Source organism: Callithrix jacchus, chromosome 10 (genome assembly GCF_049354715.1).
Source record: "Callithrix jacchus isolate 240 chromosome 10, calJac240_pri, whole genome shotgun sequence".
Classification (NCBI taxonomy): Eukaryota; Metazoa; Chordata; class Mammalia; order Primates; family Cebidae; genus Callithrix; species Callithrix jacchus.
In genome coordinates, this window is record NC_133511.1 from 28,062,286 (window position 1) to 28,350,643 (window position 288,358).

The 288,358-nt window shown below is 41.9% G+C and overlaps 1 protein-coding gene and 1 long non-coding RNA gene across 9 annotated transcripts; one reads left to right on the forward strand and one right to left on the reverse strand.

Annotated features, from left to right (window-relative positions):
- Positions 1–91,743: 91,743 nt before the first annotated feature.
- ETS1 (ETS proto-oncogene 1, transcription factor) lies at positions 91,744–222,001 on the reverse strand. 8 transcript variants are annotated; one of them, XM_054241721.2, is made up of 11 exons: positions 221,894–222,001; positions 207,984–208,066; positions 189,216–189,360; positions 130,716–130,817; positions 123,608–123,727; positions 122,001–122,201; positions 119,081–119,158; positions 117,542–117,790; positions 113,009–113,269; positions 96,476–96,594; positions 91,744–95,536 (listed from the first exon to the last, which is right to left on the reverse strand). In XM_054241721.2, the coding sequence occupies exons 2-11, from the start codon at positions 208,050–208,052 to the stop codon at positions 95,321–95,323; spliced, it is 1,560 nt and encodes a 519-aa protein (XP_054097696.1). In that variant the 5' UTR covers positions 208,053–208,066; positions 221,894–222,001; the 3' UTR covers positions 91,744–95,320. The 8 variants fall into 8 exon arrangements, with proteins under 8 accessions (XP_054097696.1, XP_054097695.1, XP_009005345.1 ...); XM_054241720.2 differs by having other exon boundaries at positions 221,885–222,001; XM_009007097.5 differs by lacking the exon at positions 130,716–130,817.
- LOC144577968 (uncharacterized) lies at positions 138,711–141,840 on the forward strand. The gene is made up of 3 exons (XR_013522821.1): positions 138,711–138,847; positions 140,862–140,969; positions 141,731–141,840. It is a non-coding gene; the product is annotated as an uncharacterized LOC144577968 (long non-coding RNA).
- Positions 222,002–288,358: the final 66,357 nt, after the last annotated feature.

Sequence of the window (288,358 nt, forward strand, 5' to 3'; positions counted from 1 at the left end):
AGGATTGTTGCATAGGTACTCACATGGCAATGCAGTTTGCTGTCTCCATTCCCCTGTCACCCAGATCCGGCATTTCTCCCCAAGTTATCCCTCCCTGACCTCCCCCCACCTGCTGTCCCTACCTTGCCCCTCCCAACAGACCCCAGTGTGGGATGCTGCCCTCCCTGCATCCATGTGTTCTTATTGTTCAACACCCTCCTATAGTCCCAAATCATTCAAATAACATACCTCTATTTACAATTTTTAATGACTTACAGAACATAAATGCTGTAAAATTATGTTATCTCAACTTAATTCCATTCTTTTAGAGAATTTAAATGCATCTAATTAAAAATAAAAGTTTCATTTAAAAAAAATCTTCCTCCAAAAAAGGTATATTTCAAATTTCCATTGAATTTCAGAATTAGAGCTTCTGTTTGAGCTCTCACTCTCATTTGACCAGGTAAGCTCCTGCATTTGTATTCAAAGTCAGTTCTTCTCCTGTGTTTGTTATTTTCATGATCTTTATGCTTGCAAAGTTTGCTTTTATTAATTGCAGTTTTCTAAAATCCTCAAAAGGTAAAGTTTTGTTGTATGCAAATCATTAAAAGTTTTGAAAAAATAAAAATACTTAGCCAGGCATGGTGGCACATATGTACCTGTAGTTCCAGCTGCTCAGGGGATTGAGGCAGGAAGACTGCTTGAGTCCAGGAGTTCAAGGCTGCAGTGAGCTTTGATTAAACCAATGCACTCTAGCCAGGGCAACAGAGGTAAACCCTATCTCAAATTTTTTTTTAATTAAAGAAAGATTTCCAAATGACTTGGATCAACACACAATTAAATTTGAGAGAACTTATTTACAAAATAGAAGTTTAATAACTTTAAAAGACATTCAGGTTAATTAATATAAAATTTAAACATTTGTAAAATTTAACTGATGGCAGGTAGAATTGCACATCTTTTTATTTATAGGTTTTATATTCAAAGTTTATAACAAAAATTTAAGTTTACCTATTTTAATTATATTTGTAAAAATTATTGTAAATGTTGTCAGCAATATCTCCTATTGTGATAATAGTATATTGTAGCTTGTTCGTATAGACACAATTTAAATGATGTGTTCGTTGCTAATTCCACATTCATTTCTATTTCATAGGTTTCATAACTTAGTAAGAACACTGCCTATACCATCATGGCATTCTCCACAAAAGTTTACATGTGTATTATTATTTAAAAAAATTTTTCTCTCAATGTTGAGCTTTTTAACTGAACTTACAATGTTGGGTTAATAATGTCACTAATTTCATTTGCAAGAATGAACTTCTAAAACTTTACTTGATTCTAACAAAGAGAAAAAATCGCTTTGGTATTGTTTTTATGGACTTTCCACTTGAAATATGTGACTCAACTTTTTCCAGAGTAGTTTAAGAGAATTAAACTCTGATGTTCTAAGGGCCTCATTAAACGTATCAAATAAACTTTTTTTGTGCACATGAGAATTATAGCCCTTATGTACCATGTTGGCAGCATTGAGAAAATATCTCTCAATGTTTTGTCTCTGTCATTCAGATAAGAAACTTGGTAGACTATACTAATATAAAATTGGCAACGTGTAACTAGCAGTGAATATTTTCTTCTCTACATAGGGCCAATGCAATGGTTGGTATTACTTCAGCCTTTGTATTATGCCCACAGAAAAACTTGGAATAAAAACTAAAAGAAATTAACTCAGAAGAGCAGCCACTTAAGAACATACGTAGAAAGTCAAGCTTTAAGCATTATACATAAAAACACATTCTAGAACTATAGATATTACATTATTGTTTTCAGGTACCATCTTTGTAAAATAACTACTAATGTTTCAGGAGATGCTGATGCCACTTTAGCAGATTAGTGTTTTCTTGTTTCCATGTGGTCAGTGAGAGTACCACAGCCTCAGGGGTAGATGGTAAACCTGGACAAACATTTGAGGCAAGTTACAGAGTCATCACCAACTTTCTTGAGAATGAAAACTTAGTGCTTAAATTGTTATTAAACAGGCATTTTGATTCCTTTTAAACTTATTTCTGTCAAAAGCATTTATTGCAAACATGAAAAATATTACAACGCAATGAAATAGTGGCTACAGATCTATACCACACAATAAGTAACAAAAACACCATAGCAAAATCATGCACACTACTGACTCCATTGTTTATATGCTGTATGGCATACAGAACTTCTTGGCTTCTATATCATGTCCGTCTAATAGGATTTCCCACTCTTGCAATTGATCCTGCTGACTGGAAGCCTGACAGCCTCACATGTCTCTCAGGCCCTATCACAACTGGCTGGTGAAGCAAGGGTCCATGAGCACAGCAACTTCCAGAGCTTCTCCCAGCTCCACACATGGCCAGAAAGAGTTAGCTACCCCACACTGCTTGTATCTAAACACCCTTTATTATATCATTGAGCATCTGGCATTCCTCCCTTGAAATGGAAGCATTAATTAGCTGTATGCAGAAAGAGAGACTTAACTATATGTTAAGCTGAGACCTCCTTTCACTATGTGTGAGTCTCACATAGACTAGAAGAGGTCACAGTAGAATCCTTACGTGCAAAGTAAAGGCCTCCCAAACTCAACCAAACAATGTGGTCCTATCATTTTAGTGCAACCATTAACACTAATGCTTTGTTAGAGAATACAAAATCCAAAGCTAATGCTAAACTAGCCAGGATGCTGAGCAAAAGGCAAAACCTGGAGTCTACTGAAACTGAGACATATATCACTCCTAATGTATTAGTTCATTTTTACTCTGCTGATAAAGAAACACCCAAGGCTGGGCGCGGTGGCTCAAGCCTGTAATCCCAGCACTTTGGGAGGCCGAGACGGGTGGATCACGAGGTCGAGAGATCGATACCATCCTGGTAAACATGGTGAAACCCCGCCTCTCCTAAAAATACAAGAAATTAGCTGGGCATGGTGGTGGGTGCCTGTAATCCCAGCTACTCAGGAGGCTGAGGCAGGAGAATTGCCTGAACCCAGGAGGTGGAGGTTGCGGTGAGCCGAGATCGTGCCATTGCACTCTAGCCTGGATAACAAGAGCGAAACTCCGTCTCAAAAAAAAAAAAAAAAAAAAAAAAGGACACACCCAAGACTGGGTAATTTATAAAGAAAAAGAGGTTTAATGAACTCACGGTACCCTGTGCCTGGGGAGGCCTCAGAATAATGGCTGAAGGTGAAAGGCACATCTTACATGGTAGAAGACAAGACAGAATGAGAACCAAGTGAAAAAGGCAACCCCTTATAAAACCATCAGATCTCACGAGACTTATTCACTACCACAAGAACAGTATGGGAGAAACCACTCCCATGATTCAATTATCTCCCACCAGGTGCCTCCCACAACACATGGGAATTATGGGAACTACAATTCAAGTGGAAATTTGGGAGGGCACACAGCCAAATCCACCATAAGCAAACAAAAAAAAAACATTTTAAACAAAATTTTTCTTAAAATATTTAAATTTCTACATTACAATGTTCAATAAAGTTCATGGATTTTCTACATAGTTTCTCTGCTTTAAAAAAAGTCTCTGTTCAGATGAGACTTTGTATATTCCAGATGGCTTTATAATATATTAGGTTAAACCGAATAAAGTTGCCTTCTTTGTAGTTCAAAAGCAGTTGAATATCACCAAGTTTGTACCGATAAACCTCATATTTAAAACAATCCATAGTTCAGAAGACATGTTGAAACTGAAGAGTAGAAAGGATTTTAGAGAAACAATGAGAGGACAACATTAAGAAAATATGCACATTCTGAAGAGAATTAGAATGTGGAAGATCAAGAGCCATAAAAATTATACAAAGGTCTTTGCTTTAATTATGTTCCTAAAATTTTATAAAATGTGTTTTGAGCAACGTTTACCCTCAATCTCAAGGGGTATGAGTTCAGAAACAAAAAAGAAACCAGAGGTTCATAGAGGATACCAGTAATTTGTCTGACACTTTGCAAAGTGAGAAAGAGAATTGAAAACTGAATGGGACTGATTAGGCAAGAAAAGAAAGAAAAGCAAGAACAGATTCTCAGGGAAGATTGGGCCTTGCCCCGAGGTGTACCAGTCACGCACTTAAAACCCTTTAACATCAAAACCCTGTTTAACACATGCTAACGCCCAGCTGGAGATAATTTTCAATTCTCTCCTTAATTTTTCTCAGGTGCTGAACTTGTAAGGACCCAACTACATGAAGCTCATGTCATGGTTGAAGCTGTCTCACTCTATGCCGAGGCATGGTATTTACTGCACTGGTGAGTTACGAGGGAAACTATCTCATTTTAATTTGGGATGAAAGGATAGCATGGGGGATTGGGGTACAACTGTACTGAACTTGGACATATGATCTGCCACAGCTTTGTTACAAACTAGCTGTGACAACAGAGAGTCACTGCTTTTTTCTAGATTCTACAGATAAAGGGGGTGGCTGAACCATTAAACTCTTAGGTGATCTAGAAGTTTTCTTTCAATTAGAATGTTTTCCTTAAATTAGAATAATGCGAAATTAGCTGACAGCTACTGTTTCAATATTTGTGTTCTTAGGTTGCTCCCAGTGAAGGGAAAAAAAGAACAAAGTCCCAGGAATCTTTAATTAATATGGAAAAAGTTACAAGATCAACAGAAACAGAGCAGGGCAAAGAGTAGAGGTTGGGGGAAGTGGGGATGAATATGTATACTTTCAAATTATTCCTTACCAAACCTGCCTTTGGGAGCCGTGCAAAAGGCACATCATTTAAAGAGTTTATTTTCGCTTCTTGCTGAGATCTGTGTGACTGAAATTCAGCCTTGTTTTTTTTTAAACCTCCTGCTGTTTTTCTGTTAGTTCAGAACAGAGCATTTGAGAGATATTTTGACTCTGAAAAAAAAATAAACAAACTGCAGGGTAAAGTTCCATGTCTGGACATTTTTCTTATAAAATTTCTGGGGGGTTACATATTTGAGAGACTTCAAAGCATATGTTGTTAATCACAGTTTTGGCATTTCATTAACATTTACAATTCTGACTTATTAAATCTAAATGAAATCCTTATTGGAGACATTTAATATATAGTCCAATATGCTATGAGTAGAATAAAATGTCCAAAAGAATAGAGGAAATGAATTTCTACGTGTGTCTTTCAGGGTAGCATTTTTTTCTTGAAGGATATCCTCCAGAAACTAGAGGATCTCATTGTTAGTTGTTTGTTATCACACTGATAATTTACCTGGTAGTGAATAAAGCTGTTTTAATTACAGATCCTAAGTGGACCATAAAATAATGGTCGAATTGTCATTTTTCAGACAGGGAGACTGAAACAGCAAGGATATGGGATTTACCAAAGGTCACATGGTGGTTAGTGACATAGTCATGCCTTCCAGCTGTGGCTCTCATACCTCCCATAATCTATCTTATCCCATAGATTAGACGATACTCACTCATGGAAATTTTGTTATCAATCTTCCATCCTACATTTGCTGTATGGCCTTAGGATCCTCACCACTTAACTTTTCCATTAACTTGGAGGTTTTCACCTTCTTGTTGAGAGGTGGAGATGCAGAACAAATAAGATAGTTCTTACTAAGATTATATTAGAGATAGTCAAGGAGGAGGGGCCGGGGAAAGTAGATTTCAGAGAAATTACCCCACCTGTTTTCTTTACGCATTTTTTATGGAAATTTCTCCACTGTTACTCAAAAGATCTGAACATTGAGAAATATTAAGTCCTGGTGTTAGCAAAAGTCTATTAGCATTAACCCAGCTTGGTTTTCACTCGGGTGCCTATAGTGTTTTAGCCTCCATTCCAAAATCCAAAGTAATCTGAAACCAAAAGTTATTTTTAGTAAATGAGTCGCTGAAATTCCTTTGGCAATAAAACCTGATATTGACTGATATATTTATTTGGGGTATCTTTATAGTACTAAGTATGAATATTCAGCAAATAAGGATGCATTTGTTTAAAAGGTGTTTCTTCAGACCCTGCTGGGGTGGTAATGTAGTGGTATAGGCCTTATATTACATTTCTAAGATCCACAAAATCTCAAATTAAAAAACACATCTGGCTATTTGGGATTTTAAATAAGAAAATGTAGAGCTGTATTATATGGAAGTTGTGTGTTTTCAGAGCTGTGGAAAAATTCAGTGCATGATTGGTGGCACTCAAATGAGATGATCTAACTCAACTTTAAGTTTTACAGCTAGGCACCGAGCCTATTTTGAATGGCACTGTCTCTTATATGTAAAGAGCATATGTTCTGTACCACACCAAAACAAATCACATCGACTTTCTCAGAGGACATTTCAGAAAAATTCTTTCCAAAAACCGTAAAGTCTCATAGCCTAGATCCAGAAGCAGTTCTTGTGCTTGGAGTACACACATAAAAACTCATGAGTTGATGGAACTCGGCAAATGCAGCAGTTAGCAATTACACTAGTGAAAAATTTCCCAAATGATGTTCCACTGTCTTGAGGTGAAAAAAAGACTGCAATTAAAAATGTTTGAGAGACTCTTGCATACTCTGTCCTGTTCTTGGAAACTGACCATGCATATTCACCTATTACATGCTCTGGAAAATCCTGCAAAAACAATAAAACACACACACAAATAAAAACTGTTTAGGTCATTTTCACCACAAAACTCATCATTTCTGAAAATACCCCATAATGTCTCAAGGTTCTTTAACATTTCCATGAAACAAACACTGGGAAAGTTACTTGCTGCCCATTGAACACTGGTGGTAGCTTTGGGTCTCTGGCATTCCCAAACTGAATGACAGACAGAGAACAGCAACCAAGAAACCAGCTCAAGTAGGAAAGATGACAGGCACTTGAATGGGGAGGATTAATCAGGAAAATAGATGACTTGGAACTTCCTGATTCAGTCATTGATTGCTGCCTTCAAATGTTTCGATTAATATCTTAAGAGTTTCCTCCTGTAACCAGAGAAATAAGCAAGATTCTTCAGGTAAAATTTTCTCACTGGCGTATTTTAGCTGAACACAATTTTTAAAATTGTGATATAATACACATAACGTAAAATTTTCTATCTAAGCCATTTTTAAATGAACAGTTCAGTTGCATTGTATATATTCACATTGTTGTGCAACCATCACCACCATCAATATCCAGAACTTTTTCATCCTCTGAAACTGAAACTCTGAGCCCATTAAACAATAACTCTTCATTTCCCACTTCCCTTAACCCTTGGAAGCTACCATCATTCTACTTTCTGTTTCTATGAATTTGACTATTCTAGGTACCTCACATAGTTGAAACTGGACAAAAATATTTTACTGTTTTGTTACTGGTTTATTTCACTTAACATAATATCCTCAAGGTTCATCCACATTGTAGCATATATCAGAATTTTCTTCCTTTCTGAGGCTAATATTCCATTATATGTATCTAGCACATTTTATTTAACCATTCATTCGTCAATGGGCACTTAGGTTGCTTCCGCCTTTTGACTATTGTGAATAATGCTGCTATCAACATGGGTGTGCAAATATCTTTTTGAGCCTCTGTTTTCCAACTTTTTTTGAGTATATACCCAATAGTAGAATTTGTGGACCCTATGGTAATTTTTTGAAGAACCAGCATTCTATTTTCCACTATAGTGACACCATTTTATGTTTTCATCAACAAAGCAGAAGGGTTTCGGTTTCTCCAAATCCTGTATTAGTCCGTTTTCACACTGCTCATTAAGACATACCCGAGACTGAGCAATTTACAAAAAAAAAGGCTTTTTGGACTCACAATTTCACGTGGCTGGGGAGGACTCACAATCATGGCAGAAGGTGAAAGGCACATCTCACAGGGCAGTAGACAAAAGAAGAAAGCTTGTGCAGGGAAACTCCACTTTTTAAAACCATTGTATCTCTTGAGACTTATTCACTATCATGAGAACAGCATGAGAAAGCCCTGGCCCCATGATTCAATTACCTCCCACTGGGTCCCTCCCACAACATGTAGGAATTCAACATGAGATTTGGGTGGGGACACGGCCAAACCGTATCAGTCCTTACTGACACTTGTTATTTCATAGGTTTTTTTTTTGGATGGTACCTATCCTAATGGGAGTGAAGCGGTATCTCACTGTGGTTTTAATTTGCATGTTTCTAATGATTCGTGGTGATGAACATCTTTTCTGTGTGTTTGTTAATCATTTGTATCTCTTGTCTGGAGAAATGTCTGTTTAAGTCTTTTACCCACTTTGTATTGAGGTTGTTTGAGTTGTGCGCTGAAGGCAGTTTTTAAAAAATCATTAGCTCTTCCTAAAGGTGGAATTCACTGTTTCTTAGGGAATTCTCATGATTTCAGGCACTCAAACAGAAGCTGAAATTTAGCTCTTTATTAATTTAATTAATGTGTGTGTGCATGTGTGTGTGTGTATGTGTGTGTGTGTGACCAAGTCTCTCTGTGTCCCCTAGGTTGGAGTGCAGTGGTGCAATCTCAACTCACTGCAACCTCTGCTTCCCAATCTCAACTCACCACAACCTCTGCTTCCCATGTCCAAGTGATTCTCCTGCCTCAGCCTCCCAAATAGCTGGAATTACAGGCACGTGCCATCATGCCTATCTAATTTTTGTATTTTTAGTAAAGACGGGGTTTTGCTGTGTTGGCCAGGCTAGTCTCAAACTCCTGACGTCAAGTGATCCACCTGTCTTGGCCTCCCCAAGTGCTGGGATTACAGGCATGAGCCACCATGTCCTGCCTAATTGATTTTTATATTAAAAATGCTTATTGTCCAGTTACATGCATTAATTGACACTTCCACCTGAAATGCCACTAAATTTGAATTCAAGCATTCATTTAACAAATATTTATTAAACACCTACCATGTGCCAGGCCTATTCTGGGTACTGGGGATAAAGCAGTGAAGAAAGCAGTCTTTGAAACTGAGGAGTTTATATTGTGATATGTGAAGAGATAGAAAAGGGAAAAGTTTGCTTTATTGGAATCATAAATAGTCATAGGAAGAGAACTTCAGGTAATGATAACAGTTGCCAAAAAATTAAAAAAAAAAAAAGCCTTGAGGCAAGAAAATGCTTAGTACCTTCAGAAAGCAACACAGGCTAGTATGGCTGAGAGCCATGAGTATAATAGACCACGGTGGGAGATAAAATCTGAGTAGGCAGAGCATGTCATGCCAAGGAAGGAAGTTTGCATTTTGTTCTAAAGATAAAGGAAAAAGTGGAGAACTTTGAGCAGTGGAAGTACATGATCAGATTTAGATTTTCGAAAGCTCACTACTCTGTCTGCTGTGTAGAGAACATTTGTAACAGGACGAAAATTTCACTGCCATAGCAGCTACCAAACGTGGCTCTACAGTTGTTTTTTGTTTGTTTATTTCTGCCTTCTCCATTAGGCTCTAAGTTCTTTGAAGGCTAAATCGACATAATATTCCCAAAGTCTAATACACAGTAATTAAATAAATTATAATACATCGAGAAGATAACTGATCCTTACAATTTTGTGGGGTAAGTGAATTATGTTTTAATATCTTCTATTTTAAAGATAAGAAAGCTGAGTTATAAGTGGTGATGTGTCCCAAACTAATAAACCTCAAAGTCAAGATTGAAAACTGAGTTCCAGTGCAGGAGCCAGATGTTTCTGAATTGTGTGGGAAGCCAGGCTTTCATTTACTCATTTCTTCAAGTACTCCCTGAGCTCTTACTAAGTGCCAGGCAGCCTGCTAAACCCTAAGGATTCCGCAGTAAATAAAACCAACAAAAAAATCCTACTTCAATGAAATTTTCATTCTAGATAACCTCAATATTTCTCCACTTCTAAGATATTGCAATGTGATACTCTATTTCAACAAAGGTATATCTCTAATTGCATAATGAGGTAAAATAAAATATCTCCTAGAAATTGAAGAAAAATTAAGGAAAACTGCTTTGTTTTCTAGAAGCAAATGTACTTATGCTTCCTAAATCTGCCCTCTACATGTTTTTATTGGTCAGCAAGCCACAATTCCGAAAAATGGGACACATCGCACCCAGAAACCACTGGCCCAATAGGCAATTCCACCATGTACCCTCTCCTCTGTCCTTCACCTATGCCATGCTTATGCTGATCTTGGGCTTTTGTTTGTATTTTACCCATCTTGAATGTTCTCTCTTTTCCTTTCTATTGAAATCCTACCAATCTGTATTAGTCACTCCTGGCTGCCATAACAAAATGCCGCAGATGAGGGGTCTTAAACAAGAAAATATTTTCTCACAGTTCTGGAGGCTGGAAGCCTGGAATCAAGTTGCTGGTAAATTCCATTTCTGGTGAGGGCTCTCTTACTGGTTTGTAGATGGCCACCTTCTTGCTATGTCCTTACATGGCAGGGAGGAAGAGGGAGCTCTCTTTTTGGTACCGCTTCTTACAAAAACACTAATCCTATCAGATCAGGACCCCATATTTATGACCTCATTTAATCTCAGTTTCTTCCTTAAAGTCCCCATCTCCAAATACGGCCATGCTTAGGATTCAAACTTCAACCCTAGAAATAGAAATGGCAGAGAGAGAGGCAGAAACATTCAGGCCATAAAACCATTTTTCTAGGCTTAGCCCACATCATACCTTCTGGGAAAAACCCAAGCCCCACCATGATCATTCCCAAAACTCAACACCACCAAAACATGTTTTAATAATCTATGAATCCTCTCTGTAGAAAATTTGCTTGTCAACAAACTTTGATGCTTTCTGTAGTAAGGTATCCTATCTTACACTTCACTGGAATCTACTATGACCTGGCAGTGTGGGGGATACAGAGAATATAACTAAACAGTACTGAATGGATGATTGATTTATTGATATTTCTGCAGTTTCTCTTGCTTTAGTAGAAGGGATGCAAATGCCTCCCTAAGAAAGGGACACTCTTTAAGGCAATGGTAGTGCCAATACCCACCAGGGGCTGTTGGCCATCTTTCTGTTCTTCTGAAGGAAACATCAAAGGGCAGTTAGTACAGACCCAGCACACAGAAGCCAGCCTCTTACTCACTCCTGATACCTCAAACAGCAAAGTGCCAGAATGAATCTCTCTTCTGAGCCAGGAGGTAAATGTGGCCATTTATAGATAGAAGGAAGAGATTAGGTATGTTGAAAGGGGAAGGTTTTTATGTTTTGCTTTTGATCCCCGTCTGGCACTCCCCAGAGCTGCCATGTGCCCCACACCTGATAAATACTGTTTTATAAATGGCAAAGAAGAGAATTTAAAGCCATAAATCTATCCCCACCCCCCTTGCTTTTTTATGGATCTAAAGGATAATTAAAACCATGCTCTTGCTTTGCAAATGAAGCCTTGTCTTTCTGCAGCCCCCATTTCAAATGAACTTGAGGACGATGTCAGTGCAAAGGGCGGCCTTGGGTTGATGTTATCCAGGCTGGGATAGAACTGTCTCTGGTCTTGTAGGTCTCAGGGTGTGTGTGCACCACCCAGGGGCTGCTGCAATAAGTGAGACCCCTACACGGCTCTGCCTGGAGCTTTGAACTTGGTTAATGCACAGTGCTAATGAGGCCCAGGTCAACATTTAGTTCCTTTCAGAGAAAAAGAAAAAAAGAAAAACAACATTGTTCTTTGGCCATAGACTGCTTCCCCAAGCTTCAGCCACTTCTTTCAGTTATTCACAGACACAGGAAGACAGAGAAGGAATGCGAATTGTTCAGGACTGCCAGAGAAACAATACAAAATATTACATCACCATTTAAATGAATCATCATAAAGCCATGTACTATCAAGGAAAATGTTTATGTTAAAGCTGTAAGTAGAAAACGAGTAATATAAAATACATTTGCATTGTGAAAATAAAAAGTAAAAATAAATTATTTCTTACAATACATTTTCATTTATCAAATAATATGTGTGCATATGGTTGAAATAAAGAATAATAAAAAGGGCTTACACATAAAAGGCCTCTGCCCACTTTCCTCTTTTCCTTCCCCTCCCCAGAGAAAACTCTTCTAACTCTTTTGGTTGTTTTTTTTCTGGAAGTTAGTGCCATCTTTCTAGATAATGCATGTTTCTGCCTGCACATTTAATTTATTCATTTTATACATTATCTTTTGAATCCCCGCTATGATAGATTCAGCTCACACAAACTCACCCTAAATCCAATCTCTTAGTAAATAAAAATTATGTCCTTTATTCTTTACTCTTTTTTAATTACTTATTATTATCATGCTTTTGTTTCTTGTTTTACCAACTAAAGACAGCATCTTTTAACACCCCTGTTTATTCCTTCCACCCTCAGCTCCTCTCCCCACCACACTACCTGCTACCTTCCAATTTCTTACGTATGCACTTCTTTCTTTTATACTGTCACAGAGGACGGAAGGAACATTTTATTCTATAGCCAACTTACATCACTGAGCTGATTATAGAAGTTTAAAGTCAACCAACCATATCCCTGTTATTATGACTATGTCAATATTGTGCAAAGCAGAATAGTGTTTTCATGATTACAGTTTTTTCTTGTAATGCTTTATCTTTTTATCAGAAACTTCTAGATGCCAGATTTTAATTTTTTTGCCATTATCACAATTTAAAATTTCACATCAAAAATCCTTCCCACTCTCTTTTTATGTCAATTCTCCTGCCCAGGCCTCTCTGTCCTTCTGCTCTAATTGACAGCTGTGCCTTCAGGCCATGTACATTCATCTTCCTGGGAATTCTTCTTATTCCTTTCCTGGGTCAGTTCTACCATAACTAGATCCTATATCTTCTTTGTTGGTTTATTCCCTGGTTTGTTGCAGCACTGCAGCAAATACACATTCCTCTTTCTTTCTAACATATCCTAGTTTTTGTTCTGGTATTCTGCCCTATGTTAATGAACTTGAACTTCACCAACTCAATTGTGTCAACCTTTCACCTTCCTACTGATGGTTTGAAAAGTGGGCATATTCTCCATTCTAGACAATGAAAGGGAAATTTTGTTATGGGATCTCTGGTGAAGTCTTTCATTTAAAAAAATTCTTAAAAATGAATGTCTTTTATTCCTCTGAGCATTTTTATACCTGTGCATGAAATCTGGTAATACAAGTAATCCTCCAACACAAAGAGAGCTATCACAAGAATGATGAAGCCCACCAAAAACAACAGAAAAGGAAAGCAGGACGAACTTAAAATGTTGGTAATATAATGGAGTCAACATTATAGAGAGACACTCTAGACTTGTTGTTTGAGATAATCAGTGCCTTTCTGTGTAAACCAGTTGAGTTATAGCTCTCTATTCTTGCATTGAGTCATTTTATCCAACATAGGCAATTCCTCAGGAAGCTTTCTAAAATTAAGTGTGTGGAGTGAATCTTCTGAGTCCTTGTAAGAAAAAATAAAGTCTTCATTTTACCATAACAATTTAGTGATAGTTTAGTTGGGTATAGAATTCTAGTTGAAAACTCATTTTTCCTAAAAAATATAATGCTAATGTTCCAATGTCTTCTCTCCTGTTCCCCACCACTTCTCTCTGTGTGTCTCTCTTTCTTTTTCAGTGGGCTTTTAGAATTTTCTCTTTTTCCTTGGTATTCTGTTATTTGACCATATCTTTAAGTATGGTATTTTTTCATTCATTGTGTGAGACATTCAGATATCATTACAATTTACATGTTTCCTTTAGATAGTTAAATTAATAAGGTTTTGCTGTTATTATTTGTTTTAGAGAAAGGTTCTCTCTCTGTTGCCCAGGCTAGAGTGCAGTGGTGTGCTCATACCTCACTGCAGCCTCAACCTCTTGGGCTCAAGTGATCCTCCTGCCTCACCCTCTCAAATAGGTAGGAGTACAGTTACCTGCCACCACACCCTACTAATTCTTAATTTTTATTTGTTATTATTAATTTTTTGTAGAGATGAGTTCTTACTGTGTAGGCCAAACTGGTCTTGAAGCTCCTGGCCTCCAGAGCTTTCCCATCTAGGCCTCTCAAAGCATTGGGATTACAGGCATGAGCCACTGTGCCTTGTCCTAAATTAATTATTTGTATACAGTTCTCCCTTTCTGGAAAACCATTAATAAGATATTTGACTTCCTAGTTTAATCAGCTATGTCTATGACATTTTGTTCTCATTATTTTCTATAACTTTACATTTTAATTACACACATTACACATTCTTGATCTCATAGACTTCACTTTTCAGTTTGTTATATGAAAGTATTTATATATTTTATACATATATATTTTTTTTAATTTTTGTGGGTACATAGTTGGTGTATATATTTATGGGGTACATGAGATGTTTCAATACAGGCATGAAACGTGATATAAGTACCTCATAGAGAATAGGGTTTCCATCTTCTCAAGCATTTAATCTTTGTGTTACAAATAATCCTATTACACTCCTTTAGTTATTTTTAAATGTACAATTAAGTTATTATTGACAATAGCCACCCTATTGTGCTATTATAAAATTATATTTCTAAGTAATGAGTTCTTTATTCTTCATATCCCTTATAATAGCACCTGTTCTTGCATTATGCTGTATTTTCTCAAGTGTTTCTATTTGTTTATATTTAATAATACAGACATTAGAAATTGATTTGATACTTTGAATACAAGTGAGCTTTGATTAAGGTACTCAGGCACAATCTGAACATTATACTGGAGATCTCCTAAAGGAAAGGATGTGGAAACTGTTTCTCTAGGAAAGTGGCTCAACTAGGGGTCATTTTGCCTTCCAGAGGATCACTTGGTGATATATGATGATATATTTATTTATTGCATCGGAGGATGAGGGAATGCCACTGGCATATAGTGAAAGAGGCCAAGGGTGCTTCCAAACATCCTAAGTACACAGAACATCCCTCAACAGCACAGAATTGGCAGCACAAAATGCCCAACATGCCAAAGCTGAGAACTCCTGCAGTAGGGCAATCACATATCTTTACAAAAGCATCCCTCCATAATTTCTTTGTTTTCCAAGGGGGGGCAAACATCTGGTTTCTTCAGACTGCATTTACTCAAGAAGAGAAGAGTTTGTTCTGTATATAAACTACAAATTAATTTCTCTGTTTTCAGCCTCTAATTCACATTCTTCCACCACACTTTTAATACCTGAGATTTTCTGTGGTCCAAATGGCTGAAGACTCCATCCTGGTGTCCTGGTGCATTTTCATCCATTGATGCAAGCAGCTGCAGTGCCCATCTCTGACTTCATCAGTTATCCCTCAATATGTTATGCTTTCCATCTTCTAGAAATTTATCAAAATCCTGTATAACCCTGCTCCTGTTCTCTTTATTATTACTATTTTATCATAAGTTTAATGTGATCTGAAGAAGCAAAATAGATAAACCCATGCAGTTAGGTCGTCTTTGAACAGAAGTTTTTCTTTTCTGTACTTAATTCATTTACTTTTTACAACTTATTTAACATCAATAAGGTACTAGGTTCTGGGCAATGTGATGGCATAAAACAATATATAAAACATATAGCCTGATTTAAAGGTCTCTGTTTAGTAAGGCATTTTTTTAAAAGGTATGGCAGTATAGTACACTGTAAAGAACATGGAGTGTCAAAAAAAACCTCAGATTTTAGTTTCAGCTCTGCTTGCTGACTGATCTTTGGCAATGCGTTTGAGGTTACATGAGCCTCAATTTTCTCAAAAACTGAATGAAGATATAATGATATTAACTTTCTTAAAAGAACACTATGAAGATTAAGAAGATTTAATGAGATAGTTCACTTTAAAACACTATAAAAAGCTGGTGAAACCCAAATTATTCAATTCATTTTGTGTTCTCCATTTCATTTATCCAGGTTGAAGAAAGAATCTTGACTGCAACCAATAGTTAGTCTTACTTGTTTAGGTATTTCTCTTTATCCTAAAGAGTTTCCTTTACTGTAAAGTTTCAGGCAATAGTTATGTCTGAATTATTTTCATGATTCTAGCTCCTTATTACTCACTGAACCCCTTCTATATTTCACTCTGATGTCTATTTTAGATTGAGCTTGGGTGTCTGATTGTCATTTGTATTCATTAAATTCCTATAAGTGTATTAATCATTCTTCTCAACTGCTGCCCCTCAAAAAATATTGGTTAGAGTATTGTTATTTTATTATTTTATTCCACTATTGTTTGGCCTACACTATGGAGACAAAGACACACTGAAACACACACATCCACGCATACACACATTTGTTTAAGTTCTCATCCATTTTATATATCAGTGACCTTGAGTAAAGTCACCCAGTTTCTGTGTTTCAGTTTTATCTTCTCCAAATAAAAGAAGTTACTTTATATAAATTTGTTGGGATTCAATGAAATATTATTTAGAAATGTGCTGTGTATGCCATATAGGTCTAAAGGACAGAATTAATGGATTATGTGTGTGTATATGTGTATATATATATATATAGGGAAATTTATATATAATATATATAAATACAAATAAATACATATATAAAGGGAATATATATATTTATTATATTATATAGAGAATATATATATTTATTATATTATATATAAATAATATATAAAGAGAAATTTATAAAGTATTCACACTATCACAGGGTCCCACAATAGGCTATCGACAGGCTGAAGAGCCTGGAGAGCTAGTCCAAGTTCCCAAACTGAAGGACTTACAGTCCAATGTTTGAGGGCAGGAAACATCCAGTACAGGAGAGAGATGGAGGCTGGGAGGTTAGGCCAGTCTCTCTTTTCACATTTTTCTGCCTGCTTATATTCTAGCTGCACTGGCAGCTGATTAGATTGTGCCCATCCAGATTAAGGGTGGATCTGCCTTTCCCAGTCCACTAACTCAAATGTTAGTCTCTTTTGGCAGCATTCTCACAGATACACCCAGGATCAATGCTTCATGTCCTTCAATCCAATCAAGTTGACACTCAGTATTAACCATCACAATACATATATATATACACACACACACACACACACACATAAAATTGACTCCTCTTTTTCCTTTCATTTTCATTCATTTCCCTTAAGAAGATTTAAATTTTCTATAGCACAAATAGAAAAATGAGTTAGCTTTTGAAGTCCAGAATGAAATTTTTTAGTTATAGGAAAAAAAAGTTTTCTTCTAGATTCTTTGGCTTCTATTGACACATCAGGACCTGAGCAAAATTCTTTAAGCTTCCATTGGCACATCAGTACCTGAGCAACTTAAATATTAATGTTATCAAAAGCTGAGGGTGAAGACCTCAAGGTGTGTTGATGAAAGGGAAGTTTGGTAGAGAGAAAAGCAAAGCAAAGTACCCTTCCTTTCTGGTTTTAGAGAAGAGAAAGGAAGATGTGGATAAAGAAGTCACAGTCTATGTCCTAATTTCCACTCCCTACTGTGGATGTGGAACCTTGAGGAGTAGATTGGGCCCTTGCAGGGACATCTGGATGGTAACACAGGCTCCAAAATACAAAGGCTAATGACCCACCTCATAGTCTGTGGGAGACCAAAAGTCTCTGGGGCATTCTTGGCTGTCAGAATTGTCTCTACATGCCCAGACCACTTACTTCATGATGTCCCAGCACAGGATTCAGACATCAGTATTTGGGAAAAAACATCTCAGCTGATTCCAATATGGAGCCAAGGTCAAGAACCATTGTTCTTTGAGAAATCAGCTCAAGGTCACATCCAAGGTAGCACAGGAGAGAGGGGGAGGGCACAGCACTGGAGGAGGCAGGTGGCTAGAAAGGTGGGTTCTGAGGCTCTTTCCAGAATGTGTGTGTGGAATACAGAAATCCTGAGGACCACAGGTTCCAGGAGGAGAGGGGTGAGGAGGAGGAAGAATATGAGCTTCTGACTCCTAACAAGTGGACACTGCAACTGGATCCAATGGCTGGGATCATAGACTCTAGCAACAGGAGCCAGAACAAAGCCTCAAGAGACAAAAAGAGCCAGGCTTGCCTCAGTGAACATCAGTCCTCGCAGACAACAAGTCTCTTCACAAAAAAGAACAGCAACAATCAAGGCCAAAAGGGAGACCTGAAGCTCTTTTTTTCCCACCACCATGAGGTCATATAAGTATTCCCATACACCACCTCAAGAAAAAGCAGAAGCTCAAAACAGAAAGGGAATCTTGGGAGACCAGGTACTTGACTGAAAGAGAATTTACTAAAAATTAAAAAAATAAAAAATAAACAAAAGATTCCAACTCTTTAAATCAGAATTCTAATGGATTGGTTTCTGGCAAGTGTAGACACACACACACACACACACACACACACACACACACACACACACACAGAGAGAGAGAGAGAGAGAGAGAAAGAAAGAAAGAAAAAAAGAAAGAGAGGAGAGACCCTACTAAATGAACAGTGACTTATGCAGAAGAGTCGCCTGTCCATCAAAACGCACTGCATACATTTGAGATTGATCTACATGTGTGTGTTTATATACACACATAAAACCATGATTATGCAATAACATCCACTTCCACCATGCTAATAAATAGGACCAAGCATCTGGGGCTAAACTTGTTTAGAGATTCTAAGCGGCCAATCCACTTTCCTGTCAGGAAGAGCAAACATAACTGCTACATGAAGCAATGTCCCTTAGAGAAGGATCCAGACAATTTGAAGATTCATCCTTGCTTCTCAGCCAGCTAACAGGTTTTTGTGTGTTTTCTTCCCATCCCGCACCACAGTTCTCATTTTTTAAATGTCATTCTACATCCTGCTCCCTGTGTGCTGTTCTTGGTGCCTAACTCTTCCACCTCTACCTGTCACCCACTGCTTCTCCAGGAATATAGGCTGAAATGGTTCCAATCTGTGACACACATATCCTATGCCAGATGCTGTGCTACATACATTACATGATAATGGAACCAAACAACCCAAAAGGTATGAAATCTTTGTTTTACAGATGACAAAGCCAAGGCTTATAAAGATCAAACATACTCACATTCACACAACTGGATAGAAGCCCGATTAAAACTCAAATATTTCTGACTAAAGAGGCAAAAAGACCCAGGCTTGCCTAAAGAGCTAACCACTCCCCAAAACTGGTTCTCTGCAATCTCCCTCGTTTATTCCTGTGATGCATTAGCTCAACAAAGCTGTGTTTTCTAGAGAGTATGTACTGTCAAATACTCGGTACCATTCTCTTGATAAGCACATTTATGCTGCTCTATGTGTCCTTATCTTCAGGCGGAAGAAATCATCTTCTCAAAAGCAAACCCCAGCTCTGTTCCCAGATCCTTATGTCCTGGGTTTTTGTTTATGGGATTTTTAAATCTTAACCTTACTTCTAGTACAAGAAAAGACCCCTTTCTAGAGAGAACATGAGCTATGCTATAGTGCCCTGAAATTCCTTATCCTTTACCCATCTGAATATTTTCAATAAAAGACATACATTTTTTCCAGCTTTCTACTTATTTAATTTGCCTGTTTTCTTTCTTTCCAGTAGATTTTAAGATCCATAAGAACAGAGTTCATAGCCCAAATACAATGTTCAATGTATATGTATACCAGCCTAGCACATAATAGACACTCAATAAATGTCTATGGGGTAAACAAACAATAACATTTATGGTCTCAGAGCAACCGATATGTTCTGGTGCTTACATCCTAAATCTCACAAATAGGGCAAAATTTTCCACAGATAACACACAATTACTAGAAGAGCAATAATATTAAAGCAAATGTGTCCTGTGCAGTCATTCTTGCCCAGCTGTATTTGTGTACATTGGGCACAGAATTCCCTTCCAACTGCCCCTCCCTCCCATTTTATAGTCTTGTTTGGGTTTGATTTAGTGGGTGTGAAAGTCTGAATTGTTTAGCTTTGCTGTGGAATAGAGACCTATCTCGGTGACCCTTACTGCTTACCTGCAGTCACCCTACCCTCCTTATCTGCAGCACCATGTTTCTGATCTCTGTGATATGGCAACGTTTTCCCACAGCACCCTGGAATGAGAAAACCAGCTCATAAAGTGAAAAGTGATCCGAGCTCAGCATGCCCTGCCCTGATGGGCACCACCAGCAACATCAGACAGCATGAACTCCCACTGAACAGAGGCTTGGAGAACTGGGAGGTTTTACTTCTTTCTTCTTTCTCCCTTCTCCCTACCTATTTAGTCTGATTGCAACCCATTGGCCCCAGTGCCTCCATCCCTGCCACACCAGTCCACTGGGTTAACACATGCCCTGGTCACCCACATGTACATTCCCCATTCTGCTTTTCTCCTTCCAGTGCATTCACTAATTTATACAAAATGCATATGAATCACCTATGGGATGTCAGTCATTGTACTGAGTACTGGGGATATAAGGGTGCGCTCACACATGCGTGCACACACACTCCATCCTTGCAGACCAGCTCAAACTCCATCTCCTCCGAGAAGCCTTCCCAGATCTTCATAGCTTCCACAATCTCATACTTCTGACTCCTGGTGACATTTAGGGTCTCTGTGCCACAGCTAGGCACTTAATCATTTCTTTCAGATGTTTTGTCATGGTTTCATATGGGTTAGTTCTGCATTCACAACTAAAGTATAAACTTTTTGAGATCAAAGCCCACATCCTTCATTCCTACTATGCTTCCTTAACAACCACTAATATAACTGCAGTGGGCTCCCTTATCCCTCCATCCAGTGCTTTTCTGTAGTGAACTTTTTTATGCAAGCCCTTTAGGATAAATGATACATTGGTGCCAAATAAAGATTCTGAAAAAAAAAAAAAAAAAAAGAAGGGAAAGGAGAAGACTCTGCTCTCCCTTTTTCTGTAAACAATTCAGCCCTGCATCTAGGCATGTCCCATCAGCTCTGGCCCAAATGATTGAGTAGAAGAGGGAGAAGGCGACAAGTGTGGAAAATACACAGCTGATACAATGCTAATGTCAAGAAGCCTTCCTAAGTTCTGACAATTTGAAGACCTAATGCTTCTAGCAGATTGGATTCCTTCGCTACATGCGCGCGCTGACATTCCAACATTCCAAGAGCCAAAGGTCAGGATAAGCACATGTGAGTGGCAAACAGGCACGGACTGAGGGGTGAGAGCAGGCTAGGCTGGCGAGAACTAAGTGCAGTGGTTCAGAGACAACCTTGCACTCTGCAGCCACAGGACAGCTGACGCAGGCCCGCAGGGTCTGGTCAGGGAGCAGAGTAAGGCCTCCGGGGATGGGAAGAGAAGAGGAGGTCTCTCTGTCCTGACCTGGAGTGGGAACAAGGTGAAAGGGGAGATTACTGGGCCAAGGCAGTGACCCAGAAGACCTGGACAGAAGTAAAAACAGATGTGAAACAGAAGCTGTCAATGTCCTGGGGGCCAAGGGGGTCTGCCCTAGAGGAGATGACCCCAAGTAAGATGCACTGTTGTTAATGTGTCTTCACTGGGGCAGGCACTCAGCAATTAGGGCTAGACGGCCATGGGCTTGAAGAACTGGCCAGAGCACACAAACACTCTGTCTTTCTACATCGGCAGGGAGGGAACAAGCCCCTTTAGAGCCTGGAGGAGTAGCTTCTCCCCATTAAAGTATTCTGTGACAAATCTGTGCTGTGTCACTTTCAGTTCGGGATGCCAGGGATGCTAATTATAAAAGGCACAGTCTTTGTCTTCAAATTATTTTTTAATCAGCCACACTAGTGCCAAAAGAAGAACTCAAAATCTCTCTTGCCTGAAAATGATACAGAAGACTGGATCTGAGGGTGAGGCCTCTCCAAGCAGGGACTGAAGAAGCCCGACCTCAAATGTAGGAGATCCTATAATTTATATTGCATAAAATCACAGATCACAGACTCAGCCTCACTGTTGGGCTGTAGGAAAGCATTGGTTTACTTCCAAGCAAAGAGAGATGCCTCTGAAGAGTCGGCAGTTCTTCCAGTCCTGATTTTCCTCCTTGCACCAACTCACAGGATCATTCCTAGACCACCCGACTCTGAACCCAGTGTTCCTTCTTTAAGAAAGTACAGATATGACTGTTTATTCTCAGGGTGCATGCTCACAGGGCCCCAGGAGGCTTCTCAGCTCTCATGCCAGAATCAATAGAGTATTCCCCAACTGTGGTTTAGAGGGATCCACGCCTGAAATCTCACTTCTAATAATAATTACAATTTTACTAGTGCTTCAGAATTTAAGAAATGTGTTTCCCATTCACTATCTCACTTAATTATCATGACATTATATTGTTAATATTGTTAGCCTGCTTATACAGAAAACTGGGGTTAAGAGAAGTTATGTAACCAAAAGTCACCCAGCAAATAAGGTACAAAGATAATTCTCAAGTCAAAATTAGATCCCCTCTTATGCCTCCTTCCTTCTGCACTACATATTCCCTCCAGTAAGACTTTCCTCCTTTCTCCTGGCAAACATCCACTAATCCCGGGCGAAATACATCCCTTCAGTGAAGGCTTCAGAAACTTGTCCCTCAGTGAGCTGCTCCCTCTTTTAGAGGTCCACCCTTATTTGTTTAAAGTATACCAGCTCACAGCAACTTTTAATACATTGTCTGGTCAATTTTTTTAGACATCTATTTTCTTGCTATAAATTTTCTGATAATTTTGTCTGTGTTTTACCACACCTGGTGTCTTGCTCCATGGTTGACATACAATAGGTGTTTAATAAATGTTTGTGGAATCCAATTCTTTTTTGCTCCAAATCTTAAATAAATTGACTTTTGCTCCAAATCACAAATAAATGTTTGTGGAATCCAATTCTCTTTTGCTCCAAGTCTCAGGTACTCCACAAGAGTAGACTTCCTCCCTATTTCCAAAGAGAAGGTAGAGAGATAGGTCCACCCCTAAAATATACTCAACTTGTTTCCTACTGACATAATTCCTCAAATTGAGAGGCCTAAGTAAAAACAGTGTATCATCCTCCAGGCTCTTATTTAACATTTGGAGGCCTTGGGCAATAATAGAAATGGAGAAACACATACCACAAGTCTAAATATTCAAACATGATGCATCAAGCTAATTGACCATCAGCTAAAAAAAAAATCCTTTCCTTTTACCCATCAATTTATCTCTGTAACCATCTACAAGACCTTGTCCAACCTCAGAATTCTCAATCTCAGGGATTCTCTGCCAGAACATGGAAGCATGTAGTCAGCCCACTTTTGGCCCACCCACCTACCATCATCTCTGTCTTGCAGTCTGGAAGTTCAGTCTCCATCTGCAGTCCCATAAAGAGCCATGCCTTGGCAATCCTTCGGATTAAGATGTGCCCAGGACCTGCCCTCCAGAGAACACACACTAGAAAGGGGCCTGGGAATACCCTGGAAGTGGCTAAAGGCCATTTGGACAAGGAATTCCAAATGTGTGTCCCTGTGCAGTCTCTGGCCCCTTCAAAAAGAACATCTATTTTACTTGGGAATGACTGACAGAGTACGAATCAAATTCTTACTCCATTTCTGATAGAGCTGACTCTTTAAAATGTCCAGTTCCTGTTCCATAAGAGAGAGTCCAGCCTACTTGTCCTGGGGCTAATTGAAGTGAAAGCTGGTTAGATTTACATTATCTAAACTGTTCTTGCTACCGAGATAACAGGTCTGATGAGGGAGGGAATTTCAAGGGCCAACAGCCCAGGCACGCAATCTGTTTTTCCAGTGCTTTTTCCTGATAAAAAAGAGGTGGAAAAAACTTATGTTTATATCCTTGCCAATGAATTTCCATTTGATTTTGGGGGCAAAAGGCAAAGAAAATGCTATGAACTCGGTCAGCAAAGTGGTAACAACCAGCTGTCTTATGCTCTGAAAGCCGTTTAGAGCTGCCTCCAAATTTTTTTTTTAAAGAAAAGTTGTCACTACCTGACAAATTGCATAAGGAGCAAGAGAGCCTTTTTTGATAAAAGGCTGAAAACAAGACCTGATAGAAACTGAAATCCCATAGAAAGCAATTTAAGCAAGTGAACGCTGAGCTGAGAATGGCCTACCCATTCTGTTAGGAGATCATCCTGCCCAGGCCCCTATCCACAACCCACAGGGATAAACAGGGTAACAAAGGAGGACTGGAGCAGAGGTGTGTGTGGCTTCAGTAGAACTCAGCTTCTCCAGAAACCAAGGTGAAATTTCAGTCACACTCTGTGGGTTCCCTCAGAATTTGTCTTCTAAACACTCTCCACAAATCCCAGAAGACTCACAGGCTTCCTGTTGAATTTCAGTTGTCCCATTGGACTCAATACTTTTTAAAATTGACTAAATATCAATATTTTTAGGATATTTTTGGGAAACTCATCAGCCAAGGTCCTAAGGCTTAGCCAGATCATGAGTCCCTTCTGGTTAGATGATCATTATTCATATCTCAGAGATCAGTCCCACTTTAGAGAGGAGTAACTAAAGGGATATTTGTAGAGTTTTTCCTAATGGGATGGCAGTTTCATATTATCTATGGAATCAGAGCACTTTAATCTGATTCCCACCTCTCATAGGAGAAAATTGGCAAGATTAATGATTTGGGTAAATGATTACATTGGATTTCTTCTGTTTTCAGTCTCTTGGTTTGGTATCTATGCTGCTACAAGATGTGTGAATTTTCCCTTGTCCACACCCTCTTGAAGCAGATAAATGGCATGCATCCCACTATTATTTCAAAATTTTATGTTCTTCATGTCTTTCCTTAATTTCTGTGTCTGTCCAACATTTGCACTATTAATCTGTGTGGTATTGATTCATTTGTTTAGAGGGGCAGATGTGTTGCTAAACATCCAGTGTTCTGTTTTCCCTTCTGACTGTGGAGATGACATTCAAATAATAATAATAATAATAAGCTGAGGGCAGACGAGGCTTTATGTTTCTGTAGAAGCTTTTGTTCTCTGACCCTGGTAAGAAGTGATGTGAAAGAAGATGGTGACAAGAACTGATGAACTACTGGGTTTTATTAAAGATCCCAGGCCAGTTTGGGAATGAATGGAAAATTTTTGAGGGAAATTAACTTTCAAAACCACTTAGGAAACTGATTTCATTCACTCCTAAGATATGTATCTTGTTTTTACATGAGGTAATAGATAGACAAAAGGAAAGATTTAACAGAGAAGCTAAGCTTTTAGCTGGAGTTGGAAGAATGAGTTCGATTCCCATAGCTCGTGAAGAGAATTACAGCCAGAAGGAAGAGCTGGCCCAAAGGCATGGACGCACCAATGTTTTTGGCACGTCAAGAAACATGAAGAGGGAAATTTACCAAGTATTTAGGAGATTCAAAGGCTTCTGTCCTTGGCCAAAGTGTAGCCCATATGGAAAAACAGTTGTCTGGATGACATTTTTGCTTGTTGTATATATAGCCCACTCCCGATTCAGTCTAAATCATTTAAAAAGTCCCTTCATTCCTCCAGTCCTTGATCTCTCACCTCACAAAACTACTTATGTGCATGATCACACACACACACACACACACACACACACACACACACACACATGCATACGTGTTACCCTGTACTATTTACCTGCCTTGCATACAAATGCTGTCATTGTCGTAAAAAAAGAGATATGTTTATTGAAGACAAAGCTCAGTAAGCATCTCTTATCCAACTGTAAACTCCACGATCATAAGCAGTTATAAGCACAGGCATATATTTAATAAATATTTGGTGAGTTGAAGTGAATGAGATCCGCCAGCAGGATAAGGCATTATATATGCAAGGCTTTCCCTTGGGATTCTTAGATTTGTATTCACGGCTTTTTTCCCAAATATATGGAAGACTGATGGGAAGGCCGTGTCATCCTTTGTTTTCATTCAAGAGCAAAAGAAGGGAAATAACACATGTTGAGTGTCTACTAAATATGTTATTTGCACTCATTTCATTTTATTTACCTAAAATTTTCCCTATATTATCAAGAGGGTGGAGGCTCCGAAGGACAGAGATACTCTAAGAGGAGCACAGCTGGCCTGCAGCAGAAATGAGGTTGACAGTCACATCTGCATGATTCCAAGGGCCCCTGCTACCCCAGGCTCTGCTTCTTCCTCCAGTGCTTCCTGGGAATATGGGTAGTCTTTCTTTTTACTAAAATGAAATTCCTAAAGTTCTCCTTTAAAATGAAAGGTTTTTATCTCCATTCACAAAAAGAAAAAAAAGAAAGAAAGAAAGAAAACTTCCTCTGACCAATGGAAAAAATAATCCATTGCTTTGCTGGCTGGCAAAGGGCCCAGTCGTGTGGGCCAGGCTGTGAAAGAGAGGGAGAAAGATTCTCATGGAAAGCAACCACTCCACCCACTCATATTTGTGTTTCTCTGAGGTTAGCCCAGGGCCCCAGCCACCGACCAGCACATCACTTTGGTGACTGTTCCCACCATCAGCATCCAGATAGCACAGAGGGCTGAGGCATTCGAATCTTATCACCCCTATTAAAAGATAAAACCTAAAATTCAACCCTTATCAATATAAGCTTCATGCACTCCATTCAGCACTTACAAGGAAAGCAGGCAATATGTTTCTGATTGTGGCTCAAGTTAGACCCAGGCAGCCTTTGCCTTGCCAGTGAGGCCTTGAAAAAGGTAATTAAAAACAGAGTAGTCTGCTTTGTTTTGATATTGGCCAGACCTTCTCTTTAGGAAAAAATATGGTAATAAAACGGATGAAATGAGGAGTAAAAAGAATGAAATCAACATCCTTTCTCAAAGTCACCCACATGCTTTGTGAAAATCCATGTTTCTTCCGTGTGACTATTCACAGTTACTTTGTGGTCTCAGCCTCATCTCACTCATCTGCCCATTCATTCATTCAGTGAACGCTTTTTGTGAATGCCCTCCATAAATTTGTACTGTACTAGTCACTGAAGTATAAACGTGAATGAAACAAGACTGCTTCTCTCAAGGAGAGGAGAGGATAAAAGGTATAAACAACTAATCATTTTGGAAAGGATCTTAGTCTACCTTTCCAGCTTTTACCACCACCATGATGACCTCTGCCCCCGATCACGCTTTCACACTATGTCCTGCAAGCATCTGATGACTTGAAGCCTCACAAATGCATTATTCCTTCTCTTACTTTCAAGATGTGGCCCCTGTTTCTCCTTTCGCCACTGGTCTGCTATCCTACCCTCTCTTCCCAGTTAATTCATACTTGTCCTTCTAAGCTCAGCTCAGATGTCAGTTTATCCAAAAGCTGACAATGACATCTTCTCCCTGTAGGTTATGTGTTCCTCCCATCAGCTCCCAAATAACTCTCAAATTTTCCCAACAAAGCCTTCACATACAGCATTGTAATTATCTGGATATTTCTCTTTTTCCTTTACTATATTGAGAAAGCTAAAAAAGTATGGAGTCATGTTATAATTGTTTTGGAGCCTGGCTCAATGTACAACATACAAGTGCTCAAAATGTGGAAAGAATAAATTAACTGTTTTGATACAACGGAGGAAGAGGTCAATTCTGGAGTAGGGGACAAGAGAGGGCTTCACAGAGACTATTGAACCGAAACTTGAAGAATTAGCATAAATTCACCAGAAGAAAAAGTTTCAGAAAAAACTTTCCAGGCAAAACAAACAGCACATAGAAAACCAAAAAGAAAGAAAACACAGATTCAAAGAACTGTAAGCATTTAACAGTTCTGCGGTATAGATTGTGATGATTAAAATTTGCCTGAGATTACGAAGGTCATCCTCACCAAGGTGAATGGGCATCATTCAATCCACTGAAGGTCCAAATAGAACAAAAAAGCAGAGGGAGGGTAAATTCTTTCTCTCTTTTAGAGCTATGACATCCAACTCCTCCTTCTCCAGGACATCAGAGTTCTAGGTTCCTGGGCCTTTGGACTCCAGGACTTAACACCAGCACCCGCCCTGCTTCCAGCACTACTTCTACCCCCAGCCTCACTGCTGCCCTTGGTTCCCAGGTCTTCGGACTCAGTGCAAATTACACCACTGGATTTCCTCATTCACCAGTTTGCAGATGACATATCATGGACTTCTTGTCCTCCCTAATCACATGAGACAATTGTCCTAATAAATTATCCCTTATGTATTTATATATAGCCCCTTGGTTCTGTTTCTCTGGAGAACACTGACTAATACATAGATTGTCAAGTGGTAGAGTAGCAAGAGATGAGGTTGGAGAAACAGACATGGAGTAAACCATGGAAGGTTTTGAATACAAATAAAATAAATTTGTGTTGTATCCTATAGACACGTAATAGAGAATATACTCCTATTGTTTCTCCCTGCCAGCATAGGCACAAGAGATCATTCTCATAGTGTGCTAATACAACACAACATGAAAAGCAAATCTACTATAAAGAAAATAACCTATATTTTGAAACCAAATAGGAACAACTTTGGATTATTCACTAGTTTTGATTATCTACTAAATTTCAGCAACATAGGAGAAAAAAAAGCTTTTCAAGCTCCACCTGAATTAGATTATCAGATTCTGAGGTCCAGGCATACATGTTTTGAAAAAAAATCTTCACAGGTAATTTTAGTATGCACGCAGACACACACAGACACACACACACACACAATTCAAACAAACTGGGCTTGGGAGAACACATGCTCTCTAAATCCATTGTCCTGTCATTTGTCTTCACTGATGTGTTAGTTATTTAAAATGCTGGGTTTTGAACCTTGCAAAATGACACATTTTTCTCTGGCTTACTCTTCGTTCTTAAACTAGGTTTTAACACAACCCATTTGATATAGAAAGAAGCTGTCTGAGACAGACTGCCAAGGTCAGAGCAAACAAATGTAATCCTGAGAACTGAAAGACGGATGCATGTTCAAGGGAGATGTGATTCTCCTTCTCATTTGTAAAGAGCCATTAGACAAATAAACCGTTGGGGCAAGTGCAGAGGTGTTGGACCAGGCGCACCCTGCTAGTGTGACTATCACTGACGGACACCAGCCAGCTGGCAGCAGAGACTGCAGTACAGAGGGAAGAGCTGACCCTCACTCTTTCCTCAGCAGGAACCACCAGCCTTTTGAATAGTCGGGAACCCAGCAAATCAAGTTATCCTCCATAGGTTAAAACTAAACTTTAAATACATCTTCCATTGTCGATTGTTCACTCAGTCTCAGGTTTAGGAATGTCCAATATACTCACAATATTCTATAGTTCTGAACTCCAATCAAAATAAATAACTGTACGGTTATGAGTAGTAACAGGAGAACCATCAGGGAAATGCAAACCAAAATCAAAACGAGATACCACTTAACACCCACAAGGATGAGTGGAATCAAAAATACAGATAATAACAACTGTTGGGAAGGATGTGAGAAAATTAGGACCCTAATACCTCCTAGTGAGAATATAAGATGGTACAGCTGCTTTGAAAAGTCTGGAAGGTCCTTAGAAGTTTAAACATAGTTACCAAATGACCCAGTAATTCCACACCTAGGTAGAAACCTAAAAAAAATGAAAACATACATCCACACGAAAACTTGTACAAGAATGTTTACAGCCGCACTATTCATATTAACGAAGACGTGAAAACAATTCAAAGGTTCACCACTGATGCCTGGACACACATTGTGTGGTATGTGAATATATATGTGCATATATATAATCATGTGCACATAATATTTCAGTCAATGACTGACCGCAGTGGTCCCATAAGATTATAATACTGTATTTTTACTGTACCTTTTCCTTGTTTAGATACACAAATACTTTCCATTGTCTTACAATTGCCTGCAGTATTCAGTACAGTCATGCTATACATGTCCGTAGCCTAGGAGCCATAGGCTACACCACATAGCTTAGGCGTGTAGTAGGCTGTACCATCTAGAGTTGTGTAAGTACACCCCAGGATGTTTGCATGCTATGATATCACCTAATGACACATTTTTCAGAATGTATCCCTGCCTTTAAGTGATACATGACTACTGTATATTTGGGGGCAGGGGAGATAGCAAGAGACAGACACACAGAGGGAGAAATACTGAGACCTAGAAAGCTCAAATAACTCATTTCAAGTCAACAGCAACTTAATGGCAAACTTGGGCCAAAACACAAAACATGATTCTTTTTAGTCTTGTATTGTTTCCACTATATCACAATACGATGTTCAATGTTTCTCTTTAAATCATATACCTGGAGCTAAGTTTACTGAAGTATTACAAAACCACCAAAAGAGCTTTCACAGGGGACCTAAAAGAGGAAATTAAAGATGCAAATACTTTAAGAAAACCTGTATTTGATTCAGAAGCTTAAAACCAGTTTCTTCAAAAAGTTAAAAGAGAAAGAAACCAGCAATGTTACCCAAAGAAAGAAATATCATATTCTAGAGATTCACTAAATAATGTGTATGATTCTCTATGATACTTTCAAGAAATTATCTCTTTAGCACATGGTACCCACTGAATGTGGCACAAAAGAGGATATGATCAGTTGATTCAGGATGATGTCATTTCCATGATTCTAAACCAAGGATCTCCAAGAAAGCCTGGGCTGCAAGTTCCAGGGTCAAATTTCAGACTGCTTGCGGAGAATGGCTCTGGTATTCCAAGAACCTTAGACAGCTCACTGGAGTGATCTGTTTTAGATACGGTGACCATATGTCTTGAAATTTCCATGACAGTCTTGTTTATACATGCTGCTCCAGAATATTTATTATAGTGCTCTCTTTCACAACCAGAGGTGTTCCCCTTTGAATGGTGAGTTATAAAATAGTTACCCTAGCCATGTGGAGTGTGCTTGCTCACTTAACATTCAACATGCAGTAAACCATTTTCACATATGGCCCTGTGCTCAGGACTTAATAGAGGTTATTAAGCAAACCCAGCTCCACTCTGCTAAAGGTATTTTATTTTAAAATTACTTAAAGCCTGTCTGAATTCCAGCCTAACTCCATAACAGACATTGGGTGGCTTCAGGAAATTACTTAGCTTCTCTCTGGTTTATTCGCATTTACTGTGAAATGGGATTAATTGCATCAGTCTTAGGTAATAAATAATGGTTGAGGAAGTAATTAGGCTTAGAAGCTGGATAGAAACTGAGTAAGATGCTTAAGCACTAACTAGGAATATAGCTGAGGAGATTGTGGGTGATGGACATCCAAATGAATATGTCACCTCTAATTTCTGCCTTGTTGCTTGTCTTATTTAATTGTGTCTATCTTCTAAATGTCTTTTCTTTACAAAGTACCAATCCTGAATCAACTGAATTAAATGCTTAATTTTTCTCATGCTTTTCTGGGCATTTATTGGCTCTAATAGCAAAGGGGCATTGACATAATCAAAAATAAAATTGTTTCATATCATTATAAAGATTATTCCATCAGTGCAAAATGCTACAACGAAAACCTTCTATATGTTTATGTCATATATATATTTATGTATTCACTTATTCTTACTTATTACATATGTATTTATTTGTAGACAAGTGGCTTTGGTGAAGAATGGCCAGTATGTTTTTGAGTAGTGTTTAAGTATACTTTTGAGCTATTTTCTAACTCCAAACAGATCTAGAATCAATTAACCTTTGTCAAGGGCCTGCTATATTTCAGGGTCTGGAATGGAAATGTAGGTGATTATATGTCATTGAATCTTCATTAAATTCCTGCATGATGGATATTCTGATTCTCATTTTGCAGGTGAGTTACCTAAAATTTAGAAAGAAGACAGTAATTTACTCAAAGTCACATAAGTAATAAAGGAATTAAAATTTTAACTCATCTTTTAAGTTCAAAACTAGTTCTCTGTGCAACTGTAATATATGTCAACAGCATGGTTGCTGAGAGCAGCAACTGAGGTGAAGAGGTAGTCACCAGATGGACCATGCATATTTTTCATATTAAGATGATTAAATCTCTTGCGACAAGAATGGCCTATAAATAATGAGTTTTTTCTCCACATAGTATTTGCAGATCCTTAGAAGTCCAGATTCTATTTTTGATTCTTTATGTTTTTCTGGTTACAGAATTCCTATATAATTAAAATAAGAAAAGCAAGGAAAAAAGGAAACTATTCCATGGAATATTTTTCATGCTCTGTTCCCAGCCTGTGTGTGTATTTTTTAGTGTGTTTTTATAAGGTTGCATTGACTCAGCAACAGGATAGCCAGCTACGTGACAGTTCATCTCTGGTTTCTATTACCCGTGATGAATGCCAGGGATCGTGTTTATACTCTGAATCTATACACCAGTTAGGGTCTCAGGGAATTTGGTTCCGGCTCTGATAAAAAAAAAAAAGTGTAGGGGTGAGGGGTGTGGACAGGAGGAAGCCAAGCAGCTAAGCAGCGAGCTGCAGGCATTTCACAAGCTGTGGGGTTGCAGGGTGATGGGCCCATGAAAGGGGAACTCCTTGTCCTGGATTCTGAGAAAAAAATGTATCCTCCTCTGTTCTTGATGCTACTAGACTGTATTCAGGGACACTTAGGAGAAGATGATGGAAGTCAGAGCTGAAAGCTGTGTCCTCGTCAGATCAGTGGAAGGACACGACAATCGTTCAGCTAATGAATGAACCTTCTTGACAGGCCATGAGTTCTTTATAACCGAAACTGGGAGTGGGCAGGATGGGGTGTTGAGAGATACATGAATTGCGAGCAATTGCTTTGGAAGGGCACCAAACTTCATGTTTGTTCCGTTTCACACTGGTCCTTTCCATGATTTATAGAATAATTCTATCCAAAGGTTAATACAGACCTTGAAGGTCTCCTAGCCCAGCCTCCACTTCACATGTGAATGTCTTCTATCACATCTCACCAGAGACCACACCTGAGTAAGTCCAGGAATAAAGAACTCATTGCTTCCTAAGCCATCTAAGTTCATTTTGAGGCAACTCTGTTTGAAAACCCATCATTCATTCATTCAACAAATATTTATTAAGTGCCAACTAAGTACCCACACCCTGTTTTAGATGCTAGAAAAAAGAAGTAAGCAAACAAGCACACACACACACACACACACACACACACACACACACACCCATACTTTTATGAAGTTTGCTTTCCTTATGCTAAGTCAACCTTCTTCCCCATTGAGCTACTTATAACTCTGTAGGTTCTCTCATTAGGTGTGGGAAAAGTGCTTAGTTCTTCTCCCACGTAAAATATTTAAAGACAGTGATAGGGTCCCATTTGGTTTTGTCTGTGAAGTTCCTACATTCATCTAAGTAAGATGTTTTCTAGGCTCTTCACTACACTGGCTCCAAATTTCTGGGCTTGTTCTGCTTCGCTGGTGTTCCTTTTAAAGTGCAATTCTCAGAAGTTAATCAGCTACTCCAGATGAGTTCTGACCAGCACAGAATACAGCAGGGGCGTCATTACCTTGTTCTAGTTCTCGGATGTCCATTAATACGATCTGAGTTTAAATTGCCATTTTTGATTTCACAAATCACTGCTGATGCACATGAAACGCTAGGCTAATTTTTTCGACCCTGTTATGTTAAGATACTTACTCAGATTGGAAATAGGCCCACACCAACCAGCAACAACCACACTACTGATGAGCTGCTCCTGAAAAACAAGCGTGGGGTCCCTCAAAGAGAGCTACAGGACACTTTTAGCCAGGCTGAAGACCACAATTGTGCCTGGTGCCAGCCAGAATTCTCTTCCATTTAGAGAATATGGAGATTCTAGTTGTAAACCTCAAGTCTAAACCTCAGCTAAATTATTTAGAAACAATAAGACAAGGGCAGCTCTGACTTGGCCCAGCATAATAAAAGTTAATACATTTTGAGCACTGCATACATTATCTAATTTAATCTTCACAATATCCGTCTGAGGTGGGTATTGATTTTACCAGAACCTTGATTTTGGGATGAAACTCAGACAGATTTTAAGGGCAAGTAGGACTCAAATATAGACGAACAGACTTCAAAGCCCATGTACCTAACCTCTAACATCACCTGACTTCTCAACTTCATTGCTAGCTGTCAATCATTGTTGCTTGAGAGGGAAGGAGATACATCTCCTCTGACACATTATTCTTCCTGAATTTTTAAAGAAACGTTAATAATCAAGCTTGGAAACAAGAAAAAAATGACTCCACATTTTTTTGGGAGTCATTTGATTTGGGAGGGACCTATTAGCTAGGGAAGGACCAAGCTGGTTTCTCCGACAGGTTCCCAGAAGCAGGAATACTATCTGGGATCCTCTCATAAAAAAATGCTTCTGCTTCTGACTCTGATGTCCACCTCACAAGCCAAATGGGAGACTGTGCTCGACAATAAAATAGCCCCTTCCTTATGTCTACTCCTTTCCCTTAGCTTTCAATAGGAGTTGACTATCTTTCATCTAATGATCCAACTATGTGGAGTGGTCTCTAGGTTGCACACACCCTGAGTGTGAGCTAATGGAAATGTTTTGGAGACCACTGATCCAACTCGCTCTAGACTTAGGACTGGCCCACTCCATCCAAAACATTCGAGGGCCCTGATATCTTAGTCTGCTCAGTACAAAACCACACAATCTCTCTGTATCCTGCCAAAGCAATTGTGAAGTTTTAAACCCTCTCCTCAGACTTCAGATAGCTCATGTATCAGGGAGAGACATTTCAAAGACTGGTCAGGATACTCAACTGACCAGAGATTAAGCAGGGGAAATTTCAGATTCTAGCACAGTGAATATACAGTGGAGCCAAGTACAGAATTTCTATTTTCTCCTCTCTGTTTATGGATAATTCATTCTTTTATTTCTTCACTTATATGTGAAAATTTGTTTTCCTTACTTTTTCTGTGTTGCTTCTATTCCTATCATCCTTTCCTGTACTTACTGTGTATCTCCAATAGAAGCAACCTGAACTTGTAATGACACAATTGAAATTATTAGTTTGCTAGAATTTTTCTACTTGATTTACCAAGATACTCTCCTTATAGTCAAATAATTATATAGCAATCTATGTTGCAGCAAAAGGAAATAGACAACAGTATGTTTCTTAAACACTTACATAGAGAGTTTAGATATACTTTTTTAACCTCCTTTTCTCTTTTTCATTTAATTTAAGGTGAGATTCCAGGACCTTTCTCAGGAAAGAGCCCCAGAGAATGTGTCTGCTAAATTCAATAGAGTCACAAAGCTAGGTTGCAAAAAAGAGCATGGCTCTAAATTAAATTTAGACCCAAAAGTGTTGATACCACATATACTGACACATTTGTCCAACAGTTTTCCTTTGTTTATTTAGTAGGTCACTAGAGAAGGTGCTCTAATCTACTAATAACAGACTCAATCTGCTACTGTCAAAATTATCGACAAAATAATAAAATGGGTTAAATAAAACCATAAAAATTTTCTGCGAGAACCAACATTTCTTTCTACTTGAAAATTCCTTCAATTTAGGTGGTAAAAAAAAATTCTCTGGAAATCTAGAAAGGTACATCTTTTTTTTTTTTTTTTTTTTTTTTTGAGACGGAGTCTAGCTTTGTTACTAGGACAGAGTGCGGTGGCTGAATCTCGCCTCACTGCAACCTCTGCTTCTCGAGTTCAAGTGAGTCTCCTGCCTCAGCCTCCCAAGTAGCTAGGACTACAGGCACGTGCCACCATGCCAAACTAATGTTTGTACTTGTAGTAAAGATGGGGTTTCACCATGTTGGCCAGGAGGGTCTGGATCTCTTGACCTCGTGATCTGCCTGCCTCTGCCTCCCAGAGTGCTGGAATTACAGGCATGAGCCACAGCCCCCAGGCCAGAAAGGTACATCTTAAAGTCACCTTTTAGAGTACTAATCCTAGAGTAGTCGTTTGTTATAATGAAAAGAACTTCACAAGGGACAAGAAAGCCATGGGAAATTCATTGCAGAATCCAAAATCTGTCAGTTCCTCAAGGGATGGGTTAGCCCCAGCAGTATGGCAGATAATCTAAAAGCATCCCCACCTTAGGGGAGCTGAGAGGGTGGCATTGACAGCTTCAGTTGAGTCAAGGTGGTCCAAAGAGGTACAGTCAGTGGAGAGAGCTGTGAAAAGTGGTTCAGTAGAGCCATCCACATGCCGCTTTTCAGTCTGAATCTGGACAGCTTTTGACTCTTAATCCATGGGATGCAAGTTCCCGTGCAGGATGAGGATGGAAACATACTAGGGAATAAAAGGCCATGTGATAAGCATCATGAGAAAGGGACAAAGCACGTGCTGAAAGGCTTTCAAAGCCACTTCTGATGAAAGTGATGGGGAAGAAGTAGCATTGGAAATGGATGTTGAAAGATAGGTTTGATTTCAAATAGGGTATGGGGGAGGGGCCGCTCCATACAGAAAGTGAGTGAAGCTGGAGAGTGCAAGGATGTTCACAGCACCTACAATTGTCCACATGGTTGAAAAACAGGCAAAGAATTAGCTGCTGTGAGAAAATGACCAGACCAAGTAAAGAATCACTTGGCATGTAATGTTAATTTTTTGAAAGTTTATTTAATAAGTCGGATTCTTAAAGATCTTTCTGTAGACATTTTTAATGTCTTCCTTCCTTCCCCCTTTTATACCTCTCCTTAGGTATAAGCTGCTGAAATAAGGGGAAATATGTTTTATATTTTTTATACCTTCCTAAACCTCTAGAATAGAGTTTGGTTTGAAAAAGTCAGTAAAATTCAGCAAGCACAGGTACGACCATTATAAAGATGATTCATACACGGTTCCAGTCTTCACAGCTAGTGGAAGAGGCAGAGCTGGAAACACATGAGTTCAATGTCATCTTTTAAAATGACAGAGTTATTCATAGGATGCTGGGAAACGCAGAGGGGCACTAAATATTTATGCTCAATAAATAGTTGTGGCCTAACTGTGTGGGAGTGTTTGGAGATCTAAAGGTAGCATGAGATGTACGAATGTGGAGTTTAGTTTTAAAGAGGCCACCTAGAATTGCTGCATTTATGAGAGACCCTGGCCGTACCTCTGATTAACCACACGAACTTCAGCAAGTCATCCTTCTCAGAATGCTTCTTTTGTTGACAAAGTTAGGAGTTGCATGACAATGATTTCTAAGTTTAAATCTTGAAGAACTTGAATTTTATGGCATGGCTTTATTATTTCCCTGGTTCCAGACCCCTTTCCTGTTGTCTTACACACCCTGTGTTCTAGGGCTGTATGGTGTGTACCCCTATAATTTCCCAGCCTGCAGGACAGAATGTAAAAACTTCAAGCCCCTCTTTCAGTAGACAGAAGCGAGAGTCAGGGTGGTGTCTCAGTTGGCTTTGTGCAAGCAGTTGGCTCACTCTTAGGCTGGCCTAAGGCAGCAGCACATCCTTACTCTCATGTGCAGAGATCTAGCTGTCCTAGTGCCCCATTTTGAGTCACTTGCAGCCATCTGAGCCACTTCTCCCACTCCCACCAGCTTACAAGACAAAGAGACTTCTGTGCTATGTCTAATATTATCTGGTCCATTTTGAAAATGATACTAACATCACCACAACTCTTCCCTCCAAGGGAAACCCTCATAGCACTATTTAAACTGCGTGATGAATCAAGCCCTGCTGAACTGCATTCATAAATCAACTGGACAATGCTTGGAACTTCAGGAGGAAATATGGAGTCAGAGGTGGGAGCTCTAAAAATCACCTTACAAGATAGAAAGGGAAAGAGAAGCACCAGAATGAAGCCTCAGGAAAGAGTTAGACTTGAGCTGGCAAGAGAAGCACAGAAACCTTTCTTCTCAGAGCCTAGTTATTGTTGGCAAGCACCAGAGCTCTGCTGCAAAGACCTCCCATGGTGTCCAGCAGACAAAAATGAAAAAAAGATGGGAGCACGTGGGTGTTTTTATTTTAATTAGGGTTATTTATAGGGTAAAGATTGCTGTGTTTACATGGGTCTTTCTCAGTGGTCATCGTCAGCTTTTTTGGTCTTCTCATTACAGAAACAGAGAAGCAACCTAGCCGCTTCTGGTTAGCACCCATCTGAGATTCCAGAAACCTCTGCTGAGTCAGGTAGAGATTGAGCTGAGTCTTAAGAAGCAAGAGTTCTGAGACTCTGCCACTTCTGCCCCAGGGAAGATACAAACTGCTGACCTGCCCAGGGATGGATGTCCCTATGAAGGAAATCTCTGGTGTCAGTCTGGACTGCCAGCCAGGAATTTTGACAACAAGGAGAAGCAATTGCAAATTTTAAAGTCTCTCAATGTGGAAGCAGAGAAGACTGAGTCTGAAACATCATGGGGAGGAAAACCCCCATGTCTTCCCCTACCTCAGGCTCCACCAGGATTTGGAAAGAAGAAAGAAGGCCCTCTCAGTGTTTTGCTCTTTATTACAAAAAGGACCAAGTAAGGGAGTAGGAAATCTAAATGCCAGTCCCAACTCTGCGATAAGTAGGAGTCCTGGGCAAGTCACTTCTCTTCTCATTCTTTAAAGAAAAAATGGGCTTCTATGGACCTCAGTTTCTCTTCCTATAAAATGAAGAGGCTTGGACTCTGATGGTCTCTAGGAGTCTTTGCTGTTAGATTTTATGAATCAGGGAGTCCTATGAGAAGACATCAGACCTGCCTCACTTACTATTTCTTCAAAGCATCTTTGGCCAAGGCATTGGATTTCTCAGCAGGCCTTGGCCCAACAGCCACTGGACTAGTGCCTACTTCTGAGGAAAAGGGGAGGAAAAGCAATGGTAGCTGCTCGAATCTGCAGGACCATTTTCCATACATACATTAATATGGAAAAGCATATGCCACGGACTAGGCCCCAGGAAATAGCTCAGCCTAGTGATTGATAAGAATAATTAGTTTTTCCACTGCAGAGAGAAGTTCATGTGTCTTGAAGGGTAAGGAAGGTAAAAAACATATTTACCCAATAAGCAGACACTGAAATATATGAGCATAATCAGCAAGGTTTGGTGTAGAGGGGCAAAAAAGCAAAAGAAAAGAATGAGCAGTTGGGGCCCTCCACTCCACAAAAAAGTTCCTGAGGGTCCCCCATTTTCTCACCAAGTTTCTTATCCTCTCCACACCTCAACTCTGACTGCCCGTCCATTAAACAGCCTCTAAATACTCCTTGCCTTTGCCTTGGGCAATGGTGGAAAAACTAAGAGAGGTGAGGGACCAAAAGGAACAGATCTTGAGAAATTTATAAATAATTAAATGAGAATTGAAAGAAGAAAGAGAGAGGAAATTTCCATGGGAAGAATTCCTCTACCTGAACAGGACAGAAAGATAATCTTGTGCCTTACAGAAAACCCCAAAGCAGACTGAGATTGTCCATATCCCTTGCTCTCTCTCATGAGGTCTTACCCAGGCAGTCTATTCTTCCTTCTCCCATAACGTCTCATGCACGTGTCCCCTTTCCATTTCTTAGCAACCATGTTAGCAAGTGACTAGTGTCCTCCCCACATCCTTACACAGATGTGAGCAGTTCATACTGTCATGCTGACTGCGAACAGACTTTATTCTGCCTGTCTCTTTTGATCTATTTAGAAGGGAAAGACAAAAAGAATGGTGAGAAACTACTTCTCCAGGGACCCAGCAACTGGCCAGCAGTTTCAGATTCAGAACAAGGCTGAGAAGAGGTGGGAAAAAAATTAGCAATGCTATAATTAGCTGATGGGTACTGTTGTATACACCCTTCTTACAGCAAGGAGAGCCCTCAGAGATTTATTGTGTTATTGCTAGGCATTTGGCTCATACCAGACAGTTTGCTTCAAGATTTTCTCAGATCTTTTGTGGTTCCCATATGCTGAGAAAGCCATTCTTTAGGAGCAGAGCTGTTATCCATTCCTCAAGTTGTGCAATCATCAATTTGCAAAGCCAAAGCCTATTGCTGCCTTGCCAGATTTCATCTGACCCTAAACAATTAAGGGACTAACATTGGTCATTTGCATGGCATTTTGGATCCCGAAAAGAAATATGAAAAAAAATCATTCATTCTTGAGAGGTTGACGGAAACAATCTTGCAGCAATTTTTCAGCTCAGCCCACAGAATGCTTACAAATCTCTTCTGACACTAGACATAGGCCAGTAATGATATATCTGATAGAAATTGCCCAAAGAGGTTCAGTACTAACGCTCTGAAATTGAACCCAAATTTAAAAACACCACAGCCTGATTTCCTTTCAGTCTACCCTCATATTTTTCTAGCTTTTCTTCTGTTAACCAATTTTGAAACAGCTGGCTTAATGCTAGAATAGGTCCTTTAATTAGTTTACAAGTTGGAGGAGGGATAGTGTTAGAGACTCCAAGAAGCAAAGAGACTCCTGTTTTCAAACCAAGACCCTTCTGCACCCAATACTAAATCAGGCCCACTGACTATCTAGGTTTCCCTTTTAGAAATATTCTGAACTGGAGATCCTGCAAGACATAAGCCCAAAGACAAAGGGTCATCTTTATCATTTTTTTTCCTGTGTGGATCAGTACTAAGACAGCTCTCAAATGTGCCTTGTTACATTTTTGTTCCTAAGACTTCTCCTTATATTTTCTACACTTTTTCTTCTCGGGAAGCTAGAGGCTTCATTCACCATCTCCCTATTCCTAAGATGGACGTCAATCTATTAATATACATTCTTCCCCTTTTTTTCTTAGTCCAAGACTTTCTATATTTCTGAATCAGCAGCTGTACACATCTGGCATAAACAAGACTATTTTTTAATTTGTCACTTCCTAGTTTTCTGAAAGATGACAGATTCTGTCAATTTCAGCAACCCCCCCAAACCCATTCCCTAATTTTTTCTGCCATTGTTCAGAAAAGAAAAGCTTAAAAAAAATTGTCAAATCACTTTTGCTAATCCTACTGTAGTAAGAGGATTTACTCTATGATTTAATATCCTTCCAGTTTGACTCTGTAACACTTCTTTCTGATTCTTCTGTTTCTCTTAGAAAAGAGGTTTTGATTTCATCTCAGTTTTCCTAGGATGAAGACGTTTTCCAGCCATTAGCTTTCTCATTGCAGTATCAGTAGCACACATTCTTGATTTGTCCCCTCATGTCCATAGTAGCTTTTGATCTCTTAATAATCTGGAAAGTGGTGACATGAAGGTGGCAGCAATTGGAAGAGAGCTTCTGGCTGATGTTTCTGTTGCCTTTCTACTCTTTCAGATTTTTCTGTCTTCTGGAAAATCTTGATCCCCATGAAGAATGGAGCCAAACATTCACCTTATGATTCAGCCTTCACACCTCATGTTTTGGGAAATTGTATGTGTTGAGACATTGCACACTCATTCTTTTTTCCTTAGCATTGATATCATAATACTATTGCATCAAACTTGGCCTCCTTCCAACCACTGTGAGACAGAGAAGTTACATGAAGGATACGTGATTCTAAGTTAAAAGAGAATTATGGGAATGTTGCTTCTCCATACATAAGTCATACCCATTCCCACTAACTACCACTATCTCAAACATCTCTGGTGAGCAGGAAGATAAGTAATGCTCAGCTAAATGGCCTCCTATTTCAAGAAGTAGAGAGATCTACATTCAAGGACATCTTTTAAAATGGACAGATCTTGAGATCGTAATGGAATGTTGTCTGTGGAATAATATCATTACCCAGGTGAATTTCCTTTAATTTTTATTTTCACATAATCCCTTCCCTACCATCCCTTGATCCTTATGGTTAGATTTAAATGAAAAGAATACAGGATCTACTATAACCTACAAGTCCAGATATAGCCTGGCATCTGGCTATGTCTCCAACCTCCTCTTCTATCTCTCTCCCTGTCTTAATTAGTTTTAGATGATGATGGCCTGATGTTTTTCCCACCACAGTCCCTAGCAATCTTCACACATATTATTTCTTCAACCAGAGATGCTCTTCGCCTTCTCTAAACTGTAAGCAACTCCTACACATCCTTCACTTACAGAGGCACTCTATCTTCCACACAGAAGCTCCTCAGTCACCTCCAGACTAACTCTCTGCTGGTGAGCAACTGCGACTTATGTTCCCACATACCCATTCAGTCTTCTCTTAATAAGCATATTCCCTCCTTCTGGGGGACTCTCTGCCCCTTACTCTTGAACCACATCTCATTTTGGTGAGATGTCACATGGCACAGGCTTATGCCAAATGCTGGTTGGTATGAAAATGTGTTCATTACCCAATCAAACGTATTCTGAGGATGTTGGAATAGAGATCTCACTTTTCTCTACTGTCTTGGACCTGGGATGTGAGCTGTAGTGTCACTATTTCTACAAGAACCTTCTGAAAATGGTCTTAGCACAGTAGATACGGAGCTGTGAAATGGAGAAAGAGATGCCAGATATAAATGGCTATGGAGCTACTGTTGTCAGAGGAGCCTAAAGACTTCAACTTATTCTAAAATTCTTCATTTATTTATTTAGCATACATCAGCTTGACTTGGATTTTCTCTCATTTTAAAAAGAAAAATTATCTGTTGCACACTCTGAGTGCCCTGAATCTTCTCATATTTTGGCATTCATGATGAGGGTAAACATTTGTTCGATTTCCATCTTTTTCATACTAGATTGGAAATTCCACGAAACCTGGAACCCTATGTGAGATGTTGTGGGATTTTGACCCTATGTCATTGTGTCGTTTCCTATAGTTGTGTGGCTAGGGCACCTTGTAAAGGCCTTAGGCTTTGGAAGTAAACCATATGGCATATTGACCTTTAGAAGTCTCTATAGTTAATGGCAGCTTTGTTTGCAAATGACAGCCTTTGAAACATTCAGAAATCTAAGCAAATGCCAACTAAATGGGGTGGGGGGCTTAGTCAACCTGTGCAAGCTGTGTTAATTCTGGCAAGGATCTGATAAAAGCAAAAGAGTCTTCCTGTTACCCACATTTAGACACTGTGGCAGAACAGGGAGGAGTCAAGGGATGTCAAGGAAGGGATGCCACAGAACAGTTGTTTGCTGTCTCAACTGTGTTTCTCAGTCAAGAAAGTGGCTCTCTAAACTTCAAATGCAGCCACTTTGCATTTGTGCTACAGAGCACTGTTACATGAGATGCTAGCTTTACACTTTGAAGCCAAGAATAGTTAGTCCTAGATTAAGTACCCATAATTTCGTTCATTGTTGATATTATTATTTTGAACCTCTTTTAGAGTCTGGAGAGGAAGTAGGGAAGAAATAACTTTGAATTCAAGTGGTTTATCCACAGATCCAAAAGTCACCACAGAGTAAATGGCCTCAGTTAATTATGTAAGTTTAGAAAAGGGCCTTTTCCCATAGAAGAGTAGGGGATTGTTTTCGTAAACAAAGAAAACAAATGAGAGTTCTTATTTTAAACATACCATTATCTTTGGATGATATAGAGAAAAAAAATGATGAAATAGTTGTTAACTAAGGCCAGAAGCAAAATTTAAATCCTAAAATACTTGCTGTCTCGGAATCAAGCCTGCTCAGAAAAATCTAAGAACTGGAGTTGTTTGAGAACGAAGAAACAAACACGTTTCACTCACACAAACAGAACAAAAAGAGCAATAAAGTATTAAGAAAAATCATCCAAAAATAGGGGGGGAAAATCAAAGAAGGGTGGATGGTGTTTCCTTTCTTTTTCTTTTTCTTTTTCTTTTTTTTTTTTTTTTTTTTTTTGAGACGGAGTTTAGCTCTTGTTACCCAGGCTGGAGTGCAATGGCGCGATCTCGGCTCACTGCAACCTCCGCCTCCTGGGTTCAGGCAATTCTCCTGCCTCAGCCTCCTGAGTAGCTGGAATTACAGGCACGCGCCACCATGCCCAGCTAATTTTTTGTATTTTTAGTAGAGACGGGGTTTCACCATGTTGACCAAGATGGTCTCGATCTGTTGACCTCGTGATCCACCCACCTCGGCCTCCCAAAGTGCTGGGATTACAGGCTTGAGCCACCGCGCCCAGCCGGTGTTTCCTTTCAACATCGTGCTGGAGCATTGTTTAGTAGGCCCACCCAAGGATTATTTCGTTTTCCTGGAGAATTTGTTTATGTTTGTCTTTTCTTTTATAATTTTATTAGAGCCCAGACATTGTAAAGTTTCAGGTTAACTTGCATATTTCAGTCCAGTAGAGAAGATAATCCAAAAGGTTATAGTTTTATTCCCCTGTAGAACATTAACCAATTTAATGCCTGTTTTACTTATTTTACTTAAATGCCAGTAAATGTCCAGTTCCTCAAAACTTTCCTCTTCAAGTAGTTTTACCATCTTACCGATTCCCTTAATAACAAATGAATATATACTTAAGAAGTAGTCCTTCCATATTTGAATGAGAGTTCTGTTTTTAACTTTCTGAAAATAGTCTTTAACAGTTTTGAAGGTCCCATGAACGACCCATGGAACTCATCTTCCAGAGCCAGTTAAACTGTGTTGCCTAAAAGTATATCTCACAAATTGTTAAAGTCCCAGCATGTCTTTTTTGGGTTCCTGGAGCAATTCCCAAGTGGCACCTAGAAGTTCGCCTGTCTTGACTTTTCCTGGTCTTTTTCTCCTGATTTCATGTGTCCAGTTTTGTTTCTTTACTTGACCAAGCTTGGCTCTGGGTGTGATTCATCTGTAGCCGATGTGGTATTCCCCATAGATGGCAACAATGATTGAGAATCTAGTTTTATCATATGACTATTGGCTGATCTCTTGAATAACAAGAATCTAGTCTCTCTAAGGTGACTAATAGCAGATATTATGGTTAATTAGTTTTGTTTATCTTTTTGACTGCCCATGAGCTCAAATAAATACTGCATGTCTTCCAAAAAGGAGAACAAATCTTTGAGCTCCAGCCCTGGAGTGTGTTTTTGTGTCTACTTTGACACGTATCTGAAGCTGTAGAACTGAAGCCATGGGCTCTCTGTATATCTGTAAGTGAAGAAAGCGTTTACCTCTCAGTAGGTAAATGGGAAATATTTTTCTACCTCTGGACTGTACTAAAAAATTAGATCATAAAGTATTTTAAATCATGTTATATGTTGCAATTAGTTTAGAGACAATGCATGCTCACATAAATCTAATATTTTCCCAGAATTCAGAATATTTTCCTAGAAAATAAACTAAAATTTTAATACTTTAAGTGTATTTTTATATAATATACTTTAAGCATTTTTTTAAAAGTATAAAAAGTCCTTTTTGTAGAAATAATTAGCCCAGAAGCATTTTTATGTAAAAATCCAGGTTTACTTAAGATGAATTTTTTAATAGATCAAGCTGGTTTGTTTGGCCATTTTATTTGAAAATAGCCATAAATATAGTTCCCCCATCTTATTAGTATATTATGTATAAGTATATATCTTAGTTTTATAAAATTTGAGTTGTTTTCTTATAAAATGGCTCATTATTCTGAACTTCCTAAATTTCTTATATTGACGTCCAAGATCCTTCGTTAATTTTAAGATGGACTAATATTAAATCTAGTTAATTAATGGCTTATCTTTGGAAGCCTGGTTAATTTCCAAGTAAGATAGAATATTGGAACATTGATCACAGAATATATATCATAATATATATACTTTGTTACTTATTTCTATATGTTACGGAATGGCTATACCTTTGGGTCACGTCAATGAATATGCTCTTTTTTGCCACTGTAGGAGGTCTTTGTGTGGCTATAGAAGGTTGCATTGTGCATGTCATATCCTTGCAAGTCTGCTAAAATGTTTGTGTATGGACAATTATTAATCACCTACCTCTCAGGTTTTTCCTATGAAAGTTGAAGATAGCCAATTTAGTTACAAGTTATAGTAGTATGGGTGATTGATACTATTCTAGCAGAGATACCAGTGGGAAAATAAGATTATGTTTGGAAAGTGATGGAATGTGCTTTAGTTTATCAAGGAAAAGATGATAGTAGTTTTATCATAAACTGAAGTAGCTGATGTTTTCAGAATATGACCAAGAATAGTGAAAGAAAAACTTAAACGTATTTTTAAAAATTGAATGCAGATATAAACTTGTAAAAGGTTTCTAGATATTTAGTTTTAAATCTTGTTTAAAATAATTGCAAAACTCTATCTAATAAATGCAATAAAATGTGTTAAATTTGTGACAGTCTGTTGTTTTTTATTCATAATATAACTTTTTAAAGAGAGCTTGTGCATCCTTATAGCTACTGTATTAATGAAAAACTAAAATTAGAGTTTCATTCTATTAAAATTACAATTGATCTTTACATATTTAGTTTTCTCTCTTCAAGAGGTAGAAAATAGTATCTTTCCTACCTATGTGCCCAGTCCAGAGAGCTATGTGGGAAGAGTTGTCAGATCAAGAATAATTTTATGTGGGTAAAGTGTCATGAATATAAATGTTCACAAACGGTTCATTTTTTGGATTGCAAGTGTCTGGAGATTTACAATGTCTTCACTTCATGGTATGTTCTTATCCTCCGAGAAACATTGATCAAACCTTATGAAATAGTAATGTATTTCCCTCTAATAGAGAATTTTACATTCTTCCATTTGTATATTATTGATGACTGCAATAAATTAGCAATATAGCCTGTGTTAATTTAATCTCACCCACTAATATTTTCTGCTTTCCTCTGATGCTTACCTAGGGCTGGATACCTATTTTGTGTTCAGCAAAGGACAACCTTACAGCCTCATACAAAGACTATATTATGTAGTTTTAATAATTGGTATTTCAAGGAGTAGAAACTCATAAGCATGGGCTTTAGAACTTAGGTTTACAGGACTTACGTAATTGTCAGACTGTACCACTGGCCCAAGTGAGGATTTCCAGGAATCATTTTAGTTCAAAAGCAGATAATGTCATCAACATGCTACCCCATATATAGCAGTGCAAGAGTTAATTATAGGACAGAATGAACTGATAAAGAAGATTTAGTTATGGCGATTTGGCATATCATTTAGTTTTTAATATTCACTATTCTGATAAAAATATGAAAAGACCTTTCCTTTTCCTTCATAATCTATCTCAAATTTTCAATTTAACCAACTCTGGTTTTACAAACTAAAATTAAACATTTGTGAAAGATAGCTGATTCTCAGTGACCACTCAGAATTTAGAAACGATTTTGAGGCTTTGTAGGCCATATGGTCTCTGTTACAACTAGTCAACTCTTATGAATATATGTAAATTTTCAACATACTGGAGAGTATATCTAAATACTAAATAGTCATAAATTATATGCAAACAAATGAGCATGATTGTGTTTCAGTAATACTTTATTTACAAAAACAGGTGATGGGCCTGATTTGACCCAGGGGGCCACAGTTTGTCAACACCTTATCTAAAGCACTCTAAAATTTTTCTATTTGCTACCCTGGGATGTTGTATGTTTCAAGGCCAACTTAACTTCCAAGTCCAAGGTATATGAAGCATAAGCTTTCCTTGGAGAACTCTTTAATGGGCGTTTGAATTGGTGAGGCTTTTTTCTTTTACCTCTGTCTAATTGAAGATTTTGTCTCCTATGTGGTAGAGGCTAACAAGCACCAGCCATCTTCTACCCAAGTTGGAATTAATTAAGGGAGAAATACAGAAGTTAGACAAGTGGGGATCAAAATGTCAGTTTTATTACAGATAAAATCCATTTCAGAGAATGCAGCTGAGGTTCGCAGCTAGTGACCATGCATGTAATTTATTCTGAATTAAACAGACCTGCTCATCCAATCACAAGCACATGTGGGCACAGGCCTCTCCACATGGACCTATGTGGGTAAAAGTTAGAGTGCAAAGCAAAAAGGATGTGTACACTCTGCAGCAATATCTCAGGATATGAGGCAGGAGAGGGCTGAATTACAAATGCCTAAGTTTATCTCCCAGATTCTCAATTGGAAAACATTATTCTTCCTTCCCTGGAGAGGTTTTTGAGTTGGGAGACTAAAAAGCCAGGGAATATTTCTCTACTAGAGAGAGATTTATCCGTAATGAAATATAAACAGGGAAAAAACGTTTTCCTCCAACACCTAAGTAACTTCTTATTCTTTTATTCTCCTGGTTAAAATGTTAAATGACTCCTCTTTCCTTAAAAATTTCGGTTCTGATACCTTATCCTGGTATTAAAGATGCTTCACTGTCTGGCACTAAACTACCATACCTAGTATGACTCTTCCTCTCTGGCCCGATAAGTCTACTTATAACGTCTATAAAAAGGCACTTCTATTTTACCTCCTTGTCTTTGCCCAGGCCATTGCTTCCCCCTGGAATGCCTTCTTTAATTGTTTTACTTGATTCATATCTATCTTTTAGTGCCCAGCTCTAGCCTCTGTGAAGCCTTCCTTGATCTCTCTGCCCTTGAACCCCTAAAGTCTTTATCATCTGTATCTTAGGCATTTGCAGTTGGTGTTGTTAATTTTGCATAATTATAGCCTATCTCCAAATTGAGATGTTCAGTTCCTTGAGGATCGGAAACATTTGTTAGGACTCTTTATACTCTTAAAGCAACTAGCACCGTGATTTCACATAATGTTGGCATTCATATGTTTTCTCGTGGATCATATACCCTTTAGAATAGTTTATTAAATAATTATTTAATTATTTACATTACATTATAAATATATAACAACTAGGACTTCTCACTAATCCAGACTGGCTCCACTGGCAAAAATTAATGAGGATGTGCTCTATTCAACAGCAGCACAAAAACACATCTGAATACGCTTCATGTGTTTCTGTGCTGCTGTTGCGTAGAATCATGAAACAAATTTGTAGTTTGTTGCTCCAGTCTGAGGAAATGTGGGTTGCTGAGTTTCTTACTACATTCTTCTTGTGAGCAGCTTAGATTTCAAGGTTACTTGCTTCCAGAAATAGAAAGGGAGTATTTAGATTCTTTCCTTCCCTGTCAAGAAACACTGTTGAGTCATCTTTTGGCAATAAAGCCAAAGTCATTTGTAAGTGTTAGAACATTTGTACAAATGGTGTACGTTCCTCCAAATAATGCAGCTGCATAAAACAGTGATGTTAATTAGTCAAAGCAACTTTTTTAAAATCGGTAGTTCTATGCGGATGTGACACCACCCTGGTAAAGAGCTTTAGACATTTGAAAAAATGTTTCAGTTGTCCCAATATCGAGAGAGGATGCCACCGGCACTTATTGTGGAATGGCTAGGGATGCTAGATATCCTGCAGTGTGTAAGGCATGCTTGTGCAATAGAAAATCGTTCCATGTTCTAATTGGTCTTCAAATGTCCCTCCATACATTTATGTGGATGAAAACTATTTATACTTATCTAACACTTAACGCTGTTTACATATAAACACCTAGGATCTAGTTTTTGTACAGTTTAAATACAAGATTTTGCACAGTTTGAATTTTTGCAACTTTTATGTAAATCAGAGAAAGATTGCATTTTGTCTCATATGGAAATTTATCATTGTGAAAAATCATGTTACCAGTGGAAATACCACTTTTGGTATTTGAACACCCATTGCAATAAACCCATCAGATTCAGGACCATCATCTCAAATAGTTCCTCTGTAACCAATTTTCCAGAAAAATCTTTTGTGCAAATGTGTTCGACCTCTACCCTATTCTACTTCCGTCAACACTAAATACAACCTCAATTACACTTATCAACTAGGTTCATAATTTGTGTTCATATATTCATGTCCCAGCTTTTAAACTGGCAACAACTTAAGAGCAGGGACTATGCCTCATTTATTCTTATATCATTAGAATCTTGTACAGTACCCAACATATAGAAGACATTTTGTAAGTGTTTAGTGAATCCATTCATTCATTCTTGCTTTCTCTTTATAACAAATATTTATTTTGCACTTACTATGTACAAAACACAATCTTAGATGATAAAAATATTGCAGTGAGCAAATCAGATATGGATATTGATCTCATAGAACTTAAACTTTAATCTGGAAGATAAAAAAGAATTAGATACCAATTTTTAGCTTTTATAGAATTGCCCTAAATGCCACGATTAGTAAGTGTAAGATGCCATTTTAGGGTATGAATGGAGAAATGAGAACTAGGCTGGAAGAGAAATAGAAAGCGGTATCTAAGTGTATCAGCTATCTATTGCTTCATAATAAATAGACCCAAAAGTGGCTTAAAATGACAACGATTTATCATTCACAAGTCTGTGGATCAGTTGAGAGGTTCTGCTGATCCAGCCTTGGCTCTAATCTCAGCTGTGCTTCCTCATCAGTTTGTGGTCATCTGGGAGTTGGCTGGTCTGAGACGGCCACAGCCAGGATCCTCTAGCAGACTAGACTGGGCTTTCTGGTAATGGTGGGGTTTGAAGAGAGTGAGCCCAGGCCTGCAAGGCCTCCTGAGGCTCAGGCTCAGAATTGGCACAACCACCACCCTGCAGCATTCCACTGACCAAGGCAAGTCACAAGACCAGCCCAGATTCACAGGAAAACAGACCACGCCTGCACCCATGGAAGGAGCTGCAAAGTCACATTTTAAAGAGTGCAAGAGTGTAGACACAGGAAGGGGTGGTCGTTTTTGTAATCAGCAGCACCAAGTTAAGACCTAGGGAAGGAATAAGAGTCAACCAGACAGTTAGGGGAAGAGAACTGTGGTCAGCCTGTCAAGGCCCTGCAGCAAGGAACAGCAGGCAGTCTTCTGGAAAGCTAAGAAAGCCAGAGTGGCAGCATGCTGAGAGTGAGCGGTGGGTTGTACAAAATGAGGCTGGTAAGAAGGAAAGGGCCGGATGTTGCAGAGCCATGTAGTGTGGGCTTTTATTACAAATTTCAGCCTTTATCTGAAGAAATGTTTAAAGCAGGAGAGGGAGATGACCAGAGTTACCTAAAATTTCTCCAATGATACCAATGTGCAACGACCAAGGTCGAAACTCTCTGTGTAAGAGAAAGGCAAGGCTTAGGAAGTTGTTATCGCTTGTTATCCGGGTGAGAGCTGACAGTAGCTTGAATAAGTGTAATTACTTAGTGAATTAATGAATAAATGAAATTAAACTCCAAGGAAGAGGTTTAGGATCTGCAGGAAGACTGTCTTGTATCAAATCACAGCTCCAGCACCTACTAGCTGGGGAAACCTCAGTGCATTCTTTCATGTCTTTGTGTCTCAGAGCTTTCTTTTCCAAAAATGAAGATAACAATAATACTACCTTAGCCGCGCATTATAAAAACTAATGTGTTAATGCTCGTAGAGCATTTATCATCATGCCAGGCAAGTGATAGGCACTCCATAAACGTTAACTACTGAGATTGTTGTTAAAAGGATGATGTCTGGGGCAGTACAGTATCTCATGGAGAAGAGTTCTCATCCCAAAATGAAACTCTATTCTAATCCCAACTATGCCCTGTACCTCTGACTGTGCTCATGTGTTTGCGATTAAGTCAAAGCCCAAGCTGGGACCAGATATTGTCCATTTCATCTTGGCTTGTCATCCATCCTCCTCAGGTCTGCCTGGTGCTCTGACATCTGGCTTCCACTCATCTGGGGGAGGACAGGAGGAAGCCAGACAGTCGTGAATCCTGCTGTCTGCTCACAAATTTGCAGTCTAGGGAGGGCTGGAGGGAGCTGCTGTCAGAAGATACATGTAGCTCAGTAGCAGAGTCTGATGCCCTTGGGCTGTGCCAGAGCTGAGGGTCAGCTAAAATCCTTCCAGAGACTGCAGAACCCAGTCATGGCCTGGTGTTCCCTAAAAACTCCCATGTGACTAAAGGCGAAACACCATAGGGACAAGGAGGGCCATCGGAGCCTGAGCCTGAGCTGTTTCATGTGTGCATGCAGCCACGTGGGAACAGAGGGAGAGCTCCGTTCTCAAAAAACACCGTGATACTGATACGTAAAGAACTGTTTTGATAAACTACGTAGTTAAAATACGCCCTAGAAAGAAGGCAGAACACTAATGAATCAGAGTGGTAGAATTAGAAATGTTTTTATTTTCTTCATTTTCGCCTTTTTGAAAATAAGCGTACTATTTTAACAATCAAAAAAGTGGAAATTTACAAATGAAACATTAAGTATGTCAGGGAGTTCCCCTTCATTCTTAGACTGTGAATTGCGTCCTGTAACCCTATAGTTTAATTTTGGAGAAAAAAGTTTCACTTGGAGCCCATCTCAGTTTACTCCACTTAGGTAGATTAGACACTTACGTGACCCCAACCAAGCCACTGCAAAAATGTCCTAAACTCTTGCTCCATATCTTCTCTAGGTCAGCTCTTGCCACTTAAAATTTCTCTTGCTTAATGCTTAGGACAATTGGCCAAGATCTCACTGGTGATATAAAAGTTGAATTGAGTCTCAGATGAGACACAGAGTGTTAGTTACTACATATAAAGTATTTAGCATGGTTCCTAACTAAACAGAGATTTGAAGAAATGTTATTAGCAGAATTCCAGTCTTTCTCGCCAGAGCACACTTGATGCTGACTGCAATCCCTGAGCTCTGGTCCTCTGGCTGATATAAAACACAAACAAAATTAAAAAGAAGTCAAGTAATAAAAACAGACCACTGCTGGAACGCCCCTTGCTGAAGTCACCTAAGTGCTACTGACAGATACTAAGTGTTTTATGAGCAATACTGGTAAGAACTCTTTTCCAAATTATCTCCCTAGGCACCTCTGCCTGAAATTTGTGGTGGTTACAAGCAGAGTTTGGAAGAAAGACCTGGGTCTGGACCTCTCTTCCCTGCTTACGGTTATGTGATCCTGAAAAGACTACTGTCTTAGGGTTTCACCTCTGGCGCTGGGGCAGTGACATCTGCCTCACAGAGCCATCGTGTGAATACTAATCCATGGCGTCACACCACACATGCCCAAGAGCAGGCAGGAGGCCCTCTCTCACTTCTTCCAGGCTCTGATGGAATGGCAGCTTACTAACAGCCTTGCTGTAGTCAATCTGTATTCGGCAGAGGCTTTCCTCCAGCTCAACAAATATGCACAATGGCTCTCCCTGGCCTCCCGCCCTGCTTCACTGTCCCCCAGTGTTCTTATCTCCACCGGAAATTTCTCATGTACTTGTCTGCCTAAGAACTTAAGTGCCATGAGGGCAGGGTGGTTGCTTGTTTTATTCACCTCTGACTAGTACCTGGCCCAGCAGGCACTCTATAGGCATTTGGAATGAATGAATAAGTAAGTGTCTGGATTAATTAATCAATATTTCAAGGAAGAGTGGGATCCTCGGGAAAGAAGGATAGATAACACCACAGTTTGCTACAGGAGGATGAATAAGATTGGTCTTTGTCAGTTAATTACTCATTGGTGTAACATTGGCTGGTCAATTGCTCTCCAGCCTCAGTTTCCCATTTCTAAAAAGGAGACAATGCCACTTACCATACTTAAACTCTAACAGCTAGTTGGAGGATAAATTTCAAACACGGAAATAAATCTGCTTTGAACACTGTAACTCATTATGTAAAAATGAGAAGTTGGATTTTTTTAAGTACCTTATCAGTTAATTTGCTGTGTAACATCCTAATAATGTTCCACGTGGTATGGGTCAAAGAGGATGTTTCATTTGGGATCCACATCTGATTTTAAACCTCGCTGCCTCAACCTGACCCACCCAACGCAACCTCACTCCCTTGGTCCCAGATTGGCAGCCACACAAGCCCTGCTGATAATATGGCTTCAAGTCTCCCATCCGCCCTGTCAAGCAAGACGCCCTTGGTACAGCCAGCCCTGGAGCCAGCCCAGGCCTCGTAATGGGATACAGAGCTTGTCTCTGGATGCAGCAGAGTTTGCGTCAGGAGTTGTCACTGTCTGGTGGTTGCCTGGTGACCCTAATGGAAAATGAGCAGAGGCAGCCCCTACCACAGAAACCACTCCCTCAGCTGGCAGGCTCCTCGGAAAGCCCAGTGCTATGGGAGGGGGAGGGGCTGCCACAGAGGAGCTGTCACCCAGGCGCCCTGAGGAGGTGGTGGCAGGGACAGGGAGGGAAGCACGCAGAGCCACAGGAGGCCTCGGCAGTGGTGCGGCTCTCCCTTCCACATGAATTGTTGCTCATACTAGATGGGGGAGCCCAGCACCGTAATCAGTACTTCTCCCCAGGCCCAGTGTTAGGTAAAAGCACACAAAAAATCCCATCCATGGTTGGTGCTCCACAGCTCCAAACACAGCAGGATGCATTCTCAAGTTGTTATGAGGAGCTCACTTAAACTGATGGCACTGGCAGCTACAATCCCCATGCAGGGAAGACTGGACACGCCACCTGCCCACAAGAAGCAGCACACCTGGGACAGGAGGGACTTCTTGGTCTATAAGAAAGAACTCTAAGAGGAGAAGAGGACTGCCTGATTGGAGAAACAGATGGTGAGCTCCATCTCCATCTGTGGGAAAATAAATGGCAGCATGCATTTAAAAGAGATTGGGCCCCAGAACCAAATCTGCTGAAATGCCAGCTTATCAAAAGTGCAGAAACATTGGGTGCTAGACACTCTATCATGATCTCTTCCATCCTGGTTTCTCTTAATCCCAAGATAATAATACCCGTAGGCATTAGAAAGTCTTGCTTGAGAGATGAAGAAATGGAGGCTCAGAGGGGTTGAACAATTTGTCTGAGGTCACACAGCTACTCAGTCACAGGATTAACACAGGCTCTTCTGATTTCAAATCTAACATTCCTTCTTTTAACATCTTGAGAGAAAGTGATTTTCCACCGGCATACAAACAGTCTTTCTCTCTATTTTCCTTCCCAAATCTCTGGCAAGTAACATTCCCCAATTCAATGTCATCTTTTTATGATGTTGAGAAATTAAGCTCATTGATTGATTTGTTTGTTTATTCATTTATTCACTCAATACCTATTTATTGAGTACCTACCAAATTCCAGGCACCAAGCTAGGTGCTAGGGAGTCCACAGTGAACAGATGTGGTCCCAGTCCTCAAGGAACATGAATGATGTTTATTTATCCCTCTAAAAGATAGTTTACAGAATTGTAAAACAGCTCAGCACAAAAGATATACCAATCACCCACCTCTGTACTGTGTCCCCCGCATTGCTACTCCTGCTGTATTTAGAAAGAAACATGATCTCCATTTTATTCCATCCTCCTCTATTCAAATCACTTCCTTGGCAGCTCATCAGTGACATTTCCAATCCTGCTAGTGTCTGTTCAATGAAAAGGTGATGAGGTTATAAAAAGAAAGAAATAGCTGATAATGTGTAAATATTGTGTGTATGTGTGTATATATATATACGTGTGTGTGTCTGTGTGTGTATGTATATTTATATATATAAATCCTGAATTGGTCATTCAATGAATGTGTTACCATAGATTCATAATGGTTTGAGTGCAATGAAGAATGGCTGAGGCGGCAGCTGATCTCAGTCTCATTCATGAGAGCCTGAGTCCTGGAGGCCCTGCCAGGAGTTGAGCCCTCCCTGTCTGCCTCCAGGCCTCAGTTTGGAGCGGTCCTCAGGTTTCTGGGTGCTTCACTTCATTTGTACTTGGCTGAAGACAGTTTCCTGTTTCTAAGAAAAGACTACTTGGATGTCTTTTGAGGGCCTTTGGACAGCAAATCCTGCTGCTGGCCTGGGAGTGGCCAAGGGGCAGCACCAGGGGGAAGGGAAGCCACCAGGGAGGGTTTGTTCGCATTAACCTCTTCCAGCCCGATGGTGTTCTGGGACTTACAGAGTGAGGCGACTGCAAACATTTGTCAGATTGGATGAAGGATGAAGAGCAGCTTACATTTGGGCCAAATATGCCTGAACTTTTGAAAAACATCTGGATTTGCTTAACCTAAATGAAAAGATCTCATGTGACAAGGACTACAGAAAGGCACCTGTGCATCCAGCACCTTGGAGCACCCAGAGAGTCCCTGCCCTTTCTCTGTCTCCCGCCGCAGCTCTATCCAGCTCTATCTTTTCCTTCCAGCTTGGAGTCCCACAGATGGCTTTTCCAGTGATATCACACACTGTTGCCATGGAGGCAGCTGTTATGGCCAAACAGAGCTGTCTGACCTTCACCTTATGGCTTGAAACCTGTGCAGAATATGGAAGGAAGTCATTCTATGGCCACAGGCCTCAGTGGAGTGCTCTGGGTACAAATAAAATGGCACTGCTGGGACACACTGTGGTGGGAACGGAGACCCTGTGACGGAGCCGAGAAGCCCTCAGGAGGGTGGAGCAGCACAGCCTCCTGCAGCAAGGCCAACCAGACCCTGATGCAAACAGCAGCTGCCTCTCCTCTGCCACTGCCAACCCAGCCCCACCCACGCTGGACTCTGCTCCCCTCTCATCCCACTCCCTCCAAGCCTTGGTGAGCCACAATTAACAGCAGTGCTTGCTGGGCAATGCCTTCCACAAGCTTTTGATGGGAGAAACCGTAAGCTGAAGTTCATGACGGCAAGCTCTGGAAACCCAGCTACAGGGTTCAAATCTGGGTTCCACAACTTGCCAGCAGTGTGGCTTCACAAAATCCACTTGGGATCCCTAAAGCTTCAGTGTCCCAATGTAAGACATGCCAGCCCTCGCCGGGTTATGATCTTCCATTGAGATCATGTAGGTAGATTCCTCCTAACATGTGAATCTGATCATGTTGCTGCCCCATTGAAACACTCCAACAGTTTCCCACCACCAGGAATAAGATCCTAATCATGGCCCACAAGCCACACACACTGACAGCCCACAAAACTCAACTCATGGCCAGGCTCAGTGGCTCAGGCCTGTAATCGCAGCACTTTGGGAGTCCTAGGTGGGTGGATCATGAGGTCAGGAGATAGAAGCTATCCTGGCTAACACTGTGAAACCCTGTCTCTATGAAAAATACAAATAATTAGCCAGGCGTGGTTGCATGCTCCTGCAGTCCCAAGCTACTCTGGAGACTGAGTCGGGAGAATTGCTTGAACCTGGGAGGAGGAGGTTGCAGTGAGCTGAGATTGCACCACTGGATTCCAGCCTAGGAGACAGAGCGAGACTGTCTCAAAAAAAACAAAACAAACAAAGAAAAAACCTCAACCTATTCCCTGGTCCACTTGTGGATCTGTTCCAACCACCCACCCTGCCAGGCCCTCACTCTGCCTTTTAGTGTGCTCTGCACAGGAGCATCAGCCTGCTCTTCTCTCCGCAGGGACATGCCCACCCTCCATTGTCACATTTTCCGTCTCAGCACAAGTCATCTCCTCAGCAGGGAGCCATCAATCTAAAGCTGCCATGTTCCCTATCTCAGTACTTTCTAGCCCATTTTCTATGTAATATTTTTTCTTGTTTTTTTTTTCTTGTTTTGAAATGGAGTCTTGATTTGTCACCCAGGCTGGAGTGCAGTGGCGGGATCTCCATTTCCCCTCACTGCGACCTCCACCTCCTAGGTTCAAGCAATTCTCCTGCCTCAGCCTCCCAAGTAACTAGGATTACAGGTACCCACCACCACACCAGGCTAATTTTTGTAGTAGAGACAGGGTTTCACCATGTTAGCCAGGCTGGTCTTGAACTCTTGACCTCAAATGATCCACCTGCCTGGGCCTCCCAAAGGGCTGGGATTACAGGTGTCATCCACCATTCCTGCCCAATTTTCTTTGTGATATTCATTAATGTCTAAAATAATCTTAATTATTTTTATGATTTTTTTTGTCTGTTTCTCCCAGGAGTAAATAATTATCAGGAGAGCAAAGATACTGTTTATTTCATTTTCTAGAACAGTGCCTAGCACACAATAGGCACCATATGTGTGTGTGTGTGTGTGTGTGTGTGTGTATGTTTTATTAAAGTATTTAATGTGGTGTCTAGTAAATATTAGCTGCTGTTATTAATAACATAATTAACATTTATTATTAATTAAAAACATACTATTTTGGGTTTTTCTGTTTATTTTTTGTTTTTCTTTTTTATCTTACTTTAAGTTCGGGAATACATGTGCTGAATGTGCAGGTTTGTTACATAGGTATACATGTGCCATGGTGTTTGCTGCACCCATCAACCTGTCATCTAGGTTTTAAGCCCCACATGCATTGGATATTTGTCCTAATGCTCTCGTTCCTTTTTACTCCCATCCCTTGACAGGCCCCAGTGTGTGATGTTCCCCTCCCTGTGTCCATGCGTTCTCCATGTTCAACTCCCACTTATGAGTGAGAACATGTGGTGTTTAGTTTTCTGTTCCTGTGTTAGTTTGCTGAGGGTAACGGTTTCCAGCCTCATCCATGTCCCTGCAAAGAACATGAACTCATTCTTTTTCATGGCTGCATAGTATTCCATGTGTATATGTGCTACATTTTCTTTATCCAGTCTATCACTGATGGGCATTTGGGTTAGTTCCAAGTCTTTGCAACGTTGTTTTAGTAATAATAGTCACCTCGTCCATGGGAATAGTTTCTTACAATTTACAGGACATTTTGAATGAAGTCAGATCATGAATCATGATCTTATACTAGCCTACAAAATGGCCAGAATTATGAGTTTTGCTTGGTAGATGGAGCGAGGGAAGACGTGACAGTGTGCTGGACTGGAAATCAGGCCTCCAAGTCACCAGATCAGACTGGGGGTCTTTGAACCATCCATATTCCCTGCCTTCAAGTCAAATCATGTTTTAAATCAGGAAAAAGATATGCCTACCTCTTAAGGAGCCCCCTGAAGAATGATGGGAGATGGGGATTCCAGCCCCATAGCAGGCTATAGTGGGAGGGCCTGGCCATCTTCAAGCGTGGGTTCCTGACTGGTGTCATCTTGGTTGATGCAGGTTCCCTCTACCTCAGCCGCTTCCTTTTCTAGAGATTCCTCCTCCCCTGGCCTCATTTGATTTGAGGAGGTGGAGAAGATATGCAAGTCACACATGCTCCCAGAGAGCCCACTGTGAGGACCCGGCCCTGAGAATGCGAAGCTTGCCTAAAGGTCACAGCTGCAGAAAGAGGGTTGGGAGCCTACTCACCCACTCGTTCCCTTCTCTTCCCTCCAAAATGTCAACAGAGCTTTCCCTATCCACTTGGACTTACACAGTGTCGGGGGCAAAGGAAGAGAGGAAACCACAGATCTAAAGCTTGTGTGTGGGTTGAAGGAATGGGAGGTCCCTCCACCAAAGCATGGGATTTGTTAATAAGCATGGTCCAAATATGGAGAACGGTGGGCCCTGCACAGGGGTAGCTGCTCATAAGCTGCCCCACTGGGCTCTCAGGGTAGCATGAAGAATCCAGTTCCCCTCTGGCTGAGCTGTTTGATCCTAGGACATACCCCTTTGTTGGCAGGGGACATTTTGTGACTGTTTTCTGTCATGCCTTGTTTTCTCATTCTTTCTGTCACATATTTCTAAGTGAGAGGGAAAGTTAAAGCCGCAGAATCGCTTATCCTCTCCTCCCTCTGCCTTTGGGTTTACTCAGAGAAAGTCATATTCTGATATTCCCAGGAATATTACTATGCCTCATATCCTGACATTCCCAGGAGTATTACTATGACTTTACCCATTTTCAGTAGGGGATAATAACCAAGTGCACCCTTTCCCTTTTCCACCCACATCCAGCCACTGAAATGGAATTAACAAGGGTAACAGAACTACATATATTGTCAGTAGTTATTCCTGGGAAGATAGAAGAAACACACTAAACATTCAACTCCTGGAGACCTTCCTGCTTGGAACTCCGAACATCAGTCTTGTTCACTAGTCACAGAAGTAAGGATATGTAGGTGATACGCCAGAAAGCTGTGAGCTAAAACTTGCCTTACATTGCAGAAGTCTCGGTTTCCAGAGAAGTAGCACACACCACACAGTGAGTATAGACTCTGCAGTCAGCCAACCAGCCTTGTTAGGAACAAACTCAGCCACTTAGTTATGTGAATTTGGGCAAGTTTTTTAACCGCACCCCAGCTTTGCCTCAGTTTTCTCATATGCAAAATGGGTATATTGAAAGTACATTGCTCTTAACATTGTTGTGACAATTAAATGATACAATTTAATGTAGATGAGCAGCACCACGCCAGACACAGCAAGGGCTCTACAAATGTTAAATGTTGTTGTTGCTACTATTATTCGGTATATTGGCTAATACTGCTGGATTCAACATGTTTCTGCATTTCTGTCAAATTCATGGTTGAGAGTATCCAAAAAAAAACAATCCAAAAAAGTCTATTTTTCTTAGCCCTGTAGTGTCTCTGCCACAACTCATTCTAAGAAAAGTTAGAGTTAGGTATGGTGAATTGTCCCAACAACAAAGCTTTAATCAAAGCGACGGGGAGATTCTCAAATTCCCATTCAACAGGACTTCCACCTTTGTCTGCAGTAGGGGCAGTGTTATCTGTTCAGCTCAGTTTAGACACACAAGCTGCCTCCTGACCTCCCTCAGGTTCTAATATTAGCCATTTTCCTCTTCGTGTGAATTCCACCAGAATATTACATGTAGTCACGTGGAGACAGTTATTCTCTATGTTAAATGGAAATTTGGGAGCAGATGTGCAAGCACAAAGTTCTTCCTTGGAATTCTATAAAACAAACAGGGAAGGCACTTGTATATGGCAGCCTCACGTGCTGGACTACCAACAAGAGCCTCAATTCAAATCGTCTCATTTGTTATTTTCATAATCCCTCAATGTTTTCTGGAAACTACATTTTCCAGGATGTTCTCACACTTGGATGTAGCACCGAAATCCTTTTTTATATCACGGGAGTCTCAAATTTAGTCCATTAAATTGAGCCAATCCATTAATGGAAAGAACCTTGGATTGAGAATTTATTCTACTGTCACTCGAGGTCTTCAATGGGCTAAGAAAGAGAAGTAATTACAGATAGTCTCTAGAGCCAAGCACTGCACCACAAAGACCCATCCCAGATGAGTCCAAGACCTCCAGAAAGAACCACCAATGCCTGAAGTTCCAGAAAAAAAAAAAAAAAACCTCCCTCAAGAATGATAGCATTCATAACAGAAAATTATCACTACCATCACCCCTGGAGACTCTCAAAGCAAAATCTATTATCCTAATACAGCATCACTTGAATTATAAAGGCTGATGGAACCAGACTTAGAGATTAAGTAATGCATACACAGAGTTGCAGCATCTATCAGAGAGCTCAAACGAGAACTTGATTGTCATAACAGGTTCATTGCAATTTTTGTTGCCTGTGGAACTTTGTGCCATAATCTGACTCTCCCACTAAATGTGAAAGTAGCTTAATTAAATAGAAAGCAGCTTAAACTTAAAAGGCAGTATTGGTATACGGAAGTGAAGTTTTACCACCTGTGCTGCAGAAGCTGTCTAGAAGATGGCATTTCCTGTTACCTGGCTTTCAGGATCTCACAGTGTCCTCTGCCTAGTGCAGCTCCCACTGCAGCCAAGTCATTTGGACATCCTCTCCCAGCCCCTGTTTCCTTTCCTGTGAAGTCTGTGGGTGGCAAGTGCAGAGCCCTGGGGCAGACATGGCCTTTACAGAGATTTTCTCATGGAAGCACAACAGCCTTGTTCTCAATGGAATACAGCAAGAGAGTCCTCGAAGGTTTGTCAGCCTTAGCCATTTAGAGGCTTGGACCCCTGTCTTCTGCCAAGAGCAGTAAGGAAGGGTCCCAGACAACATCTGCACACACACACCCATGCCCTCACTCTCCATTCGTTGTGCAGAGCAGAAACCAGATGCAGAGGTGCTCCAGGCCAGCTTTCTTCACCAGCCCTCACCCGCAGCCTCTGATGGATTTGGCTCTTTCCAGTGAAAAATGAGCCTTAAAGCCCTGGAGTCTTCTTGGCGATTTATCGAGAATTTTACTTCCACATGGGCTTTCCAGCTGCAGCCAACCCCAAGAGTCAGAGGGAGGAAGAGGAAGAAAATCATAAATGGGTAGTATGATGAGAAACAGATGTTTGCAGCCTTCACTGGAAGGGAATTCTCCAATTCTACTCCCTTCTTCGTGAGATGAGAAGGCTCGGGCCCTGATGAGCAGTTTCTCACTCCACCTACAATTCACCTCCTTCCCCCACCACCAGCTCCTCTCAAGTGTCACCTCTCAAGGGTCTTTCTGGCCCTGCCACATGGGCATCAACCTTATTGGGTGATTTGTTTCTGACTTTAGCTAAAATAAATGAATGCTAGGTGCTCTGATCATAGATACATGTTAAACAACTTGCTGCCCTCAGAGTGCTCACCAACCAACAAGGGAGACCAAGAAATGAATAAGCAGGTGCAAGAGTCTGCCCTCTGACAGGGGCAAGAACTGGACCCTGAAAACCCACTGGAGGGGCAGTGAGCACAGCCATGGCTCAGGGAGGCACTGGAGGGTCAGAGGACAGCTCAGCTGAGTTGTAAAGATGCTAATCAATCGAAAGCGGATAGAAGTCTCTTTGGAAATATTAACCTAGCAGGCTTCAAGAGAGTTGTCTATCATTCAGTGTAACACACAGGTTGAGAGCAACATTCCCAAAGCTAGGTTGCCTGAGCTTCACACCCAGCTCAGCCACTTCCTAAGAGATCACATCACGCAAGTTACTTCAGCTCTGTGCCTCAGTTTCCTATTTGTAAAGGGACAATATGAATGCTTATCCCGTAGGATTGTTACAAACAGCATGTGAAATAATACTTATAAAGCACTTAGAATAGTATCCAACACATAGTAAGTACTATATGTGCTTTTCAGAAAACATGAAAAATGAAGAAAATATTTTGAGCCCACTATATATCAGGCAATATGCTAGGCCATATGGATACTCAAATGGAAGTCATTCCTTTTTGTGAAGAGGTCAGTACCAAGTGTGGTTGAATTATCAATAAATTATGATGTGACATCTTAGAGGATAAGACAGATGTAATGATTAGAGACACCTCCTCCTTTCAGCTTCCAGATGCCCAATCCTAAAATCTAGGAGCAAGCATAGATCTTCCCAGCTCCCCTATCTCCCATATTTAGTTGCTGTATCCCAGAGTCTATCTCTCCAAGATCTCCTGAGTCCCTTCCTTGTGCTCCTGTTGCCACTGCTTGCTCAGGTCCCTTGTCAGCTCTCACATGGACAGGGCACAAGCCGTCTCCAGGCCTCCAACCCTCTCTCTCCCCACCAAGTCAGGTTTTTACTGTTGCTCACATCATATTTTTGATGCCCACGCTTTGTTTCATAGCATTCCTCAATTCAAGATGCTTTAATTGGTCCCCCATTGGCTATTGAAAAGTAATTGAATTCCTTAATCCAGTAGATCCCGTTGTGGTCTGATTCCTATTTTCCTATCCAGTCCCAGCTCTGGATACCCTCAGTGCCTCCACTCAATGGATGCATTCTTCCATGAACCCACGTGCTCCTACCTGTGGGCATGTTGTCTCACATGACAGGTACAGAGCCTGTGTCCTGTCCACCAGACACGCTGTTTCCACTAAGAATTTTCACATCACCTGTTCTGTGACAACATCTGATTCCTCTGCATCCCCCTTTCTCAAGTTCCCTGTGTTCTGCACCTGTCTACATGAATGATGAGAAGGGATGGAAGGAGCAGAACATATTACAGCACTCTCCTTTTCTACCCAAGCTCTGCAAAATAAAAAAACAAAAACAGCAGATGAGACAGGATACCAAAATATGACCCTTATTGCCAATGAAGTTGATGTAACAGCGATGAGTTAACACCTGAGGGCAACTGGACAAGGGAGCTTCCTAATGATATTTCCAGGATTAGGCTAACTGACCCTCCCAAATGCAGACTCAGATGAACAGGCCAGCCTTCCCCACTGGGGGTGTGAGAATTACCAGTGTGAGAATTATGGCATGGCCTAACAAAAGGGAATATAAATCCCTCAAGGGCGGGACTAATTTCTTCTTTCAAAACCCACCCATTAAAAATAGTATTCCTGGGAGTGGAGCAAGTAAGGAGCAGAGAAAAGCTGGGAGTGTCACATTAATGGAGCTCCTTCCACATTAAAGGAAACACCAGGAGTAGAGAAGAAAAGTGCCATCATGTTATACAGCATTTTAGTTTTTGTTTCTCTTTATAAAATTAAAAGCTATCTGTAGGCAAAAATAGTGCTTTTTTATCTTATATTTTCATCCTATACAAATCAACTACTTATACTTGACAAAAAGTATGTGTTCAACCTATTTGTTAAATGCTGAAGAATGAAGAACCAAAATGTGGTGGGTTCACAAAGGAAGAAACTTCTATACCAGTAGAAGTGAAAGAGGAGGAAAGATTTGAGGAAAGACTGCATAGAAAAACAGAAATTGACCCAGATGTTGGGGAAGCAGTAGACTCTTGCCACATGACCCTTAGTACACAGAAGAAATTGACTCTTACTTCACTGAAAACCCAAAGGCAACAACAGCTGCTTAAGCCCAGAGACACAAAATTGTGTAGCAAGCCCTGGGTGAAAAAAATTCTGCATAAAAAAAGTATAGAATATGAGAGATGAGCAAGGAAAAACTTGATGTAATTCCTTATCCTGGAATACTTAATAGGGATGCCTGAAAATGTGAAAGCCCAAAGAGTGACTCTCCTTGAGTTTAATTGTTTCCTTTGAGCTTAATTTTGGTTGTTAATGTAATAAGGGTAATATTTTAAGCTGCAGGGAAGCCTGTTCTATACCTGTCTTCTTGCTGTTCCTGATCCTAATTCAACTCATACTAAGAGCCTCTCACAACTGGGAACACCTGGAGTGCTGATGTGCCTCCAGCACCATGAAACAAGGAAGTGAAGGCTACAAACCTGCACAGCAGAGGAGTCACATGCTACATGTCCATGTGAAGAAAATGTGGGTCTGCCAAGGCCACTGGCCGCTGGTGTTGTGATTTTCTGTCTAAACCAAAGACAGGAAGATTGAACGTTGTATCCTTTTCCATTTGTATTATTTTCATTTTCAAAAAAATTATTATCTTGTTATTTTAAAAATATATGTTATCATTTTCATTACTTTTTCATCAAGTAATTATATAAAAATTTCCAGCATTAAATTAAGGTTTATTTATTAAGGAAATCAATATTTGAACTGAAAGTTCATCAAAAAGGTACTGAATATATCCCAAATTCTGATAACTGATAACATTTGAACTTCATTCTCTGATGTTTCAATGACTCAGTTAATAGCCTCCTATGGAGTTTTCCTCTCATGCTGTCTGTTCTGGAAACAACACATCCCACCTATGGGGACTAACAACCATTCATATTTCTGCTATGTGACCTTCACCCTTGGCCATACCTAATTGGTCTAGAAATAAGTACATGACCCACTCAGAGAATTTGGAATTGGGGCTAAAAGAGTCAGTTGTTATATATGACTCAAATGTAAAATCTAAATTTGAGAGCTGAGGATCTAACATTTGTTGCTTCCCTGTAGACTGAATTACAGAGAGAGGTGGCAGGCAAAATGAAAACAAACATACCTATGTATATGACCAAAAATCTTGGTAAGAGACTGGATATAGAAAAAGAGGGAAAAGGAGAAGTCCAAAAGTTGATGTTTCAGTTTCTGACCATGTAAATTATAAGAATATGTTATTAATAACATAAGAGAAGAGGAATTGGATTTTGAAGACAATTATTACAAAAGTGCTAACTGAAATTATGAGAGTTGGTAAGCCTCTTGGGAGGGTGACTGGGGCTGAGGGATGAGCCTAGCTCCTTTGATGCTTCCCAAAAGTAGGGGCAAAAGGGAAGGAGACCTTAGGAAAGGTGTTTAGGCAGGAGTTAAAAATGCAGGAGAGGTATTCTGCCTTAGGAAAAAGATATAACATTAGATTCTCCCTCTCTAACATTTGATTTACCTTCATTAACTATTATAGTTGAAAGACTTTAATGTAGAACAGACCAGAGAGACAGTATTTTTATTTAGAATCAGCTGTTCACATACACCATTAGTAGAAATACAGAGAGAAATCATTTTGGAGGGAAATCCGGTAATATACATTAAAGTGTTATGTGCATGAACTTTGACCCGGAAGAGTAGAAACAGTGAGTTGCTCCCCAGGCACTCTCCTCTGGACCCCATCTGCCCACCCTCAAGAGAAGTCCCCAGAGATGAGTGTCTTTCCCCACAGCCACAGTTACATAGGCAGGAGTAAGCACTGAGTCCTGTGCTTGGGATTTTTAAATTGTCACAGAGAGAGATATTTGTCCTCTTGTTATGTAGCTGGACCCATGATGCAGAAATTCTGGAATTGCTGCAAGGTCATGCTTCCTATCATGTGGAACAAGAAAAACAGTGGAAACTTGCCTGCCAAGAGAGGGAAGAATGCCACAGATGCACAGAGAGGAGAAACAAGAGATGGAGAGGAAGTTCTGGCAGTGTTTCAGTTCCTGGCTGTGGAACCTGCACAGTTCCAGCTGCCTTCCTGACGATTACAGAGGCCCATCACTCAGCTCCGAATCTAGAAATATTTTTTCCCAAGGAGAGCTTAAGATGCTTCCTATTGCTTGCAACTAAATGAGTCTCAACAGTAATTCCATTTCTAAGAGTTTCAGCCTTAAGAAACACTTTCAGGCATGCAGTTACATATGTAAAGATAAATACCATAACATTGCATGTAATTTTGATAAAATTATCAATTTGGAAATGAATGTGACTTTTGTCAAACAGACCATCTTAGTCGTAGAAGAAGATTAATATCATTGATTAATGCTTAAGTCTTATTTCATATCCATTTTGTATCAGGAGTTGGGTTTTGTGCTTCATATACATCTATTTTAATCCTGACAGTAGCCCTAGAAGATGGGTACTATTATTTTAAGATAAACATGTAGTGTTTAGCACATTGCTTTGCATATAGCAGGACTTGCAAAAAATGCTAACTACTTTATCCTGGTGTTGACAGATGAGAAAATTAGAGCTTTCTTAGCTTTATAGCCAAAAATTCCAAAGATGCTCAGGTAGTGCAAAAATGTAATGATGTGTGGGAAAGTGAGACAGGCAGAGCACCTAACAGGTATACCCCCTCCAAACTATTGATCTTGACAGCAAGTATCAGATGGCTGTACCTAGGTCGAGTGTTAGAGGTTAGTACAGTAATTCAAGATGTGTAAAAGCCAACAAAAAGAATCAGCTACCAAACAAGTTACATTCGACGTATGGAATGAACTCTGTACGAATGGTCAACAGACATGCAAACACACGTGCACTTTTCTACCAATAACAGAAGATGTGGTCACAGATTGGGCAATTGATACCAAGTTTTGCTTGTTGAGAGATCTTTCAGTGTTCTAATTCTGATTCCATTTTTTTCACTGCCAATAAGCTTCTTCAGTGTCTTGTGATGATCCTTACTAGAGCATGTCAAGAAGGTCATTTCTTTGAATAAGGCCATACTAACCGCAAAAGCTTTTTGGCAAGGGCCCAAAACTAAGACTGATTTTTCGATTCTTATATGCTACTACAGAAATATGAGCAAGTGCTGGAAATGTAACTCTTCTCTAAGAACTCTAAGTATGCCCATTGTGACTGCTTATTTCTTTTATCAGTGCTGCAGCTCAGAGCTATGGGTTTTTTGTTTTGAGTGAATATTTCAAACTGAGAACATAAGATCTTCCTTATTTCACCAAATATTATTACTTAATGGGGATTTTCCATGACTTGTTATGAAAAATATCTATATTGCAACCAGTAGCTGGATTTTTAAAACATCAAACTGACTACTTCCCTGGAATTTTTTGTTTAGTATTTTATGTACACTTATGTGTGAGACAAAAAAGTATCTTCAAATTCATGAAATAGCATGCAATTAGTATGTATTAACATATCACACGCTACACACTCCATTATTCTATTCTTGGCAGAAAAAAATGTGACAATCTTTGTGTTTAATCTATCCTTGTTCTTATATTTCTAAGTAGGAGAGACTAATTTTTAATCACTGTTTTTAATCTATTTAGTAGTATTTTAAATAAAAGTCAGAGGATGAAAAGATTTCAAAAGGCCACTGGGAGTGAATTTCATTTTTCATTACACAAATGAACATCCAAAAATTATCAATGGCCCTAGACATTGCAATAAAGGCCAAAAATGTGGGAAAGAAGATGTGATTACTCAAAAGGAAGATGCAAACGCGTCTCTGTTTGTCAATTATATGAGTTTTATGTCAGCAAAATCTGAGGAATTTTAAAACTAATGAATACATTTAGTATAATTGTAGGATACAGGGTTAACATACAGAAATCAAAGTTATTTTTATACAGTAGCAGCAAACAATAGAACATTTATTTTTTAAATTCCATTTACAGTGTTTCCAGAAGATATGTCTAATAATAAATCTAACAAAAGATTTCCAGGATCTCTACACTGAAAAGACTAAAATGTTCCTGTGGGAAATTAAAGACGACTAAAATACATGGTAAGGTATCATACTCATAAATAGGAAGACCAAATATTGTTAAAATCATAACTCTTTGCAAATTGATGTATCGGTTCAATGTAATGTCAATCAAAATTTTATCAGGCTCCTATGGAGAAATGGATTCTAAAATTTGTATGGAAATGCAGAGGATCTAATCAAATTTTATTAAAACAAAAGAAAAGACATACACAGAAAGTTGGAGGGTTTACCCTACTGAATACCAAAGTTTACTATAAAATGACATTACCAAAGATAGTTTAGAATTGGTAAACAAAATAGACAAATCAATCAGAGGACTATATAGACATGGGATCAGAATAGAATAGAAGATTCAGAAATAGACTAATGCACATTTATTCCATTGATTTTTTAAAAACATGATAAAATCTTTTCAACAAAGGAAGTATACCAATTAAATATCTGCATGCAAAAAATTAAGTTTGATCTGTACTCAATTATACACAAAAAAATAATTCAAATGAATCATAGACCTAAATGTAAAACCTAACTCTTCTATAAGTAAATGTAGTAAAACTTCTATAAGTAAACATGGTAGCAAAATTTTGCATTAAGCAAGGTATTTCTGGATATAATACCAAAAACCTGAACCATGGAGGAGAAAGTCAATAAATTGAACCTTATTAAAATGAAAAGAAATCTGTTCTTCCAAAGACACCATTAAGAAAATAAAAAGGGGGAGTGCGGATTCAAGATGGCGCAGTAAGAACAACTCAGGATCGCAGCTCTCAGTGAATGTGCAGAGGGTGAGTCAAAGCCGCATTTCCAGACGGATCTTTGTTGCCCACAGAACGGGGAAATTTCCCAAGTGTAGGAGAGACACAGGATGCAAGCACAGCCGTTTTGACTGTTGCGGCCGCTTTGGCTGGTGCCGCAGCGTGGTGGCACTCTGCAACACTCCACACAAAACACACTGGTCCAGGTGCCCTGCTAAACTGGCAATCTGAGATTTGGGAGGGCAGATTAGCATATCCATCTGATTAAAGGGGACTTGGACAGTCAGCCAGACCAGGAGATTCCTGGGAAGTGGCGTTTGAGCCAGCGCAGTGGCTCTCTGCATGGGAAATCACACAGATCTCAGTGCCCTAACAGTGGGAGACCAAAACACCTGGGAGAGAGCCACCCGTTCAACTTAAAAAAAAAAAAGAAAGAAAGGCGCTCTGAGGCAGGAAGCCAGGCGAGCAGGCTCGGTGGGTTTCACCGCCACAGTGACAAACAAAACAGCAATTTGAAACGCTCTGGGTGGAGAGTTTTACTGTAGGCACAGCTGAACCCAGGATAATGCAGCTTGGGGTGGGAGGGGAGTCCGCCATTACCGAGGCAATCCGCCCCTACTGAGGTACACTTCCATTGCTGATGCAGCCTGCCATTGCTGAGGCAACCCACCATAACAGAGAGACTCCGCCGCAGGGGAGAGCCCGCAGCAACAGGGCAGACCCCACATCAGCAGGGCGGAGCGTCGGCAGGCAAATAGTGACTAGACTGCCTCCTAGCTGGGCAGGATAGTGCAACGGACACTCATAAAGATAGCCCCAACTCCCCAAGACAGAGCATCTGAGGAAAAAAAAGGCTTTTAAGAGTTCTGCTGCAGAAGACATAAACATAGAACCCTAACAGCACTGAATGAACAATAGAGCTCACAGCTCAGCACTTGAGCTCCTATAAAGTACAGACCATCTCCTCAAGTAGCTCCCTGACCCCTGTATATCCAGAGTCACCTCAAAAAGGACTGATCAAACTGACATTAGGCAGGCATCATTCTGGGACAAAGATAGCAGATGAAGAAACTGGTACCATCCCTCACTGTTCTGCAGCGGCTACAGGTGTACTCCAGACAAGCAGGGCCTGGAGTGGACCTCAGCAGTTGTACAGCAGAGGGGCCAGACTGGTAGAAGGAAAACCAAGTAACAGAAATACCTCATCATCAACAATCTGGGCGTCCACTCACAGACCCAATCAAAAAGTCAGCAACTACTCAGATGACAGGTGGATAAATCCACAAAGATGGGAATAAACCAGCGCAAAAAGGAGGAAAACACCTGAAACCAGAACACCTCGCCTTCTACAAAGGACCAAAACTCCTCACCAGCAAGGGAACAAAGCTGGACTGAGAATGACTGTGACAAAATGATGGAATCAGACTTCAGAAGGTGGGTAATGAGAAACTTCTGTGAGCTAAAAGAACATGTTCTAAAGCAATGCAAAGAAACTAAGAACCTTGAAAGAAGATTTGAAAAAAGATTCGAGGAAATGATAACAAGAATGGATAACTTAGAGGGGAATATGAATGAATTGAAGGAGCTGAAAAACACAACACAAGAACTTCTCAAAGCATGCACAAGTTTCAACAGCCAAATTGACCAAGCAGAAGAAAGAATATCAGAAGTTGAAGATCAACTCAATGAAATAAAACGAGAAACAAACATTAGAGAAAAAAACGCAAAAGGAATGAACAAAGTCTCCAAGAAATGTGGGACTATGTGAAGAAACCTAACCTACGTTTGATAGGTGTACCAGAAGGGGATGACGAGAATGAATTCAAGCTGGAAAATACTCTTCAGGATATTATCCAGGAAAATTTTCCCAACTTGGCAAGGCAGGGAAACACTCAAATCCAGGAAATACAGAGAACACCACAAAGATATTCCGCAAGAAGAGCAACCCCAAGGTACATAATCGTCAGATTCACCAGGATTGAAATGAAGGAGAAAATACTAAGGGCAGCCAGAGAGAAAGGTCGGGTAACCCACAAAGGGAAGCCCACCAGACTCACAGCAGATCTCTCAGCAGAAACTCTACAAGTCAGAAGAGAGTAGGGGCCAATATTCAACATCCTTAAAGAAAAGAACTTTCAACCCAGAATTACATATCCAGCCAAACTGAGCTTCATAAGTGAAGGAAAAATAAAATCCTTTGTGAACAAGCAAGTACTCAGAGATTTTGTCACCACCAGGCCTGCTTTACAAGAGCTCCTGAAATAGGCACTACATATAGAAAGGAACAACCAGTACCAGTCATTCCAAAAACACACTAAATGCTAAAGAGCATCAACACAATGAAGAATCTTCATCAACTAACGGGCAAAACAGCCAGCTAGCATCAAAATGTCAGTATCAAATTCACACATAGCAATACTAACCCTAAATGTAAATGGGCTAAATGCACCAATCAAAAGACACAGACTGGCAAATTGGATAAAAAACCAAAACCCATCACTGTGCTGTATCCAGGAAACCCATCTCACATACAAAAATACACAAAAGCTCAAAATAAAGGGATGGAGGAAGATTTACCAAGCAAATGAAGAGCAAAAAAAAGCAGGAGTTGCAATTCTCATCTCTGATAAAATAGACTTTAAAGCAACAAAAATCAAAAGAGACAAAGAAGGTCATTACATAATGGTAAAAGGATCGATACAACAAGAAGAGCTAACAATCGTAAATATATATGGACCCAATACAGGAGCACACAGATACATAAGGCAAGTTCTCAAATGACTTACAAAGAGACTTAGACTCCCACACAATAATAGTGGGAGACTTTAACACTCCACTGTCAATATTAGACAGATCAACCAGACAGAAAATTAACAAGAATATCCAGGGCTTCAACTCAGACCTGGAACAAGCAAACCTGATAGACATTTACAGAACTCTCCACCCCAAATCCACAGAATATACATTCTTCTCAGTGCCACATCACACCTACTCTAAAATTGACCACATAATTGGAAGTAAAACACTCCTCAGCAAATGCAAAAGAACGGAAATCATAACAAACAGTCTCTCAGACCATAGTGCAATCAAGTTAGAACTCAGAGTTCTGGGTTAGTTTCTAACCCAGAACTGCACAGCTTCATGGAAACTGAACAACTGGCTTTTAAATGTTGACTGGATAAACAAGGAAATGAAGGCAGAAATAAAGAAGTTCTTCGAAACCAATGAGAATAAAGACACAACATACCAGAATCTCTGGGACACATTTAAAGCAGTATCTAGAGGAAAATATATAGCAATAAGTGCCCATATGAGAAGAGTGGAGAGATCCAAAATTGACACCCTATCGTCAAAATTGAAAGAGCTAGAGGAGCAAGATCAAAAAAAAAAAAACTCAAAACCTAGCAGAAGACAAGAAATAACTAAGATCAGAGCAGAACTGAAGGAGATAGAGACACAAAAACACCTTCAAAAAATCAATAAATCCAAGAGCTGGTTTTTTGAAAAGATCAACAAAATAGACAGACCACTAACCAGACTGATAGAAAAGAAAAGAGAGAACAACCAAATAGATGCAATAAAAAATGATAAAGGGGAAATCACCACAGATTCCAAAAAAATTCAAACCATCATCAGAGAATATTACAAACAACTCTATGCACATAAACTAGTAAACCTGGAAGAAATGGATAAATTCCTGGACTCCTGTGTCCTCCCAAGCCTAAACCAGGAGGAAGCTGAAACTATGAATAGATCAATAATAAGGTCTGAAGTCGAGGCAGCAATTAAGAGCCTACCACACAAAAAAAGTCCAGGTCCAGATGGGCTCACAGCCGAATTCTACCAGACACACAAAGAGGAGCTGGTACCATTCCTTCTGAAACTATTCCAAATAATCCAAAAAGAGGGAATCCTTCCCAAAGTATTTTATGAGACCAACATCATCCTGTTACCAAACCCTGCTGAGACCCAACAAGAAAAGGAAACTTCAGGCCAATATCCATGATGAACATAGATGCAAAAATCTTCAATAAAATACTGGCAAGCCGATTGCAACAGCACATCAAAAAACTTATCCATCATGAACGAGTAGGATTCATCCTGGGGATGCAAGTAGCTGGTTCAACATACGCAAGTCTATAAATGTAATTCACCACATAAACAGAACCAAAAACAAAAACCACATGACTATCTGAATTGATGCAGAGAAGGCATTTGACAAAATTAAACAGCCCTTTGTGCTAAAAACCCTCAATAAACTCGGTATTGGTAGAATGTACCTCGAAGTAATAAAAGCTATTTACGACAAACCAACAGCCAATATCATACCGAATGGGCAAAAACTGGAAGCATTCACTTTGAAATCCAGCACTAGACAAGGATGCCCTCTCTCACCACTCCTATTCAATATACTACTGGAAGTTCTAGCCAGAGCAACCAGGCAAGAAAAAGAAATAAAGTGTATTCAAATAGGAAAGGCGGAAGCCAAATTGTCACTATTTGCAGATGACATGATAATATACCTAGAAGACCCCATCGCCTCAGCCCAAAAACTCCTGAAACTGATAAGCAACTTCAGCAAAGTCTCAGGATATAAAATCAATGTGCAACAATCACAAGCATTCCTATACACCAATAACAGACTTAAAGAAAGCCAAATCAAGAACGAACTGCCATTCACAATTGCTACAAGAAGAATAAAATACCTAGGAATACAACTAACAAGGAACATAAGGGACCTCTTCAAGAAAAACTACAAACCACTGCTCAACGAAATAAGAGAGGACACAAACAGATGGAGGAACATTCCATGTTCATGGTTAAGAAGAATTAATATCGTGAAAATGGCCATACTGCCCAAAGTAATTTACAGAATCAACACTATCCCCATCAAGCTACCATGGACTTTCTTCACAGAACTGGAAAAAATCACCATGAACTTCATATGGAACCAAAAGAGAGCCCGCATAGCCAAGTCAATTCTAAGCAAAAAGAACACAGCGGGGGGCATCACACTACTGGATTTCAAACTATACTACAAGGCTACAGTAATCAAAACAGCATGGTACTGGTACCAAAACAGAGATATAGACCAATGGAACAAAACAGAGGCATCGGAGGCAACACAGCATATCTACAACCATACAATCTTTTATAAAGCTGACAAAAACAAGCAATGGGGAAAGGATTCCCTGTTTAACAAATGGTGTTGGGAAAACTGGCTAGCCATGTGCAGAAAGCAGAAACTGGACCCCTTCCTGACACCTTACACTAAAATTAACTCCAGATGGATTAAAGAATTAAACATAAGACCTGGCACCATAAAAACCCTAAAAGAAAATCTAGGCAAAACCATCCAGGACATAGGAGTAGGCAAGGACTTCATGAACAAAACACCAAAAGCATTGGCAACAAAAGCCAAAATAGACAAATGGGACTTAATCAAACCCCACAGCTTCTGCACGGCAAAAGAAACAGTCACTTGAGTGAATCAGCAACCAACAGAATGGGAAAAAATTTTTGCAGTCTACCCATCTGACAAAGGGCTGATATCCAGAATTTACAAAGAACTCAAACAGATTTACAGAAAAAAACAAACAAGTCCATTCAAAAATGGGCAAAGGATATGAACAGACACTTTACAAAAGAAGACACACAAGAGGCCAACAAACATATGAAAAAATGCTCATCATCACTGGTCATTAAAGAGATGCAAATCAAAATCACATTGAGATACCATCTCACACCAGTTAGAATGGCGATCATTAAAAAATCTGGAGACAACAGATGCTGGAGAGGATGTGGAGAAATAGGAACACTTTTACACTGTTGGTGGAAATGTAAACTAGTTCAACCATTGTGGAAGACAGTGTGGTAATTCCTCAAGGCCTTAGAAATAGAAATTCCAATTGACCCAGCAATCCCATTACTGGGTATATATCCAAAGGACTATAAATCGTTCTACTATAAGAACATATGCACACGAATGTTCATTGCAGCACTGTTTACAATAGCAAAGACCTGGAACCAACCCAAATGCCCATCGATGATAGATTGAATTGGGAAAATGTGGCACATATACACCATGGAATATTGTGCAGCAATCAAAAATGATGAGTTCATGTCATTTGTAGGGACATGGATGAATCTGGAGAACATCATTCTCAGCAAACTGACACAAGAACAGAAAATGAAATACCACATATTCTCACTCATAGGTGGGTGATGAAAAATGAGAACGCATGGACACAGGGAAGAGAGTACCAAACACTGCAGTCTATTGGGGGAAAGAGGGGAGGGACAGCCGGGGGGGGGAGCTGGGGAGGGATAGCCTGGGGAGAAATGCCAAATGTGGGGGAAGGGGAGAAAGGCAGCAAATGTGTGTACCTATGCAAATGTCTTGCATGTTCTGCACATGTACCCCAAAACCTAAAATGCAATTTAAAAAAAATTAAAAGGCAAGTCACAGGCTCTGAGAACATGCTTAAGCACATATATTTGACCAAAAAATAAAAATAAAAATAAATGTATTCCAAATATATCAAGGACTCTTACAACTCAATGAGAAGACGATGGTGAAAGGTTTGAACACTAAAGATATAAGAATCTCCCAGCTGGGCGCGGTGGCTCAAGCCTGTAATCCCAGCACTTTGGGAGACTGAGGCGGGTGGATCACGAGGTCAACAGATCGAGACCATCCTGGTCAACATGGTAAAACCCTGTCTCTACTAGAAATACAAAAAATTAGCCGGGTATGGTGGCACATGCCTGTAATCCCAGCTACTCAGGAGGCTGAGGCAGGAGAATTGCCTGAACCCAGGAGGCGGAGGTTGCGGTGAGCCGACATCGTGCCATTGCACTCCATCCTGGGTAACAAGAGCAAAACTCAGTCTCAAAAAAAAAAAAGAATCTCCCATCAGTGTATGAAGAAGTGCCAAACATCATTGTAATTAGGAAAATGCAACTTAAACCAAAATAATATCTTATTCACCAGAAGATCTAAATTTAAAAAGGCTGACCATATCAAGTGTTCACAAGGATGAAGAGCTCTCGAACACTGGAACTCTCAAACACTGCCAGTGAGAATGTAGTATGGTACCACTGCCATGGAAAATGGCACACAAGTTTCTGAAAAATTGAATATATCCTCTAAGAAGCTTTATAACCACAATTTAATCATAAGAAAAACATCAGTGGCTCACACCTGTAATCCCAGCATTTTGGGAGGCCAAAGTGGGCAAATCACAACATCAGGAGTTCGAGACCAGTCTGGCTAACACAGTGAAACCCCCATCTCTACTGAAAATACAAAAAATTAGCTGGATGTGGTGGTGTGCACCTGTAATCCCAGCTTCTCAGGAGGCTGAGGCAGGAGAATCACGTGAACCTGGGAGGCAGAGGTTGCAGTGAGCCAATATCGCCCATTGCATTCCAGCTCAGGCGACAGTGCGAGACTCAGTCTCAAAAAAAGAAAAGAAAAGAAAAAAGAAAAACATCAGACAAATCTCAATTGATAAACATTCTACAAAATATCTAATCAGTACCCCTCAAAATAGTCTAAGGTCATCAAAAACAAGGTGAGTCTGAGAAATTGTCTCAGCCAAAAGGAGCTAGAGACACATGTGATGCAGTATTCTGGACTGGACTCCAGAACAGAAAGAAGACATTGAGTATAAACTAAGGATATCAGTTGCATATGGATTTCAGTTAATAATAATGTATCAAGGTGGGTTCAGTAATAGTGAAAAATATACCATACTCATGTAATACTTTAATAGGAAGGAAAACTGGATATGGGAGTATATGTACTACCTTTCCATTTTTTTGTAAACTCAAATATATTCTAAGATAAAAAATGAATGTCACAAGAAAAATTAAACACACATCTGCCACATCACAAGTAATTCCACTAAGTATTTATCCAAGAGAAACAAACACATGTCTTTGCTAAGACTTTTACATGATTGCTCAAAGACAAAAATTGAAAACAATTTAAATATATATCAACAGATAAATGTGTTGGGAGGGGCAAGAGGGCATCTATTCTTTGCAATAAAATGGAAAAAATCATTTATAAATGTACTTAATGAATCTCTAAATTATTATCTTCAGGAAAAGAAGCCCGACCAAAAAAAAAAAATATATATATATATATGATGGTTTATCTTAGAATATATTTGAGTTTACAAAAAAATGGAAAGGTAGTACATATACTACCATATCCAGTTTTCCTTCCTATTAAAGTATTACATGAGTATGGTATATTTTTCACTATTACTGAACCAAACTTGATACATTATTATTAACTTAAATCCATATATATATAAAGAGAGTACATGATTTCCCTTATAGAAAATTCTGGAAAATGCAAACTCATTTATATGGTTTGGTTTTGTGTCCCCACTCAAATCTCATGTTGAATTGTAATCCCCAGTGTTGGGGGAGGACTCCGGTGGGAGGTCATGGATTATGAAGGTGGATTTCCCCCTTGCTATTCTCGTGATTGTGAATGAATTCTCATGAGATCTGATGGTTTAAAAGCGTGTGGCACTTCGTCCTTTGCACTCTCACTCCTTCTCTGTCTCTCTCCTGTCACCATGTAAAGAAGGTGCTTGCTTCCACTTCACATTCTGCCATGATTGTAAGTTTCCTGAGGCCTCCCAGTCTGCTGTACAGCCTGCAGAACTGTGAATCAATTAAATCTCTTTTCTTCATAAATTGCCCAGTCTCCAGTAGTTCTTTATAGCACTGTGAGAACAGACTAATACACCAATCTATGATAACAGAAGGTTGTCTGAGGACAGGAGATGGAGACGGGGGCTGTGTGGGAGGAAGGGATTGCACAAAGGCTAGAAGAAACTTTGGGTGATATGTTCATTAGCTTTAATGTGGTAATAGTTTCACAGTGTGCAATAAGTTAAACCCTATCAAAGTATGCATTTTAATTTGCACAGTTTATTATGTGTCAATTATACCTCAGTGAAACTATTTAAATTTTCTTTAAAAGAAAGAAAAGAAATAACGATATTTAGATGCCAAGAAATGACATGAGGCCGGGCGCGGTGGCTCAAGCCTGTAGTCCCAGCACTTTGGGAGGCCGAGGCAGGTGGATCACACGGTCAACAGATCGAGACCATCCTGGTCAACAAGGTGAAACCCCGTCTCTACTAAAAATACAAAAAAAAAAAAAGTAGCTGGGCATGGTGGCACGTGCCTGTAATCCCAGCTACTCAGGAGGCTGAGGCAGGAGAATTGCCTAAACCCAGGAGGTGGAGGTTGCAGTTAGCCGAGATCGGGCCATTGCACTCCAGCCTGGGTAACAAGAGCGAAACTCCGTCTCAAAAAAAAAAAGAAATGACATGAAAATATTTATATGCACTTATGTAAGTAATAATTAGTGTTAACGTGTCAATTAATTTGGTCTTTAGTGTTAAGGGATAAAGTGAAATTCAGAATTAAGTGGGATTAGTTAGAAACCATTTTAGAGGAAAGGAAAAACAGAACTCACCATTGTAAACCAAGAATCTGGTAAAATCCGTCATCTGTAAACAATTTACTTTGAGAAATTATTTTTTCCTTGTAGTGGTTATGGGTTTCCCTAAGCCATTCACACTCTAACCCAATGACCTTAAAATTTAGGAAAATAGAGGCACATTTTGTTGCTACTGGGAATAGGAAACTAACCAGCCTATGAATGACTTGAGCTTGTGGTCTTGGCCTTAGTTGGTTGGACATCAACCAACTGAGCTAATCAGACACTGCTAACATTTTAGAGAAAGTTTATTGAGGTGTAACTAAAGTACATTAAACCCTACATGTATTAAATGTACAATTTGATCAGCTTTTGAATATGTATATACTCATGAAACCATCACCACAATCAAAATAACAAATATTTAATCAACTCCAGAAGTTTCTTTGTATCTCTTTATAATCCATTCTTCCTGCACCTTCATCCCCAGCAACTACTGATCTGTTTTCTCTCAAGGTAGCATAATTTGCTTTTCTCTAGAATTTTATAAAACTATAATAATACAGTTTGTACTATTTGGTTTATTATATTTTAATATCTGTAGAAACTAGATATGCCACCACTCTCATTTCTGATATGGTAGTTTGTCTTTTCTCTTTTTTTCCTATTAAGTCTAGCTAGAAGACTATTGATCGTAATGAGTTTTGCAAAGAACCATCTCCTGATTTCATTGATTTTTTTTTTCTATTGTTTTTCTATTTTCCAGTGCCTTTATTTTGGCTCCATTATTTCATATCTTTTGCTTTCTTTGGGTTTTATTTGCTTTTCTTCTTCCAGTTTCTTAAGGTGGAAGCTGAGTTCATTGAATTGAAGAAGTTTTTCTTTTTTAATATGAAGTCTTTTTGTTCTATAAATGTTTCCCTAACTGCTGCCTGAGCTACATCTCTCAAATTGTTTTTGTTTTATTTTCATTTTCATTGAGTTCAAAATACCTTCCAGTTTCTCTTTTGATTTTGTCCGTAAGTTATTTATAAATATTATCTTGAGACTACTTGGGATTTCCTGGATATCTTTCTGATACACTCATTTCTAATTTAATGCCATTATAGTTGTAGGACAGGTTTTCTATGACTTGACTCCTTTTAAATGTACTAGGATCTGTTTTCTCATTCAACATATGGCCTATCTTGATAAATGTGTCATTAATACTTGAAAATAAAGTGTATTCTGTTGGTGTTGGATGCAATGTTCTATAATTGCCAATTAAGTCAATTTGGTTAACAGTGTTGTTCAAATCTTCTAAATACTTACTGACTTTCTGTCTATATGTTCTATCAATTATTGAAATCTCTGACTGTAACTGTGGATATGTTTGTTTTTCCTTAAGTTTTTGCTTCGTGTATTTTGAAGCTCAGTTATTATGTGTGTAAATATTTAGGATTGTTATATCATCTTGATGAGCTGGCTACTTCATCATTATTAAACAGCCCTCTTTATCCCTGCTAATCTTCTTTGCTCTAAAATCTACTTTTTAATATTAATATAGCCACATTAGCTTTATTTTGACTAGTATTAACATTGTCTATAATTTTTCATCTTTTTATTTTAATGTAGTTGTGTATTTAAAGTGCATTTCTTGTAGGTAACATACAGTCGAGTCTTTCTTTTTATCCAATATGACATCTCTGACTTGAATTTGAAGTGCTTAAGCTTTTTGTATTTAATATGAATATATATATGATCAGTTTTAGATTTGCAAGTTGGTTTTTTTCCTATTTATTCCATCTTTCATTCTTTGTTCCCTCTCTCCTTTCTGATTTCTTTTGAATTAACAAAATTTTTAAAAATATTTCATATCTCCTTTGTTGTATTATTTTAATGGTTGATATAGGATCATTGATTATGTCTTTATCACAGTTATCTTTCAAGTAACATTATACCACTTTTTACTTGTATTTGAAAACCTTGCAACAATGTACTTCCATTCTCTGTCTCCTGAAATTTACTATTGTCACACATTTGATTTTTACATATGTACTAAGAACTATATTACATTGTTTCTGTGTTTGCTTTAAGCAATCAAGATTTAAAGAAATTTTTAAAATGAAAAAAAGAGTCTATATAATTGTTTAAGGCTTTTAATTCTATCAGGTGTATCCAGATTTCTATCTGGTGTCATTTTTCTTCTGCTTGAAAGATGTCTTTTATAACCTTTTGTGTAGTTCTGCTGGTGATAAAGCTTTTAATATTTTGGGTCCAAAAAAGTCTTTGTTTTGAAAGATTGTTTTCACTAGGTATAGGACTCTAGCTGGCCTGATTTTTTTTTTTTTTTTTTTTACTTTTACTGCTTTAAAAATGTTAAACACTGTCTTCCTGCTTGAATTGTTTTTAATTAGGAATCGGTTATTTTTTTCTTTTGATCTTCTGTATGTAAAATGTCTTATCTTTTAAGACATTTAAGAGTTCTTTTAAGAGTTCTTTTTATCACTGACTTTAAGCAATTTCACGTACTTAGCATTTTTTTTTTCATGTTTCTTGTGCTTGGGGTTTGTGGGGCTTCTTGGATCAGTGAGTTTACAGTTTTAATCAAATTCTGAATAGTTTCAGCCATTAATAATGCTTCAATTTTTTTTTCCCATCACATGCCCTGCCTCTTTGGAGACTTTAACTGTATGTTTATTCAGAGGCTTAAAGTTGTTCCACAGCTCACTGAGACTCTGCTCATTTTCCTTTTTACTTTTTATTTTATATGTGCTACATTCTGGATCATTTCTATGCTAGGATTTCACAGCATTGAATCTGCCATTATTCTCATCTAGTGTATCATTCATATAATATGTTATATAGCTCTCAACTGCAGCATTTTGACTTGGGTTTTTTGTACATGTTCCATATCGCTATTTGGCATGTCTGGTCTTTTCTCTAACTTCTTGAACGTGTGACACTGTTATCCTCTTTTAATGTCCTTGTGTACTAATTCTATCATCTGTGTCATTTCTTGAAAATTTTCAACTGGCTAATTTCTTTCTTCATTATGGGTCATATTTTCCTGCTCCTTTGTATGCCTGGTGATTCTTTATTAGATGCCAGGCATGGTGGACTTGCTGGATATTTTTGTATACCTAAAAATACTCTTGAGTTAAGTTACTTGGAAATAGTTTCACCCTTTCGAGTCTCGCTTTTAAGCTTTATTTGGCCAGAACAGAACAGCATTTAGTCTAGGGCTAATTTTGCTTCACTATTGAGGCAAAACATTTCAGTACTATATCCAATGCCCATAATTTATAAAGTTCAAGAACAGGCAAAACTAACTTATGGCAGTAAAAATCAGAATACTGATTGATGGTAGGGTGTGGCTGTTGGAATTTTCTGGGGGATTGCTTACACAAATGTACTTACTAAAATTCATCAAACTGAGCAAAATCTGTGCATATCAGTGTATATCAATTTTACCTCAATAAAAATCATGTTTGGTATCAAATATATGTGTACATGTTTAAATGCTGCAAAGATTTATACCAAAATTTCAATAGTGAAGAATATCAGGTAGCTTTCTAATTGGCTTCTGAATATTTTTGTGTTACCTAAGATTTTAGTACATATATAACCTTTTAAAAATACATAAAACTAATATTTAATGAAACAGTTTAAGGGGGACTCTCTACTATGTAGAATGGATAAAGGAAAGGAAACTAATGTTTACTGGGCATTTGCCAAGTATCAAGTCCTTCAAAAATCACTTAATTACAGAATTTTATTTAAACAATATAACAACTCTATCAAGTTGATATTATCCCATTTGCAAAAGAGAAAATCATGATTCAGACTTGTATTTATGTGTCCAAGGTCCTTCAACTTGATCTTCAGTCTGCCTACTTCTGAAGTCAGTGTTTTGATTCTAAGAGAATTAAGCCTTCAAGATGGATTCCAAAATTCAGAGAGTAACGTATGTTTGGCAGGATGGAAGAATCCCATAAACATATTACTGGGAGCGTAGGAATTGCTCTATGAGCATAGGAATTGGCACACTGGACTCTGGAAGTTAACTCTCAAAAAGGGAAAGTGATTTATCCAAACGTCAGAGTCACAAATCAAGCACAGATAATCTGAAACCGAAGGAAGCCTGACCTGAGACAAAGAAAGAAGTGGGTGGCTCAGAGAAAATTATAAAAAAAAAAAAAAAAAAAAAAAAACCTGAGACCATGCATGGCAGCTGGTGGAAGAGGGAAGAAAAGTGTTCCATCTTTATAACCTTTATAAGCAAGTTATAAAAACAAGGGCTGTTTTGTACCCCGTTGGAGTAAAACCTCAGAGACCAAAGTTCAGGGCTGTCAGGTTACAGGAATGGAAACGGTGAATTCCCTGTATCAGCTGCCTCCAGCCCAGGTAAGCCTGACTCACAGGTTGGTCACCTGTTTGGAATGGGCTGCAGAGAGCACACCCATGAGGTCACCCAGAGAGCAATGGGCCACAGCAGTTTCCCTGCAAACTGTGTTCAGGTTAAGACCCTGCAGTCAGACCAGCTCACTCCTCCTTTACTGTTTCTTTATAAAGAAAGTTTCTTTCCATTTTCAGCTTCATTTGTTTTCCTTCATCTCCCAGTTTACAACTGTGAAAGAAGCATTTATTGATCAAGTTCTTTCAGCCTGGAATGGAGTCTTTGACTCCCAAAAATCTCTTCCAGGACCAACAGCAAGGGGGTAGTGGATCTAGGACTAAGGCTGGAGTCTGAAGCGCCACTGAGAATGGGGAGTCTGATGGGTAAGAGCCTCCATATGTATGAGCTGGTCGGTGCTCTCTCAGAGCTTGCATGTGGCTTTTTTCCAGAGAATATGAATCCCGGTTTGAGCAGCAATTTGGATCAGAGTTGTTAGAACCGAAGACTGAGGCTCTCACGCTTGGATGTCTTCAGCATCCTTCTTGTAACCTTGTGTGCAAAGTGGGAGCCTGGGAAAAGAACCAGAAGAACTGAACCCCAACCCTCCAATATATACACACTGCCTTTTTCTTTTTTTATAGGATAGCCTGGCTTTCCAAATGTTCTGGCAGAGCCCAGGCCCCAGGCTCAGTGGGGGCTTCTAAGTTTCCATGGCTTATTCACTTTTGGGACCTTTGGGTCAGTTACATAATAGGGGGCAGCGGGGGTGGGGGGACTAATTCCTGGCAATTGTGGCCTTGTTGTGTGATACCTTCTGACACAAACGTTTTTTGAAAAAATATTGTCTGCTGGGAACTGACCTAAACCAACACATAACCGTTTGTTTCATACTGGTTAGGAAGCCACCAGGAAGGCCTACCCAAAGTGGTTTTAAACACATACACACCCAGCCCCTCTCTCCTCTTAGAGCCAAGAACAGGCAGTTAGTAATGTGTTAGAAAATGCAGCTGACCTTCTCAGCCATGAGGGCAGCTCCCCAGGCCCACCAGCAGACTTTTTCAGAGAATGGGCTCCATCTCAAGCCCGCGGCTCTTCCTTAGCTTCCCAGTAGAGAAGCAAGGGGAGAGCAGAAATATCAAACACTTCTTGAGCGTTGCTTACTATGTCAAGTCCTACCCTAGACCCTCGATAGAAAGTATTTCACTGATCCTCACAATAGATCCGTGGGATAAGTATAACTATTATGATTTTTGAGAAACTGAAGCCCAGAGAAGTTACCTGTATTCCCAAAGTCACATAGTAAACTGAGTGTGTAAACTCGACTTGAGTGGTAGAGTCAAAATTGGAAACTCTGATTTTTACCGATTGCAAGCATTGAGCTTTTCCCACCACTAGCAGAAATCTTGCTGGCCCACAGCAAATATTCCTTTAGAGTAGTCATTTCAAAACTTTTCTGAGCCTATACTCCCATCAGTAAATATTTTTAAGAACCACCTTTAATGCAGGTATATTTTATTTATAAACCCCATGCACTAGCTAATATCTGTTAGCATTGCCTGGTAATATAATACCCCCGAGCAGTGATCATCGTTAATGACAATAAATATGTATATACATGTTTAATGTAGCCTTCATAATTTGGAAAACATTTTAGCCTGATCTTGTGAAATCTAATTAAATTATTTTTGCTTTAGCTTCAATACACAGCTGGCAAATAATTTGTTCCAGGAGTAGAAGAAATGCAGCATTTTTCTTACCTTCTTGGGCCTGCATTTCTTCTATTGTCAAAAATCTAGTTTTCTTACAGAAGATGTTTTAAGACACTTGTCCATTTCGTAAAGGCGATTTGGTTAAAATGAGATCATCTGGTTTGTAAATCGACTCACTGTGTTTATGCAACGTTAAAACACAGTCATATGCCAAAAGAGAAATCAGGGCACTAGTGTGGACCTCCTCCACTTACCTTGCAAAGCTCCACTTCCCTCACAGTGCTTGGGATGGATGCAAATGTCCCGTGGGAGCCTGACACTACCGGGGTCCATATGTACATTCAATATTAGTACATAGAAACATAGTTCCCATTTTTACATTGAAAGTACTTATGGATAGAAGCTCTGGTGGTTTCTTTCCTTATCTCATGTTCTATTCTGTGCAATTCCTGGATCCAGGCACTCCAGGCCTTGGAGACTCCTGCCCTACAGCAAGGGGTTACATATTCCTGAATTGGACCCCACTCAGATGCACAAGGCTAAGAGTTTGGCTGAGGAAAGCGGGCCAGTGAACTGGGGAGCCAGTGGGTGGGGCGGATGGAAGGAGGTGCCCACTCTGGAGGGCAAGAGGAAAGAAAGCACGAAAGCATGGGGCCACACAGCACTGAGTTCTGGGCTATCCCGGGGGACTCCTGCTTAGGGAAGGGGTGCGTCGTCGGCTGCAGCAGCCCAGTTTTCTGGATTTGTTTCTTTCTGAGTCCAGGACTTTCAGAAACCTCTCTCCTAAATGCTCAAATACCAGAGTAAATGAAAACACTCTGCAGCACAATGATCCCTTAAGGTTTGTTTTCTAAGATGGAAAAGAAAGGCATTTCAGCCCTTTCACGGATAAAAATAACTTGCTGTTGATTTTGAAATCCCTTTCATTTGTCTCCCACAGGCCAGCCCCATACAATGGCACTTTGTGCGAGAGCTTCTGCATGGGCCGGCGGGGCCCGATCCCTCTGCCTGCCAACGGGAGAAGACGCGAGGCGCTGCGAGCTCCAGAGTGGGCGAGGACCTCGGGCAGACGCAGGGTTGCTGTTGGACATCATTCAGAAGTCACTGCTCCGCGGGGGCAGCCCAAAGAGCAAAACAAACTGAGCAAGGAGTAGTGGAAAATGCTGAGTCCTGGAGCTGGCCGGAGCGGCGTTCGCCTTTCCACGCCCGGAGCCAGCCACTCTGCCCACCTGCAGCTGCAATACCAAGCAGGGCCGCAGCAGGCAGGGAGGCCTTGGCACCAGAGCCCGTCCAGGGCTGGGAGGGCAGGGAACAGGCACTCCTCTCTCTCCAGACAGGCCCTCCAGAGCCCTCACCCTGAAGGCTGAGGTCTTTTTCTTGTTCCAGGATTCCAGTGAAAAAATAGTTCTCAAACAACGGAGAAAAAGACTTTCTTGAATTGCAGTTTCAGATTTACTAATGGTGTCCTTTTACATGGCACTTGCTGAATGCCAAGCACCAACATAGGTTAATTGGCAAATCAGTGCTGCGAGCGTGGTACTGTTATCCCCATTTCACAGATGAGAAAAGCCAGGCACAGAGAAGTAAAAGGACTTGCCCAAGATCACAATGCTCGACAATGGCAGGACCAGGATTTAAAACCGTATCGTTTAGTCTTAAATGTTCTCTTCAGCTTATCACATTTCCTCTCTAGGAATATGAGATGTGAGAGAGAAAGAGAGGCAACTCAAGATGGATCGTAAACGGAATGCATGGGAGAGAGGAGAATCACCAAGGACTAGAACGATACAAAAGATATATTCAAAAAGCAGGAGGCCATCCACCCAGGAGGAGGAGTGTGAGATCAAGGTGCGGAGGTGGCAAGAAGCGCTAAGCTGGAGCTGGGAGGTATGATAGTACTGGTCAGGCAGACACCTGCTCTGTCCCAAACAGGATTCCAGAAATAATGTGAAGAGGTCACTTGGCAAAGGGGGCTCACACAGCGCTAGGGGGAAACTGAGGATCGGGGCTGGAGTAGATAGAGAAATGAATCCCTTCTTTATTTCCAATTATAGCTGCAGTGGAGGCAGATACCAAGAGCTCCTAGGAGAGACTAGACCCCGATAAGAAGAGAGGGCCTGTGGCTGTCATTCAGAGAGGTCTGTCACATTCCTCTAACCGAAGGACTCTTGTCCCCGGAGGAAAGAGGAGAAGGAAGGAAGGAACAAACAAATGAACAAAGGAAGGAAAGAAAAGAGAGAGAGAGAAGGAAGGAGGAAGGGCAGGAAAGAAGAAAGGAAGAGACCCTTTCTTGTGTTTGGAAGAACAAGCTGTCGACTCTCATTAAATATATAGGATTGGCTTTAGAATTACTACACCTATATTCTAATTCTGCCTCTATCACCAGTTAGTAATGTGATCTCATGCAAATCATGGAAACTCCCTTACCCTGAATCCCTGTATCTATGCAATGAGGAGACTGGACTTCACCTCTAAGTTTCTCTAAATCTAAAATCCACACTGATGATATTGAGACCAAGAACGGGGACTTTGATCATTGCCTTTGCATGCCCCCCAAGGTCATGTCCCAGCACAGTGCCCACCACCCATCCACAGAGACCAGTCACCTGGGGCTGGTGACTCTGTTCTCAACACCTTTCTGATGTGCCATTGCTGCTTCTCTTGTAGGCATCTCTTCTGAGCATGAAACAGTTTTCCAACCAGTCTCCCTGCCTCCACCCTTGTCAGCTCTGATTCACGTTCTACTCTACAGTCAGAATTTTACCCTAAGCACAGGTCAGATCATGTGACTTAACCTGCTGGAAGAGCCTCAGGATCCCATGTCACTCTTCACACAGCCCACAGTGCCCTGGATTATCCCCACCCATTCTTGCTGTCGTCTCCTCCTGTGTACTCTGTGCTCTGGATCTGTAAAACTACTCCCAGTTTCTCCATCAGTGTAGACACTTTCTCACCTCTCAGCCTTTGGACACGCATTCCCCACCACAAGAACCTCTTTCTCCCTCCATTTAGCAACTTCTACTCACCTGCAGGCCATACATTCCTTCAGGTTAGGGTCCTCCTATGTGTCAAGTCATGTTATTTCACTGGATGGTGTGCCCCTTCAATTGTCTGTAAAATGTAATTTACTAGAACCAGAGTGAAGGAAAAAAATGTGTTTACCTTCTTCCTTGTGGTTTCCCTAGTACTGAACCCAACGCCAACCACACAGAAGGTGCTTAATGGATGTTTGTTACCTGAATAAATTTGCTTGGTGGCATCATTATGCAGGGCACCTTCTAGATAAAACATCCAATAGTTTCGTAAACTGAGATGTCAGTGACTCTGTATTTCCAGTTTCTGCAAACTGAGATAAGGCCTCCCACCAACCAATGATCCAACTTTCTTAGTCTCCCATTCCCAGCCTAAGCACCATTATTTAGCAGATTCTTGTGTCCATCAGAACTAATAAAAATAATTTATCATGATCAATACCGAATCAGCTAGAGTCAGCTTTAAACCAGGATGCACTGCCTAGAAGTTGGATGAAATTCAGTACAGTATGTGACTAGAGATAGGGCTGAGGATATCTGGGAAGAGAGGTCTGCACTCTTGTACCAGTTCTGTTGTTAATGAGGTGACACTAGGCAAGTCCTCTGGCCTCTCTAAACCTTGAATTCGTGAATGCCTAATTGAAGAGGTTGTACCAGATCATCTTTAAGGTCTCTTTTGACTCTAAAATGTAGAATTTTATTCTGGCATTTGCTCTTCCTCTCATCAGCCTCAAGGCCATTACTGGGTTTAATTAGGAGACCATGTAAAGTGTCATGGGAGCACAGGAAGGGCTATGAGTAATCATGCCAGGACAAGGGGTGGACTCTGAGACTATTCCAGGTATACCAGGATGTGTGGTCACTCTTGTTTCAATTGTCTTTCTTGACTGGGCTTCAGGTTTGGGGCTGTTATTGGTAGTTGCAGAGAGAAGGCTATTTGGAATTTGTGATCAGGGCTCTGATCTGAGATTTCAGAGGCCACATACAGGGGTTCCTAGAGCAGCTAACACATGCCACCATCATGCACGTGGCACACCCGGTCCCTTCCTGCTCTAAATGGGAAATCTGTGCCTAGAGTTAATACAGCCTTCCATCCATACTCTGCTGAGTTCACACACCCACCCCAGCCCTCAGTGTTCCAGGATTAGCCAGTGAAGAAAATAATTCCCCTTGGGCTCACGTGCACAGCTCTGTGCTATCATGATGAAAACTTGGCCATAGAAAAAACAGGTATTTGGATGAAATACCTGTTACCCATAAACACTGGTCACATTGGTCATAGCCTTGCCTCAAATACGGATAAGCATCTCACATTAAAGGTGCACTGTCTGCACTATATTTGCAAATTTCTTATTCTCATGGAAGGAAGAACACGTGCAACAAAGTTGGCCTACCTGAGCAGATTGGCAGAGGGAGTCCCCAGTTCAATCACACTTGGAGTTTTGAACTTGCCTTCCCCTGAGATCTGTAAGAACAATACTATTCCTTATGAACACAACACAGTTCTAAAATCATCTGGAAGCTCTTGATCTCATCTCTCCCTCTAAAGTCAGGAATATCCTTGCTTCACAGAGGCAACCCCAGACCAAACCAACACTCATCCTTAGCTTTTCAGGCTTGTGAAGACAGCTGCCACTTCTTTGAGCATCCCTGGACATGTACTATTTCTAGGCACATCTGGGGCCAGCCTTTGACAAGGTATAAGAGGAGTCACAGCTGAAACTGCAACTGCAGGTTTTCCTATAAAAAATTTAAAAAGAGACTGTTACTACCCAGGGCCAGTGGCTCAGGCTGACCATGTGGAGTGGGGAGGGAGAAGGTAGTGACTCTATCTTGACCCTCACTAATTCCCACAAGAGGCTGCTGAAAACATCCTTGTGATTCTAAGTTGTATCACATGGGATGACCAGGGCTGACCTGACATCAAAGCTCTGTAGAAATGCTGTGGTCCAGAGAGCATGAGAGCCTAAGTGGCAGGGAAGAGAGATTAGAGATAGGATGGTAAACTCAAACAGGCTTTGGGGATTGTGGAGCCTGTCACGAGCCTGGCCCTTGTTGATTTCCCAGGTTGCTGTGGGAAGATGATCATTGCTATCATTACTTTGGATGTCAGGACATTGAGATACAGCAGGCAATCTGATGCAACTGGCTTTTCCAGGACAGAAGTGGAAACAAGGAAAGGGACTGGAACATTGAGTAAATCAGGAAATGGCACTGACCAAGGGACAGAGAGGCCAGAGCCACTTTACCCCCTAATTTAAGGTTCTAAATTCTCATCCAATGGTTTTTTTTCCTCAACTTCAAACCTTGTGGCATTTTCACCAATTGATCAACACTTGCTTTTATCAGACTCCTTAAATCTCTGCGTCACTGAAAAAAGTGACAGGGGAATGCTTTTCTGTTATTTAGGTGAGGAGTCTCACGGCATGGAGGGATCGCACAGAGTAACGAGATGCCAGCAGCATGCCGAGCCAATATGCCTGTAAAGGCAAGGGCCAGGTCCTGAATCCAGCCACTAGGAGGATCAAGGATCCCTGTATACACACCAGAGAAGGCACTCTGTACAACTAGAACTGAGTCACAAACCACCTTCCAGAGCAGCCCCTAGGGAAAGGCAGTATGGAAGTGAAAGAGCTCACTTACTAAAAGAAGACTTTGTCTTTGTCTCATATTTGATGTATGAAATGTACCCCCTTAGTAACCAGGCCTGTGGCTCACAGAGTTGGTGAGCCATCAGCCAGCATCATCAAAAAATACTTTTCAGAGTTCTTTGCCAGTCATATGGCGTCATGGAAAGAACAGGGCTCAGAAGTCAGATGATTCTCTGATGAACCTGATGGCCTCTTGTACTCTCTTCCACTGTAGGCTCTGGAATAAAATAAGCTTCATGCCAAGTAAACATGGAATGTGGACAGATATCCACACAGGGGTCACAACATTAAATTCTACAGGGACAAGGCAGGAATGTCAATGTTGGGCCTGATCTATGAGGAGAAAATAGGAGACTGATACGCACCTAAAGGAGACAGTTTCCGTTCAGTGCCCACAATGGTTGCTATGAAGGAATGCCAGAATCCAAAGACATCCCGCTACCCTGCTGCAGTACATTCTTCACTTGGGCTGTGTGGCATAAGGGGTTCTAACACTGTGAAGGCCAAACCGCTTATCTCTATGGCATGGAACCAGCCTGTGTGTGACCTCTAGTTCACATTGTTTGCTTCATTGTACCCAAAGCACAAATCACAATCCTTTTCTTATTCAGGTTAAAAGAGTTACATATCATTATACTAGACACCTCTGCCGATCCTTTCTCGTTTCTTTGTGTCTTGAGTGCTGTAGCTTGCTCCAAATTCGTAGCACTATTGTCAGAGTCGACTTGGTTCATTTTCTTATCCCATCACCTCCTGAAAGCTGGTCAAATCTAGAGTGTGACCATCACCTCCTCTTTCCCTTGGGTCTCCTTCTGTCCTCATCCTACCTGACCCTCCCAAATTCTGCAATTGCTTTTGAAGATATTGTCTCCCCTCCAAGTCCCTACCAGCTCAGCTTCAAAGGTGGTCTCAGCAGTATTAAGAGAAATCACCCAAGCCCAGTTGTCTGAGGGCTCCTCATTTGAACTCTAGCTTCTGGTGGAAGAAGTGCAGGCCTCAGCTGACTTCATTCAAGTACATCTTGTATCTTTTACCCTGGTCAGCATTAAGTCAGGTACTTGGAGGGGTAACAGCAACTTGGCACTGAAGGAAAGCTCTCTGGCTGAATCCTTGACTGAAGCAGAAACCTATTCTCTGTGTGCTGTTTATTCAGGGGAAGAGTTTGAATGTGGCCCCAGGTTGGCTCAGGAGTTGTGGCTTTGCCCAGGTTTGAAGCTACAAATAAACAAACAAAAATATTAGGACCTGAAGCCATTTTCCCAAAGTCTCCCAGTGAGTAGTGGTGGCTTCACCAGGATTGGGGGGCTGGAGCCTTCTTCTCGGCTAGTCCGGCTCCTTGACCACCAGACCACACAGTCTGTGCTTAACGTGTACTCAGCAAACCTCAAGCTCCAGGCCTGAAGAAACAGATTTTCCAAAAACAGACCTCTCTTTGTGAACAATTCAGCAAAAATCCTCTTTCCAGCTGTGAGCTGGGATTCATGTTGCAAATGTTGGTGTTAATTAAAAACATCCACCTTCTACACTTTCAGCAACAAGGAAAAAGCACCGTGCACGAAGCGTTCCTAAGAACTCCTCTCCAAAGCACTTATAAATATGATTCTATTTATGGCATGAGTTGCTAGGGGTTCCGATAGATATTATCATTCCCAACCTTCAGCCCCAACGATAAAGTAGGGGCCAAGGAAATGGATGCAAAGGGCCCAAGTTGCCAACAAGCAAAATTAGTATCAGTGGTGGATGCAGGAATACTCTTTCTTGCCCACAGGATCCACTAAAGATGTTCAACTTTGTATTCATATCAGGAAGGGTACCGAGCTGAAATCAAATGTTTATCTGTTGAGTCATTAATAATTTTCTTCACATGGCTTTTAGTCCTTCAGACATGAAGAAATGAGGTCTGACAAGGCCAGGGACATTCCACAAAGCATGACACAATATATTCAATGATTGGGATGTTTGATGACTTCCCTACATGCCTATTACAGTTCTCACCTTATTAGGAAGTCTTTATCTCCAATGGTCCTGAGCTAGAGAGATCAGGAAGACTGAGCTGCATCCCTCTGTGCTTGCCTCTGGTTGGTGGATTTGTCCTGCTTTAATACATGATCCAGACAAGAAAGAATCGAGCCAGAGCCACAGCATTATGAATGAAATTCTTTGTTTTTAATTTCACACAGTTTAAAATACAATATGAAATCAGGCTACAGTATATAAAAAACTCTCCAGCAAAATGATGTGCCAGCATCAGCTACTAAAATAAACAAACAAAAAACTCCGCCATAAGAATTTTTTTGCATTTTTTAAAAAAAACACATTGACACTTACATCGCTACATCTCTAAGCTACCTCAGTTCTGATTTTTAAAAAGCACCTGCTTTTCCTTTTTTTTAATCTTGCTTTTAAATTTTCAGCTTTTAAAAAATATAAATTATATGAAAATACAAGTTGGAAAATAGTCAAACACAATATAACATCTTTTTCATCCCTATACTTCTCAGCTTAAAAAAAAGTATTCTTAAAAAAAATTCAATAACTGAGGCAGTATTCCTGATAACTTTATTTTAATATATATATTTTATATATGTATATGTATACATATATTTATGGTTCCTTGAAACTTCTTTGGAATGTAGGTAAGACTTCAACAAATTTATATAGACCCCAACAGAGGAAGCAGCATGCACAGCATGACTAGAAGAGAGAAGGTGTATTTCTCACCATGAAGGTTAGGCAGGTTAATGCTCTAAAACCCAGAGTGTTCATCTCCAAAGTGAGGAAAAGCACATCTGATCTTTGAATGCTACCTCCAATCCCCACGGCCACAAAATCAGGGCTCTATGTAGGGAAATCCCTCCCCAGAATGGAGAAGGGAACAAAAGTGACTCTGAACCCTAAAGCCAAAACCGACAAAGGTTAAGGCATCTCTGGGAAAATAAGGGTTTCACCCAGCTAGACCAGATTTGCCCATCCTTCCTCTGAAGTTAACATGTGTTTTTAAAAAGCATAAACGCAACATTTCCAGTGTATAAACCACCCACCACTCTTCCTGGGATGATCTCTGGCCTTTGGACAAAGGAGAAAAAACATCTGGCCAGATTGACAAAGCTGTCTTAACTAATATACTATCTACAAATCCTGAAAACGGTGGACCTAGAGAGAAAGGGAATCTTAGCAAACAAGTGGGTGGAGGAGCACTAGGAGGCACTTTCTAATATCTTATCTGCTATAGGAATTGCAGGAGTTATACTCACAGCAGGGGAGTTTCCAACATAAATCTAACAGGAAAGGTGTATGATTTGAGAAAGTGATTTTATGCCTGGTTGCAAACAGCAAGCAATAACTGATACCCGGCCTTGGTTCTACTCTTACCCATTATTGAAATGTGGAAAGACTTAACTAGAAATCTCAGGTATTATTTCAGCTGCAGTTTTGCATGTCTGCAAACACACACACACACACACACACACACCACTCACACACATGCACACATTCACACACACCTTTTGCCAGTGCCCAACAAAATCACGTAATCTAAGAGAAAACAATGTAGTCCAAACAGTTCCACCCAATACTCCCTGAGCAGCTCCTAAAATATTTTGAGAGCTTCATTAAGGCACCTGCATCCAAAAGATCAAAATACACAGCTGGGATAATTCTGCCTTTGCTTTCCATGCAGACGCTCCAATTCATCAGTATGGGGACACTCATGAATCACAGAACTATATGTTCCTGATAATTCTGGGTCTTCAAAAGGATCTGGGAGTAAACAACAATGAACTTTCTTGAAGATATACTAGAAAGTAGTTAGTACTTCCTATTTCTCATCCAAATCCCAAAAAGGGCCTGCCCTGAGAAGCACATCTAAAATGTTTCTTCCCTTCTCTCATGGAAGTCCATAAAGCCGCCCCTCTTCCTCATCCTTTCAACTGGGCAACTACAGAGTGAGGAGATTCTAATTGTGTTAGGCACTTTTCCTCACTAGTTAGATGTTGATTTTCCCCCTGAAACTCCATTTTCAGATCCACCCTCACAACCAGAAGAAAGATGACTACCTTGCTTGACTATGTTTGTATTTAAACTTTGGGGGAACTAAGAAATCTATTCAAATCTCATGGACAACCTTATTTTCTTCCCTGAACTTCCTTCCTTTGCTTCCTTTGCCTTCAAAGTCATTCCTCTCTTCTGGAATTAACCTTCACTTACCCTGTGCCAAGACATCAGCCCCAAGCATGAGGCCCTAGCACCACCTGTACCATTCACTTTGCATACACTGTCTCACCTGACATCCCACCACACTAATTTAAATTCTTCAAAGGAAAGCCTTGCACTTCTCTTCCAAAGACAGCCAAATCACATTTTATTGAAATGTTCTCTTAATTCCCATCGCTTCTAAAACTCAGCAGGTCTAAAGTCTTCAACTTATGTCATGTCTCCAGTTACCCTTTCACTCATCAATCAGAAAGCCGTACATTTCTCTCTACTGAATAACAGAGTGGGGGTGGGGTAGGGGGTGCAAAAAATGGGAGGATTCTTGGAAAATAAGACATGAAAGAAAAATTACAGAGTGTTAATTTAGAACAACATGCATTCAGGACTTACTTCTTAAGACCTGAAGGGTAATGCCCATGCATACAGCTTTTATTCCAAGTCATCTATGCTACAGGTATAGGACTAAGAAAGAACCAAGTCGATCTTCCTCCTTCGATTTCCTTTCCATGACTTCAACAGTGCTCCTACGTTTACTGTGGTCCAAAACCAGGGATGCAAAATACATTCAGTTCAATGACTTAATGCTTCTTAACTCAACATTAAGTCCAAACCCCGAGAATCCACTAATATCAAATAAGTAAAGGGATGTGACAATACTTTTTTAATTGTAGATGACATTCACACACATCATTCCCCTGTACTCAAATCAGCATGAATTGTCCTTCTTTTATAAATCCCATGAATTTGGGGTCCCTGATCTCAGTGAGAGCGTTTTGCTTTTCCAGTGGGGTCTATATAAACAGTTTTCTTTCACTGTGACAGAATCCTCAGCCGGCAAATAAAAACAAACTTACATGATATTGCAATACTGAGACCACCTTAGAGCTTAAGACGATTTTTAAGAAAAAAAATACTGGCACAAAATTTAATACAATAAATTTGAACACAACAATGGTTTTGGCCCCTCCCCACCGAAGTCCATCTTTGTTTCAAAACTAGAGTGAAAGGTAAATAGTTCTCAGTTTTGAGTACATCCCACCCCAAAACATGTTTCATCCCACCCACCTCTTTTTTGCCCTCCCAAATCTAAAAACAAAAGCAAATTAATTGCCTTCCATCAGTTTCATGAGTTCTGATGTGACAACGTCTCTTGCTAATGGGTCCACAACTGAAGACACTTTTTCATGGTTGACTTTTAAACATGATTGGACACATTAGTCTCTTCCTCTCTTAAGTCAGAGCCTTCAAGCTTCTTCTCAGAAGACCCTTCTTCCTCTCCCGAAAATTTGCTCAACAATTTCTGGTCCTACCCACCCCACAAGTCCTGGCTTTCCTTTTCCAACTGCGCACAATTGATTACAGCTGCAACTGACTTAGCTCCCACCCCTGAAGGTAAAAAATGAGTTCTAGAAAATAAAAAATAGAATAACAATTAAAAATTCAAGAGTCCAACCAACATGGCTGTCCTGGGAAGGTCTCAGCAGGGTTCCCCCAGCCCCTTCAGTGCCATCACTCATCGGCATCTGGCTTGACATCCAGCATGGCGTGCAGCTCCTCAGGGGTGTATCCCAGCAGGCTCTGCAGGTCACACACAAAGCGGTACACGTAGCGTTTCCCTGCTGTCTTGTGGATGATGTTTTTGTCGTAATAGTAGCGTAGGCCACGGCTCAGTTTCTCATAATTCATCTTAGGTTTGTTTTTCCTCTTTCCCCATCTCCTGGCCACCTGAAATTTAAAAAGAAAGATTAAGGAGGAATAGGTAACAATCTACAAGATTGGCCAAATATATATGTTTGTATGCCTATGCTCTATAACCATGATACTCAAGTAAGACAATTTGAGATTCATGCAGATATAGAAAATATGCTTCTAGTTTATCTCTTCTGAATTCCATTTTTCATGGATGGATCGGGCAGCGATGGGAGTCACAATGATTCTTTCAGTTGATGAAAACACAATGACCCTAAACTTCTGTGGAATAGGATTAAATATTTGACTTAAAACAAACAAAAAGAAAAGCCACACTATACACTCTCCTCTTTCCCCACATTATTAGTAAAATCTCCTTGCTTTGCAAACATGAAATCTAACAGGTGGGTGTGAAGGGGAGGGGCTGAGCTGCAATCACACCTGCCTTTCATCAACAGGAAGTGTTTCTTTTTCCCATACCAGGACATAAATATTTTCTCCTGTCTGCCAGAACAAAGATATTGTCTCTCTTGTTCATTTTTTTTAACCCTCATAATTGGGCGTGGCACAGAATCACTGCTCCACAAGCACGTGTGTAATGAAAGGAGAAACTAATGAGCCCATCTCCCAAGGCCTCTTGAACTGTCTGGCCCCTTCCACACTCACAGAACCACGGAGCTAGGAAGAGGCTGAGTCACTAAGGCAGCTCTGTGGGTGACGGCTGACCTGCTGCCAGGCACAGTAATGCCTCCTATCACTTAATCCTGTAAGACAAATGGGTAACATAGATATTTTCTCTATTTTCCAAATAACGAAACTGGGGCTCAGACAGGCTGCCTAGCTTGCTCCAGGAGCGGCAAGTGGAAGAGCTGGGATCCCAATCCTGGAAAATGTCATTCAGATCCACACAACCCCTTGTAGGGGTTTTCTCTCATCCTTCCTCAGCACAGAACTCACAAGCCCCTCCTTCCTTACCTCATCTGGGTCAGAAAGTTTGAATTCCCAGCCATCTCCTGTCCAGCTGATAAAAGACTGACAGGATTTATCAGTGAGTAATTCCAGAAGAAACTGCCACAGCTGGATTGGTCCACTGCCTAGAAACACAAGCCATTGTGAATCATTACATCAGATACTCAGCACTCTCCGCAGCTAATCCCCACACACGGCGCTCCCACTTCCCTCTTCTCCCAGGCCATCAAGCCAGGAGAAAATGAAGGCAACAGATAGTGCACATGTCAGAGGAAGTGTTATGAGCTCGAACTGACAGAAAAGACAAAGGCCTCCCTATAAAAAAAGAAAACATGGAAGAAAATCTATCAATTGCCTTATTTTGATTAACTTAAGAATCAGTTCATTTTTATTGCTAAGCAAATTCTAGAAAGAGAATATTGGGCCTATCCTCTGGGATATTCTTTTGCACCTTCAAAAACAAAGTCATTATTTTTGCCTTCGGAAGTAAGAAACGTATTAATGAAGGAATGAATGTTTTTGCCAGTTCCGAGCAGAAGTTATGGCTCATAAGCACTGCTCTCTAGAAGGGAGCCTCTGGCCCCTGATTTGTGAGTAAGAAGGATCATTATCCTCAGGCCCTCCGACAAGGAAATAGATGCTGAATGTCTGTTTGTCATAATATTTCTCTCCACCGCCACCACCCTGCCCTTCCAGGCAAGCACCCAAACTAAGAAGAAGAAAAGAGAAGCATCTTTACTATTTGAGGAATTAACTTGTCACCCAGGAAATCCTCAGAGGTCAGATGAGGACTATCTCAGAAATTCTGCATGGGTTCAGGATATTCTAAATTACACACACACACACACACACACACACACACTCTGTCTTAGCCATAAACACTCTCATAGTCAATTTATTCTATGCTAAAGGGTTTATATCACACCGATTTCCTTTTAGGATACTTTCCTCATCTGAAATGAAAGTGATTCTTAATTTACGGGGTAGGCAGAGAGAGAAATAGCGGTTCAAAAGTCTGTGCTGCTTGTTACATGCCTACACTGCCCTGTATAACAGAAACAAACAGGGCAGAGCAGGACTGGGAATGACCCAGTCTACGTCTCTGGATACAGCCCAGGAAGCTCCAGCTCACACAGGAAGCTTTGCTCACTAAGGCTCTGATTTTTCACCAGAGTTGCAAATTTGTCTGATCCAAAGTAAAGTGAGATTCAATAGGAAACAAACTTCAGTTTCCCTCTCGATCTAAAAAAGAAATTGCATTCACAATCTATAAGGACAATGTCTTGTTATGTCTCATACTTCTACAAGACATGTTCACATGCATCATTTTGCTTGCTCCTAAAATCCACACCCAACCCCTCTGCTGTAAGGAGAGGCACGAGTGGTCGTATGGTTTCCTTTCTGTTGGTGCAGAAAAAGTGCTTAGCAAAGTACTGTGACTTTGCTCCAAGCTACAACTAGCAAAATGGTGGTACTGGGTCTAGTACCCAGGCCTTTAGACTTGAAGAACCAGGACAACCTCCGCTGAAGTAAGGAAACAGTTACGACACGAGCCATCACCCCACAGCCAAAGGAAGTGCTCATCCAGTAACAACTTTCTACTGGTGGTTTCCAAGCCTCCTCCTCAGCACTCGCCACGCTAAATATGAAATAAACGAAATAGCTCTACCTCCTCTTTCTGAGAATATACCACTAGCTCTTTAAAACCATCTTGCAAGAAATACCTCGCACGTATTCCAGAATAAAATCACTCCATGAAAGCCTACAAAATAAATGAGTATTTGAACAAGAGCCTAGAGGGCGGCACTGGGAAAGCAGTAACTTCCTCTGCTTCTGCTTTCGTTCAATAAAAACCATTTAGTAGTCAACTCAGTGACATTTGCAGTTTACTTGGGAGTTGGCAAAAGTCGTGAGCTACTCATTCTCTACCTGCGCTCACAAAGCGAACCGTGCCATTATCAGAGGAATCCACTGAGAAGCCATCCTAACAAGCACAAGAAAACCCACCTAGCCTCAGAGGAGAGGGGGTTGCTTTAGACCCTGACAGAGAAAAACTAACAAGAGCTATGATCGACTGTGCACATATCATGCTACAGATACTGGGAGTGATGCCCCACAGTCATTGCCTCCATTCCTCCCAATAACTGTGGGGTGAATGCACCTGCTGTGCTATTTGTTTCTACCACTTCACAACAGAGAAAACTGACACACTGCAAGGCCATTTAGATCAGCGGTAGAGTAGCCGGGACTGGAATCCTGGCAGCCTGGCCCCAAATTCTTCATCTCAATGCTATATTGCCCCTGGACACAACCAAGCCAAAGGCCTGGCATGTAAACTGCCTGCCTAAGTGCAGTGCTCCAAGGGATAAGGGGACCTAACTTCAAAGACCCTCTCCCCACTTCTCACAGCACGTGCAGGACATGGGCCAGCCAGTGGTTCTCCCAGTCATCCCACCACCAGTGGCCATGCCAGCCCCTGCCATGGCATCCACCTTCACAGGTAATGCTTCCAGCATCCTCTTGTGGTAGCCGCTATGTTACATTACCATTGTTTCTCCCTCCCAGTGTTCACCTGAGAACCTCTCCCTCACTATCTGAAAATTTCTTTGGGGCAGGGGTTCTCATGACACCAAGCCGAGAGGGATGGGAAGAGCGAGATCCCCCGGGTGAGTCTTGGTCAGGGAGCAGTCAGCACATCTATCCATGCTGGAGAGCAGGGCCCAGGAGCATATTGCAGTTTCCAGCCCTTGGGACTTGGCAGCCACAGCACAGAGAAGGGACCTTCAATTCACATGGTTTGCACCAGCTCTCAGAGGAAGAGCCCTCTGATGGAATGGTTAGTTTTCCTTTTCTACCAGTGCATTTGCCAAATTGAAAGGTCAAGCAGTTGCAGGCTGTAGATGCCCATCCCGTCCTTTCTCTACGATGGCAGCGTATTGGACTCGGTGAGTCTGGGACAGGGTGAGTACTTGCCGGAGGACTTTTTTCTTCATCGTGACTCCTCCTTTGTTCAAAAGGAATGAAAAAAAAAATTAAATTTAGGCCCTAGAAGCCCAAGACTTAGGTACAGGGCTCTCTCACTCTTTTTTTTTTTTTTTTTTTCCTGCTTGCACCCAAGGAAAGAGGGAAGATAGAGAGGAAAAATGGATACCTAAAGAAGTAATGAAAATATGAATGGGAAGAAATCTCTCCCATTGGCTTCACAATAGGAAAGTCAACATAATTGAGATGTCAGTTCCAGGCTCCTTCACTGAGTTCCTGCAGAGAAATCCCTCCTGCCTAACTGGTGCACACAGGGCTCACCCTTCAAAAAGCCCACATTTTTGTTCCAAGTAAGAGGAGTTCATGATGGCCCCTGAAGCATCCCCATTAGCATCTTTTTGCTGCCTCCCAAACTGCCCTTTTGTTGTGGGGGGCAAGAAAACTAGGAAAGGCACGGAAATGTTCTTCTAGCCAGAAATGCTGGGCCAGGATGGGCTCAGCTCCTGGCTGGGCCAGTGGATGGTCTAACACAGGAGCCTGTTTCCACAGCAATGCATCACCCTCACTTCAGGTCTGGAAGGGGACTTCAGGGCCACTTGTAAACCCACGGCTTAGAGGTGGCTCTGAGGTTGGAAGACACACTGGCTCCACAGATCCACCAGCGACACCCACATCCAGGCCCATCGGAAGTTCTTACGCCCAAGACTGGTGTAGACAATGAAAGAGTCTAGCACCCCCAGTTAAAACTCTTCTAAAGGGTGTTTCTGTGCCGCTTAGCAGAGGTCTGCCCAGATCCACAGGGCTCCAGGGCCCCATCCCTTGCCCTTGCTCCAACATATCCCAAACTTGCAAAGCCTCTTCCTCCATTCCCCCTGCAACTCCCACTCATCCCTGTGCCCAGCCCCTTCCACCTACCCAAATGGACTGAGATCCCAGTGACCTTTGTCCCCCAGAGCAGAAAACGGTACTAAGAATAGCGCCAGTCATGGGAAGGGGAGCTCACATGTTCAATGTGACTCACAATGGTGTCCCTGTCTGGGATTCCCAAGGCAGTCAACGGCACCCTTCACGATGCTGCCTGGGAGTGTCACACATCAGGAATCCAGTGGCATCACTGGGAAAGTATGCTTCTCAAGTCAAAGCTCTGAGCCGCAACAACAGAGGAGTCCCTGTTAGAAGGAGGTCTTTTTCCAGAGCCATACAGGCGGGAGGGCACACACACACACTCCACACACCCATCTCCTGTGGTGCGGAGCCTCCATACCCTCTGCCGTCCGCTCCCTCTCCACCCTCCCTCTCAGGCATCTGTAGGGGAATTTCCTTCTACTGCTGTGTTCTTCTCAGCCTCTGAAGAAGAGGACAGTTCTTACTATACACTGACAGGCCTGATTTGAAGAACGTGGTACATGCTCAAAAGAAGAAATAGCAGGTGGGAACTTGGAGGGCTCCCAGGCCCACGAAGCAAATCTTCGTGAACAATGTTCACCTTCTACGGGGACCTCTGAGGCCCCTCAAATCTAAGGTAACAATCTCACTTCTTTAAAAAAGGTAAAGCTTCAAGTAAATTCCTGCTCATTTGAGTCATATTTCAAGTATCTTTTCCTTGTCTGGGAGCTGCAAGGCCCATCATCTGTCTCAATGAGGAGCTGGTTATTAAAAATCCCCTGCTATTCTGATCCCATGCCCTGAGGCTGAGAACTCAGCAGCATAAATACATATATAGCAATGGGCTAGGACAATGTGTTAGTAACATGTTCCTAATAAAAATTTCTTCCATTTACCAATTTGTCAGTATTATCTTCTCATTTTCTAGGTCTGGGAGTTGCCTGCCTGTGACAAGGACATCCTTACAGCCTGAGGGTCACCCATATTGTTGGCCCGGTATTTCAGGGTCAGGTTGAACTTCACTTTTTCCTTCTACTCCTTCCTCATTTCCATTTCAACCACAAGTTCTCACTCTTGTCACCTGTGCTCTGCTGAGAGGCAAACACAGAAGAGTTGTCTTCCCAACAGATGGGAGGTCAGTGCTGGGCAGGCACCTTCCCGGGCTGTCTCCTCATATTTCCATTGTACTTGGCTTACACCAAGACCAACCCCAATGGTGTGCTCTCTGTCCGTTTCTCCTCACTAGAATATATACTCTAAGGACAAGGACATTGTTTTTTCACTGCTTCAACCCAAAGCCTCCAACAGTGCCTCACCAACAAACATCAACAAACAAAAAATTCTTTGCTGTTGAATGACTCCTGTGTCATCTGACATGTTCTCCCTAAGAACACAGATTGTATCTTCTTGAGCCATATATCCTCAATGCCAGGTATGATAGCTTGTCTTCAGTAGGTACTCAGTAAGTATTTTCTAAATTCTATTACTGCAACAAACCTCCTCTGAAGAAAGCTGTAAGGATTAGGAAGGCCACGCAAATGGCTTCTCTCTATTAAACCATATTTGGGGCCAAACAATACGAGTGCCTCTCAGGCTTCATTTCATTAGTGCGCTCCCCAAAATGAAAATGACCATACCACCTGTCCTTTGGGAGTTAATCTGCTGCTTTGAGAAGCTAATCCCTTTAGCTCTATTCTAAAAGTCAAATCAAATGCCTCGGTGTGGGCAAGACACCACATTTATTTTAACCTATGAAACTCTCATGGTTGGTCACCCTTGCAACAGGGCTGACTCTGCCCTTATAGCACACATCTGGCAGGTGGCCCTAAAACAGAGGAACAGGCCTGGCCGGCTCCTCCCTTCCAGCCAGGTGTCTCTACCCACAGCCAAACGATGATGGCAAAAACAGAACATTCGAATCCAGAAATGACCCATCTGTTCACAAGTGTATCAATCTGCCATTCATGCTACCACAGGAGGACGCACCTCTGAGGGTGGGGTGAGTGACTCCCCAGCCCAAGCCTCACCCCTTTCTGTCAACCCCCTTCTAAATTACCATTCACAAAGATCCCCAAATCTCTTGATTTCCATTAAGTCCCTATGAAATAAAGTTTAAAGACAAAACAGGAAACATCCTGACCGTTTCTTGCCCTCTGGACCAAGCTCAGCCTAAAGCTGTACAAAGTCTTGTTGCCTGAGGATGAATAACTCAAGAAACTGTATTGCTGGACTGACTGGCAATCAAGGCACTGGGAAATTCTTTTAAGAAGATTAAGGGCCAGGAGTTCTTGATATTTTGGCTGAGTTCTATGCCTCCCATTTCTTCTGAGTTATACATTTTCTTTGGCCCCATCCTGATCCAATCTTATCTCATCTCTAACACACTCCATGTATAACACATTCTATAAGTGGCCAATACAGCCTTGGTTCAATGACTTACTGTATGTCAACATATTCTATAAACATGTTCCTCTATCAATGGCTAATAACTCAAGGGCAGTGACTGGGAATATAAGTTCGAATAATTCAACTCAAACAACAAAGAACATTCTGACAGGTGTTTACAAAGCAGACTTGCTGAACACAATGATGAAAAACAATTTTATAAACTTGCATGTATTTGTTGGTGAGATAGGCAGTATCTAACCATGAAAAGAGCTCTCAAACCAATTAAAACCAGACACTGACTGCCAAGTCCATGTCTCTTGAATGTTAGATCAAAAACGAAAGAAGGCAGAGTGTCAAAAAAATTAAAAATAAAAGCCATTTTACATGTCAGGCAGTGGAGTACTGAGTGATGACAGCATCCTACAAAATTAAAATATACGATGTCTGTGGGAAAACCCCAGGTAGAGAGTCAAGGGCACAAGGCTTTGATATCAGTTCTTCCCTGAAACACCATGCAATCTCACACAACTCATTTAACCTCTCTGGGCTTTACTTTTTCCATCCCTAAAATGGAAATAGTAATCTCTGCTTCTCTTTACTTTATAGAAATGTAAATTAAGTCCTTATTACAAAAATCTACAAATATACATATATATACAGAGAGAGAGAGAAAGAGACTTAAAGAGGCCAACAATTTAGAAGCAATTGAAAATACAATAATAGAATTCAACAGAAGGATGAAACAACAGAAAATACATTTTTAAAAACAATTTTCAATAAAAAAAGAAAGAAAAAAGATACAGTTAAGAAAATTGTAAAGGCGCTAGAAAAAAATTTAATTAGACTGCCAATGATTAAATTGGCCTTTTGTATGACAACTTTGAAAAAGCAGAAAGTTGGAGGTTAAGGAAAAAAAAGTTAAAGTATAAATGAGAATAGCCATTTAACATTCTTTTAAGTTAGGGAAGACTCTGAAATCCTTGTTCCAATTAAAAGTACATATGCACAAAAAGAGATAGCAGATGCAAACTGCTTTGAATGTGAAAGTATCACTGGCATTTATGGTTTACGGAAATCTTGGCCACAGATGGACTTAGATCCTCTTTCCCCAATGCACCTTTTTCCTTCGTCATTCATGTCCCTCACCAGTGTCCTTCACCTAATTATTATATAGGCCTCACCTAGAGCAAGCTCAGCATGGTTCCCCACAAATGTCAATAGTTTGGGCCCAAAGAGATGGGTCCCACCAGCATTTACCAGGGTTCAAGCAGAATGTGTTGTCCAGCCATCAATGCCCAAGGCAGGCTTGACAGTAAGACCAGGTGGCTGGCAACCGGCCAGGGGAGTCCTCCCACCTGGAACAGGCTTAAGCGAAGCGTATTTGGCCAGTCTGACTTGGGTCTGAGAACAAGACAGTTGCGCATTTTTAGGGTATGAGGGAAAGACCTTTGTTTTTGCTCCGGCTCTGCACACCTGCAACTGCTCAAGTACACATGTGTGGGGGTGGCAGCAGGAGAAAGGGGACTGTTCCTCTCTTAAAGGGGCAGTCTCTATTCAAATGCAACCACATCTTTCTTCTAAACCCACCAGTAACTCTGTCTAACACATTCAAGCTAACACTCAGACACAAACTTGGACAGTGAGCCAGTGAAGCTCAAGTCAGGAAGTGGGTTTCTTTACAGCTCTTTCTTCCTGATGTCTTCTAGGTAACCGGTTCTTTTAAGAAGTCACCAGAGATGGGTTGGATTTGGTGGAAGGGGATAAGAATTTTGTTATAAACCAAAGAAATGGTTTTTCCAGCCACTATAAACGTACGAAGAAACATCTCCCTAAGTAGGTAGGTAACAAGAAGAAAGATATGTTCACTGCTCAGGGGTAGAGAACGCAACTTTAGAAGTCTGAAGACTACAGTCTTTTCTCAGTAGGATTCTCAACTTGATCTCTGGAATTTATTTCATCCTAGGGGTTGTTTCTCCTGCATATCAAGAATGACAGAAATCACAAGTTAGGCATATTAGAATCCTTGGAAGGAAGATGAACTAGATCCTAAGTGATCATTTGCACACCGAATTGTGTAAGCATTTATCCAGCATATCCCTGCACACTCCTCAAATGTAGCCAGATTGTGTTGAATAGCCAAAGAGAATATTAACAACAGCATGGAGTAGCAGAACAAGTACTTTTTGTTTCACCATAATGTGATGAGCTGAAAATGTCCTACCTACGCCTTTAAAGAAAAAAGGACAGAGAACCAGAACCCAGCCTTGAGAGGCTGCCGTAAGAAACTCCACCGCCTAGGCTCTGAATGTCAAACACCTCCACAGACCGGTGCCCTGTGAGCATCCCCAACAAAGCAAGTCCCATCCTCGTTTCGGAGTTTAAATTTTCATATTCAATCACTCTAGGAGAACTTTCACTCTCACTATGTCTCAGGGAGAGGTGAGTCACACAAAAGACAATAAAGTTGGGGGAGTTACAGTCAACAACATGCATTGAACTCAGAAGCCCATCACTGGCCGCCAAGAATATCAGGACACATAGTCTTGAGTCCTGCCACGTGGAAAAGCTGTGCTGGTCTCAACAAGCCACATTGATAGGTCAGGTCTCTGTGGCTGTTACATTACCTGTGCTACTCAGGTCTCCTGCTTCAGGGAACATAATTGACTGACTGGCTCTACCATGTCCACACCAACACCCTCCTTCTTGGGGGTTGCTCCAGCCAGGGACTGAGCATGGTGAGGGCATACGCAGAGCTCCCGAAGCAGGCAACCTTGACCCAAAGATCCCCATGGGCCTGGCCAAAGCTTTCTTGGGACCAAGCTGCAGTGGAGGGGTCTTTCTACCTAAGTCTTCTCCTTCAAGACCTACCTTCTCTTTGCTGCCTCCTCCCTTTCTTCCTTCATAGACGCTCCCTCCGTAAATGTTTAGCACATCTAATCATGTCTCTTGGCACCTGCTTTCCAGCACACTCAAACTAACACAGTATTTTGAATATTTTATGACATGTGAAAACACTGAAAGTCATCTTATTTGTTGTTTGCTGTGTGACATTGAACTAGACCTCCTCCTCTAAAAAGAAAAAAACAAGAACTCGATTCCCTCCTTTATACAATGGGCATAATAGAAACTTCCTCATGTGATATTTGGTGAAGGATTTAAAAAGTCACTGTATATGAAGGAGTCTAGCACACAGTAGGAACTTAATACATCTAGGATTGAGCTAAATAATTGAAAAGACCTAATCTATTATTAAATACCTGCTGTGCCTCTTGACACTGCCAGCAATTACTGCAATTCTGTAAGTAAAATGCATTGTTTCCTGGCCTCAAGGAACTTACAATTATACTGGAAAAGTAAAAGGTTTGGAGAACACTACGGAATGGAAGTGACAGCTAGCACTTAGAGAACAGCTTCCTGTATACCAACAGCATACTGTTCCAGATGCTTTTCATAAACTAATTCATTAGTTCTCACAACAGGCCTATGGTATAGAAACTATTATTACTGCCATTTTGCAGATGAGAAAATATATACAGAGATCTTAGCTTGCCAAAGGTTACATAGCTGCTCAGTAGCAGGGCCTGACTCCATGCTCTGAATTCTACAGGGGGTAGCCCCTGAATGTCACCCCTGGTGAAACCCCATGGGATGGCCTCCCTTTCTTGTGTTTAACCTGGACTTCTATCTGCAGGCATTCCCAAGTGACTGATGGGGTGCTGATGAGCGCTCCAACCTGCAGGCGTCACATGCAAGTCACTTTAGGCAGACAGGAGGGGCAGAGCTTCTCTTGAGCCTCTACACAGAGCAGCCACTGCTCACTCTCTGCAGCAGGGAAGGCCATCCAGGGAAAAGAAAGAAGTGCCAAGGGGGCAAAAGCAGGGTCACCTGGGACACCTGGCAGGGCCTTTCCCAACAGCAGTGCTGGGGAATTTCCGAGGCCCGTTATTTAAAGGCAATACAGACTGGCGTGGATGTCTCAGCAGTAGGCTGGCTGCATTCTGCTCAATGGAAACATTTTGCTTCCTTCAAAGGTGGAGCTTCAAACTGGAGACAGAGTGGAATTCCAGAATGGTCACCACCCAATTTCCATTATTTGTAGTGAGACTTTATTAAAGAAACAGTAACTCCAAAAATGTAAGACTCAGAGACTTCTCCTCTAATATGGGCAGTGGGCTACACCCAGAACAGAGGGGTCAACCTGTGAGTCTGCTGATATCTAAAACACAGGCACCCTCTAGACCTCAGAGAGTTGTATACAGACCAGGGTTTGAGATCTACTGTGCAGTACGAATAGATCTCTTCTGTCCAGAGACTGCTTGCAAGGTGTTACCATAGCTAAATCAAGGCACTAAGGTGGTTCAGCCAGCTGTGGCCTTCAAAAGCCACGACAAAAATAGGGAATCACTGCTTTTCACATTTTTAAAAAGACATTTAGGAAAAGAAGTGAATAGTGAGGCTGAAACCTTTTACCATGTTTTTCTACTGGTAGTAGATGATTAAGAAAAAGTCATACAAAATTAATTAGGAAGCAGAAACAGTGAAATTACTCACAGGCAATAGAAAGGAGCTTTGCCTCCCATCCAGTTCAAATCTTCCCAGGAATTCTCCTCAGTGCTCCAAAGTATTTTCCCATCAATCACATAACTGAGCAGCATGTGAGTCTATTACTCCACTGAGATACCCAGGTCCACCCCAGGCGCCCCTTTAGGATCCACTGCTAAGCCCAGCACAGGGAATGGAATCCCTGCCAGTGTCTTCAGCTGTTAGCTGGCAGGAAGGCTCCATTTGAGCTGAGAGGTCTGCCAGCTTCCTGCAACTGGTTAATCACAGCAGCCTCTGAGCAAGAAAGGGAAGACACTCTTGTTTCTGCCCTTCTCATTCCCAAGCTCTTTTCCTCTTATCCAACCAGGTGTGCTGCCCAGTGATGCTCTACATTGAGACTGTGATGGCTTCGGCAAGCCTGGGAGGCAGTCCCAGCTTTGCCTGGCCCATGGACCTCAGTGAAGTGCCCTAACTTCTCTGGGCCTCACTTCAGCCATTTCAAGCGGTCTTATACAACAGCATTTACAAAGAGAGACTTCAGATTCCAGAGTTTGGCTACAGTAATCCCCCAAATTAAAAGGCTCTACCCTATTCCTAATAACATGCCCACAGCACAAATTCACACTGCACTAGTAACCTGCTTTTACTCTTTCCTTATCACTGACTTAGGCTCATATCAAAAGTTTCCACAGTTGTTGTTTGTACCTGAATATACTGAGATTATTTTGTAATCGAGCTTTCCTTCGGAAAACTGTGATTTTAGCTAATGCTGCCAAAATCTCAGGTTTCATTCTGAAATGAAGGGCTTTGAAGCACTTCCTTTTGCAGTAAAGTTGTTTAAAAACATGTTTTAGCAGTAGTTTTGGGTTACTGAACCCTCAACTACAAGCCAGAACTCCAAGGTTCTGGACTTGGCCCTGGGACTTTCTTATTGCATGACTTCAGACTGGTTCTAGAGTCATCTATGAAATTACAAGAAGAGGATTTACTTCAGGGCAGAATCAGTTTGAGAGGACCTAGAGGAAAATGTACAGGGCTTCTTTTTCTGCAAGACTAGTACTGGTTTTTCTGTGATGTCTGTCTCTCTCTCTCTCTCTCTCTCTCTCTCTCTCTCTCTCTCTCTCTCTCTCTCACACACACACACACCAATTTGGAAGTTGACTTCCAGATAGTCCCAAATTTAGCCTTAAGGAAACAGAAGGACTGCCTGTTTATAAATCTGCATAACGCCATAAAACATAATTTCATTACAGTTAATAAACAGTTTTGGGTTTAGCCTTTTTTAGGCTCCTAGAAAACAAGAAAACCACTTCATTCACAATTGCATATCACAGAGTGGGAACACACCTAGACATTGATAAGGGCATTAGCGCCAGACCTGCTCGGTAACAGCTGCAGAGGTGTTAGGACTCCTTATCTGTGGCTATGTCTGACAATCTGGAATGAAGTTCAATAAAGGTGATTTATAGGTCAATAACTCTGGACAGAAGCCAAGCCCAGCTCTCCTCCCTCCCACAAACCCCTAACCCATATACATATAGTGTTCATTACTGACAAGAGGGAGACAATGTCCTGATCATTCTAGGCAGACAAGTGTGATAACCAAGGAGTGCTCTCATTCTGTAACACGAAGAAAAGATTCTGTACTTAGGTAAAGACATGTGGGGCTTAAAATTCAATTCAGAAGCTACCTCTGTGCAGAATGCAATTACATACATGGCACTGAATAAGTCATTTTTTGTGCCTCAGTTTCATCATCTATGAAATGGATCTAGAGGGGTTGAGAGGAAGGGAGAATGTGACAACCCATTATATCATTCTATGCCTACTGAAATGGAAAAGCAAGAAGAAGCAGAGATGCCTATGTTTTTCAAGGACTTGGAAAGCATATTGCTCAGTTCTCTAAAGTAGATCCAGAAAAATTGGGCTACTTCTCTCGGACTGTGTTGTAATTAGAAGGGGTTCATAATGTATCTTCGAACAAAACAAAAGAAAACAGAGCTTTCTGATGGTATCAGTTTGATAACCGTAAGCAGTTCACAGTAAGGTAAGGAGGTACATTTTGGCGGAAGCCAACATTGCATTTGATGTATTCTTAACTCAGCTAACAGGCAGGCTTTCAAGCCATGTTATCTGCCCCCGCATCTTGACCTAATTTAACAAGTTGCTATGGGAGCCCAGTGAAGTTTGATGCAATTTTCTTATCTTTGGAGGAAGAATGTAACTGTGCAAGAGAATGTGAAAATTCAGTTTCTAACTGATTTCCACACTTACAGTGCAGTAAGAAAGACACCCTATCAAGAAGTAAAATGTATTCCTTTGGAGGTGATATGGACAAAGACCCAGACTCCTGGTGAAATGGCAGGAAGATGGATTCTCTTCCCAGCTTGGGGAATCTAAGCCTGGACCCTTTAGTTCAGACCAAGTAATAGTGACATAGAGCTATGCGTACCCCTACTGTGTGGCCAAACATACTCTGTAACAATCAAATTTTAAAGGAACAGACAGAAAAGGGAAGCAGAACCTGAGACAGAAAAGCTGACTTTTACAAGCAATAAAATGTGTTGCCAACATTTGTACACAATGAGTTCCACTTTACAAATTTCAGCTCATCTTAACATGTCTGCATAAAGCTAGACATCCATTTATAGGCACTCTAGTGACTGCCTCAGGTGGTGGGTGAGGCTGAATGGGCACATTTCATCCCCTTCCCTGTGCCCTAGGATGCATCTTAAATGAGGCTGGTGGGGCACCATGAGGTGTGAGATCACCCTCATAGGATGAGTTTGCAGTACGGGCAGGAGGTGCTCACCAGGCATCAGTTACAGGAAGAAAAGCCACTAAAATGGGCCAGGCGCGGTGGCTCATGCCTGTAATCCCAGCACTTTGGGAGGCCGCGGCGGGTGGATCACGAGGTCAAGAGATCGAGACCATCCTGGTTAACATGGTGAAACCCCCATCTCTACTAAGAATACAAAAAAATTAGCTGGGCATGGTGGGGGGTGGCATGTGCCTGTAATCCCAGCTACTCAGAAGGCTGAGGCAGGAGAATTGCCTGAACCCAGGAGGTGGAGGTTGCGGTGAGCTGAGATCGCACCATTGCACTCCAGCCTGGGTAACAAGAGCAAAATTTCGTCTCAAAAAAAAAAAAGAAAAAGAAAAGCCACTAAAATGTGGGCTGCTCCTCACACACCTTACAAATCTCAACTTTCATTCAGACCACAACAATGGGAGAATCCAGTCAAGTCTAAGGATATTTAAAATATCTTGAATTCAAGGAGACAGTGAGCCCTCAAGGGCTACTCACTTTTCTGCACTCAATATGTACTCAGACATTTGCTGAAATAATTGAATTGTTACAATTTAAGGGTTTTTTTCTCTACATCTAGCACAATGTCTAGCATTCATTTATTTAATTAGTTGATTTAATTCAATTACATTTTCACAGATTTCCTACCACCAAGATAAGGATGAACACTTCTACTTCACTAAAAGTAGAAAAGAGTGCAAGGTAAATTTGCCTAAAACCACACAGTGTGTTAGAGTTGGGAGGAAACACAGAGGACTTCTGTTTTCTGGGCTATTATTCTCACCACCATATGAGATAGTATGAAAAGTAAACTTGCAATTGTCAAGGAGAAATAATTGAATGGTAAGATACTTCAAAATGTTTTTTTCATTAAAATGACTACCTCAGTCTTTGAGACTTCATAATCATCATCCCTTCTCTTCTACTCACTAAATGTTTTATTCCCTAATTCCATGTCTGGAGAGAGAGAGAGAGAGAGAAGAAAGGAGGGAGGGAAGAAGGGAGGGAAGGAAGGACGGAAGGAAGGAAGGAAGGAAGGAAGGAAGGAAGGAAGGAAGGAAGGAAGGAAGGAAGGGAGGGAGGGAGGGAGGGAGGGAGGGAGGGAGGGAGGGAGGGAGGGAGGGAGGGACGGAGGGAGGGAAGGAAGGAAAGGGAAGGGAAGGGAAGAAGGAAGGAAGGGGAAAGAAAAGGAAAGGAAAAAGGAAAAGAGGAAGACAGGGAGGGAGGAAGGGAGACAGGAAGGGAGGGAGGGAAGGCAACTATCAATCTATCCAACATAACTCAGACCTAGAGCACAATTTTCCCTGCAGCACAAAAACAGAAGCAAGCATTGCCAGTGAGAGATAAAGTCCACCTCCCAAGGCTATGAAGTCGTTTTAGAGCTACCTCTGCCTTTCCTTTTTCTTCTCAACTAAGCAGCACATCTCCCTTCTTTTATCACTATATTCAACTGCACTCTAGTTCTTTAACCCCTAACACGTATAACTGCATGAGCTGGCACTCTTATATATCCTGAGAGCAACTTAATACACTTTTCCTCATTCCAGATACTTTTCATAGAAATGGATACACTTCCTAATAATCTCCTTCCAGAGATGGGAAAGGACTCCCTTGAAAAGTAGTAAGTTCCTACATGCTAGCCATGTTAAAGCTAAGACCACAGGGTATTGTAAAAAGAATAAAGTAAGGACCTTTAAGTTCCATTCCTGGCCTTGACCTTGTTGGTACCCCAACACAGAGACATGATTCCTAAGCACTATTCATGCAATGAACTGCACTAGGGGCTATGTGGAATGCAACAGAAGAGACACACTCCTGACCTTTGAAAGGGGAGTACATTTTCAAGCATTTGAATTGTTCTCAAAGGTCAATGGTTTTCTTCTTAGAAGACCTAAGGCTTCCCTGAATGTAAAAATAAGAATTAAGCATACTCTAAAGATCAGACAAGTACCTCAAGAGAAACACAGATCTTGCTGTTTGTCATCATCCACACAAAGGATCCCTACATAAAAACGTGTCCAGCGTGGAGAGAATTAGAAGAGGATAAAGGCCTAGATCACATCTGAGTAATGAAAGCTATTTTAAAATAAGCTATACTCACAACACACTTTCTAATTTTTAGAAAACACTACAATCTTACAGAGTGATCTGATGATGAACACATTAATGCTCCTTGGCTATTCCTCACATATACTCTCCACATGTTTTTCTGGTTAAGTAGCATGATGCGCTACAACCCATTTGAACAAAGAATTGTTTTGCTCTACTACCAGAGTCTCAATCGAAGCTCAAGCTCTCAACCTACAGCTTCCTTTCTTTATGGTCTTTCTTCACTCATCACTATCATAACACAGCTTTTGCTCCTAGAAGAAAACTGATAATAAAGCCAGGTGAGAGGAAGGGTCTCCTCTGCAGTCCAGGATGGATCTGGACAGGGCGGAGAGCCCCTGAGGACACTGCTCCCACATTTGAACAGCTGGCCTAAGGAGAACCATGCTGCAGAAGAGTCCAGTGTGGAGGTCATTCAGTTGTGCCTTTGAGAGATGCTGCTGCTGATTTTGTATTTAGAAAGACCTCCCAAGAGCAGACCAGGAAAAATCCCCTGATGCCAGGCCACTAGATTCAGTTTCCAGGAACACCAAATCATGACAGTTCCCTTCCCCCAGACGTGGAAAAACACCCAAAATACAAGTTTCCTACCCTTCTTGGAAATGATCCCTTGGGATAGAATAATACTATCTGCTTCCAAAAATCAATGGCTATTCACAAGCAGAGTGGCTGGAGAGACTGAAGAATTCTTAAAGGAACTTCTCCCCACTGCCCTGCAAAAGGAGTCTGTCATGGTCTCTGGTCAGAGGTGCACAGTGCCTTCCTGGACCCCACCCACAGAAACGTGAAGAGAGAGTTGACCTAAGCAGCGGGAGGGTGCCTACCTGTGTAGCCAGCTAGGGCAGCAGCAGGAATGACAGGCTTGTCCTTGTTGAGGTCAGCACGGTCCCGCACATAGTCCTTGAAGGTGCCCTTGGGCTTGTGGTTGGGCAGGGCAGCTGGATAGTCCTCTGAGTCGAAGCTGTCATAGGAGGGAACACGCTGCAGGCTGTTGAAAGATGACTGGCTGCTCCAGGACTGGGTGAGACGATCACAACTATCGTAGCTCTCTATGCTCTCAAAAGAGTCCTGGCCCCCGAGTTTACCTGGAGGTAAAAGAGGAGGTAGGAAGAGGACAGGGGAGGAGGGAGGAGGGAGTGGGGGGAAAAAAACTGTAAAAACCCTCTTATGGAGGACAGATTGCTAATCAGATCTGCAGGAGGGATAGAAGAAGTGAGAGTCCAGGGGAAATGGAAGCTTCAGGGGTCATGGGTTTACTCTGGGGAAAGGGGCTACACTAGGCCACAATCTGAGGGTCCACATCCACTCTGCTGCCTGGTTTGAGAACCCCTCTTACAGAGATTCAGAGTCAAATGCTGCTCACATCTGTCAGAGTAGTGTTTGGGTCCTCAAGAGTTCTAAAGCCAGAAATCTAGAAGCTGAAGATCACACATGTCATGATGTAATTTCTGGCTGATGTTGTAGGCCCAATGAATACATGAAGAAATCAGAACAGTGTCAGGCTGAATCCCCCACTCCAACTCAAGCCAATGAGATGATTTCAAAAGGCCCAGTTTGGAAAACATATTGGTCATAAGAAAAAAGAATCCCATTAGACTAAGAGTAGATTAGCCTTTTTTGACCTTGGAACTAGAGTGCTATTTTTTTAGCATTTTTCCCAAATACTATTTTAAAATGAAATACATGTACTGACCCTATGCCTTCTCAAATAGAGTAAGATAGTATAAGATGCTTTTCCCAAGAGACTTTCAAAACTTATACACACTATCACTCCTGTAAACAGAAAACCATATTCTTTATCCTCTCTAAGTAAAATTATGTACTCGAAATATAAACTTCACTGGAAAAGTGTAGGCAATATTTAAAAGGTTAATTAAAGAGTTAAGGTCCATAGCAGTGTCAGAAATCCTTTACTCTGTGAGTTGCTCAAGGCATTCTTAACTGACCACAAGATCATGCAAGTTCATTAATTTCCCAAACCAGGTTATAAACAGCTGCTATGATTGCACAATAGCTCCTGGAGAAATTTCCATTGGTAAAAATGCCACTAAAAAGGAGGCTAGCAAAAAAAAAAAAAAAAAAAATGTTTTAGAGGAAAACAAATGCATCTAAGAGCTGAAAAGGCTCACAGAAATGGTTTTTATATGCAACTTTCAGATACCTTTCAAGTAACCTAAGTTAAATCATGGGAGACTAGATGGTCAACCTCAGTTCAGCACAAGCCAAGAGGCAAAGGGATGTGACAAATATTTATGTAGAAATATCTGTAAGTCAACTCTTAATTGTTCAGGAGTGGTTAATCTATAAATTTCAAATCCCAGAATAAGGCTGACTTATACAACTTCATATTAGTGTGTTTCCAGTGTATTTTCCCCTCCATGACAGTGGAGATTGGTTAAAACGATAAAAATCAAACATGAACCAATGCCCAAACCTAAATTAAATATACAGAAAAATATGCTGCTCCCAAAACTTTTTTAAGATCCGGATAAAATATATTCAGTTGAGTGTGTATTTTCTGTAAAACCCACTGTTGTAGGTTTTCTCTACTTCCCGACCCCTCCAGAACTGCTTCAAACAGAAAGATGGTGTTGTCAGGTTTCATCTCATGCCTTCCCCAGTTCATCCATTCAGAGGAGGGTAATCTCCAGAAGGCAAACTGAAGAGCTCCATGGAGTTATCAGCCCTGCCCACCCAGTCCACTGTCACATTCATTCTTATTAAAAATGAAGTTTTCCTTTCCAGAAATTCACATTAAATGATTCAAGAAAACAGCCTACAACCAGAATATCAAAGCCTTGTTTTAGCAGAACAGGAAATTTTGTGGCATTTCACAAAAAGGTATTTGTTCATACCAGCTATTGATCTTCATGGTCATTTATTTTCTCTTTGAGAGAACACACCAAAAGCCTAAGGAGAATTTATATTTTCATCAACACCCCACCAAGTCGGTATTTATGATAAAGTCTCTCTGAAATAATTCCATCTCTATCAGCCCATTTTATATTTGGAGAGGAGATCAGAATTTTCACAAGCAAGACAGTAGAGTTTCCAAGGAGTCCCAATAAGCAAGGGGACTAAACCAAGCCAGAACCAGTCTCTGGCAACCCCCAAAACATGAGCCAAATGCAACCCTGTTGAGAGTTGTGGTTTGCAGCAGTAGGCAACTTTCATTTTAGCTGTATTTCACAACCCTGGTGCTGGGAACCTTCATTTACGGGAGTTTTTTCCAAAAATGGGTAGAATCCAACTGGATTAGACACTTGGTTATACTGCTGCACTCATGTAGGAAAACCTATGTGTTCTCCAAAATGTCCATTGGTCAGCCTTTCTGAGAAGGGGCTCGGCAAGGTTCTTTCAAAGCTATCTGACTCCACCAAACAGACCTCAGAGCACTCAACACAGAAGATGGGGCAGCCCCCAGCAACCCACTGAGCAGACTCGTACAAAGACAGTCCTTAGGGCCCAAATAAGTGGGACACAGAAGCACTCTGTTACGCTGTAATGCAGCCTGTGAATGCTGTACTATGAGTAGTATAAATAACAATCAGCTAACAGTAATGCTTTCAGTATAGACCAATCACAGCATCTCAGATTGATCTGTCCTTTGCATAGGTCCTGTTTGCAGCACTTCTAACATGCAGAAAACAGCCCTGCACAAAAGTTTTTGTGGGCTGAACTTGGAGGGAGGGAAGAAGAGTGGAGCCAGAAAGAAATACCTCATGTCTCTTTGTAAGGGTCACTTTTGGTCCATAGTCATTAGTTTGGGGTTGGAGGGGTGGCGGGGACCAAAACCAAGAACCAAGAAAAGGAGAGGGAAAAGAGACAATTACACAAATGCAAAGCCAGATGCAATTTCAAAACAACGTGACAGGAGATCTACCCAGTTACAACATGGCTGAGCCCAAACCCACAGGCTTGGCCTCCCTGTGTAGATGTACAGAAAGTCCCAAAAGGATGAAAGTCATTTTAATGCTTTGACCCACCTGATAAAAAAGAAACACATATACACACACTTGTGTGTTTGTATTTAAATAGACATGCACCCAAAAATAAAAAAAGAGCCAGAAAGGGGAAGGCCGACTGGTCCCACCCATCCCCTTTGGTCTGAAACACAAACACCCTGGAGCCTTAAGAAGGAAGATTACGGGTTCTGATTTTGCAGGGACTTTCCCTTTGCAGGGCTTGTCGGTGAACCCTAGGCCTGCTGGGAGGAAGGGTGAGCCTGAATACTCGAAGAAGATGACAATGTGCATGGCCCATGATTCTTCAGAGTAAAGGTGCCATTGGGTTCTCCTCTGAGAGACTCAGAACAGGTACCACATATGGTCAGTCAGTGAGCAGGAATCACTAGGCCAGCCCCCAGCCTGACATCTGACCCAAGCCCCACTTGACCAGCTTTATCCTGATCCTCTTCCCGTTTATAATTCTTTCCCATTTACGCACCAGAGAAGTCATCTTTGTTGCCTTTTTAGAAATCATCTAGCTCTTGCTAAACAGACAAGCCCCTTCTTACAAAAGACTGCATTTTTCTCAGAAACAAAATAATTTGGACACTTTACTAGGTAGGCTGTACCTCTGCGTGTTTATGTCCTGTTCCTAAAAACTGGGTGTGCTTTACCTTTTTTGCTTTATGTCAGCCAGCTCTATTTTGAAACATTTTCTTCACTGTCAATGAATATTTTATCATTATTATAATAGTCATGTTAAAAAAACTACCTTCTTTTGGAAACCCCTGGCCACTTCTTTCCCTGATCCTCTAGCTAAATACACAATTTTGCCACACTGCTGATGACTGGTTCCAAATAAACCATTGGTTAACCATTTTATATCTTCCCAAACCAAAGAAGTCACAGGAGGGTAAAGATCCCAGGCTGGCCAGCAGAGGTCATTTCAGGTAGCAAGCCAGGATCTACAATCACACCCAGGAGCCCTCTGGGAGGAGCACCAGGACACATGCTAAACGTAAGCATTTTCCAAGGTAGTCACTTGAACCATTTTTATTTGATTACGTCCTCTTCAAGTAAAATTACCTCAAGGAAAATAGAGCATACCTTAAAAAATGACCAAATTCAACCAGAGTTATTGAGTAAAACATTTTCCCCAAGTAAGACATTTAATTTCTTAATTGCCTGATTTTGATTCCACTGTGGACCCCACGGCCTTTGTCATAACCATGGACTTGGCTAAAACTCCATGGTGGAAAGCTCTTAGTATCCGGGCACTCTACGATGGGAAGGCTGAAACTGAGGAATCTACAAGTCTAATAAATGAGTAATAAATGGAACCTGAAAAAACTCACAAAGCCAGGTAATTCTTGCAAACCCAAGAGCTTTTAGAGAATAAATAGGACCTACCACGACTGGCTCTCCCCATGCACATGTTGTCTGGGGTGACAACTTCTTGTTTGATAGCAAAGTAGTCGTTCTGCAACGTGTCTGTCTGGAGAGGGTCCCGGAGAATGACCGAAGGGTAGTCGTTCTCATACTTGAGGGAGAGGAGTTCTTCCGAGCTGATGGGATGGAGCGTCTGATAGGACTCTGTGATGAAGCTGGGCTCTGAGAACTCTGATGGTGGAACACACTGGGCATGCTCAATACCATAGCCTAGAAATAGAGAGTTTGCAATTAGAGAGAGGAGAGGTTTGTATGTAAAACAAGCAGTTTTCCACCATCTACAGAGGCCCCATGATGTGGAACAAGCTCCTTAGAGAATAAAGGGAAAATACTTTAAATTGGAAAGGCTTGGGTTTTTAACCTTGTCCACTACTTACTAGCTATGGCCCTTGACAAGATAATTGCTTTTCTGACTTCATTTCCTCATCTATAAAATGGGGATGACTGCAATCTTTCCTAGAGCACTGTAAGGAAAATGAAATGAGGATATAGGTAAAATGCCCCCCAATATTCCCCACACAATAAGCTCTTGACAAAGAGTAGTTATATCATTGTGTTACTAGAATAAAAATTGTAGTAATGTAAATATATTAATGAAAAAATAAAACCTGTTTACTATTCCCTTTAAAAGCAGAGCCATCAGATAAGATGGTCCTACATCTCATCTCAGAGCTTACATTAGTACAACAGGCCTACACTCATTCTTTCCCTCAGGCTATCTCTTCAGTATGATTGGGTAACTTACACAAAAAAGAAGGCTGTATTTCCTATAATAGAATTTGAAGTTGCATAGCACACTCTTAAAGAAGCATTTTGGAGGAAATGCTGTCATCTCCACTAGTAAAAAGGAAAGAACAAAGGCCAAGATCAAATCCCTAACCCCACCCTGTTTTGGTCATCATAGTGCACAGTATCAAATCAGAACAAAAGTTTCGGGGTCAAGTTGTAGTCTCTCTGCATGACTTTCAGGTTGAAGATATCAGAGAGAGATCCTATGTGCAGGAACTTGGTCGGTTAATGAAACATGTACATAGGTTGAAACTTTGTGCTTTGTGGAAAATAATAAAGTAACAAAGAAGAGTCTACATTTAAGAAGATATTATTTTTAAAAGAATTACCAAGCCTGTAATCCCAGCACTGTGGGAGGCCGAGGCGGGTGGATCACAAGGTCAACAGATCGAGACCATCTTGGTCAACATGGTGAAACCCCGTCTCTACTAAAATTACAAAAAATTAGCTGGGCACGGTGGTGCGTGCCTGTAATCCCAGCTGCTCGGGAGGCTGAGGAAGGAGAATTGCCTGAACCCAGGAGGTGGAGATTGCGGTGAGCCGAAATCGCGCCATTGCACTCCAGCCTGGGTAACAAGAGCGAAACTCCGTCTCAAAAAAAAAAAAAAAAAAAAAAAAGAATTACCATGAAGGAGCCTGAGATCGACTGAGATAGGGGTCTTTTCCTAGTTTCCTATTATCATGAGAGAAGAGGAGTGTCAGTGAACTTACTAATGAAGTAATCCGAGGTATAGCGGGATTCTGGATAGGTTGGGTTGACTCCATTAACTTGATATGGTTTCACATCCTCTGTAATAAACATATAGGGAATGAAACAAAGAGGTCAATATTCAAGTCATCCTTGACCCTAAAAGGAACTTGGATGCAAGGACCACAATGACCTCAACCCCTTTTCTAAGAAATCTGCATACTCATTAACTGAGTTGGTATCTGAGTCTACTCTGATTACGGACTTGTCTAAAGATGAGATCAAAAAAATATGGCTAAGTTTATTATTTCAGTGGCTGCGAAATGTGATTCAGTATCTTGGAAAGAGAATCCGTGAGTAATCTCTAAGGGCTGAGAAAGCATTCCATGCTCATTCTCAGTGCATTCGTGCTGCGTGTGTGTCGACCACACTAGAGCCAAGGCTTGAGGACATCCCAGGAGGTTGCCAGAATCAATCCCCAAACTGATCAATTTCAAAACTTCTCAGAAATATATTGCAATCTTTAGGCAGTAGATTTTATGTTCTCCACTTCCCCTAACAGATGTCTGGTTTTTGTTTTGTGTTTTTCCCATTGTCCTCAGATTTCAAAGTTCAGGCCCAGACAAGAAGCAGGACACTGGTAAAGTGACTCGATTCAGTGAAATGCAATTGGGCTCGTGTAAAGAAAGAGAAGAGAAACCCAACCAAGCTCCTGCCCAGATGCCAACTCCCCTAGGAAAAGGAGAGGAATGGAGACGAAGTGCGCCTATGTATAGACAGCTCTGCAAGGCACTGCAGTGAGCCTGGGATCCTCTAATTACCCTGGAACAAATGCCATGGCCTCCGATTCTTGTATGGAGTAGTCCGATTATATTTCACCATAAGAATCTGACATAGAGAGAGTATGGGTTTGGGTTTTTCCTCAGGTATTTGATAGCTTATTAGGAGCAAAGACTGATAGGAAAACAAGTTTATGCCTGCACAGAAAAACAGTTCCCAGTTGAGATAAAATGATTAAACTTTGCTTTAGCAGTTTATCAGATTGAAACATCCCTGTACCTTTGGCCTTCCACCCCACCCCGAACAGCTATGTTCTTTTGGTGCTGTGTTGCTTTAGTTTAATTACAGAACAAAAGCTGTAGCCTCAGCACAAACATCTTGCTCATCTCTTCAAGTTCCTGAACCTGAAGAGGGAGAATTCTTACTGCATTTTTCAACAGAATACTGGGTGGGATTATACGACTTTTGCTCTCAAATATATTGACTTATATCCTAATTTTCTTCAATTTTTCTTACATTATTCCTTAGCCCTAAGGAAAGCCAAACCTGTCTTGGGGGCCAGAAGGTCCCTGTAAGTCCACATTATTACACAAAAGGCACAGGATGGGAAGTTAAATTTTAAGTTCAATAAAAATATATTGAAAGGTAAAATAAAATGAAGTTTAAGGTGATGAGTGATATTGAATAAATCACCTAGCCTGAGCTTCATTTTATAGACAAGGACAATATTAGGACTTGTCCTTACTATCTCACACGGTTACTGTGATAATCCAAAAAGAAAATGTATTTGAAAGAACTTTGGAAACAAGGAGACACAATAGAGATATTAATTGTAACTACAATCAGACGGGCTCAGATAGCCCAAAACACCTGGCAGCTCCATTGTGATAAATAAAGGAAAACAGTCTCTTAGTAGAATATATTAGGTTACACAGTCTGGTGGAATCTGCTATTGTGTTTAGAAGTCAACAGTCAAATCAGATCTGTTAGGAGCTTGCCATATCGTTTCCCTCTATAAACAGGTCGCTCATGTCAACACCTATGAGTGGGTGTCTGTGCACAGAGAACATGCCGGTGCTTTGGGGAAGCCTGTGCAGCTGCCTGCCCATCCCCGCTAACAGCAGCCACAGAAAGGCTCACTAGTTCTCTCCTGTGTTCCTTTATGTCTTATTTTTCAACAGAAGGTAAAGAGAAAGAATAAAGATAACACTTTTGAGCACAGAGAAATAAAGTTTGGGTCTCTCTTGAGCACTGCAGAGTGGAATATATTCTTAAACAAAGGAAGGTATTATGTGGGGTAAAAGTGCTAATCCTGAGTTTTGCTCCCCTCCCCCTGTGTCTGTGCCAAGGGCTGGAGCTGGTGACCACAGGGAAAGGGTGGGCCTGGGTTAGAGAGGGCAATGGGCTTCTAGGCTTACAGTCAGCTGGAGGGCACTGCTGACTGCTGGTAACTGAAATTTATTTTAAGAAAAAATTCAGAAAAATAAGCGCAAAACACCCAAGTTTGCCGCCTGCTGCTGTTTCTATACTCAGCCAGGACTGTGGTACATGAGTCACTTGGTCCAAAAAGGTTGGAAGAGGCTGTTAGGAGAGGCCATGTCATTACAAGGTTGCAACACAGTGTCCTGATATAACCCCAGTTCCTGCTCCAGATGTAAAAGGTATGAGGCACTACTGCAATTCCAATCCAGTTAGTGGGCGGAGAAATCTGTCTTATTAATACATTCTCAGAAGCTAAGCTTTCCTGGGGTGTGATCAGGCATTATGCAGCCATGCATCAAAGCAGTATGTATTAAGATTGCAGCAAAACACACACACACACACAAACTATTCTTGGGTTGGCTGTGGGCACTGTTTGTTCAAGCAGGGCATGGGTTTGAGAAAAGGACCTGGATTAGAATGTTGCAATCCAAGAAACTTCAGGAGTATAATCTTGCCGAAGATTAAAATCTGGACCCCCAATATGTAGAAGAAAAAGAAATTAACACTCATCTAAGAGTACCTGCTACATGTTGAACACTGTACTAGGCACATCCCCACATATGTCCTACAATAGGACACCCACAGAGAAAGGCATTGATGTCCCACCATTGGGTGAGTCCCCTACCTATTCTCATGGCAACCCCGCACAACCTCCACCTCTCCCTGTTTCCACATATTTACCTTTCTGCAGGATCTCTAGATGTTCCCATAAGATGTCCCCAACAAAGTCTGGGGCCAGCTCAAGAAAGCAGTCTTTGCCCAGGGCGCAGAGGGCTGCTCCGTTCATACAGAACTTCTGGAAGTCCACGCCCTTCAGGCTGAATTCATTCACAGCCCACATCACCCAGTCCCGAACATGAGTTTCTGTCCACTGCCGGGGGTCTGAAGAAAGAGATCAGATGAAGATCCAGCAGGCCAGCCTCCTAAGTCTTACCCAAGCCTCAGAGAGGACACTGAAGGAGCTGAACTTAGCTGAGAATGCTATCTTTATTCATAGAATGAGGAAGCACCAGCCTAGCATGCACACCATTGAGTGTCTTCCATAACCCTCCCCTCCACATTCAACATCTCCGCCTTCTCTATTTCACCAGCTAGGAGATCACTACTGCCAGCCAAAAAGTACCACGTGAGTATTCGCTGCCTTGCAGGCAAAGATTTCCAAGAATCTCCTCTCTCACTGCCTTATTCCCATTGGACTTTTTTAAAGCCCTGAACAAGAGAACAAATGGCTTCTTTAATAGCAATAATAACAAGAGATTGCACATGCCTCTCCCTGCTCTTAACTTATAATATTCTTGAGACTATTATTCCCAATTATTTTTTATCTTACCCAATTGTAGTGGTAATAATTGTAGCAATTAGTAGTAGTAAGTCATTCAAATGGCATTTGGTAATAACAACATTATTAGGTGCCTGTATTATACCAGATACTCTGCAAAGTCTGTACTTTTCATAAGCCTTGCTTTGAGTAGCATGTAGTACTGATAACACACAATTTTCATAGATGACTTGAGGTTTAACCTGGCTACACCTGCCAATGACACTTAGAAGTTCATTGACAGCAGGTGTAGTGCCCAACATCACAGCTGCTCCAAGGGTACCCCTTCAATCCCACAGATTACTTCATGAGATATGAGAACTGACCTGATCTAAAAATATATTGCTCTCTACTCAATAGAAAACCTCTTTCTGGTCTCAATTGTTCATGAAATGTTCCTTGGAGAAGGCCTACTCTAGTCACTTCCTGTTTCTGAGAATTCTAGTCCTCTTATATTCCCACATAAACCTTTTCAGATAAGAACATCCAAGGACAAACACATTTTGCCAAACTACATGGAAGAGAAGAGAGAAATCAGTAACTTCCAAGAAAGGCCGCTGCCTGACTTCCCGGTAGCCCAGAGTGGCACTAAGGCAATGCTGCTCAAACTTGTCTAAAGGTTGGAATCACTTGAGGAGCTTCTAAAATACTGATGCCACCAGTGATTAAGATTTAATTGGTCTGGAATATGACCTGGACTGTGGAAGTTTTCAGAGATCCAGAGGTGATTCTAGTGTGCAGGCAAGTTTGAGGACCACTGTCCTCATAACAAGATGTCAGGGACAAGCCCAGGAGATGGGGCAGCCTCAGCATGTGTATCATGACTGCCCTAACAGATGGCAGCCATGACCCAAAGCCGCTGACTCCAACATGGTTAGTGTAACGTCTGCTTCACATGTTCCAGATGAGAAAATGAGTCTTCCCGAAGGGTCTGTCCCCAGCCTCTCTTTTTCCAACTACAAAAACATACCTTTTGGGATCCCCAGTCGTTGCTGTTCTTTAGTGAAACCACTGAAAGTGGCTTTTAATGCTTGAGACATCATTTCTTTGCTGCTTGGAGTTAAGAGTGGGACATCTGCACATTCCATATCTGCATGAAAAAATTGCATATGAATAAGAAAAATTACATAGGTAATGAACCATTCATAAAACATTATGAATGGGCTGTAAGAAAGAAGGCAAGCTGGAAACAACTGTGCTAGCATCCTCACCAGAGCATGCAATTTTTTTTTTTTTTTTTTTTGAGACAGAGTCTCGCTTTGTCACCCAGGCTAGAGTGCAGTGGCTTGATCTCGGCTCACTGTAACCTCCGCCTCCTGTGTTCCAGCAATTCTCTTGCCTCAGCCTCCCAAGTAACTTGGACTACAGGCATGTGCCACCATGCCTGGCTAATTTTTGCATTTTTAGTAGAGATGGGGTTTCGCCATGTTGGCCAGGCTGGCCTCAAGCTCCTGACCTCAGGTGATCCACCCGCCTTGGCCTCCCAAAGTGCTGGGATTACAGGTGTGAGCCACCAAGCCCGGCGTGAGCAAGCAAAATTTAAGGGGCTCTCCACATCATGCTAGGCCTCGTAAAAAATCCTAGCTCTTACCTAAAATGTCCTGCATCCCTGACAAACAAATATGTTTACTCTTCCTGAACACCTCTACTAGTTTACACACAGTCCCTGCTTATCTTTCACGTTTACTGAGAATATTAATGTTACTACATGCTTTCAGTTACCTATGAAAAGGAAATAACAATATTCATTCATTCAACCATTATCTAGCACTTGCTTTGTGCAAGAAATTAAAGAAACAACAGTGAACAACACAGAAATAGTCTCTACCCTCAAGAAGCTAGCTATCTGAATCCACTGCAAGAATCAGATATCGAGCTTCTTGAGGGTATTTACATAGTTAAATACAGTTTAATCTACTTACACAGTTAAATGTTCAAATACAATGTCAACAAGGGCTTCAAAGGAGAAGTACATGATGCAACGTCAATGTGCAATAGGAATTTCTGGAAGTCTGGAGAAAACAGGAAAGGTCTCCCTTAGAAGAAGAGAGACGTTTGACCCGAGATGTGAAGGATGCATGAGAATTTAGAAAGAAAAGAATAATCCACGAGTGGTTCTCAAAGTGTCCTCAGAGCAGCAACATCAGCACCAACTAAAAAAAGATCATTTTAAGATCACCTTATCTGTTCTGCAAAGAGTGTTTTAGGAGATGAGTATGAACAGATGTGCAAGACTTTTTAGAAAGTTATTGCATCAGTCCTGGTGAGAGATGATGGTGGCTTTGACTACAAAAGTGGCAAGGCAGATAACATAAGTGAGCCAATTTGAAGTGCATACGGGAGGTAAAATCTATAAAGCTTGATTAGTGCCAGTGGCGAAGGAGAGTGAGGCATTACATTCTACAGATCCGCAAATGTATCATCATTTGCTATACCCACATGTACCTTTATCTCTGCTATGTCCATCCCTCCCCTCCTGTATTTGCAGACCATGTTTATGGTGTCAGTACACAAATATGGCTGAACTCAAACATCTTCTGAATTCACCTCAGGCACAATTTCCCACAAAAAGTGAATTACGCAAAGAAACGAGCCGAGAGTCCCTACTAGCTTTCCTGTTACCTTTTGACAGTGATATACTCTACTGAAGTGATTTCAAGAAACCCAAATCTTTAGTGTATCCCATGAAACTGACGTATAAAATGACTAAGTTCCAGGCAAGGCTACAACAGATATTCTTCAACTGGCCATTTCTAATTCTTGGTGGGTTAAAAAGTATACCCTGGACATAGAGAATGTGTTATGGGCTGAGGGAAATTAAAACACAGGAAAAATTGACAGTTAGTGACCTCCAAAGAAAGAAGCAAATATATTGCCTATGAATGTTGAAATAAGTGGAAATTACACTGCACAAAAGAAGGACAGGTGGTACTTTCTCTCCTGCTTGCTTTTAGTGAAACCTGCTGTCAGGAAACTGCGAGAGTCCAGGCTGTGCCCTGGAAGAACAGAAGGGCTTCCCAACTGCTCTCCCAGGCCCTGCCAATGATGAGGAATCTGAAGTTCCAGGGAGTGGTGAGTTTGGGTTGCCCTGGGACATGCCCAAAAAAATCTAGTGGAAAAATCAACATGTCTCCAGGAAGGTTGACAAAATGATGGAAAATCCCAGATTGTCAGGGGGAAGAAATTGGGGGAGGGGATCAAATGTTGATTACATAACATCCAGCCCTTCAAACAATGGAGTAATCATCAAATGAGTCAGTCAGAAGCACACGGCTGCTCCCCACTCATCCCCACTCTACACGTCCAACAGCAGTTAAGCGGCAGGTCCAGAAATACCTTCCCTTAGAGTAGAAATCAGTTTTACCATACAGAAAAGGACTCTGTAGTTAACCAGACAGTATTGCTTCTGAGAGAAGAAACAACTGTAGCAGCCCCAGCTCCCAGCACACAGCTAAAAGCACGAGTCAATCAACAAATGTTGAGTGAATTAAATTTTTCCAAACTTGAAGCAACTTTCCTCCCTTCACCCCCATCCAACACAAATTCATAAACTTGAACTGTGTGGGTTTTGTTGTGCATGTTTGTTCCCTCCATTAGATTTATGACTTGATGAAAAGAACCTTACTGACGGCGGAAATTGGCCAGGACAACACATGTGGAAAATACAGGCCAGGCCAAATGGACAAGCAATGGTTCTGCTGCAACAGAAACTGAAAGATGAGACTGGTGAGGAAGCCCCCAGCATCTTCTCGACATGACAGCGGGATGCCAGTGTGATGTGATAGCCAAGGACGACAGCGGAAAGCCTGAGAAAGAAGTTCCCTGAGTCTGCCTCCCATAAGTCCACATGCCCTAGCAGTGTGGGCTGGACAGGATTGCTGAGCTGACAACTCATGAAAGTTTCTGCTTTCTGCTTCCTGTCAGGGGGGCAGGTATTTCCAGCTTCTCACCTGTTCTCTCCCAGAAAAGCAGCTGGAATTACTTTTGCCTTTCCACATCAATGCCATCTCCACAAGCCCAGTCCATCTACTGCCACGGCCCCGTCAGAACCTGGCTCTGCCCCTCTGGCCATGGGACTCAAGTGCTAGATCTCTTAAAAAAAAAAAGAAAGAAAGAAAGAAAAGCACTCATATCCCAGCTGGGGAAACCTGTATTTGGACTTGATCAGCTCCAGAGAAGGCAGAGCATTGTCCTAGGAGCCAAAGGATTCAGATGTAAAAGCCAGAACTTTATCCTATAAAGTATGGAATTGTGGTTTAAAAACAAAAAATTCAAACTCCCGTCTATAAGTAAGTGAACAATTGGCAAAGATTGTCTTTTTCAGTTGTGTGAGCACTGTACTTAAATGATGATTAATCATGTTCAAAAGTATATATTAAATAGAAAATAAATTCATCATATAAAACACTAATTCAAAAATTTTCTTTATGTTGCCTGTAGATTATACCAATTCTGTTCATTACACTGATCAAAAACAATAAAAAATCATTAAACAGTTAGAAAATCTGATATGATTTTCTAGCCTAAACATATATCTCTTTATTCTTAAAATGCTTTACTTCATTACCCATTATAATACTTTTACATTAGGTACAAATTATTTTTAATTTTAGAATCAGTGTCTGGAAGTTAATCCATAACTCCATAGACATTATTAACTCATTATATTTTATGGAAAAATACTGAAATTTCCTTTGTATTAATAACTACAATATCTTAAATTCAAATAACATATTCGTTTCAAAATGCTGAGAATCTGACCTGGAGAAACACTATTCCAATACAGTGGCAATTCTGAACACAATGCACTGGAAACTGAAGACATAAATACATTACAATTATATTAGATTTCCTGTCCACTGACTATTCCTCAGGACCCCAAATTTCAGTTAACATTTATAGGAATTTCCCTAGATCTCTAAAAAGCCAGTTGTGTAGAAACTGGTGCTTAAATAACCATTGCAGGATTGTACAGTATTTAGACAGAAGTGAACAGGTAGCATTCCCTGGATCGGCAGAAGAATCATCTAGTGGCATTTGAATGCAGGGAAACATCTGCTCATTTTTCATTGTGGCCTAACCCTGAACCACCTCATAGATGTTTCAAGTGAAACCTAAAACAAGGCTTTCCATTCACTTACATGTAACTCAAAGTTAAGGGCTGTTCAGTTTCCAAGAACGCTTCCAGGGTGTTTGATGTGTCTTTTCATACTATTCTTTTCAGTTCTTTGAAACTGAATGGCTCTTACCAACAATGGTACACAGAATCTAAACTCAAGGTGGCTTTTGTTTGGCAAGAACTTCAAGACATCTGGCCTTACTGACCTGACAAGTTTATTTTCTCACCATTCTCAATCAATGATCACGGGAAGACTGGAGCATCTGGGCTCCTAGGGTTAGGAGATGAGGGATACAGTCAAGAACAAGAAATCCAAGGTAAATGTGACCCAGTTTTGCATGACCATTGGACTGGGACCAACCCCATCAGACCCGTGTGTGTTGGAAATGTGAACTCAATAGCAGCGTGAAAGAAATACCAAGAGTGAATAATATGCCTTACACCTGAGAACTGCTTTACAGTTTGCCAAGACTCTTCATATACACTATTGCAAAATATCCTCTAAACAAAGTTGCTGAGGGGTCTGGAAATGTATCATAGGGTCCCCATTTCACAGATGAGGAAATCAAGGCTGTGAGGGATCAAGAGCTTCACCTAAAGTCACAAGGCCAACAGGGACCAGCTGGGACTGAAAGTCATTCTTCCAACTCTTAAAGTTCAGGGTCTTTCTACTCCATTCCACTGCAAACAGAAATGGATCAGATATCCAGGAAAACTAACATTTTCAGAGCTGAGGAAAAAAAAACTGAGACTTTTTCTTTCTTACTTTAAAAGATTTGAGGAGTAACTAAATATTTAAAACTATTCCAAGAAACCCATAGTTCATACAGCTATCCCTGTAAGAACATAATTAACAGCCATTTACAGAATCAACTATAATCTTTTCCTTTCCTGGGACTCAGGGAAGTGAGGCTTCCTTCCTTCCATGTGAAGCAAATGGGTTAAGTGACGACCTGGTTTCCTTCCCTGTTTATGTGCAACCCTGACTCACCCTAATGAGCAACTGTGCATATAACAGAAGATTAGTTTGTTACATAAAGGCTTACTGAAATACATTTTTTAAAGTAAAAGTAAACCTCTGGTCCATATGGAGAGGATAAAAGAACAGTTCTCCACATTGAAAGACAGGATTCTAAAGACAAAGGAAAAAGAGAGAAGGGCATGTATGTTGATCAACTAGCTGATCAAAATCCATGGATTCAGATTTCACTTACGCCCTTAGTGGAGACATAACTGGGTATGTCGCTTGCTCAATCCACTTTTAAAAGAGGTCTGTTCATAGGTGGTCTATGTCCCTCACAAGAGTTTTACATTTTTATTTGGCAATTTTCAAACATTCACAGAAGTAGAGAGAAACTCTACTCAAAATATCCATAGTACTCAATTTTATGTCATCTTCTACACACATACACACATGCAGAAGAATTATAAAGCTAATTCCAGACAAGAAGTCATTTCACCCACAAATATTTCATTGTTTCAAGGTTATTTTTTAGATAAAGGGAGTTCAGAGAATGAAAGTTTAGTAAGAGGCAAATAAACTCAAGGAAAAAGAAAAAAAGGCTTCAGGTTACTTTCTGTGGTGCTTAAATCTAGGTCTGTATTTCAGGCCTTGGCCCAAATGAACCACAGAACTTCTTTCAAAACAGCACTGTCATGATCGGGAAGGTGCCAATGTGGGATCACAGAGAGACGATTTCAATTCAAGATGGTGAGCCAGTTCCTTGGACTTCCACTTCCTACAAGCAGAAGACTGAAGTGATGTTTCCTCTTAATGGTCAACCTCATGGACTTACAACTGTATCTAGAATAGACAAAAAAAAAATTAAAAAGCTGGGAGCTCTGACCAGCACAGAAGGGCAGCCAAACTGCCGAGAACAAGTCCCAGTGTAGGAGATAAGGTGCTTTTACCCCTCGGACCAACACAAATAGAGAAATGGCTGCAGCCACACTGACGAATAGCTCTGCTTCTGAAGTTCATGGCCCCTGGAAAGTGGTCATTGGTCTTCAAGAGGATTCTCCTGATAAAGAAGCTAATGATCTCTTGAAAAATGTGCAAAGGAATCTCATAGAAAGACAGTCTCTATTGCCCTCTCTCATTCATGTAAAGGCAAGGTGGAAGTAGAGTGGAAGGGAGTGGCAAGTGATTCCTGTGACAGGCAGTAGAAACCGGGCAGGCAGGACTTCCAGCTCAGGGAGGGGCTCTAATCCACAAAGCTTCTGGCTAAGATTAATGCAAATAAGGGAGGCAAGTGTCCCTCCTCAGCCCCTTGGCTTGGTTTTCATAAACCCAATCATGTGACAACACAATGGGGGCACGCAGGACTCTTGGCTCCAGCAAGAGCGAAGCAATAAATGACTCAGTGCCCATGCTGGGGCCACACATCCCAACCAAACTGTCCATTATTGTCCCAAACAATAGGACACCATGAGACCTGGAACAGACTCATATCAGTTAGGAAACATACAACTGGGTTTCTGACCTTCTTTTAATACCTAACTCTTTCTAAGTCAGCAGCCAATAAAAACCACTCCAAAGAAGGGAGAAAGAAGCTGCATAGAAAATCCCCAATTCACCCTCCAGTGACCTGACTGACCAAAAATGCAAGCCAGTCTCAAGTTACAGTATCTCAGTTTGCTGCCAATGTACACAGCCACCAGGGAAAACACGCTCTTTGGGTACAACGTGCCAACTCAGAGGAGATGCCTCTCCGCAGAGGGAAGCTGCCCTTAGGACTAAAGAGACAGTCTCCTGCAAGGCAAAGCAGGCTCCAAATTGCATGGAGAAGCTGGTTTCAGGCCTGAGAAAGAAGCCTGCAAAGAAGGCCAAGCACACTGAACATCTGTAGGAAGTGACCTCAGACTTCTCCCTCTTCCCTTCATCCACCTCCTGCCCCATCCCCCAAAAGGAGTTTTAACACATTATTACCACTGAAGTCCTGAGGATTTGGTGACTCACCAGGCTCACACATGGTTCCAATGAGCCCTTGACCATTACATGGTAGGGAAGCAGGAAAAACAAATGAAAGCAGTTGTAATTCGGCAGCGCTGGAGTTCAGACCTGCCAGACAAAAGGGATTGCAGGCATGTTCCCAAATTCGTTCAGGCACCTGACACGCACAAGCTATTTTTAATCACTGGATTTATTTCTTTCCTACCTCCTCCACCATCCTCCACCTCAGCAAATGTTTCGAAGTCAGAGCAAAACCCAAATCAATTCCAGGTGTTCAGGGAAACCCAGAGAGGCTCTTCCGTTCCAGGATCCAAGCCAGAAAGCAGAACTGCCCCCTGGGTCCCGTAGTTAAATTTTCTCGCTCTTTCCTTAGGCTAGTTCAAATCTCCCACCCTAAACATTGGGCAAATGGCCTGAAATAAGAAATACATGAATGAATGCACCCTGCTGGAAAGGTTTTTAAATGTGTGTTTTTCTCTAGCAACCTGGCAAGCAAAGGCACATAAACCAGGTCTCAAAGCCCCTCAGATGAAGCTCTCTTTCATTCTCGAGGATGCTCTACAGGTCTTGCTGTGAGGATTAAGTGGACCATGTGTGAAAATGCCAAAGCCTAAGACATAATAGGTGCTCAACAAATCACTGGCTGCTTGATTGTACTGAAAAGCATCTTCTAAAATACTTTAGAAAGGTTGTATTTCCCAATGCTTACAGAGACACCAAGAAGGAATCTGGCAATTTTTCCAGGTACAAGTAAATGATTGAGAAAATAAGAAACACGAATGCAAAAATCAGATTCTGAGATATAAATGGAAATTGACACCCCTTAAACCGGCACTGTTTTTCTAACAGAATAGACAAATTTCTTACCTATTCTGCATCCTCCAATCCGCTAAGGGAAAAATACGTTTTGCAGCAAGAATCATCAAAAATATGTTTGCCATGACGCTTCAGAACTACATGAATCCAATGGACCTAAGGTGCCTTTTGGTTGTAAAAACTTCCTAAGAGTTCCACCTTAGAATCCATATGGCACAAAGCAAAAGTATAATCCTATGCTGAGAACTCGTTTCTATGTGTTTGGAATTTGCCAAAACCCAAGTGCATTTTAACTGTCACTTATGGGCCTGCAAATTAATGACACTCAAGCAATTTAAAAGGAAGTTTTAGCTATTGAGATTATGACTCCTGTATACAAGGACCATCTCGATAGGGTACATTAAAGAATTATTTAAGCTTCTTAAACGATCATTTCAAGCCATTTACAAAGTAGTTCACATTTCAAAGTATTTCTGCATAGACAATTACACTTGACTCCCACCACATGACATATTTTACAGTTCCTAAACGTCCCAGAACAGTGTGACTTCTTTATCATGAAAACGCAGAGCCATGGTCTCTACATTACTCAGGAGGAAAGAATGAGTTCTTTAGGCTCCATGGCTTTGCAGAGAACCGCATTGCCTTTCTATTGGTTCTTCCCAAACCTTACACTTCTGAATGAGGAAAACTCCTGCCCTGACTTCAGTAGAACTCTCAAGACGGGATCATAAGGCTTTTAGTATCAACGTGACACCGAATAACCCCACTCAAGAAGACAATGAAGAATATTTGACATTTACATCTTGCTATAATCCCAGCTTCCACTACGTATCAGTCTTTGAGGCCTCATCCTCTGAGATCTTACAGATGCTGGTGAATTGGGCTAACCAATTTATTTTAATTTCACTTAACTCCCACTTACAATTATCACTCCTGCTATTGGAATAGAACTGCATCTTTTAGGAAGTGTTTTACTAAATATTCTAGCATAATTTTTCAAAACAAGCACATATACTATTATCTTTATCATGTAGGTGAGGAAACTGAGGCTCACAAAAGTGACTTAATTGAGATTATCAAGCCAGTAAAGTGATATAACAAGCACTCAATCCCACATTGCCAGACACTGAAGCTAGGTGTTTTCTCCCTGCACCTATTCACAGAATTAAAAGCAAATGAGGCAAAAATGATGGGGCATGATAACATATCTTTTTTCGTTTTCTCCAACATTTTCATCATAGAAAAATTTCTTTCTGTAGCAGGGGAGAACCTCAGTCCCTGAGACTCTGCTGACAGCAGGCTCCATCGCACATCCTACCCAGAGCTAGCCTGATCAAACCTCAGCTCAGGGCCCACTTGGCATTTGGTCTGGGGGTAAAACTGGCATGGGGGCAGTGGCCCTGAGAATCACCAAGAAGGTCAGGCTGGGCAAGGTGTATGATGAGGAGTTTTCTCCGTGGGCAAAGGAAAAATCTGGGCAAACAAATGGAGTGGAGCCCGTTTATTTAGGCTGGAAGAGGTAACGTTTTTCTGCACTTTTGAACTGTTTTCTCAAGAACTGCCTCTCCCTCCCACGCAGGAAACAAACACAGAGACAGGCCTCTTCCAGTGAGGGTTCCAGTCGTTCAAAGCTAGCCCGGGAAGGGCAGAAAGAAAAAAGGCTTAGTGAAAAGAAAGAGGAGCGGAGGCTGGGAAGGTGGTGCAGTGGCCATGGGGGTAGCTGCCGCGGAAAAAGGCTAGAACTGGGAGCAGAGAAGGGGGAGAACTGGCCAAGAAGGGAGGAGAGAGGGAAAGAAAGGAAGAAGCAGAGAAAAGGAATACAGGAAAATTGTAAACCAGAATAAAGAAACAGAATGCAGAGTGGCAATGGGCTTGGAAGAGGCAATGACTGACTCCCAATTCATGATGTTCAGAAAGCAACATTTTTTCATCAATTTTGAAAGGAAATTCTCTCTCAACTTTCTTATTTATTTATACATTATATAAATACATTTTTAAACCAAAAAAAGGACCATTTTTCCAATGGGAAAAAGTCCTGTTTGAGATGAAAGCCGGTCTTCAAAAACTTCTTAGAGGAAGCTGAAACCCCACATGTCTTGGTGCTACAGAAAGAAAAACAAAGTGGACATTCTTCCTGCGTTCTAAGGCTTTTTTATGCAGATGTGTTTTTCTTTTAATAAATAAATCTGGACAGAGAAGGAAAAAGCATACTCATACGCATTCACACAGTGCAACTGTCTGTTTTCAACCCAAGGAAACCACAATGAGAAATAAGAATACGCGATCCATTTTCCCAGTACAGCAGACAAGGATTCCCAATATGGCAGCCACAGGCACTGAAACCACACAGTATGCATGCACACCCTGCCCCAGCTTCCAGACCCACAGAGGAGCACTTGGTGATGAGTGGTAATCAGGGGTAGGGCAGGCCCTGAAAAACAACCACCAGACTTCCCCAGAAGTCTTCTCACTTAAGACATTTGGTTGCCCCATCCTTCTTGAACTACACAATTTCACTTATCAGCCAAAAACGATCATTTAAAAATGATTAGACACACTGAGTTTACATCTGCCTTCTTATGAGTTCTATCAATCGGCCCTTGTTCTGTTGGGTGAGAGATCAGCAGCAGACAGCGAATCTGTCTTCATCTGGCAGCTTTTCCCCTGCTTTCTTCTTCCTATCATCATTTCTGCCCAGCTTTCCAAACTCCTTGGTTCCTTCAACCATTCAGGTTGGCATGGTTTTTGGCCATTCCCCTTGCTCCACCTAGAAGCATTCCTCTAACCCTACATTTCTGGAAAGCATCATAAGCATTCACAGGTGAACACTGTGTTTCTCAGAAGTTAAATGAGAACAATGAGATGATCACTTTACTCCAAAAGCTTTGATTGGTGCAGACTAAGACAACCCTGATCTAACAGCCTAACTACAAAACCCACGCAAAGCACATTGCCAGGACTTTTCCATAGAAACTGATAGTGCACCAGTTCTTTACTTACTGACTGAATTTTATTAATTTCGCTATAGGGCTTCACATTTATCCATATTAACTTCACTTTGTTTTGATCCATGTTTCTAAGAACTATTTTATATCGTGAATCTGTGCTCATCCTATTAGCTGTCACTCTCAGCTTTGCACCATCTGCAATGTACTAAGTGTGCTTTCTGCATCTTTCCCTATTCTAAGCCCCTAATAAAAATGTTGAAAAGGCAATGAACAAGTACTGATCCCCACAACATAACATCAGAGGCCATGCATTACTCTGACACTGACACATTAATCAAGACCCGTTGGGTATAGTTGCTCAACCGGTTACAAATCCTCCTGACTTTACTATCATTAGATCCACATATCTTTGTCTTGACCACAAATATATCATGGAAAGACTCAGACAAAAGCATTACTGGAATCAAAATATGAGGCTACAATAATCAGTTGGTCTACCAGTTGTGGAGCCAGTTCTCCCCTCGAGTTTCTCTCTAAGCATCAGACAAGTGCAAAGGTGGCTGATAGTGCAAATGGCTGAGCTGGAATTCGGACCTCTGCACAATGAGAGAAAGACAGAGAAAGGGGGTGGGGTGGAGAGAGACAGAAAGAGAGAGCCAGAGAGGGTATGGCAGCCACAGCAATGCTTTGCTTCCAGAAACAATGGGCGGTTAGGGAACAATGGCTACAGACAAAGTCTTGTTCTATTTATATCTGCCACTGTTAGTCCCAGACAGGAGGAACTGGAAGTCTGCCCTGTATGCACAGCTCCAACTGGACCCAAGTTGGGAGGAAGATGAGGTCACAAGAAGACTGCCTGCTTAGAAATGGGCTTCTTTTTTCCTCGCATAGCTGCTTCTTAGCCTAAAGGTTCTCTTCAGCCAAATGAGGTTGCTTGCCTTCTGCTAAAATATGGCCACTGCTGAGAAGGGAGAGATGAGGAAAGTAAGTGCTTCTCCGCCCAGCCCAAAGCAATTAAGGCCTCTCTTTACAAAGGTCACAGGAAGGTGGGAATGCCAAGGAAAAAAATAACCAATCAATGGAGGGCAACTCTATGGTTTCTGAAATAACAGTCTTATTAGGTCTCTTAATTATACATGTTTAGGAGCACTATAAAGGAGTTTTTCCCTGGGAAAGTTCTCTCCTCACTTCTTTGGAGCCAAATAAAGAGGCCAAGAGCTGAAATTTACAGATATGTATACCTTACAACTCAGGGTCAATCCCTTCTTCCCTTTATTTCAGCCCCCTTTTGATGGTATCTCTATTTTCTGGAATTTCATCTTTTGCTCTAACATGGCTTTGGAGAGATAATCAATTGTAATCCTTCCCAACTGTGTTACTTATATCCTTAATCCTCCTACTGGCTCACTAAAAAGAGCCACCAGTAGATTAGCCTGTGATAGACACCAACCTGAACATGAGGAGAGAGTGGGCGGGGGAGGGAGGCACAGTCTGTGAGCCCTTGCAGGCATCATCCTGCTGCATGCCTTCATTGTGAGTTTCCACCAACAGCCCTTAGCATTAATGGGCAACCAACAGTCAGCAACTGCACCCCCTGGATCCAGTCCAACCTTATAGCATTGAGAATCCTAAGTGCAAAGCTGCAATCTCCCAAAGGCAAGAAATTCAGGGCTCAACAAAGAGATCCCCTGAGGAGTAACTTCAGATTTCCACTCATGCCTCTAACTTCCCACCTTGTTCCTGGAAAACCAACATGTAAGGAGACAGAAAAATCTAAGTAAGGTTTTTTTCCCTCCTTTTCCTTTAAATAGCTTAAGATATTTTAGTGACAATATACCAGATAATGTCAGCCCCTTGGGTGGGAACTAGCAGCAAACACTTAAATGTTTTATAATTTAAAAAATGAAAGCACAGAGCAGGCACATGCTGGATACTGCTAGGAACCCTAGGAACCAAGGAATGGTTAAAAGGGATGCATCATGTTCCTTCCCCAACCCCACATGCTCTTCACTGACTTCAGAAGTGTGTCAAGATGCTCAGGGTCCAGACCATCTGGAGGGTGCTCTCAAAAACCTGAACTACCAGGACAACAGATAACGTGCACAATCCCATACCAAGCAAACATACTAGTACATCTTTCACGCTCCTCAGATAGTGGAGACTGAAACTCAGATGAAGTATCTGACCACCTAAAATACACCAAACTGCGAGGATCTACGTGAGTGCATGGGCCACCTGACCTGGTCCAGTATTTCATTCAAACACTGCTGCCTTGACTCCTCCCCCATCCCTTGCTCCCAAAAGGCTAAATAATCCCTTCTCTAAGGGCTCTGCTGAATCATCCCAGTGTAATTCACAAGAGCCACATGGAAACCACATGGTAAGAGCCAAGAGAAGGCAGAGAGACTCACATTCTTACCCTAAAGCAAGGCTGACATCAGAGAAGACATAGAAATCCCCACCCATAGAATGTTGGTAAGCTCATGACATGGCCGTCCCTCTCCCTATCACAGGCTCCAAAAAATGGCTGCACACCAGCTAAACACACCAAAAACTGATGGTACCACCCCAACATGGCACATCTCATGGAATACAGGCCCCATACAGTGCAGTAAATCCAAATGTATGTATTTAATGAGGAGTCAGAAATCCTGAGACTTCAGGGATTTAGGCAATAATTGTGGAGTCGCAGCTCAAGTTTCCTGCACTGAAAAGGAAGGACCTAGAGAGATAAGCTTTGAAGGGAGCAGGGTTATGCTCCCTAAACCATTAGGTTCACTGCTAAACCTATCATCCGAGCCTAGCCCAAAATTCGTGTTGACCTACCTAATCTATAATTTTGGCCTCTATATCTCTTCAGCTTTGGCCTTTTTTAGGTCTGGAGTAATAACTATCAGCCGGAGTGCTCTCCTGGTGTGTTCACACATTTCCCTGTCTCTGTCCCTCTATCCTGCCCTCACTCTTGCTATATGATGCGTAAAGCCTTATCCAGGGCCAAAAAGCAGAAAGAGGAATTTACAGTATTTGCTATAAAACTTTAACAACTCCTTGGAGGGATGTTCTTTCCTGGCAACGAGACGTAGTTATAAAATGAATGAAAAGTGGAGAGAAGGAGGAGCTAAGCTCTGCCACTGGTCAGGGGTCCTGCAGTATTCCTGGAATACAATTAGAAGAGGCGTTCGATGTCATCTAGTTCAAACTTTTTCTTTTACTGGTGGGTAAAATGAAGCACAAGGTGACATCAACTTTCCTTAAGTCACATGGTTACTAATTCTAGAACTCTTGGCTCTATCTCAGCATTTTTTTTTCCCTCTACACCATTGCTGTTGACTTGGACAGTAGATTGGAAGGGAGAGGCTTTCTCCCATGTCTTCATTACCATCAAGCCCTGCTTCATCATTCTAGATAAACACTACTCCTCCCCAAGTTATTAAGAATCACAGAGGAACGAACCATCCAAAGATCTGATAAACATGATTGGATTTAATAGAACCACGATGTAAACCACTATTTCAGGTTTTAAGTCTGGAATACTAATGGCCAGACTCTAAGGTAGAAAAGCTTCCTCCTAGCCAAGATCCCTGTTGCATAGCAGGGATATTAAGCAAGGAACTTTCAGCAGTCAACTCCAATAGCATGACATCACAGTGTCTGCTGACTTCGAAAGTTGAGGGTGTATTTCTGTCAATCCAGGAGTGAAGATGGCAGTTAACTTCAGTGATCTATGGACCTTCATCTAAAAAGCACTGAAAGACAGAGTGCCTCATATCATTTGAAGGTTTTATACCACCACCCTTCTAGTCCCGCTGATATTCCAAATAGGGTCATAGGATCACCGAGCCATGGTGATAAGGTTGAGGGGATACAACAAACCCCACTGACAAAGCCAGAACTTAGTATCAGGACACTGGCCAGTAAGTTGAATCTGATCTATCTAATTAGTGAAGCTATCTGTTGAACTCCAGAAAGGCCATGGCCCGAAGCAATACAAGCAGCTCTAGTTCTGAACTCAAATGCAGTTGGAACACAGAGACCTCTAAGGGTTCCAGGAAAGATCTACCTCATTGTGATCTCTTCCAGACCCCACAGATTTTTTTTTCCTTTTCTTCCCAACAGGCCTCTCTTTAATGGCTCCAAACACCCAGTCTTCAGCATTCTGTTGTTCCTGCTGCTGCCCCGGAGTCTCGCCCACGCGAACCCAGGGCAGACAGCCTCAGACACCTCTTCCAGTAGCAAGCCCAAGAGGCTATAAGTCGCCAGGCAGACCCAATCTCCAGATCAATGGGCGAGACCAACCAATGGGTAGTGAGCAGAGAAAAAGTGATCAATACAAAAGGCGGAGGGAGCTGAAGCCACTCTCCATCTTCCTAGGTAGGTGGGAAAGGGAGAGACTGGGATGTGCAGCCCTCATCCGCTGCTAATAAATGGCTCTGCCTCATCAGGAAGCCATTAAGAAATTGCAGCCACCACAGCCCCAAGGTCTCCAGACTGAACTGTCTGCATGCAGCTGGTGAAAGCGCTCATTATCTTTGTCCAGACAACACTAGCTCACTACACAGTGGAGCCTAACCAATGAGCCCTCAGAATAAACCCTGGGCTTGAGTGTTGAGGAAGGAGGGATTGAAAACGTCCTTTGAGATTGGGGAGATGCAGCTCCTCCTCAGGTGTGTGCTCCGAGCTCCAGATAAGGAATACGGGCCCGTCACCTCACATCCCAGCTGGACAGCATTCTTTTATTCAGAAAGAGCCACTCACTGCAAATGGACATGGGGCTTCTTTGGGGGGGTGACGAAAACATTCTGGAATTAAACATTGATGATGATTGCACAACTCTGTGAATACACTGACCTGTACACTTAATGGTAAATTTTATGTATGTCAGTGATATCTCAATTTTAAAAAACAGTAAATTTTAAAGAGAGACAGAGAAAGAGCTACTAGCCCATTGCTATGAGCCCAACAATGAATACCTTGGTGAAGAGCACCATAGATCCTTCAGGCAGAATTTCCCTTCTAGTGGGGGAAGCAAACACTGCCTAAGTACATAAGCAACAGTGACATGCTCAGGGGGCACAATGAGTGCTGGGCTCATGGCTGAAGCAGAAGGTTTTGCAATTCAGACTGAGCAGAACTGGCTAGGTCCAGAAGCACTGGGGGAGGGGGAGGAAGGAGTGTATGTAAGATGGCCTGGGCGTAGGGCATGAGGCACAGAAGCGGGGGCAAGGTGTCCATGATGGCACCCCTGACAGATGGTGGCATTACTGGAAGGGAAGAAGACGATGAGAATATGAGATCTCCCACAGCCACCTCTGCCACCTGGAAATCCTTGTGAGATGAAAGCCAGGCAATGCTCACTGGGAAACCGACCATGGGAGAGGCTGGGCATGGTCCATTTCCAGAGGCAGACACCTGGTATCTGCAACTTCTGGGACCACATATGTGAGGACAAAAGAGGAAGGGCCACAGGCTCTAGGAGACAAACAAAATCCCTCAACTTCCCTACCCTGAAGATGCTGCCAGAAGAGGCTGCCAAGTGCTCATTTAAAGTGATATTTGCATCTTTGTACTTATATGCATAAGATTCTCAGGGGTAAGAAGTCTCCATCAGACAGGGTTCTTCCCCTTCCAGCCCCTAGTAGGGAGACAGAAGAAAAGCTGATAGGGCTGTAGGGTGTGGGGGTGGGCACAGGCTCGCTGCACAGAAACTGAGGAAAGCGCAGTCACAATACTGTTACGCCAGGGATCTTTTTGGGAAATTATTTACCGAGAGAGATCATGAGTTTTGTCCCTGGAATGCCCCAGAGCACCTCTGATTGGTTCCTTGGCCCTGACTCAGATCCAGTGGGCTCCACCCTCCATGAGTAAATAAATGGAGGGAGGAATAGAGGGAGGGAGAGGGAAGGGGAGAGGCAAGGAGAGAGGGAGTGGAGTGGGCACACACGAACCAGAAGGCCAGCACTGACTCTGGTTCAGGGAACACACCAGATGAGATTTCAGCAACGGGCAGTGTGGCAGAATTCAAGACATAATTCTCTGAGCCTTACACACCACTCCAGTTGGGATCCAGCCCTGCCTTGGCAGCCGGCTCAGTGCTGCTTTATAATATACTGAATTAGTCACTGGATTAGCAAGCACATTTACACACACTGGCACACAGCTGTTTAAAGACACAGGATCCCCTTTTCTAGGTGCCAGATTCTGGCTATAAATCAACCATTGCAATCAGTAGCCAACAAACCCCAGAGGTGCATGGTTTCTGCAGACATCTTCCTTAAGGGATGCCTGCTAGAACTGGGATGGCCATTTTCTGGGGAGAGGAGGGAGAACTGTGGTGAAGAAGGAAAGGTCGGTGGGCTTTCTCTGTCCTGAGTTTTATTATCTTCAGGGGAATGCCAAATGAATTCACTGACCGGGACCTTCCCAGAGGCAGCGTGGCTCAGGAAGTGACACTTCGGAGAACGGGAGTTCTAATCCTGCCTGGCTCTATTATCAGGTATAAAGTTTTTCTCTTAAACCTTGGATGGCTAGGTCACCTCCCAGGAAAGAAAGGATTCCAAGGCAAAGAGGAATGTATTTCAGCAATTAAAATAATTTTAAATCCTGGTAACACCAATTCCAAAAAACTGCCTTGTTGAAGTGGCCAGGGCAATGTCTAAAAATAATGCTTTAGAGTTGGAATCATAACTCAAGTCCTAACTCAGGTTTGGTAAGCATGCGTGACAGGCATTTGAAAATAATTGAACTGGCCACAGGGACGGCTCTGGCCCACTTGGTTATGGAGGTGTCAAGTGGAAAATTTTCTGTAACCAGGTTAACAGTAACCACAGTTTTAACAACCGCTGAAGTAATAACAGCGACAGCAGCGATGAACATTTGTACAGAATTTGGTGACCTACAAGATGACGGTTTATTGAGTGCCTGTGGCAATGAAAAAGTATAAAAGTATCTCACGGGAATTATCTCTAATCCTAACAATTGCCCTGAAAGCTCTTGATTATTATCTCCTTTGTAAGGATCAGAAAAGAAAGGTTTACAGAAGTTGAATAATTTGTCTAAAGAAAAATTAGCAAAGATCAAGCCTGAATTCAAACACAGGGCTGCCTTACCTCAAAACCCTGCTCCTTCAAAGGACATGGAGCTGCCTCCAGTGAGGAATACCATTGTAACCAACAGAATGAAAGGGAGGCTGATTCAGGGACTCAGTGACTTACTATCAAGCACCCTAAATGTAAATCCCTCTCCTTTGTCTTCCAGCGCTCATCTACCCAAAGAGAAATAGAAAGTTTATCTAAACTCTGTGTTGTAAGATCATGGTAAGAAGCCTGTGGCATAAATAAATCCACCTGACAAATATAAGAACCAAGAACCAATTACTAAATAAGGTGAATTTCATTTAGGCTCCTCTAGAAGAGGAATTTAGAGACAATTCGTAAAGAGATTTGTGACTAGCTTATGTAGGGGGACCCTAGTGTCTATTCTGCACCAGCTTTTGGAAATTCAAATATTACTTCCTTAGAACTTGTCTGTCTATAAAAATACTGAAATATTTTCTTACAAAGCAAGGGAGTTGCGGGTATCCGGAGACTTGCATCAACTTCTCTCACCACTCTCTGCCTGCACCATGCTACTAAGCAGGACATTTTGATCAAAGCCAGGATAAACCAGTGACAAGTCACCCAGGGCCCAATCTCATTTAAAAAACTAAATTGCCATTTGGTTCACCCAGCACCCCAGATCCTTTGGAGACTGCAGTCAGCCTGAAATTTTTAAGTTCTTTCATCAGACAATCTATTAGAGAAGAGGATGGGTAAAGGGATGGAAAAGCCACAAAGCTCCCTGCAAGTGAGACCTTCAGAAATCTAGAAACAGATTCTTTTTTTAAAAAAATCTCCAACTGAATCAGAGGTTAACTTCAGGTGGATATGTTGATTCATTCTGTGTGTGTGTTTATTTTTCTACAAACATTCCTCTTGCATCAAGTGGCCTCAAGGCCTAGACTTGTACCTCTGAACATCCCCTTCCTGGAGAATTCTCAAGCAGGGGCAGAGCTCTCACATCATTCCTCAGTTGTCCAGTCTGGAAAATGGGGGCCAAAGCACCAATTCTGTACAAAAATTTAGTAAATTTGTCTAGCCACCTTTCATGTGTCTACTTTGGATTTGAAAATGCACCATGGAAATCATGTGAAATGGTTTTTTACTCTCCCTCTACCAATACATCCCAATGGTAGATATGTATAAGTGAAATGAGTGCATTCTTCCTACCCCTGATAATGACGAGCCTGACAGAGAACACATCACATAGAAGACCGTCCCAAGAATCAAGGCCTCTTAGAAGAATGTTAGAAAGTTTTCTCTCCAAATGGACTCTAAATAGGCAGGCCTTGGTAACTAGAAAGGTCTAAGATCAAATGTATGACTTGGAAACTCTATGGCTTTGGGCAAATTATCTGAATTTTTTTGGACTCCATTTTTTTATCCACAAAATGAGAATTAAGGCATCAACTTCAAAGGGTTGTTTAAAGAATGTGATTATGTATTTCTGTAAAGCACATTGCGAAGTATCTGACATAATAGGTACTCTGTAAATATTAGCTTCGCTTCTCTCACTCCTCCAACTGAAATACAGACACGTAAAGAAAAGCAAGCATCCAGCCGTTTTGAAGAATGTTTGGTTTCCATTAGGAGGCAAGGGAGGTATCCTATAAGACTAAACTCTTGATCTTATATGTAATCAAGGATGCATTTCCTATACATACACACACGACTCACCCTTAGGGAGTTCATATGTATTTAGCATCCCCACTCCGTATCATATCTCCCACTAATTTAATAACACTACTCGAATCACCAAAGAGTACTCTCTAAATGTGAACTCATTAACTTTTCCACTCTCTCTGAAAGAAAGGCAGCTCACTCTCTAGGAACATCCTTCTTGGAAAAGAATACAAAGATAATGCAGACGTGTATCCGTATCTGGTGGCTTAAAGTAAAGCCAGACTTGAGTATCCTGATTCTCACACCAGGCAACAGAAGGTAACAGGATGACCACCCATGTTAACCTGCCCAGTGAACAGAGAAAATACTCAAACCAGGAAACGTAAGACCAAGGATCCCTTAAGCCTGACCCAAAACTGTTGAAACATGGAGGGCACCAAACCATAGTGCTGAACCCCAATTTGAGGAGGAGACACACTTTGTGGTATCACTAGGATTCGCTTTATAACCTAAAGCATTAAAGGTAGTGCCGAGATTCAAAACACCAAACTTAAAAACTATTGTCTTCATTCTCGCTATAATCAGGTGTACCACCCAACTTCCCATCCCCACCTCCTCTTCCCTAGTAAAGCAGAGGCACCCAAGGTCAATACTGGCTACTTAGGGTTTATACTCACTCCCAAGGAAACAACAGCATGCCAAAAGAATACTTCCAAGATGAAAAATCTGTCATTTAACCTTGGAATGTTCTGGCTCCCATAATGACCACAATAAGGTCCGGCCAGGAGGGTTATGTTTTTTGGGAAGGGGCAACGCATTGTTTTAGGGAGATCCTCTGATATAACTTGGCTAAGCTCTGAGTATCTATGCATGGTGCCACAGCAAATACCCTATGTCCCAAATGAAAACTAGCAGGGTGAAAAAGTTACTCATCTAAGACAGCATTAATTTGTGTATGCCTCCTTGGTACAGTTGCTTTTCATAACACGCAGCATATGATTTAACATTTTTCATTTTGTTTTGTTTTTCCTGAAGCATTCCTCCAGCTATCTGAAGCTCTCACTGATTAAAACAGACCTCCTTTACTAAAAGGTGTAAACTGAGGTGCAGAAGAACAAAGCAAGGTGCCTTATACTTCAGAATAGACAGAATAGAAATGAAAATTGAACAATTATTTTCAACTCTCTTTAGCTTAAGAGAAAAAAAAATGTACTTCTCAAAATCCAAAGTTAACCTTCCCCGAGGAAAACTGCGTATCTGTCTAGTAACCTATAGGATCATTCACATTTATTTTTCCTTGAGAAGGAACTAACTTGCCAATCTACCAACAATTTTACCAGTGCTCTAGCATCATGCATATCTGCACAACCTTTCCAGAGCCTATGTCATAGTGATCTGTGCTACCTACTCAAAGCTCAATAATCAGCCAGCTATGTGGGACTTCTTACAGACGCATAAAATATGTGAGTGAAATCTACCTCCACCAAAAGAGAAAAGAATGCCTTGTTGATACTTTGATATCAAGCTGTTTATTATTACCATTATTATTACACTTAAGTGAATGTACTAGATACTCATCAAATCAAAGAAATGTTTAAAATGCATGTGGCTGAACTCAAATGTCAGGGGATTTGGAGGAACTGACTGGAGCTTCATGTTCTAACTCTCTGCTTATTTGCCCTGGAAACTTGGGAGGGTAACTTGGCATCGGTGCACTGCACTTTCCTTATTTATAAAATGTTGGTAACTCTAAGGATTACCATAAGCTCAAATGTGGTGAAGTCACATGGCAAACTGTAAAATGCTACCAGATATAGCCAAGTATTAAGGTGAACTAGTAAACAATATGCCCAAACCGTAGTGTTTCCCCCAATTTCCACAAACACCCAGATGTTTCTGAGAATTCTGAAGACAACAGACATGGAATTTTAAAGTTAGCTACAGCTGGATTTGAATCTAAACTCCTCCACTCAGCAGCTTTGCAACCGTGGGCAAGTCGTTTAATCTCTCAGTTTATTTATCTATGAAATGGCAATCATAATGCTTCACTATTAGGGCAAAATAATGAGGATACTGGCACAAAGTTAGCACCCAATAACTAACAGAAAATAAACAGAACACAAGGAAAAAAAGCCAAGATGGGTGGAGATGAGAAGTGCTTACACAGCACCAGTTTTCCTTGTTTTTCCCCAAAAAACTGGCATGCTGAACTTCAGTCCCTACTTTGGAAAGAGAAGGGTAACTGTGACAGACCTTTCTCAAAATGCAGAAATAACATCAATCAGATGAGACTTCAGATAACACCCGGGTGCGGGCAGCACTATTCCACTGCCACCACACCCCAGTACACGTTTGTAGCTTCCGGGATGACTGGGGAAGCCAAGGCAGGTGGTTTCTTGCCCGCCTCCAACTCTGCCAAGCAGCCTGTGCCCCACTGAAGGGTCAGCCGGTGCCCACCCAGACACCATTCTGTGGGTTCTCAAAGCATGCAGGCCTGGCCCGTCCCTCTGTGCAAACAGCAGGCTGGAGGCCTGACTCACTGGACCTGTCAGGAAGAAGCACTGACATGGCTAACAGCAGAATGCATTCCCGAGGCAGAAGGGACTGTTTCCGACCAGAGTAGCCTATCAACAAGAGGCAGATTGGAAGAAATAAGCTCATCATTCAGCCCACAGGCCTGGCCCTGCAGCTGGACTGGCTGCTTCACCCACTAGACCCTTGACTTACATCTCCCTCCTCCAGGTGAGAACCTGGACTGGAGCTGCCTTCCACTGCAAATGCAGCAAGAGCTCGGGGAAAAGGGAAGCTGTTTCCTGTGGGAGACTAAGAGGAAGGCATGACTCTTGGTTCAGTGTTACCCGAGACACAGGCCTCCATTTCCCCAATGGTGAGCAAGGCTGAGGCTGGCAACAATTTCTAACATCTCTTTCTATGGAAGTAGCCCTTTACAAAGGCACCCAAAATTCTTCAATGATTAAGTTGTTATTAACAGAATTCAGGGATTAGGATGCAAATCCCCATGTTGCCTACCTCTTGAATGGCAGTCTACACTCTCTCCAAGCCTCGGCCGTTAATGTTACCTAACATCATAAGATGTCAGTGTTAAGAGAAATCTGATAGATCATCGTTCCAGTGAATTTATTTGACTGATGAAGAAAATGAGGTGCATAAAAATGCAATGACTTGCCTAAGGTCACACAGACAGACCCCAAGACAGAGCTGTCACTGGAGCCCAACACTCTCGACTCTCCAGCCCGCACTCTCCCCACACAATGGACACCGTTTATTTCATACACAATATTTATTCCTATTGATAAGGAATAAATACAATAAGGTCTCCCTTATTATCTGTGATTCTTCATTGCATTCTGTGCATTTATTTCGTATCTTAATGATATCAGATGACTAATGCGTAACTATTGAAATTAAATTTTTGGCAAGAGATATCAAATAGGAAAACTGTGTAAGTACTAGTAGTATAAAACTGAGTTACATGGAAACTCTTTCACTGAAAATTTCCTGCAATAAATTTTCTAAAGGGTACTTCAAAATCAGACTTGGGTGGGTGCAGTGGCTCACGCCTATAATCCCAACACTTTAGGAGGCTAAGGTGGAAAGATTGCTTGAGGCCAAGAGTTTAAGGCCAACTTGGGCAACACAGCAAGACCTCATTTCTACAAAAAATAAAAAGAAAATCAGACTCAACAACACATTCTTATATTTTGAACATGAATGATCAGAATTCATCACCCAACTCTAAATGCGTTACACAACTCTAACTGCACATAAAAAAGTCATTAGTTGAGAACAAGTATAATACCTGACACATAGGAGGAGACCCTAAATACTTCAAAAAACCTGTATCTACAGACACTCACCAGGCTTAGAAGATTTCTGTGCCCGACCGAGGTTTTTTATTTTCCATTTGTACCTTGAAAATATATACCTGATCGATCTTGTCATCTTCTCTGAGGTTTAACGCTTATTCTGATAAACTGATACAGAGGTTTTAACAACTAACAGTATGAGTGGGAGGGAAAGTAACACACACACAAAAAAAAATTACCTAGCTCATAAGCCTACTCAATAACTCTGCTCTGCTAAATATCCCTACTTTCAAAGGCAAAATTCATCCTGAGGTTCAAAACGCTCTTTGGGTCCTGGCCTCCTACTTCCTTCCTTCATCCCTTTCCACAAGTAAGTTTTTTCCTTCATGTTTATCTAAGCATCTCATTCGTTCCAAACTTGCAGCATTCTTCCCACACTGCTCTCTATTTGGAAAATAATCCTTTCCCTGTTCTTACACCTCCTTCCAATGCTTCAGAAGTAACCATGTTTCCCATGAAGCTGACCTGTGAGACTAACTTACCATTGTTACAAGAGAGAGCTTAACAAACACAGAAAATACAAACAATCATTGATCCACACATATTTTCATAAATTTAAACACTGGTCCTCCTGCATTTTTTGCCATGGAAGCACCTGGAACTCAGGAAAGACTTCATCTGAGCTGTCCTAACCATCCGCCCCGAGGGATCTAAAGTATTCAGAAATGACCACAGGCAAGGAGTAGAAACAGCAGACCCAATACTGCCCACAGGGCCACCTGAGCCTGGAATTCTTAACCAGGTGTAATGCTTGGCCCAGATGGAGGCTTTTCCAAAAGTCTATGTAATATCACTTAAATTCGTTCATCTTTTTGTTTTATAGTTTCCTTTCATTCTTTCTTTCATTAGTTCTTTCACATTTTCTTACTCTTTTCCGATCCACATTCCTTTACTTGTCTTTTTTTAAGTCAAAAAGAATTTTGCAATTACTACACCATTCCCTTCCTCCCCTCCTAAAGAACTGAGGGCATGTTTTTTATTTTTGCTTTTGTTTTTGCCCACTTCAATGGTACAAAAAGAAAACATAACATGTTTTTTGCCCTTTTTAACCCAAAGTAAACCTTCTCATCTTTAATAAACATTTAAACAAAACAAAACTGTAATTGTCTTCACTTGTGTAATGAAGACACTTCCCTTTACTTCAAAGTTGTTTTATCTCTCTGTCACACACACACACACACACACATACACACACACATATACACACACATGCAGAGTTTACAGTTTCTCCACAGAACCTTGCAAAGCAAAAATCAATGGCTTATCACAGCTACCAAAAGCTACCAAGAGGTTTCAAATACTTAAAGCGAACTTGTTTGAGGTTGATTTGGGTTAAATTTAAAATATAATTCATGGTTGGGGGAAACCATACTAAACTTAAAGGGCTTCAAACTCTTAATCATGCCCTATTAGCTTACGTAGATGGTCTTAACCCTAAAATTAGAAATTTAGAGAAGATATTCTAGAAAGTACGATTGACCAAATTTTGTGTCTAACTTGGGTGACCCTCATCTGTGGGGAGTGCCCCAGTTAATGTTTATCATTCTGATGCAATTATTAATAGTGCCCCCTTTATACTCTCAAAGGTACCCCAGTTTAGGTGGTAAATTATATGATTTCCCTATCTCTACACCATTATGATCTGAAGTCTAACAGCCTTAAAATTTCTAGTGCTACTTTGGGTCTAAAGAGCACCATCTGGGTCAATATTTTACAACTCTTGGAGACAGTATTAAATGCTACAAGAAAGAACAATTGGGAAAAATGAACGGGGCAGTAATAAGCCACATCTGAAGTGTCAAGTGACAGGCTTGCACCCAAGCAGCAGACACTGGAAAGCACCTGGGCAATACGACAGCGTTGGCCAAATGATCAATATAATATTTATGGCTTGAATAGCAATATTTTGAGCGTGTTTGTAAGCATGGCTCTCTGCCAATGAAACCAGACCTACCACAATCTACCCTACAGACCTATTTCTTTCTGTATCTGCATGGAGATTATAAACTATACGATGAGAAGGAAAAGGCGATGCAGATAGGCAAAGGCTCTGGAAAAGCAGCCAAGCAGAAATAGCCTGTTTATGCAATTTGGAAAACATCCACTGAAGTTTTAAAAAGATATCATCAACCCAACAGAAAAAAAAAAAGCATAAAGTAGCTACAGAAACATGACAAGTAAAAATGATAGATCTGGGAATAGCCTTGACACTGCTAACCCTGAGTTAAGAACAGCTTAACAGCTGTGAGTGAAGAGTAGACCTAGAACACTGCAAACATACAGGCAAATGCTATCAGAGGTTCCCTGTAAGCAGGGAAATGGAGCTGAGGTTTTCGTTAAGGAGAAGCTAAACAAAAACATGGAGATTATGCTGTTCATATACAAATTTCCCTCTGCGGTGACAGTGTGGGCCTACACTAATTATTTGGGCAAATCTTCCCCATAATGCAGTAATAAAGAAACCAATGCCTTAACCCTCGACAAGTGGCAGGGGAGTGTGCCTGTCTGTGAGCCAAGGGCTGGGAGAGCTCGCAGGTCTACAGGTAGACACCTGGGACTGTCCTTCCTTCCTTGTGCCAGGACAACTCCAGACCATGTGCCCTGATACATGGAATGGACTTTTTAAAAAAAACTAAATTTTAGGGGAAAAAACAAAATTTATTCGAGGCCTAGGTAGCAAATGCAACTAACTAAGCCCTCTCTGCAGGCAGGAAAATTAAATTTTAACTGCCTTAAGAAAATGAACTCATTTGCCAAGCTACGTCTCATCATCCTGATTGTGAGAGATTCAATACACAGCAATGTCAGTGGTGAAAGAAATGAGACGGGCAGAATCTGGAGGCTCAGTGAAGGACTGACCTTGGAGGTGAACATAATCACCTTCCCACCTGTGAGGGAGCCAAGGCCACCTGGAAGATGATGGAAAAACAAGAACCCTGGTTCTCTTTCAATCTGAGGTAAGCACTGCTGAAACTTTTAAACATCTTTCTAAAGCAACACATCTGGACTGCCAGGCCTGGGGACAGCCCACAGGATGGACCCTTTCTCCAAGCCATAGGAGGCACTGGGCTAACAATGAGGCCACCTAATTCAGCTCAGGGGAGTCTTGCCGAAATAGCAGGGAGCCACTGTACCTCCTGAACCCCCAGAGCACCGACCACCACTGCTTCTTATCTGCTGCGTCCTAATTTCCAGAGTTTTTGAAAATAACATGGTGTTTTTATTTTAGGTACATAATGCCTACAACATCTCATCAGTTTATAAATTTCTACAGTGTGGTCTTAAGCAAAGTAGGCATCTCTCAGAATCTCAATTTCCTCATCTGAAAAATTGAGAAAATAATACTTCCACAACACCTCAGAGTAAGGGTGAAGCATAAAAGTGCTCTTTCAGCTGACTGTGCCCAGCACACAATGCAGACTCAATGTGGGCTTGAGAAATATCCCAACAACTTTTGAATGAGAAGAACCTGCTACTTTCAATGCAAGCTCATGGAATGCCACCACAGCCATGGGTTATTCATTACACAAACCGGAGAGACATCTGTAATTATACTGTCACTGTAGCCATTGTAGAGTTATCTGCTGCACTCTGAAACAGGGAAACTCTCCTGAAAAATCCTGACCTACACTAAGCAGCTCTCAGTTTTGCAGAGATTTGACAGAGCCCAAAGTGAGCTGGGCTCTGGGAGGTTGACCACGGGCTGGTTTGTCTCCTAAAGGGAAGCAATGCTCCTACAGGGTGGTCTGGCCTCTTTAAGAGAAAAAAAAAAAAGCTACACAGACAAAAAAAAAAAAAACAGCAACACAAACCAACCAAAAATGCCAGGAATGCAAGCTCTGCCAACCAAATAAATAAATAATATAGGAGATGCTTTATAATAACTGGACATGATGCATTTCTCAGCCCTGCATAATTGAAAACTTGACTTTTCCATCAAACCTGCAAATGTTCCTGTTGCCCCTAGACTTGGTAGCCTTCCTGCTCTGAGGTAACAATGACAATCTGCAACACCCAAAGTAACTGGCAAACCCCTGTGCCTCTAACTGTGAGGGATGGACTTCAAGACACTGAAAGTTACCTCTCACTGTTTGCTCCCTGGAGAACAGAATGAAGCTTCATGGGCATGAGATCTCAGCTAAGCAGGTGAAAAAGTCCTCTTTAACTTTACTCTTCTTTCCCTCTCAAATAATAGGTTATCAGGAGATACATAATACAACCACCTTATCTCCTAACAAACATTTCAAGGGCTCTGAAAATTCTACACTAGTGACGATCATTTTTTGTTGACTTGTTTTCTAGTTAACTGTTAAACAAGAGTTATAATGGATCAGGCACTGTTTTAAGATTTTGCACATATTTACAGATTGAATCCTCATATTCATGCTATGAAGTAGAATGATTACACTCATTTTATAGATGCAGGAGCTGAGGCACAGAGAGATTAAGTCATTTGTCCAAAGTCACACAGCTACTAAGTGGCAGAGCTGAGATTCAAATCCAGACAGGCTGGCTCCAGAGTCACTGCTCTGAACCATGGGGCTCTTTAGTGACTAATGGAGTATGGTCGGCGGGGATCTGGGAGCACAGTGAGCGAGTGATCTCATAGCCTGGGCAGCTCTGCCCTTCTTTCTTGTCTACGCTGATGAAGAAACAAAGACAGGCCAAGCTGAGCAAGGACAAAGCTTCTTCCTATCTCTAAGTACAATGCATGTTCCCGAAGGATGGACACCCTCTGCTGGGGGCGGATGGGGTAAGAAGCAGATCCTTTTATTCTTATAAAACGGAATATCCAGGATTAGAGCGCTTTCTCTTATCTAGGCATAAGCTCACCTCACCAAGAAGGTAGAGCAGAGTGGTGAAGGAAAGGAAAAATTAAGTGGCTTGGGAATGTGTTGGCTTTGGCAACCAGCCCCTTGCAGCGGGCTCCACCAGGAGAGAACCAGGAGTGAACCCAATGGTTGCTTGTTTTTAAACTATTTAAGATTCTTGCAATCACACTGTTGCAATCAGACAGCATATCCCACCTTACACTTACACTTGCAAGGAAAAGTCAATTCTAATGTTATTTTCAGAGTATATGTTAATTTGGTACTTAACGCTGTCAAACTCCTGTGAAGTCTCAAAATAGATTAAAAGTGCATAAAGGTTCTTGATCAGGTCCTAGCCAGGAAGACAAATAATCCAGGTCTTGAGGCTCCTGTTTGGACACCCCACTTCCTTGCTGCCTCTGTTTGGCACTCATGAATTGGGCGGGGGGGGGGATGAGGAAGAAATTCTGGTTTAATCATTTAAGCCAGATATGATCCCACACTAGTTGTCTCCTTGCATAAGAAACTATACAACCCAAAGAAATCATTCTGACAAATATTTAAGTCACAGCTGCGGATAAAAAGCTAAGCTTTAAGAAGTTAAACTTTAAACACATGTCCTATATGGTCGGATGGGCAAGGCAAATCCACAGTTAGCCAGTGTCTTATCCTTCCACCAACAAAAGCAGACAGCCCTGCCCAGAAACAGTTTCTCCCATCCTTCCTTTGCACCTGCAAGTTAAGTCTCAGTTGAGGTTTCTTTGCTGAGCTTTTGGAAGGTAACTTGCAACATTACTCAAAGCAATATACATTGAGAAGTTAGAAACAGAAATTGATTATACTTCAGCCACTGGCTCGCTACCTATTTTTATGTCAATTATTTACTTTTTCTGTAACTCTATTTTCCTCTCTGAGGTATGGGTATAATGTTCACATATAAGCAACTAAACGTCCAGAAAAAAAAAATAGTTGATTATAGTCTATGTATTTTTTCAAGTTTCTGTCCTTATTTTCCCCAAGATAATAAACAATGGTGCTAGAAATCAAACCTCTTTACAATGGACGGCAGAAGACTGCCCAATTTCTTTGGCCAGTTGAAATTTTGTTGTATTGAAGGTCATATACAAAAGATGACCAGTGGCTTGGAAATCTTTCTTGAAAAAGAAAGCCATTGCAAATATACTTATTATAGTGGACACTGACTGTAGCGTTAGGCCTTACTGTCCCCATTTTACAGCTAAGAAAGCTAAAGAAAGTTACTTGCCCAGAGTTTATTTTTAATCAATAACTGAAATAACAGCACCATATATGCTGTCTCTACTAATATTTAATATTAAATTACCGAAAAAAATTGCTCCAACTGTTCGCTGTGATCTGAAACATGTGTTGCTGGGGGCTCTTTTTCATTCCCAGGATGAAAGATGTACTGTAGGTATGTGGACTGGCATATCGACACGATATTTCCCAGATGACCAAATCTGTCTCTTCCCCCATAAACACCCATAACACACATATAAACAAGCCGTTCTTAAGGAAAGGGCCTATTCATTGAGTTTATATCTTTGTTGGGAACTATGCTTTCACTTCTATATATGGTTTGAATCAACTGTGACAAACAGAACTCATTCTGGCTTCCTTGAACCCCCAAAACAACCATCATAGAAACATCATCTCTGAATCGTAGGCCTAAGTGCCTGCAATGTCTCCACCGCTCCAGTTGCGCTCTGGGCATTGCTCTGACCACCATCATCCTTGCGAGGTGACATAATCTCAGCCTTCTGTGCATAGCCGTGCTGGAGCTGAATGTCAGGGGGCCCCCGGGGAGGGGGCATGACCTACATGTCTTTATTAATATTTCTGAAGGACCTCAGAATGACAAAACATCAGCTTGGTTGTGTTGAAAGTTTAAGCAGATTAAGAAAGGGTTAAAATAAGCAATAAATTATGGCAGAGGCAAAGAAGTGTTAACCACAGGGGGCAGCAACTAAACTTATTGATAATCAGACACAACAGAGAAGCCTGTTCCTGCAATTATTTTCCAGGATGTACTACCTTCTCCCTATATATTTCTATATAGCTTCACCTCCAAAATCACTCATCTCTAAGGATAGCTGGCAGTGCCTTATCCTAAAAGAAAGCATCTTTCCCTTTCAAACTGCATTTGTTCCAAAATTCTGTAAGGCCAGACTCCCTTAAACTGCTTAGCACCAATATGTGTGTCAAAGATTAAAAAATAAATAAATAAATAAACAAAAAAACTTCCTATCCTTGTCTTCTTCAAATGCATACAAATGAAAGAGTTGGACACCACCATGAACCAAAGACACAAAGTCACATTTGGGTGTTGGATGCTTTCCTTCCAATGGACCTTTGGTACCAGAAGAAAAATTTATGGCAGATTAGAATCATAGGTAAAGTAAGTAACCTGCATGAATAGGGTCAGATGTTTCCCAAAGTCAAGAGGATAATTTCAGTTCTCCTCCGGTCTCCTCACCCTCAACCCAGAAAAGAGGGGCAAGGCATGTGACATGGACGCTTGGGGAGGCAAGACGTTATTTGAAAATCTGCTTGAAGGCCAGCCCATTAGACTGCCTGGGGCCCTCCACCCAGCCTCAGTTCTGGGGGACATGGAGTCAGGGGATGGTGTCCTCTGAGGCAGCGTCCATCTCCCCTTAACATTAAGGAATAAGGCCAGACGGTTCTCGCTCATTTGAGAAAATTAAAAAGCAGGAATGGGGCACTGGAAATTCTATAAGCTTTTCCCCACCACTCACAAAAACACAGCTGTGAAAATAAATACCACCCCCCAAACCAAGGGTCTCGGGCCACCAACAGTCCTCCTCCTCCTCGTCCTCGTCCTCGTCCTCCTAATCCAGATGCCAACAGCATCCCTGGCTCCTGAAGAACTGCACCGCCCAGAAGAGAACGGCGAAAGGAGGGAGAAGTCCAGGGGACCCCTGGCCTCTGGCCGAGAGCTTGGGTGGGGGCCTCGGCCGTCGCCACTCACCCGGGGAGGGGAAAAGCTCCAGATCGACTTTTTCCGTCTTGATGATGGTGAGAGTCGGCTTGAGATCGACGGCCGCCTTCATGGTGCCAGGAGTGGGGGTCGGACGGGATGGTAGCAAGTTTGCAGTTACTGTTGTTTTTCTTTTTAATGGGGATTAGTAACAAGGGGAAGGGGACGGGGGAAATCCGACTCTCTTCCCTAAAATCTCAAATTCCCGCTGCCTTCCTTTCCCCCCGCGCCCGGACGGTGCGCGCCCGGCACTCCAGGGGAAGTTGGCACTTTGCGGCGAAGTGAGCGCGCTCGGGTCCCAGCCTCGCCCGCGCCGCGCCCGCTCCTCCTGCCCGGCCCTCGCCCGCTCCCTCCTCTCCGCCGGCGGCTGCCTCGCTCGCTCTCGCTCTCGCTCTCCTGGCCGCTCTCCCTCCCTCTCGCCCTCCCGCGCTCTCCCCTCCTCTTTAGGGCGTTTCTCGCGGCGCCGCGTCTCGGCCGCTGGGTCCGCGCTCCCCGGGCCCAACGTTGTCCGCTGTGGGGAGCGAGGGGCGGGGCGTCGGGGCGGGAGGGGCGGGGAGTCGGGGGTGGGGCCGAGCACCGCGGCCAATCGTCGCCCGTGGCCCAAAGCGAAAGGAAGGGCGGGCGAGCGCGGGACCCTGCCGCGGCCGCCGAGAAGCAGTGCGCGGAGCCCGGGGCCGTGGCACCCAGGCCGGGGCGGGAAGGGCCGGGAGCGGGTGGGCAGGCTGGACGCACAGGCCGCCTCCACCGTTTCGGGAAAGTCCGTCTGATTCTCCACGCATTCTTGAGGGCTTGGTCACCGGCTCCCGCCCCTCCCAGTAGCAACATACTTTCCCAAGTGCGTGTGCATCATTCATTCACAAAGACTGACACACAGGACGTGAGGCATGTGGATGAAGGCGAGCGTGCGGGCAGGCGCAGGGGATTCGTGAGCCCGTGTCCTCAAAGAGCTTTAGGAATATCGGACTCCAGCCGGATCTTGAGTCAGGGCGTGTGTTTCTGGGGAAGGCTTCCGTTTTTCAGAGCCCACCCTTGTAATGCTCCTGCGTTGGCAGGAGAGTCCAGAACGGGACCCCAAACTAGAACCCAGCCGTGGGCTTCCATAAGCTTCCAGTTTACCTCCAGCAGTGGTTGGATGGAAGAAGACGTTATAATTTATTTCTCATTATTCTGTTCCTCTAATTATGTCACCATTGGCCAAAGCTTTGTCTCTCCTTTCACAGACCCTCCTCTGTTAGATAAAACCAACAACCCTCCCACGACCGCGCCACCAAAAAAGTGATGCAGAGGCTCTGTGGTTTTAAATTTCTGGAGTACCTCATTGGCAGCCATGACAGAATCACAATGCATAGTTTCTGTTCAATTTGGGAACTCCCAACACTTGAGAAAATGAACCCGAATAATTCATGGTTTGCCACTAATACATTGGTTGTAATAAATAGAGATAGTTTGTCCTAATTAACAAATCAACCAGTACATATATCAACCAGTACAAATCAACCAGTACAAATAAATAGCTAGAGGCAGGCATTGAGCTCCATCTTTGATCAACAAAAAGATTAAACATAAATCTTCCAGAGCAATCTCAGAGAGAGCTATTTTTAATATGTGTCCTGATTTCTAAGCACTTTTGAACTCCCAGCACTTGACTATAACTGTAACCTCTGCTTCCGGTAAGTTTTAACACACATTCTTACCTTCATGTAAACCCAGTTTTGTGTCCGTGAAGCCTTAGTAATTTGCAGGTTTCCCACAGCAAATAGGGGAGGAAGCCACGAACAGAAAAATCTCTGGCTCCTGCTCTAAACTCCAGATTAAGTCTCTCCTTAGTGACCAGAGGGAAATATTTGTATGTGATAGTCCTAATTTTTGAAAGAACAAAGACTGTTGCAATCCAGCTGTGTTTCCAAAAGGTATGAGAAAACAATGCTGGCCTCCAGATGACAAGAACAGACACTTCTGGTCCTGGGAAAAGCCTAGGGAAACAGCTGATGAATGAATTGTACATTTACATGTCCAAATGAACCGCAAAGAAAAGGTTCTTGAATCAATCCTGCCTTACTCACTATGAATTCATCAGTAGAAGAAGTGAACAAATCTAGAGTCGCTTTGGGAAATTTTGTTTTGTTGATGTTATATTAAGAAAATTTGGCATTTTTTTAATCCAAGTGTGAGTTCTCTATTTTCAAATTCAGCTTCCTCAGAGCATCTCCTTTCTCTCTTCCCCTGTCTGCTCCTCAACTTTTTTCCCCAGACTAGCCTAAACACTGCTGCTAACGTCCACCAAAATTAGATACTAAAAAAGCCCACCATGATTAAACCATAAACACTTTCCACTCTAGCAATGAGGAAAATTATTCTTTCTAATTCTTCAATAGTGGCAACGCAGATAGTCAATCATCCTTTTCTCACCCAGTCCTGAAGCACAGAAACAAAATGTGTGAACATTCAAATCAAGGAATGGTGTTACATAAAGCAGAAGATTGGAGAGATAGCTGGGCACCACCACAGGCTACCAGGAAAGTTACATCCAGATAGTATTAATTATGAATATTTATACCATCAGAAGTTGTGCATCTAATCTTTGATTTGGATAAAGAGCACTAATAAGGTCAGGTTAAAATAATTTTTTACATATTTGAGATATAATAATCCAATCAGGCCTGCAAGGGTCATGCTTGATTAATCAATGTTGATAAATGAAATATTTATTCATTCTCTTTAGGACACAGGTAGGTTTTTCTAAATGTTCATATGGACTTTAAATGACATTTCTATGTTATCATATGCTTAAAACATGATGTCGTGCATAAGACATTATAGATGCTTAATATATATGTGTTGAATGATGAACTATCAGCTTTCTGGTCACTCTGGGCTTCCTAATTCAATGGTTAAGTGAGTGTGATATGCTATGGCTTGTGAAGATGAAGTAAAAAATGTCAGAGGCTCTGCCTCTAGATCTGCCCTTTTCCCTTCATAGTAGAGCAGAACCACTATCCCCAGGACTCATGTCCACTCAGTTACATGTGTACCTCAGTGTCCCCACCAGCAAAACAACAACAGCCAAACCTTGCCTTTCATCCACTTGGGCAAGATGCTTCAATATTATATCTGGTTTTTAAGGCACTTAGGAAAAAAAATCAATCAAAGAAGTAGTTCTTTGCTTATGCTTGCACTGTAGCAGTCTGTTCCTCCTACATTTGAGAGAAAACAGAATTGTGTTTTTAAGCATTCCTTAGACTTCAGCTAATTATATCCTACCAAGTGAATTGCCTTGGATCACTAGGAACATCAAGTCAATATGGGCCAAGAAAAGTCTGCAGGAGTTGGGGAACAGAAGAATGGACCTAAACAATAATATTAAGAAAATAGTCACTTTCATATAGGAATTCCTCAAGCACATGGAGTATGTAAAAAGCATACTTCCTTTTTTATTTATACTCCTCCCTCAACTCCCTTTTTTATTTATACACCCCAACCTCAATAAAAAAGAAATAGAAATATACACATAATGTTAAACAATCATGGAAGACAGACTTGCCCTCTTCAGAAGAGTGCTAGCATGCTGTCTATTCCTGAGTCTTGAACTCAACAAAACAATCTCTGACTTTTGAGCTAAAACATGCTTTACTGAAGGTAGGTACAAAAACATTCAGACCACTAACGGCTGATCCAGAACCAGTTTATGACTCACAGATGTTGATTTACTGGTATAAATGTAAGATTTAGAGAGAGGAAAAAAAAAAGCCCTCAATGAACAACAACCTATCTGAGCTGCATTTGTGGCCTCATTTTTGTCTGAGAAAAGCCAACAGTCTCTGTCATACGCAGAAACAGGTTTTGAGAGCTTACCACATAGGCAAGGGGTTCCTATGTGATAATTTTAGTCATTAAAAAGCACACTAGAGAAGAAAAATGCCTGGCACTTCAATATCTACATTATCAAGCAGCAATAAAATGGAAAATCAGAGATAGGAAGGAAAATTAAAATAACTCTCATAATTAAACTTGGATACCAAGAGGTCAGTTAAGGAACCCAAGTCAGGGGACTCAGATAGTACTGTTGCTAACTGCAGGCTGGCTCTGTGACCTCACCAAAGCCACTTAACCTTTTTGTGTCACAACCTCATCTCAGTTTCAGGGAATAAAATCACCCCTAGCTCTCCCTAGAATGGAACACAGACTCATTGGCTATTGTTTAGAAGGCACAATAAACAATGAGGGTAGGAGGGGCTGCAGTCTGAAGGGAGGGTGAAGGAAGAGGGGAGGACTTGGGAAACTGTTAGCCCTGGAAAGCTCTCTATAAGAAAACAAAGAGGATAGTAGTGTGAGCTTTGGAATTAGATGCCGGTTCAAATTCTTACTCTACCAACTAACCAGCCGAATTGCCACAGGTAAGTCATTTAAACAATCCTGAACTTTGGTTCCTCCATGTTTCAACTAGGGATAATAATAGCACACACCTTTTAAGGCCATTTGAATGATTAAATGAGGTAATGCAAGCACAGCCTTTAGCACAGCGTCTACGGGAGAATTAGTATATGATTATTGTTAGTAAGATCTAGTATACAGGAGAATATGTGAGAAATCACGTTAAATGTCTCTCTACAGCCATCCCTTTTCAGAATACCTTGGATGCTCAATTTACTTGAACTATCTCCAGGGAGAGATAAAACAACTGTCACCACATTTAATTTAAAAATCTCCTCATACCCCTTCCTCAGTTCTTAAACCAGCAACCTGCCCAGCATCAGCCTTACTTGAGAATCCAGAATTACCTGATTGAAGAGAACTACATCTTTCTATTTGTTTTGAGTCACAGAAAAATGATCATTTAAATTCTGAAAGAAGATCACATTTGTGGTACTTCTTTAGAGACAAAACCTTAGCTCTTGGATTCGTCACGTTAGAGCTCAATGCTAGTTTATTAGTGTTCTCCAAGTTCAGCACTCCTATTTCCCAAAGGAGAAATGGGTTTGAGTGAGGAAATTATTCTTTCCAGGGCCACACAACCTAAAAAATGTCAGTGTCAGTACTAGAACCAGATGCCCCAATAGCAGTTCTCTTTCTGGCATCTCCTTACATTTATTTTGCATTTCATTTTGGCAGGAGGAGTACCAGACACCCTTGAGAACCAAGGCAGGTTATAATGAACATAGGAGCAGATACATAAGCAGACTCAACTTCCAGAAATCCAACATTATTATCTACACTGGATGTATTGTCTTTAGGCAAGTACACTGCAGGATAACCACACTATGGTTCCTTGTGGGAGACAGCTTGGCATCGGCTGTGAGGAGAGAAAGGGTCTGGGTTGGCTCTATTGCTGTCTGCAGTTTCTTTATACTGTAATTATGAACCATTCAACTGCATCTGCAGCCCCAACAATGTGGAATGGATTGGCCAAATCCACAGACCAAGAGGCTTTTTAAAATCCAGCAGTTTAGACATCACGTATTCCTCTTGTAGCGAGTCAAACATGGCTCAGACAGGAAGAGGCAAGGAGCTGCCAATCAAGGTTAGAGGGTTCTGAGGTCTCATCCACACCCAGTGTTGTGTGCTTCCCTGAAGCAGGCTGAGCATATTGTATGGGATTGTTGGGAATGCAGAAAGCAGGCTACTCTGTGAGCCTTTGAGGATCATGTAATTGGAATTCCAATTTAAGTTGTCCTGGATTGGACTCTTGAGGTAGAGGGATGATGGCAATAGCACAGATGGCAAGAGAACCAACATCCTTTAATAATATGACAGAAGGGGACAGCCAGTATCCTAGAAGCTCTGCATCCCAGGGCTATAGGATTTCACCCACTGTCTGCAGGTGGTTTCATCCTGGTGAAGGGCTAAGGACTTCTGATCTTAGTCTGCTTTTCTCTTGGGTTATAAAGACAACAGCAAACTTCAAAACAGATGTCTCCACAGTTGTGGTTTTAATCTTACATCAAGATAATTTCACTGTGGAATCTTTTCCCCTCTCGCCACTACTTTCATTTAAAAAGCCAAATCAATTGCCCCAAAGGACTAACATTTACCACCTTAGAGATGAAGGACCAGAGATGAGTGGAGCACCAAAAGGAGAAATAGCACTGAGAGGAAAAGGGAAGACGATACAGGAAGAAGTAGTGGAAGGGACGTCCTCTGAGAAGAATGGAGGGGTAAGTCAGGGACAGAAAACGGGAGGAGACAAGAAGGTAGAGTCACAGTGGTTTTATGTTCTTGTCATTCTGGGACTTCAGTCCCCAAAATTTCAAAATGCAGTTAAGACCTAGTAAAGTATTCTGTGCTTCAGCTAATTGTTTTGCATGGCCAGTAGTCATGGAACTACAAAAAACAGATCAATGGGAGGTCCTCATGCTGGAAGAGCTGCAAAGGACCCAGGATACAATGGAGGTGAAAGGGTCTCAGGAGGTCACAGAAGATGCAAGGGAAGGTCAAGCTGAAAATCTAGGCAGAATATAGAGGGTATTTCTCAATCTCTTCCCCACATGGACATTCACAGTACGCAAAGAATCTCCCTCACAGAAGCTGTCACCCCACCCCTGGAAGTTGCCAGTTTTCTGCTCAGCACAAGAGCACACTCCTAGTACACATTTGAATATGCAGTCTCCTACACTCTTTAAAGGCAACAACTAAGTTTCAGTCATTATCACACCACATGATGTTTAGCTCAAGGTAGTAAGAGCTCCATAAATTACATTGATTATTTAATTAATGAACAGTTAACTTCCTAACATTCTGTAACATTTTTACAGAAAAACAAAGTTCAGATACCAGTTGTTTTGCTTAGTTTGGTCTAAAGCGAGACTCAAAGTCACCCAAAATTTAAGACTAAAGAGCCAACCAATTGACTCATTTCTAACCAAAAGGGTCTTCATGAAGTTTTATTCTGTTCCTCCCATTCCCCCATCCCCTTAAAGGAGAATATTTCTAAGATCACAATATTCGTTTTATTTTTTATCTAAGTATAGACACATAAAAAATGACATTTGGCTCATCACAAAGCAGATCAGTTGTTTGATCCTCGGCCTGGACGTCTGATATATCATGCTGTTCATATTCTCAGATGGGAGCAGTCTTCAGGAATTTCTGAACTTTGGGTTGAGTCTTTTATTTCACTGGCTACCACAAAGGTAAATGTGCAACTGCTGTATACATTATTAGTAAGATAAGGAAAATACATGAAATGAACTCAATTTCTTCCATCTTTATAAGAAACAATAGACTGTTACATGCTTTATGGGGAGCCTAGTGCTTATTACAAATCCCTTTCGCCTTCTCGACTTCAATCTGTCAAGACTCCAGAAGCACTTTGTTCTGAAATGTGTGTTCTGTCTCTACAGCTGAGTGTATAGTGAGGAAAGGGATGGGTTGGAAGCAGAAATTGGGGGAGATGGGGATGGGCTGAGAGTGAAGATGGGAATGAAAAGGACAGAGAGGATCAAATCTCTTTTTTGGCGTGTACTCTCCTGAAAAGGGTGCATAGAATCTGAGTTTCATAAATATGTAGGAGCATAAACTCATTAAAACCACTTTAGAGTGTCCCTTAGAATCTACTGAGCATCAAGCATGCCAATGATGTAGTTGATAGATTTGAATAAGAAACTCAAAAAGGGACATGTCAATTTCTCCAGCATTACAGTTCACATTTGATTCTCAGCTCTTAAGGGCCAAAAAGAAATGAAGTCTTCTTGAATCTACAGGAAGCCAGCTGTGCTCACTCCACATCTTGCATTAGCCCTGTGAAGGAGTCAGAATGTAGTGGATGGTCCTGCCCGTGACTCATGAGGTGGAACAGACCCAGCTCACATCTCATCTATCTGGATTGGCTCCCATACAATAAAAATCTTTCTTCCGTTGAGTTGGTGAAAAGAAGAGAAGCAAAATGGGCATGCGTGACGTGCAAGAGGACGCCATTTAATCAGACAGGCCTGTGAAACCCTTTCAAGAGTCCAGGGCTGGCAGTGATAGGTAATGACAGGTAATGTGCAGAATGAAGAAAGCAGAAAGCATATAGAAGTTGCTTCGTAATGGAAATGTATTTCATCAGAATGATCAGAAACATGTGTTCTCCCCAGATTGGGAAACCATCTTTAAAGACTTCATCACAAAAAGGCCTTGGGTGGGAAGTACCACAAGGGACCCATCCGGGAGCGGTGGGAGGAGGTGCAGCGGGGTGGGGAGCTGGCAACATACTGTAGGAGGAAAGAACAAAGGGCAATCAGTGCTCTCATGGCAGATTCCCAAGAGAAATCCCTTTCCAGGAATTTTAAATTCTAAATAATTGTTGAGAATTTTTAAATATTGAGAAAACTATAAACTTTTCTTTCAGGGGATCCCACAGCATTGAGAGAGACCAGATGGCTGGCAACAAAATTCTAGATCCAGGAAAGGTTCAGCATCTACATATCCATCCACTTTCAGTGAGCTAATGCTTTTTCCCACAGAGGGTATTTGTCTAATTGAATTGAATTGAATTGAATTGAACCGAGGTGTGGAGGCAAAAAGACTATTCCAAATGAGTGTTCCTGTTTCCAAACAGTCCCTACAAAAACCTGCAGTTTCTTGCCAAGCAGAAACTACTAGGCTTTGGTTCCCTCACTAAAGAATAAATTTAAACTCTAAAATAACCAGGGAGACAGCATAGTAGAGTGGGTTAAGAGAACAAGCTTGGCAGTCTAGACGAGAGTTTGAATTTTAGCTTGGCTGCTCTCCCGATGTCAATCTTTGACCTCAGACAGCCTCAGTTTCTTCATCTACAGAATGGAGATAAGGAAAGTGCCCAGCTCACAGAGTAGAACTGAGATGAGATGAGTGAGTACCAAGTGCTTTGCACAGTGAGTGATGCAGAATCAGGACTCAGTAACTCTTCACTGCTATTATTAATTTTAAAAATCAGAATTGTGACTTCGGATTTAGTGAGCATAAAATTCATTCATCCTAACTGTAGTATATAGTATTCTTGTGAAGAAATTAGGACACAGTGTCCTCTCTTGGTGTGTGCTGTTAAAATCATGATATAGTGACAAAGATAATTTTAGTTCTGGGTATGCAAATCATGCAAATCCTTGACACCATCCCTCTTGGATGAAAGGGAATTAATTCCTACTATATAGATGTGAGATACAATTATAAAAGTTCTGATCATATACTCACAGCTACATTACAAATTAGCAGCAAGGAGAATGTGTACCCTCTTGAATTCCTTCCAGAATTGGATACTCCACTCTCTGGGTTGCACATTTGATAGCCAATGATTTTTACGACCTGAACAAAATAAGACCTTCTTAAACAACTGACCTCAACATTTAACTGTCAATCTGGGAGGAATCCCACATCCATTCAATATGCCCCCATAGCCTTCTGCTTGAGGTACTTCCGAAACTGGCACCCATTAGGCAGCACATGATTGCACTCACTTCACAGAAGTCTTTGGCTGTGTTATTGCATCTTACATTTACCTTGGCTGTCTCTTTTTCTGCCAGCCAACAGTTTTTGTTGTCCTTGTTGTTTTGGTTTTTTATGTTTGTTTGTTTTTTGACACAGGGTCTCACTGGGTCACCCAGGCTGGAGTGCGGTGGCATGAACAGTTTAACTCATGCTCTAAACCTAAACCTCTATCTATCTCTAATTATGCTATACACATACATCTTAGCTACAGAATTCTGAACCTCTCCCTCCAAGCTTGGACTTGCCATCTGAAATTCAAACAAACTGTTCCACTCCCTGGTGTTAACTACCAATGCTGACCAGTTGCCCAGAAGAACCTTAGGGAAAAGTGTCCATCTTGCACCTTGGGCCACCAGTCAGACCATCAATGCTCTTAGTACTGCCCTCTAAAAACACAGCATTTGCTTTTTAGGGGCATCAGCTATGTAATTTGCATTCTGGCACTACCGTTGCCTGGCGCCTAGCCATCAAGGCTGGCAGCAGAGAACACTCTGAATCTTCTCACTAGTTGCCCGCTCCATTTTGGCAAGATGAATGCTATATCATTCATTGGGAAAGCAGACTTAATTGGTTTTCTGGGGGTGTTTAGTTAAGTCACCCCACCTCAGCTCCAAGTTGATGGAAGTGTCACTTTGCCCTTTCCAACAACCATAGCAAGTAAATGATGAGGACATACTCCAAAATGCACATGGCTGAGGCCTCTTGCTCTCTTTTTTTTTTCCCCAGTGACTTTGGGGAGGTTTGGGCAGTGATCCTGCATACACAATGCTGTTCTTGTTCTTCTTTTCTCTACAGAGCAGCCTTGAATAGCTCTGTCTAAAATTATTAGCAGTGGCAGCCCTAGGCTCCAAGAGATCACAGCCCTCATGCTGGGCCTGAACAAAGACCCTGCTTTTTCCCAACAATTAGCCCTGCAAAAAAGGACATCTATCTCCCTCTATTAAAACCACCACGTGCCTTCAAGTCAGCCCATTGTAAAGCTAATTAAATAACACGCCTCTCTTCCCATGCAGGTCTCCTGATTAGCTTTCCTCTGTCAGAAACCTCTGCAAAGAGCCTAGTGATAGACATGCCAATGTTCCACTTCTCCTAAGCCCCACGCCCATCACCAACCAGCCATCGCCTTTGAAAGCCATCCTTATCAATGTTGGCGAGTTTGTTCATCCTCCATATCTATCCAAAGCCCAGAATCTAGTCACCTTCATCTTAAAGGAATGGAGAAAGTTCATATTGTTTTTAAAGTAAATTATTTGGAAAGGCAAAAGTTTTTGTCACAGTGTAAAATCTTTGGCCGGCATCCCCCACCTCACAGCACACAAGGGCTGCCGCTGCTATTGCAGTAGAGCTTCATACAAGGACTTTCCCAAAAGTCAGAGAGCCAGGGCAAGATGCAGCCAAAGTGACCATTTCTACCACATTTCTAAAAACTGGATGCAGAAAACCATCCCTCAGGGTAAACTCCCTTAGAGACCCCCCCTACTGCCAAGCAGACAAAATCCAAGCACAGTCCAAAAGGCCAAAATTGGTCCTCTTCACCTTTTGACCACATGTCACCTTCTCCCCCACACAGGACCCCTGGTGTCTAATAATCTGGACTGTGGCAATACCATGAACACACTCTAGTTCTTCACTCTTTTGTGCACTTTCACAGGCTTTTTCCTTTCTGGAAAGCCCTGGTCTATCTGCCCAGCACCTCTGTCAAGACTCAGCAGCAAATCGCCTCCCCCATGGTTTCCAGGACCTTGCTAGATAAAATCAGGCACTTCCTCCTCTATGCACTCAGCAGCACACACAGGTTTCCAATGGGGCGCTTACATTGCCAAAAATAATCTGAGGCCCTCAAGAACAGGAACCATATTCTACTCAAATATAAATTTCCAGCTTTAAACACAAGGACTTAGTGAATGCTTAATAAGTGCTAGAAGAATAGACAACTGAATCACTGAGTAAATGAAATAAGGAATGAATGAATGAATAAAACAACCACTTTATACCTAATGGGATCTAACATGGTACATTCAGGCCTACTTCCAGCTCCACTACAGATGGTCTTTGTGCTTAGTAAAGGGGATGATTATTTTATGACATGGTTATCTTTGTTTGAAATTGTCAGATCTCATACACACGCGCACATGTTTACACATGCACTTTTTACTTACAATTTTTTAAATAATAAAAATGGAAGGAGACCAGGTCAGCTATTTTCTAATTCTGCTTAATAGTTCTAGAGCTTAACTTTACAAACTAGTCTTTGAGGTTTCTAGCTCATTTAATCTTTAGAACATACAAACTTTTTCTTCCAAATGTTTTTAGGAAGACTCACCAATCTTCTTGGATGTCCCTTACAGATGAACAGATTACTAGACTGTAAAGAAATCCCATATACAATTTAAGTTTTCCATGAAATCCTCATAGACCTTAAAATTAGCAGTGAAAACAAGAAAATCTTTCCCTTTTTAAAAATTTTTTTATTTTACTTTATTTTATTTTAAGGTCCGGATACATGTGCAAGACATGCAGGTTTGTTACACAGGTAAATATGTGCCATGAGTGGTTTGCTGCACCTATCAGCCCATCATCTAGGTATTAGTCCCTGCATATATTGGCTATTTATACTGATGTTCTCCCTTCCCCTTCCCCTCCAACAGGCCTATATTGGCTATTTATACTGATGTTCTCCCTTCCCCTTCCCCTCCAACAGGCCTCAGTGTGTGTTGCTCTCCTCCCTGCATCCATGTGTTCTCATTGCTCAGCTCCCACCTATAAGTGAGAACAGGCAGTGTTTGGTTTTCTGTTACTGTGTTAGTTTGCTGAGGATAATGACTTCCCGCTCCATCTATGTCCCTGCAAAGGACATGATCTTTTTCCTTTTTATGGCTGCGCAGTATTCCGTCGTGTATGTGTACCACATTTTTTTATCCAGTCTGTGATTGATGGACATTTGGGTTGATTCCATGTCTTAGCTATTGTGAATAGTGCTGTAATGAACATACACATGCATGTATCTTTATAATAGTATGATTTATATTCCTTTGGGTATATACCTAATAATGGGATTGCTGGGTCAAATGGTATTTCTGGTTCTTGATCTTTGAGGAATTGCCACATTGTCTTCCACAATGTTGAACTAATTTACATTACCACCAACAGTGTAAGTTTTCCTATTTCTCCACATCCTTGCCAGCATGTGTTGTTTCTTGACTTTTTAATAATTACCATTCTGACTGGCATGAGATGGTATCTCATTGTGGTTTTGATTGGCATTTCTCTAATGATCAGTGATGTTGAGCTTTATATCATATGTTTGTTGGCCACATAAATATCTTCTTTTGAGAAGTATCTGTTCATGTTCTTTACCCACTTTTTAATGGGGTTGTTTGCTTTTTTCTTGTAAATTCATTTAAGTTCCTTGTAGATTCTGGATATTAGACCTTTTTCAAATGGATAGAGTGCAAAAATTTTCTCCCATTCTGCAGGTTGTCTGTTCATTCTGATGCTAGTTTCTTTTGCTGTGCAGAAGCTCTTTCGTTTAATTAGATCCCATTTGTCAATTTCTGCCTTTGTTGAATTTCTTTTGATGTTTTGTCATGAAATCTTTGCCCGTGCATAAATGATATTGCCTAGATTTTCTTCTAGGGTTTTTAATAGAAAAACAAGAAAAATTAAAAGACTTGGCAAAACAGATTTTGAGTTCTTCCAAATCCCAAACATTTAAAAACAACCAAAGTCACTGAATGGGTCCCATCCCATCCATTGACACATCAAGTCTACTGGCAAAAATCACTCACTGTCTAATGAATCTTGTCTATCTTCATCTCTATGCATGATGACATTTAGGGCAAGCCTTGTTATTTTACCACCACAATCTCAACTTTTGAAAAGTTGTGTCTTTCTAATATTCATGGGCACCTTCCAGATAGAAAAGGAAATTAAAACACAAATCAACAAAGGAAGATTCCATGATTATGCAGTTAATAAGTAATCATATCAGTAAGAGTTCGTAACCTCCAACCTGAGATGAAGCCAGCAAACACTGTCATTCATTTGGCAGTCACTTTGTTCTGACAAAGTTCCTACTTACTAAAGTGGAATGCTCACTTTATAATGATCATAATGGATTAAAAGCTGTAAAAATAGACTCTGGCTGGCAGTAAGTTCTTCATTACTCTCCCTTACCACAGTGTGCCTCCATTCACAGATGTTGCCTTAAAGAAGAGTAATCTAAGGCCTCTAAATACGTAAAAAATAGGATAAAAGTAAAGACAAAGCGAACTGCATTTTTATATAGATTTGTCTCCTCCAGATACAGCTTGGCATGTATACAAAGCAGCCATTGAGAACTGATTGTGTAAAACTTACACCTGTTAATTTGTCAAGGACAGACCAAGTAAGCTATAAGGCAGAAATAAATTCTTTCAAAAAAGATCAATGGAAAACATGGTTGAAAGAGAAGAATGGTTTGAGATGAATAAAAGTGTGAACGTCATAGTATTAATCAAATAAAAATATGAGATGCATATAATCAATGTACTTTATTCAAAGAGTAAGAAGAGGAAAAAAGAAATATGTATCGTAAATGAACATTATCATGAGATACCGGATGCAAGAATTCAATACATTGGATAAACAGATGGTGGAGATGTTAAGATTTTAGAGAATAGCATACATTCTGTGGGCTAGAAATAGCTGTTTTCAGATCCAATTGAGATTGTGAGTAATGTTAAGAGGCATAACATAGACAAATCAAGACACATAAGAAACCTATCATTAGGAGGAGGAAGAGCTGGGAATTGATTGAAAGGAGCAGCCATGTTGACAGTTCATGTCAATACATTCCAGTTAGCAGGTTATTTAAGCAATGACTTCGGGTTAAGCTGGCCATGTAATTCTGCAAATCAGATCCTATGGAAGAGCAATTAAGAGACACTTATTTCACACTATCTTCTTAGAGTTTGGATCATTTTACATTTTTTATGTGTCAAACCTCAGAAGTAAATATGAATACATATCACCTGTTTCCTTTTATTAAAATAGCAGGGATGCTCTACCTTATCTAGCATGGAAGATCACAAAATAACATCAACTCACATCACCTCTGAGAAATGCCTAAGAGGTGGGAAAGCATCCCAGCCTCACTGTATGCAGTATCTGTCCAGGGTACAGAGATTCTCTCCAGTGTTTTACACAGCTTTGATCCAAGTAAGCTGTGCAAAATACTGAAGATGTATATTAGCTCAACTCTATCAAACCATTCATATGTCCAAAATCACTCTCTCCTACCACTCAAAGACCTTAAAATGTGGTTTTCTCCTGCCAAGTCCTTTGTCGTCATTTTTTTTTTAATTAGACCTTTTATCACTTAGGTACCATAATTTACCAGAGTCATTATTTTCCCACTAACACAGAGTGTGTAGGGGGAGAGGGAGTGAAAGCATGGGGTGGTGAATAAAGAGACTATTAATGCACTAATTCCTACTTATCTCTACTCGGAATGGGAATAAGCAAAGCTGTCATTGGAAAGTGGATATAGTAGGATCCCAAGTGATGCATCTGCTTGAGTTCAAGGATGAACTGGAGGAGGAATTAAATCACAGTTGGGGGTTAGGGGAAAGGAAAGCAAAGACTCAGCTCCCTTCCCATGGGAACTAAGGAGCAAGGGAAACTGACATGAAATCAACTCCTGCACCCAAAACACTCAAAATCGGGTACACATCTTCCTAGCAGCTGCAGCAGGAAAACATTGGGAAACCTAAATAAGAGCGGCTGGTCACAGAACACATATTTCTTGTGCTTTTGCTTTTTACCACTTATAAGTATATGTTGGAATTCTATAATAATGTGTTCCAATAGAGACTTCAGGACAAATAGGACACAGCATTACAAACACAAAAACAATACATTCTGGGAAATGTTCCATTGTTTTAAAGCCATATATCCCAAATTCTTCACCGAAGGCCAAATAAGCACCTACAAGAAGAGAAAAGAAGCAACGAGATGAGGAAGAGAACTTAGATGACTTCAGGAATAATATGTATTGACACCTTCCATATAAGAGGTATTTCCACTTTCCTTGGATTCACAGTGTTTATTCCCTCAAACTGAATATATTCATTTCCTTAAAAGTCTTGTATATGGTAAATTCAGTAGATTTGGGATTTTTGACAGACAACTGTTAGTGACTTTCTTTGAAACTTATCAAAGAAAATATAAGAAAAGAAAAAAGAAAAAATAATGTCGAGCAGAAACACTTGCATTAAATGAGATCTAAACAAATGACTTATAAAAGTATGATGAAATTATCCTAGAAAAGTCTGCTGACTTCTATTTTCCTTCTTAGAGTTCAAATGCACAGATGTAACTTAACAATTAAATACTTTGGGGCCGGGCGCGGTGGCTCAAGCCTGTAATCCCAGCACTTTAGGAGGCAAAGGCGGGTGGATCACAAGGTCAAGAGATCGAGACCATCCTGGTCAACAAGGTGAAACCCCGTCTCTACTAAAAAAAAAAAAAAAATACAAAAAATTAGCTGGGCATAGTGGCGCGTGCCTGTAATCCCAGCTACTCAGGAGGCTGAGGCAGGAGAATTGCCTGAACCCAGGAGGCGGAGGTTGCGGTGAGCCGAGATCGCGCCAGCCTGGGTAATAAGAACAAAACTCCGTCTCAAAAAAAATAAAAAAATTAAAATAATTAAATACTTTGATTGTAATTCAGGAGGCAAGGGGGGCGTTAACCTTCCTATTTAGAGATGAGGAAATTGACAGCCATTTAGCATAACTAGATTTTCAGATTTGCATTCTTCACAAATTGCGCACATAGTGGCTGCTTTATGTTGCCTTTTCCTGGTTACTATTACTTCACATAACATGTCCAAGGCCCAGTACAGTGTTTCATACTAGGCTACAGAGTCAGGAATTTGGGGTCTGTCACTCACAAAGAGTGTAACTTTTGGCAAGTTACTTCAACCATATAAAACTCACTGCCTGTAAAATTTACTTGTCTGTAAAATGGAGTTAATAATTCACAGGATCTTTGGTAAGATTTAAACAGAGTAATATATGGAAAATGAATGGCAGTGTCTGGCCAAAGTGCAAAAAAAAAAATTTATTCAGGTCAAAACAGACACATACACACAATACCTACACACCCCAAACCAGATTTGAACTTAGGTATCCTCAAAATATTCAGGCATCGTAGTGAGCAGCACTGAGGAACCACTTAATACAAATAATGATTTTGCCATAGATTAAAAAGGTAGTTTATAGATGTAGGTGGCATATGTATTTAAAAATCTCTATCCACAACGGTGAACAAACAACGGGGAAAGAATACTCTTTTAACAAATAATAGGGGACAACCAGATACACATATGGAAAAGGAAGAAATTAGATCCCTGAACATAAAAGTTGACTCTAAGTGGATCAGAGACATAAATGTAAGAGCTAAAGCTATAAAACTCATATAGGAAAACTGGATTTGGGGAGGCAGAGGTGGGTGGATTACAAAGTCAAGAGATTGAGAGCATCCTGGCCAATGTGGTGAGACCCTGTCTCTACTAAAAATAAAAAATTAGCTGGGTGTGGTGGCACAGAGCTGTAGTCCCAGCTACTTGGGAAGCTGAGGCAGGAGAATCACTGGAACCCGGAAGGTGGAGGTTGCAGTGAGCCGAGAACATGCCACTGCACTCCAGCCTGGGAGACATGAGCAAAACTCTGTCTCAAAAAATAAAAGAAAGAAAGAAAGAAAGAAAGAAAAAAGAAAAAGAAAAAAGGATTAAATCTTTATAACCTTGTGTTGGGCAATAATTTCTTAAGTACAATGCTAAAAGCATTAGAAACAAAAGAAAAAATATGTAAATTGGGCTATATTAAAACTAAAAACTATGGTGCTGAAAACTCTAAACATCCAGAAAGTAAAAAGACAACCCACTTTATGGGAGAAAATATTTGTAAATTATATGTCTGATAAGGGACTTGTATTCAGACTATATAAAGAACTCTTACAACTCAACAATAAAAAGAAGACCCAATTTAAAAATGGGCCAAGGATTTTAATAGACATTTCTCCAAAGAAGATACACAAATGGCTGGTAAACACATGAAAAAAGGTCAAGGTCATTTAAAGAGATTAAAGAAATACAACTCAAAACAATGAAATACTACTGCTCATTCGCTATGAGGGTATTGGAGAAATTGGAACCCTCTTACATTGCTAGTAGGTATGTAAAATGAAACAGCCACTTTCAAAATCAGTTTGGCAGTTCCACAAATAGAGTTACCATATGACCCAGAAACTCTACCCCTGGAGAAATGAAAACATGTTCACGCAAAAAAACTTGTACATTAACATTCATAGCAGCTATTACAAAATGAAAAGCACCCAAATGGCCATCAAATTATGGATAAGTAAAATGTACCATGGCCATATAATGGAATATTATCTTGGTGATAAAAAAAAATGAACCTTGAAAACATTATGCTTAGTGAGAGAAGCCAGTCACAAAAGGTCACATATTGTATAACTCTACTTACATGAGAATTCTAGAATGGGCAAACTTATAAAGATAGAAATTAGACCAGCTGTTGAGGTATGGAGGCAGGAGGAATGTGAAAGAATGAAGACTGACTGCTAATGGATATGGGATTTCTGTTTAGAATAAAAATGTTGCCAGGCATGGTGACTCACACCTGTAATCCCAGCACTTTGGGAGACTGAAGTGGGTAGATCATCTGAGGTCAGAAGTTCAAGACCAGCCTGATCAACTTGGTGAAACCCCATATCTACTAAAAACACAAAAAATTATCCAGGTCTGGTGGCGGGCACCTGTTATCCCAGCTTTTTCAGGAGGCTGAGGCTGGAGAATCACTTGAACCCAGGAGGCGGAGGTTGCAGTGAGCTGAGATAGTGCCACTGTACTCCAGCATGGGCAACAGGAGCGAAACTCCATATCAAAAGAAAAAAAATAAAAATGTTCTAAAATTGAACTATGATAACAGTTGCACAATACTATAAATACACTGAAAAGAACTTAAATTGTATACTTTAAATAGGTGAAGTATATAGTATGTGAATCATGTCTCAGTAAATCTCACCTGAATAAATTTTTTAAAAAAACCTTTGGTTTTCTAGAGGTGAAGGCAAGACAAATAAAAGAGGGAGAATTTCCTATCATCCAGGAAAGACTGCCCAGTTTGGTCTATGAATATCATCTTAAGACCAGTTGCTTCACCAAAGTTCAGTGGAAAAACAGCTAACATTTCCATGACCTTCTTTTCTAAACTTCCTAAGTGGCTTAGAGAGAGGCTGCCCGGGAAACTCCAAATGGAATTTAAAAATATTATCTCCTGGCTTTATAAACAGCAAGGAGCGCTAATGAAGTGAGGGAGCAGCAGCCCCAGGAATGGGATATTTCATTCAGGTCTGGAGGCCCATGTGGAGTCTAAGCTCATCTCTGAAAGCAGCAGGAAGGCCACGGAGAGGCCAGACCAGGGTGAGGGAGGTGAAAATCAACACAGGGAGAGAAGAAAGAATAACAATGCTGGAGGATACATAAAGCAGAGCCGGAGTGGCCACTCTTCCAAACACCAGTAAAACAACCCCTTGCAAAATTGAGCTCTGTCCTCATTCTGCCGACTAAGTTTGGATGAATGAGTGCTCCTCAAGGCACACCTCCTCACCCTCAGTTTCACAGGATTGGGAGGCTTCAGGAGGCTATCTCCATACCCCTAGTCTCAACAGGACCATCCTGCTCAACATTCTCAGTCCCCTGGTGCTCACCAACTCTGCCAGCTTCGCTGTATCTGTGTCCGCACGGCAGTTAAGTTGCGTGATGCTCCTTGAGGACGAGAATGGCCCTTCACTTTATAGCCCCAATACCTCATGAAGAACAAGGGCTTAATAAATTTCGGTTGATTAATGAGGAACAAAATAAAAATGCTCTAATGTCACTAACACCCTAAACCAGTCAGTAACTTGGAATTACCCATGATCCAATTGAGGACAAAGACACCAACCACCCCTCCACTAGCTAGGCCAAGTTTGGATAATCAGGATATAAATATTTATCAAATCCTCAATTCTGTGGCAAATATTAGGCTAGGCATTGAGGATACAGCAGTAAATGGTGAAGTTCTTTTGCCTTAGACAGAGAAGAACCATAACACAGAAAGCCTTCTGAGCTGATCTTTGGATTCTAAATTACTGCAAAGCGTTTTGTTTTAATTTTTTGTTACTTCTTAACCAATTTTTAAAATCTTGGGTAGTACCCACAATGATCCTGACAGATTAATTTAATAACCTGGTTTGCTTCTCCAACAGACCTTAACTGAATGCTCGTGACAATTTAGGCACTCTGCTAGGTACCAGAAACATGGCAAGGACGAAGCCCCTGCCCTCAAGCTGTGTATTGTCTCAGATGGAACACAAAACAATGATTGCAATATGGTGCAACGATCTCTACAATACAGGTGCAATGGGAATACAATTGTGGTCTGGACACAGGTGTTGATTATAATAATGGAGAAAATGGGCTCCTTACAAGAGCTATGTAGAAGATAACGTCTGTGGGACTTGGTGACGGAATATGAGAATATAGTGGCTGTCTGCTGCTTTTCTCTCTCTAGCCTTTCTTTTCTTTTTCCAGTACAGGACCCCCCACTTTCCTTTAGGAAACTGTCTCTTCTTTAAAAGTATGACTCTGGTGGAACTCCTGATCACAGGACCCCCTACATCTCCTATTCACAAAGGTGGGTATATGTCCAACATGGCAAACTAGAGTGCCCCACCCCCATTATTTCATTCATTGCCTTAGGGATGAGCACTCAGCCCAAGAATTTTTTATGTAAGCACTATGAACAACGCATTCTTTAATGAGGTCTATGACTATGGACTTCTCTTCTTCCACCAAAGCAGATGTGAGCTAGAATAAGAGAAAAAGAAAAGGGGAAGAGGAAGGAGGAAGAGCAGGAAGAAAAAAAAAGGGAGGAGGAGGATAAAAGAGAGACTTGAGAAGATTATTGGATTCCCTAGAATTGCCCAGGCTGACTCTTCTACTGGACTTCCCATCTGTTAAGTCAGGAAATTCTTTATTACACTGAAACAGTTTGAGTCAGGTTTCTGCCACATACAAACAAAAAGATCCTTCCTTAACCAACACAAGCAAGTGTTAGGATATTTAAAAAAAAAAAAAAAAACAGAGGCAAAGAAGTCAATAACTACCAGTTCTCTAGCCTGGTGATTGGTAACTGATAGTGACCTTCGTCAAAACAAGAGGGAGTATAAAGACACCAACCACCCCTTTACTAGCTACAGAGTTACAGGTTACAGAGTCAGGAAGAAAGCAGTGAGCTCAGTTTTTAGTCTGAGGTATCTGTGTGTGACCCAGGTGAACACTAGTCACAAAAAGTATCCATGGAAGACACCTCCAAGTATTAACCCACAAGTGATGACACCAAACTGCCTTTCCTCTCTATTATTCTTTGATTTATAAATTTTTTAAGAAGTATTTTTTTATAATGATCTCTTTTTCAAAATAAACTGAATGTGGTATATATGCACATAGAAAAGTACTATTTCACAGCCCGGAAGAGGAAAAGATTGTGCATTTCAAAGCTACCAGAACAGCTTAGATTCTCTCCCCACCCTTGGCAACAGAACTTTCCCTTCTGTTAAACACAGAGAAAAATGATCACTCTCCACCTGCCCATTCTGACATAGACATTGGGAAATTTGAAAAATGAAAAAAGTAAGTGACCAGTAACAATGGGGGAAGTGCAGAAGTGCATTTCAGACCTTCTCTCCTTAGCCCCAAAAATCTACTGGCTGAGTTTTCACATAAGCATGCCCAGCTCATGCCTCCTTTTTGCTCTCTTACTGCAGCAGAATTAAAAGGTTACTCTCAAACTCAACAGCTCTCCTTTCATATCTGGCCTGCTCTGTCCCACTGAATAATTTCCTAAAACATTCCCTTCAAGTTCCCTTAAAAGGTTCCAAAAATGTTATCTTATGTGATAGAACCAGAAGGATAATAATAAAAAAAAAATTACTCATACTCCTTCTGAAATATCCTGAAAGATATTTGAGAGAAGAGGTAATTTATAAACTCTAATAAAGGATTTCAGAGTCATATTTTCCCCTCACTAATCTAAATCCCTCTCTTTCCGTTTAATTTCATTATGTCCTTAGTCTTCAGTGGATCTAAAAAACAGCTGCTCACTCCCTGGTGATACTTTAGGAAGAGTTAAGTCTACATTTGTATTTAATCTTAATTAATTTTATACTTAATTCCAACTCACCGCTCACCTGAAGCTCAATTTCTATGAAAGATGAATGAAAACTCTGAAGAGGGGAAAAGTCAGGCGAGAGATGTGTGAATAAGTGTTATAGCACTTAATGATAGGGCACTATTAAAGTAGAATATGTCCAAATTGTGGAAACTGCCCTAAATGTCACAGGAAGGTCCGTTCCTTGTATATTTTACAATTTAAATTATAGTAAAAGCTCTTTGAGATAAAAATAGGCATAGAGCAAACTGTTTCTTCAATTGCTTTAAAAACCTGTGAGATCAGAAAGGAATTTTGAAAGGGCAGATGGAAAAGTAATTGTTTACTAAAAAAAAAAAAAAATATATATATATATATATATATATATATATATACAGAATTTTTGTTTACTAAAAAATATATATATATACAGAATTTCCCTCCTTCATAGCCCAGTTAGTAGGGCTGAGAGATGCAGGCAGCCCTAGGGAAATGTAGGGAAATGTGGATAAATGTACTGAGGCTACAAGCCTAATCCCTGAGCCCCTCACCCCTGCCTTCTCCCAGTTCTGCTCATAGACATTGCAATTCCATTCTTTTCCAAGGCTCTCCCTCTCCCGTCTCTGGAGCAGCAGCGCTGCATCACATTGAGTTTAAAATAAAGAAATGCTTTTCCTAAAGAATTCGCACACAAATAATCTCATTACCCCAGTGCTTAGGTTTATACAGCAGACGTCTTCTGCCAGAAAAAAAAAAAAAAAATGCACTCTACGCTCACTCACATGGAACAGCTGCGAGGAGAGAAATGGTATTTAATTCATTGTGAAATATTCAACAATGGCTACACTGCACTTTTAAAAGCCTTTTGATAGTAAAACCCACAGGGAACAGCCCATCCTGTGTGCTGAAAAGCAGCTTCCCCACAATTAGTCTCTCTATTCAGAGGTCTGGGAAGTCTGTGTAAACTTCAGCACGTGCTATGTACACTGTGGGTAGCTTCAAGGGTATAACCTTTCAGAAACTTCTTAGGGTTTAGTCTTGCTCAGTGACTCTGTCTGCTCACAGAGCTGGCTGGTTGGGGGTGAGGGGGAGCAGTGTAAGGGGGCAAAGAAAGTATGATGCTTAGGTGAAGAGGTAAGCAAACCCTCTAGACCCTAACTGAATGCCCAACAAAGGAAAAACCATTCTCTGGAGGAGCTTTGCAAATGATCAGGCTTCCTCCTGCCCTTAAATGACCAATGTGGGACTCAAAGAAACCAGAGAGAAGATACAAAAGAAATCAGGCAACAGTGTCTCATTTTCCCTTTTCCATCTCTGGAATTTTCTGTGGTCTCTGCTTTTCAGGAAAGCTAGGAAACCTTATCTATTCTTATCCTGGAGGTGGGAAATTGACACAAAGGGTGAGGTAGCAATGAAAATGTGAACAAATGTTTGGTCAGGCAAAATGTGTATGGTTGTTAAGAACATGCACTTTAGAGGAATATTTAAGTTTAATTATCAGCCTGCCTCCCAGAATTACAGTTATGCTTCTTTGGGAAGGTAACTTGACCTCTCTGATTTTTATTTATCTCATCTGTAAAATGGGAATAATATCACCCTCATAGAAATATTGTAAGGGCAAAAGACCACATACATGAGATCCTTGGCATACAGAAGGCATTTAGTGAATGGTAACCAGTATACCTCTCAAGCATCTGGAATAACAGGCCTTCTTTTGGACTTTCTGGAATAAGATTACTAGAATTGGAAGAGAATGGGCTATGAACTATTTTCCATCTATAATCTTAATTTGTAATTGATCAGTTGAGAAGCAACATATAAATACGCACAGATATCTAATGGGAAGTCCAGAGAGATCTAAACCATGTTAAAAACACAACAAAAGATTAAAATTCAAGAAAATGTTTTATCATGGTAGTTTTATTGTTCAGAAACTAAATTCAAGGTTTTCAAAGCCGGAAGTATGGATGAAATGTCCAAATATTTCAGGTATGGTTGAAGTGAGCAAAACAAGATTTGTATCATTTCTAGTCTCTACTCGGTGCTCCAGGAACAAGCCACAGGCAGTCCTGTCTCAAGTAGCCAGCCACTTTCATTATAAAACCCAAAATTCAACGAATGAATGTTCACCAGGATGCAAGCTCTAAGCCCTGCTCAGCCAAGAATATCCACCTGATGTATTGACCAAAGGTGAAAATCCTAAGATGTCGCTGGGAAGTTCAAAGTAGTTGACTGGGGTCGGGTAACCTGTCTAGACTGGAGAAGTCTGAAAATAGCCTCCACTTGTCTAAGTGAGTTTGTAGCAGTAGATGGAACAGTCAGTGGTTCCAAGAGAAGCCGCTGATCAGAAATGAGGGCTAAGATCCTGAAAGAATGACTTGGGTTCTGAGGCAGTGAGCTGAGAGAGTCTGTAGCATCCAGGAGTTTATCTACTAGACTCATTCCTGTATACAATCTCTCGGTATCCAGGGGAGGATTGGTTCCAGGATAACCCCTTGCCTCAGATATCAAAATCCATATATGCTCAAGTCCCTGATATAAAATGGTGCAGCTTTTGCATATAACCTATGCACATCCCCGATACAGTTTAAATCATCTCAAAGATTACTTATAATACCTAACTCAACGTGAATGGTATGTAAATAGTTATTACACTGTATTGTTTAGGGAATAATGGCAAGAAAAAGGTTAGTAAATGTTCAGTACAGATGCAAACAGTCTTTTTTTTTTTTTTTTTTTTTTGAGACAGAGTCTCACTCCATTGCCAGGATCCAGGCTGGAGTGCAGTGGCGCAATCTTGGCTCACTGCAACCTCCACCTCCTGGGTTCAAGCAATTCTCCAGCCTCAGTCTCCCGAGTAGCTGGGACTACAGGCACGTGCCACCACACCCAGCTAATTTTTGTATTTTTAGTAGAGACGGGGTTTCACCAGGTTGGCCAGGGTAGTCTCGATCTCTTGACCTCGGAATCCACCCGCCTCGGCCTCCCAAAGTGCTGGCGTGAGCCACCCACCGTGCCCACTGCAAATATTCTTTAAAAAAGTTTTTTTTTTTTTTTGCTCTGAAGTTGGTTGAATCCATGAATGTAGAACCCATGGATATGAAGAGCCAAGTGTACATTGTTTGCATGGGGGAAGGTGTTAGCTCTGATTTTCTGCACCCCTATACCCTTTAGGGGCACTATTTCTACATAGTTTCTTTCCTACACGAGATAGGGATGCTGGGGAAAATCTATTGTGCACTAGAAAGTCCATGAGACACAGATCACAGTGTGATTTTCCTGTGGTGCTTTGGCATAGATTGAAGCTCCCCATCCCCACCTCCAGCTTACTTTGGGGAGGTCTCAGGTCCACAGTTTTCCACGGTGTTTGCAGAGATCATCCTGAGGAGCATGACATGGAAAAAATATTTTAAAGGAAAAGGAGAGATGTGGCTAGACTTTGGGCAAGGCTGCAATGCTTCTGTCTCCGAGACAATGGAATGGAAACAACTTCCAGATTTAAATACACTCTCTTGGGACTGACCAGAACAGGGAGAAGTGATTTATAGGAAGGAAGTTTATACCAGAGAATTCATCCCAGTTCAACAAAATATGCATAGCATACTCTGGAAGTATAAGGTGCTAAGTGTTGTAGGAAGGTACAAATGTACCTTTCTTTTGGAGCAGTAGTTTTTAACCTCTTTGTGAGTCTCAGACAACTTGAGAATCAGAGGAAAGCTACAGATCCTTAGAAAAATTTCTGCACAAAATTTCAGCAGGATCATACTTTCCTGACACTCCTCTGGGGCACAAACCCCTGCTTCATGAGAAACAGCAGGTCTAAGACATGGCAGAAAGTTGTCAAGGCTGATTTAAAAAAAAAAGTATGAGGTATGTAAGATATCTAGTAAAAATGGCAAAGGCAATTAGAACTCTGTAGCTACTTAAATCACTGTTATTTCTGCCTCTCAAACACTACTTCAGTAAGTCTCAGGAGGTATGGAAAATACTGATGACACAACCTTGAAAACTGGTGGTTTTGTTTTGTTGGTTTTTTAATCCCACCTACAAGGATAAACAGAGATCCCAAAGTCCTGTTTTCTTAAATAGCAAGAATGTTTGAAAGGGGCAAACAATTCTTCAAAGGTCATGAGGAATCTAACTAGGATGTCCGGGCAAGGAGTGGGAAAAGCATATCTCTATTTTAAAAAATAGTGATGGTGGGGGATGGGGTGTGGCCAACTGTCTAGGTCAAGATATGGGGGCAGGGTCTAGACTGAAAGCTGAGGAGCAGCTTTGAGGACAGCCAAGGTTGCCCCATGCTTCATTGGGAAGGTGATTTTTTTCTCAGAGTGCAATTAGATCTCCTGTCTGACTGATGAACTCTGTCACATGAGATATTTATGATCTTCAGACAGCAGTGAGGGGACAAGTCAGTGAAAATGGAGCCTGGAGGCCTTCAATGGGGAAAGAAAAGAGAGAAAGGAAGAAAAAAAGAGAGAGGAAGGAGGAAAGAAAAGGGAAGGGAAGGGGGAAAAAAAACGAGAGAAAAGTAGGGAAGTGAGAGGAAGAAAAGGAGGAAGGGGGATCCTGGGCAATTACGGTAATGTATGAAAAAGGTAACCTAGGAAATCATGAATTAAGAGCCTTCTCCATGCCATGCCTGGTGCTTTGTCATTTCCACATTCAATAAATACGGGGTTTTTTCCCCTTTCTTCCTTCACAATAATTCTGAGAGGTCGGCAGTATTATATTACAAACGAGGAAACTGAGGCTCAAAGGGTTCCGTGATTCTTACCCAGGGTTGCACAGCTGGTGGGTTGCAGAGCTGAAACCTGTGCCCCAACCAGCCCTACCCAGTTCTCTTGATCCTCTGTTAAACGGTAACGACACACTCTCTTACCTATCTCTCTATCTCCCCAACCTATCTGGAACTCTCTGTAACCTATTGCAAAACTAAATCTAAGCTCAGAATCTCTTCTGTTCCAACCGTCTATTTCTTAAGCCCAGCTTGGGGCACAGACGCTGCCACAGGCCGAAGGGAGAGTTTCAGGCCAAGGCAGCCCACGCCCGTCCTCTCCTCCCTCCTCTCCCGGGAGTGGAAAGCTCGTCCCGGGACGCCCCCAGCTCCAGGCCGGCTCCGCCTGCGCCCGCGTTGCTGGCAGCGCCGGGGTTAACCAGCCCGCCCTGCGGAGCAATGATTTCTGTTTTATTTCAGCAGGGGAAGTGTGTGCTGCCTGATTAGCCTGATGGTTTCCTCTTTTCCCATAACCTCCAGACCCCCATGGCCCAAGTGTTTACTCTCTGAAATAAAAAATCTGCTGGTGTTTTTCTTTTTGTGTGCTCGTGTATTTTGGGAGGATTGCAGAGGAGGAAGGCGGGGTAGGGGTTAGGGACAGGGAGGCTGGGGGAGGGGAGCGGGCCGCCTCCTCCAGCTGCAGGCTCCGGGCTGAGACCCCTGGCTGCAGCGCAAGAAAGCAGCTTATTAATGAGGGAGCTGGGTCTCCTGCCCCGGCAGCTATAAACACAGTGAACATCTGGAGAGAGCCCGCGTTTCTCCGGGCGGCCAGACACAGCACTGCAGGCTGTCCCCGCGGCGCAGCCCGCCCCCACCCTTCCCTCTCACGCGCCCCTCGCCCCTCCGCTGGGCTCCGGCCCCCACATCATCCGCCCACCCGAAGACGCACATTCACGCCGGGCCGCGGCCGGAGTCGAGAGGGGCCTGACGCCAGCCAGCGGCGTACAGCGTCCCACCCCCGTGCGAGGAGTTCCAGGAGAGGGGTCAAACTGCTTGAATCGCAGAAGAACTCGGTGCCCCAGGGACCTTTTCCCAACTCGGACTAAATATTTGTGGTTTGAAAGAGTTGAGGGAACGTTTTTTTTCTCCGCAGCCCCCTGGGAGTCCCAGCGCAGTGCTGTTACTTCCTAGGATGTTTGAGAAGCTGCGACTCCGAGGGCAGGCCCACGGAAGGCTTCACTTCCCACTGTCACTCCACGGACCCAGCCTGGAGGCTTCGGTTTCTCCGTCCCGGTTTTCTTCCTTCCCAGGGACCTGGAGGGGTGATTTACATTTGTAAAGGCCTTTCCAAGCCCTCATTCCTCGGGGCTGTGGGAGTCACTCCTGAGAGCATGGGGTCTCTGGTCTCTAACCCGGCTGTGCAGCTCTTTTTGGCCCTCACCAGGCTGGCCTCTCCTTTCACTGGTGAAGTGAGGCACGGTGAAGGGCACAGTGGGCAGTTGCTAGCACATTAGTCTTGAACAAGATGTAAGTGAGCAGGACTCAGATGTGGTGGGCATCTGGTGTCTGACTCACCTAAATCCGCACTCATAACATGCCAAAAGGAAAAAGAAAAGCATCATTTATGTATTGGTCGAGATAGGCCGTGGCCTTTTAAGTGTATTACCCTTATGCAGTGGACACAAGAACTCTTTGGAAAGAGTGTATTTCACCTGTGAAAGGTGACGGTTGGGAAGCTCAGTGGACTTAGCCAAAGCCGAGCGCCTGTACCAGCCAGTGCTGATGGGATCCCAAGGCATGGGCCAGCAGTTCCCACAAGACAAGGCCAAACCCTCTGCTTAGACTTAACACTCTTCAGTTAGACTCAAAATGTATACCAGCAGTCCTTGTAATCTGAATATCAAATAGAACCAGCTCAAAAGCCACCAAGGCAGCAGGTGGTGGGAGGAGAAAGAAAGAGGCCATGTAGGAAGCAGGAGCAACTTCAGTCCACAGCTGATCAGAGGCGTGCCCTCCACTTAAGGAGAATAGGGCCAGGCATTCGCAGAACCTCAGTATCAGACGAGCAAACTGACAGAGCGAGTGTGCAGGAGACATTATGCATGTGGACTCTCCCTAGTGGACTGCTTGGGCTAGGCTGGCCTTGCTTTCCTTCCTCTTTCCAACCTCTGGCCCTCTCAGAGATGGGATGGGAATATGTGGCAAGGCTGTTCCTGCATCAGGCTTCTCTCAGTGCTGTCCCCTGGGAGTAGCTGGTCAGGGCAGCGAGGCCCCAGCCTCCGCCTTCTATGAAAGGCTGGAACCTAAGATAGGGTTACAGCTTGCTCCTCCCAAACAGCACAGCCATCCAGGCAAAATCCAAGAAGGTCCACATTTCCCCATCTCCCTAAATATTTGGACTTTATTTAAAGACAGATAAATTCCCTAGTCTCGTGCTAGGGAATAGTTGTGCATTAGTGCAGACAGTTCCACATTGAACTGAAAAATTGAAAAAATTAAATAAAATCCTGAGACTGGAGTGTCTCAGTTGTGTTTCTAATTCACTTCACCTGGACCCCCTATAAGTTTTCTCTGAGAGGAATTCAGGGACAGCATTAGGCCAATATTGTAATCGTCCAATGTTACAACATCCCTAAAACACACACACTCACAGGATCAGAACTGTTCTGAAGAACAAAGAACCTGACACAGGTCCTCTAGAAAAGAAAAACACACCCTGAATGAGGAAAGAAGACGGGGTGCAGCAGACGATAGAGTCTGAAACACCATTCTGTAAAACCACAGACCTGCTAAGAGAATAAACATTTCAGAGCAAGGTGAGTCTCCATTTAACAAGTCTCTCTGGCACTCCTTCAGCGTTCTCAACACTTAAAAGCCAAATTGGAGGCATCTGTGTTTCCTGCTGAGATGTCCCACCTGGTTGTGGATAGCACTTTCCAAACACTGGCCCAGGTTTGATCTCTCCCAGCCGCTCGGGCTGTCTGAGAAAGCCCCAGGAGAGACTATGAACTCAGCCTTTCAGACTATCTCCCACTTGAACTTCCAAAGTTTATTTGGGAGAGACGTTCTTTAGTTCCACCATTTTGTTAGTAAATTTGTTTTAGAGATTTTAGTGAGATCCAAAGCCACACATTAGCACTGCCAAACTTTATGTCATAAATAAGTATAATATTTCATATGGAAACCATTTGTCCTAGCATGTAAATGTACACTCACATACACACTTGCATAAAATTTGCTTTAAAGGAGAACTGAGTCTTCCCCTTTTCCATATATCTTCTCATTATCCTGGGCATGGCGCTGGTCACCAAATGTGTTCAACCAATCATTGTGTCACTCTCTGACTCAATTAAATGCAGTTTTGGACTCCCAAAATGTGCTTTGGGACAATGAATCACAATAGCAAATATTCATATCAGACTTGCTAAGTGACAGCACTGTTTTATGCTTTACACATATTAACTTAGTGGTTCTCAAAGTGTGATCTCCCGCCCAGCAGCATCAGCAGCACCTGAGAACTTGTTAGAAATGCAAATTTTTGAGCCTTAACCTAGACTCACTGAATCAGAAACCCTGGGAGTAGAACCCCATAACCAGTGTCTTAACCAGCCCTAAAGTGATTCTGATGTACGCTGGGAGTTCCTGCTTCAGTAAGTCTTGGGTACAGCTCAAGATTTTGCATTTCTAACAAGTTCTCAGATGAGACCGATGCTGCTGGTCTGAGGACCATGCTTGAAGAATCATTGGTATAGATGCGGAAACTGGGTACAAAGATTAAATTGTCTCAGGTCACACTGTTAGGAAGAGCTGATGCAAACACAAGTTACCTGGGTCCAGAGTCTGGATTCTTTCCTGCTACACTAAATAAACACCCTTTCTCATGAAGGATGGGAAGTGGCAGAGAGGCTATGAATGTGGTTCAGTGAAGGTTTTACTGTGTTCAGTGACCAAAGACATAGCTAACTGCATTCTACAAGAAGAACAAGTATTGTCTTGTTTCTCAAATCAAGGACCATGGTACTGAGACTATAGGTTCTGTCTCATGAAATTAAGTTGTGTTTCCTATGTTCTATAGCTCCAGGCTGCTTCCCAGCTTTAAGCAAGTAATTTGCAAAAGTGTACTTTGCTCACAACATCACATCCGTTAAGTTTGGCTGATTCCAGACAAATCCATCCTTGAAATGAAAAATAATTTGATACTATAACACTTTGAAAGAATGCCAAGTAAGCATCGTATTTTCTGATACAAACTACGAGCATTCATGAGCATCATAATTGTGAGGCTGAAATCAAATATGAACCGCTGGCATTGATTGAATGGACTGAGGTCTTGTGTCCTGGGTGCTCAGTTGGATCTCTGATGTCGGTTTTGGAAAACAGGCAGTGTCTGACTTCAGTAAGGTCTCAGCACCACTATGAGGCTCACTGCCTCATTACCCTGCTGTATCCAATAGGACTGTGGGTAGGAACAAGTCATGACAGTTGGTAATGGTAAAATGTCAGTGAGCTCTTAAAGACAGAGAGCAAGAGACTGAAATGTAAAAATGATTCTGTTAGGATGGTTGGAGAGAAAGGGCTGAGGCTGAGGGACAGAACAGAGGAAGGGAACAGAGAGGAGGCAGGGTCAGTGGCTCCACTCCAGTCAGACTATAAACAGTAACAGACATTTCAGCCATGTCTTGTGTAAGAGGCTCCATTGATTCACAAGGTTCCCTAACAGAAGGATGACGAGAAGCTGAGACAGAAAGGGCCCATTCATTCATGCAGAACACCAGCACTCAGCCCCATTGGCTCTCGCAAATGGCTCCAGGCTGATAGGGAGGAGGGGGAGAGGCCGACAGTAGGAGGAGGTAGAAATGAAAGAAAATGATGACTACAAGATTGTTATGAAGAAATGTACAGCTGCACAGGCAATTGCATGCAAATGTGGCTTCCCTTTTTAGCTGTATAGCTAATGTCCTCAGATTCATCTATTTTTCTCTTTCATGTCATCTTCCCCTCCCCTTCTTGCCTTGTCTTTTTTCTGGGCTCCCCACTTCTTTTCCCTTTCCCATTCATCGTTCATCTTCTTTTCCCGTTATTCCACACCACGCTACTAATATCCACCTTCATTTTCTGTGCATTTTCACACATGTCTTCTTTCTCCCACCACACCCGCTTTATCATCTATTTTGTCCAATCGATTCCCAACAGGCCTTGGTGTCTGAGAATTCTCTCCCACTCACCTGGTAAGGCTTTCCCCCTCATTCATACTTTCTCTCTGCTTGATTCTGTCTTCCTCCTCCCTCCCATCCTCCCACCACTCTTCTCCTCCTCCTCCTCCTCCTCCTCCTCAGCCTCTGCCCCTTCGTGAATAGAAACAACATTCTGAAAAGGCCTGCTTGCTCCTTGATGGCCCCTCCTATTGGTATTCTTTGCACTGACAGATGTGTAGTCCTTGGAAAAGAAGTTCATTCATCCCTTCTGAGAGCACGAACGTGACGGGGGAGCAGGGGTGGGCAGTAGCCATGAGATGGAGGACGGGAAGGAAACTGAAGTTATAAATAGGATAAAAGAAGATGAAAAAAATGTCGAGTATTTTTTCTCTTTCTTTATATTCAACACATCTCCAAGGAAATGTGCCACAGCTGGAGAAATCATTGGCTGGTCTATGTCTTCATCTCCCTTCCCTATAACCCCACGATCCCCGTCCAAACAACACCCATCACTGAGGAGAGCTGGACCACAGCCCAGAAATAATCCCTCCAACTTCTTCGTCTGGGAAGCTCAAAAGCTAAAGGAGGGGCTAGAAAAGCTCAGGGTTCTTGCCAGACGTTTCCATCAGAGGGAGTCTAGGACAGTGGGAACTACAACCATCACATTCGTGAAAAGATTGCCCCCAACTGGTAGGGGCCACACCCTGATGGAAGCTGTGTACCATCTCTGAGCTGCGGTTAATGGCAACCCAGGTCATTCTAAGAATGGATATTATATGCCCCAATCTTCTCAACCTGACAAAAGTAGGGATGATCCCAGCTTCCTTTTTGCAACTATAAACTATGAGAAGAAGACAGTATTATCCGCTGTAAGTCCTTGCATTTTAAAGCTGTTGTTCATATGCTTCCCAGACAGTCTCATTGGCTCTGAAATAAAAATGTCATTGTCTTTGAGAAATTTGACAAAGAGTAGCATGAAAAATCTGCTCACTAGGGAGTTTATGTACTTTGAGCTCAGTTAAGGAAAAGGAGAGCCATGTCTCTGCTTCATAGCAGAGACCTTCTGACCTTCAGGCTATGGGCAAGTAGAGATGGCCTCGGCCATTATTAAGATGTAACTTGTGGCAAGTAGAGACCATCCAGAGCTGGAAGTGTTAAAGCAAGGCAGCTTTAACCTCAGCTGCATTGGGAGATATAAGACTTAAGCCTAGTGGCATTGATAGGATTCAAGAATTATACAAATATAAACACAACTATTTTGACCTTTTGCTTATACAAACAAAATCTATTTTGTTTAGAATTTTAAAAGGATCACTTTTCTCATGTCCTCAAAGTTTAAGTCCTTAAGTCCAACCTGTGAACAGGTACAAAATCCTCCCAGCTCCCTTGTGAAATGGATAGGTAACTGAGACATTTGTATTTATGCTTAGAGGAACTGAGATAACAAGCAGAAAGTGACAGCATAAATATTATTATGTCTACAGTCCAGGGCAATGCCAAAGAAAGCCTCGAAGATCAATGGCTATTGACTGAAGGGAACATGGGACACATGAATTGATTTCATTCTGCCTTAGAGAGCAACCAGGCAAGTGGCAAGCTACTCCCCATGCCTCCTCACCCACCATACACACAGACCATGGAGTGCTACAGCATCTTGCCCTGTGTCTGTTCATTCCTGACAAGCAATAAAGCATGGACAACAAAGCAAATATTTAGCTTATTTCTCCACTGTTATAAAAGTAGTTGACCAAAGAATTTTGTGGAGTAAAAGAAGACTGAACCAAAAACTAGTCTTCAAGTTAATGACTCCCTCTGCCATGCCATGCCCAGGTAACTCCCCAGAATTGCAATTTCCCAACATGTGAGAGAAATTACATTTTTATGCCAAGAATTCATCCTGGGAGAAAACACAGATTTTGACTGGCCATATGATATTCAAATATGTTTCCATAACATGATCACTTTAAGTGAACTTAATATCTGAATTAATCATTTCAGAAATTCCAAATTCAAATTTAATGTTTTTTATTTAAAAAAAGAAAAACCACTAGCTACTCAACCAAGGACAAATGCAATTTGTGAGAAACAGAATGACTCCAGAAAACAGCATGGAGATAAGGACTTTAGACTTCCAAGGTCCCTGAGAACGTACATCCATTGATTTGAGAGCTCTCTGGAGGAGCTTGACTCCCGCTCACCAGAGGGCAGCACTGCCACCAGCAAGTGAAGGAGAGAAGGGAGAGAGGGACAGAAGAAAAAGAAGTGGGATCCAGGTGGGCATGGGCGGAGAGGCAGGGAACAATGGAAACAGTTGAAGATTGAATGAAAGTATCGAGTGGAAGCCAAGCAATTCACACACCTCTGTTTATCCAGCTCAGACTCTGTGAATGCAAAACTTCTAGGCTCTCTGACAACAGCCAAAACGGGTGTCAGGAAATGCAGGGTAAGCAGAACTATTTGCAAGGTGGAGACCTAAAGCAACCATTCTTGGGCCCATTCCTAGATTTTAGTCTTCCTGTCAGGGAATATGATAACCCAAAAATGATGGAGAAGGCCTGGGGCTTTCCATTCGAGAACAATAGCATCCATACCCACATAAGCCATGGCAGCTGTTACTTGAAAGAATGCAGCCCTCATCAGATTTCCATTTGCCTTCAACTCTACCCTTAATCCCAGCTTTTGCTTATGTTCCTACCTGAGACACAGTGTTCAAGACCAGTAGGAACTTCCTGAGTTGCCATTTCATCCCAAAAGGGGTAGCAAGGTCTTTGCTGGTGATAATTGGACTGGAAACCACAGGTCATTCGAGGATCTTCATAAATGTTGCTCGGTCCTTGCCTCTATGACCAGGAAAAAATAGAAGAAAATATATTAGGAGGAAAATCTCTGTTGTTTAGTCCTAAAGGAGCTATGACTTCACTTCATCCAATCACATGTAAGTAGGAATCATCTACAGAGGATGACAGACTACAACCAACTATTGTTTTCCTCTCTTATCTACTCCCCCCGATAAAGATGCCAGGAACGAGAATTTCTGACTTAAGACTACTTATGCCATTTACCTTCCTCATTTCTTCTATTTTTTGAGGACTACTTTGCTGACCTTCAAATAAGAACCCAGGGTTAACAGCAGGGTGGAATACTGACCATCTTGAATTTATACACTCATATTTTTAATGGTATCTTACTCTATAAAAACATCATGAAAGGCTATTCTTACAAGGCTTACTCCACTACCACACAACTAGTAAATGATAAATGCTAAAGGGAAAAAAAACGGACCTATATAATAAAATTCATATCATTTTTTGGTTAATCAGTGTGTATAGGTTTTAAAGACATTTGTTGCTAGGAAGGAATTGTCCATTTCCCCCAGTTTTCGGGGACTTGTGCCACCCTCTTAGTAGTTTTATGAACTACATAAAATATACAATCCCAATCCACATGGTACTCTCTAAGGAAGACAAATGTGCTATGTGAAAAGTCATGTTTCGCTGTGTTTATAACTCTAGCCGTTGAAGTCAGGCATACATAGTTCAAATCTCAGCTTCACCGCTTACCAACATGGAGCCCGTGCCTGCTCCTTAATCCAGACCTCAGTTCATGCAATTGTAAAATGAAAATAATAGAAACTAGAAACATATACATATAGTTCTAGCCACTTGGGAGGCTGAGGCAAGAGGATCACTTGAGCCCAGGAATTTGAGGCCAGCCACACAGTCAGGGCAACATAGCAAGACCCTACTTCTAAAAATAAAATGGAAGTAGTAATACTTACCTCATGAAGTAGGAGGATTGAATGAAATAATGTATAAGAAAATTATACATAAAATAAAATGTAAAATTGCATTTAATGAAATTATATATTGCATTTCCTATAACAGGAAATGCATGTGATAAGTATGTGAGGTCTGGTCTTCAATATAAGGTAGGCATTATTTTAATTTAAGAAATCCTTAACATTCACAGAAATGAGCACGTATGTTAAAAACTACTTTTCACAAAAGGAAAAGCAGCAAATTCATGGAAAGAAGATTTCCAGAGACTAGGAGTCTCATCTACACTTGCCCATCCTCAACTTTCTTTTTTTCTTATTACTTTCTTATGGCCCCTGCACCTTCATAAAAACCCCAACTAAGAAAAACCAAACTCTGCTAGAATTTAATATGGTTAAATCTATTGACATTTAGGTCTCAATAACTGTAGCTCCTAAGATGGCATTCTCACTAAAGACTAGCTTGCAACTCCCAGAAAGATTGTCTAATTGGAGAACTTCTTATGTCTTCTCTTGTTCAGCTCATACATGAATTCAGTACTATTATGTTAGATTCAGCTGCTCACTATCAGTTCTCTCCCACAATTTGCAATGGCCACTCACTTAAGTTCAGTAAAAATAACAGAAGAGAATATATTGGCACAGACAAAAATGACAATGAACCCAAAATGTAGAGGCAAGTTCCATGTACATGATATTAGACCTGGTTTTCTATAATATTCGTAAAATCATCCAAACTAGAGCTGGATGAAGTTTACTTTGGGGCTGTTTATCTTCCACCTGTTTAAAGATACTGAAGATGTAATAAACACCAGTGAGACTCAATGGAAAAGCCACCAGTTGTGGTGCATCAAAGGCTAACATCCTTCGCCTGCTGTTGCCAGGAGCCTTGGAGCAATGGCAGATGTCACCAATATGTGTGTGAGGCCAAGAGACAGGGAAACCATCAGCAAGGATACACCACTGAGCATCAGTCAGAAAATATTTCCTTAATTTTGGCCTCAAACCATTCTTCTGGCATGTTATTTAATGCCATATGCTCCTGCGGCAGCTACATTAAATACTTCTTTTGAATCCCCAACAATAAGCAGGTCTTCAACAATACTTTGAAACTGAATCCACTCAAAACACACTTGCTAGTCTTATAAATCAAGCCTTGTGCTCTCGATATATATCCTCATCTTTTCATATTCCTTTAGAGCCTTTTTCAAAATGCAATCTCAAGCAACAGAGTTGTAGGAATAGGGTCTAGAGTGAGGGAATTTTGATTCTAAATGCTATCAAGAACTCTAAGTTACCCACATCTGTCTTCTTCTGGGACAGCATGAATGGTTAGCCAAACACAAAAGATCCTTGCAAAATGGTAGTACGTAGTATGAGTTGGTTCTTGTAAGCTGGTAGATAGTTTGTTACAGGTCTTGCTAGGGTGGTGGGAATCTAAGAACTTGAACTCGGATTTAAAAGTTTGGGTTTTCTCTGTTAAAGAAAAGCTACTTGAAGGCAAGGTGTAGCTGGTAAAGAGGGGCTGAAGAAAAATGATCTGGGGACAATGTGCAAAGGACAGTGGGAAGGCAGATATTCAGTAAGTAGGTAGGGTACAAGATGATGCGGCTTCACACCTGGGTGATAACAGGGTAGCCGTATTGTAGGTCAACTAACAACCTTTGAGTAACAGCCATGCACAGAATCAGCTGGATTCAACATGGTTGTTTTTTTTTTTTTTTTTTTCTGGAGTTTCTCCTGCCCACAAGTGGGCTCTTAGTCAACAAGGATAGTTTGTTTGTTTTTTTATTTCATAAATGAAACCCTCTGTGTGTGTACATTTTTTTTTTTTTTTTTTTTGAGACGGAGTTTCGCTCTTGTTACCCAGGCTGGAGTGCAACGGCGTGATCTCGGCTCACCGCAACCTCCGCCTCCTGGGTTCAGGCAATTCTCCTGCCTCAGCCTCCTGAGTAGCTGGGATTACAGGCACGTGCCACCATGCCCAGCTAATTTTTTGTATTTTTAGTAGAGACGGGGTTTCACCATGTTGACCAGGATGGTCTCGATCTCTTAACCCCCCTCTGTATATTTTTAAGGCATAGTTCCTCTGTAGCTGTCCTCAGTGGAGCCACGGGATCCTATTTTTAAGAATGAGAAGGCAATAATGTACAAAACCTACCATTAACCACTAGAATCTTTGCTAGGGGATGTTCCTGAGAAGTCTTTCGTGGTTTTGTTATCTAGACACCTGTCTGTTTATTAGACATTTCATGAACTGACTTAATAACTCTTTCATAGAGTATGAAAATGATATTTTTACTCAAGAGAACCACATCACCAGTTCCAATTCATTATGAAACTGCCTCAGTTGAGGAGAAAAAAGCAAGTTATTAACAGGTCAGAAATCTGGGCAGCTCAAGCCACCACCTCACTGCTTGAAAAGGCCACCACACAAAGCAGGTCCCTGCTTATTGGGTCTCTTCATTGGCGTCTTCCTTTCCTGGCTGCAAATGGAAATGAGTCAACAAGATGCAAGCAACACTCCCCATCTCCACTACACGTTTAAGAAAAACATTTAACAGGTTCTCACTTATCCATCCCAAAGGTGATTGCCAAAAAAACATAACAAACCTCACACACCTGCTCAGTTCCCCAGCACACTGAACATCAGAGATGGTCTCCTTTTTTTTTTTTTTTTTTTTTTTTTTTTTTTTTTGGGGTGGGGAGGAAGGCAGGAAGGAAGAAAAGAAGGACGGTAGGGAGGAAGGAAGGGATGAAGGAAGGAAGGAAGGGAGGAAGCGGGGAGGGAGGGAGGGAGGAAGGGAAGGGAAGAAAGGAAATCAGGCAATGAAAGAGACATTGCCGACCTGGATCTAGAGGTTTACAAGTTGATTTATTTTTTTTTGAGAGAAGGAAAGAAAAAAAAAAAAAAAAAGTAAAGGAGAGGAAGAAAGAGGAAGAGAAAGAGGGAGAGTAAATGGAAATATTGCTTTATTTTGAAAAAAATTGGGTATTAATAATGGCCAATCAATGTTTCATTTAAACTAATGGGTAGGTGTGATGTGGTATTGACAAGAATGTATATTTTGTGTATTTGAAGTGGGGAGCTCTATAAATATTTATTAAGTTTACTTGTTCTGGATCTGAGTTCGAGTCCTTGATATCCTTATTAATTTTCTGTCTCATTGAATCTAAGTCTCCTATCTGGGTGTTAGGATCATTAGCTCTTGTTGTTGCATTGATCCTTTTACCACTATATCTTTGTTGCTTTAAAATCTATTTTATCCGATACAAGAATTGCAACTCCTGCTTTTTATTTATTTATTATTTATTTTTGCTCTCCATTTGGTTGGTAAATCTTTCTCCATCCCTTTGTTTTGAGTCTTTGTGTATCCTTGCATGTGAAACAGGTCTGGATGTAACATGCCGTTGGGTTTTGGCTGTGTCTTTTGATTGGGAATTTAGTCAATTTAAATTTAGGGTTACTGCCATTTGATGTTGACTGGCTGTTTTATCCATGTGTTGGTGTAAATTCTTCTTTATGTTGGTGCTCTTTACTTTTTGGTGTATTTTTAGAAAGGCTAATACTGGTTGTTTCTTTCTGTGTGTAATGTTTCTTTCAGAAGCTCTTGTAAAGCAGGCCTGGTGGTAATAAAATCTCTAAGTTCTTGCTTGTTCATAAAAGATTTTATTTTTCCTTCAGTTGTGAAGCTTAGTTTGGCTGGATATGAAATTCTGGGCTGAAGGTTCTGTTCTTTGAGGATGTTGAATATTGGCCCCCACTCTCTTCTGGCCTGTAGAGTTTCTGCCGAGAGATCTGCTGTAAGTCTGATAGGCTTGCCTTTGTGGGTTATCCGACCTTTCTCTCTGGCTGCCCTTAGTATCCTCTCCTTCGTTTCAACCCTGGTGAATCTAACGATTATGTGCCTTGGGGTTGGTCTTCTTGTGGAATATCTTTGTGGTGTTCTCTGTATTACCTGGGGTTGAATGTTGACCTGCTTTGCTAGTTTAGGAAAATTTTCCTTAATAATATCCTGAAGGGTATTTTCCAGCTTGGATTCATTCTCTCCGTCGCATTCAGGTACACCTATCAAACGTAAATTTGGTCTTTTCACATAGTCCCACATTTCTTGGAGACTTTGCTCATTCCTTTTTATCCTTTTTTCTCTAATCTTTTCTTCACGTTTTATTTCATTAAGTTGGACTTTGACCTCTGATATCCCTTCTTCTGCTTGAACAATTCGAGTGTTTAAACCTGTGCATACTTCTCGGAGTTCCTGTATTGTATTCTTCAGTTCCATTAATTCACTCATACTCCTCTCTAAGTTGTCTATTCTCAATAGGATTTCATCAAGCCTTTTGTCAAAGTTCCTAGTTTCTTTACGTTGGGCTACAACATGTTCTTTTAACTCACCGAAGTTTGTTATTATCCATTCCTTGAAGAGTGATTCTGTCATCAGGAGGCGCTCGTTCTCCATCAAGCCTTGTTCCATTGTTGATGTGGAACTGTGATCATCTTTAGAGGGAGAGGCGTTCTGACTTTGAGTATTCTCAGCTTTTTTACGCTGGTTTCTTCCCGTCATTGTAAATTTATCCTCCTCTCGTCTTTGAAATCACCAACTTTCAGATTAGGTCTCTTGAGTGGACGTCCAGGTTGTTAGTTCCCAGGGCCAGAGCAGCGGCGTTAAAACTGATGGTGCTTTTCTGCCCAGGATTCTCCTGTCGGGCTTCCTTCTTGTTTCCGTAGTAGGCGACTCTGCCTTCCAGGGGCTCCAAACCTCGGTCAGAAGGGGAAGCGGTCCCGTTTACTCTGCTCCGAGAGCTGCCGCGCCGAGGTGCCGGCGGAACCGCTGCACCGACCACGAGAGTCGCGCTGGCGACCCGTGTGTTTCCACCACTGGGGGATCTTCTGCTCCGTGAGCGACCAGACTTTGTCTGAAAGTGTGGCGTCCTCTAGTTCTCCGCGCCTTCCCTGAGAGCTGCAATCCCGGGATGTTAGCGATCGGCCATCTTGGATCGTTCGGTCTCCTTTTTTTTTTTTTGAGATAGAGTCTAACTCTGTCACTTAGGTTGGAGTTCAGTGACACAATTTCAGCTCACTGCAACCTCTGCCTCCCAGGATCAAGCGATTCTCCTGCCTCAGCCTCCCAAGAACATGGGATTACAGGCTTGTGCCACCATGCTTGGCTGATTTTTGTATTTTTAATAGAGTTGAGGTTTCACCATGTTGGCCAACCTGGTCTCGAACTCCTGACCTCAAATGATCAGTCCGCCTCGGCCTCCCAAAGTGCTGGGAATACAGGCACGAGCCACCATGCCTGGCCAAGATGGTCCCTTTTAAGCCTCACAACAATCTTGCAAGATTAGTGTTTTCATCTTCTTTTTACAGAAGACTAAACTGAGGTTTTAAGAGGTCAAGTAAGTTTCCCAAGGCCACACAGCTAATAAAATAATAGGACAGAATTCCAACCCAAGTCTATTTGATTTCAGATTGTCTTTTCTGCCACATGCACAATATGCAGCTTGCAAGGCTGAAGTACAAATTGCTCAAGAATGGCCATTACTGTCCCATAATAGTTACTTAATGAATTATGGCAATGTGCATTCATGGACTAATATATTTCGTGCACCTAGTCTATGACCAATATTATGTTAGATGCTAAGAATACAATATGAGCAACAAATAAACCATGGCCTTATGAGCATACAGACAAGTAAACAGGAAATTACAGCAAGGGATGTGACAGAATTAAGTATCAATGTGTAGGGGAAGGGGAAGAGAAGCAGGGAAGGCTTCCTAAAGGAAGTAGATTAAGGTAATAATTGAAAGATTGAGTAAGATTTGCACTAAAATATTTGATGAAGAGCCACGTGAGCAGAATAAAAGGCAGATAATCCACCCAAAGGTAAAAGAGAACATATACAGCTATGTAAGGAGCAATAAGAAAGATTCAGGGAGGTGTTATACAGAGATAAAGACTGTGTGGTGGCCGAGCACGGTGGCTCAATGCTATGATCCCAGCACTTTGGGAGGCCAAGGAGGCGGATCATGAGGTCAAGAGATCAAGACCATCCTGGCCAACATGATGAAACCACATCCCTACTAAAAATACAAAAATATAGGCATGTGCCTGTAGTCCCAGCTACTTAAGAGGCTGAGGCAGGAGAATCGCTTGAACCCAGGAGGACGGAGGTTGCAATGAGCCAAGATGGCGCCACTGCACTTCAGCCTGGCAACAGAGTGACACTCAGTCTCAAAACAAACAAACAAAAACACTGTTGTTTGGAGGTGACAAGCATGAGGGAAAAGTATGCCCTTCAGCAATGAGGGTGGTGGGAGTGGAGGTTAAGTAGTAAAACTTCAAGCTGGAGGGCAGGGTAAGACCACAGTGTAGAGAGGCATGCATGCCAAGCGGGAATCTGACCTCAGGAGAGTCACTAGAGGCAGTGTTAGGGGCCTGGGACATGGTGAAGCAACGCCTTCAAGACAGATTAATTTGATGGTGCTGAGTAGGACAAATAAGGCAAGGCAAGAAGGTGAGGAGGCTGACCCAAATCAGGAGCAGAGCCTTGCCGAGCCACATCGGGAATAATCAGTAATACTGAACCTAACTTTATTTAAAACTTTGATATTTTTCATAATAATGTTTATATTAATTCTGATTTGTGAAAGATACTACATTAAGGTATTATTCAACTTGATTACTGAGTTTGAGGGCACCCCATATGAATGCCTCACTCACCCCATTGTAGTCCAGTTCTGAAGAAAGAGTTAAGCCATTGGTGTTGAGGCGAAGAGGGAATGAGAAATAGTAGATGGGTTTCAAAGGAAGAATCGACATGATTTTATAACTGAATGGTCACAGGAGATGAAGAGAGAGAAATCCTAGATGCCACTTAGATTGCTTATGTTTATATAGTGAAAATGGTGACTCTATGGGATATAAATAAGGGGAGCGGAAGACAATGTCACCTTTGGCTGAGTTTAGATGGAATGATGGCAACTTGATGAAGGGTCCCTAAGGTGAAAACATGATGGGAGAAGACAGGAAAGAGTCAAGCTCGACCTAGCGGCAAAACGGTCGAGTTAGAGCACAGACCTCAAGAAAATGGCATTCAGGACAACAAGGGAAAGAATCAAAAGTGGATCTGTAAAGCTGCTGACAGTTACGAGGAGAAACAAGGGGAAGAACACAAGAAAGTACTGCTTGACATAGGAGGAAAAACAGGGAAGTGTACAGGGTTATGGAAGCCAAGAGAAGAGCTTTAAGCTTTAACCGGGGGTGGTGAACAAGAGGCCACTAAGAAAAGGCTGGTCCCCAGGCAGCCATGGAGCAAGGGGCCCCCCTGGATATCTTCAGAAAACGTATACCTCTGCCACAGTGGTGAGCTGCAGAGGAAACAGCACGACTCTCCCTGTCCTCTTAGAAAGAGGCTACCAGAGGACACAAGCCCACAGCCTGAATGCTCCACCCATCTAGTTCTGGGAATGAAACAAAGCCCTGGAGGTCTGGAAACTACTGGGACAATTGACGCACCTTGACCCTGCTCTGCTCGGGGGTGAGCCAGCCCTACAGCTACCACCTGTGCTGACCACCTCCACCATTCCTGCAAGGAGGAGCTCACTGGTTTGTGATCTTTCCCTAGCACCATTTCCCAGTGCTTCAAAGTCAGGAACGTGGACCTTGCCAGCGCATTCCCTCCTCCACTGCCCACAGTCATCTCCCTGGAACTGCCTCTTCACCTGCCCCCTTCGGCCATCCACATCTTAAAGCCATTCCCTTTGCTCATAGCTTTCCCTGTCTCCACTCCCCAAAGTCCCAAAAAATTGGAAAAAACAAAAACAAAAAAGAAGAGGAGGAGAATATTTTTACAACAGCAAGTCATGACCATGAGGAGTCTGTGTCTATGGAGAGTGTGATCCATTTTTTCGGTCAGATTCTGTCTTTAGCAGAGCATCTTCAATGTCAACGAGCTGAGTAACTCCCTCGTTGCTTACCTTCTGTATGTGTTACTTGGAGTCTAAACTCCATGGGAGCGGATCTGTCTTTTCCTTGCTTACCTTCAGAATCCTAGGGTTTAGCCTTACTACAGAGCCATAAACCTGTAAGACACTATAGATATTTCTAGATGCTGGTGCTTTTTGAAAATGTTTTAAATCTGGAAGCAAGGCTGAGTCAACACTTGGGTGGATGGGCACTGGGATCTGCCACCACGGAGATAATTTTCTATTATTTTTCCAGGAATGTCATAGATGCTCAGGCACTTTAGCAGGAAGACACAAGACTAAAAATCAAGCAGCCTGGGTGCAAGTCCTGCTCCACATCTAAGCAGCTGTGTAACCTCCGAGCTGTTCCTTAACCTCTCTGAACATTTGCTTCCTGAGGAGGTCGGCCTCCATGATTTCCAAGTTCCTTGCCAACTCTGTTTTATTTTTGCTGATTCATCCACATTCTTTCTCTTCACCTTGTGACTGACAACTTTCATTGGATAAACAGCCACACCACAGTGGGCGAGCCTGCAGAGCCAAAAGTTATCGGAGTCATAATGTGGGTCTGTGTCATACAATATGCCCTTGAAATGCAGGCAAGGCCTTACATCGTTTGTCTTCATTCTCCCTCGAAGCCCTGCTCCAGCAGTTCTGTCTGTCACCACATTTCAGCAGAGAACACTGAAGCTTAGGAAGAGCCTTGATACTGAACAGTTATGGGGGCTCTTGCCTGGCAGGTGCTCGATTAAAGTGTGTGCAATACCTAGGCCATTTCTCGGCTTAAAACCTTCCACCTGGTTGCATGCATTCACCCTTAGGTGCCTCCTTGTACTTCTGATAAAGTCTGGACTTTCTCATCCTCAGAAGATGCTTGGGGAGCCAGCACCTCCGTACCCTGCCAACCACTCTACGGATAGGCTGTTTGGGATTGCGGTGGAATAGTTTTAGTCAGAGAGTATTTGGCCTCTGAAGGACATGGGCAGGGGGGTGGTTTCTGAAGGACCACTGTTGAGAGGGCACATTTATCCTGCTCTCTTAAGAGGCAAAAGGGAAGGAGGCAAACAGAATAACTCCCCAGCTCTCTGGAGTTTGCTGATGGAGCCTGAGGGTGGTGAGGGGGTGCAGCCATTAGGAGAAACAGGAACAGACAAAATAGGAAACTCTCAAAGGGCAATTTAATTTTAGACTCAAGGCCAGGAAATTCTTTTTCAAACAATAGGAGCAATGGGCTTGGGCCTTGGTGAAAGTGCAGGCCTGACATACTGCAGGTTTCTGCAGAAAAAAACCTTGTCTATAGCACAGAGGTCTGTAGAGAAGGGGACGTCCAATTACACTCTTAATGCAAAGCCATGCTTAGCTTCCCTAGGGACCCCCTGGGGCAGCACACAAAGTCAGAGGGGGTGCAGCCAACATCAACACTACAACTCATACCAGCCTGAGACCACCACCACAACTCCACTCCAGCCAACACTCACTGAAACAGGCTGAAGGACAGGGAGGGGGTGGAACTTGAGACCATAGTCCTGGGGGCCTGCAGTTGACACTTTCTCACTGAGAGGTCTTAGGTGACAGATGTATTATTTGTCAGCTTCTAGATCTGCCAATTTCAAGTTGCCCCTCCATTAGCATGAAGCCTTCAGATGCCCAGTGGTACCACAGGTGACAGCTTTAGGCATCTTGTGGTACGGAGATGGAGGCTGAGGCTTACTCAAAACCTCGTTATGGACAAGGTTGGTAGAACTTGCCATGGCCAGAAGACTATCCAGTAATTTCAATTTGCTCAGCAGTCTACACAATGGAGTTCGTTGCTTTTTTTTTTTTTTTCCTGAATCAGGAAAAACTAATTTTTCATAAACAAGGCATATAAATACATGAATGAAAATACATTATAAGTTCTTACATATCACCAAATATCTAAAAAAATTAATTAAATAAATGTGTTAGTAAGGAGTTGCTATGGATGTATCCCCCCAAATTTACATGTTGAAATGTAAACACCAAGGGGATAGTATTAACAGGCATTATGAGGTGAGTAAGTTGTCAGGGTGACACCCTCAAGGATGGAACTAGGGCCCTTTAAAAGGGCTTGATGGAATGGGTTTGGCCCCTTCCCTCCCTTCCTCCATTGAGGACAGAGTGTGCATCCCCTCCAGAGGATGCAGCAGCAAGGCTCCATCTTGGATGCTGAGACTGGACTTTGACCAGACACCTGCTAAAGCCTTGATCTGGGACATCCAGTGTCCAGAACTGTGAGCAATAAATTTCTATTCTTTTGGAATCACCCAGTCTCAGGGAGTTTGTTATAGTAGCACTAATGGACCAAGACAGGAATGCTATACAAAATACCTGAGGAAACTTCAGTAATTCATTTAAACTCTTGGGATCTTAATTTCCTGATATTGTGAGATAGTCTTTACATTGCGGTCTGACTGAAATTCTCTAGCTTGTGCTGATCAAACCTCATAGCTTAGAGAAACCCCACATTCCAAGACACTGGAAAAATACATGTTATTTCTCTTTTTTCTTCAATTTCTATGATAACCACTAAGAGTTATGTGTATAAATAATTTTCCTAAACATTATGTTTCAGCAGTCTCATTCCCACTTAGGATTTGCATTTCTTTTTGTGGATTCCTACTTCTCTAGTGCCAAAAATTTATCCATTGCTCTCCAGGATTTCCAGAGAGAAGGAGAGGGTGTCTGCATTAAGCTTCATGGTAGCAAGCACAGCCACTGCACAAAAAGTGCAGGGACACCACAGTGACCCTTCTGTGAACACATCCAATGGCTCAAGTCTTGAGGCCTATGGGCTGGAACTGAGTGTGTGAACAGCCAGAGCCCTGAGTAAGAAGGGAACTGCATCCCAAGGAGGCCCAATTAAACTGCAATTACTCAAGATAAGAGAACCAGGTCTGTTTACACAATGGGGTTGTAAACCACAGGCCGTGACAAGAGAACTTTGATCTGGTGGCAAGGGAGCTGTTTCTCATGCAGGGCAGTGATGAAACAAGGAGGTTTCCCAATGAGGATGTCTCCATCTTCACCCCAGTAGCCCCATCTTCTTCTGGCAACACGCTTGTATGGACAAGTGGAAATCATCACCCCTTCCCAGCCCCAGAATCCATCTAACACAATCAAAAAGTCCCTGAGTAGAAAGAAATGAGATAGTAACTAAAAGAAAAAGGGAACTGATGGAGGTCATCTTTGTGGAGGCGCTTGACAAGCATGTTCTCACCAAACTGTCACAATGACCTTCCACGTACCTTATACTATGCCTGTTTTACAGATGAAGACACTGAGGTTCAAAGGGGGAAGTAACTTGCTCGAGATCAAATAGCTAAGGTGTACCAGACAATTTAATCTGGGTCTTTCTGACTCTAAAGCCCAAGAGCTTTTCACTAGAATTTGGCAGGGACCCATTCCATGGCTGCCTGAACCAGGAGTAAAGGCTCCATCTCATGTCTGGTGTCAAGGAGACAGTGCAAGGTGGATCTGCTTCTACCTCACCAGAGGGCCTGAAGGTGGAAATAAAGTTCTGTGTATCAATCAATCAATTAATCAGTTATGGAAGGAAGAAAGATAATGCACCAAAGAGGAATTGCACAAAAGTCTCTGTGACAGGGAGCTGTTCTGAGGGCCGTAGTTAATTTGGAGCTCTTTCTCTGCAATGCACTTAGCTAAGCCTCATGGAAGGACTACCCTCTATGCTGGCACCAACTAGAGATTCAGCTGACCCCCAGGTACCTAAGTCCCACTGGAACTGCACAGGAAGGACGGAGGCCAATGCCCAGAGCTGACAATGACTGACAGTCTCCTGGTGTCCCTCCCAAAGTGACATCCAGCATGAACTCGCATATTTCCAGTACCCCGTTCATTCAGTGCGCATATGTCTGCAATATCCTTGGTTTCATGATATTTTATTCTGTACAACATAAGAAATTAAGTGTCTGATAAATGGGATCCCATTTATACAACTTTGAAGGCTTTCAGAGCATTAATTCACAGGTCAAAAAACAGTACTCTTTGTTGGACAATTCGTGAACCCCTGTTTTCATTCAAAAAACATAGAGACCATGTCTTAAAGAGAAACATGTTTGATCTAGGGAAAGTCAAAGGTGGCAAGGTTTTTTTTTTTTTTTTTTTTTTGAGATGGAGTCTCACTCTGTTGCTCAGTCTGAAGTGCAGTGGCATGATCTCGGCTCACTGCAACCTCCACCTCCCAGATTCAAGTGATTCTCCCACCTCAGCCTCCTGAGTAGCTCGGATTACAGGTGCCTGCCACCATGACTGGCTAATTTTTGTATTTTTAGTAGAGACGGGGTTTTATCATGTTGGCCAGGCTAGTCTTGAACTCCTGACCTCAGGTAATCCACCCACCTTGTCCTCCCAAAGTGCAGGGATTACAGGCATGAGCCACCATGCCCAGCTAAGAGTGGCGAGTTTTTAATGCAGTTACGTCACCCTCAAATTAGAAGAGATGTCCCCTAAGCTCAGAGTCTTACTACAGAAAATTCTGGCACTTGGGGATATGCAGTTAGCCTCTGGGGCCTTCTGTGAGGTTGAGCACAGTGGGCACTCTTGCCGGAGCACGTTGCTCTATCCCCCAAAGTCTGTGGCTCTGGGAGGAGGTGAATGGGCAGTTCCTTTCCTCTGAACAGCCCAAGGTGTTTCCTAAAGCTGCATGGCCAAAGGGTCACTAATCCCCCAGGAACTCCTCCGTACATCCTCCTTGCCGGTGAGACAACCCAGGCTGAGCCATGTTTAGTCAAAATCGAGAGCAGCCCAGCCCACTCATTCCTGCCACTCTCAGCTGGGCCAGCACAGTGCTGTGAAGGGGAGAATGACGCATGAGAGGACAGAAGTACTGGGCCTGCAAGGGACTTCCAGGCTCACAGCGGGCTTGAGCTTGCAGAGGCAGCATAACAGGAAGGAGCGCTTCCTCCCTGTGGATGAAAGGGTCCCTGACACAGAGCCCATAGAAGTACCTGGAAAGGTCATCCCTCCCACACAATGGCCAGACAACTTCCCAAAATGGTGTTTCTCCACCTCCCCACTGTGACATCCCTCATTCATTATGGTCTCCCAAAGGGCTGACCTTGCACATGGGGAAAACATGAGTCCCGCTTTTGAAAAACTGACCCTGAGGCAGAGAATGTGAATTCTGTGCAAAATGGTGATTACCTGAGAGGGGTGTGGATTTTAACCACTGTGGCTCTCTTGATTTCTAAGCATTCTTCCACAGCAAATGACCAGATAATGTTAATGTGACCTCTAATTTACAAGCAAGGACTCTGAAACTTAGCAATCTTTAGGAGCTAGAAAATATTGACATCCTAGTTTAGAAGACTGTTTCAGGCTGGGCACAGTGGCTCATGCCTATAATCCCAGGGCTTTGGGAGGCCAAGGTGGGCAGATCTCGAGGTCAGAGTTCAAGATCAGCCTGACCAACATAGTATAACCCCATCGCTACGAAAAATAAAAAATTAGCTGGGCGTGGTGGCGGGTACCTGTAATCCAAGATGCTCAGGAGGCTGTGGCATGAGAATCAGTTGAACCCAGGAGGCAGAGGTTGCAGTGAGCCGAGATTGTGCCACTGCACTCCAGCCACCGCAACAGAGTGAGACTCTGTCTCAAAAAAAAAAAAAAAAAAAAAAAATTGTTTCTTGGCCAGCTAATGCAGCTTGAAAAATAAGAGCTCCTCAGACCAGAAACATAGTCTCTCTTTTGTTAGATTTCCCTTTCTAAAGCAATTAATTTACTAGTAACCAAGACCTGCCTAGAGTGGTCTGTACACATAGTTTCATTCTACCTTCAAGCTTCATCCCTGGCTACTCCAGACCAGGTTTCTCAACCTCAGCACTTTCAGAATTTGGGGCTGGATAATTGATTGCCATAGGGGGCTATCTTGTGTTACTGGATGTGATAGTTACATCCCTGGCTTCTACTCTCTGATGCCAGGAGCACTCCCTAAATTTTAACAACTAGACATATCTCCAGGCATTGCCAGATATCCCTTAGGGGGTCAAGACCACGCCCTACTGAGAATCCCACTGCTATCATGGTTTTGTTTTCACTCTCAATTTACTATAACTAAATCAGAGACTAGGGCACCAGGTAGGAGGACTTGGATTATTGGATTAAGCACCCTGGATTGAGCTCTAGACAGGGAGGCTCCAACAGAACTGAGAAGACACTGGTTGCCTGGGGCTTTGACTTTCTTATCTGGGAAAGTTAATGAAGCTGTAAGCACAGCTTCATTCCTCCAGGGAATCTTAGATTGCAACTGAATGTGAGGTTTGTTTGTTAGCCAATGTCCTAAGGTTATAGTTTGTAGACAATTTACAGATTCTCTGTTTATTACAGCCCAGCCTAAAGTTAGAGGTTATGGTTAGAGTTGGTTTATTGAACTTGAGTTTCTACTAATAAGTGTTATTTACTTCTTAACTTTTGTTAGAGAAGGAGTATGTGAAAAAATTAAAGGGCTTTTTTGCTTGCTCTGAAAGATTGCCTAAATAATTTCAGTGACAGAGAAACTGAGGCCTAGAGAGAAGTTATGAGTGAAAACTCAAGAGCAATAATCCAGCAGCTCTTTTGTGGAACCTTCTGCTTTTACCTAAACAACTTTTAACTTTATAGAGAAAGGATCTCACATGTTGATGTTTTTCAGATAGGGCTATCACAGGTGGGAGTAAATAGGTTATTTGGTTTGAAACCAATGGAAACCATTCAACATTTATTTAAAAATATCCAGGGTGTTCAATTGAATGGAGGTGACTTTAGCAGAAATTATGCACTTAGAGTTATTTGGTTTGGGATTTTCTTATTCTCCTACAATTTTGAGATGTTCTGTCTAGGATGACATTATATTATATCTGCAACTTTCATACTTACAATAGGCTTTTTATTTCAGTGTCTAAATTAAGTACATATTTGTGTGGCCTTTCTTTTCTTTTTTCTTTCTTCCTTTCCTTCCTCTCTTTCTTCCTCCCTTCCTCCCTCTCTCCCTCTCTGAATTTCTCTTTCTCCTTCCTTCCTTCCTTCTTTATTTTTTCTTTAGAGAGGGAGTCTCGCTTTGTCGCCCAGGATGGAGTGTGCAATGGCACAATCTCGGCTCATTGCAATCTCCACCTCCCAGGTAGGTCCAAGCAATTCTCATGCCTCTGCCTCCTGAGTAGCTGGGATTACAGGTACCTGCCACCACACCCAGTTAAATTATTTTGTATTTTTAGTAGAGTCAGGGTTTCATCATGTTAGCCAGGCTGTTCTCAAACTCCTGACATGAAGTGATCCTCCTGAAGTGCTGGGATTCCAGGCGTGGAATCCAGCCATGGCATTCCAACGCCCAGCTATGGCATTTCTTAGCCAAGATATTAATCTGTTTTAGTTTGTACATAGAAATAACTGTACATGGAATTAACATGGGCTGGCTTTTAAATCTTCTTTTTCAACTCAATAACAAATTTCCCTTGAAATCACAATATCATTATTTATTTTAACAAATCTCTACAATGTCATCTTTAAGAAATATTTAATGTCATTTGTGTTGACCTTAAATGATGACCTCTATGTGAGGAAGAGGAGGAGAATCCCTTCTCTGGCAGCTTCTTTAGCTCTGGATACGATCTTAAACCCCAAGTTTTTTGGCAATCTCTATCAATTAAGCAAACTCGAGTGACTCCTCTTGCCTGAACTTGTCATGTAGTGGGGTGTTGGGGGGGCAGTTTAAACATATTTCGGATGTATATTATTGTCTAAACTTCTTTCTGATTGTAATTTTTTGTAATAGTAAATACTGCTTACATGAACACAGAAGCCATTTTAAAAAGAAGAAAACTTGGGCAGGGAGTGGTGGCTCACGCTTGTAATCCCAGTACTTTGGGAGGCCAAGGCGGGTGGATCACGAAGTCAAGAGATCGAGACCATCCTGGTCAACACGGTGAAACCCTGTCTCTACTAAAAATACAAAAAATTAGCTGGGCATGGTGGTGCATGCCTGTAATCCCAGGAGGCGGAGGTTGCAGTGAGCCGAGATCGTGCCAATGCACTCCAGCCTGGATAACAAGAGTGAAACTCCATCTCAAAAAGAAGAAGACGAAAACTGTGATACAAACAGCTACTGAAGAGAGATGCCTCAATTATCCTTAAAATGTGTCTTTTTCTGTTGAACACAGAATAGCTACTGAGAAATTTTTTTTTTAATGCTAAAAAAAGAACTTCAAACAATTCAGATCTTTTAATATACAATTACAGTGAGAGGTCATAGTTAATGCACCAGTGTTAACAATTATACAGAATCTCTGGCAAGACGTAGTTAAAGACAAGTCAGAAGTAAGTTCTTGTTTATTGGTGTTAATTCAGACCCATAAGTATACTGGAAAAGTTAATAATAATAACAATATAATAAACTTATCTGAAGCCAGGCTTAGTGGCTCACACCTATAATTCCAGCACTTCCAGAGGCTGAGGCAGATGGGTCACCTGAGGTCAGGAGTTGGAGGTCAGCCTGGCCAACATGGTGAAACCCTTGTCTCTACTAAAAATACAAAAAATTAGCTGGGCGTGGTGGTGGGTGCCTGTAATCCCAGCTACTCCGGAGGCTGAGGCAGGAAAACTGCTTGAACTCAGAAGGTGGAGTTTGCCATGAGCTGAGATTGCACCACTGCACTCCAGTCTGGACAATAGAGCAAGACTCCATCTCAAAAAAGATCACTTGAGGTCAGGAGTTCCAGACCAGCCTGGCAAACATGGTAAACCCCTTCTCTACTAAAAAATACAAAAATTAGCCAGGCATGGTGATGCACATCTGTAATCCCAGCTACTTGGGAGGCTGAGGCAGGAGAATCATTTGAACCAGGAAGGTGGAGTTTGCAGTGAGCCAAGGTCGCACCACTGCACTCCAGCCTGGATGTCAGAGGGAGACTCATCTCAATAAATAAATTAATTAATTAATTAAACTTATCTGTCTATATTTCATTATAAGTAAAAAAATTCAACATTTATGATGGCTATCTTAAGATAAAAACATAATTAGAAAGAATAATTAATGGCACAGCTGCCGATATTAGTTTCTTTTAACACTGGAACTGATCAATGAAACATTATAAGATCCCAACACAATACATTTTTTGAGAAATTTGTCAAAGCTGTTCTAATGATCAGCATGTAGCTTAGGCAAGGGTCTTCTCACCTATGGACAAAAAACTCTATCTAGTCCTATTTTAAAGTTGCTTTGTCCTCTCTTATTCTAGGATTTATGAAATTTTTCCATAAACTTATTGTCATATTTCATTTTCACTTTAAAAGTCTGTGATTAGAAAACTTGCATTATTGGCTTTTTATGTTGGAGGCCAGAAATAAGTGAAATTATAATATGAATTGGAATAGAGAATATCAACATGTAAAAAATCTTTATCAAATAAACTGAGAGGTGAAAATCAACGGCTTTAAATGGTCATCATATTGGAGTCATTTCTCTCAAACTCAAACATACTATTAACTTCCTCAGCAAATCCATCAGTCTTTGGTTTTATTTTATATGCTGATAAAGTCATAGATAATCTTACAATTGAGATTCTCCAAAATATTCAAAGCTTATTTGAACCTTGGAGTTCAAGTTCCTGTCTTCCCTGTCTATGGGATGTCAGGATACAGGAAGCACGGAGAGGAGGGGAGACGGCTGCATGGGCAAAGGGGGTGGGGAAGGGGCCACCACTCACCACCACTCCAGAACGAGCCGCTGAGTAAGGCACGGTACTGCTCCCAGCAGAATCCACAAAGTAGCTCATCCTGCTCTCAGCACCTGTGTGAGAGAAGGTATTCGCTGAGCCTCTGGATGCTCACAGGTTTGTGGACTAGAATCCTGTGAACCTTAGAACTAAGTCTCCTTAGGAACCAACCAGTTCACTTCTTTGCATGTCAGGGTAAGAAATGGAAATTCAGAAAGATAAAGTGACTAACCCCCAGCACTGGTGAGAGCAGTCCTTAGACAGAAGCAGTTTCCTGGTTGGGAGGCAGCATGAATAACAGACCAGGTCTACGCACTGCAGACAACAAGCAGTAAACAAGTGTACCAGAGGCCCATTTTTGCAGGGTCTCTGGGCAGGAACCAATTCTTGTCTGTCTCCTCAACCCACAACCAGGCCCAGCACATAAGTAAAGCATAGAATACACAGTTGGGGCATAAATTAATTGATAAAGAAATAAACAGAGAAAGGATTGGAGAAAGGAAGGATGGAAAAAGCTCTCCTGAAGAGGTATGTCACCCAGTACCCCAAGACATAGATAAACAGAGAGAAACCCTGCAAAAAAAAAAAAAATTTGAAAAGGAGAAAGCCTTTTAAAGAACTCTTGTTGAGAGCTCTTTTCTACATTGGAAGTTTGAGTGACTAGAATGCTTCAGCAATTTTCTTGCTGAAGGGATTTTCCAGCTAGCTACTGGTCATCATTATATTTCAAACATCTCAGCTGACCTAAATGCTTTCGAAAGTGCATCACACACTTGCATAAACTTAATACTATGCATTTAAAAAGTCATTCTTGAATATCTAGAGATTAAATTCCTAGGCGTATCACTCAGAGGCCAAATTCTTATTGTTAGAAAATGACACTTCAACTTCACTGCTTTTCAGTCTGTCCTTTTCCTTAATTCTTATTAACATTTAAAGGAATTGATACATTTCAAGAAAAATAGAGTATTAAGAAATGTCTTATGTTCAATTTGCAGTTTTGATTCATCATCTTGAACCCTTCTTTCATATGGAGTATATTTAAATGTTTCAGTGAAATAGTTAAATAGGCTTGGCAATATAAAACTATACTGCCTAAGGGCTACAACCACAAAGCTACTAATATCATATGGTTAAGGGATGTAAGCTACCAACCTCCCAAAGACATAACTTACCCTAGAACTATGCTTTGTGTTTTTAACTAAAACCTTGCCTCTTTATTATGTTTTTTGTTCCAAAGGTAGAATGCAGTCAAAATAACATTAACTTTTAAAATTTAACTAAGGGTCTGGATAGCTAGACTATATTAATCAAGATTTTGTCCTTTAGTTTTTCAGGAAACGGATCTCCACTACAGCAAAACCACCCCCAGCAAGAGCTCCTCAGTGGTGAAGCTGAATAGTAGGAAAAGGTCAAAGTACCCTAGGCCAGAGACATTGTTAACATCTGCATCAGGGACCACTATTCAGTGTTTGTTTCCAAGAACAGTAAGCAGCTATGATGTATCAGACTCTGTAGTAGGCACTGAGCATGATGTAAGAGTAAGATGCATGTAACATGGTTTAGGTAGGCCTGTCCTGACCATACACTGTGAGGATCATCTCACTGAGCTCCATGGCCCCTTTCCCACCAAAGTGTTCTTCATTTTTACTCTTAGAATAAAATTTTAAAGTCCTGATAAATCATCATCAAACCATCTATCCCACTTCAAAGTTTTTTTATCTACTTTGAGATCTTTGGATGAGACATAAAAGTTAACAACATTGGTTGTGTCATACTGACAATGGCTTAACCACAGTCGAATTCCCTAGGGAAATGTCATTCATCCCTCCTGGGTCCTGCAGGTCAACTAATACCTTTTAGAAATGAATGCCTTTTGGAATTCCCCCTAGTGATGTGGAAATGCTGTTTCATGCAAGCATTCAACCGTCTCATTTCTTTTTTTTTTTTTTTTTTGAGATGGAGTTTCGCTCTTGTTACCCAGCCTGGAGTGCAATGGCGCGATCTCGGCTCACCACAACCTCCACCTCCGGGGTTCAGGCAATTCTCCTGCCCCAGCCTCCTGAGTAGCTGGGATTACAGGCACGTGCCACCATGCCCAGCCAATTTTTTGTATTTTTAGTAAAGACGGGGTTTCACCATGTTGACCAGGATGGTCTTGATCTCTTGACCTCATGATCCATCCGCCTCGGCCTCCCAAAGTGCTGGGATTACAGGCGTGAGCCACACGCCCAGCCCTCATTTCTTTAAAAAAAAAAAAAATGCCCAAAGATCCCCTGAGTCTTCCCAGACCTCAGTTACAGTAGTCTCCCCTTACCCAAATAGAATTTGTTCCAAAATCCTCCAGTGGAGGCCTGAAACCTCAGATAGTACAGAACTCCATACATACTGTGTGTTTTCCTATACATACACACCTATGATAAAGTTTAATTTATAAATTAGACACAGTAAGAGATTAACAATAATAACTAATAAAGGAATAGAACAATTATAACAATATACTGTGATAAAGGTTATTGAATGTGGTCTCTCTCTCACTCTTTGAACACATCTTACTGTACTATACTCACCGATTTTCAGACCTTGGTTGACGGAGGGTAACTGAAACCTCGGAAAGCAAAACAACAGACAAGGGAGTACGATCATATTCATCCAACAGTCATGTAAGTAGGCTTCCTTTGTTAGTGACTTGTTTATTCATTTGCTAAATAATCACCACGTACCTACTATGTACCAGACATGGCCCTGGGCACTTGAAACACACCAGTAAACAAAGATTCCTGACCTCATGGCACTTAGATTCTATCAGACTCAGGAAATAGCTGAGAAAGACAGGGTCTCTGTATTCTGGCAATGGAACCGATCAGCTCATATGTTACTATAGCATAATGTAATGAGTAGTTGGCTAACAATATGGAAAAAGAAATAGGAAGCAGTCAGTTCTGCTGGGTGCAGGGAATCGGAAATTGCGGAAGATTGCACAGACCAAGGTGTAACCACATGGGCCTATAAATCATCCCTAGAGTCCCATAGGCGGCAAAGGACCTTCACCTTTCAAATGCCTATTTTACTTACATATTTGTAAGAGAAAACTTTTGGAATTGGCAGCCACATCCTGAAGCCCAGCTCAAAGACACCAAGAGTTTCTGTCTGCCGGCCAGACAACTCCCCCTCGTAGCAACACTCCTGGAAAAGGGTTCATTGGAAATATGTTTTCTCTTCTCATTGACAGAGTGAGGGAGGAAAGCTCTGGCCCAACATCTGGTGCACTCTGTGCTGGATTGTATTCTTGAAACTATGACTGTATGAATGACACTTCCCTTGGGGAAAAGCCCTTTGCCCACAGAGGAAACTGACAAGAGGGAGCTGCCAGGGCTCTCAAGGGCTCTGTCTCAGGAAATAACTCTCATACAGAAATGCATTGCTGCTTTATTATTTTTTGGAGAAAGAAAAAAAGAACCCGCCCTTTTTCCACTTGTAGATTGTGACACAGAACAGCTGCTAGAGATGTAAGCCTTCTCAGAAGAAGTAAAAGAAGTACTTAGGTGGTTTTTAAGTAGCATTTGTTTTTTCTTTTTCTCTGTTTTGTTTTGTTTTGTGTTTTTTGGCTTTTTGGCAAAAGAGAATTCCTTCCCACATGACAACTGCTTGAACATCAGCTGCACCAATTTTTTTTTCTTAGCATTGCACACGTTCATTGCACAAATACAAAGCAACTGTAGCATTTGAAGGTTGACTCTCCAGTCAAGAAGCATCCATGAGACCTTTTTGGGTGCAAAAATGATTTGGATGCTTGGTAACAGAGGGTCTTGCAGAGCTGAGTTATTTTTCTTGAAAAGGACCTGTACCACCCAAGCAGCAGGATAAGTGGGTTGGAAAGGAGGCTGTCCTGCTGTCCACTGTGGCGTGCTGTGCCCCTACGCTCCCTCCCACCTCTCCAGCCCCCTCTTGCCATGGCCCCTGCACCCTCTACTGAAACATGGAACTCTGTTGTTTTCTTAGGCACGCGGTGCCAGGTCTCACTCCCCTGCCCTTCTCATGTTATCCCCTCTGCTAGGAACCCTCATGATGAGCGAACCCCTCTTCCTCAGGGCTTTAGGCGCATCTCCAAAGTTATTGCAGCCTGGAATCCTTCCTGAGCCACCCTCAGCCCAGCCTGAAGAGGGTTAGCGGCTCCTTGTCCATGTTCCCCAAGTGTATTTCTGTCATGGTGTATGTCACATTGTTTTAGAAACATCTGTTTCTGTTCGTCTCTCCCGCTACATTCTGAGCTACTTGAAGGCAGGCACCATGTCTTTTTCATTTTTGGGTCTTCACCTCTTAAGACAGACCATGGGACCTAATGGAAACTCATTGTTTTTTAAATCAGTGAATGAATAAATGAGTGAATTGGTCTCACCAGACTAAAAATCAAAGAGGTAGATCAGATGTGAATATATTTGTTCCTCGAAATAGAGACTCTGAATAGACTGCAGGTCTAGAAAAAGAACCACTTGAAATAATCAGTTTGTTTCATAATCTATTTCTAAGGGAAAACCGTTTCCTTCTATTCACATAGCTGTTTAATGCCACCTCAGCTAAGAAGGCTTTTCCCATCATCACGTATGAATAGCAGCACCTTTCTCCCCGTTCTGACATGCGGTTGTTTGTTCATTGTCTTCTCCAAAGTCTACTTTGTTAGAATTTAAGCTCCCCAGGAGGGGAGATTTAGTTCATTTCTTCATTCCAGATCCCTGGATCCTAGGCCAGTGTTCGTAAGGAGCTGGCACATAGATAACTGTTAAATACAATAGTATAAGTTAGAAAACTTGTACGCACTCTTTTCGTGTACACCCTCTTTTTACAAATGAGGAGAAAGACTAAGGCAATGCTTCTAATTGGCCAAGCTGAGACCAGACTCCAGGTCTTCAGCCTCCTCCTGTGCTCAGAGAAGAAGCTTCTGTCCACTGTGCTTCTCTAAGCACCCTCATCACCCTGGATGACAGGGACAGAAACAAGCATTCGTTGGAGAAGACAAAAAAGAAAGCACTTTGGCTTATGTGGGTGTCTTATGTCCAAAAAATCACTTTAAAACTATCGTTCTGCTTGATTCTAGAGAGTTCTATTCTTCATAGAGCAAGTGACCACTTCTCCAACTTCCCACCCTCTCCAAGCTGGCAATTCAGCCAGGACCTGTAGGCTGTCACTTCCTTTTACCTGGGGCTTGCCAGGGCAGGGCAGGACAGGGCAGGGAAGGGCAGGTTGAGAGACACAGAATAAAGGAAAAATTAGGGAGGAGAGGGACGGTTCAGGCCAAGGCAACAGCAGAACAAGAAATCCCTAAGAGACCAGGCTTGAATCAAGGCTGAATCCAGTTCACATCAACTCTGACCCAGCTTGGCTGTATTTCTAGATAAGTTTGACATGGGTTAAAACCTTTTCATTTGGGGCTATGTGTTCCTAAAAGAAAAACTATGCCTTTAGGTAAATACCAAGTAAATTACACTTTAATTCTTTTTCTTTTGAAAAACAAAATTTCTTTTGAAATTGTTTTTGTCAGACTAATACAACGTTATTGCAAACATCAAAATACAAAAAAAGTCACAAGTGGATATCAGAATCACCTGAAACCCCACCATGTAGAGATAATTATACTAATAATTTGTTCAATATTCTTCTGGGTACTTTTTAATGTATCTAAACAAAAATAGATGTCACACACACATGTGATTATAAATTTACCTTCATAAGATTATTCTCCACATGCTCTTTTGTAATCTGCTTTGTTCACTGACATTTAACATAATGCTATGGACATTTTTCTCTGTTGATAAATGTGGCTCTCTATCCCGAAGATGATGACTGCCAATTAATCTATTGTATGCACATATCATACTTTTAACAAGCCTCTTATTGTATAATTAATTTGTCCCCAAATCTTTGTCATTATAAAAATTCCTAAAATATTTTACATTCCCATTAAATGCCAAAAAGGAATATTTTGGGGGCAAAGAAAATGGGCATTCTATATTTGAATACATATTGACTAAGTGCATTCCATAATAGATAAGCCAAAATTAGACTCCCACCAACAAAGGCATTGTGTTTTAAATTTCAACTTGCCCTCTCGTCTTCATGTTAGCTTCATAGGCAAGGAATTTTGGTTAAAACATGTGCTGGGTATGAAGATGGCACATGGGAAATTGAAAAGCACATAAAGCTGTGGCAGAAAATGTAGAATTCTCCCCACCGCCCCGCGTCCCAGGCTTTCCTCTTTGAAAGCTATGCAAAATTTGAATAGCCTCCCAATGAGCATTTATCCTAATGTCAATAATTTAGGATTCCTATCAATTTATACAAAAAGAATGTCCTTTTGGCTTGGAATACAGGAGATAAAAAATTTGGCTTCCAGGGCCGGGCACGGTAGCTCACTTCTGTAGTCCCAGCATTTTGGGAGGCTGAGGTGGGTGGATCACCGGAGGTCAGGAGTTCAAGAGCAGCCTAACCAACATAGTGAAACCCCATCTCTATTAAAAATACAAAATTAAGCCAGGTGTGGTGATGCATGCCTATAATCCCAGATACTTGGGAGGCTGAGGCAGGAGAATCGTTTACGTCTGGGAGGCAGAGGTTGCAGTGAGCCGAGATAGTGCCATTGCACTCCAGCCTGGGCAGCAAAAGCAAAACTCCATCTCAAACAAAGAGAGAGAGAGAGAGAATTTGGCTTCCAAAAGAACTAGCCATGTAAATAAACTTGCTACAAACAACGGCACTTTTGCCAAACTAAAGGCAACACCTGTGTTACCAAGGCAACATCTTTAATCTGCAATGTATAGACTTTTAGTTTCTTCTATCTGAATACCATAGAAATGTATTTTTTGGAGACTCAGAGTATCACCTCTTTCAGGAAGCTTTCCCACCCCCCACACCCTTGGCAACTGCATGGACCTCCTTGATGCCCTCCATGGGTTTTACTGTAACAATGTAACAAAGTTCATGACACTTCCCGTATCTGTGCCTGTTTCTGCTCCTGAATGATGAGTAACTTGAGACTAAGGATGGTGTCTCTTCAGATGACACATAGTAGCCATGCAACAAGTGACTGTTGACAACATGAGGGAAAGTACCTGAAGTACTTAAAACAGAGTCAGCGTGTACAATCCTTGCATGTCAGTCCCTGAGCTTATTGAGTGTATTTCTCAAATCATTTGAGTAGATGGCTCCCCTGATCTGTCACTGTAACAAAAGCTCCCAAGTCCAATTCTCTAAGAACTCAAGTTTAAGATCCATCGTATCTAGAAGGCTGAACATTCTTCATTCCCCATGGAAACTTTGTGGTTACAACACACAGAAAAGAAAAAGGATTAGAAGAACTCAAGATGGTTTCTCTGTCTCACTACTAAATCTATAAGAACTTCATTTGCTTAACTAAGTAATCCAATATTACCGTAGTAGTAAATATTTCTTCTTATTTTAAGTAGCCAGCACTGACAAATGAAGGCAGTGTTCTGAATTAAGGGTGACTGGCTTCCGTGTCTTAAACTAAGTGCACTTATTCTTTCACTAAGGTCACGGAGTAGCAACTCACAGTACAATTAACATCTCAGCCTTTGTTTCTTCCCAACTTCACTATAATTATTCCCCCAACCCTTGCTTAAATGGAAATGAGTCATATCCATCTCTTATTTCTCTAAAAATAAACCCATCTCCTAATTAAGCACAATACTTTCAAGTCCTGTATGAATTGACATAGATCAACTAATCCTTCTTAGAATACTAAAGTGAACTCATGTCATTATAATTTTAAAGAGTATATTGTTCTACCCTTCCTTCAGGAGTAGCTTGCTACTATCGCCTGAAAAAGAGAAAGACTAGAAGATGGTTTTACTCTGGTATACCATAGCAGTTAGGAAATAAGAAATGTTTCATGGATTATTTTATGCATTTTCTTCTCAGTAGAAACAAATCCCTCACCACACAGTACTGAAATGGCATTGTCAACAATGGACAGAAAGGTCTTGCTTCTTCTAGGCATCAAGGAAATACATTAAAACCTGCTGACTCTTATGTCCAGGAATCTAACCGAAAAAATGACAATTCTAGTGTCTGAAATCTTTCAAATACTAACAATGTATGTTTCCTAGGCAGTCATGCTTCCGTCAGAACATCCTCTGGAAGATCAAAGGTAATATTCAATACACTGCCTTACAGCAAAAGTGGCCATTGCCTGTGTACAAATGCTATGCCTCAAAGCCTATATTTTACCATGAAATTTAACAAATGATCACGCTTGGCCTTCGGATATACTTCAGAGCCAGGAGCATTGTAGGTACTCATAAATAACTGACAAAATAAATGAGAATTGTGTTTTACTTAGAACCTAAAAACAAAAAAGAATAAGCTGGAGGAATGATGTCAAGTACTCTTTGCTGCACAAGAATGGTGTAGTAGAAGCCATGAAATAAGAGATTCTTTTCCAAGTCAAATGCAAAGAAAGGCCGGAAGATTCAAAATGTCAACTCTAACCCAACGAATGCTGCCCATGAAACCTGTGCAGAGCCTGGAATTTTAAATAATTACACCTTAACTCAGCCTGTCAAGCACGTTGGACATAATCTAGAGTCTAGACTTATTCTGGCTCTTAAAGAGTTCTCAGCAAAACTGAGAGCACCATAAATAGAGAGAGAGAGAAAATACGAAAACAATTAAAGGGGACTGGATAGTTGCAATAATGCCCCTTTACAATTAAACTAAAAGATACCAGCTGCCTTAGATCTCTCAAATTCAGCAAGCAACTTCTTGGGCTATGTCTGATTGTGATTTTCATGGTGGAGTTTCGTTTGTTTTATTGCCCAAATTGCAAGGTTCCAATTTCTCACTATAATGCTAAACAGCTTGCTAGCATTCTTACATAAAGAGGGATTGTGTTAATTCAATGAATTTTGGAGATGGAAAAAAATTCACCAACCTTTTCATTTATTTCAGTGAACCAAGGCCCAAGAGGTTAAGTGTTTAGCAGTGATCAAGAACCCTGGAGTTACATACCGAGGGTAAACATAGAACTGCTTGCTAAGTGTATGGCCATGAGCAAATTTCTTAACATCACAGTCAGTTTCCTCAACTATAAAATGCAGATAATAATACCAACCCTTTCGGGATTATGAGGAGGATAATACAAAACACAAATACTCAGCAGCATGCTATATATATGGTAAAATGGTCAATAAATAATAATTGTTATTATTGCTATTTTATCAATAGCGCCTAGCAATTACTAAGCATTAATAAATGCTTACTAATGTTACTAATTAGTAACACTACTGGTTTATATTCATTACTTTTTTCTACTGCCCAACATGGCAGAGATTATTTAAGTATTAGAGCTAGAACACTTATCGCTAAATCCTTCATCTCTTTTTGTAAAGACTTGTATTCAAGTCATGAAAACAGGATTCGCTTTCATAATAATTGGTTGAGGGGCATTAGTCAAGAATTTTGCAGGAGAAAAGAGCCACAATTTCTGTTTAATGGTAGTCTGTTTGTACCATTGTTATGCATAAAACCAAGAAGTAAGCATTTTTCTTACAGTGGGGAACTAACCCATTGAAAGATTGCATAGCACAAATGGTGAAATATTGCAGCTTCCTGAGTTAAACCAACATCTTTTTGATACAATGTCAATCTTTTGTGGAGTAACACTTTAGCAACTAGATACAAATATAAGGAAGTAGTAAAGTGCTGCGGAAAATGGTGCAGAGTTTTTTGTTTGTTCATGTTTTTCATTTTTGCTTTTTTGTTTGTTTGCTTTTGCTTTTTCTTTAGAGCAGTGCCTCCCATACTGTAATGTGCATATGAATCACCTGGTGATCCTGTGACAATGCGGTCTGCTGCAGTAGGTCTGAGGTCTGGCCAGACATTCCACATTTCTAACAAGCTCCCACCTGGTGCTGATGCCATCAGAGGACTTCAGTGTAGTAGCAAGGCAGCGCTGGACTAACTTGGTTAATCTCATGAGTGATTATAACAAGGCAGATGTTTAGGAGGCAGATTCAAAGGAAGAACAGGCAAGACTTCTGTCCCAAGACTGAGCAGACGCTGATAATCTCAGGTGCAACACAAACTCGGCTGCAGAGAATTGTGTAGCTCAGCCTGTCTGTGTCTCTGGAGCCACATGCCAGATGCACATCTGCCAAGGTTTCTTGCTTTTCCTGAGAAGATATGGCTGTCTCCCATGAGCAGGAGTCATTTGGATTAAGGATTACCAGAGGTACCAAGAGATAATTTAAAAGAGTTATTTGCATTATATATATTCTTTTACAATTGTAAAAGACTCAAATGTTTTGGAAACGTTTTGTACATTGTTTTGCAAACTTTCATGCATCTGGAATTATTTCAAAGTGAAAAGTTTTTTTCTAGCCTCTAAAAAGACTAAAATTCTAGAGTGTTCTACCTTTCCACATCTCTTGAAAATTTATGTTTTTTTCCTCCCCGTTGAGAATATTTTCCCCACATTTGCACTAAATGTTTGTTGCTTACTCTCATCCTAGTATGTATTACCCAGCCTGTCGCGTCTAAGTTCTGAAGGCAGCACCAACACTTGATCACTGGAATATGAAATCTGTCCTCTTTTGAGAAAAAGACAGGTCAGAAACATCCTTCCCTGACTGCTCTAGATATCATTTTTTCCCACCTGAACTCCCAAAGCATGTGTAGATTATACTACACCACTTAATAATTATATTGTCTTTTATTTTTATCCTCTTTTTTGGTTAAATGCTGCTTTCTAAGATAAATTGTGTCAATTTTTAAAATGGAGCTTATGTATTGCTTCTTCCGTATCTGACACTGTCTCCAGCACAAGGCTGGGCATGGAGTGGAAATAAAAGTGCTATTTGTCACAGAAGGGGTTGACTTTCTAAAGCAGCAAACTGGGCCTGGTAGCCTTTCTTCAAAGTCCGTATCTTCATAACAGTGAATAAGTAATTCACAGATACCGCTTTGGAAAATAGGCTTAACCCACAGTGTTCCCCTAGATAAGCATATCATCAGTCTAAGCAGAAAAATCTAGCCTAAATTTATGTAAGTGTCTTAGAGTTATTTAGATTCCTGTGACATGCAGTTCCAATCACAAGCTCTGGGTTCACATTCCCTTAGCTCTAATCAGGGTCTACCATGAGTTAAGGTAGTCACATGACTGAGCCTCAGAGGCTCCAACTAGTAAATGGAGATGACAAGAGTGGAGGGCCCACCTCAAAACTTCATCGTAGATTAAATGAACCTGCAAAACACCCAGCAAGGGTGTTGGAACATACTAAGTGTTCAGTAAACATTAAGGCTGAGTATCCTTCCTTAGATGAAGTGAAGAAAAACGAGTATGATAACCAGAGAATGATGTATATTAAAAAGGGTATTGTGATAAGCTATATTTTCAGTATAGCAGGGATAAAGGAGATGAGAAAACAAAAAGTAAGTTATGTCCTCACATCTAAATTTCCCTAGGATTGAAGAAACTTACAAGATTTTCCTCAAATGCCACTAAATTGCTGCATACCACACTAATTGTGCTCAAATGCTAAATACTTTAGAATTTCATAATGAAGAAAAAAACGAAGGACAGAAAGGAAAGGAGGAGGGAAGAGGGAAAGAACAGAATGAGGGAAGAGGGAGAGAAAAGAATGAAGGAAGAGAGAGAAAGAAGGAAAAAGGAAAGAATGAAAGAAGGAAGGGAGGAAGAAAGGAAGGAAAGAAGGAAGGGAGAGAGGGAGGGAGGGAGGGAGGGAGGTTCCAGCTCCTGGGATGTAATCATTCCCTTCTGCTGTTTGATGTGAACAGTTGGAAATTTTGAAATGGTAATTAGAAAATGATAGTCGCTGTGGAAAACAGATCCATTCACCAATAAAATAAAATCACAAGGTATGTCAGAACCTTAGTTATCGGTAAGCAATTCACCAGTGCAATCAAAGAGAGAAATGTGTTGGTTATTTGTTTGCACAGTGTTTTGCCTTCTGTCTCACCCTCCCCTAGGTGACAAGACCTGCACCCACACACCCAGTTTGTTGTATTATTACTTCCGACAGTCCTTGACCTCATTGGCACTATGATTTTTCATAGCCCTATGCTGTTTACTTCTATTCTCTCATCTTTGTAAACCTGGCGGGGCGGAAATGATTGTTTACCTTTTAGAGATGAAGAGAATAAGTTACAGTCACATTCAATCACTGTTCTCAGTTACAAAGCTCATCACTGACAGAATCCAAGTGCACAGCCACTTTCCCTACTCCAACCCAGCGCTGGTTCAAGTTCTGACCCTACTCGCCTTTAAACTCCATTATCATCTGGGATCAGCCACTGGTTCAAGTCCATGCTCTGGCTGGTTCTCCAGTACCACAGACTGCCAGATACCAAAGGATTCCATCCTTTACCAGCTTCCCCCAGGCTCTGCATCAGGACATCCTTTCACAGCCAGCAACTAGCACCTCCACTTAAGAAGCCTGCGAGGCAACGATGCCCACTCCATAATCAGGCTTTCAGCTTGGCTTCCCACATCCTCAGCAGCGGAACCAGGACGGAAGAGGCTGCATGGCTGCCTGAACTGTTTGTTATTTCACTACTGAGTTGGCAAGGATGGAGTAGTTGATTTACAATTAGAAGCAGCATGCTTCTTCAAATATTAATATTAATAACTGCACTGCTGAACACATGAAAAGACCTTTTCATCTTCAAAGCACTTTGCAGACATTAACGCATTAGCTCTCCCTTCCCTCCATTCAGGAACAACAGGTGAGCGAGACTCTCAACAGCAGCAGTGGCCACCCTGCAGCCCTTGTGCACAGGCCACAGCTGTGCACGAGGGTTTTCTCTTCAGATTAAAAAAAAAGAGGCCACAGAATCCAAAACCACAACTGATGAAAGAGTTATAGTATCGGTAATTTTACAAATCAAATGGAGCTGCCAGTTATCATTTTAGATTCGGTATTTCCTGCTGTTTAACAAATATCTCTTTTCTCAGTTTCATGGCAGTGGTCTAACGTAGGAAGAAAAATGGCCTTGAGATTGAAAACTTATCCAAAAGGTAATAAGGAAAACCTGCAATAGAATGCATTGATTTCAGTGACCCAGTACCTTTTAAGTTTGCCCGAAGAAAACGCTACTTTAAAAGGTCGCAACAGAGACCTTTAATAGTGGATGAGAAGTCACATACAAAGTGTCACAGCCAGATAAAATCATCGAATGGAGAGGAATTGCCATCGACATCTCCTGCCACGAAGTCCAGCTCTACAGTGGGGAAAAGAAACACCTCCCTGACTTTGAGACAAGCCCTGGCCACACACACACCATGTTTCAACAACAGGCTTAAGAACTTGTAGATCCTTGGACAACTGCAAATCAGTCCCAAGACAGATTAAAAACACCAAACAGGTTAGTTTTGCTTGCAAGATTCAAACCGGTAGCAATTTCCTCTCTATTAAAAGCAATTCATTAAGCTGCTAGACAGAAAAAAAAAAAAAAAGTAACACAATAGGCTTACTAGGAGTGAAAGAGGAAAAAAAAGAAATTTTCATATTCAACTTCAGCTTTATTTCTTTGGAAGTGCTCCAATTTGCAAAAAAAAATTCAGGGTTTCTGACAAGTAGTCTATGGGTATCTAAAACATGCATGGTTTTGCTTTAAGAAGCAGGGAACATTTTGAAAAACATAGTCTTGCTTTCAGACTATTCTGACGAGGTTAGGAAGTATTTTTGAAAATTGTTAGACAGTTAAATGAGAATATAGAAAGATGAGAAAAGAGAAAGCAAAAACACACTTGTATCCGGAATGTCCCTATCAACTTGCTCCTTAATTCCGCAGAAATTTTTTTTTAAACAGGAAAAGGAAAATAGACTGAAAAGTTTTAGGCAGAAACTCACACACACCTCACTTACTACTTTGCCGGAGAGCAGATCCTGAGTGAGCTTCCCTCAAAGTCTGTGGTCTCTTTCCAACTACCTGCGGGAATGCTCTGCTCAGTAGCTTAGGAGGATGCAAAGACCATAATGTTTCTAATAGAGCTGCCTCCTTAAATTGGGGGGTGTGGTCAAGCCAGGGAAAGCTGGAAAAAAAAGACATTCTTCCTCTTGCCCCTGGCACCAGGACAGCAGCCACTAGCACAAGCTCAGCGGTCTAGGTGGAAAGCAGTGTTTATTGGCAGTAGCGGCACCAGATCACACCTTGTTTTTTATTCTTCAAATTATGTTTCAACTGACTATAACTCAGCCTTGGGGAATAACAGGGAGGGAGATGAGCAAAAGGGAACTAGCTCAGTGGGATAACATTGCTTATCATCTCATCATTTACTGATGGATTTACTCTCTACTGAATATGTAAATATTCATGCTTCCAGTTCCTTGACTCTCTCAATGGAGCTTCCACTAACCTAGGCAAGAGCTCAGGTAAGGGAAAGGGATTGCTTTAGAAACAGAGCTGGAGACTATCAGCAAACAGGACGTCCATCACCTAGTCACCTGCTCAGGCTTCCTGTTTCTCACTAATAACTTGATGTGAAATGCAATATTTTCTAAAAGAAAGAAAATAATTTTGTGCAAGAGAGCTGACTGGATAGGGACTTGGGATTTCTGAAAAGTAAAGCTGAAATCCCCTTTTTATGTAAGTACGGTTTTAGGCAATCTCTAAAATAAGGTTACCTTTAGTAGCCCTGACTCTTTGTCTGTGGTGTAGGAATAAAAGGGCAGAAGTGTTCATACATTTCTCATTTAGGGGAAATGTAAACAATATGAAAATTTTATATTTGTCCTAAGTGAAAATACACAGTATCTTATATTCACATATTCAGGTCTATGGTAGGAATGTTACCATAATCTCATTTCTATGAATGGAGTTATTACAAAAAAAATTTTTTTTGGAAAGTCAGTATTTGACTGCTTGATCTAAGACTTGTATCCTAAGAGGTTCCATTTTCTTTGAGTAGGAGGTGGGAGTTAAAATTTGTTGTAGTTGGCTTCTTTCCCTTCTTAGTGAAGATACAAACTGAAAGTCCATGAAAATCTAATAACTCATTTAGAGCAACATCACCATCAGCCTTCATTGTATAAAGTTGGCAATGCAGTTAAAACAGCATGGTAGGCCGGGCGCGGTGGTTCACGCCTGTAATCCCAGCACTTTGGAAGGCCGAGGCGGATGGATCACGAGGTAAAGAGATCGAGACCATCCTGGTCAACATGGTGAAACCCCGTCTCTACTAAAAATACAAAAAATTAGCTGGGCATTGCGGCGCGTGCCTGTAGTCCCAGCTACTCGGGACGCTGAGGCAGGAGAATTGCCTGAACTCAGGAGGCAGAGGTTGCAGTGAGCCGAGATCGCGCCATTGCACTCCAGTCTGGGTAACAACAACGAAACTCCGTCTCAAAAAAAAAAAAAAAAAAAAAAAAAAAAAAAAAAAACAGCATGGTAAGTAAAGCAAGATTTTACTGCTCGTCTTTGCCTTTGAACATTAAGTTGGAAGAAAGGAAGATGTAGTGCTATTGGTTCAGTTTAGTTTAATAAACTATCTGTGCTGGGCACTTTTTTAGGCACTAGAAAGATAGCAAGTTTGCATGGTAGTGAGAAGACAGACACATAAATCAACCATCTCCAAAAATTTAAAAATAATTCTATGAAAGAAGTTCATAAAGAGAGCTAGGGAAGTTTCAGCCTTCCTCTATAGCCCAGTCAATTTCAGCACACTGCCCCATTTAAAGAGCCCATAGTCAATTATACCAATCATAACTAATTACAATTGTATTCACAATGTTTGCAGGATAATTTAAAAAGTTGAGAAGACTTGTATTCTTGCTCTGTAAGGGTGTGTACAGTGTGGCTATTGAGGGGTTCTGAAGTCTGGAGTTGTCTATGCTGAGTTTATATAGACATCTCTTCAGGACCTTAGCACCCTCCTCTGCCACTACCTCTTATGGCGTGGAAGAACATAAACTAGAAATCTGAATGAGCAAAATAAGCCACAGCTGTCATACATTGCCTAGCAAATGCCCAGGAAAACAGTAATTTTTGTTTTAAACAATATCTTCAAAAACACAACATTAGATGAGTATCCAGATGCAAAATCATGACACTGGATTCCTACCTTACATCACATTCAAAAATTAACAAAAATCTTTCACAGATATAAAGATAAGAACTAAAACTATCAAACTCTTAGAAAAAACCAGGAAAACTTTATGACATTGTATTTAGCAATGGGTCCAAAAGGTGAGGCAACAACAACAAAAAAATAGGTAACTTAGAGTTCATCAAAATTGTCAAATATTGTACATCAAAGGGCATTATTAAGCAAGCGAAAAGCATGAGAAATGAGAATTCTCACAGAATGAGAAAAAAATTGCAAATCAGATATCTAATGAGCATTTAATATCCAAAATATATAAAGAACTCCTACAACTCAACAGCCGCAATGACAAATAACCTGATTTAAAAAGTGGGCAAAAGACTTGAGTAGACATTTCTCCAAAGATACAGAAGTGGTCAATAAACACATGAAAAGATAGTCAACACCATTAATCATCAGAGAAATGCAAATTCAGACCACACTGACATACCTCTTCACATCTATTGAGATTCCTATTATCAAAGAAACAGAAAAGAATGGCAAGAATAAGGAGAAATTGGAACAACTGTGCATTGCTGCTGAGGATGTAAAATGGTGCCGCCACTGTGGAAAACAGTGTGGTGGTCCTTCAGAATAATTAAATATGAAATTACCATTTGATCTAGCAATTTGACCTCTTCATATATAGCCGCAAGAATTGTAAGAACTCAAAATGATCTCTGCACAGCATTGCTCATAACAGCATTATTCACAAGAGTCAAAAGGTAGAAACAACCCAACTATCCACAGATGAATGGATAAGCAAAATGTGGTATATAGATAAAATTGAATATTATTCGGCCTTGAAAAAGAATGAAATTCCAATACATGCTACAATATGGATGAACCTTGAGGACATTATGCTAAAAGTAATAAACCAAATACAAAAGACAAATATTGTATAATTCCACCTATATGAAGTGCCTAGAATACTAAAATTTATAGAGACCGAAAAAGGGATAGATGTTAACAGCGTTGGGAAAAGAAGAATGGGGAAGTAGTGCTTAATTGGGATGATAAAAAAGGAATGAAGATGGATGTGAGTGATGGTTGCACAACATGTGAATGTACTTAATGCTCCTGAATTTTACACTTAAAAATGGTTCACATGGTAAATTTTATGTTATATATATATATTTACCACAATAAAATAATTTGTTGTCCCAAGGGGAAAAAATATATATATATATATACACACATAGCATTAGGGATAAGTAGGCTTCCACAGAAAGAAAGCTTTCTGACTCACATGGATGATATAGGACAAAAGAAAATAATCCTCTAGAAGAAGAAGGTGTGAACTCCCTGGAGAATCCCTCCACTTCACAGCGGTGGATCCCCATCCCCTCCCTTTGCCAGCTGTCAGAGAGGGTGTGATAATACCGGCCCAACTTCACAGCGTTGCTGAAGTCACCATGTGATTGGATGACTGTGTAAACAGTTGAAGCAGTGTTTTTCTTTTCCATGTCCATAGATATTGAACTCTATGAGGAAATACCTCTGTTGATAGGACCATAGGACCATTATGATTCCCAAGGAAAACATTAAAACTAGTGATCCAGGAACATGGGTACCTTTAGATCCCCACATAAAAGAGGTATGCAAAAATGAGTTGCTTCTTTGAAGGAGTATCTCTGTAGCGCAGCCTAAACAATAGCAGTCTCAGTATAGTTTGGATACAATTGAGACAGGGCGTGAAGGGATTTCTAGAATAGCGTTTCTTACTGTAAGAAAACTTTTTTTCCTATTCTAAGTATAACAAGCTGCATTGTAAGTTAGTATGTCCTAAGAGAAAAAATGGAAGTACATTTCCAGAATCTTAGCTCTGCAAGGATCTTCAATGCTCCCACCAATCCCCTTCGCTCACTGCCACCCAAACCCCAAAAATGCAGAAGCTCCCTTCAAAAGGACTTACAATAATTCTTTAAAACCACCCTCTACATGAAAAGAGTAATGTTTGAAATAAAAATGGCATTAAATTTTAGGAAAAGCAAAGCAAAACATCAGACGTGTATTGTATTTTACATATGAACTTTCTATCTCAGTTAGAAAAAAACCTGGTGATAGTTCACAAGACTTCAGATATGCAGAGAAGCAGTATCTAAACAAACTACTAAAACTGAGTGGAGTGAAATCCAGATACCATTATAAGGTGGTTATCACCAAATATTGAAGAAAACACGATGAAAGGAAAGCAAGGAGCAGAGAACCTCTGTCTGTTCCCACACCACCTCTGGAGCTTCTTAGCTGGCACTTTGTAATGACTCTCTCCTTTCCATGATCAAAAGCAAAGCCGTTGTCTTGAGCCACAGACGAGGCTGCAGTGGCACGCATAGTGTGCACACATCTGGCACGCAGATGCTCATCCTTCTGTGTGTGCCAGAGAGCCTATGGAGACCCGGATTTCTTGGTGTAGTCCTCCCGCGACCCCCTGATATGCTGCTCCATTAGTCATTGGAGCAACTTTCTGGTTTTTTTCTTCCTCTCTAGGGTGTAGAATGAGCTGGGCACAGGGCCCCAGCTAGACTCTCCACAAAGTAGCTTAGCTAATGTCGGTCAAAGATTATTCTCCATTCTGGTTCCACTGGGCCTGATGAACATCCTTCGGACTCCACAAACTCAGAGAGTTTCAGCAGAATGGACTCTTGTGGGATGTATGGTAGCCTGCTGAAACCCCATCTCTTACCATCCCCTCCTTCAACCCCCATTCCTTTCTGTGTACTTTTTGTCACCCTGTCTCCCTGGTCCCTTCTCCCTCAAAATACTTCTCACTTTTTCTATCAGTCTAACTCCTACAAAGTTATTTTTCAATCTCAATTTAATTACAGGATGAGTATGTGTTTTTAGCATATTCAAACCATACAGAAGGGTATGAACTTAAAACTGAGAATCACCATCCCGGGTGCCCTTCCACCCAATCTCACACCAAAAAGCTACTATTTAAGGTTTGATATGCAGCCCTCCCGTCTTTTCTCTATTGTTATATGTATACTGGGTCTTTTTCATGGGATTGTGTTCAATGTATTGTTCTGGGACTTGCTATCGTGCATCCGGCAGCACATTCAGCCACTACGTCTTTCCATATTGGTCCCTTCAGAGCTGCCTCAATCATCTCAGCCAGCCCCAGTAATCCCCTGTGACATCCCTTAAGCTCCAGCTCCAGTCCTTTCTTTCTCTCCCTTCGCTTTTCCAGGCAGCCAGTATCTTGCTCCTGCACTGTCACAATGAGCTGTTATCTCCTGTCCATATCTTTCCTGCCTTACCTCCCCACTAGAATATGATTCTAGGGGTGCAAGGTCTGTGCTCTTGACATTTCCTTATCACCAGTAGTCACATAAACTGCTTCCCCAGCACACTCCCTTGAACATTATGGACCGGATAAATATAAAAAGTCGGGGCTTGGCAGCTCAAAATACATTATGTACAGCATAATGCCATTTTTACAATCTAAAAGCATAAGTCAACGAGGTATTGGGAGGTTCTTTCTGGTGGTATGGAAGTTTTTTGTTTTATTCTTGTTATGTTTGTGTTTTCTGATTTTTGTATAATGCTGTATTGCACCTGTAACAAGAATAAAGAACAAAATTTTACAGTTACATGTATGACTTTATTGGCCCAATGAAGACAATAAGCTATCATAGTGTTATAGCACAGACTGAGATCAAACTTCCCAATTTAAATCCCACCCTTTGTCTTTCTCAGTTATCATGGACATTTAAAAATTTCTGATCTTTGGTTTCCTCATATATAAAATGAAGATAATGGCACTGTACACCTCAGGGATTATTGTGGGGATTAAAGAGGTAGTGAGACCTAAGTATTTAATTCAACGCCTAAAACAGACTTCATATTCAATAACTGTTGACTGTTATTATCAATGGCATGGCCAGGGATGGATCCGAGGCTTCCATTTCCTGATTCAGAGCCACTCTCGCCACGCTCCATGAATCTTCACAGGAGAAAAACCCAGGAGCTGATTGTCCCTTCTAGTTGGAATGCTGGTTTGCTAATCCAGAGAGAAGAGACTGCTGCAGTCCCCGGTAATGTAATTAGGACACACTTGGTGGAGAAGGTGTCCTGCTGAGTCTGTGGAAGAACAGACAGCTGCAGCTGTGCCTCGGTAGCTCACACCACATCATGCTGACTGCATTAATTTTTCCTTGTGCAGCAGTCCACTGTTTACAGATGGAGCCCAGTCTTGGAGTCAAGCCCTCCTCCCCAACACAACTACAATAGAGACCACCATTTGACTTTTCCCAAGCATGTTTTCTAGTCCCAATTTTAAAAGTCAGCCCACTTTCACTGGAAGGACACTGAAACCATTAATATATTTCCTGACCTGCACTAGATTAGCAGGTCCTACGCTTCCCCTCCTACATATGTGAAAGACCAGAAGGGCTTCTGGGCGGTGTCTGGGCTCTGCTTTCTCCAAGGTGTGCAGGAAGCCACTGCCTTACTTCCAGTTTCACACTATCTGTGCTTTGGACTTTTCTGTGCTTGCCCTGCACCTGCACTAACTAACTCAGTAGCTTCTCCTCAGCCAAGATATGTTTTCTAGGGCATAACATCATGACAAAGAATTCTAAAGCCATAGTTTGTGACCCAAAAATAATCTTTAGGGATTTTGCAATCTTATCACCCTTCAGATAAATAAACAGAATCAGAGAGATTAATCTCTTAAGGGAAAGCTAAATCAATTTGCCGAATGTCATCAACACTAAGTGGTTCGCCTGTTTGTAGGGTTGCCTATTGACCACCTTCCGTGAGTCTATTGGTCCATGTTTGGGACTGGGGTAACCACACTAAAGAAGCAACATTCAGATTAATTGACCTGTCAGTGGAATAATCCTCCCATTTTCACACTAAATGCCAGGGCTTCAGTAGATAACTCAGTTCCCAATAAACCAGGAAGAGGAAAGAGCAATTCAATGTACCACAAAAAATCATCATGGATTTTGCCGTTTCAAAACCTGCCTAGGGCTAGAAGTCCAGTAACTATAGTCAGCTGCATCCATGAATGTGGTGAGAGATTTATGGAAAGCTGTATTCATCAGTTGTTAGTGTACTCATTATATTGGCCTGGTGCTGATGAATGACTGGAAATAGAACGGTGTGTTTTTGAGCCTTTTTAGGACACCATTTTGACCAAATGCCAGGTTTGCTGCTGACATCTTTATCCTGGATACTTCCCTTACTTCTTTAACATAGCCAAGACTATCTATCTCTGTACTCAGAGGATCAGGGAGACAAACTAAGAAGATACAGATGTATCAGACACCTGGTTTTGACCTGTATTCTACCTCTGCAAGGAGGTTGTCACTGACTATTCCTGTCTCCCTCTTCTCACTAGATTCTGTCTTTCTGCCAAATATTTCAGTAGTGTACTACTTTCCCTTTTGTAGCAAGAACTATATTGTTGTCATTTGTACATTGTCCTTTTTCTTTGTTTATTGTAAAACCATGGGTGTAAGGAATGGATTAGCTTTGTTTGCCAGTGTTCCTGCAACACTTACCACTGTGCATGAAACATAAACTAAAGGCTGAGTAAACATCTGATGGATAGATGTGTGATTAGAATGATGGATGGACGGATGGATGAATAGATGAATGGATAAATAGACGGAAGGATAAGTGAATGGGTAAAAATGGATGGATGGATGGATGGATGGATAGATGGATGGATGGATGGAGAGAGAAAAATAGGTATCTGAATGTTGGATACATGTGATATAATTATTTTAACAATTTCTTAACTTTTGGTTCTTTGAGCATTCATCCTTCTCCCATTGTTCCTGCTGGTGTTCCATAACAAATGCTGGCACCTAAGTCTGTCTCTTTAGTACACATCAGACAACCTGTTTTAGCATGAACTTTTTTCCAGTAAATACAAAAATAAATCTGTCAGGAGAATAATTTATCTTCTACATAGTACAAAGTGAAGTGAAGAGCTGACAATTACCCAGAAAATTCAGGCTGCGTAAACAGACAGAATGAGTCACTACTTCACACCAGATTTCTTTTTGTCTGTTATCTGGGTAATTCAGTCTACATCTGGTGTCTTTTTCCTTGACTATTTGAGTAGTTGTCTCAATATATCCCTCATTTTAGAGGAATAAAACAGAAAAAATTGACTTATGATTTCTCAACTGAACCTAGACGTCAGGGTTTATTGTCCGCCTAGTTTATTTTCCAACAGTTTCAAGCCTGAAAAACACCTGAAATATATTACTCATTCTTATCAGTGGCTGTTGGTTATGGGAAAATTTTTACCTTGTACAGGTATGTAGAGATGGGATCTCAGTCCTGATTTGGAACAAGCATTGTGTATGGCAAGAAATACTTTGGTTTCCAGTATTTTAACTGGAAATGTTAAAAAAAAAAAAAAAAAGGAAAAGTGTAGCATTTTTTTGAAATCAGCTGAGAAAATCACATAAACTTTAACTCAACCTTTGCACCAACCGGAAAGCATCCAGAATAGCCAGAGATGCTGACCTTATTCCCAAGTAGAGGCTTGTGCCCGGAGAGAATCTGGCTCAGTTAAACTCCCAATTAAGACTGTTTTTTGCAACTTGCATCTCAGCTCATCCCCGGCCAAGGCACAACATGATACAGTCCAGGACTTTTTATCATATGTGGTGGCATTTCAAAATAAGTTTTTAGAAATTATGGATGTTTGGATAATAGATACTTTTTAAAAGGGCCACAGGGGGCTGTGGTTCATGCCTGTAATCCCAGCACTGTGGGAGATCGAGGCAGGAGGATTGCTTGAGCCCAGGAGTTTGAGACCAGCCTGGGCAGCACGGTGAGACCCTGATTACAAAAAATGCAAAAATTAGCCAATCATGGTGGCTCTCAACTGTAGTTCCAGGTACTCAGGAGGCTGAGGTGAAAGAATCCCTTGAGTCAGGGAGGTTGAGGCTGCAGTGTGCTGTGATGGTGCCAGGGCAACAGAGTGAGACCCTATCAAAAAAGAGAGAGCCAGAAAGAGTAAAAGAGAAAAGGGTGTGGTTTCCCCTTGCTTACAGTAGAGCTAAATCTTCCAAAGTATAAGAGGTACGGAAGGGTAATATTTGTTTAGATTGTAGAGACAGTCAGCCATAAAGGTGATCAAAATTCAAGGAAGCTTAGCATGAATAATTCATATTGAAATTGCACTCTTCCTTTAAAATCACTTTCCAAGATTGAAATTCAAGGACTTCAATCTTGAATTCAAAAGCAACTCTGCCTTTTTTCTCTTTTCCAAATAGTCATTACTCTTTTTTAACCTAAAACTAATACATAGGCTGGGTGCGGTGGCTCATGCCTGTAATCCCAGCACTTTGGGAGGCCGAGGCAGGTGAATCACGAGGTCAAGAGATCGAGACCATCCTGGTCAACATGGTGAAACCCCATCTCTACTAAAAATACAAAAAATTAGCTGGGCACGGTGGTGCATGCCTGTAATCCCAGCTACTCAGTAGGCTGAGGCAGGAGAATTGCCTGAACCCAGGAGTTGGAAGTTGCAGTGAGCCGAGATTGCATCATTGCACTCCAGCCTGGGTAACAAGAGCAAAACTCCGTCTCAAAAAAACAAACAAACAAACAAAAAAACTAATACATGTTAATTGTTTAAGATTTGGGAACTATGAAAAATGTCAAAACAAGATGATTAAATTCACCCACAATTCCTCACCCAGAGGAAGGCAATGATAACATTTTGATGGATAGTTTATTTGCAGTCTTTTTCGTGCAAATTGGTATTTTTTACACTATACAAAATAAAATAGATTATATCATACATGGCATTTTAATCTTTTTTTCTTAGTTATAAATTTTAAACTACTTATAATGCCGTTAAATGGTTGCCTTCTGCAGTGCATTTTTATATAGCTGCCTGGTATCCTCACAGGTATTCCCATAATTCAGCAATTTAGCACAGGACAAAGGCTTCATTTTATACTAGCTTTTCTAGTAATGAGAAGAATCACCAGCCACAGATTCAATTTCTAGTTTTACTAATTAGTTGTGTGTTTGGGGGCAAGGTTTTCTCATCTGTGAAGTAAGGGGTTGCATAGTTGATTTCTTGAATGACACATAAATCATATAATGCACAGTTGCCTAACTGCTCAACTTTGCCTACCAAGTCTGCTCCATATCCTCTTCCCATTCATCCTTTGATTTGTTTTTTTCTTTAATTTGTTCCACTTTCTTTACCCTGAAACAATAAAATGTGATGCCTTTTATCTTTCATCCGAAGATGGGTGATGGGTTTCTTCTCCCACTGCTGAAAGTGAGAGCCTGCTTTGAGCCTCAGGGATAAGGATGTACCTTTACATGTGCTCTTGCACCAGACTCCTCTGACCTCTATGCTGCTGGTATAGAAAATTGACTCTTGAGAGATTCAAGCAGGTCTCTGTGTTCTTGAGGGCACCAGCCAAGGATGGACAAGGAGGAAATGTAAAAGGCACACTCAAATAGAAATGTATATTTTTCCTCAGTAAGGATTTTGTGTTCCACATAAAAGAGACAAGGTTTTTCCACTGTTGTCTCTGAAAATGGATTGAGGACTCAATTTGCCCATGATTTGGAAGATACAGAAATTCTTTAAGTCTGATACAGTAGTTCATAGAAAGATGTATGGAGTTTTCTAAAACTTCCACATGCAATCCTGCACAACTGGATTCTTTTTTTTTTTTTTTAAGATGGAGTTTTGCTCTTGTTGCGTTGGCTGGAGTACACTGGTGTGATCTCACCTCACCAGAAACTCTGCCTCCTGGATTCAAGCGATCCTCCTGCCTCAGCCTCCTAAGTAGCTGGGATTACAGGCAAGTGCCACCACACCCGCCTAATTTTGTATTTTTAGTAGAGACAGGGTTTCTCCATGTTGGTCAGGCTGGTGTCCGAACTACTGACCCCAGGTGATCCACCCACCTTGGCCTCCCAAACTGCTGGGATTACAAGTGTGAGCCACCCCCACTGGCAACAACTGGATTCTTGAGAAAATTTTCTTGCCAGTTGCTTGAAAGAAAGGATTCCCTCCTACCCCCAGGCTAACTATGCTGGTTTGAGACTAACAAACCGGCAGGAGATTAAGTACAGGTTTGAATTTTATCTCTGCATATCTCTGGAGTCTGTCAATCTGGGTATCTCAAAAAGACCCAACACCTCTCACCAGAGTCTTCTGAAGCACATCCATAGGGAAGACACAAGAAGCTTCTGATGTTTTGCTTTTATCATGAATTCCTCTGACCCTAGAAACTTGTGATTCTGTTGTGAAATAGGAGGGGAGTGAGGAATGAATAGTTCTGGTTTAATTATCTCAGGAGGTGCTGATATTCTCACATATCAGCAAGGAGGATTCCAAAGAATGATGATATCAGATCAGTGAGGACCTTCCGAGACATTTTGTTCTTGAGTACTTCGCTCCCATTTTTGTCACTGTTAACAAACACAGCAATGATATTCATTGAACTAGGCACCACTCCCTACTGTTGGCCTGTGCTCTCAGCATAAGATCTCTTCTCATTGAGATGGTGAAAAATAAAATGAGATAATAGAGAGAGAAAATGCTTTGAAAGAACAACACTTTGCATATGAAAGAAATTGGAGATTTTGTTTATGATAGCTCAGATGAATCCTGCCTTGTCTCATTGCAGCAGTCTGTTATAATATTTCATTGTTGGAACTGAAATTGCCTCATAATAGGCAAGTGTCACAGGACTTGGATCAGTAGATAAACACTACAGGGAAGCTTATTTCAGATCAAATGGTGAAGTGCTTTTGAACATTTAAAGAGCTTTTGAACATTTGGAGCCATTCAAAAAAGAAATGAGTGCCTGGAAAGCACTGAATAAGTTGAAACAGAACCATAGGACCAGCTAGCTGGGATACTGTAGAAAAGTTTCTTGCACTGGACCAGACAACAGCTGTCCTCTCCAGCTGTAAGAATCTGCAATTCACTACTACAATGACTTTTACTGCTGCTTTTAAACAGGTAAAGGACTGTAATGTAGAACATGAAGTGTTTTCCAAAGCATCAAACTAAGCCCAGTTTATGGAAAATATAAGAAGACGAACTTTGACACAATGCAGAAACAATATTCACAATGTTTGTGGCATTTAGAAATGCCATAGAATTCATTTTTTCTAAGTCAGGTAGATTCGAGAATAATCTGACCAAAGCTAATCCACCAGTGTTAGACCTCAAACTCCCAATCCTTCATCCAGTTCTGAGTTGCATGTCTCACATACCCCTTCCATTCTAAGGCCACATATACTTGGCAAATAGTTTGTAAAAATTGGAGGAAAACCATGTGTTAGTAACCATTTGCTGACAGTTCTTGTCCGATAGTGCTCCCTTGTAAATGCTTCCTTTCTCAGACTCCCTCTCAGGGGGAAAACTAAGTTATCATGCATGAACTCATCTCAGTCCTCCAGAAACTAAATTGAATGGAATAAAAACTCTTAAGGAGAAATTTTTTCTTTGTTGTGGGTGTTTTACATGTCTACTACCATCTAGAATGCCCTGTCCAACTTGATCCTATAGCAAAATCTTTTTCTCTCTCTGTCTCTTCTGCTCTTAGAATTTTTCCTGCTTGACTTCACCCTTCTGAGAACCACCAGCAGCATCCCTGTGGGATCAGATAGTCACATTCCTGATGACCCTGTAGATAAATCCAATGAGCAATTGCTGCAGTGCACATTACTTAACTGTGTACATTCAGAGTGATGACTGTGTTTTACTCATCTTCGTATTCTTAGCATTTTGCTTGGTGCCTAAGCCCTTAGGAACTTCTCAGTATAGGTTTATTTGGTTAAAAGTACGGGTATATTTTCCTTTATTTTAGAGCCAAGTTTAGTTGCAAATGGATTCTATGATAGCCTCAAATGCAACAAAACATGAGTATCTTTAAAATTGTAGACACAGTTAAGAATCTCCCAAGATGCCATTTCGGGATACTATGAAAAAGAAGCACAGAGTAAGGAAGCTCTTATCTCAAGGTCTTTGCACTTCCTCTTCCAGCTGCAGGTCCACATAGTTCTCTCCCTCACTTCATGAAGGTCACATGAAAATGTTAACTTGTCAATGAGGTCTTGCCTAACTATCTAATATAAAATAAAGCCTCCATTCTCATCCGCAGCATGCCCTACCCACCTTACTCTGCTTTATTTTCCTTCATAGCACTTACCACCACTTGACATACCATGTATATTCTTGCTCATTTGTTCACTGTGTGTCTTCCTTCTCACTGGGCAGAAAGAGACTTTGCGGGTTCACTCATTGCTGTATCCCCAGGTCTAGAAGAATGCCTGACACATAGCAAGGGGCAAGGGCTCAACAAATATTTACTAAATGAGTGAGTGATGAATAAGCAAACAGTTGAAACTAAAAAACATAGAATTGCTCAATAAAAATTTAGTAACATGACGGAAAAATTTGTCAAAGAAGTCTCTTAGAAAAAATAACAAAAGTTTGTGATACAAAATGCGAAATAATGTAAGCTGAGACGTAGAAGATTAATCCAGGGTAGCCAACATTCACTTCATGAAGTTTACATAAAAGAAAGAAAATAAAGGGGAAAACTATTAGAGGAAAATGTATGAGAGCTGAAGAAAGTCACTCATCTTAAAACTGAAGTTTCAGCCAAGGATAAGAGAAGATATAAAAAGCTTTTAGATAAAAGTTAGAAAGTCACCTATAAAAAAAAGAGAGAATAATTAGCAGCACTGGACACTAAAGGGTAAGACGGTTATATCTTTAAATTTTTGAAGAAAAATCATTTTGAACCTAAAATTAGATACTTAAACCATCAATCTAGTATAATAAAATAAAATAGAAACATTTTAAGATCCACAATGAAAATGAAAATTTACCTTCAATAAAGCCTTTATAAAGAAATAAGATGTTGTTTAACAAAAGGAAAATAGAAACAAAGAAAGAAAAGAAAATGAAATCCAAGTAACAATGAACCTTATCCAGGAGACAGATACATAAGAGGTATTAAAAGAAGTCATTCAAGAACAGCAGATTATCTATTGTCATTAAAAGAAGGTAGCTTATCCCATAGCAAATAATTATGAAAAAGTTAGATAAAAGGTAAGATCATAAACTGCTTCAATTAACAAGAAGAAAAGCTGTTAGAAACGGGGGCGGGGGGGGGGCGGGAAGCTATGAAAGAAAGTAATATGAAAAACCTAGGCTGGGCGCGGTGGCTCACGCCTATAATCCCAGCACTTTGGGAGGCCGAGGCGGGTGGATCACAAGGTCAAGAGATCGAGACCATCCTGGTCAACATGGTGAAACCCCGTCTCTACTAAAAATACAAAAATTAGCTGGGCATGGTGGTGCGTGCCTGTAATCCCAGCTACTCAGGAGGCTGAAACAGGAGAATTGCCTGAACCCAGGAGGCGGAGATTACAGTGAGCCGAGATCGCGCCATTGCACTCCAGCCTGGGTAACAAGAGTGAAACTCCGTCTCAAAAAAAAAAAAACTAGAATGTGGTCTGATTTTTAACCAATTCATGGTTTATAAGAAAGAGAGTCTACTGCACCTTAAAACTTGGAGTATTTTTTCTCAGTTTACAAGTTTAGTGACACATATTTATACCTTATTCTGTAAAGTCTAATTATACAAGTTGGTTCTGTGATGAATTATCTTAATATGAATACATAACCATCTTAAACAAATGAGATTTTAATTTTTAGAATCCATCTACAGTCAAAATATGAATTGCTTAATTTTGATTACAAAATGAAATGTAAATATAATGTTGATATTCGTAGGTGGAGATGTATGTAAAAAACTGGAAAGAAACATGGGGGTGCTAATTTCTACATTTTACATGACATTAAATCAGATACATTATATAAAGATGATAAATCGAGAAATAAAAATTAAAACATACAAAGTTATAATAATAGCTAAAAGAAAACTAAAGTTTTAAAAAATAACTTGAAGACTAGAAATGGATGGGTTTGGGTGTAGGGTAATTTTGTCCTGTACTGATGGTTCACTAATAGGGTTTAAAGTAATTATAACAAAAGTATATATAGTTTTGATATAGATAACTTTTGAGGGGCAGAAATATATAAAATAAGAAAATAGCTACCAAATAGCAAAAACAGACATGGTTTAAGTGGTTGCCTTTTGAGAGTGTGACCAACTCTAGGATGGGAACATTAACTTTCACATTTTTATAATATTCTGTTCTTTTTTTAATTAAATACATTTTAATACTTAAAAAAAATCTTTTTAAAAGAAGAGATTATTTATATTGGAAACTGCAGGCCCACAGCCAGTTCTCTTATGACACTTGTCCTGTTGGGATGAGACAAATCAGACCACAAAATTTTTTTTCATGAAAATCTGGCTTCTTTTTTCTGAGATGGTTTACCAAGAGGCTATGAGGACCTTCAGAAATATTATAGAATTTGGAATCCCAAGAAGATGAAACGTTCAAATCCTAAGCTATAGGAAACCCTGCCACTGGTCATTTTCAGTCAATAAGCCAGGAGTTATGGACAAGAGTACAGCAGTTTCTTAGGCATTTCTGGCATGCAAATAAATGTGCCAAATGTTTAAATTACTCTGTATGATTTCTAAGTCAGCAGCTTCAACGCTCCCTGTGGTAGAATCAAATTTCTGCATGAAGATCTGAGGAAACTGCTGACTTACTGAACACTCTACAGTCAGACACCCACACAACTCACAGCACACCTTGAAAACACCGAGGAGGCAGGGTGGAGGATGGGGAGCCTTCTTTGCAGAGGTCTGCAGAGCCAGCCTCACCCTCCCTAGCTCAAGAATTGGTCACCAGACTCCAGGTAACCACCCATCCTATTACGCTAGGCTCAGAGAGGATAGCTGAAGGCACCCTGCAAAACTCCTTTCTCCCGCTCACACACATGACTCTACTGTCTTCTAGACAAGGGCCACCCCAGTTCCTCTCCCCCGACAGAGATAGTGTTTCCATGGAGTGTACTGGGTTGGGGAAAGGGGTGGTTAGGAAATATTCAGAAAATGGAAAACAAAACTGATTTGTGCAAATCCTCATCTGGGAAGCCTGCATTCCTGGTTGCCTGCATTTATAATATTAAGGCGGGGGGGAATTACGAATAAGGCGGTCAATGAGTTAGTATGAATCGGATCTTTGTTCTTTAACCCTGCCTGGAAAACTGAGTGCAGGCTTCTCATTGACTTGCAGCATCAGTTTTATAGAAATGGCTTTAAAATCTGCCCAGGGTCCATTCTCCTCTCGCCAGGCCAGAAAGAGTAAGAAAGGTGACCACACAGCCAGACACCCTGTGGTCAGTTCTTACGAAAGAGGCAAACTCTGTGCAGTGCCTGTATGCCCAGCCAAAATATGGGAAAGGAGCTGGGGAAATGGTCCCATGGAGAGACCTGGGAACAGAGAAAGGGAGCCCAGGGAGAAATAATCTTCCTGGCTCTGTTCTATGCCACCCACAGCCCTGGGCTAGATACACTCTCTGAATGCCAAACTGTGCTTCCCAGGCATCTTGTAGCCAGAATACAGCTGGAGAAGCAGCCAGAAAATCCCACAGTCCAGGCAAGCAAAAGAGCTTGACTGGAGACAAGACTGTGGGGTTGAAAGGGAGGAGAGGAATCCTCTCAGATGTGTGTTGACTCCTTTCTAAGTTCAAAGCACTTATGTTTTTAAATCATCTCTCCCCCAAGTAAATTTGTGGGACAAGATGTATTTTCTCCATTTAACAAACAATGAAATTGAGGCTCAGATTTGATTTGGATCATAGCCAGTTTGCAAAGATAGCACCAGATTCTATTCCTTGGCCTTCTCACTTCAGGGTCTTTTTCCTAGACCACATTGCCAGTAGATGTCATTCTTTGACCAGCAGATAAATGGCAGACAGTAGAAATTCTAGCCACCTGGCTGAAAGTTCAGGTTCAGGGAGAATCTGCAAGAGAGGGAGGGACTCGAGGCCAGTGTACCCAGCTCCTTTGTCTCTGCCTACCCAGAGCTGAGGGCCTAGACCTCATGTGCCCTCCCCACACGGTACCTACTTCCTCTTTTATAGAGACTGTGACCCTCTCAGGGCACCCAGATCCTCAATCCCACTAAGGCTTTGCCCCCAATAAAATGGAGGTGGGGGACTACATCTTTTTCCTCCAGACCTAAAATACTATTCCAACAGCTTTATTTTGATATTATTATTATGGTTTGTTTTTTGTTTTTTGTTACTTGTCTCCTCTGGTCATGAGTCTGCTGCACACCTTAGACCAGGTGGGTTCAAATTTCCCTGTTCTAATTTTAATTTCCATATGAACAGAATAAACATGGCTGCCTTGAGATCTCATTTTCCAGTGCGGACGGAAATGAAAATTCCACATAGCCTAGTGGACCTTCCCACCTCCTCTCACTGGACAGCTTGCTGTTTAGAGCCTCCTGCCATTCTTAACACGGCAGCTGTCACAGCAGTTAGCCATGGAAAGACCCATTTGCTCATTTGATCCGATCTCCCTGCCAGGACAGGATATAGGCCTTAAAAGTGCTTCCTGGTCTAAGGACTGAGTCGGGGTTTATTTATCCTAGGTTACAGCAAACATTACTTCAAAAAACAGGAAAGAGAGTCTCATCTTGTTGATTACGATACCAGTTATAGCAATGAGGTGGAGGCGTTGTGGAAGCGGAGCTTGCATTTCCATACAAGGCTACCTTGGAACCTCATCTATTGTCAGGGAGCTGAAATGTGTCACTGTGACAACACTAATAGGACCTTGGGCATATTGGCTACTCCTGCTGTCATGTTCCTCAGGGCCACCAGAAATAAAAACAATTGTATCAGCTTGTGATGTTCTTAGATAGGTCCTAATTTACGAAGCTCCTTATGGGCAAATTAATTGTCCCATTTGCCTTTCACTGGGGTCAGCACTAAGATACACTCTATAACTGCATTTTTGTAAGGAAATTATTACAATAATGTGTTGTATAATTCAAAATACCTAGAAGAGAAGAATTGTAATGTTTCCAACACAAAGAAAAGATAAATACTTGAGGTGATGGATATCTTGGTTACCCTGATTTGATCATTACACATTGTATACATGTATCAAATTATCACTTGTACCCCAAAATCTGAACAGCAATTACATATCAATAAAAAGCAAAAACAAGCAAAAAAGATAGATTGAAAAGGAGCCAGCTGATCAGGAGGGTAGGGACAGAGAACGTGCAAAGGATCCCTGCGCTCATTTGTATGGAGAAAGCTTAGCTGAATAATGTCTCAGCTCAAATCCAAGAAGTATCTCCTTGCTAATAACTGCACTGTTAATACTAAAGACTAACACTTACTGGACCCTACTTCATGTTGGGGACTGAAGTAAATATTCAACATGCATCATATCGTGTAGCAACCCTTAAGGGAAGTGGTGTTATTATTTCTACTTTGCTGAAAGAAAAAAATGAGGGTAGAAGAAGAGGTTAAACAATTTGTCCAAGGTAACATACAGGCACAGGCACAGGTTCAGTACAGGTAAAGGGCACCCTGAATTCAAATCGGAGTTAATCTGACTCTTGAACCTGTATGTATTCTTTTTTTTTTTTTCAGATGGAGTCACGCTCTGTCATCCAGACTTGAGTGTAGTGGCACAATCTCTGCTTACTACAGCCTCCACCTCCTGGGTTCAAGCAATTCTCCTGCCTCAGTCTCCCAAGTAGCTGGGATTACAGGCATGTGCCGCCAGGCCCAGCTAATTTTTTGTATCTTTAGTAGAGACAGGGTTTCACTATGTTGGCCAGGCTGGTCTCGAACTCCTGACCTTATGATCTGCCTGCCTCAGCCTCCCAAAGTGCTGGGATTACAGGCGTGAGCCACTGTGTTCAGCCAAGACCTTATTCTTGACCACATGCTATACTGCCTTTATGCTCCTGGTTTATTTTTGGTGAACAAGTGCTGTCAGAGAAGAAAAGGGAGAGGTAATAATATTGCTGTTATTCATCAGATAATTTTAACTCCACCCTTGTTTCTGAGAGGTAGTTGTTTTCCTTTTCCACTCTGCCTGGTCCTCAACCGACCCCTATCTTGTCTTCCATGGCTCCCCTCTTTAGCCTTGCTCTCTTTAGCCTCTTTCCCATCAGAACCCTAAATGATGGTTGAACTAAGAAGCATCAGGACCAACGACCGTGGATAACTTCACTTCACTTTCTTTCAACCCCTGCCTCGAGCAGGAATTAGGGAAGAAAATCATCTCTGGGATGCTACCTTCCATGAATCAGGTTCTAGCACCAACTAATATTTGGATATGATTCATCCAGCATCTTCACTCTCATCATAGTTGATGTGTGGGACAACCATACGAATTAGGCCAGTCAGGGTTATTAACTTATTTTACAGATAATACGGCTGAAGCTCAGAAAGCAGGTACAGTTGAGAGTTGAGCCAGATCCGGTTTCGAATCCCATCTATTTTCTACAAAATAATGGCAGCCTCTACTGAGAATCACAGGCCGCCCCATTCAAGCCACCCTAAAGAGATGGTCTACTTTACCTGGGACTTCAAGCTCCACCCCGTGGCACAGATGTCATTCGTGGAGGTTAAGTGGTTTTGGCAGCCAGAGGTTTCCATGAGAACTCATTCATGTTGGCTATCGGTCTGTTCTCCTAGCATGTAAACCACATTATTTTGGTTTGCTTTAGTTGTTTGTCTTGCTTTAAACATGGTCTTGATATAAAGGGAAATATAAGGTCTTAGGTGTCAATGTAACGTTTATCAACAGGTCTACATAGAAATATGCATCTATAAATCCAGATGAGAAGGATCAATGGTAAATGAGTCAAAACACCTGGACTCTAGCCTAGATCTCCTCTCCAGTGAATTCTATGAAGCTTCTAGAGTGCCACTTACATTCTCCAACCCTCAGTTTCCATAGAGAAATCAATGATGGGCTAGAGGACCCCTGCAGAGTAGCACTTTTCCAGTATTAAAAACGCATGGTTTTTAGGATCCTTAGCGCTGCCGACCTTTATCTGAGCAGGGGAAGCATATTTGTTTTAAGCAATTGCAACTGTAACAGACTTGGGTGCTTCCTTCCTGGGATGACCAGGCAACAAGATGCAAGTAAGATGATTTCCAAGGAAGAGAAGGGAAGCCATGGGGCTGAGTGGGAGCAAGTTCGTCTGCTGGGAAGGAGCAGAAATACTGATCACCTCAAGTCCTGAGCACTCAGTGGAGATCGTGCCTTTCCATGGGTAATCTCCAAATTCTGGCCATGCTTTTTCTTTCCCACGAAACCTGTCTCCAAATAGCTTAGCAAGCTTAATCCATCCAAACAACATGTAATAAGCCCTTATGTGTTTCAGAAATTTGATAAGAACTGAAAATAAAATGTAAAGTAAGATTCTGTTCTTAAAGAGCATGTCAGAGGAACAAGTAACAAGAAATGATGTGAATTTTTAGCTGAAGCCTGTAAAACATCAGACGAGAAAAACATGCTATATGTGTTCTATACAGATTGGCAGGTACATTATTTTACACCAATTCATGATGTTCTTTACCGATTTGATGCATGGCAAATCCTAGTTCCCCAACAACATAAAGAGCTCCTTGAGGGCAGGATCAAGACTCATGTTTATTTGTTCAACGATGCCTCACCCAATTAAGTACATCGAAACTTGTTCACTAATCTGGACAAATTCCTCCCCAATCTGGACATGTGGTGGAATCCTACTCCCTGTCCTGCTGAAATTGGGAGTGGTCCTAGGAAGTGCTTTCCCTGATGAAATTTGAGTAGGGTCGCTTGGCAGAAAATTAGAGGACCCCTGAAGACTTTCAGCCTTTTTGTTTTCCTCTCTGGCACGTGTCAGGTGACAGCTGCTTATCAGCTCGGGGCCCAGAATGACTTTGATACAACGGAACAAAACCCTCTGTCAGCCCACAGTGTTCGTGCAGCATGAGTAAGATGTGCTGCTTCAAGCCACTGAGGTTTGGCTCTTGTTACCACAGTGTTACCTAGTCCAGTGTGCCTGGTACAGAAGTGTTTCACAAATATTTGCTGATCTCTGTACTGATGCCTCGATCACAGCAGATAGGTAAGGAAATAAGTAAGTTGGCAGCAGCCCTAGGAAAAGCTACCTCCACTGGAAAAATACCTTCCCAGCTCTTTCGAATATGCCATTGTTCATATTTCCAGCCAAGCGCCACTCAAAGGCCACTGACATTTCATCTCTGTCAGCATTTCTTCCCCCGTGAGGCTGCTTTGAGGCTGCTCAAACTCAGATTTAAGTTTGCTGTGAACCGTAGCAAGGAATGTCTTTGCGTAAAGACTTTTGTAGTCAGAACGGGCAAGACAATAAATAAGTAGTCTGGAAAATGGTAGACAATCTGGGGAAGATTTAAGGTGAGAGGTTGTCTGAAAGAGTGTGTAAAGATTGGCAAGGAAAAGTTCCACCGAGACAGAGCTTCACAGGTATTGCAGTCAAAACCACTACGAAATGGTGGTGGATGGTGACGCCTGTAGGAGCTTGGCCTCTGGCATCAACCAAACCTGACCTTGAATTCCTCACGTACTGAGTGACTTTGAGCAAGTTGCTGAACCTTTCTAACCAATTCAGTTTCATCATCTGTCAAACAAGGGTCAGAATTGAGCTCAGTTCTTAGGGCCATCGATGACATAGGAAAGTAATTTTCCTTAATAATAAGGAGGTATTTTTATATTATGTGCTTTTAAAACAATTCTTAAATAAAGAGAAGTGAGATCATTTTCCAGTGCACTTAGCACAGTAGTGACAACATAGAAAGTGTTCAAAAAATGACCGCTTAAGAAAGCAAAGGATGTGAAAACATTTGCTGAAGGGCTGTGGAACATAAGAGAGGGCTCTGCCCGGGTTCGGCTTCCAGGAAACTCTCAAACTCTTGCCCAGTGCATAGTGATGTGGTCCTTGGACCCCCACACAGGCGATGATCCTTTTTCCAGATATCAGAACTTACCTAAGTATTCAGCAAGGGCTGGAGAAACCAAGGAGACCCTGATGGAGGAGACGTCAAGTAACATGAGAGCCTTGTTCTGTATAAGCTAATTTCCAGCACTTTCCAGAGAGTTAGAAGTGATTGGCCTTTACTCTGCTAAGGTGACTTTGAAGCATGGGCCAGAAGGCTTGGGACAAGCAGCAAGAAGGTGGAAGTCATCTATTGTCTCCACCTGGGACAGCCTCACTGTCCTTTTGTTCCAGCTGGAAGTGGTCCCAGAAATAGCAGTAAGGAAAAATGTGTGCTTTGAGGCTCCCCATCTCCCTTTTCTGTGCCCTCTCCCTTACCAGATTTTTCCTGCACCCAGGCACCCAATGCTTTCTGAAAGTTCAGCTCTAGAGAAAATTACTCCCTCCAGTAGAGTGGAGAAAACAAGAGACTTGGAAATAAAAGACACATATCCAAATCTGAATGCTTCCACATGCCAGTTCTTATCTAATTGTTCCAAAGCCTTAGTTTCCTGGAAATAGCAATAACCACCCCACAGTAGAGTAATTATTTTATTATATTATAATAGTTACGGATTTGGATTTGATTTGAACAGCAGAGACAAGAATTAATTTCTGCTCTTGTAGATTAAGAGAAATTTTTTCAACTGGGTAAAACTCCCTAACTTGCTCACTCCATTCATTCTTCCATCCATTCATTCACTCAATAAACATGTATTCTGAGCCTACTATTGTATTCAGTAGCACTAAGTGATGAGAGTGGAAAGAGAATTCAGAAACAGTCTGCAATCTCGTGGAGCTTACAGCCTCAGGAAGGAGGCTGACAGAAACAGATGGTAAAGCGGCAGAGTGGCTGCCGTGTTTAAAGCACGCCCAGCAGATGAGGAAGGGGAGCACGGTGCACCCTGGAGAGCTCAGAAAGGGTGTCCTGAGCAAGGAAATGCCTGCCCTGAGTTTAAAATGATGGTTTAGAGTACGATAGGTAGAAGAGGCAGAGGGAAAAGAAGGCAGGGATGAGGATGAGTGCAGTGGCTCACGCCTGTAATCCCAGAACTTTGGGAGCCTGAGGCAGGTGAATGGGTGAGGTCAGGAGTTTGAGACCAGCCTGGCCAAGATGGTGAAACCCCATCTCTACTAAAATTACAAAAATTAGCCGAGCATGGTGGCACTCTTCTGTAATCCCAGCTACTCGGGAGGCTGAGGCAGGAGAATTGCTTGAACCTGGGAGGCAGAGGTTGCAGTGAGTGGAGATTGCACCATTGAGCTCTGGCCTGGGCAACAGAGCGAGACTCTGTCTCAAAAAAAAAAAAAAAAGAAAGAAAGAAAAAGAGAAAAAGAAAGAGAGAGATAAAAGTAAAGAGAAAGAAACAAAGAAAGAAAGAGAGAGAAAGAGAAAGAAAAGAAAAAAAGGCAGGGATGAGCTGAGAGGAAAAAAGTTAACTCAGGTAAAAAGAGGCAAAAAGGTGGAGTAAGGAAGAACAGCATTTCTGTGTTGCTGGAACATCAGAAGGTGGAAAATGATGAAAAAAATATAGATTCTCCTAGCACCCAGGAAACCCTCGTTTTAAAAACGGAACTCTAAAATCAACCCCTCCTCCCAGAACCACCTCTGTAACTATCTGATCCTCCAAAGATTTCCATCATGTTTAATGATGATGAGAATAGAAGGGAGAAATGAAATGTGATCATCAAAATCTTCAAAGCTCCCTCCAAGTCTCTCTCCCATTTTCTGTCCCTTTTGTGAGCACCACCCCCACCAATGGTAGGAAGCATTTGTCTAAAAATAGTCCTTCTAAAAGACCCAATCTTTTCTGAGTTTCATAAAACATCTGCTGAACAGTTTCCTATAACTGTTTTTGGCCATTAAATCAAAGCTGGCAAAAACAATGTTCCGTTTCTGCCTTTCAAGCACAGAATCGCCATCAGGCCTTCCTCTCAGACCCAGACGACAATGGGGCCAGAAATAGCCACGGGAGGCTTTGAAACACCTAAAGGCTGGGGTCCAAGTACAGAGTTACTAGTGTCTTGTTTTTCTTTCTGTTTAAAGAGGCTGCGCATCTCCCAAGTACAGAAGAGAAACTTAGCTAGGCCTAGCCTCCTGGGAGAGGCTAGGCTCCCCCATGCAAATTACCACCTGCAGTGGTGGGGTGATGTGGTTTGTGCAGCTCAGGGTTGGCAGAGAGCAGAGACTGCTAAAAGTCTCGTCCTGGGTTGGCAGGGACGGCCACACATGTGGACTGAGCATGGGGTGGGGGGCTGGCGGTGTGCTTGTGCCTGTTCTGTGTCATGTCTGCGCTGTTTGCTGGGCTCCTCCTATTTGCTCAGGTGGCACAGAGCATGGGAATTTGTGGCAACCTGTGCTAGTCCAGGGAAAAACTCACAGATCCAAGGTCGAAAAATCTAGTAGGTTCTGTCCAGACTGTGCTTCCAACTAGCTAAGCGTCTTTGACAAGACATTTTATCTCTCTGACCCTGTCTGAGTTGCAGGCATCGGTGCAAAAACTCCTGGGCCTTGTAGATGGCAGGAGGAGGAGGAGGAAGCCAGGGCTTGGTACAATGAAGACAGGGGAACTGCCCAGGGCCAGGGCAGTCAGGCACGAAGAGCAGCTCAGTGATGGAGGTCGGCTGAGGGTAACGCAAGTCGATGGCAGCACTGGAGTTGAGACCTCTGTCCGTGTGTATAAGACCCAGTTAGAGGCTGAGGACACACAAGACTGGATCCAGCCCCCTGGAGAAAAGAGGCTTTAGAATGCCTGGTTTCTCTGAGATAAGAATTCAGTCAGTGCAGTGAACTTGAGGATTAGGCCAAAAGCAGCAAGGCAACCTCTTGATGCCAAGGAATGAAAGGCCAGCACAACAGGTGAGGGGACATGTGACTCCGAGATTCCAGCGCACAGGGAGTGTATCTCTGGTGCATGTCTATAGGTCTCATAAGGCACATGCTTTGGGCCCCAAGACTTCATACTGTCTTAAAATGGGTGACTGGGACAAAGTCACCACACATTCAATGCCATTGTCAGAGCTGGCTCAGAACAGAGATATACCCACCTGTAAGCAAGGTGTGAGCAGATGGCAATGAAAGCAGCTAACAGTGCAAGACTAGAAGAGGGCTGGACGCCATGCGCTGTGGCCCTTCTCCCAGGTCAGCTCTGCAGGTTTCTGTGCACTCTATCCCAATTTGTATATAAACATCCTCACAGGCTTTGGTAGAAACTGGTTTCCATATTCCATGCTTGTCATAATTTGTGATAGACTCATAAAACAGTGGCAGATGGTCCCTGTAACCTGTGGATACAGTTAGGTAGATACCAGGTCGGTAATTGCAAGAGTGAAATGAGGAGAGTAACCTGTGGATACAGTTAGGTAGATACCAGGTCTGTAATTGCAAGAGTGAAATGAGGAGAGGGAGTGAACATGTCCTTGTCGTTGAGGATTTTCCCTGGACACAGCCAGGTAATGGTCATGATGGGAGAGACGCTGACTCATTTTCTCTTTTCTTTCCTGCCTCCTCTCCTTCTGTCTTTTCCTTTCATCCCTCCCTCCCTCTCTCCCTTCCCTTCTTCCTTCCTTTCTCTATCTCATGCCAGTTTGTATTAGTAGCACTCTGAGAAGAGTTTAATTAAAAAAAATAGATTAATATTTTACCCAAAACAGTGAAGCCAAAAAACAGTTAAGGTAAAGCAAAATATCCTAACACAGTGGAAAAAACCTTCACGAAATGCTACTGCTACCAGAAGATATGGGGCAAATGTTCTCAAAAAGGCATCATCTAGGAGATGCATGCAACATCTGAGCAGAGGATGCAAAGCCTGCCAACATTTTAGCTTGTCTGTGAAATTGTTTCTGCACACTTGCCACTTTTTGAAGCAAAATGTGAAGTCTATTTATAGATCTATACTTATTTGATAGAATAGCATTGAATCGGCTGCTTTAGGGATTGCCTGTTGCAAATTAACTTGTGTGTGTGCTTGTGTATGTGTGTGTGTGTATGTGTGTGTGTGTGTATGTCTGCATGTGTATGTTTTGCAACAATGAATAGCTTGGGCTGTGCTCACAGCTCCTGAGTTCCCACCCCATTCAAAACCTACCCCTCACTCTTTCCCGGCAGCCATCCACAGACCCCCAGACCAGAACTTGGACGTGCACAGTGCCTCTGATGAGCAGAGCTTGTCAGCTACTAATAAAGCAAAGGCCCAGCCAGGAAAGGAAAAGGAATAGGACATCAGGTAGGCCAAAATGGTTGTATCCAGTGTTGTACCTGGGGGGAAAAGCTTAGTAGATGATCATGTTTAAAATGAATTCATTCACTTTGCCATTTGGCTCTCATCCTGCCTATCCAGGGAGACAAAAGATCAGCTCCCAGTTTTCAAATATTATATTAGGCCATATCATAACAACAAAGATGGGTAAGATTCTGGGTTTTCCCAACTTCTGGTCCCAGGATCCTGTTGCAGCCAGTCCTTCTGCGCAGCCTGTGAGCTGCTGTGCTCCAGCAAGCCTAGCTGTGGCTGCCATGTGCACAAGATACATGCAGAGTGGTCCTTGAACCCCAGGGAGCAGGCCAAGCCTCCCTGGCAAGGGCCTGCTGCTGCTCTTTCTGTGCTGTGGGCTAGGCAGCTGGAACAGCAGGCACAGCTGCGTCTGGCGGTAGGCTCTGAGTGTGGCATTCATCTTCAACTGTCCTTCCTCAGCAGGTTCAGGGCACTTTGCAGTTGGCCTCGGAGTGCAGCCCCCTGGGCTCTCCCCAGCTGCTTTTAGGGAACTCTCTTTTTTGCTTCCGTCTCATCCTTCCCTTCCTGTAGAAAAGACCAGTCCATTCCTTGTGGGAGGCAGATGTGACCAAGATACCTGCTGTGGGTGGGAAGGAAAGGGAGGACAGTCGGGCTGTCCCAGTTGTGCCCATGGTGGGCTTGTGTGCCCAACTGAGACCAGGGTCGCTGTGAGTTCTGGATAGGATGGATCCTGCATTCAGAGGGGCCTCGGATGGCTGTGGGTGTCATGCAATATTCAAATTCTGAAAGGAGCAAGGCTCTAGGGTCCTCACTCTCTGGGAAGCAATGGAGCTTGCAGGGCCGAGAGGGAAACAGGCAGCCTGGGCCCTCACAGTAACGGGCATCAGGCCCTCCAGAGTAGGCTTCTGACTGGGCTTAAATGCAGGGATAAGGAGAGGAAGCAGCCACATGCAGCTCACCTTAGAGGGGAGGCAGCCTCCTGCACAGTGCAACGCTGGAGCAAAAGCACAGAGCCTCGTGTGTGCACACATGCGCCTCCTCACTCGCACCCCCAGCAGACAGCCTCAGCCTCCAGGCTGGCTCCTCCACCTAGCTTTGTGTCTATGGGCAAATTGCTCAGCTTCTCTGAGCCTCAGATTGTTTCAACAAAACAACAGCAGATAGATATCTTAATAATACTCCTGTTACAGGATGGCTGTGAGCATCAAATACGATAGTATATAAAAAGTGCTTCTCCTAGTTAGTCAACAAATATTTACTTAGTTTGCATTTATTCCCTGCAGGTCTATACCAAGCACTAGGAAGACCTTAGAGAATGAAGGAAACACTGCAGCTGACTCAGGGAGACAGACAAGAAACACTTGAGCATGAGGCAAATGTGCATTCACAAGTGCTGACCACGACTTTGGAAGGATGGTGCTGGGTCAGAGCAGTAGGGTGGTGGGGGGTGCCTAGCTCTGCCCAGGGCAGTCCTTGAGGAAGGGCCATTCGAGTCACAACTCAAAGGTGACAAAGAGGATGGCTGTCAAAAGCGGCAATGCTATGTTCATTCCAGAGCACCTGCCATGTGTCACCAAGCTCTTGAAACTCAAAGTAGAACCTGTAACCTGGTGAGGGAAGACAGACAATGAACCTAGAACATAAGAAACTGCAGTGGGAGTTAAGGAGGGTCCTAGAGTTGAGCAGACGGGATGGGCGGGAGAGCGTGCTACAGCTTCAAAGGGTGGTCAGGGCAGGCACTGACCTGTTGGTCACATATTGAAGAGGTGGCATTTGAGAAAAGATTTGAAGACAGGGAGAGAAGAAGAGAATCATGATCTGTCTGCTCTAGCTTCTTTGTGGACAAGCAGCTGATAGGAAAGCAGGAATGGCGTCAAGAAGGTATTGAGAAGGGCAATGGACCCACTGCAGAACTCCCAGGGAGGCAACGAGGAGCCAGAAGCCACTGGCCGCTCCAGAGAGTGGGTAAGCAGAGCCGAAGGGCTTAGTTGACAAATGTGAGTTGTGAGAAACAGAGAGGCGTGGAAAACCATCGCAGGAGCATTGACCTCAGAAACTGGGAGCCTGGGAGGGAAATCACAGAGCAGGACAGGACTGTGATGAGCGTCGGTGTGGCAGAGACCAGGCGTTCCACTGTGGTCATGTGAGTTCTGAGACAACACTCTTGTGAGCTCCCTGTGTGTAGAATCAGAGGGAGTTGGGGCTCGAGTTACTGGCACATGGATGCCTTCTGAAGCCAGCAGCCCAGAGGAGAAGAGAATAAATGACAGAGAACCAAGCACATTCCAAAGTTAAGAGGTTAAGGAGAAGACCAGGAACCAGCAGAAGGGGCTGAGTAGGGATCAGAGAAGCAGGAGGGATAGCCAGGGCGAGCAGTAGCCCAAAGGCTCACTGAGGAAGCACAGCAAGAGTGAGACCAATGTCATCACCTGCACCCAACAATGACAAAACAAGATGAGGACCAAGCCTCAACATGCTCATTTCTGACAGATCTGAGGGCTCCCCAAAAGCCTCCACCTCCAGAAGTTTCCTGTTCGAGGGTAATTCCCTCTACACCCCCGAAATTCCTGCCTAGAATTGCTGATTGGAACAGAACAGCAAAGGCAGGAGCACTGTTTCCAACACCAACCCTCCTCCACTCTTGGATTCCCAAGGGCAAAGGGATATCAGAATGAGTCTAACCACAGAAAGTGGCATCAACCCTGGAGGGAAGGGGGTGATAATAAGAGTATTTGGGGGGAAAATGGTCCAGGGAGTACACACAAATGACAACCCTCGACAGTCACACTTTCCGAATAATTTTGAAATTCCCTTCCTATTCCTGCACATCTCTCATCTGAAGATGCAGGCCGCTGAGGGCAGCTGGGCACAGGCAGGTGACCCTGCTTTTGCACAGAGACAGCAGTGGCTGCCGTAGGGGGCTGAGGAACACACAGGGAAGCCTCATCCACAGGTCCTGGAGCAACTTCCCCATCCCCTACACCAGTGTTTATGGATAGGAAGCCCCAGGGCTGGGCCACGGAGAGGAAGGCCCAAGGCCTGGTCTGCCTGCTGCTGATAAGTGATTCCACAAGACAAGCAGAAGGAATCCAGACAGAGATCTAAGAGCATCCAGATGCCCGGCGCAGCGGGCCTAGTTCCTGAGCTATGACAGGCTTTCATGTGCACCCCAGTGCTTGGGGACAGAGGCCTGGCTGCCAGCCCTTCTCCTTTCTGGCACAGACTGAGGCCCCCTGACCAGGGGAGGGGCCCGCTGGCTACCTCTTCTCCATACTCCAAACACATGGCCCGGGGCCAGGACAGTTCACAGAATTGAACGTGAGCTGCTTAGTATGTGCTTGATCATTTACATGAGGTGTGTGTGCAGGACCCTGTGCCAGGTACTTTAAATACTTCAGTCGTTAATCCTCACACAGGAGCAAGCTGAGAAATAATCTCTATCGTGTCACTGAAAGGCAATCGGAACAGACAAGTAAGAAAATGAGGCTCAGAAGAATGAAGTACTTTTCCCAGAGCTGCACAGCTAGTACACAGCCACGCTGCCTTCACATCCAGCCCTAGCCATGGCGTCCCTGCGCCTGCGAACACTGCCTGCCACCGAGACCAGCTTCCCGGATACCTTTGGAGAGAGAGAATACTCAAATATGAAATGCAGTTTTCCTCCTCCTAAAGCATTTTACATCAAGAAATAAAGGGAGGGAGATCTAACAAAGCCACAGACCATGTATGAAAAAGCGCAGCCCAAACATCTCTGGGTCCCACTTCCCTGAATTCTCCTTTTCCAGAAAAATAGAGAATTGCCTATTTCCTTCTCCTGTGAGTTTGACAGAACAAAGACGCACAGGACAAAAGCAGGGAAGGATGAAGAGACCGCCACAGAAGTGTGGCTAGTCCACTTGCCCCATATCAAAAAGGCAATGACTGAAGCGGGTCTTTCCACGTACCTGGGAGGAGGAGCTGCCCAGGAGAGGGGCTGTCCTTCCTGCCTTGAGAACACTCGTCATCCCGTCTGGCAGATGGGATAGCAGCACCAGGAGGTGAAGAAAGGCAGAGGAGAGGAAAGAATGGAGTGACGGTGAATGAGGGAGCAAGTTGGGGAAGAAAAGGTTGGTCTAGAAGGCCAGGAGACCAGACACATTTAATTTGAAGGTTTCTTCCAGTCCTCCAAGTCTATAAGGTCTGGTGATTAGGGCAGCAAGGGTAAGCCAGAAGCTGGGACTCCAGGGCCTCCACTGGGAAAAACCAAGCATGAAAGAAAAGGAAGGCTCTGGGCCTCTAAGGTTAGAATAGACAAGGAGCAGTTGGGGGAGGGCATAGAAAGCAGAAAATTGGGACACAAATACATGAGAGACTCTGAGATGAGTAAAAGAGAAAAGTCACCAAAGATAGAACAGTGAGCAGGATGGAGGTGGGCAGGAGACGCACCTGTAACCCACCTGATTCCTGCCCTCCGCTTCCTGGGACCTGAACTACCCCTTTCAGAGTCACACGATCTCTTTGCAAGCTGTAGTGTCTGAGTCCCCCACTAGCCCATGAGCTCCATGAGAAAGAAGGTTTATCTCACGCCCCAAGTCGGCACTCAGGAGTCACCTATGGGGTGGATGGACTAATGAATGCAGGGACTGTTTCACCCCATGTGACTGATCCTCTGCAGATCTCTCTTGGGGTCCCAACTCTATTTCCTGCCAGGCTCATTGTTATGTGGGAGGCTGCTTCTCTTCTCTCCTGCTTTCCAGCTCTGTCTCCAGATCTGTCTCAGAGATAAGAATTGCAGGGTTGGCAAAGGCATGGTCTTTGCGTTTGTCTGCCACCTCCAATCTGTACCAGGGCTGGGGGTGGTGGGAAGAGGGATGGGAGGTAGGAGGTAGAGAAGGGGCTCAATGAATATTGCAGGAATGGAGAATTTTAGCTAGAGACTGCCTTGTTATTGAAGGGAACAGGAGAGAATGTAGTGGGACAGGAATGTCTTTTCCAAGGTGGCCTTTGGCTCAACACAAAAGAAAAAGGCAGTAGTGGAAAGTGACGTCAAGACACCAGTGGTGTGTCTGAAAGGCAAGATCCCTGGGTCCAGTACCAATTGGCCTGACCTCCCAAATCCAAGGCACTCCTACTGTAGTTTTTCAACAAATTCATATTTATATTCTGCTCTGGGACATACTAAGTAGTACTCAGTGCTAGGATCAGGGCAGAGAGCAACTTAGACCCCTAGGTCCCTGTCCCAGTGGTGCACATGCCCTGCAGATAGATGCGGGATTGCGGCTGTGGTAAGTGCTGTGGCAGCAAAGCGCAGGAGGCTCAGAGCACAGAACAGGGCACTTGGCTCCAGCCAGGAGGTCTGGGAAAGCATCTGCTAGGAACTGACTTCCAGGTGGAGACTGAGGAGGGAGGAGGAGGAGGCCAAAGATGGTGGAGAGGGATGGCACGGGCCTGGTAGGCTGCCCTGGTTGGAGGAAGCCTGGCCTGCCTCAAACACAAAGAGGCTGCTATGGCTGACATGTAAAGATCAGAATGGGCCTAGGCAGCTCCAGTGACAACAAGAAAACAGAAAGGCTGGGCCGGGCGCGGTGGCTCAAGCCTGTAATCCCAGCACTTTGGGAGGCCGAGACGGGTGGATCACGAGGTCGAGAGATCGAGACCATCCTGGTCAACATGGTGAAACCCTGTCTCTACTAAAAATACAAAAAATTAGCTGGGCACGGTGGTGCGTGCCTGTAATCCCAGCTACTCGGGAGGCTGAGGCAGGAGAATCGCCTGAACCCAGGAGGCGGAGGTTGCAGTGAGCCGAGATCGCACCATTGCACTCCAGCCTGGGTAACAAGAGCGAAACTCCGTCTCAAAAAAAAAAAAAAAAAAAGAAGGAAAACAGAAAGGCTGGGGACGCAAAGACTGCCCTGGAAGCTGAGAGTGACCCAAAGCAATAGGCCTGCATACATGCAAAATAGAGGCCTGTGGATATGAAACCATCCAAGACGTGCAGTGACTCAGAATGAAATGAGTCTGGTGGTGGAGGCCCACTGCGCCTTAGGAAAGGTGGGGAGTGAAGGAAGGTGAGTGCCACGAAACCAGAGCCAGAGGGCCCAGCTAGGGGCTAGGAGCAGCATTTGTAGCATCAGGGGAGGCAGAGAGCAAGGCCGGGCTCTGCACTCGCCATTGAGTTAGGCTGCATACAGCCAACTTCAGCTCTGCATACCAGACTGCAAAGATGGCAAGTGTTCATGAAAAGGAATGAGCGCAAATAAGTAGGGGAGTCTTGGAGAAGGAGGTAGAGAAGGCTGGAGCTGAAGGAAAGCAAAGGATGAGTACATTCCAGGGTAGGGCAAGAAGAGCAAGACTGAGGGAGGCTGCATCCGGACTGTCGGGGGCAGCTGGTCGGGGGATGAGGGGCATGGGTCGGACCTGCAGGGCACCGGGCAAGGAGGGCCTTGGAGTTCTGATCAGGGGACATCCATGAGAGGCCAAAGAGGGACACTGGAGGATTTTGAAAGGTGACCAGCAAAACAGTGTAGGCAGAGGAGAGCTCACTCCAGTAGTGGTGCACAGCCTGGAAGGGAAGGAGGAGAGGGAGGCAAGTCAGCAGCTACAGCAGCCTGGGCTGGGCAGGATGGGACCATGGGCTGCACCGTGAGCAGGGCAGAAAGTGCCAAGTCCAAGCATTTCTGAGCAGCAGCATGGGCTGGGGGTGTCAGTAGAAAGCTCACCAGTGTGCAGCTAAAGACATTTATGGCATCACCCAGAAGACAGAGGCAGGGCAGTGCTCCTGGGTCTGAGTGACTGGGTGAAGGCACAGGCAGTCACAGTGCAGAAGGGCCAGCAGGGCTGTGGGAGGCCAGGATAAGAGATGGGGAAGAGGTCACATTTGAGGAATCCAATACACAAAATATATGAAAGGGGGACGCACTGGCTTGAAAGTAGATGCACTATGAGCCCTAGCCCTCAGCTCCCCACCCTCAGCCTCAAATCTCGAGGACTTCCCAGAACAAGGCTGGAAAGTCCCTGTTAGAGCAGCTGAAGATCGCAGACCAACCCTGGGGCCAAGATCAGGGTCAGAGATGAAGATTTGGGGTCACCAGTGTGCAGCTAAAGACATTTATGGCATCACCCAGAAGACAGAGGCAGGGCAGTGCTCAGCGGCAGGGATGCTCCCGGTAAGCACCCAGCCTGTTTCATCATTGCAAGTACCAGCTTCATGGTGCCGCAGACCATCTCCTGCTCAGGACGGGCCTTCCTGCACTGCCTCCCCTGTGCCAGGCTCGGTCTGACTCCACCTCTCCCTCGCTTTCCGTGTGCTTCTGGTCCAGCACCCAGCCTCCCTGTCTTCTTCCCTTCTTCCTCTTTTCCTTCCCCCAGCTGCACAGGCACCCCTCTGTCTGGGTTCCTTGCTTTAGACTCTGAAGCTTCCCAATGCCACTGCCCCCTCATCAGGTCTTTTTGGGTGGCATTTCGTGATTGATTTTTAGCCCCTGTGCCATTCTGAGGATGTGAACAATATTCCTGAGTCATGGTTTTGCCCGGAAGCAGGGGCAGACACTCCCTGCACATCTCTGAAGATGGCTTATCAACCTCTCGCCAGGCCTGCAGGGGAGAGAGCTTTATCTGCCAGTTCCTCTTCTGGAAGGATGTTTTTCCTTCTTCCCCTCCACCTCCAGCTCAGCCTGCAGCTGCTCCAACCCAGGGGGCTTCAGTCAGAGAAGCCAGCTGTTCTGGGGAAGCAACCCGAGCTAAACTCACCCGAATCCACCTCACATCCTCAACAGAGTCGGTTTCAGGAAAAAGGGATCGTGCGAGAGCCTCTGGTGTTTCTGTGATTGAAAACAGAGAGCAAGCCTGTTCAGAGAATGAGCAAGGGGAAGTTGTCTCTAAAGAGTCCTGTATTGGGGGCCAGAGACTTGGGTTCTAGGCTTGTCACCTTAAACAAATCACTTAATCCCACTCAAGGTGTTTTCTCCAAATCCCTCCTCTCTGCAAGGCTCCAACTTGGGTTCTAGTTTCACCTGAGTAAAACAAGCTGATCCTAGTAAATCATAATAATGGCTGCATTTATTGAACAATTACCACATGCAATGCAACATACCAGATGCTCAGAAACACTGCCATTTTTCACGGAAAGAAACTGGATCTCAAATTGTTAATAGAGTCCTATGGCCAAGAAATCCAGATTTAAAATCATTTTGGTGTCATCAAATCCCAGGAATATCCACTCTACCTCTCTCTCTCCCTGAGCCTCTTCTAGCTCCAACCGTTACCTGCTCTCAATGCAGAAGAAAGAACAACCAAGTCTTAGACAATTATCCACTTGCCAGGGACCCCAGCTGATAGTGTAAAATTCAGTGTCTTGGAGCTCAGAATGATAAAGGATTTGGAGATCCTTCACGCTGGGACCGCAGTAACCAAGCAGGAGCCCACGCTTGGCTAAGCCTGGCTATCTAGACACAAAACATCTCCGCCTACCAATGCGCCCAAATGGAGAGAAAAAGTTTATGTCTGTGGCAAGATGTCACCCAATTCTATCATCCAAATTTTTAAAAGTGAATTCAATTGAATTTTGTCATCTAGTGTCAAATATGACAGGATAATCAATTACAAGATTACAGTGTCAAACCAAAAAGATCCAGCTTCCTGGCCCCTTTTTCCATTTTTTTTTCTCGCTCTCTCTCTATCTTCCCCCCTCCCTTCCTTTTCCCAATAGCAATGCCCTTCCCCTGCCCCTGGCCCCACACATATACCTTTGGCTGCAACTTGAGAATCAGTGCTTGCCTTTTAGATGCTTTGTGATTTCCCAACAGAAAATATAAAACGACGCGTAAATTACATGGCTGGGGTGAGAGGTGGGGAAGAGAAAGAAGTCCTGTATCAGGCTCAGAGACTAGTTTCCTCCAGATGGACATGAATAATCCCAGGGGTGTTGCTCAGAGAGGGGCCATTCTGCTGACCTTGATGCAAGTCCTGGGACCTGACTGTTCCCTGTAGGATATTAGTCACTCCATAAAACCTCTAGGCCAGTTTCCCAGGCCGTGGGGCCCTATAGGCAATTTCCCATAGGGTCTCAGAGCCTGAGAACCTATGCATCTCACTGCCTGGTGGTCGGTTCATGTTGCAGCAGATGTGATTTGCCTCTTGAAACATGACTTCAGCAAATGTCCCAAGACAAAGCTGTAAACTTTCTTAACTTCTATCGCAGAGGGAGTTCCAGGACCCAACCCATCATCCCTCCTTCTAGCCCTGAAATGTGTCAGAGCCTGGGGAAATTCAGGGTTCTTGCCCCGAGGAAATGCCACACGTGTGTTTCTAAGAAGCCACATGCTGGGAGTTCCAGGGATGTTCTTTGGGCAGACAGAGGGACAGCAAAGAGCTTGGAGCAGGAAGTCAGGTCCCCAAGGCACTTCTGAGAGGAAGCTGGGGAGGGAGAAGCATGGACTCCTAGGTGACCAGACTCCAAGGTCACCTAGCACAAGTCCCTCCCACACCAATCCTGCTTTGCATTGATTGGTTCTTAGCTTAAACTCCACCTTCCCCTCCCCAGGAACTGATTTCACCATTGGATTCCTTCCTAGGTTTTAACATTCTTCAGCAGCTGACCATCACATGGCCGGGCAGGGTGGTAGGGATAGCTCATCAATGATGGAGTAAGGGAACATATTTATTCATCATTCACTATGTCTATCAGCCCTAAAGGGCTCTTATTTCCATAGGAAGGAATTCTGAATTAGAAGGAGAGAGATCAGAATGGAGATGATTAGGAGAAGAGAAGAAGTGGGAGACAATGTGACCTACACATCACACAAGGAGGGAAAGAGCTCCAGGCGTCAGACATCTGTGCTGGGCAGCATTGTTCGACCCATGGGCAAGCACAGGCCCAGCCTGGGTCTTTCAAAGACTGTCCTTATGTGGACATGAACACGGATCAGCAATGCCATAGAGGCGACTCCCTAGACACATTCAGTTCAGGTGACCCTGATCACCAGCCACCTGAGTCCTTGTGTCTGTGCCTTGATCTATCTCAGAACTATAATAGCAGCTTCAGATAAAGCTAAAAGCATGCATCCTAAAAATCAAAATGGGTATTTTCCCTCTTGATGATGAAGTACATAAATGTGTCACTTTGTAATGGAAAGGTGATGCCTCCGTAATCAGAGTGGTCACTTTGAGGCTGAGTGTGTAGTCTGAGTCTGAGGGCACAGCCCTTTGTTCCAAATGCTCCTTGCAGTTTTGCTGTTGCTTAGGTTAGGTGGTTGTAATTACTTTTTTTTTTTTTTTTGCTTGTTTTTTTTATTGGAATCAATGTTCACATCCTATAAACTCTGTCCCCTAGAACCCTAAAATCTTTTCTGGAAACCAAGATATTGTTTGCTTCCCTGAATTATCTTTAGAATTGCAGAATTTAGGAAGGTGATGGGTAAACACCACCCTGCCCTTTGCACTTGAGTCCCTTGAGTTCGGATGGTGCCATGCCCACCGTTGACTTGAGCTGCTGTCTGGTCCCATGTTTGTGGCCATCATTGCCCCAGCTGTGCTGAGACTTGTGTCAAAACTTACATCCCACATTCCTGCATTCCACAGCCTATTACTGGCAGTGTTAACCCTAAAATGCCCACATGTGTTGAGCTGGTCTTCTGCATTTAAGAATTTCTCCCCCATTCCCTGGCATCTCTGTGTGTAGGGGGAGGGTTCATAAACCTTAGTTTGCCTTTGCTTTCTGCCCTTTCTTGACCTTGGTACATGCAACAAACTCAGATTTATATTCATTGTAAAGTTGTAAAAATATTATGAAGTCATCAATTTTCCTTCCAACTCCACATTGCTTAACATCTGATTCACAATTTAATGTATGTCCTAGGGAAAGAAAAGAAAAAAAAGGTTGGGGAGGAGCAAAGAAAAGGCTCTTCATTGCTTAAAAGCAATAAAGCCAGACTGTTCTACATTATATAACAATTACTAATTACAATAAATAAATGTATCACTGTGGTTCTGAAGCAGTAGTGTCAGCTAACATAAAACTAACATAAAAACCAAATGAGATTTTGATTCAAAGGATTCCAGAATCTGGAGCTTTATCCTTTTTTCCGACCCCCAAAGTCAACTGTCTACTTGTAGGATGGACTTTTCAAATCCCCAAATTTAGGAAGATGATGGGTGAACGCCACTCTGCCCTTTGCACTTGAGTCCCTTGAGTTTGGACAGTGCCATGCCCACCGTTGACTTGAGCTGCTGTCTGGTCCCATGTTTGTGGCCATCATTGCCCCAGCTGTGCTGAGACTTGTGTCAGCAAACCCACCATTGATCTTTCTTGAAGGTCTCACCCAAGAAACTTGACTCTGAACCAAAGAGTGAAGGAGAAATCGAGAAGCTCGGGAGAAGACAAAAAGAAAATGGCCAGGCCATCCAGGGATCTAGCTTGCCAAGTTTTAAACCAGTCTTCTGAGCGCTAACAAAATCCAAACCCCAGGATATTGGGGTTGATTTAGTCTGGCCTGAGGTGACTTCCTGTTTTTGAAGAGAAGAGGTGGGTGGCAGCTCAGAGATGGGTTCTGGGTACCAGTTGCCTTTGACAAAGCAGTCCTCGCTTGACTTCAGCATAACTGGGGCAGATAGGGCCAGATAGGATTACTCCCCAAACAAGAAGTTTCACAACCAGGTGGGCTGCCTGCTTAGGAGAGCAGGAAAGCGGGGAAGTGGGGTGCCAGTGCAGACATGGGGCTCCTGGGCCTGAGTGGGAGGTGGCAGGCATTGGTGAACTTGCAGGGTGACTGGCTTCAGTTGCCTTTTTTTTTCATCAGGAAACCAAAAAAAGTGCTGAAAGAAGGCGACTGAGAATCAGAAAGACATACTAGCTGCTACTGCCAGGAGCTGGCTTTCTTGCGCTTATTCCCCCATTTAATCACTGGAAGGGAACTCGCAGAGGGCGGCAGCTCATTGAGGGAACCATGGAACTAAGGTGCACTGTCAGCTCAGTAGGGCAATAAACCACACTGAATTTTCTAGGTAAGGCTGAGTTTCAAATGCCTCCATCAATAAAACCCAGCCGTTAGACCACGTGTCCTGTTTCGATAATGAGAGTGAGGTCGCCACCACCATGGGCAGCAATAAAGGTGTGAATGTGGGACTGGCTTTGCATCAGGGGTGCCCGGGCTTAGCAACCACTCCACATCAAACAGCTCAGAAATCCCCTCCCGACTCACCCTTGTTCCCGAAGGTGTTCTTTTTCTGAATAGCAACAACTACCACACCCCTGGCGTGTTGTTTGTTCACTGGTCTTCCTCCATTTTACCACCGAAGCACAATAAAGAGTCTAGTAAATAGTTGCTAAAAGAGTGAGTCAGTGTAGGAAGCTAATATCCATGTTTTTCCAGCCAAGTTTCTTATGAATAAGGCCCGCAATCAGAGTCTTATAATCCTGTATCTTCTCTGTGTCCAGTACCCAGCAGGTGCTTTAATAAACATGCACTGACAGACCAATTCCAGTGGATTCCAGCTCTGGATGAAAAGAAAGGAGTAAAAGACAGGACCCCAGAGGGCAGGAGGCCCCACACCAGGTGATGCCGAGTGTTACAGCGAATGCATCTGTCACCAGGATTCCAACACTTAGGGTGCTCACTCAACGCCCCCGCGCCTGGACCTTTGCTTGCTGCAGCCCAGAGAATGCTGCCTTGCAGTCACATTCCTCCCCCACCAACTAACTTCCCTTTGCCTCGGATGCTCTGTTTACAGGCTTTCCCACTCTATGCTCAGTGTGACCTGGTCTCCATGTGGTTTCTGCGATTCCCACACCTGAGTTTCCCCGACCCACTCACTCTTGCCCCCAGTTTAAAGATACAAAACCCTTAGTTTTTAACCTGGCAATCAATCAAACTACAGCTGAGTTTCTCCAGGGATGAATTTCTCTGACTAGGAAAGCACAAATAAATTTGATAGTGTTATAAGGATTAAGAGTGGAGAAGGGTGGAAGACCCAATTATCTTACTTTTTTGCGATGCCTAACAATTGCAGATGCTTTCATACAAACCTGTTGTACTTAGCGACCTTCCCGAGGACGATGAGTTAATGTTTCCATTTTCATCCCACAAACAGTGCGTGAAGGCACAGAAAGGTCAACCCTCACAGGACACAGCTGGGGCACAGTCCTTCAGGCCTGGCTCCCACACACAGAGTCCCCATGCAGTTCTGTGGGGTAGTCCAACTAAGCCCAGGATTTGAGATCAGAGAGGCTTGAGTCTAAATTATGCCACTGCTAATCTTGAAAAATTTATTTAAATTCACTAAGCCTTGGCCTTTCTCAGGTGAAAATTAGAAAAACGAAACATCTAGCTCATGGGGTGTGTATGATATTTAAATGAGATAGCAGCAAGCACAAAATGCCTGGTCTGCATCTAGGCATTGCAGATATTTGACAGGGCAAACGTTAGCATGCAAAGCTGGTCTGCTTTTTTTTTTCTAGAATGCCAGGCACCATACCAGATTCAGCAAAGCTTGCAAAAATAATATTATTAGCCACCAAAAAAGGATGAGAAAAGGGAGGACAAAAAGGAGATGAAAAAGAAGAATTAAGGTAATTAGTCTATTTGCACCAAAATAATAATTGTACCAGTAAGTAAGCTAGCTGCTATCTGCATGGCTGGAAGGTTGTTGACCACAATATGATGCAGTGATTGCTATAATATATACATAAAAGAGGCAGAGAGGAAGGACGGAGGACGCTGTCTGGATAGGAAGGTCTCACACAGTACCATCTGAAATGGATCTTTATGGATGAGTTAGACTGACAAGGAAGGAAGAGAAATGTGAGGCAGAAGGACTTGCACATGCTAAGGCAACACCCCGTGTTAGGAGGAGGGCTGCAGCAGGGGCCTCCCCGGAGAAGTGTGGGAAAAGACACTAAAAAGGTAGGAGGGGCCATACCATGAAGGGCTCAGTTTGCCTGACTGAGTAATGGGATTTTACGTCTGAGGCCTCAGAGGTTCCCAGCAGCAGGAATAGGGAGACATGACCAGATTTGCTTCAGAAAGAACTATGGTGGCCGGGTGGGGGACACAGGGGAGGGGAAGTTGGAGCGGGGAGATGATTGGCAGTCACTCCACATAGGACAATCATACACAGATAGACGGCGCCGTACGGCAAAGAAGGCGAAATCTTCAACGTCAAAGGTGAACCCCAGAATCAGTAAAATCTAAACCCTAGGCTGGGTTCCCTGGCCTGGGCAATTCCTCTGCCTCTGTGCAGGAGCCATCACAAAACTATCTCTGCCTTCCAGCTTCCCTCCAATCCAAGATAAAAGGGAGTAATCCAAAGGAAGGAGCCCCGAAAACCAAAGGGAATATTTATTTTAAGCAGTTTGACGTCGGTAGGAAGGGGGAAAAAAATCCACCAAGGCCTGAATGGGGAGCCATGACATTCACAGAGCCTGCCATTGTATAAAGAGAAAAGTTCCTCAAGATTGTGTTTGTCCAAGAAATCAGACAGTTTACGGTCCCTGAGTCAAAACACTCAAGCACTGGCAGCCAGAGTTTCCTGGGCTGAACCCAATTACTAAATAAAATGAAAAGGAAAGAGCAATTAGATACCATGAATTGTTGTTAAGCGGGTGGACTTGGTTGCTAAGGCTTGAATCCAGCAGATGCAACAGAAGAAACTGGGGCTTGCCAGACGCCCCCCTCCCTCTGCCCCACCACCCACCCTGACCTGGCGCTGCTGGGGACTCTGTGAGTGGACCTACTCACAGCTGCAAAATCCCTCGTGCCCTGGGACACCGGGGAGCCTGAGCCTGGCTGAGTCATGAAAGCTGGCCAGATCAGTGCCAGGCTCGCCCCAGAAGTCAAAAGAAACCCCTCTCTTCTTGCTACTTGGGTGACAGTCTATACCGGCGTCCTGCAATGAATGATCCCCAGAAGGAGCATGCCAGCCTCCCTTCATCCTCATTGGAGGTGTTGTGAGGGGTGGGGGTTGTTCTATCACTTGTACGGGAAGACGATAAACCCAGGAAAACCATTCATGTAAGGACAGGGAGGAATAGCAGAGGAGAGAGAAAGAATGACAGCGACGCTGCCATGCCCTTTCAGAACCTGCTCTCCTCCTTCCTCATCTAGCTCCTTTCACATCTACCAAATTCAGCACTCAGGAGCTGAACTTGGTTGCCCACAGAGTTCTTATCAGGACCACCCTGGCTGAAACACTGAGGGAAACAACAGGGACAGTAATGAGAAAAGAGTGTTGCCTGACACTGCCATGCCCCATCTGTGCACCAAGTCACTGAATGTGGCCTGTTTGCAGTAAGTTAGAATCCAGCTGCTGCCTGGGGAAGAAATACGCCAGGCTCCTCTGGGTAGGTTGTGTGTGTTTGGGGTTGCCCAGTGACCCTGGACACTGTTCAGATGTCTCCCACACAATCACACCCTGGTGGCCTTCCGAGAAATATACACTCTGAACGAGGGTCACTGATGGTGTGGCAAAGGTGTGCAGGGCTTGACAATTATTTTTGTAGAGAGATCCTGAACTGTCTCCACATTTGAGACACATTTGTGTTTGAGGGGAACAGAGCAGATTCCCTTATCAGCACAGCCTGAGGTACATGAATGTCAAGTTTAGCTCAGCAGTCAAAGTCATGAGAAATTCAGAGGGAGGTGTGAAATTTCTTCTTAAAACTGAGAAGCAAAAACATTTCATAAACAAACCAAAAAGGAAAAACCTCAGCTGAAATCTGTAAACTATTAACTATATCTCTGTTTATTTTTTTTAAAAAGCAGATGGAGATTTTCGTCAACAAGCTAAAAAGTTCGGTTTTTTGTTTTTTTCTAAGCCATTTTGAAAGAAAGCTTCATTTCTCATGACTGACCTTCTGAGAATAGAATGAGGTGTTTTCTGCAGTGGAGTCTGATTCTTTCATCACTACCGAAGAACGCTGAGTGATCACCCACACTGCATGGCAGAAAACAGAATGTACTGTTAGACCACATTGATGCCATCAAAGTGTTTGTGGGCCATAGAATTAATATTCGGCTGGTGAGGGTAGGCAGGTAGAGGGGGTGGCGTTGTTTTGCATCCCACATCAGGACACCCTGTATTTAAACACACTTCATGTCACTGAGGGTGTGCCCAGAACCAAGGTCGGCCTTCAGCCACATGGAAAGGCAGCACCCCATCCCTTCACCTTGGTGCTTCCTGACCCTTCTCCTTTTGCTTCCTACTCCTATTTTTTTCCTGCAAAGAAAAGAGTTCTAAACCAGATCCCATTAAGACTTCAGGGATGGAAGTAGCCAACCCCTCCTGAAGGTGTTTGCATTCTACAGAATGGAAGGATTCTGGTCAGAGCTGCAGGAAGTGAGTGGTGAGCATGAAGCCAGGAAGGCTAAGACCAAAATGGGGGACCCTATGGGAGATTAGAGCAGCCTTCTGAGTGTACCTCACATTCCGTCAGATAGACCCTAATCATTTTGCCAAAGAGGGGGATTGGAGGGGAACAGACCAAAGAGTCTCTTATCAGCACAGCCTTAGGAAGCCCTACAAAGGTGTGAAGAGACAGCAACGAAGGATGAAGCTGAGTGAATTTCATCTTTAGCCCTGGGTTTTGCTGAGTAAAAGCTGAAGATATGGTCATTTATAGACCCCTGGACTTAAATCAAAGAGCCAGAACCTCAACATAGCGACTCCAGGAGCTGGGTGACATTGAAGTCACCTTACCCCTCCCTATCGTGTGAAACAGGGATGATCACAAGAGAAAGTTATGGGAGCTGAAATGGGCTGATGCACTTGACGTCTTATTCACTCAGAGATGGTCAGAAGACACTTTCCAGATGATTTCCAGATGTGCCAGAATGGGAAGCACCCTCTTTTGAGCAGGATAACTCTCTCCAACACTTAGTGTATGCCTGAGAGGAAAGAGAGAGACAAAGAATGATCATACTGTACACCATTTGTGGACAGAAGAGCATCACAGAGCTTTGACAAGTCTCTAAGAGAACTGGAAGTTTCCACAGGGAGGCTGGCTGCACAGGCTGGCATTGGGCAAGGCCACAGATGGGCTCAGGCTGGCCATGGAGACAGGTGGGTTTTCCTGTTGAATGCTTCCAGGGAAGCCACCCCTGTCTGGAACCTCAGATTTGGCAAATCAGCAAAGGAAAATTGATCGCAACTATTTTCCAGGGCTTCCGTGCTCTCTGACGTGTCAGATTCTTGCTAGCATTAACCAGAGTTAAACATTTGTTTTATTCTGTCGGTCAAGAGACAGGCTTTATAACACCTTCCCTGCCAAGGTTAAGGCTGCAGGTTCTGACAATTATCTCCTGTATTTAGAGTCTTTGTGTTTCAGTGTCTTTGTTGCTTTTTTGTTTTGTTTTGTTTTAAGGTAACTTTACAGTTTTTGGGTTCTTTTTTTTTAGTACAGGTATGTTGAGCACAAAAAAACGTAATCATTCATTGCAATAACTTTGACTTCTGAAAAGTCCTCTCATTCTTGCAGGGGAGGAAGTTTGTTTTTTAGGAACCGTTTTTTCATAAGGACAAAAGTCGTAGCAGTTTGGATTTCAACCTTCGAGTTTTTCTTTTCATCATGTGTAATTTCAAATTGTACTGAGGTCCCTGGTCCTGGAACCTAGTGAATACAGCTCAATGGCTCCCCCTGAAGGCCAAAGGAGAGAGGTACAGCAAAAAAAGAGAAAATGAGGAACCTCCAGCCTTCGCTATCCGACCAGCCAAAACAACTATGTGGACACATGCAGAAATAGCTTGTTAGTGTCAGAACAGCATTTTGAATGCAGCTACTGGGTTTTGCTACAAGCAAAACCAGTACCAGGGTCAGCGTGTAGCAAAACCCAGTAGCGGCATTGAAAACCCAGTTCTGACACCAACAAGCTATTTCTGCCTGTGCCCACAGAGTTGAGAAGAGATTGGGCTTTCGCATAAAACAGGTCAAGGGCCTTGGATTGAATTCCAGCACAGACAAGCTATTCACTCTGTCTAACTCACTTTCCCTTTCTGTGTAATGTAGAATACCAAGTAATTTTTTTTTAATGTGGCAGGCTTTTTCCTAAGTGTTTAGCATGTGTTAGCCCATCTAATCCTCACTAAACCCCTCTGGTTTGTGTGCTATATATACCCACTTTGTACAAATAAGAAAACTAGGGACTGGAGTGAGTCAGAAACCTTCACAGCTGCTAACTGAAAAAAACAGGGCTGAACCCATGTGGTATGGTTCAGAACCTGGACTCACCACCACATGGCTCACTGCTGCCCATACTCACCAGGTAGAGTCACTGTGAAAACTAGGAAGAGAAATCTCAACCACATAGCCCTGGACTGGCACAGAATAAATGCCCAATAAATAGTAGCCATAATTATTCCCATTCTTGGTTGACCACGTTAATAAAAGTGACCAAAGAGGCAGGGAATCAGTAAGAAGAGACGGCTAAGAGGATGCTTACTGCACATAAGAACATCAGTTGACACTTGTGTAAATGGCTTATTTCCCTTCATACACTGTCCCTCAGGTTCATCCAGGTTGTCACAGATGACACAATTTCTTTGTTGTTGTTGTTGTAGTGACGGTCTGGTAATAGCGAGTATTGTTTTGACATCTTTTGGGTGAACTGACCAGCTAGTGGCTATCAGAAGGGTGTGTGGGTGTGTCCGCAGGTTGGCGGGGCAGTCAAAGATGGTATTTGTAGTTGCTCATGGCTTTTCTAGAGGATCTCCCATGTGGGGCCTTGGAATGTAGTGAGCTGTCCCCATGGCCCACCTGCCGGCGTCTGCACCAGTGATCAACAAAGTTCTGGCTTCACTGGCCTTCTCAAGGACTTCGGGTTCAACTTGTCTCAGAGTTTATGGGATTTAAGGTTGGTGTGGGAAATGTTCTGTTTGGCATCCCCTCCCCCGGTATGTGGGGGTACTGTAAGAAACACTAGTGTGCCATCATTTGACGTGTCTGGTCACCAGGTGGAGATCAGTTACCAGCAGTGGGATGGGAGCAGGGAGAGCCAGGAGGATGCTGCAGTGAGACAGACTCGATGAGCAGGGCTGGAGCTGGTGCGCAGCGGAGGTGACAGATGGGGTTGATTCTAGTCACATTCCATAGTGATGGTCGACTGAGCTCCTGCTCTCTGTCCCTGCATCATTTTTTTTTTAAAGGAATGGAGTAATATTTCATTATCTGTGTCCACCACATTTTCTTCATTCATTCACCCGTTGATGAACATTTAGGTCGTTTCCACATCTTAGCTCATATTGATAGTGCCGCAATGAACATGAGCATGCTAATACTTCTTCAAGACCCTGATTCAATTCTTTTGGATGAATACCTGCAAGTGGAATCGCTGGATCCTATGGTAACTCTATTTTTCACCTTTTGAGGAAGCTCCTTACTGTTTTCCATAGCGGCTGTACCATTTTACATTCTCACCATCCATGCCAGAGTTGGAATTTCCCGACATACTCACCAACACTGTCTATCTTTCATTCTTTTTATAACAGCCATCCTCACTAGTGTAAGGTGATATCTCATTATGGGGGGAAAATTATATGAAAAGGAAGCATCAAATTAATGGGCAAGAAAAATCAGTGCATAGTATTTGGACTGTTGGCATACCACTTAAAAATTATGTATGAATCCAAAAATAATCAATTAACACTTACTGTAATTCTTAGTATTCTGATCATTGACATTAACCTGTAACAATAGGGGGAAAAGTTAATTCAGGAAGCACTTCTCAGTTATATCTGTTACAAGGAGAAATTCCTTTGCATGCAATACTTTAAAGAAAAGGACAGGTGAGCTTTGGGATGCAAGGAGAGAGGCAAAAACTGTCTTCTATGTGGAGAGGGATCTTTAAACATATCTTCCAGCAGGAGGCCAAATGGAGGGAGCATTGCTTTCGAGAAACTAGAGGTGCTCAGTGCCTCTCAGGATAGCAGTTAATGAGCATGAGCTGGGTTTTCAAGAAGTCTGACTCTACTTAACTAAGAAGCAGCTTCCTTCAACTGTAGCAGTCTTGAGAACTTGTGTTCTGCACCTACAGAGACCTCTTCTGCCCAAATGCTGGTGGTGCAATGCAGCCAACAGCTGCATCTCCCAAAAGATGCCGGGAAAGAGGCAGACACCCAAACCCACACTGGGCCTGGGCAGCCCCCTCTAGTCTCTGACAAGTCCGGGCAATGCTCAGACCTTCATGTGCTCGCCTAGGGCCCCTGCATTATTCAGCAAGCTCTTCCCAGGTTTCTCTCTGGCATCAGACACTGTGCTAAGAGCTGCTGGGCACACAGATGAGCAGGTGCTGCCCCTTTTGCATGGGTCACCCAGGGCTGGCTGCAGGACCGTGCTGAGATCACATGCCTATTATGGGGAGCAGAGGGTCACACCCTGGACCCTCCCAGAGGGGATGAGCTGCTCTGCAGCAGTGAGGGGACAATCTCCCACAGAGCAGGTAGGCAAACAAGAGAGTGCAGAGCACAGAGGCCTGGGGTAGGGACTCCCAAGGCCAGGAGAGGCATGAGGTAGAAAGCGGGGAGCCTGTGAGTCCTCTGGTGGGTTTGCAGCTTGTCCTATCAGTCATGCTCAGGCTCTTTGGTTTTCAGAGAATGAGGACCATTCACAAGGGTGACTGGAGCTCCTGCAGAATGTGCACACCTGGCCTGAGGTTGGGATGACATAGGAAGAGTCACAGGGCTGGGGCCTTCCGCAGAGCTAGTTTTCTGTTTGAGTGTCATTTATCACCTCTTTCCAGAGGACAAGATGATGGCTTTGTGACCAAATGGGCTGGCTCTGGAGGCCTCTATTAGTTTCTAACCGAGAGCCCATAATCACAACAAAGAAAAGCCTCTACCACTCAGGACTTCTGGGGAGACTAGAATCCAACTCTGAGGTGGTTTATAACAAAACAAGAGAGGAGGAGATAGAAAAAAACAAGGAGGTTAGGAAAAAAGGCGTTACTATATTCTCCTTCATGGCACATAAGTTTTTAAAGGTAGGTATATCACATCAGCCCAGCTACAATGAGTGACCTTTGTGATGGAAGAGGTGACAGCTGGGCCACTAAAGAACTCAAAAAGGTCCCAGGCCTGACCTTTAGCATTTCCGCAATTTTTAAATATCCACAGAAGCAACGGTCCCTATGAGACCCAATGGAATCAGAAGGCCAAGTCCCAGCTCAATCGGGGCCTGGCCACAGCAGGCTCTGGCAAGTCTCTGGCCCGGCAAGGACCCCTGGGGGCTGCCCTGGGCTCTGGGCCTTGCCTCCTGTGCTCTGAGAAGCCTGGGTCCATGGGAGAACAGCGAAAGTCTATTTGGCAAAAAGAACCAAATGGAGGGTTGCTCTGCTTGTCCAGAAAGCAGCACCATTGTCCTGGAAACCTGTGCCTCCAGAGCCCAGGGGATAACCTGAAGCTTGGAACGTCACTGACGTCAGCCTGTGAGCACCCTGCATTCTCCCACAGGCTCAGTGGAGGAAAGTGGATGGCCTCAAAAGCTCCTGATACCATGCAGGGGCTCCAAGTTGGGTCACAGGCAACCTCCCTGGGGCCCCCACTCCTGGCTTGGTCATAATCCTGGCTGCCCTATGACAGCTCTCTTTCTGGGAAGGAGCAGAAAATGGGGCTCCCTGCTGTCCTAAAGGGGTGTAGCCTCAAAGGTTCTTGCTAGGCTGGGAACAGGTGAAGTAGCCACTTATTAGGAGTTAAGAGGCCAGTACAGGTACAGAACAGTGTCCAAGGAGACACATGGAAAAGACAGTTCCTGATAGTCTCATTTTTTTTTTTTTTTTTTTCTGAAATGGGAATTTAAAAAGCTGTTAGAACAGGAGCTGAAATAGTAAAAGCAAGTTGCAGTGAGCTGGGACAGGTGTGAAGTAGGTAGTAAAGGTTATGGAAGGAAAAGCTGACCTAGAACAAGTGAAAGATTGATGAGAAGTTCTGAATTCTAGCTAAATTAAAAGACCATGAATTTTAGTTGTAGTTTTAAAAAATCATAGTTATTTTTTTTAAGTCAGCATGGTTATGTGATTTGTTTTATCCCTATTCTGCTTCTCAAGGTGTAAGATCAAAAGCAATGACTTGTAGCACTGAGCCAGTTTCAGGAGTTCACTGGATGTGTATGAAATTTATTAATTTGACAAATAATTATTGCTTTTGCAATGCACTACTCTGAATACACAGGATGAGCAAAAGCAGTACAGACTCTGCCCCTATAATCCATAAAATCTGGTGAAGAATGGTCATGACCCAAGAGGGCCAAGGACACTGTTGACGGAAGTGTGGCCCAGATGATCCACCATAGGGCACAGGCATGGGGGAGACAAGAGGGAAGCAGGAAGACCAAGGGGTCAGAGGTGTCTGTCAGATCAAAGACCAGTCTTACTCATAAGAAAAATAAAAGCGCAAGAGACCAGTCTAAGACTTGAACATCAACTTTACTATGGGAAGCAGTGATACCAAGATCCAGGTCGGGCCTCTGGGACTGGAAAGGAGAGGAGGGGAGACGCAGGGCATTGGATCAGGAAGTCAAGACTGAGAAGCCAGGCTGGTAGGACAGGCCATGTGCTGAGATCTAAAGAAGGAGTTAAGGTAGAGAAGAAGATTTTAAGACAGGTCCAAACTCTCAACTCATGAGAAAACACAACCTAAAATTTGGCAAAAGAAACAGCAGTAGTTCATTGGGGAGTATGAGCCATAATGAAAGATAAACTTTTATTTAAAAAAAAAAAAAAAGTAGAGCATCTGGAGGGAGTGCTGGGTACTGAGAAAATATTCCACTTCAGGTCCAGTGCTTGCAGATCAGAAAATGGGTAGCCTCCACTGAGAAAGTGCATTTTCATTAAAGCATTTGAGTGGAGAGAGTGGTATATTACACAGGGCTTTCCAGAGAAACAGAACCAATAGGATTAAGAGAGAGAGAGAGAGAGAGAGACTGTGTGTGTGTGTGTGTGTGTGTGTGTGTGTGTGTGTGTGTGTGTGTGTATTAGTCTATTTTCATGCTACTAATAATGACAGACCTGAGACTGAGTAATTTATAAGGAAAAAGAGGTTAATGGACTCACAGTTTCACATGGCTGCGGGCGGCCTCACAATTATGGTGGAAGGCAAAGGAGGAGCAAAGGCATGTCTTACATGACAGCAGGCAAGAAGGCATGTGCAGAAGAACTGCCTTTTGTAAAACATCAGATCTCATGAGACTTATTCACCATTACGAGAACAGCCCGGGAAAAACCTGCCCCCATGATTCAGTTGTCTCCACCTTGTCCCTCCCATGACACGTGGGGATTATGGGAACTACAATTCAAGACGAGATTTGAATGAGGACACAGCCAAACTATATCACAGAGGGAGATTAATTTTAAGAAATTGGCTCCTGTGATTGTGGGGGCTGGCCTGCAGGCTAGAGACCTAAGAGAGACTCAAAGTTGTTGCAGTTTGAGTCTGAAGGCAGTTTGGAGACAGAATTTCCTCTTACTGTGGGGACTGCCATCTTTTTTCTTGAGGCCAGGCCTTCTGCTAGTTGCACAAACCCCCAACACACCAAAAAAAAACACATCATGAAGGATCATCTACTTTACTCAAAGCCTACTGATTTAAATGTAAATCACCTTTAAAATGTTCCTTCACAGCAACATCTAAACAAGAGTTTGGCCAAACACCCATGCACTACAGCCTGACCAAGCTAACACACAAAATTCACCATCACAGGTGATCTTCGTAACAGTAGAGGATGATGAAAATCTTGACTGTAGATTCCTAAAACTGCAATGGCAAGAGTTGGGGAGGAGAAATAAGAGGAGGTAGAGCCACAAGTGAAACAGGGAGAAGCAAGTGGTTAACAGGACAAGAGAGAAAGGAAATTGGAATGGGTGGGGAGGAATGCCCTGTGTGGAATCACCAAGTGTTGGTAGCATAAGCAATATGGCTGAATATAGTCAACTGCAAATGCCTGATCTTTGGTACAAGGGATTCTGGTGACCAACCTGAGCTAGGATTTAAGACAGAATTTGGACTGGCCTTTAGGAAACAAAAGGGCTGTCGTGGCTGCCCCTGTGGTTCCCAGCCTTCTCCACATCCTCTGTCACCTGGAGTCTGTTCTGGATGCTCCATCTCCCTGTTGGGAGCATTGGTGAGGGGCTAGGGCTGGAGCTCAGGAAGTTAGGTGCTGAGGGTATAAAATACAGGAGAAACTCACTCTCGGTGCTGTGCAAGGTCAGGTCACATTACCTGCTGCTCTGAAAAATGACCATGCTGGGTGTGTCAGGAATCCCTGCTGCACAGATAATAAAACAAACATGCCCCCAATCTTAAAACTCACTGGCTAATGCTGACAGTATTTTAAATATCAGGTATAAAAGACAACTGGTTGTTTAGTTTTGTTTTGTTTTTGAGATGGAGTCTTGCTCTGTCACCCAGGCTGGAGTGCAATGGCAACATCTCAGCTCACTGCACCCTCTGCCTCCCGAGTTCAAGTGATTCTCTTGCCTCAGCCTCCCAAGTAGCTGGGATTATAGGCAACCACCACCATGCCCAGCTAATTTTTGTATTTTTAGTAGAGATGGAGTTTCACCATATTGCTCAGACTGGTCTTGAACTCCTAACATCGTGATCCACCTGCCTCGGGCTCCCAAAGTGCTGGGATTACAGGCATGAGCCACCTCACCCTGCCAGTTTGTTTTTTTTAATCCAAGATGGCAGATTAGAGGCTTTTAGCATACCTCAGCCACTTGGAAATAGCAAAATAGAACATAAAGGTTAACTCTGAGCTTCCATTCAAAAAGGAAAATGAGAATCTACCAGAATCATGGACACCCCAGATCTAAGAGGAGAATGACAGCAAACAGCCCCCGTGATGGCATCCGGCTGATAAAAGTGAGTGAAGCCCCATATGTGAGAGAGTCAGAGAGGCTTTGTCTGTGGCTCGTCTTTCCCCTGGGGATACGAGCAACCCAGACCAAGGGATTGCACTTTGCTTTTCCCAAGCCCTGGAACTAACTTGGGGAGACTCTTGGAGGTTCAGTGAGGTAAAGACACCAAGAAAAGCTGTAGATATTTTCGTAGATCTGGGACTAAGAGCAGGACACCATTTTTAATCTGGATGCATACTAAGTCAGCCATTCCTTGGCAAAGCACCAGTCTGGCTGTGCAGGCATTGAAGTCTCAGGCCAGGGATTGGAGCACCTGCTTTGGAGCAGGATGGGAGCCTCCACAGCCAGAACTGTGTAAGGCACCTCAGCAGTAGGTGCTGAAATTGTACTCTCCCTCATTGCAAGCCTGAGTGGAGGACAACTACAGCTGCAGTTTCTCCTAGGTGGTGAGATTTGCAGTCACCACCAGGTTGGAGACCTGAAACTGATCTATGTGTGCCATTACTAGGCCCCCTACCCCACTCTCCTGAGATGGTAGCATAGTGGGGCCCTTTCTACTCCATGCCCAGGCAGATCTCATTAGGAGCACTTATCCTCTTGGTTCAGCAGCCTGAGCTACCCATCATTCCTAGACATAAGATCTTGGTGCAGTGGGGCTCTCTGCTTCCTGCCCAGGCAGATCTCTAGATATTCAGAGTATCTGCTCACATGATTCGGCAGTCTAAGTCACCCCACCCTTACTAGATATAGACTGTGGTACAGCAAGACTCTCTCTGCTTCATGCCCAGGCAGACCTGCAGGCATTCACAGCAGCTTCTTACCTGGTTGAGCAGTCTGAGCTGCCCTACCCTTCCTGTGCAGAGGTCTGGGCACCAGGAGACCCTCTCTGCTGCAGGCCCAGGAAAATCTCCAGGCATTCAGAGCACTTGATTGCTTGGTCCAGCAGCCTGAGTTGCCCCACCCTCTTGTTCAGAGATCTTGTTTCAGGGGTGCGCTCTCTGCTCTAGGCCCAGGCAGTTTCAGTCATTTGGAGCATTGCTCACCTGGATCAGCAGCCTAACCAGTTCCATCCTTCCTGTACAGAGATCCTGGTGCAGGGAGGCCCTCTTTGTTTCATGCCCAGGCAGATCTCCAAGCATCTGGAGTTCTCACTCTCCCTGGCTTAGGAGCTTAGGCTGCCACACACCCCCATCTGCATGCAGAGAACTTGAAACCAGGTAGGTTTTCCAACTCCACTCCTAGACACACCTCTGGGTGCATCATGGCCACCCACTATATTCTCCTTTGGCACTGGTGCTTATGCCTGCCATTAGGGGAACTGCAGGAGAACCTGTCTGGTCCAGCCCTGTACTTTGTGGCTTCTGCCCCTTCAAGGCTCATCAGGGAGCTCAGACCACTGGGCATTCCACAAATCAGCCCATTGCCCGAGGCAACAGAGCTTCTATCCATAAACAAGGATCAAGTATATACCCAACCACATTGCTCGCAGATAGCTTGTATCTATAAATACCATCTTGTAGGATGAACTGCACAGCCTAATACAAAACCTGCTGAAAGAAGTTCATATGACTATAGAAGCAAAGCCAAAAGACCCTACCCAGAATTCTCTACAGTCACACATCCTAGGAATAGGGGGGAAAGAGAAAGGGAAAGAAAAAAAAGAAGAAAAATTTTAACAATATAGGAAGAGAAAGAGAAAGAAAAACCCTCCCTGCATGAAAATAATTACAAAAACTAGAAGTGCCAGCATCTCTAAATGAGATGAAACCAGTGCAAGAATTCTGTCACCATGAAAAATCTAAATAGTGACCACACCAAAGGATTACACTACCTCTGCAGCAGTGGTCCCTAACCAAAATGGAAAAGAAATACCAGATAAAGAATTCAAAGCATAGGTTGCTGGAAGCTCATCGAGATCCAAGGCAAGGTTGCAAATCAACACAAAGAAAATTCTAAAGCAATCCCGGAAATGAAGGAAGAGATAAAATCTTAAAAAGAAATCAATCAGTTCTTCTAAACTTAAAAAAAAACTTGCTTGAAGAATTTCAAAATACAACTGAAAGCTTTATCAATAGACGGGACCAAGCAGAAGAATTTCAGAGCCTGAAGACTGGTCTTTTGAACTAACTGAATCTGACAAAAATAAAGAAAATATATTTCTTAAAAGATGAGTAAAGTCTTTGAGAAGTATGGGGTTATGTAAAGTGACCAAATAGATAAATTAGTGGCATTTCCAAGAGAGAAGGAGAAAAAGCAAACAACGTGAAAAACAGATTTGAGGGAAAATTTTAAAAATATATTTTAAATGCTAAAGCGGTAGACATCCAAATATAAAAACTCTAGGTACCTGCAAGATACTATACGAAATAAACATCACCAAGGCATATAGGACAGAACATCACCAAGAACGGTCACAAGACTGTCCAAGATCAATGCTAAAGAAAAAAATCCTAAAGACGGTAGAGATAAAGAGCAGATCATGTACAGAGAGCCCTAGCAGGCTAACAGTGGACTTCTTGGCAGAAATTTTACAAACCAGGAGAGATTGAGGGCCAATTTTCAGCATTCCTAAAGAAAAGAAATTCCAACTAAGAATTCATATCCCAGCAAACTATGCTTCATACCTGAAGGAGAAATAAAATATTTTCCTGGCTAACAAATGCTGAGATAATTTGATACCACTAGATCAGCATTACAAGAGATCCTTAAGGGAGTTCTAAACACAGAAACAAAAGAATGATATCTGCTACCACAAAACACAATTAAGTACGTAGTCTACAGACCCTATAAAGCAAAACACAATATAAATTACAAAGCAAACAGCTAAAAACTTTATAATAGAATCAAAACTTCACATATCTATATTAACCATGAATGTAAATGGTCTAAACTCCCCACCTAAAAGGCACAGATGTCTTCGAGAGACCAGTCTCACACATAAAGACAACCATAAGCACAGAGTAAAGGACTGCAGAAAGATCTACTATGCAAATTTAAAAAAAAGCAGACGTCAAATAAAATTCAACAAGAAGACTTAACTATTCCAAGTATATTTACACCCAACGTTGGCACCCTGAGTCAATAAAACAAATACGTCTATATCTACAAAGAGACTTAGCAATGCAATAATGGTGGGGACTGCAACACCCCTACTGACAGCATTAGACAGATCATTGAGGCAAAAAAACTCACAAAGAAATTCTGGACTTAAACTCAACACTTGACCAATTGTGCCTAATAGACATCTACAGAATACTCCACCTATCAACCATAGAATATACATTATTCTGATCTGCACATAGAAAATACTCTAAGATGGACAATGTGCTTGGCCATCAAGAGTAATACATTTTTTTAAAGTTTCAATACCTTTTTTAAATAAATTGAGATAATGCCATCCATGCTCTCAGACCACAGTGGAATGAAAATAGAAATTAATATCAAAAAGCACTCTCAAAACCATATAATTACATGGAAATTAAACAAACTGTGCCTGAATGGCTTTTGGGTAAACTGAAATGAAGGCAGAAATCAAAAAAATCTTTGAAATAAACAAAAACAGAAACACAACATATAAAAATCTCTGAGATGCAGCAAAAATAGTGTTAAGAGGAAAGTTTATAGTGCTAAATGCCTGCTTCAAAAAGTCAGAAAGCTCTCAAATTAACAATCTAACACAATAGCTACAGGAACTAGTAGAACAAGACAGACTAATCTCAAAGCTAGCAAAAGAGAAGAAAATTAATAAATCAGGGTGGAACTGAATGAAATTGAGACCCAAAAATCCATACAAAGAATGAACAAAATTGAAACTTGTTTTTTTTGAAAGGATAAACAAGATCACTAGAATGATAGCTAGAATAATAAAGAAAAAGAGAGAGAATATCCAAATAAGCACAATCAGATATGACAAAGGTGGCATTACAACCAATCCCACAGACATACAAAAAGATCCTCAGGCATTCTGAATGCCTCTATGCACACAAACTAGAAAATCTATAGGAAATTAATACATTTCTGGGAGCACACAACCTCCCTTGGATGAATCAGGAAGAAATGAAAACACTGAATAGACTAATACTCCATTTCAAAACTAAATCAATAATTTTGGAAACTTACTAACTAAAAAACAATGCCCCAGGCCAGATGGATTCACAGCCAGATTCTAGCAGACATACTAAAAAGAGCTGTTATCAATTCTACTGAAACTATTTCAAAAAATCAAGAAAGAGGGGCTCTTCTCTAACTCACTATGCAAAGCTTGCAATCCCCTGATACCAAAACCTGGCAAAGAAAGAATGTGAAAACTACAGGCCAATATACCTCATGACCATACAGGCGAAAATCCTCAACAAAATACTGGAAAGCCGAATTCATCACCACATCAAAAAGTTAATTTACCATGACCAAGTAGGCTTCATTCTCAGATGCAAGGTTGGTTCAGCATATGCAAATCAATAAATTTGATTCGCCACATAAATAGAATTGAAAACAAAAAACATACGGTCATCTCAATCGACATAGAAAAAGCTTGCAGCAAAATTAAACAGCTCTTCATAATAAAAAAAAAACCCTCAAGAAATTAGGCACTGAAAGAACATACCTCAAAATAATAAGAGTTATCTATGACAAACCCATAGACAACATTATACTGAATGGGTAGAAGCTGGAAGCATTCCCCTTGAGAACCGGAATAAGACAAAGATGCCCACTCTCACCACTCCTATTCAAAGAAGTACTGAAAGTGCTAGCCAGAGCAATCAGAAAAGAGAAAGAAATAAAAGGCATCCACATAGGAAAAGAAGAAGTCAAACTATCTCTTTTCATGAACAATCTGATTCTATACCTCGAAAACCCTAAAGACTCCACTTAAGTGGTGAGGTCCTAGATCTCAGAAATGGCTTCAGCTAAGTTTCAGGATACAAAGTCAATGTATAAAAATTATTAGCATTTCTATACACCAAGAACATTCAATCTAGGAGCCAAATCAAGAATACAACCTCATTTACAATAGCCACAAAAAAATACCTAAGGTTATATCTAACCAAGGAGGTAAAAGAGCTCTACAAGGAGAACTACAAAACACTGCTAAAAGAAATCGTAGATAAAAAGAACAAATGGAAAAATATTCTATGCTTATTGATTGGAAGAATCAATATCACAAATATCACCATATTGCCCACTACAATGCAATTCTTTACAGTATTGGAAAGAACTAGTCTAATTCACTTAGGCACAAAAAAGAACCTGAGTGGCCAAAGCAATCCTAAGCAAAAAAGAACAAAGTTGGAAGCATCAAATTACCCAATTTCAAACTATATTATAAGGCTACAGTAACCAAAACAGCATGGTACTGCTACAAACATAGACATAAAGACCAACGGAACAGAGTAAAGAACCTAAAAATAAAACCACACACTTACAACCATCTAATCTTGGACAAAGTTGACAAAAAATAAGCAATGGGGAAAGGATGCCCAATTCAATAAATGGTACCAGGATATGCAGAGGAATGAAACTGTACCCCTACCTTTCACCTTATACCAAAATTAACTCAAGAGAGATTAGGGATTTAAATGTAAGATGTCAAACTATAAGAATCCTAGAAGAAAACCTAGGAAACACCATTCTAGACAAGGGCCTTAGGAAATAATTTATGACTGTCCTCAAAAGCAATTGCTACAAAAACAAAAACTGACAAGTGGTACCTAAACAAACTAAGGAGCTTCTGCACAACAAAAGAAACTATCAACAGAGTAAACAGACAACCTATAGATGAGGAGAAAATAAAATACTAGCAAACGATGCCTCCAACAAAGGTCTAATATTCAGAACATATAAGGAACTTTTTAACAATTGAACAAACAAATACCAAAAAAACCTATTAAAAATGGGCAAAAGACATGACAGACACTTCTCAAAAGAAGATATGCAAGTAGTCAACAAACATATGAAAATACTCATCATCACTAATCAGCAGAGAAATGCAAATCAAAACTATGATGAGATACCATCTCATACCAGTCATAATGACTGTTAAAAAGCAACAGATGTTGGTGGGGCTGTGGAGAAATAGGAACACTCATACATTGCTGGTGGGAAAGTAAGTTACTTCAGCCACTTTGGAAAGCAGTGTGGAGATTCCTCAAAGAACTTAAAACAGAACTGCCATTTGACCAGACAATCCCATCATTGGGAATATACCCAAAAGAAAATAAATCAATCTACAAGAAAGACACATGCACTCATGTTCGTCACAGCGCTATTCCCAATAGCAAAGTCATGGAATCAACAGTAGACCGGATAAAGAAAAGGTGGTACATATACACCATGGAATGCTACATAGCCATGAGAAATAATAAAATCATGTCCCCTGAAGCAATGGGGGTGCAGCTGAAGGCCATTATCCTAGGCAAATGATCACAGGAACAGAAAATCAAATACCACATGTTCTCACTCATAAGTGGGAGCTAAATATCAGTACTTATGGACATAAAGATGGCAACAATAGACACTGGGGCTACAAGAGAAGGGAGGGAGGGAGAGGTCAAGGGTTGAAAAGCTCACCGTTTGGGACTATGCTCACTACCTGGGTGACAGAATCATTTTTACTCTAACCTCAGCACACAACATACCCAGGCAACAAACCTGCACATGAACCCCCTGAATCTATAAATAAAAGTTGAAAAAAAAACAATTGTACAAATTTTAAAACAATAAATAGAATTAGCATCATACAAGCACATTCTACTTATGCCAGGAGCCAAGTTCAGAATTCGTACGTTCCTGTTCAATTTTCACTATCCACAAATGATCCGCACTGTGAGAGCCTGAATCAGCTCGGGCTCTAGTATTTACACTAGCACCAAACTCAGGCACTTATTGACTGCCTACCATGTGCCAAACATCTTAGTACATCTTGGGTCCATCATTTCTGGATTTTCTGTTTAGCAAATCATCCCTGGAGCAGCCTACTGGCCTTCCTCTCTAGGCCTAAACTACAGAAAAGCGACTGCTAGCCTCCCACCACAACATTCAGTCCCTCCACCACTCAACCACAGGAGAAAGGGTATCATTCTATAGGCCTTTAGGCTCCTTTAGGCCACATCTAAGCTCCTGAGCCTTGCTTTCCCTCTCTCCCCACCTGTTTCCATGATTTAGAAGCCACTGAAATGTAAAAGTAAATAAAAAACAAAGCTTCGCAGGGACTAAGAAGCTGAGAGGGCCACTGAATGTCCCATCCCTCCGCCTTCCTGCCTGTCTGAGAGGCCGCAGGCAGCCAGGGAATCTCATTCCCCAGGTGCCAAAAGCAACAGGAGCCACTGGCCAGAATTCCATTTGCTTCCCCCACCGCTTCTCTCTGGATGATTTTTCCATTCCCTCCATCCTTGCCAGGGCTGCTCTGGAGGACCCAAGGGAAGGCAGGCCAGCTTGCTAACTCAGGAAAATGGCACATGTGGGATATTTTCCACATGCTTCATATGGGCTCATGAAAGGCCAGCTGGGGTTCTCTTATAAGAAGTCTATGGTTTTTTAAAAGGAAGTGATAAAAAGAGACATAGATTAGTCCCTGCACCCCCTCCCATGTCCCCTTCATGGCCCCTAGCACTGACCACTGGCCAGGGAGATTGTGTAAGCCTTCTTTCTTCCCGCTCTCTTACAAAGCATGAATCCCAAAAAGGCAAAGTTGGGTCCAGGCAGTCCACGCAGAAGGGAGGCTTCAGCAGATCAAACTGAATGTAATCAATGTCAAAAGTCAAGCAGGAAAAACCAAGGAAATAAAACCTGAATTACTGGATTTTGGTTTTAATGATTATGCTGAATATGTGTCGCCTATTTGTTATATTTTCACTTTGCTTGATCTCTGTGTTGACATAGCCACCGTCTGGAATGAGGGGGTTCTCAACAAGCTTCCCATTCTCTCAAAATGCTGAGCTTAAACAGAAATCCAGAACTCCCTTAGGACTTGCTTACCTCCTTAGGACTCTTGGCTTTCACATCCTCCTTCTCATTTCTTCATCCTTCAATTTTATGACGTGCATTTATAAGAAAACTATGAGTACTCTTGATCTGATTTCCACACAATGGACATGTTTTCTGCGTCTTATCCTGGGCTTTCTGCTTTATCCCCTTCAATGGCTCCCCACCCTAGGGCAGTGGCTGGACCCCTAAGGACCGTTCACAGAGGCCTTATGCCATTTCTCTACCACACAGGGGAGTCACTTTCCCCTCCTGGACTATACAGCTTTGGGGGGAATCCCTATCCCATCACATTCACTTGAAAAATCTTGGTTCACCCTTCAAACTCCTTCTCAAATGTCCTGTGAAAATGCCACCAGAAAGGGTTTGATGTGTTTCCAACCCTCATAACACTTTTTACTGTACATGGTGATTCTTTGTTTGCTCGGTTCTTTCCACTGCATTGAGCTCCTCCTGGGCAAGATCCACATAGGTTCACCGGTGAATGCTCAAAATGTAGAAATAACATTGCTTGGCTGTAATAGGCACCCGCACTCCTTGTTAAATGTATAGATGAATGGTTAGAGAGACGGAAGGAGGGGAGGGGAGCGGAGGGGAGAACTGGAGGTCTCTTGCACAACTTTCTTTATCTAAGATTATAAAGGTCAACTTTCTGTACCCACCACCTCTTTGCTGATATCTTTTGTTCCATTTCCAGATGCTCAAAGTTCACATCAAAAGAAATCATCCACTGTCAGTATTCCATCAGCCTCTATCCCTCAGATAATATTCTTCTTTTCTTCAAATTCCTTAACTCCTATAAAAATTACATGTCCTAGGTCTCATGCCTTTATGACCCCTGAAGGGAGACAGTGTGAAAGGGATGGCAGAGAAGCTAATTCACACTGTAGTACTGATGACTATTACTTATCCCCTCTCATTTAACATTTGAAATTTCAGCAAAGTTTTTACTGCCTTAACCCTAATGAGTGAGAGTTATCAGATGTGGATTTCTCTGCCAGGGGATGTATTTTGCAGGGCAAAAGGGAGATTCTGGAGCTCTTTAATTACCCATGGATTTTATACTGTTTGTATAATCACAGCAAATAACGGCTTTATCCAAAGCTAAAGTAGACCCATGAGGGTCCATGCCTAATAGAGGCCCTTAAAGTCTCTGAAATCTTTATTTGGAATCTACAGAGGAAGTCTGAGGATTTGGGGCAAGTGGAGAATGGAGGAGAGAGATAAGGAAAAAGAAGGAAGGAAGCAAGAAAAGAAAGGGGGGAAAAAGAAATCCTTTGGGAGTGTTCAGTGCAATCTGACTCCTCTCTCGTACATGCTCAATCCATGAGCCCAAAGTCTTTACAGGATCTGTGGGTGCTGACGGAAACAGGAAACTTGCAAGGAAGTCTCTGAAAAGGAAGACATGTTTCAGAAGATAAATTAACACTCTGTAAGCCCAGAGAAGGTGCTTGGCTGTGCATGAGCTAAGGCAAAAGGAACACTAAAGGATTCTCAGAATATGGAGCATGGCGGACTAACATGAATGGGCACTCTGGAGGCTGTGGCTGCTCCTGCTCCCACAAAGAGGAACACCGACACAGCTGTCCAGATGAATAAGCTCCCCTCCCCCACCATTGCTATTTCTTTAAATACCTAACATTTCAGGCACAGAATACCTAATGTCATTATAACCTGAATAAATCTCAACTCCTCACTTCCCTCTACAAGCATAGAGCCTTTATCACGGTTTTCACTCCACTCTGCTAAGAATGGAGCCTAGGGTAGGGAGCACTCCTATCTGCTCCCACACCTCGCAGGATTACGTTACAAAATAAATGGCCCCGTAATCACCTGATTGCTTGAAATCCCATCCTCTTCATACCCAGGTAGAGCAGAGACTGGGTCCTCTTTACTTTGATATCCATAGCTAAGAGTACAATGCACGACGCATGATAGACTTTCTCGTGTCTTTTATCAACCAGACATAAGGCAAACATCCAAATAATATTTGCTGAATCAAATATTGGCCCCACTTAATAAACAGAGTAAATGCATACATAGTGCCTGCTGTGTGCCAGGTGCTAATCTGCGCATTTTTAAACTCAATTAATCTTCACGTTGACCCTCTAAGGTCTATACCCGCATTTTACAGACACAAGAAATGGAGGTCTTGCCCGAGAACACCCAGGAAAGTGGCACACACAGGCTCTGGAACCAAACAGTCTGGCTGCAGAGCCCCTGTTCTCAATCACTACACAACATTGTCTCTCTTAAACTTTGAGAAACTTACAATTAACAATTACTCCAGCTATTCCAGATCTGGAGACAGAGAAGGCTAAGCAAGCCATGACCCCTTTTAATAATGTCCAGTTCACGCTTATAATCCCAGCACTTTGGTAGGCCAAGGTGGGCGGATCGCAAGGTCAGGAGATCGAGACCATCCCGGCTAAACCTGTGAAACCCTATCTCTACTAAAAATACAAAAAATTAGCTGGCGTGATGGCACGCACCTGTAGTTCCAGCTATTCAGGAGGCTGAGGCATGAGAATTGCTTGAACCTGGGAGGCAGAGGTTGCAGTAAGCCAAGATAATGCCACTGCACTCCAGCCTGGGCAACAGAGTGAGACTCCATCTCAAAAAAAAAAAAAAATGTCCAGGGATATCTTGTATTAACCTGGGTCAGGGTTACTCAAAGCCCAAATTGTACTCTACCAGTCTCTGTGAATAATGAAAAGAGCATGCCTTGCAATGCACTAGCAAAAAAGGCTCTGTGGATCTTAAGTGCTACAGAGGCCTCCCCATTCATTCAAAATTTTCCCACTATTTAAATATTTCTTCTCTTTCTAACATTGTGCTGAAATCTTCCTTATCATCATACCTGAAAAAAAGAATAGTACAAATATAATCCCCATGTTACAGGAACAAAATGTTTCTACCACTTCAGGAATGCAGGGGTATATTATAAACATCCAATATGGGAATTCCTAATAGATATTCAATCTATAAAATGGCCCTGAGACAGGATCCCTCAGACACTACACAAATAGCACTGTGATAGCTCAGCTCTCAGTGAGAGACCTGCCCTTCACATTTGCAGCATCCAGCTCCAGAGTCCAAGTGGAGGCCAGCACAGCATGTCCAAGTATATAGAAGTTTAAATCAAGCTAGCACACTGGTACATAAATATGTTATGTCCTCCTGGATAAATAAGCTTTTGCAATGACAATATCTTATAAAATATGTTGTTGTTGTTGTTGTTTTTTTTTTTTTTTTTTGAGACGGAGTTTCGCTCTTGTTGCCCAGGCTGGAGTGCAATGGCGGGATCTCAGCTCACCGCAACTTCCGCCTCCTGGGTTCAGGCAATTCTCCTGCCTCAGCCTCCTGAGTAGCTGGGATTACAGGCATGCGCCACCATGCCCAGGTAATTTTTGGTATTTTTAGTAGAGACGGGGTTTCACCAAGTTGACCAGGATGGTCTCGATCTCTTGACCTCGTGATCCACCCTCCTCGGCCTCCCAAAGTGCTGGGATTACAGGCTTGAACTACCGTGCCCGGCCCTAAAATATGTTTAATAGTGTTAAAAATGAGCAAACCATCAGAGACTAATAGGATATAATTTATCTTGACAGCTCGATTGTTCTCTTCTGGACCAACAGTGTTTGAGTGAGAATAAAATAAAGACAAATATAAATAATAAATTGCAATATATTTATTCCCAAACCTTTATTTCTCACACTCCCATTTTGGCCAAATCATTAATTTTATTTTTATAATCAGGATTTTCACATAATTTATGTTCTACCAAAAGTACTAACTTAAAGGTAAAATGTAATTGTACTCACAGAGTAAACGTTTTTAATATGCGTTATCAAAAACCTGAAGTGAATATGAGGAGGGGGAAAGTTAAAATTATTGGTCATATGTTTTCAAACGTTTTTCTCTTTGAAAATTCTTTAATGTATTAAAATTCAAAGGCCAAGTACAAATTATCGATAATATCAAATTTTAAATAAAAACTGATTAATAAAAGTTGACATTTTAATATAATTTTTGAAAATGTATGTTAAATAATTTTATAAACAGGAAACTATTTGGAATTCTTGCATTTGGTGTCTTTTTAACTGCAAGTGTAAAGAATAATTATTGCACTTGACCCATGTTGTCTAGGCCTCCATGTGCACAAATGCAAGTGTAATATGAATTGTTCAATATTACAAAATGTTCCTCAGGCATCATGCGCAACTATTGCAAACACTGTGAAAATGTGTGAGTTCCTCCAAAACCACACCTCAAAACACCAAGACATGCAAGCAAATGGATTTATACTTCTTCAGGCAAGTCTCTCTTGTATTCATGCCATCTGAGACAAAGGACTTGAAACCTGCTAAGTTTGTACCTAAGGTTAATACTTCCTCCATGCACAGCTGCTTGGCCCTGCCCAGTGTTGGCAGCAGATGCACCCCTATGCTTATGTGGTGGGTGGACTTGGAGCAGAGAATGGCTTCCCTGGACCTGCCTAGCACTAGTCATACTTGCTCGAGCACATAGGTGTGGGGGTGGAAATATGTGCCTTTTCTTTTCTTTCCTGAGGGCTTGCAACCTTACTTTTGATTTTCTCTTTTAATTAAGGGGTAATCTCAGAGAATTAATTTCCCAGGAGGGAAGTTTTCTGTATACATTTTATTATTTGTTTTTAATTATGATAGATTATGATCTGGATGGAATCTTCCAAACAAATTATCTTCTTAGTTTGTTAAGGTTTTCAAGAATGTGATGTATTTTTGTAAATGTTCCTTGAACACATGAAAAACTATGTATTTTTAAATTGAAATATGAAGTTATGTACACATAATTGAATCTCATATATATCTGTATATATGCATATATACACATAATATATGCATATATACACGTAATATATGCATGTGTGTATATGTAATTAAATTGCATTTATTGATTATATAATTCAATTGGCCAATAACCTTACTTATTTTTGTCTACATGACATTACAAGTTCTAAGACACACGCATTGTAGTTTTCTCCTGTAATTTTATTTTTATCAAGTTTTTTCTTTTTATTACTTTTTATGTATGGTTTGATGCAAACTCATTCATACCTTATATATCTTCATAAATTATGCTTTTTCAGCTTTTCATAACTAGGCTTTTCTCTTTTTTTTTCGTTTCTTTAAATGTAAACTTTTATGAGATTAATTTTACCCCTTCTTCTTTCTTTTTGTTAGCATTTATCGGGTGTAATGCTCTTTCATTTCTTTGTTTTAAACTAATCATTTTCACTTTAGGTGTTTTTCTAAGGGATGGGATATAACCGAATTATGTTCCTTAAATTCCGGCATGATATCTGTTTTTGATAACGCAATTCAGTTCATCCACATGTACTGTAATAAGGAATGAGAAGGAGGAAGAGGAGGGAAAGAAGGAGGAGGAGGGAGAGAAGGAGAAGGAGGGAGAGGAGGATGCTCACTCATCTAATGCTGACATGTTCTAAGTACTTTATGTGAGTGAACTGCTCAAGTCTCAAGCCCACTAGGGCTATTAATCACCGTACCATATGCTGCTCCAGTTTATGTTTGCTATTAATTTTACTTTGCTTGTTTCTTCTTTTTCCTTTGTCCCTGTTTTTTCTTATTTGATTAAGTGACTGTTCATTGAATTTTCTCTCCTTGTTAGAGTTCTCCCGGAATTTCTTCTCCCTTGAGGGTTACCGTTTTCCTTCAAGTGCCCTTAATCTGGCATGTAATTCTCTACTGTTCCTTGAAAACAAAATGCCAACTCTTTTTCCCTCCGAGAGATTTTTTTCCCCAACATCTCTCTATATTCTAATATGAAGAGATATTTAAAACATTGCTTCTTCCTACTCCTCTTTACCCAAAAAGTGACATTTACAAAATTGTTCTTTTTTCCATTCCCTCAGCTCATCTTATTGTGATTGTTTAATTCTGGAACAGTATTAGAATCTCCCTTACAGCCGATATGGTCTATACCTTCAATTTAAGAATTGTTATCTAGCACCCACAATGCATTTCCTGACAGCCTACCATTAATCCATTAGGTTTTAGTTTAGATTCATTGGTTGTTAAGTTATTGGACCATTTCATAATTTTCCCTGTGGCAGACAAGAGGTCAGATGACAGTCTGATTGCTTATTTATCTATAATTTGTTCTTTCTGTCTAGAAAATTTAAAGATTTTTTTCTACTAATTTTGAAACTTGCTAATTTTACAAGAATGTGCCTAACAGCATCCAATATTTATTATATGCTGGAAACTAAACAGTTTTCATGCATTAATTCATTTAATCTATACTAGAAAACATTATGAGATAAATACTGTTATTACTTCCATTTGACAGATGAGGAAACTAGGCTCAGAAATTAAGTGCATTGCCCAAGTTCAAACAGCTCATAACTAGTGAAGTATTGGAGGCTTCAAGTCCAAATTGTTTGGACGAATACTTTTTTAAAAATTGAACTTGACTGGATCTTCATGCCCTCTTTGATTCTGTAGACTTAGGTTTTTTTGTTGTTGTTGTTCAGCTGAGGAATATATCCTTCTATACTAGAGGTTTTTTAAAAAAAATTCTGACTTCCTTTTGCGGTTGCTTTCGTTTCTAGAACACATGCTTCAGATCCTTTAGGAAGTCTCCCTCAATCTACTGCAATTGGTTTCATTGTCCCTGTATGTGTTCATTTTCATGCTGCTGATAAAGACATACCTGAGACTGGGCAATTTACAGAAGAAAGCGGTTTAATGGGCTCACAGTACCACGTGGCTGGGGAGGCCTCACAATCACAGGAGAAGGTGAAAGGCAATCCTCACATGGTGGCAGACAAGAGAAGAGAATGAGAGCCAGATGGAAGGGGCTTCCCTGTATAAAATCAACAGATCTTGGGAGAGTTTTTCATTACCACCAGAACAGTATGAGGGAAACTGCCCCATGATTCAATTACCTCCCACTGGGTCCCTCCCACAATTATGGGAGCTACAATTCAAGATGAGAATGGGTAGGGACACATCAAAGCCATGTCAGTCCCTCTTCTTCACTCTTTCATAGTACCATGAACATACCCCAGTTTCAGGTCTACTGAGCACATGTAATATTCTAGTTACTTATCTAACTCCACTGAGAAACTCAGCTGCTCAAGGGTGGGTAAAGTGTCGTATTCACTGATGTACCCCAAGTATCTGTTTCAATGCCTGACATATGGTAGGTGCTCAATAAATCTTGGCTATTAGTAAATAAATGGAATAATCTCACTCCCAAATACACTATGCAATCTTGATTAATACT

Bases quoted from the DNA above. Each gene is read 5' to 3' on its own strand.
- ETS1 (XM_054241721.2), bottom strand. From the start codon at position 208,052: ATGAGCTACTTTGTGGATTCTGCTGGGAGCAGTACCGTGCCTTACTCA. The intron at 122,202-123,607 runs GTATGTTTTTGT...CTCTTTCTTCAG, and splicing joins ACGACTGGGGATCCCAAAAG to ACCCCCGGCAGTGGACAGAA. The intron at 96,595-113,008 runs GTAGGCACCCTC...TTGTGTTTCTAG, and splicing joins TGCCCTAGCTGGCTACACAG to GCAGTGGACCAATCCAGCTG.